The sequence below is a fragment of the Mobula hypostoma genome, chromosome 7, assembly GCF_963921235.1.
Source record: "Mobula hypostoma chromosome 7, sMobHyp1.1, whole genome shotgun sequence".
Lineage (NCBI taxonomy): Eukaryota > Metazoa > Chordata > Chondrichthyes > Myliobatiformes > Myliobatidae > Mobula > Mobula hypostoma.
This window is the reverse complement of record NC_086103.1, coordinates 17,391,830-17,635,622: the sequence shown is the minus strand read 5'-3', so window position 1 is coordinate 17,635,622 and position 243,793 is coordinate 17,391,830. Positions and strand designations below refer to the sequence as shown.

At 45.4% G+C, this 243,793-nt stretch overlaps 1 protein-coding gene across 5 annotated transcripts; it reads right to left on the bottom strand.

Moving 5' to 3' along the window:
• Positions 1-21,597: 21,597 nt before the first annotated feature.
• LOC134349170 (glutamate receptor 1-like) lies at positions 21,598-222,818 on the bottom strand. 5 transcript variants are annotated; one of them, XM_063053099.1, is made up of 17 exons: positions 222,232-222,818; positions 221,822-221,965; positions 189,464-189,507; positions 188,680-188,919; positions 184,184-184,368; positions 179,024-179,077; positions 178,154-178,315; positions 177,162-177,329; positions 173,407-173,511; positions 166,639-166,749; positions 164,906-165,112; positions 161,371-161,741; positions 52,408-52,606; positions 49,512-49,759; positions 44,382-44,496; positions 38,697-38,831; positions 21,598-22,633 (listed from the first exon to the last, which is right to left on the bottom strand). In XM_063053099.1, exons 1-17 carry the CDS (start codon positions 222,324-222,326, stop codon positions 22,469-22,471), a joined length of 2,748 nt encoding a protein of 915 aa, XP_062909169.1. In that variant the 5' UTR covers positions 222,327-222,818; the 3' UTR covers positions 21,598-22,468. The 5 variants fall into 5 exon arrangements, with proteins under 5 accessions (XP_062909169.1, XP_062909170.1, XP_062909173.1 ...); XM_063053100.1 differs by lacking the exon at positions 44,382-44,496 and adding an exon at positions 41,477-41,591; XM_063053103.1 differs by lacking the exon at positions 173,407-173,511.
• Between the last annotated feature and the right edge of the window lie 20,975 nt (positions 222,819-243,793).

Sequence of the window (243,793 nt, the reverse complement as noted above, 5' to 3'; positions counted from 1 at the left end):
CTTTGGTCTACCTTGTGGTGTCCCCTGTACTTTGATTTACCTTGTGTTGCCATTTCACCTGGATCTACCTACTGGTGGGCTTTGCATGGTATTCTACCCTGTGGTGGGCTTGCAATTTGATCTACTGCATGGGGATTGTTGCACTTGAATCTACCTCGCGGTTGTCTTTGTACTTTGATCTACCTCGTGGTGGCCCTTGCACAGTGATCTACCTCACGGAGATCTTGCACTTTAATCAACCTCCTTTTGCCTCTTACACTTTGATCTCCCACATCGTGGCCCATGCTCTTTGATCTACCTAGTAATGGTCTTGCCCTTTGATCTACTTGTGTTAGAATCAGAATCAGAATCCATTATTATCGCCAAGTATGTGGACACATACAGGGAATTTGATGCCAGTTTCCCTGAGCTCTCGCTGTACAGAATCAAAAAGCAAACAAAACAATAGTGCAAATAATCATGAACTATATACAATGAGGTATACCTGTGTATGTACAGGTGGACTTGGTTTATAATAGGCTAAAATTCAAGTGTTCATAAGACTGATGGCATACGGAAAGAAACTGTTCTTGTACCTATTTGTCCTGGCATACAGTGATCTAAAGTGCCTACCAGAAGGAAGGAGTTGGAACAGGTGATGTCCAGGGTGTAATGGGTCTACAATGATGCTGCTTGCTCGCTTCCTGACTTTAGATGCATGTAAGTCCTGGATCGAGGGCAGCTTCACACCAATAATCCTTTCCACAGCCCTGATGGTTCTTTAGAGTCTATTCTTGTCTTGTTTGGTAGCTGATCCAAACCAGACAGTGATGGACGAACAGAGAACAGACACAGCCCTGGCACTTTGATGTACCTTGTGTTGGCTGGTGTACTTTGATCTACCTTGTGTTGTCATTTCACTTTGATCTACCTCCTAGTGGGCCTTGCACAGTATTCTACCTTGTGGTGGGCTTGTGATTTGATCTACCACATGAGGATCCTTGCCCTTTGATCTACCTCGTGGTGGTCCTTGCACAGTGATCTACCTCACAATGATCCTTTCACTTTGATCTACCTTATTGTGGCCTTTTCACTTTGATCGACCTGGTGGTGATTGTTGCACTTTGATCCACCTCAAGGTGGTATTTACAAATTGATATAACCAGTGGTGGTCCTTGCACTATCATTGCCTTTGTGGTGGTCTTTGCACACTGATCTGTCTCGTGGTGGGCCTTGCACTTTGATCTCTCTCATTTTGGTCTTTGCAGTGTGATCTACCTCATGGTGGTCGTCCTACTTTGATCTACCTCGTGCTGGCTCTTACACCTTGATCTATCTCATTGAGGCCCTTGCCCTTTGATTTACCTCGTGATGGTCCTTGCAATTTATCTACTTCGTAGTGGTCTTTGCACTTTGATCTACCTCAAGGTGGTATTGGCACTTTGATCAACCTCATGCTGGTCTTTACACTGTGATCCACCTTGTGGTGGTCTTGCACTTTGATCTACCTCATGGTGATCCTTTATTGTGGCCCCTGCACTTAGATCTACTGGTGGTGATCTATCTCAAGGTGGTATTGGCACTTTGATCAACCTCATGCTGGTCTTTGCACTGTGATCCACCTTGTGGTGGTCTTGCGCTTTGATCTACCTCATGTTGGCCCTTACAGTTTGATCTCCCTAATTGTGGCCCATGCTCTTTGATCTACCTAGTGATGGTCCTTACCCTTTGATCTACCTTGTTAGCCCTTGTACTTTGATGTACCATGCAAGGCTTATTGAGAAAGTAAGGAGGCATGGGATCCAAGGGGATATTGCTTTGTGAATCCAGAACTGGCTTGCCCACAGAAGGCAAAGAGTGGTTGTAGATGGTTTATATTCTGCATGGAGGTCGGTGATCAGTGGTGTGCCTCAGGGATCTGTTCTGGGACCCCTTCTCTTTGTGATTTTTATAAATGACTTGGATGAGGAAGTGGAGGGATGGGTTAGTAAATTTGCTCATGACACAAAGGTTGGGGGTGTTGTGGATAGTGTGGATAGACTCCTGGCCTCCCGGACAACCACATCTGCACCAGGTGTGTCGAGCTGCAGCTCCTTAGGGACCGCGTTAGGGAACTGGAGCTGCAGCTCTGTGCCCTTTGTCTGGTCAGGGAAAGTGAGGAGGTGATAGAGAGGAGCTATAGGCAGGTAGTCTCCCCGTGACCAGAGGAGACAGAGAAATGGGTAACAGTCAGGAGAGGGAAGGGCAAGAAGCAGGTGCTAGAGAGTACCCCTGTGGCTGTCCCCCTTAAGAATAAGTATTCCTGCTTGAGTACTGTTGGGGGGGGGAACAGCCTACCTGGGGGAAGCAGCAGTGGTCGTGCCTCCGGCACAGGGTCTGGCCCTGTGGCTCAGAAAGGTAAGGAAAGGAAGAGATAGCAGCAGTGATATGGGACTCTATAGTTAGGGGGTCAGATAGGCGATTCTGTGGACGCAGGAAAGAAACGCGGATGGTAGTTTGCCTCCCAGGTGCCAGGGTCCGGGATGTTTCTGATCACGTCCATGATATCTTGAAGTGGGAAGGAGAACACCCAGAGGTCGTGGTACACATTGGTACCAACAACATAGGTAGGAAAAGGGAGGAGGTCCTGAAAACAGACAACAGGGAGTTAGGAAGGAAGTTGAGAAACAGGACCTCAAAAGTAGTAATCTCGGGATTACTGCCTGTGCCATACGATAGTGAGTAAAAGAATAGAGAGAGGTGGAGGATAAATGCGTGGCTGAGGGATTGGAGCAGGGGGCAGGGATTCAGATTTCTGGATCATTAAGACCTCTTCTGGGGCAGGTGTGACCTGTACAAAAAGGACAGGATGCACTTGAATCCGAGCGGGACAAATATCCTGGCAGGAAGGTTTGCAAAGGCTATTGGGAGAGTTTAAACTGGAACTGTTGGGGGGTGGGAACCGAACTGAAGTGATGGAGGAAAGGGAGGTTGGCTCACAAATAGAGAAAGCTTGGAGACAGTGCGAGAGGGAGGATAGGCAGGTGATGGAGAAGGGAAGCACTCAGTCCGATGGTTTGAGATGTGTCTTTTTTAATGTGAGGAGTATTATGAATAAAGTGGATGAGCTTAGAGTGTGGATCAGTACTTGGAGCTATGATGTTGTGGCCATCACAGAGACTTGGATGATGCAGGGGCAGGAATGGCTACTCTAAGTGCCAGGCTTTAGATATTTCAGAAAGGACAGAGAGGGAGGCAAAAGAGGTGGGGGTGTGGCACTGTTGATCAGAGATAGTGTCATGGCTGCAGAAAAGGAGGAAGTCATGGAGGGGTTATCTATGGAGTCTCTGTGGGTGGAAGTTAGGAACAGGAAGGGGTCAATAACTCTACTGGGTGTTTTTTATGAACCACTCAATAGTAACAGGGACACCGAGGAGCAGATAGGGAGACAGATTCTGGAAAGGAGTAATAATAACAGGGATGTTGTGGCGGGAGATTTTAATTTCCCGAATATTGATTTGGCATCTCCCTAGATTGAGGGGTTTAGATGGGGTAGTGTTTGTTAGGTGTGTTCAGGAAGGTTTCTTAGTCATTGTCATAGTCATACTTTATTGATCCCGGGAGAAATTGGTTTTTGTTACAGTTGCACCATAAATAATAAATAGTAATAGAACCATAAATGGTTAAATAGTAATATGTAAATTATGCCAGTAAATTATGAAATAAGTCCAGGACCAGCCTATTGGCTCAGGGTGTCTGACCCTCCAAGGGAGGAGTTGTAAAGTTTGATGGCCACAGGCAGGAACGACTTCCTATGATGCTCTGTGTTGCATCTCGGTGGAATGACACAATATGTAGATAAGCCTTCAAGAGGAGAGGCTGTACTTGATCTGGTATTGGGAAATGAACCTGGTCAGGTGTCAGGTCTCTCAGTGGGAGAGCATTTTGGAGATAGTGATCACAATTCTATCTCCTTTACCATAGCATTGGAGAGGGATAGGAACAGACAAGTTAGGGAAACGTACAATTGGAGTAAGGGGAAATATGAGGCTATCAGGCAGGAACTTGGAAGCATAAATTGGAAACAAATGTTCAGGGAAACATACGGAAGAAATGTGGCAAATGTTCAAAGGACATTTGCGTGGGGTTCTGAGTAAATATGTTCTAATGAGACATGGAAAGGATGGTAGGGTACAAGATCCATGGTGTACAAAGGCTGTTGTAAATCTAGTCAAGAAGAAAAGAAGAGCTTGCAAAAGGTTCAGAAAACTAGGTAATGACAGGAATCTAGAAGGTTATAAGGCTAGCAGGAAGGAGCTTAAGAATGAAATTAGGAGAGCCAGAAGGGGCCATAAAAATGTCTTGGTGGACGGGATTAAGGATTACAGCATCAAGCATCAAGTTGGATAAGTCACCAGTACCGGACGGGATGTACCCCAGGCTACTGTGGAAAGCGAGGGAGGAGATGGATGAGCCTCTGGCAATGATCTTTGCATCATCAATGAGGATTGGTTGAGTGAACTCAGCCTTTTCTCCTTGGAGCGACAAAGAATGAGAGGTGACCTGATAGAGGTGTATAAGATGATGAGAGGCATTGATTGTATGGATAGTCAGAGGCTTTTTCCCAGGGCTGAAATGATTGCCACAAGAGGACACAGGTTTAAGGTGCTGGGGAGTAGGTACAGAGGAGATGTCAGGGGTAAGCTTTTTACGCAGAGGGTGGTGAGTGAGTGGAATGGGCTGCCGACGACGGTGGTGGAGGCAGAAACAATAGGGTCTTTTATGAGACTCCTGGATGGCTGCATGGGAGCTTAGAAAAATAGAGGGCTATGGGTAAAGCCTCTGTAGCTCTAAGGTAGGGACATGTTCGGCACAGCTTTGTGGGCCGAAGGGCCTGTATTGTGCTGTAGGTTTTCTATGTTTCTAAAGAAAAGTCAGGTACAAAAGAGGAAAAGATTACAAGATTTTAAAAGCACAGTGAGTGTAAGGGCACTTTATCAGAATGCACATAGTATTTGAAATAAGGTCAGTGAACTTGTGGCACAAATCAGGACAAAGGGGTGTGATTTAGTGGCCATTACAGAGACGTGGTAACAGGGTGGAGACAAGTGGGAATTAAATATCCAAGGATATCAGGTAATATGGAAGGATAAGCAGGAAGGTAAGGCAGGTGGGGTAGCGCTCTTAATTAAGGATGAGATCAGGGTGATAGAGAGAGATGATATAAGATCTAAGGAGCAGAATGTTGAATCCATCTGGTTAGAAATTAGGAATAGTAAAGAGAAAAAAAATCACTGGTGGGAGTTGTCTATTGGCCACCAAATAATAACATTACAGTGGCACAGGCAATAAACAGAGAAATATGTGAGGCATGTAAGAATGGAGCAGGGGTTACTGTGGGGGACTTTAACTTGCACATAGATTGGGTGAATCAAGTTGGTCGAGGCAGTCTTGAGGAGGACTTCATAGAATGCATGAGTGATGGCTTTCTTGAACAACGTGTTACTGAACCTAAATGGGAATATGCTATCTTAAATCTGGTCCTATGCAATGAGACAGGTAAAATTCATGATCTTGTAGTTAGGGATCCTCTTGGAAAGAGTAATCGCAGTATGATTGAGTTTCTCATACAAATGGAGGGTGCAATAGTTTGATCGAAAACCAGTGTATTATGCCTAAACACGGGAGATAGTGGGACGAGGGAGGATTTGGCTAGTGTAGACTGGGAACACAGGCTATATGGTGGGACTGTTGAGGAATTGTGGAAGACTTTCAAAGAGATTTTTTATGGTGCTCAACAAAAGTATATTCCAGTTAAAAGCAAAGACAATAATGGTAGGGAGAGCCAGCCTTGGATAACTAAGGAAATAAAGGAAGGCATCAAACTAAAAGCTCGTGAATACAAGGTCACCAAGTAGGGGGAAACTGGAAGGTAGGGAAAACTTTAAAAAGCAACAAAGAATCACAAATCGAGTCTAACATGCCTAAGAGAGATGTTATGGATGCGATGGGAGGTGAGGACCTCGATACAATAGCTATCGCCAACGAGGTAGTGCTGAGCAAACCTGTGGGTCTAAAGATAGACAAGTCCCCTGGTCCTGATGGAATGTATCCCAGGGTACTGAAAGAAATGGCAGAGGTTATAGTAGAGGCTTTGGCGATAATTTACCAAATTTCTCTGGTCTCTTTGTAAATCCCGGCAGATTGGAAGACGGCGAATGTCACTGTTCAAAAAGGATGTAGGCAAAAGGCAGGTAAATATAGGCCAGTTAGATTAACATCTGTAGTTGGGGAAATGCTTGAATGCTTGAACACAGCCCAGCACATCACACAAGCCAATCTTCCATCCTTGGACTCACTTTACACCTCACGCTGTCAGAGCAGTGCTGCCAGGATAATCAAGGACACGACCCACCTAGCCAACACACTTTTTGTCCCTCTTCCCTCCGGGAGAAGGCTCAGGAGCTTGAAGACTCGTACGGCCAGATTTGGGAACAGCTTCTTTCCAACTGTGATAAGACTGCTGAACGGATCCTGACCCAGATCTGGGCCGTACCCTCCAAATATCCGGACCTGCCTCTCCGGTTTTTTTTTGCACTACCTTACTTTCCCTTTTCTATTTTCTATTTATGATTTATAATTTAAATTTTTAATATTTACTATCGATCTGTACTCCAGGGAGCATGAAGAGCAGAATCAAATATCGCTGTGATGATTGTATGCTCTAGTATCAATTGTTTGGCGACAATAAAGTATAAAGTATAAGGTATCATTAAAGAAGAAATAACGAGGCATCTGGAAAGAAATGGATCCATCAGGCAGACGCAACATGGATTCAGCAAAGGCAGGTCCTGTTTGACAAACTTACTGGAGTTCTTTGAGGATACAATGAGCGCAGTGGATAGAGGGGAACAGATGGACATTATTTACTTGGCGTTCGATAAGGTGCAGCGTAGAAGACCTTTCAAAGGTTTCAAAGGTATATTTAATGTCAGAGAAATGTATACAATATACATTCTGAATTTTTTTTCTTCACAACCATCCACAAAAACAGAGGACTGCCCCAAAGAATGAATGACAGTTAAGTGTTAGAACCCCACACTCCCCCCCCCAGCTCCCCCTCCAATGCATAAGCAGCAGCAAAGCAATGATTCCCTTCCTGCACCAGCAAATAAAAAGCATCGGCGCCCCCTACCGAGCACTCAGGCGTGCAGCAAAGCATCAATAAAGACACAGACTTGCAGTACCCCAAAGACTACTTGTTCACCCGGTAATTCAACACACCACAGGCTCTCTCTCTCCCCAGTAGGGGAAAAAGAGGTGTCTCTGTTTCACAGCGAGAGGGGAGACATATCGATAAGTTAAGGATGCATAGAGTCGGGGGTGATGTATTAGCATGGTTAGAGGATTGGTTAACTAATAAAAGGAAGAGAGTTGGGATACATGGTTGTTACTCTGGCTGGCAATCAGTGGTGAGCGATGTGCTGCAGGAGTCAGTGCTGGGCCTGCAACTTTTTATGATATACATTAACGATCTGGAAGAGGGGACCAAGTACTAAATTGAGTGAAAAAGCTGATTGTGTAGAAGATACGAAGAGTCTGGAGAGAAATATAGATAGGCTAAGTGAGTGAACAAGGGTCCAGCAGATGGAGTACAATGTTGGTAAATGCGAAGTCATCCACTTTGGAAAGAAAAAAAATTCTCCAGTCCAGGGTTTTGGCCCAAAATGTTGGCTGTGCTTTTTTCCATAGATGCTGCCTGGCCTGCTGAGTTCCTCCAGCATTTTGCGTGTGTTGTTGGTCTTCATTGCTAGAGGGATTGAATTTAAGAGCAGGGAGGTTATGCTGCAACTGTACAAGGTACTGGTGAGTCCACACCTGGAGTACTGCGTGCAGTTCTGATTTCCCTACTTGAGAAAGGATTGACCATAGAACATAGAGAGCTATAGCACATTACAAGCTCTTCGGCCCACGATGTTGTGCTGAACATGCAACCTACTCTAGAAACTGCCTACAATTTTCCTACTGCATAGCCTCCTATTTTTCTAAGCTCCATGTACCTGTCTCATCGTCTCTTAAAGTATCCTATTGTTTCCACCTCTACCACCTTCACTGGGCGTACATTTCATGCACCCAACACACTCTGTGTGAAAAACTAACCTCTGACATCCCCCTTGTACCTACTTTCAAGCACCTAAAAATAGTGTCCACTCATGTTACCCATTTCAGTCCTAGGAAAAAGCCTCTGGCTATACACACGATCAATGCCTCTCATCATCTTATACACAACATCATACCTGACAACCTGTATAATGTTAATGGAAAAGATACCAAGAGGCAGGATTTATGAACATTTGGAGAGGCATAACATGATTAGGAATAGTCAGCATGGCTTTGTCAAAGGCAGGTCGTGCCTTATGAGCCTGATTGAATTTTTTGAGGATGCGACTAAACATGTTGAAAGGTGGATATAGGGTCACTAGAAAATGACCAAGTTAAGAACCGATGGTATTACAGAAAGTTACTGGCATGGTTAGACCACTGGCCGACTGGTAGCAGGCAACAAGTGGAAATAAAAGGATTCTTTTCTGGTTGGCTGCCAGTGACTAATGGTGTTCCACAGTCGTTGTAGGCACTGCTTTTTATGTTTTCCCAAATTGCCTGCTCCTTTCCCTCTCCAGCACTATGGTAAAGGGATAGAGTTGTGATCACTGCCTCCTAACTGCTCTCCCACTGAGAGATCTCACACCTGACCATTTTCATTTCCCAATACTAGATCAAGTACAGCCTCTCCTCTTGTAGGCTTATCTATATATTGCGTCAGGGAACCTTCCTGAACACACCTAACAAACTCCACCCCATCTAAACCCCTCACTCTAGGGAGATGCCAATCAATAGTAGGAAAGTTAAAATCTTATTATTATTATTATTGCACTGTTCCAGAATCTGCCTCCCTATCTGCTCCTGGATGTCTCTGTTACTACTGGCGGGGGGGGGGGGGGCGTTCTATAAAAACATCCAGTAGAATTATTGCCCCCTTCCTTTTTCCGTTCCTGAGTCAGCCAAGTTGCTGTAATGGCCACAACATCATAATTCCATGTATTGATCCACACTTTAATTTCATCCGCCTTGCTTATGATACTCCTTGCACTAAAATAAACCTATCCCAAACCATCTGGCTGAGTGCTTCTTTGCTCTATTATCTGCCTATTCTTCCTCATAAACTCCTTACAAGCTGTCTCTACTTGTGCACCAACCACCCCATCCTCCGACTTTTTACCTCCGTTCCCATCCACTGTAAATCTAGTTTAAACCGTCCCCGACAGCATCAGCAAACCTCTCTCCCAGGATATTGGGATCACCCTCCAGTTCAGGTGCAACCCGTCCCGCTTGTACAGGTCACCCCTTCCCCCAGGAAAGGTTCCAATGATCCAAGAACTTGAAACCCTGGTCCCTGCACTATCTCGTCAGCCACTCATTCATCTGCGCTATCTTCCTGGTCTGATCTTCACTAGCCCGTGGCACTGGGGGTACTCCGGAGATGACCACCTTGGAGGTCCTGCTCATCAACCTCCTTCCTAACTCCCTAAACTTACTGCGCAGGACCTCTACCCCTCTCCCGCCTATGTCATTGGTACCAGTACATACCATGACCTCTGGCTGCTCACCTTCCTCTTCAAGAATATTCTGCAACCGCTCAGAGACATCTTGGACCCTAGCACCCAGGAGGCAACACGCTATCCTGGTTTCTCTTTTTCTGCCACAGAATCTCCTTTTGTTCCCCTAACTATTGAGTCCCCTATGACTATTGCTCCGCCTGGCTTCACCCCACCCTTCTGAAGCTCAGAGCCGACCACAATGCTATTGGTCTGGCTGCTGCTGTCTTGCCCAGATAGGTCACTCCCCTCAGCAGTATCCAAAGGGTAAAACCTGTTTCTGAGGGGAATGGCTGCAGGGGGATCCTGCACTGACTTCTTTCTCCCTTTACCTCTCTCGGTGTTCACCCCTCTGCTCCCTGAATTCTGCACTCTAGGTGTAACCACCTGCTCAAAAGTCTTATCTATCAATTGCTCTGCCTCCCAGAAGTTCATCCAACTCCAGTTCCAGCTACAAGAAGTCAGGAGATCAATTAATTAAGAGTGCCCTCACATCAGGCTAGCAGACAAATATGATACCACATACGATTATTCTGGTCCTAAGAGAAGCATCAGGAGGAAGAAAAAGTAATGGAAATGTATGAACTTGCAGGAAATTGCAGTGTTGATTTGGTACCTTTTTTTAATCTGCATCCCTAATGCACTAATACTCACCCTGCTGACTGCAATTTTCTCCTATCATCTACCTGCCCTTCCTAACAGTCTGACTGTAAACTGTAAACAATCTTTGCTCTTTTACCATCCGTCCTATCCTGAATCTCTTCACTGCCAAATTAGATTCAAGATTCAAAAAACTTTATTGTCATTCGAACCGTACATCAGCTCTGCAGGGCAGAATGAGACAGCGTTCCTCAGGGGCAGTGCAATCATAACATAACAAATGCAACCCTAAATAATAAACATAACAATAAATAGTAAAACACAACAGCCACATGTCAGTTAAAATCAAGTTATAAGTGTCCAGTGCAGGTTAAAAGTGTCCAAAGCAGAGTCAGGTGGAGCAGCTATTTAGCAGTCTGACTGCCTGTGGGAGGAAGCTGTTTAGTAGCCTTGTGGTTTTAGTTTTGATGCTCCTGTAACGTTTGCCTGATGGCAGAAGAACAAACAGTTCATGGAGAGGGTATGAGGGGTCTTTAATGATGTACCGTGTCTTCTGGAGGCATCGACTCTGAAAGAGGTCTTGGACAGAAGGTAGGGAGACCCCAATAGCCTTCTCTGCTCCCCTAACCACCCTCTGCAAGGCTTTTTTGTCGACAGCACTGCAGCTGGAGTACCAGGTTGTGATGCAAAAGGTCAGCACACTCTCAACCACGCCTCTGTAGAATGTAGTTAAGATGTTAGTGGGGAGTGATGCTTGTTTAAGCTTCCTCAGAAAGTGCAATCTCTGCTGGGCCCGTTTCACAATTCCAGTGGTGTTCCTGGACCAGGTGAGATTGTCCGAGATCTGCACCCCAACGAACTTGATGTTTTCCACTCTCTTCACTGTGGAGCCGCTGATGCTGAGGGGTGTGTGCTCAGGCTGAGACCGTCTGAAATCGACAATCATCTCCTTGGTTTTGGTGACATTAAGCATCAAGTTGTTATCCCTGCACCAGCTCTCTAGGTGTTTGACTTCCTCCCTGTACATAGTTTCATCAGTTTTGCTGATGAGCCCCACCACTGTGGTATCATCCGCAAATTAAGTTCTGTTGAGCAGGATGACCTACCAGGTTGGAGCCATGGTGACTGGGTCTCTGGCACTGAGTCTAGTACCGTAACTCAGCAGAGCAGAAGAAAAGAGACTATATCCTGTGGATGCAATAGAGACACCTAGATGGTATGTTGCTTCCCAGGTGCCAGGTCAGTAATGTCTCAGATCAGGTCCATTTCGCAGGGCTCAGCGCATTAGTGGTGGACCAATCGATTCAAAGAGAGAGAGAGTTTCGCACAGGTCAGGGAGAAAAATTTGAAAAAGGAGCATTTTGTGGGGCTTGGCGCATTAGAATATGGGTATGACTGCAAGGCCAGTTTTCTGTTCTGAGTGTCAGATGTGAGATGTCCGGGAGACTCCTAGCCCCCTTGATGGCTACGTCTGCGCCAGGTCATCGAGCTGCAGCTCTTTAGAGACCGAGTTAGGGAACTGGAGCTGCAGCTCGATGACCTTCGGCTTGTTAGGGAGAGTGTGGAGGTGACAGACAGGAGCTACAGGCAGGTGGTCACCCCAGGACCACAGGAGACCGTCAGGAGAGGGAAGGGAATGTGTCAGGTAGTGGAGAGAACCCCTGTCGCTGCCCTCCTTAACAATAAGTATTCCATTTTGAGTACTGTTTGGGGGGACAATCTACCTGGGGGAAGCAACAGTGAGTCTGGCCCTGTGACTCAGAAGGGTAGGGAACTGAAGAAGATGGCACAGTACACACAAATGCTGGTGGAACTCAGCAGGGCTGGCAGCAGCTATGGAAAAGAGTACAGTCGAGAATTCGAGCCGAGGCTATTCAGCAGAACTGGAGAAAAAAGATGAGGACTCAGAGGTAGAAGTGGGTGGGAGGGGATGCAGAAACACACGGTAATAGATGAAGCAACACACATCAAAGTTGCTGGTGAACACAGCAGGCCAGGCAGCATCTCTAGGAAGAGGTACAGTCGCCGTTTCGGGCCGAGACCCTTCGTCAGGACTAACTGAAAGAACAGCTGGTAAGACCTAGTAAGGGCAGGGATGATGACAGAGTAGAGATGGCTGAAGTTTCTGGAACTAGTTCACAAGGCACAGGATAGATATGTCTCACAGAAGAAGTTGTTCTCAAATAGCAGGGGTAGGCAACTGTGGCTGACAAGGGAAGTTAAGGACCGCATAAAAGCCAAGGAAAGGGCATATAAGGTAGCAAAAGTGAGTGGGAAGTTGGGTGATTGGGAAGCTTTTTAAAATCCAACAAAAGCTAACTAAAAAAGCTATAGGAGGGGAAAAGGTGAAATATGAGGGCAAACTAGCCAAGATCATTATTCAGGCTATTAAAAGGTTTTTCAGTTAAATAAAGAGTAAACGGGAGGAGAGAGTTGAATTTGGACCACTAGAAAGTGATGCTAGTGATGGGGGACAATGAAATAGCAGATGAACATAATGGGTACCTTGCATCAGTATTCACTATGGAAGACACTAGTATTGTGCCAGAGGTCCATGAGTGTCAGGGAGCAGCATTGAGTGCCATTGTTATTACAAAGGGAAAAGTGCAAGGCAAACTCAAAGGTCTTAAGGTGGATAAACACTTGGACCAGATGGACTACATCCCAGAGTCCTCATAGAAGTTTCTGAAGTTTTAATGGATGCATTGGTTATGATCTTTCAAGAATCACTTGATTCTGGCATGGTCCCAGAGGACTGGAAGATTGCAAACGTCACCCCACTCTTTACAAAGGGAGAAAGGCAAAAGAAAGGAAATGAGAGGCCAGTTAGCCTAACCTCAGTGGTTGGGAAAGTGTTGTAGTCTATTATTCAGAATGTTTTAGGGTACTTGGAGACTAATGATAAAATAAGTCAAAGTCAGCATGGTTTCTGTGAAGAGAAATCTTGCCTGACAAATTTGTGAAAAGTTCTTAGAGGGAGAACAAGCAGGGTGGACAAAGATGAGGCAGTGGATGTCACTTCCTTGGATTTTCAGAAGGTGTTTGATAAGATACCACACATGAATCTGCTTACAAGATAAAATCCGATAATGTTACAGGAAAGATACTGGCATAGATAGAGGAATAGCTGACAGGCAGGAGGCAGTGAGTGGGATTAAAAGGGTCTCTTCGGTTGATTTCCAGTGACCAGTGGTGTTCCTCATGGGACAGTGTTGTCAATGATTTGGATAATGGAATTGATGGCTTTGTGGCAAAGTTTATGGATGATAGGAAGATAGGTGGAGGGTAGGTAGTGCTGAGGAAGCAATGTGATTGCAGCAGGACTTAGACAAATTGGAAGAATGGGAAAAAAAGTGGCAGATACAATATAGTGTTGGAAAATATATGATAATGCAATTTGGTAAAAGGAACAATACTGTGGACTATTATTTAAATAGGAAGAAGTTTCAAACATCAGAGGTGCAGAGGGACTTGGGAGTCCTCGTGCAAGACCCCCAGAAGATTAATTTACAGGTTGAATCTGTGGTAAAGAAGGCAGATGCAATATTATTTCAAGGGGAATAGAATATAAAAACAAGGAGATAATGCTGAGGCTTTATAAGACACTAGTCAGGCACCGCACTTGGAGTATTGTCAACAGTTTAGGGCCTCATATCTCAGAAATGATGTGTTGTCATTGGAAAGAGTCCAGAGGAGGTTCACGAGGATGAAGGGGTTAACATTATGATGAGAATTCGACAGCTTTGGGCCTGTACTCACTGGAATTTAGAAGGATGGGAGGGGATCTCATTGAAACCTACTGAATATTTAAAAGGACTATACAGGGTGGAAGTGGAGAGGATGTTTCCTATGATGCTGAGATATCCAGACTAGAGGGCACAGCCTCAGAACTGAGGGGCGAACTTTTAGAACAGAGGTAAGGAGGCATTGTTTTTTAGCCACAGAGTAGTGAATCAGTGGAATGATCTGCACAGGCTGTGGTGGAGTCCAAGTCCATGGATATACTTAAGGTGGGTTAGGGAGTGAGGGATTGGCATACAGATCACACACAGAGCAGTCTCAGCGAGTTGTGAATTTGTATAATGTGCTCAGGTCTAGGGCTGAGGGATTGACAGTCAGATCACTCACAGAAAAGACTCAGTGAGTTCCTGTAAAATTCTACATGTGGCTGAGGGGCAGGAGTGAGGGATTGACAGTCAGATCACTCACAGAAAAGTCTCAGTGAGTTCATGTAAAATTCTACATGTGGTGAGGGGCAGGAGTGAGGGATTGACAGAGCTCACACACAGTGCAGTCCTACTGAATTCCTGTGAATTCATACAAGGTGCTGAGGTGTAGGGTTGAGGGATTCACCAACAGCTCACACACAAAACATTCTGGTGAATTTGTACCGAGTGCTGGGAGGTGCTGAGATATAGGATTGAAGGTTTGGGACTGCTCACAGTCAGTAGGGTCTCAGTGAGTCTCCTGTGAATTAGTACATGGTACTGGATCGTGCTGAGGTGTAGGAGTGAGGGGTTGACACCCAGAACAGGCTCAGCGAGTTGCTGTAAATCTGTACACGGTGTTGGGAAAGGCAGAGATGCAGAAGTGAAGAATTGACCAACACTTTCCAGCTCCCACACAGTGTTGTCTCAGTGAGTTCTTCTAAATTTTAACATGGAGCTGGAAAGTGCGGAGGTGTGGGAGTAAGGGACTGATAGACAGCTCACACATGGAAGACTCTCGGCGAGCTGCTGTGAATTTGTACACTGTGCTGGGAGGAGCTGGGAGGTAGGAGAGAGGGATTGGCACATGGATCACACAGTCTCAGTGAGATGCTGTGCATTTATACATGCTGCTGAGGTGCAGGACTGAAGGATTGACAGACAGCTCACACACCTTACGGTCTCAGAGTTTCTGTGAAAATGTACATGGTGCTGAGATGCAGGGACTGAGAGACTGGCACACAACTCACACACAGTACAGTCCTAGTGAGTTACACGATGCTGGATGGCACTTAGGTGCAGTACTGAGGGATTGACAGTCAGCACACTCGCAGAACAGACTCTGAGTCCTGTAAGATTCTACGTGGTGCTGAGGTGTAGGAGTGAGGGATTTATGGAGCTCACACACAATACAGTCTCAGTAAGTTGCTTTGAATTTGTAGAGGATGCTGAGGTGTAGGAGTGAGGGATTGACACACAGTTTCAGTGAGTTTCCGTGAATTTGTACAAGTGCTGAGGTGTAGGAGTGAGTGACAGACAGTGAGTTTCTGTAAAATTCTACATTGTGCACAGGGGTAGGAATGAGGGATTGACAGTTCACACTCAATACAGTCTCAGCGAATTCCTGTGAATTTGTACACAGAGCTGGGAGATGCTGAGATGCAGGAGTGAGGAGGTGACTGAGAGCTCACACAATGTGCTGTTTCAGAGAATTGCTCTGAATATGGTGCTTAATTGAGCTGATGTGTAGGAGTGAGGAACTGGCACAGAGCTCACTCACAGTACGGTCTCGGTGAGTTGCTGTGAATTTGTACACAGCTGGATCGTGCTGAGGTGTAGGAGTGAGGGATTGACAGCGCACACACAGTCCTTTCTCACTGAGTTCCTATGAATTTGACCAAGGTGCTGAGGTGCAGGAGTGGGTGATTGACAGACAGCTCACACACAGAACACAGTCAGTGAGCTTCTGTAAAATTCTACAAGGTGCTGAGGCACAGGAGTGAGGGATTGACAGACAGTGCTGAAGTTGCTGTGAACTCAGACCATGAGTCCACAAGACATCGGAGCAGAATGAGGCCATTTGGCCCATCGAGACTGCTCTGCCAGTCAATCACGGCAGATCATTTTTTTGCCCCTTCCTCAGCCCCACTCCCGGCCTTCTCCCTGTATCCTTTGATGCTGAGTCTAATCAAGACATGAGGAAGATACTGTCATGGACAGTGGAATGGCTGACAGGCAGGAGGCAGCAAGTGGGAATAAAGGGGGCTGTTTCTGGTTTACTGCCAGTGACTAGTGCTGTTCCTCAGGGGTCAGTACTGGGACCGCTGCTTTTCACATTGTTTTTCAATGATTTGGATGATGGAATTGATGGCTTTGTGGCAAAGTTTGTGGATGATACGAAGATAGGTGGAGGGCTAGGTAGTTCTGAGGAAGCAATGCGATTGCAGCAGGAATTAGACAAATTGTAAGAGTGGGGAAAAATAAGTGGCAGATGGAATACAGTGTTGGGGAAATGTATGATAATGCACTTTGGTAAAAGGGAACAATAGTGCGGACTATTATCCAAATGGGGAGAAGATTTAAACATCGGAGGTGCAGAGGGAATTGGGAGTCCTCGTGGAAGACTCCCAGAAGGTAAAATTACAGGTTGATTTTGTGGTAAAGACAGCAAATGCAATGTTTGCATTTATTTCAAGGGGAATAGAATATAAAAGCAAGGAGATAATACTGAGCCTTTATGAAACACTAGTCAGGCCACACTTGGAGTATTGTCAACAGTTTTGGGCTCCATATCTCATGAAGGATGTGTTGTCATTGGAGAGAGTCCACAGGAGGTTCACGGGGATGATTCTGGGAATGAAGGGGTTAACATATGATGAGCATTTGTCAGTCTTGGGCCTGTATTCACTGGAACTTAGAAGGATGCAGAAGTGGGGGGGATCTCTTTGAAACCTACCAAATGATGAAAGGACTAGATAGGGTAGATATGGAGAGGATGTTTCTCACGTACGGATGCGAGACGCAGACACTCACCAAGACTACGCGAAAGTCTCTAGATGGTTGCTATACACGAATGCTCCGGATGGCTCTTGGTGTGAGTTGGCAACAGCACATGACGAACGTTGAGCTCTATAACAACCTACCGATGCTCACCACTAAAATTGAGGCGAGAAGACTGCGATTAGTGGGGCACTGTCTACGCCACCCCGAGCTACCTGCCAGCCTAGTCATCAAATGGGAGCCCAAGCATGGGAGGATGAACCCTGGGCGCCCTCCCAAAACTATGGTCAACACGCTCCTAGAAGACAGCGGTGTGGCTAATGTAAATGAACTGAACAGACTGATGAGGGAGAGGGAGAAGTGGAGAGTCCGTCATCGTGCCTGACGCCGGCCCCCTAGCCTGAGTCGATGTAGTATTAGTAGGAGAGGATGTTTCCTATGGTGGGGGTATCAAGAACTAGAGGGTACAGCCTCAGAATTGAGGGGCAACCCTTTAGATCAGAGGAATTTTTATAACCAGAGGGTAGTGAATTCTCTGCCACAGACTGTGGTGGAGGCCAAGTCCATGTGTAGATTATTATCTGAATGGTGGTCGATTAGGAAAAGGGGAGGTGCAATGAGACCTGGGTGTCATTATACACCAGTCATTGAAAGTGGGCATGCAGGTACAGCAGGCGGTGAAAAAGGCGAATGGTATGCTGGCATTTATAGCAAGAGGATTCGAGTACAGGAGCAGGGAGGTACTACTGCAGTTGTACAAGGCCTTGGTGAGACCACACCTGGAGTATTGTGTGCAGTTTTGGTCCCCTAATCTGAGGAAAGACATCTTTGCCATAGAGGGAGTACAAAGAAGGTTCACCAGATTGATTCCTGGGATGGCAGGACTTTCATATGAAGAAAGACTGGATGAACTGGGCTTGTACTCGTTGGAATTTAGAAGATTGAGGGGGGATCTGATTGAAACGTATAAGATCCTAAAGGGATTGGACAGGCTAGATGCAGCAAGATTGTTCCCGATGTTGGGGAAGTCCAGAACGAGGGGTCACAGTTTGAGGATAAAGGGGAAGCCTTTTAGGACCGAGATTAGGAAAAACTTCTTACACAGAGAGTGGTGAATCTGTGGAATTCTCTGCCACAGCAAACTGTTGAGGCCAGTTCATTGGCTATATTTAAGAGGGAGTTAGATATGGCCCTTGTGGCTACGGGGGTCAGGGGGTATGGAGGGAAGGCTGGGGCGGGGTTCTGAGTTGGATGATCAGCCATGATCATAATAAATGGCGGTGCAGGCTCGAAGGGCCGAATGGCCTACTCCTGCACCTATTTTCTATGTTTCTATATTTAAGGTAGAGGTTGATAGTTTCCTGATCAGTCAGGACATCAAAGGATTTGGCGAGAAAGCAGGTGTACGGGGTTGAGTGGGATCCAGGATTAGCCATGATGCAATGGCGGAGCAGACTTGATGGGCTGAATGGCCTTATTCTGCTTCTATGTCTTTTGGTGTTGTGGTCTAAGAACCTATCAATCTCTGCCTTAAACACCCAACGACCTGACCTCACAGCTACCTGTGGTAATTAATGCCACAAATTCACCACTCTGTGGCTAAAGAAATTTCTTCACATCTCTGTTTGAAATGGACGCCCCTGTATTCTGAGGCTGTGCCCTCTTGTCCCAGTCTCCCCCACCATCGGAAACGTCCTTTCTACATCTACTCTGTTTAGGCTTTTCAAAAGGTTTCTATGAGATCCCCCCTCATCCTTCTAAATTCTGCAAGTACAGTCCAGTGCTATCAAATTTCCCTTGTGTGATAGCGCTTTCATTCCTGGAATCATCCTTGTGAACCTCCTCTCAACCCTCTCCAGTGCCAGCACATCATTTCTTAAATGAGAAGCCCAAACCTGTTCACAATACTCAAGGTGAGGCCTCACCAGCACCTTATAAAGCCTCAGCATCACATCCCTGCTCTTGTATTCTAGACCTCTTGAGATGAATGCTAACATTGCATTTGCCTTCACAAACAAGTGAAAATCTGCAGATACTGTATTTCATTTCCACATTCTCCTAATCTGTTCAAGTCCTTCTGTATCCTACTTGTTTCCTCAACACTACCTGCTCCTCCACCAATCTTTGTAACATCTGCAAACTTGGTAACAAAGCCATCTATTCCATTATCTAAATCATTTGATATACAGTATAAAAAGACACTGTCCCAACACTGACCCCTGTCAAACACCACTAGTCACGGGCAGCCAAGCAGAAAGGGATCCTTTTACTCCCACTCACTGCTTCCTACCAATCAACCAATGCTCTAACCGTGCTAGCAACTTTCCTGTAATATCCCGGACTCTTTCATTCCTGGAATCATTCTCATGAATCTTCTGTGAACCCTCTCCAATGTCAATATATCCTTACTAAAATAAGAAGCCCAAAACTGCACACAATACTCCAAGTGTGGTCTCACGAGTGCCTTAGAGAGCCTCAACATCACATCCCTGCTCTTATATTCTATACCTCTAGAAATGAATGCCAACATTGCATTCACCTTCTTCACCACCGACTCAACCTGGAGGTTAACCTTTAGGGTATCCTACACAAGGACTCCCAAGTCCCTTTGCACCTCTGCATTTTGAATTCTCTCCTCATCTAAATAATAGTCTGCCCATTTATTTCTGTGAATTTGTATACGGCGCTGGATTGTGCTGAGATGTAGGAGTGAAGGTTTGGCAGATAGCTCACACACACAAAAATCTCAGCGGGTTCCTGTGAATTTGTAGAAGATGCTGAGAAGTAGGAGTGAGAGTTTGACAGCCAGCTCACGGATTGTACAATCTCAGTGAAATCCTGTGAATTTGTACAAGGTGCTGAGATATAGGAGTGACCAATTGGTGCACAGTGCACACACAGTAGTCTCAATAAGTTTCATAGAAAAACATTGAAACATAGAAATCTGCAGCACATTACAGGCCCTTCGGCCCACAATGTTGTGGCAACCATGAAACCTACTCTGGAAACTTACTAAAATTTCCCTACCGCATAGCCCTCTATTTTTCTAAGCTCCATGTACCTATCTAAGAGGCTCTTAAAATACCCTATTGTTCCACCTCTACCACCTTTGCCAGCAGTGCATTCCACACACCCGCCGTCTGTGTGAAAAACTTACCTCTGACATCCCCCTTGTACCTACTTCCAAGCACCTTAAAACTGTGCCCCCTCACATTAGCCATTTCAGCCCTGGGAAAAAGCCTCTGGCTATCTGCACAATCAATACCCCTCATCATCTTGTACACCTCTATCAGGTCACCTCTCACCCTCCGTCACTCCAAGGAGAAAAGGCCAAGTACACTCAACCTATTCTCATAAGGTACACCCTCCAATCCTGGCAACATCCTTGTAAATCTCCTGTGCACTCTCTCTATGGTATCCACATCCTCCCTGTAATGAGATGACCAGAACTGAACACTGTACTCCAAGTGGGGTCTAACTAAGGTCTTATATATCTGTAACATTACCTCACGGCTCTTGAACTCAATCCCATGGTTGACGAAGGGCAACATACCATATGTGCTCTTAACAACACTGTCAACCTGCCCAGCAGCTCTGAGTGTTCTATCGACATAGACCTGTGAGTTTCTGTGAACTTTTACAAGGTAGTAAGGTATAGGAGTGAGAGATTAACAGAAAGCTCTGTTTCCATCGAACTCAATATATAAGTTTGCTGATGACACCACAACTGTAGGCCGTATCTCGGGTAATGATGAGTTTGAGTACAGAGAGGAAATTAAGAACCTGGTGGCATGGTGCGAAGACAATAACCTATCCCTCAACGTCAGCAAGACGAGGGAATTGGTTGTTGACTTCAGAAGGAGTAGCGGACCACACGACCCCATTTACGTCGGTGATGCGCAAGTGGAACAGGTCAAAAGCTTTAAGTTCCTCGGGGTCGATATCACAAATGACCTGACTTGGTCCAACCAAGCAGAGTCCACTGCCAAGAAGGCCCACCAGAGCCTTTACTTCCTGAGAAAACTAAAGAAATTTGGCCTGTCCCCTAAAACCCTCACTAATTTTTATAGATGCAGCGTAGAAAGCATTCTTCTAGGGTGCATCACAACCTGATATGGAAGTTGTCCTGTCCAAGACCGGAAGAAGCTGCAGAAGATCGTGAACACGGCGCAGCACATCACACAAACCAATCTTCCGTCCTTGGACTCACTTTACATCACACGCTGTCGGAGCAGTGCTGCCAGGATAATCAAGGACACAGCCCACCCAGCCAACACACTTTTCGTCCCTCTTCCCTTCGGGAGAAGGCTCAGGAGCTTGAAGACTCGTACGGCCAGATTTGGGAACAGCTTCTTTCCAACTGTGATAAGACTGCTGAACGGATCCTGACCAGGATCTGGGCCCAACCCTCCAAATACCCGGACCTGCCTCTCGGTATTTTTTTCCCTTTTCTAGTTTCTATATATGATTTATAATTTAAATTTTTAATATTTACTATCGATTTGTAATCCAGGGAGCGCGAAGCGCAGAATCAAATATCGCTGTGATGATTGTACGCTCTAGTATCAATTGTTTGGCGACAATAAAGTAAAGCTCACACAGAGTGCTGTCTTTGTCTTATTAAACTTTGTAAAATTTATCATCTGTTTGTCTTAAGACATGGAAAGAGGCAGCAGTAATGTATATTTAGTTTAATGTTCTTGTACAAACAATTATATAAAACGGTTTTAACCCACTCCTGAGTGCAGCTGAGGGCATCCAGTACTTGATGACTGTTGTCCAGCTTGGGTCCCTGGGTTTGTGAACAGATGATTAACTATTCAATGAGGCTCTAGAATTACGGAAACAAGCACCAACAATGATAAGCTGAAGAGGCCGATGCATACACGATACACAGCATGTAACAGCGAAGAGCAAATATCTAACGGGTTCCCGCACAGGGCAACAGAATATTGTGTCATTACCTCTGATAGAAACTTAAAACATGTTTTTGCCTCTTTATGCTGATCGGAAATCAGCATCAGAAGTTACTTGAAAGAAACAATGACCGTAGAAACCGTGTTTAATATTTCAAAGGCAGGGTTTGTATTTTCTTGAGTTTCTGGCGATGGGGGAGTTTCCCCCGTGCCCCTCTCTGTAGGTACTCCATCGCACAATGGCCCCTGTCTGGAGCTTACCACCAAATCTGCCTCTTTGCTTTGGCCGTGTAGATGTCCCACGGGCAATGTCAGAGTCCTTGAGAAGAAGGTGGGTGACAAGGCTGTGATGGGCCCAGTGGGAGGCAGCATGGAGTGAGAGAGTTTCCTATCAGAAATACTAAACACCTGCCGAGCGGTAAGACCCAAGCACAATGAACAGACACCCTTCCGTCCCACGCTGAGTACCTCCATCCAGAGACTTTGCTTTCGCCCTGTCTCCTCATTATTGCAGCTTTACAATATTTTGCAACAACTTGCACATTTCCCAGGATGAAGTTAGTTATCAAAAGTTCCTTTGACGAGTTTGACTAGTTCTCTGAGTTGTGCTGGGCTTGTCTGCATCACTGCGTTACGAGATCCCAGTCGCACCGAGACTGGCACCGCTCGAGTGACTCATGCGGGGCAGGGTATGGGCAGTCTTGGTGTAATCGTGGGTCACAATTCGGCCATTTTCACCTGTTCCTCCCAGCGCTGGAACCCGGTCCGACGCTCTCATGGCTGCGCTTATCGAGAGCTGCAGAGACAAAACAGGAATTGGTCAATGATTGACAGACCCACGGTAATGTCATCCCAACAACAGACGATCACCAGTGAGGCAGCCCCCTCCTTCCTCACCACCACTCTTTGCAAAATCAAAAGGGATATTGTGTTGGAGGGATAGGAATGGAGGCAAAAGGTGAGGCGTGGCTCTGCTGGTGAAGAATGGCATCAAATCAGTAGAAAGAGGAGTCATAGGATCAGAAGATATTGAATCCTAGTGGACTGAGTTAAGAAACTGGAAAGGTAAAAAGACCCTGACGGCAGTTACTGTATATACATAAGCTAGGATCTGGACCACAGACTACAACAGGAAATAGAAAAGGCGCGTCAAGAGGGCAATGTAATGATAGTCATGGGAGTTTCAACTTGCAGGTCGATTGGGAAAATCAGATTGGTAATGGATCTCAAAAGGGTGAGTTTGTTTAATGCCTATGGCTTTTTAGAGCAGTTTGTCATTGAGCCTACTAGGGGATCAGCTATACTGGATTGGGTGTTATGTAATGAACCAGAGGTGATTAGGGAGCTTAAGGTAAAAATCTTAGGAGGCAGTGATCACAATATGATTGAGTTCAACTTGAAATTTGATAGGGAAATAGTAAAGACTGATATAGCAGTATTTCAGTGGAGTAAGGGAAATTACAATGGTATGAGGGAGCAGTTGGCCAAAGTAAATTGGAAGGAGCTGCTGGCAGGGATGTCAGCAGAGCAGCAATAACTTGAGTAGCTGGGAAAAATGAGGAAGGTGCAGGATAGATGCACTCCAAAAATGAAGATGACAAATGGCAAAATGGTACAACTGTGGCTGACAAGGGAAGTCAAAGCTATTGTAAAATCAAAATAGAGCAAATATTAGCAGGAAGCTAGGATTGGGAAGCTTTTGAAAACCTACAGAGACCAACTTAAAGAATCATTAGGAAGAAAAGATGAAATATAAAAGCAAGCTAGCAAGCAATATCAAAGTGGCTAGTAAAAGCTTTTTTAAGTTTGGAAAAAAATAAAGGAGAGCTGAGGATGGATATAGGACTGATAGAAAATGAGTCCAGAGAAATAATAATGTGGGACAAGGAGATGACAGATGAACTAAATGAGTATTTGTATCAGTCTTCAATGTGGAAGACACTAGCAGTGTGCCAGATGTTGAAGGGTGTGGGGGAAGAGAAGTGAGTGCAGTTGCTATTACTTGGGAGAAGGTGCTCAAAAAACTGAAAGACCTAAAGGTGCATATGTCACCCGGACCAGATGAACTGCACCCTATCTAGGTTCTGACAGAGGTAGCAGTAGAGATTATGGAGGCATTAGTAATGATCTTTCAAAAAATCACTGGACTCAGGCAAAGTGCCAGAGGACTGGAAAATTGCAAATGTCACTCCACTCTTTAAGAAAGGAGGAAGATAGCAGAAAGGAAATTATAGACCAGTTAGCCTGACCTCAGTGGTTGGGAAGATGTTGGAGTCAATTATTAAGTAAGAGCTTATGGAGTAGTTGGTGATACAAGAGAAGTTAGCACAAAGTCAGCATGGTTTCCTTCAAGGAAAATCTTGCCTGATGAACCTTTTGGAATTCTTTGAGGAGATTACAAGTAGGATAGATAAAGGGGATGCAGTGGATCTTGTATATTTGGATTTTCAGAAGGTCTTTGACAAGGTGCTACACATGAGGCTGCTTACCAAGTTAAGAGCCCACGATATCACAGGAACGTTACTAGCATGGTTATAGCATTGGCTGATTGGTAGGAGGCAGTGAGTGTGAATAAAAGGTTCCTTTTCTGGTTGGCTGCCAGTAACTAGTGGTGTTCCACAGGGGCCGGTGTTGGGACTGCTTTTTTTTATGCTGTATATCAATGATTTAGATGATGGAATAGATGGCTTTGTTGCTAAGTTTACAGATGATATGCAGAATGCTGGAGGGGGAGATAGTGTTGAGGAAACAGGTAGGCTGCAGAAAGACAGACAGATTTGGAGAATGGGCAAGAAAGTGGCAAATGAAATACAATGTTGGAAAATGCGTGTCCATGCACTTTATTAAAAGAAATAAATGTGCAAACTATTTCCTAAATCCAAAACTCCGAGAGGCAAAGGGACTTGGGAGTCCTTGTGCAGAACACCATAAAGGTGAACTTGCAGGATGAGTCGGTGGTGAAGAAGGCAAATGCAATGGTAGCAATCATTTCAAGAGATCTAGGATACAAGAGCAGGGATGTGATGCTGAGGCTTCATAAGACACTGGTGAGTCCTCACCTTGGGTACTGTGAACAGTTTTGGGCGGGCATTGGAGAGATTTCAGAGGAGGTTCACTAGGATGATTCTGTGAATGAAAGATTTAGCATACGAGGAATATTTGATATCCCTGGAACAGTACTTGCTGAAATTTAGAAGGATGAGTGTGGATCTCATTGAAACCTTTCATATGTTGAAAGGCCTAGACAGAGTAGATGTGGAAAAGATGTTTTCCATGGTGGGAGAGTTTAGGACAAGAAGGCACAGATTCAGGATAGAGGAGCACCCATTTAAAACAGAGATGTGGAGAAATTTCTTTAGCCAGAGGTTGGAGAATTTGTGGAATTTATTACCACAGGCACCTGTGGAGGCCAGGTTGTTGGGTGTATTTAAGGCAGAGCTTGATAGGTTCTTGATTGGACACAACACTAAAGATTACGGGGAGAAGGCCGGGGAGTGGGGCTGAGGAGGGGAAAATGGATCAGCCATTATTGAATGGTGGAGCAGACTCAATGGGCCAAATGGCCTAATTCTGCTAATTCTGCTCCTAAGTCTTAAGGTCTTAAACTCCACCCCCTCATCTCAAAGCAATGCCCCTTACTCCTTGACATTTCCACCCTTTGATATGCAGGTAGATTGGGAAAATTTGTTTGGCGCTGGATCCCAAGAGAGGGAATTTATAGAAGGCCTGCAAGATAGTTTTTTAGAGCAGCCCACTAGGGAATGACAATTCTGGATTGGGTGTTGTGTAATGACCCAGATTTGATTAGAAGGCTTCAGGTAAAGCTTCAGAGGAAGTGATAGAACTCACCCTGCAGTTTGAGGAGCAGTTAAAATCAGATGTACCAGTATTACAGTGGAGTAAAGGGAATTACAGAGGCATGAGTGAGGAGCTGGCCAAAGATGACTGAAAGGGATAACTCAAACAACAGGAATTCTGCAGATGCTGGAAATTCAAGCAACACACATCAAAGTTGCTGGTGAACACAGCAGGCCAGGCAGCATCTCTAGGAAGAGGTACAGTCGACGTTTCAGGCTGAGACCCTTTTGACAGTCCTGACGAAGGGTCCCGGCCTGAAACGTCGACTGTACCTCTTCCTGGAGATGCCGCCTGGCCTGCTGCATTCACCAGCAACTTTGATGTGTGTTGCCTGGAAGGGGTAACTGGCAGGAATGATAGCAGAAGAGCAATGGTTGGCGTTTCTGGGGGCTATTCAGAAGGTGCAGGGTATGTACATTCTGAAAATGAAGATGTATTTTAAAGGGAGGATGAGGCAACCATGATGGCAAGGGAAGTCAAAGACAGCAGAAAGGCAGAAGAGAGGGAGAGGATTAGGAAGCTTTTAAAAAACCAACAGATAGCAACTAAAAGAGTCAAAAGGAGAAAAGAATGAAATATGAAAGAAATCTAACCAATAATATGAAAGAGGGTACAAAATGATTTTTCAGATATAGTGTCTATAAAAAATATTCACCCCCCCATTGGAAGTTTTCATGTTTTATTGCTTTACAGCACCGAATCACAGTGGATTTAATTTGGCTTTACTGACATTGATCAACAGAAAAAGACTCTTTTGTGTCAAAGTGAAAACAGATCACTACAGAGTGATCTAAATTAATTACAATTATGAAACACAAAATGATTAATTGCATAAGTGTTCATCCCCCTTTAATATGACACACCAAACAATTGCTGGTGCAGCCAAATTGTTTTAGAAGTCACATAATTAGATAAATGGAGATCACCTGTTAAGTGGAGTAAAAATTGACTGTATCTGGAAGGTCCAACTGCTGGTGAGTCAGTATCCCGGCAAAATCTACACCATGAAGACAAAGGAACACGCCAAGCAACTCCATGAAAAGGTTATTGAAAAGCACAAGTCAGGAGATCGATACAAAAAGATCTCCAAGTCGCTGAGTATCCCTTGGAGTACAATTAAGACAATCATCTAGAAACGGAAAAGAATATGGCAACAGCCGTAAATCTGCCTAGAGCAGGCTGGTGTTAAAAACTGAGTGACCGTGCAAGAAGGGGACTAGTGAGGGAGGCCACCAAGAGACCTATGACAACTCTGGAGGAGTTACAAGCTTCAGTGGCCGTGATGGGCGAGATCGTGCATACAACAACTCTTGCCCGGGAGCTTCACCAGTTACAGGTTTATTGCAGAGTGGAAAAGAGAAAGCAACTGTTGAAAAAAAATTCTCATAAATCTCGGCTAGAATTTGCCAGAAGACTCTGAAGTCAGTTGGAAGAAACGTCCTATGGTCTGATGAAACCAAAATTGAGCTTTTTGGCTATCAGACCAAACACACACATCATCAAAAACACACCATCCCTACCGTGAAACATGATGGTGCTTCACTACAGCAGGCCCTGGGAGGCTTGTGAAGGTAGAGGGTAAAATGAATGCAGCAAAATACAGGGAAATCCTGGAGGAAAACCTGATGCTGTCTGCAAGAGAACTGTGACTTGGGAGAAGATCTGTTTTCCAGCAAGAAAATGACCCCAAGCTTAAAGCCAAAGCTACACAGGAATGGCTTAAAAACAACAAAGTTAATGTCCTGGAGTGGCCAAGTCAGAGTCCAGACCTCAACTCAACGTGGCTGGAATTGATCTCCATGCAATCTGACAAAGCCTGAGTGGTTTTGTAAAGAAAAATGCAGAAAAATTTCAGTGACCAGGTGTGCAAAGCTAATAGAGACCTATCCACACAGACTCAAGGCTGTAATTGCTGCCAAAGGTGCACCCACTAAATACTGACTTGAAGAGGGTGAACATTTATGCAATCAATTATTTTGTGTTTTATAATTGTAATTAATTTAGATCTCTTTGTAGAGATCTGTTTTCACTTTGACACACAAGTCTTTTTTTCTGCTGATTAGTGTCAAAAGAGCTAAATTAAATCCACTGTGGTTCAATGTAAAACAATAAAACATGAAAACTGCCAAGGGAGATAAATACTTTCTATAGACATTGTAGAAAGAGAGATCAGAGTGGATACTAGACTGCTGGAAAATGACACAGGAAAGGTAGTAATGGGGCGGGGGACAAAGAAATGGTGGGTGAACTGAAGTATTTTGCGTTATTCTTCACTGTGGAAGGCACTAGCAGAATACCAGAAATGTGATGATGTCTGAGAACAGAAATGCATGTAGAAGAGAAGATGTTTGGGAAGCTGAAAAGGTAGCTAAGTCACCTGGGACATATGGACTATACCACAAGGTTCTGGAGGAGGTAGTTGGAGAGACCATGGAGACATTAATAATCATCGTTCAAGATTTACCAGATTCTAGAATGCCTGCATAACGAGATAAGAGCCCATGGTATGACAGGAAAGGTATTAGTATGGATAGAAGAATGGCTGACTGGCTGGAGGCAAAGAATGGGAATAAAGGGAGCCTTTTCTAGTTGGCTGCTGGAGACTAGTGGTGTGCTGTAAGGTTGGTTTTGGGACCGCTTCTTTTCACATTGCATGTCAATGATTTGGATGAAGAAACTGATGGCTTTGTGGCCGTTTCTGGATGCTATAAAGATAGGTGGAAGGGCAGGCAGTGTTTAAGAAGCAGGGTGTCTGCAGAAAGAATTAGGCAGATTGGGTGAATGGGCAAAGAAGTAATAGTTAGAATATAATGTGAGGAAGTATATAGGAGCATAAGACCATAAGACATAGGACCAGAATTAAGCCATTCAGCCCATTAAGTCTGTTCCACTATTCAATCATGGCTGATCCCGGATCCCACTCAACCCCATACACCTGCCTTCTTGCCATATCCTTTGATGTCCTGACCAATCAGAAAATGATCAACTTCCGCTTTAAATATACCCACAGACTTGTCCTCCACCACAGTCTGTGGCAGAACATTCCACAGATTCACTACTCTCTGGCTAAAAAAGCTCCTCTTTACCTCTGCTCTAAAAGATCGCACCTCACTTCTGAGATTGTGCCCTCTAGTTTTCGATACCCCCACCATAGGCAACATCCTCTCCACATCCACCCTATCTAGTCCTTTCAAATTCGGTAGGATTCAATGGGACCCCCTTGCATTCTTCTAAATTCCAGTCAGTACAGGCCCAAAGCTGTCAAATACTCCTCATATGTTAACCTCTTCATTCTCAGAATCATCCTCGAGAACCTCCTCTGGACTCTCTCCAAGCCATTAAAGCATGGAATCATTTTAGGTCATGAATTTAGCTGAAGGAATAGAGGCATGGACTATTATCTAAATGGGGAGAAAATTCAAAACTCAGAGGTACAAAGGGACTTGGGAGCCCTCATGCAGGATTCCCTGAATGTTCACTTGCAGGTTGAATCAGTGGTAAGCGAGGCAAATACAATGTTAGCATTCATTTTGAGAAGTCTAGAGTATAAAAGCAAGCATTTCTGAGGCTTTATAAGGGATTGGTCAGACTGCACTTGGAGTATTATGAGCAGTTTTGGGCCCCTTTTCTAAGAAAAGATGTGCTGGCATTGGAAAAGGTCCAGAGGAGTTTCACAAGAATGATCCCAGGAATGGAAGTGTTAATACATGAGGAGCATTTGATTGTGTTGAGCACGTACTTGCTGGAGTTTAGAAACTCGACTTCATAAGGACCTAGCAGATTAGGAGAATGGGCAAAGAACCAGCAGGTGAAATACAGTGTCAGGAAGTATATGGTCGTGCACTTTGGTAGAAGAAATAAAAGTGTAAACTATTTTCTAAATGGGGAGAAAGTTCAAAAATCTGAGGTGCAAAGGGACTTGGGAGTCCTCGTGCAAGGTTCCCTAAAGGCCAACTTGCAGGTTGAGTCAGTGGTGAAGAAGGCAAATGCAATTTTAGCTTTTATTTTGAGGAGACTGGAATATAAAGGCAAGGATGTAAGTTTAAGGCTTAATAATGCACTGGTAAGGTCTCAAGAAGTATTGTGAGCAGTTGTGAGCCCCTTATCCAAGAAAGGATATGCTGACATTGGAGAGGATTCAGAAGAGGTTCAGGAGAATTATTCCAGGAATGAAAGGGTTAACATATGATGAGCATTTGATGGCTCTGAGCCTGTACTGCTGGAATTCAGAAGAATGAGGAGGATCTCATTGAAACCTATCGAATGTGGAAAAGTCTCGATCGAGTGAATGTGGAGAGAACGAGTGTTGGACCAGAGGGCACGCCAGAGTAGGAAGGTGTTGGTTTAAAATGGAGATGGGGAAGAATTTCTTTAGCCAGGGGTGTGGAATTTGTTGTCACAGACAGCTGTGGAGGCCAAGTCATTGAGTATACTTTAGAAACATAGTACAGCACAATACAGGCCTTCAGTCCGCAATGCTGAGCTCCATGTACCCATCCAGGAGCCTCTTAAAAGACCCTATTGTATCCGCCTCCACCACCATCGCCAGCAGCCCATTCCATGCACTCACCACTCTCTGTGTAAAAAAACCTTACCCCTGACATCTCCTCTGTACCTACTTCCAAGCACCTTAAAACTGTGCCCTCCCGTGATAGCCATCTCAGCCCTGGGAAAAAGCCCCTGACTATCCACACAATCAATGCCTCTCATCATCTTATACATATTTTATACATCTTACAGTATATTAAGATGGAGCTTGATAGGTTTTTGATTAGTCAGGGCAAGAATGGTTACAGGGTGAAGGCAGGAGAATGGGGTTGAGAGGGATAATAAATCAACCATGATCAAATGGAGGAGCAGACTCGATGGGCCAAATGGCCTAATTCTGCTCCTGTCTTATGGTCTTAAGTGCAGTCTGACCAATGCCTTATAAAGTGTCAGCGTTACATCCTCACTTTTACGTTCTAGTCCTCTCGAAATGAACATTGTATTTACCCTCCTTATCACTGACTCAACCTGCAAATTAACCTTTAGGGTATCCTGCATGAGGACTTCCAAGTCCCTTTGCAGCTCAGATTTCTGAATTTTCTTCCCATTTAGAAAATTGACTCATTCTACCAAAGTGCTTGACCATACACTTCCTGACACTGTATTTCTTTGCCCGTTCTCCTAAGCTGTTCAAGTCCTCCTGTAGTCTTTTAGTTTTCTCAACACTACTTGTTTCTCCACCAATCCTCATATATCTGCAACCATGGCCAAAAAGCTATCAATTCCATCATCCAAATTACTGACACATAATGTGTAGAAAGCAGTACCAGCACCACCCTCTGTGGAACGCCACTCCTCACTGGAACCAACCAGTAAAACTTACTTTATTCCTACTTTTTGCCTCCTGCCAGTCAGCAAGGCAACATGCTAATGTCTACTTGTAGTGGGATTGAATGCCATAGTTGTGATGATATGCTAATGGGGGCCATAGTGACTGAATCATTTCCTGGGATTCGTACCTTTGAGCGGAAAATCCAACAAAAGGTCGATGATTTGGCCCAGTACATCACGGGTAAAGCCCTCCCAACCTTTGCGCACATCTACATGAAACATTGCCGTAGGAAACAGCATCCATCAACAAAGATCCTCACCACCCAGGCCATGCTCTTTTCTCACTGCTGCCATCAGGTGGAAGATACAGGAGCCTCAGGACTCACACCAACAGGTTCAAGAACAGTTACTATCCCTCCATCATCAGGCCCTTGAACAAAAGAGGATAGCTACACTTGTTCTATTTCTGGTGTCATGAACCCTGTGACGGGTTAAAAAGGACCAGCAGAAATGGAACACCTCTAGAGTCTGGTTTACTATAAATTAAGACTATATTTATTACTACTACGAATTAATGTCATTAAACCGGATAATACAATACAGGTTATAAACTATTATATATATATGTCCGTAAATGTGTGTGTGGATACAAAAATAAATAATAATCCAGGAGGTGGATATCAGTCTTACGTTGTCAGGTAAGTTTAAGCAGCTCAGTTCACTTTGTGTTGCATCGAGTTGAATTGATGGAGAGAGAGAGAGTTAATTGAGTTGATGTTCAAGTTGGCAGCTTTAGTTGTTCTTGCTTCCGAAGTCTTCAGAGTCACTTGGTGTGACCCCCACACAGACACAGTTGGACAGAGCCCCTTCTAGGGAACGGTTTACTAACCCAAGGCAGGGGTTCACCACCAGCAGACCCCCCACAGGCAAGCACTTACTCGCACTGGTAATCACGGGTCAAAATTAATCGGTCCATGGCCTCCACCCTTGTGGTGGTCTTAAACTCCACCAGCGGTTTCTCGGGTAGCTTCCTCAGTTCTCCCATGTCACGTCTCCTCTGCCTTATCAGACAAAAGGATCAACTTTTATAATCCATCCAAAATTCCAACTGTCCGTTAGCTCAACCGCTCTGAGCTGTTACCATGGTGACCTCCCAGCTCGTGTCTCAGCTGGCGCCGTACTGTCCCTCTCTCAAGGCCACAATTAAGTGTTATCAAAACAAAGTCAGAGTCCTCTCTCTCTTTTAATTGCCTCCTTGCTCATTAGACTGCTGAATTTTCTAGCAGTTTCTCACCTGTGTGACACTGGTGTTCCCTCAACCAATGATCTCACTTTAAGGATTCTTTATCTTGTTATTTCATGCTCTCGTTACTTATTGCTATTTATTGATATTTGCATTTTGCACATTCTTTTTGTCTTCTGAGCTCTTGCTCTTCTATTGATCCTGTTTACAGTTACTATTCTATTGATTTGCTGAGTATGCCCGCAGGGAAAGGAATCTCAGGGTTGTATGTGGTGACGTGTGTGTACTGTGAAAAAAATTTTACTTTGAACATTGAATGCCATAGCTGTAATGATATGCTGATGGGCCACAGGGACAGGATCATTTCCCCAGGATCCATACCTTCATATGAATACCATAGTTGTGAGGATGTGCTGATGAGCCATAGTGACTGAATCATCTCCTGGGGACTCATACCTTCATGGCTCAGCTATCGCAGAATCTAATATTGAATCTTATTTACTACTTCATCCTGAATGTGAGTCGCTGGGCGGCAAAATGTGGGCCTGAAGCATGTCACTGGCCAACATGGTCGAGGCCCGGAGCCTTTCAAAGCAGCAATGCCTGGATTCCAGAGTGAGGTACAATGTGGTGTTTAGACAACTTAAACAACGGCCCAGATCGGAGGCGAGAGCCAATTTTGCTCACTCTCCGCGACCTTCACTCCTCTCACCAGGGTCCGCAGCCTTTTGCTGTTCCGTTGTTTGGTCAATTTAAATGCTGGCCCGGAGACTGTAAGGACAGGATGTTGGCCGATTTCGCACGTTCTCTGCGATGGTCATTTTCAAGGCGCTGAGGTAATCAAGACTGCCCCAGCTGCTGTGCACCATTCCCGCTTATATGATGAACTGATGAGCGTGGCTTTGGACCTGCTCTGGCCTGCTCCAAGGTTCGGATCTGAGGACTCATTTTTGGTTCGGAATGTTGTTGTTCGCTTCAACTGTTCACATGATTTCTATTTTTTTCCTTTCTCTTGCGCATCGAGTGTTGGTCTTTTTATTTATTTTTCTTTAAATTAGGTTCTTTCGAGTTTCTTGCTTTGTGGCTCCCTGCGAGCATGCAAATCTCAAGGTTGTGTAATTTATACATCCTTTGATAACCAATGTACTTGAATCTTGAATGCCAAGTGACTGAAGCTTCGTGACCAGCTTCCTGTGTGGGATTTCGTCAAAGTGAATGTTGTCCGCTTTCTGCCCATAGTCCTCCATGTACCTTCTGAAGTGCCCCATCAATGTTGCAACTGTACTTGCCTTAATCACTTCCTCCAGCAGCTCATTCCAGAACTCATCACCTCTGTGTAAACAATTTGTCTCTCCTTCAAATGACCAAATTTCGCCTGGAATCAGAGACCTGTTGCAGCACCTAAGGCTGTTCAGCACTTGTTAACCTCTGTGAGGTTGATGCAGTCAGTCTCATCAGCCTTGTTCATTTTCCCTTCCCCCTTTGGAAGGTCTCTCCGGACACTGCCCTTCCAGCCAGTGTGTTCCCGAAAGAAAGCAACTCACTGTACTGGGATTGAATTGAATTGATTTTATTTCTTATATCCTTCACATACATGAGGAGTAAAAAGCTTTACGTTAGGTCTCTGTCAAAATATGCAATGTGCAATTTATAGTAATTTGTAATAAACAGTACGTACAAATTTAAAGGTGTCCATTAGTCTTGCGAGACCGTGGATCTGCACCTGGAAAGTCTTCACTCTCCAGGGCGCAGGCCCGGGCAAGGTTGTATGGAAGACCAGCAGTTGCCCATGCTGCAAGTCTCCCCTCTCCACGACACCGATGTCGTCCAAGGGAAGGGCATTAGGACCCATACAGCTTGGCACCGGTGTCGTCGCAGAGCAATGTGTGATTAAGTGCCTTGCTCAAGGACACAACACGTTCCCTCGGCTGGGGCTCGAACTCACGACCTTCGGGTCGCTTGTCCAATGCCTTAAACACTTGGCCACGTGCCCACACTATGTACAACAGGACAGTTAATATAGCATAGAAATATAATGTATCAGCGTGAATTAATCAGTCTGATGGCCTGGTGGAAGAAGCTGTCCCGGAGCCTGTTGACCCTGGCTTTAATGCTGTGGCACCGTTTCCCAGATTGTAGCAGCTGGACCAGTTTGTGGTTGGGATGACTTGGGTCTCCGATGATCCTTTGGGCTCTTTTTATGCACCTGTCAATGTCCTGAATAGCGAGAAGCTCACGTCTGCAGATCTGCTGGGCTGTCCGCACCACTCTCTGCAGAATCCTGTGATTGGGGGAAGTACAGTTCCCATACCAGGCAGTGATGCAGCTAGTCGGGATGCTGTCAATTATGCCCCTGTAGCAAGTCCCTAGGATTTGGGGACTCATGCCAAACTTCTTCAACCTTCCGAGGTGAAAGAGGCACTATTGTGCCTTTTTCACCACACATTCGGTATGTACAGACCACGTGAGATCCTTGGTGATGTGTATGCCAGAGAACTTAAAGCTGTTCACCCTCTCAACCCCAGATCCATTGATGTCAATAGGGGTTAGTCTGTCTCCATTCCTCCTGTAATCCACAACCAGCTCCTTTGTTTTTGCAACATTGAGGGAGAGTTTGTTTTCTTGATACCACTGTGTCAGGGTGATGACTTCTCTGTAGGCTGCCTTATTATTTGAGATTAAGCCAACCAATGTAGTATCATCAGCAAATTTAATTAGCAGATTGGAGCTCTGGGTATTGACACAGTCATAGATACACAGAGAGTAAAGGAGGGGGCTTAGGACACAGCCCAGAGGGGCTCCTGTGTTGAGGGTCAGAGGGGCCGAGATGAGGGGAGCCCACTCTTACTACCTGCTGGCGATCTGACAGGAAGTCCAGGATCCAGCTGCATAAGGCAGGGTGAAGGCAGAGGTCTCTGAGCTTCTTGTCGAGCCTGGATGGAATTATGGTGTTGAATGCTGAACTGTAGTTCAAGAACAGCATTCTCACGTAAGCATCCTTCTTCTCCAATGTGTAAGGATGGTGTGTAGAGCTGTGACTACTGCATCATCTGTTGATTGGTTGTGTTGGTAGGTGAATTGTAGGGGGTCCAGTGTGGGTGGCAGCATGCTACAGAATGCTCTCAAAGCATTTGCTTATTATTGAGGTGAGTGTGACAGGACGCCAATTTGTTCAGACCTGTTACCTCGGTCTTTTTAGGTACAGGAACAATGGTGGATGTTTTGAAGCAGGAGGGCACTCTACACTGGGAGAGGGAGAGATTAAAAATTTCTGTAAACACATCTGCTAGTTGTGCTGCGCACATCCTGAGTACCCGCCCTGGGATGCGTCTGGTCCCGCAGCCTTGCGACTGTCCACTTGTTGGAAACACCTGCATAATTCAGCCTCAGAGATGATCAAGGTGCAGGTCACTTCAGCAGCTCTCCTCAGGGGCTCAGTGTTGGCGACATCGAACCGAGCGTAAAAAGGATTTAGCTCATCTGGGAGAGAGGCTGTGCTGTTGGCAGCAGCACTGAGTTTAGCTTTGAAGTCTGTGATGGTGTGCAGACCTTGCCATAAGCTGCATGTGTTGTTGGTGGAGAGTTGTGCTTGGATCTTGTCCCTCTGTTGTTGTTTCGCTGCCTTGATGACTTTGCGCAGCTCGTAGCTGCATTTCTTGAGTTCCCGTTGGTTACTGGCAACATAAGCTCTCTCTTGCGCGGTAAGGGTAGCACGCACGGAACTGCTGATCCATGGTTTCTGGTTTGGATAGACCCTGACCGATTTTTGGGGTTCTGGTTTGGATAGACCCTGACCTCAATGAACTTTCGGATGAAGCTCGTGACCCCATCAGTGAACTTGGAGACATCCTCATCATGAAAGACATTCCAGTTGACGTCATCAATTGGTGACCAATGATGGACTGTCTTAACTATGGCCGCCTCTTGTTTCAGCTTCTGCCTGTACATCGGCAGAAGCAAGATGGAGGAGTGATCTGACTGCCCAAACAGTGGACGGAGGAGCACTTCATAAGCGTTGTGGAAGGGAGAGTAGCAGTGGTCGGGTATGCTATCTCCCAGTGTGCTCACCTGGATGTGTTGACAAAACTTTGGAGAGGCTTTCTAGACAGCGACACTCTATTAATGTCTCTGGCGACGATGAAGGCAGCCTCTGGTTGTACAGTCTGCAAGGTGCTGATGATCTCATGCAGTTCCTTGAGAGCCAGGTCAGTATCAGCCTGTGGCGGAATATACACAGCTGTGAAAATAACAGCCGTGAACTCCCTCGGCAGCCAGAAAGGCCTACACAGCAGTACAAGATACTCCAGATCCGGGGAACAAAAGGATTTGAGGGCATGCACATTCTAGGGTTTGCACCAACAATTATTGACCTTGAAGCATACCTCACCTTTACTCTTCCCAGTGAGGTTTTTAGACCTGTCCGCCTGGAACAGGGAGAACCCAAAGGGCTCGATGGCGTCTCCTCTGTCAACCAGGTCTCCACGAAGCACAAAATGTTACATTCCTTTGTTTCCTGCTGGTAGGAGATTCTGGCTCTCAGTTCGCACAGCTTATCGTCCAGGGACTGAATATTAGCCAGGAGTTTGCTAGGGAGCATATAGAACTTAGAGCATAGAGCAAAGAATATTACAGCCCAGTGCAGGCTCTTTGGTTCACAATGTTCTTCCAAACTTTTAACCCACTCTAAGATCGATCTAACCCTTCCTTTCTATGCAGCCCTCAATTTTTCTAGGGAAAAAAGCACTGGCTGTCTACTCTCTCTATCTCTCTTAGAATTATAAATATCTCTATCAAGCCCCCTCTCATCCTCCTTTACTCTAAACAGAAAGGCCCCAGTTTGCTCAACCTATCCTCATAACACATGCTCTCCAATCCAGGCAGCATCCTGTCAAATCTCTTCTGTGCCTTCTCTAAAGCTTTCACATCCTTCCTATAATGAGGCAACCAGAGAGAGAGGCTGGGTTCCACCGTGGATGTTGCATTCAGTCGTCTGCGTGATACGCAAGCCAGGGCAGTATGATATGGAGAGCAAGCTGTTGCCTGTGTAGCAGGCTCCCCCTCTCCATGGAGCTGATGAATCTAAAGCAACGGCAGAGACTGATACGGTTTGGCCCCAGCGGTGTTGCAGGAGTTGGTAGTCAGCATTGAATGCTTTAGGGGCTCCAGCTGTGGATTTTTCCTTGTGGTTTACTTCTGAAGCCTTACCCATGAGTGGATATAGCCACAAGGCAGTGGGAGTTTGAGATCAGAGTTTTTCTTCTCCTGGATAAGCTGCCAACCACGGCCGATGAGCCCCATCTGCCTGAAGTGACTGGTTTTAAGGTGCCAGTAACCCACCTTTGCCCTTTAGAAACATAGAAAACCTACAGCACAACACAGGCCCTTCGGCCCACAATGCTGTGCCAAACATGTACTTACTTTAGAAATTACGTAGGGTTACCCATAGCCCTCTATTTTTCTAAGCTCCATGTACCTATCCAGGAGCCTCTTAAAAGACCCTATTGTATCCGCCTCCACCACAGTCACCGGCAGCCCATTCTACGCACTCACTATTCCCTGCATAAAAAAACTTACCCCTGACATCCCCTCTGTACCTACTTCCAAGCAGCTTAAAACTGTGCCCCCTTGTTTTAGCCATTTCAGCCCTGGGAAAAAGCCTCTGACTATCCGCACGATCAATGCCTCTCATCATCTTATACACCTCTGTCAGGTCACCTCTCACCCTCTGTCGCTCCAAGGAGAAAATGCCAAGTTCACTCAACCTATTCTCATAAGGCATGTTCCCCAATCCAGGCAACATCCTTGTTTCCACATCCTTCCTACTGAGACCAGAACTGGGCACAGTACTCTAAGTGGGGTCTGACCAGGGTTCTATCAGTAGAAATAGTCCTGCTGGGCTTAGTAGCTAAGCCACATGTGAAGGACAGGAACTGGACTTGGTTGAAAGAAGGCTATTCGAGACACATGCCATTGGGAGCATTTAATAGGAAGTGCGAGATTGTCCCACCCTGGCTATAACAACCCTGAGGAACTATGAGGTGACCATAACTGAACACAATACTGCAATACTTTTCATAAAGTTTCTGTTTAATAAAAAAAAACTTTTCACACATTCCCTGTTCAGATGCAAAGGGAGAATTTGATTAGAATGGGGGACAACCTGGGCATGAAGGGGCAACCCTTTAACTCTGGGCTGGGTTAGGATGGTGGTGAGGGGGTGTACTGATGTTGGGACATGTAGACCTGTTGTAAGTGGTGCCAGCAGCCACAACTTGGACATGAAGTAATGGTTGAAGTTAAGAGGTACCCATGCACTACACTTTTCTCACAATTTGCCACTGTGCCGTTCCCTGCCCAGTGCTATGAGCACATTAACTGCTTTCCCAGGCGCTTGACCCTATGGGTTAGAAGGGATCCCGTGCTGTGAAGAGTTGGTCACCTTCATTCTTGCTGCTTCAGTCCTGGACTTGTAACAGAATTCCACCAGAGCAACGAGCATCGCCAGGCCCAGTCCGCCAATCAGGATGTAGAAAACTCCTGCCACGTTGCTGAGACTCAGGGCACTTGTCTTGTCCTGGCAGAGGGAGAGGCACAAACTGGCTCAGAACACTCACTGGCATAGTAGCACAGCCCAGTTACAGTGCAGACACCGAGTCACAGCGTAAAGCAGGGAGAGGAGTGCAGAGTGACAGAAAGGAACGAGGGATGTGAGGCAAATTACACCCCTTCCTGTGCCATCACCGATTTGCAAACATTCAACCTTTGTCACAACCTGTGACTCAGCACCAATCCAAATGGGTTTCACAGGGGAAACAGTGGCGCTCACCCTCCAGAAACTGCCCTGGGCATGTTCAGCACCCACCCATGGACAGCACCAAAATGGGCTCTTTCATCACCCACCCACAATGTCCAGAACCCATGACCTACTGCAGTACCCATTTAGCACACACTGTTGTTGACAGCACAGACGGGGCACAGACAGGTCTCTTCCTCACTCTCCTCCTCTCTTGTAGATAACATCCTGACAGAAGACTCCATTCCTCGGAGGCTCAGTTTTCCTGTCATTGGTCACCCTTGGGTGGATGATTGCTGGGTGAATGGCCTTACTACACACCGGAGACATCAAAGGGACAGTCTATAAGTCTGTCCTAGAATGAAGTCAGGATGAGAACAGCACAGCTATGAGCTCAGGGCTAGGTGTAGTCTGTAGGTCTCCAACCCATGGGTAGAGGCACCTTGGCAGCGGAAGGGTTAAATATCCACTCATCTATCACATCATTGCCATCAATGGCCTAGTTTATTAGAGAGAATCTGCCCTATTCATGTCTTCCCTCCATAGGGGGGCGCGGGGTTCCCCTCCTGACTATCAGTCTGTGCATGAACTCACAGTGGTGGGAACACCAGATTCGGAATTCCCTGGTTCAGAGTCGCTGGGACACGTGGACTACTGGACAACCAAGTATCTGGGGTTGAACATCTTGAGCAACATCCATGAGCTGTGCTTCGTACAGAGAGGCAGAAAGCAGTCTGCCTTAGAAACAGCTCCCCACCTGTTCTCCACCCTCGCCATCATTTCCATCTTCCCTGCCTGAGGGACAGCCCACGGACTGGAAGAACTGACCACCCCTGGAGGCTGTAGGACTGGGAGTGAGATCCAATGCCACTTCTTTGTGGTGGATGGACACTGAGACCAAATGTCTTGGTGGATCTAACATCAACAGGGGCAGCAGAGATAGTGCTGGACTTTGGTGAGAGTGGGAGCCCAAACCAACTAACTTTCACCAATGCCTTACCCTGTCACTAGAGGAAAGTAAGAGAAGCAGGCAGTCAGAATGGTTCCCCCAACCCTCCCACCTGTCTCCCTTACCCGTCCTCCCACCACTCCCAACTCTCCATTGTGCAGTACCTTGGACAGTAAGTTATATACGTCTCCCAGCCCGTGGGGAAGCTACAGGCATGGAGTCTTTCTCAGTAACAGGGGCCGCTGAGAGAAGGTTCTGGAATCATGCGGAATTCGAAAGGGCAAGAGTGGGCGCAACTGGTGTTCAGGGGACACCAATGAATTGCCTGAACGTGCAGGAGTCATTGTCTTTTTTAGCGGCATACTTCCAATATTTATTGGTTAACGAATAAATATTGGGAATGGGGAGAGAATGAAGTGGGAGGGTAATGGGGGCAGGGGGCTGCAGTGACTGGAGGGGCATGATGGGAGAGAGAGGGAAGGAGTGAGAGAGAATGCAGAGAGAGAGATTGTAGAGTGTAGAGTGAGTGATCAGAGGGGGTTGTGGCTCAGGAGGGGAGATAACAGAGATAAAGGGTATAGACGGAGGGAGATCTGAATGGAAGCAGAGAGTGAAATAGAATGGAGAAGGGTAGGTGGAGTTGACAGTGGGGAGAGAGAGGTGGGAATGGGAGGAGATGAAAGAGGAGGATTCAGATGGAGGGAGGGGGATAAAGGGAGGTGTGGATGGGAGAAGATGGGATGGGGAGGTATGGATGGGAGGAACTGAGATGGATGGAGATGAGGATGGGGAAGATGGGATAGAGGAAGGTAAGGATGGGAAGAGATGGCATAGAGAAGTTGGAATAGAGGGAGATTCATATGGAGGAAGGGGTTGGGGAGGTGTGGATGGGGAAGATGGGATAGAGGGAGGTGTGAATGGGGAAGATGGGATAGAGGAAGGTGAGGATGGGAGGAGATGGCATAGAGAGAGGTCTGTATGGGAGAAGATGGGATAGAGGGAGATTCATATGGAGGAAGGGGTTGGGGAGGTGTGGATGGGAAAAGATGGGATAGAGGAAAGTGTGGATGGGAGAAGATGGGACAGAGGGAGGTGTGGATGGGAGAAGATGGGACAGAGGCAGGTGTGGATGGGAGAAGATGGGATAGAGGGAGATTCATATGGAGGAATAGGGTTGGGGAAGTGTGGATGGGAGAAGATGGGATAGAGGGAGATGAGGATAGGAGGTGGAGATGGGTAAGAGGCTGGTGTGAGACATGACACCAGCACAGAGCAGAGGGGCTGCAGACCCTTGACTCTCTCTGCAATGCGGTGAGTCCCACCAGTGTGGCAGTGAGACCCCACACCCTGGATCTCCAGCACAGGCTACACTGGCTCCTCGGCTGACAAGCTCAGGCTTGGAGAGGGTCCGTGGTTCCGGAGCGGCTTAGCCTGCCTCGGGTATCGTGCGATTCGTGCATTTCATGCAGTAACTAACCTTACTGCTGGAGTCTTTCCTTCCACATTCACCTTTACCGTACCACCATTTGTTTTTCAGCTTGTCTAAGATGCCTTGCTCACTGAGTTTCAATACTGCAAGGTTTACTCGATTTCTTCTCGTGAAACATAACATAAATAACATTATCAATGTTATTTTATGTTATCCATTAGAAAACACATTTCAGTTTCACAGTTCCAAATGATAGAGTGGAGGGCTCCGTCTGGCTGGGAAAGTGCCCCACTCCCAGCGACACGTGCCAGCTCCTTCACCATGTAACCAGCAACACCCCGCACCAGACCGTGACAGCAGATACATCCTTGGCAACTTTCGGGGGACCACAAGAACTTCTGGGGTGTCAGCTGAGGACTCTCTCCCATGACTTCCAGCCAGATGTAGGGTGAGATACAACCTCCCAGTAGCCGAAGGTGAAGAGGCAGAGAGGCGGATTGGTCAGGTATGTGGATGGAGGTTGTTTCTCGCCAGGACCTCTCGTGTTGGGGGCAGATCATTGAGGGAGCTGACTTTGTTACGGGGCCTGAGCTCATTTGAAAGGAGCAGTCTTGCCTCAGTTGGAAGTGAAATGAGTTCAGCCTGGTCCAGGAATGAACTAGTAACTCACACTCTTCCAGAGACAGGGCTGGGGATCTCTGTCTCATTAACTCTTCAACAATCCCAACCTCAGGGACTGGAAGAACCCCAGTCTGTCCCAGTGAGGAAGAAAGCTGTGGGCTGGTCTCTCAGGTATTTGTGATTCCTGCTTTGTCCTGCTCTGTGTCCAGTCAGTTACTAGTCAGGAATTGGTCAATCACTACTCAGGGTCTGGTCAGTTATTGATCAGTGTCCAGTAAGTTATTGGTCAGTTAATGCTCTGAGTTCAGTCAGTTACTGGTCAGAGTCTGACCATGAGACCATGGGCATAAGAGCAGAATTAGGCCATTTAGCTGATTCAATCCCATTCTTCTGCCTTCTCCCTGTAACCTTTCATGCCTCAACTAATCAAGAACCTTTCAACCTTTGCCCATTGGCCTAGCCTCCACAGCTACCTGTGGCAACAAAATCCACAGATTCACCACCTTCTGGCTAAAGAAATTCCTCTTCCTTCTAAAAGGATTCACCTCTATTCTGAGGCTATGCCCTCTGTTCCTGGACTCACCCACCAAAGAAAACATCCTCTCTATATATACACTTTGGAGGCCTTTCAACATTTAATAGATTTCAATGATTCCACCCCCCCCCATTTCTTCTAAATTCCATCAATACAGACCCTGAGCTATCAAACACTCATCATACGTTAACCCTTTCATTTCTGGAATAATTCTCCTGAAACTCTTTTGAATCCTCTCCAACATCAGCACATCCTTTCTTCAATAAGGGGTCCAAAACTGCTCACAATATTCCAGGTGAGGCCTCACCAGTGCCTCTGCCTGATAAAGGCACAGCATTACATTTTAGCTTTTATATTCTTGTCCTCTCAATATGGATGCTAATATTGCATTTGTCTTCCTTACCACTGCCTCAACCTGCAAGATAACCTTCAGGGAATCCTGCACGAGGACTCCCAAGTCCCTTTGCACTTCATATTTTTGAATTTTCTCTCCATTTAGAAAATAGTCTACGCTTTTATTCCTTCTACCAAAGTGCGTGACCACACACTTCCTGACATTGTATTCCACCTATCATCTCTTTGTCCATCCTTCTGCAGTCTCCCTGCTTCCTCAGCACTGCCTGCCCCTCCACCTATCTTCATATCATCTGCAAAATTGGTCACAAAGCCATCAATTCCATTATCCAAATCATTGACATACAATATAAAAAGAAGTGGTCCGAGCACTGACCCCTGCAGAACACCGCTAGTCATTGGCAGCCAATCAAAAAAGGCTCCCTTTATTCCCACTCTTTACCTCCTGTTAATCATATCCATGCTAGAATCTTTCCTGTAAGACCATGGGCTCGTAGCTTGTTAAGCAGCCTCATGTGTGGCACCTTATCAAAACCTTCTGAAAATCTAAGTACACAATATCCACCAATTCTCCTTTGTCTATCTTGCTTATTATTTCGAGGAGTTCCCACAGATTTGCCAGGCAAGACCTTCCCTTCAGGTCAGTTATTGCTCAGTCCTTGCTCTGTTTTCAGTCAGTTACTGGTCAGTTACAGGTCAATTACTGCTCAGTGACTGGCCAGTGTCTAGTTAATTACTGGTCAGTCTCTGGTTAGTTACTGGTTATTTATTAGTCAGTTATTGGTCAGACTTTGGTTAATCTCTGGTCAGTTCCTGTTTAGTCTCCAGTCAGTGTTTGCTCAATTGCAGGGATGGGTGGCTACTGCAGGGTGGCATTAACTCTTTGCCTCCCTCTGTGTAAGATTCCTGGTGAATCTGTGAATTCACCACAGAAGCAGAAACTCGATTGAGACAGGAAGTCTAACTCTGGTGGATAGCAGAAAGTACTGGACATGCCTGGTCTCACCACTGTCCAGGATAGCTGGATCCCAGCTCTGGGGTACTGGAGGCCCAGTCCAGGGAATGCCCACTGTTCCACTCAGACTCAGACATCACTGAAGTGGAAATAAATGATGTGAAGAGGCAGAGAGAGTCAGTACTGGTCACAGACTCTTTCAGACAGACAGTCCTTGGTAAGAAACTGTGGGGGCAGTGTTGGGGCAATTACCCTCAGAGCATGGGGTCAGTTCACCTGAGTGTGGGGTGAATTTCCCTCTGAGTGTGCAGCCAGATCCCTTCTGAGTGTGGGATTAGTTCCCCTGAGAGTGGGGCCAATTCTCCCCAGGGTGTGGGGTTAATTCCTCTCTGAGTGTGGGGCGAATTCTCTCGAGTGTGGGGCCATGCTGGTTGTCTGCTGGTTACACAGTTGTGTTTTTTACCCAGGAGTTCCCCACTGGAGCTGACCTTCGCGTCACCGCCGCCACTGCCACATTCTCCCTTGTCGTACCACCATTTGTTTTTCAATTTGTCCAACAGTCCCTGTTCGTTGAGTTTAAGAACTGCCAGGTTTACTGGGTTTCTTGCAAAGATAAAACATACTCATCAGTTGTGAGCAGAAAAAGTGTCCGTCAGAATTGGAGACGTTATTTCACAAAGAACTAAAGTGGTGAAATATTGATAGTATGGAGTGTGGAAGATGTGTCGATTAGGGACAGGATCGGGTCAGGATTGGATTGGGTATGGGGTCTTGAATGGAGTCAGGGTCAGCATTAGGATCTGGGTCAGGATCATGAACAGGTCAGGGATGGGGACAGGGTCAGGTGTGGGGGTTGGGGATTGCGACAGATTTGCGACAAGGAAGACAAGAAAATCAATGGGGGAGGGGCCATTGTACTGTCACAGGACAGGATTAGGCAGAAACTGCCAGCTATCAGGATTGACCTGTGATCAGTGTTGGGGACACATGGGTCAGTCTAGAGTGAGATGAGGAGGTTCAGAGCCCATATTTCCCTGGAAAAGTGAAGGTGTGGGCAGCAAGTTAAAGGCAGCCTGGATGTCAAGAAGTTGCCCAGGGTTACCCTTCAGGATATAGAGAGCATAAGGGGATTCTGAAAGAGGGAGATATGAAATATTACTGAGAGATGGATGAACAATTGCATAAGTACATTAAGGGCAGGAGATAACTAGGGAAAGACCCATTATAGACCAAAGAGTTCATCTGTGTGTGTGGTCAGTGGATATGGGTGAGTTCCTAGTAGAAAGGGATGCTTGAGTTGGAGAATTCAGCAAAGGGACAATGAAAACTGTCATAGAACATTACCGCACAGAAACAGGCCCTTTGATCCACCTAGTCAATGCCATACTATTAATCTGCTTATTCCCATCGACCTGCACCTGGACAATACCCCTCCACACCCCTCCCATTCATATACCTATACAAGTTTCTCTGAAGCATTGAAGTCAAACTTGCACCCACCATTTCCGCAGGCTGCTTGTTCCACACTCTCACCACCCTCTGTTCTCCCTCGTGTTCCCTTTAGTTCATCTTTCACCCTTAACATGTGACTTCTAGTTCCAGTCTCATCCAATCTCAGTGGATAAAGCCTGCATGCATTTACCCTATCTAAACCCTCATAATTTTGTACACCTCCATCAAATCCCCTCTCACTCTCCTTTGCTCCAGGGAATGAAGCCCGAACCTGTTCAACCTTTCCCTGTAACTTAGTCCTGCTGGTAACAGCCTTGTAAATTTTCTCTGCACTCTTTTAATCTCATTTTACATCTTTCCTATAGGTAGATGACCAGAACTTGACACAATATTCCAAATTAGGCCTCACCAATGTCTTATACAACTTCAGATTAGCATTCTATCTCCTGTACTCAGTACTTTGATTACTGAAAACCAATGTGGCAAAAGCTTTCTTTACAACCCTTTCATTTTGTTTTGGATAAAAATTTAGGTGAAGAGTTGCTGGTTCTCTGCAGCAGAGACAGGGAATCTTGAAAGCCATGTTGTCTACCTGGTGATGGGTCAAGGACATCTCCTCTGGGCTGGTGAAGAACTTACACCGACGCAGTGGGGGAGACAATCCAGTTGTCTTCATCCACACAGGAACTAATGACAAACAAAGGGATTGAGGAACTCAAAGCAAAATTGAAAAGCAGAACTACAAGGGAGATAATATCTGGATTACTACTGGAGTCGTATGTGAATTGGCAAAGGGTAAATAGGATTAGTGAGGTAATTCTCGTGAGATGGAAATGGGATCTGATTGATGGATTGCTGATACCAGGAATGGAGAAGGAGAGAGCTGTTGAATTGGGATAAACTTCACCTAGTCTATGCTGGGACCAGGAATCCAGTGATTCACATAAATCCAGCTGTATCTCAATCTTTATACTATCTAGGAGGAGGGAGGCTGCAAGAACAAAATGTTGAATAAGCCAGGAGGTGAGAGAATGAGGGCATAGGTTAACATGGGGGGAATTGGCAATCAAAGTGCGATATGGTAACCTGGTCGTAGTCAGCTCTTTGTAATCACAAGTTAAAACATCGCACTTAATTCAAGGAATCAATGAGGAGGTCTAGGGAGGAGTGGGGTTGGTGGCGTGGGGGACCGTGACTGAGTTTGGCAAAGCTTGGGGGGAGGATGGGGAATGTCAAGATACATGAGAGGGAGGGGAATGTCAGGATACATGGGAGGGGGGAATGTCGATACATGGGAGGATGGGGAATGTCAGGATATATGGGAGGGAGGGGAATGTCAGGATACATGAGAGGGCGGAATGTCAGGATACATGGGAGGGGGGAATGTCAGGATACATGGGAGGATGGGGAATGTCAGGATACGTGGGAGGGAGGGGAATGTCAGGATAGATAGGAGGATGGGGAATGTCAGGATACATGGGAGGGGGGAATGTCGATACATGGGAAAGAGGGGAGTGTCAGGATAACACTCACAACGCGCTGGAGGAACTCAGCAGGTCGGGCAGCATCCGTGGAAATCCGTGGAGTGTCAGGATACATGGGAGGGAGGGGAGGGGAATGTCAGGATACATGGGAGGGAGGGGAATGTCAGGATACATGGGAGGATGGGGAATGTCAAGATACATGGGAGGGAGGGGAGGGGAATGTCAGGATAGATGGGAGGATAGGGAATGTCAGGATACATAGGAGGATGGGGAATGTCAAGATACATGGGAGGGAGGGGAGGGGAATGTCAGGATACATGGGGGGAATGTCAATACATGGGAGGATGGGGAATGTCAGGATACATGGGAGGGAGGGAAGGGGAATTTCAGGATACATGGGAGGGTGGGGAGGGAAATGTCAGGATACATGGGGGGGATATTGATACATGGGAAGGAGGGGAATGTCAGGGTATATGGGAGGGAGGGGAATTCAGGATACATGGGAAGGGGGAATGTCAGGATACATGGGAGGGAGGGGAATGTTGATACATGGGGGGGAGGGAATGTCAGCTTACATGAGAGGGAGGGGATTGTCAGGATAGATGGGAGGGAGGGGAATGTCAGGATACATGGGAGGGGGGAATGTCAGGATACATGGGAGGGAGGGGAATGTCGATACATGGGTGGGAGGGGATTGTCAGGATACATGGGAGGGTGGGGATGTCGATATATGGGTGGGAGGGGATTGTCAGGATACATGGGAGGGTGGGGATGTCGATATATGGGTGGGAGGGGATTGTCAGGATACATGGGAGGGAGGGGATTGTCAGGATACATGGGAGGGTGGGGATGTCGATATATGGGTGGGAGGGGATTGTCAGGTTACATGGGAGGGGGGGAATGTCAGGTTACATGAGTGGGAGGGGGATGTCAGGATACATGGGAGGGAGGGGAATGTCAGGGTACATGAGAGGGAGGAAAATGTTCTAGTTTCTGAGGGACAGACATTCCCAGTCCTGTTTAATCTGTCAGTGATGATTGGAGGCCCAAGATGATCACTGGTTGGTGATGGGACTGACAGCACAGTGTGGACCTCAGGCTGTCCACTGATAGGTAAGAAACCAATAAAGTCCTTCATGTTGCCCAAATTCAAAAGGAAACAACCCACCTTCACACATCTCAGAGTAAACTAACTGGTCTCTTATCAGACAGTAGGAATTAGCAGAGTTAACTACCACTGGTGCCGTAGCACTAGTTAGCATTGTTAATCTGTGACATTGTCGATTAAAACCATTATCCTATTATTTCACTTCATTTCCCAATTACTCTTTCCCACTTACTCTTACTCAAACCCCACTAACCGAATGAAAGGAACCATCATCATCCTATGGGATGGATAGCTGGAGAGAGAGAGAGAGACACTCTTTCATTACTGGTTATTGTTACATCAGCCTTTCAGGACTGGACAGCTCCATACCAGCACAATGATCCTTCCAGACCCTCTTCCTCAGTCACCAGTCTCACCCACATCCTAAAATCAACACTTATAAACTCAGAAAAAAACTCAACAGGCCAGGGAGTATCTGTGGGGAGAGGAAGAAAGTTAATGCCTCATCTTTCTTTGTCTATCCCTCAGCAGATGCTGAGCCTTTGTGAGATTTACTCATAATTCCTCAAGCCCTTGCATGTTGACTTTTCAATTCATCTCTACCACACACTGTAGCACCAGCTTTCATCTTCTTCTTACTTTGTAGATAGGACAATTTCTCCTAAGTTCCTGATTGTATTTCTTGGTGACATTATTATTGATGGCCATGTTCTTCTCCACCTAAACCATTTTAACTTGGATCAAATCAAACTTCTCACCAATCATTAGTTTCTCTGTATTTTCATTATAATGAAAAAGGTACACCGTGCTTCAGGATGGTTTCAACAAGGGTTGGGTTACTGCACTAGTCCATTATGCCTCACCATTACACCATCAGTTCACTAGTCCTCACTGTTACACAATCAGTGCACTAGTCCTTCCGTTACACCATCATTGCACTAATCCTCACTGTAACACCATTAGTGCAGTCGTGCTCACTGTCACACTGTCAGTGCATCAGTTTTAACCTTTACACTGTTAGTGTACTAGTCCTCACTCTGATACCGATGATCTACTAGTCCTCCTTATCAGTACACTAGTCCTCACCATTACACTATCAGTGCACTAGCCTTTGCCATTACACTATGGTGCACTAGTCTCCACTATCAGTGCACTAGTCAGAAGACCATAAGATATTGGAGCAGAATTAGGCCATTCAACCTTTCGAGTCTGCTCCATCATTCTATCATGGCTGATTTATTATCTCTCTCAACCCCATACTCCTGTCTTCTCCCTGTAAACTTTGACATCCTTACTAATCAAGAACCTATCAAATTCCACTTTAAATATACCGAATGACCTGGCTTCTACAGTCTCCGTGGCAATGAATTCCACAGATTCACCACTGTCTGTATCAAGAAATTCCTCCTCATCTCTGTTCCAAAGGGATGTCTCTCTATTCTGAGGCTGTGGCCTCCAGTTACACTATTGTCCTCACTGTCTTCACCATTCCTTACTGTTACACTATCAGTGCACCAGCCTAAAATCACCTAGGGTTCCACTAACACTTGCCCTGGTCTCTTTGGATTACCCACCTTAGGGGAGATCCTTTGGGTGTGGCGACTCCGTAGCCCTTGGAGTCTAGGTTCCCTCCCACCTTCATGGTGTCACATGGCTTCCTCTGCTCAATGTACTCATTCATGGTTGACTCCAACAGGTAGGCATATTTCCCTTTTGACTTCCGCACTCGCGTTACTCCTTCCTCTGTGGTCTTTACAAAGACTGAGGGCTCAGCGGACTTCATATACGCCCACATCTTCTCAAAGACAGCAATCTTGGATCTCTAGGGAGCAGAGAGAAAGGAACACCATGAGTCTACCTCAGTGCCACGCCGCCACAGCTTCTGTTCCAGAATCATCATTGATCACCAACACACGCTCATGGGCACCATTCCCCAGTGCAGTAAATCTCGCACACACAGTTCAACCACCACAAACGTACAGGTTTACTGCTAACTCCTGTCCCCAGCAATCCCAGTCCCATCACGGACCTAGATGCTAGTCTCTGTAACCTCCATATCTTGACAGGTTGGCAAAGGGTAAATAGGATTAGAGAGGTAAGTATAAGGCTGACTTCACTCACCTCAACACTGAACTGATTCTACAACCTCCAGACATACTTTCAAAGACTCTACAACCCATGAGCTCAGTATTATTTATTTTTTATTTGCAGAATTTGTCTTCTTTTGCACATTGGTTGAACGTCAGTCTTTGTTATGTATAGTTGTTTCATTAATTCTATTGTATTTCTTTATTTTCCTGCAAGAAAACAAATCTCAGGGTAGTATATGGTATCTTGGACTTTGAAAATATGGTGAGGTGGAAATGGTTTGTGATTGATGGAACACTGATAGAAGGGCTAGGGAAGTGGAGGACTGTTCCAATAGGATAAACTTCACCTGATCTGTGTGGGGATCAGCTTCCTGGTGAATCACACAAATATGGCTGTGTACAGAGCTTTAAAATAACAAGGGGGGAAGGCTGCCAGAGCAAGATGTTCTGCAGGAGATGGGACAGTGTGGGCACAGGTTAACAAGGCAGAAATTGGCAAGCAAGGAGTAACATGCTGGGACAGAAACTGTAAACAGTGTGCAGCAGGGAACAAGTCCAGACGTTGGAAGTAAATAGAAAAGCTTTACACTGTTTACTTGGAAGCATGTAGCGTTTCGGATAAAGTGGATGAATTGACAGTCCAATAACAATATATGAACGTGATCTGACATCGATTACACAGACAGGGCCACCAGGACTGGATTCAATATTCCACGTTATATCATCCAGTGGATTGATAGAGGTTTGTACAATTATGAGAGGCACAAATAGAGTAGATAGACAATTACCTTTTCCCAAGGATTGAAATGTCTAACACCAGGGAGCATGCATTTAAGGTGACAGGAGGTAATTTCAAAAGAGATGCGAGGGGCAAGTTTTTTTTACAGAGAGTGGTGGGTGCATGGAATGCGTTACCTAGGGTGGTGATAGAGGCAGAGGCTTTTAAGGGACATTTAGATAGGCACATGAATGTGAGGAAAATGGAAGGACATGGACATTGTGTAGACAGAGAGATTAGTTTAGTTGACCATTTAGTTGGTCACCGTGGATCTGTTCCTGTGCTGTATTGTTATATGTTCTATTTCACGATCCAAAAAGGAGAAAAGAGCAAGGTAGCATTGTTAATCCAGCAAGCTATCAGAATATTGTTGTCTCATGGTGTGGAGACAGTGGGTGGTAATGCAGAATTGGTTTGGGTTAAAATCATGAATAACAGGTGTGGCCTGGTGTCTGAGAGTCTGGGGACAAGGACTGGAGGCCTGGAGACAGCTGGACCTGGGGTTGGAGGCCTATCTGTGGATCTGAGAGCCCAGGGGTCAAGGACTGGAGGCCCAAAGATGGCCTAATGTGGTTGGGGGTGAGGGGCTTGTTTTGGTGTTTGTTGTCTTGTTTTGTTCTGATATTGCTGCTACCTGTGTTGTGTTGCATTATTGTGCTGTGTTGAACTTTGTGGACATGCTGTGTTGGTGCTGCACTGTGTGGTAACACTTGGGGGCTGCCCCCAGCAAATCCTCAGGTGTGTTGGTTGTTAATGCAAGGGACTCATTTTACTGTATGTTTCAGTCTACATGGGATAAATAAATCTGAATCCATTCTGAATCTGCGAGGCATGGATCGGTGTAGGCTATTAGCTACCAAAATGTAACCTCTCTATAGGCAAAAGCATAAATGGGGAAGTATCTAAGTGTTTTGAAGGGTCTTAGGGCAACAGTCATCCCAAGAGTCAGGGCCTGCCAGGCGAGGAAGCAGAAGTGGATCCTGGACTAAAAATGGCTGACGACGATTGATGGGAACCTAATGAGTGAACTGGAGTCTCTCCTGGCACTGCTAGGGTTGTCAGAACTGAATGGTTACCCTCTTAGTCATGGTAAGTCCCTGGTCCCACCATAGCTTGTTCTTGTGGAGTGAGATCACTGGTCAATGACTAGGCGACGGGTGGAGGAATTCCGGCATTGAGTGCATGAAGTCTGTTCGTAGGCGTGTGCTTTCACAAATTCACTGCCATTGTGGCTGCCCTATACTGTGACCTCTGGAAAGGCAGCCTCTGGTGTACCTACAACCTTGCTGAAACATCAGAGAATGTCCTCTTGTTACCAGCAGGACAAATGAGATGGGCAGGAATCAGCTGACCCCATCTCAGCCCCAGACTCATACTCCTATACCCCTTCTCAGAACCTCGGCTGCCCCATGCACTAAAACTCCATCCCTGCCTTGAATATGTTCACTGGATCCCTCCACTGTCTAGGTTTCCATGGATTCACCACCCTCTGGAACTACCTCTCCATCTCCATCCAAAAGGACAAACTCAGATTCTGAGACCACGCCCTAGCTTGGGATCCATCACTCGGGGAAGCTCGGTGACAGAGAGTGGCGAGCTCACCCTGAAGAACTCCTTGGTTGATCCAGCATCCAGGGTTCCGTAGGCGATCTCCGTCTGTTTTGCCAGGTCTTCAGCGCTCTCAATGGGCGACACCATCCTCTCGACGGTGAGGAAGGCAGCTAGGTTTGCCGTGTAAGAGGAGATGATGATCAGAGTGAAGAACCACCAAACTCCACCAACGATCCGACCTGACAGAGACCTAAACACATACAGGGCACGGGGTTGGGAGGTAACACCAAATGAGAGGCATTCAGAGACATCCGAGGCCTAGTCTGGTGTCTGAATGGTCAGAAGCTGAATAAAGCATTGCACACAGTGGAATTAGGGGGTGGATGAGGATATCACTGTGATTCCAAACATCCCATCACAGGACATTAGCCTATGCTGGTTAGATGTTGATGACAGAGACAAAGACTGCACATTCACTAGTGCTTCCCACTACCCACACCCCCGCCCTTCTCCCAGATATATTGCTTTGCCTAGATACATTGCTTTGCCCAGGGTCAGCCCTTGCTAGAGTGTTCAGGGAGGAAGAGAGATCTGCCCACCTCCCACTTCCCAGGGGTCAGCCCCTATTAGTGTGTTCAGCGAGATAGAGAGATACACTCGTCTCCCCACTGCCCAGTCTTTCCACTCCCCTCCCCACCCCAGTGAACTCCTCCACCACAAACTCATGTCCCCTGCCAGCACTGACCAATGCTGTCACCGGCAGCAGCCAAAAGATCCCGTTAAACGGTGACCAACTCCGTCCCAATGAATAGCAACTCTTATACCAAACTTAAACACCTTAGATCCCTTCACAAACCTCAAACACTCTCACTAACCTTGTAAGGTAATGTAATTGGTGGAAATGTATATAACTGGGAACCAACAACATTGAGTTGGGGTTCACCCTAAGAGGATGGTTTGACATGATGACTTATTACATGGTTCTTTTTCTGTGCTGTTTATGTTCAGCGTTTGGAGTACAATAAATCAGTTGTTGCAGTTTTTCTGAAACCTAACATGCCTCACATCATTTTATTTGTGAAAACATACATTGCTGACCCCAATGCTCTACAGTTCCAGAGTTATTGAACATGCTGGGCAACCCAGTTGCTTTGAAACTGCTGGAGTTTTGGGAGCAAAATGTTGTTGCTTGGTTTGTACAAACCAAGGCCCATTGTGCACTGAAGAATTCACTGTTGATAACATTAAATTCTTCTACATGTTAGTGCCGCTCAGCAGTTCCACGGCTGTGAGAGTGGTGAGTCTACTGGAACACCAGCTTGAACAAGATAAATACCAATCACTAAAAACTCACCTATTACAGACTTTCGGACTACCGAAGTCTGATCGCACCAGACAGTTGCTCTCCTTGCCCAGCCTTGGTGATGCTAAACTTCTGGAGCAAATGGACCACATGCTGTCTCTCCTGGGAAATCACCATCCTTGTTTTATTTTTGTAGAACTCTTCACACAGTGAATGCCAGGTCAAGTTCATATAGCCCTCACTAATGCACCCGTAAAGGATTATAGGGAGCTTGCTAAAGTGGCTGATAGTCTACACTCAGCCAAGCAGCGGTGCATCATTCCTCCTCCTTTCTCTACCTTAGTAAGCCCGGTCAGCAAGGCCCCCACCATAAGGAACAGCTGCAAAATAGATGATAGCAGGTCTGTGTTTTTACCACACTCTCTTTGGTATGAACATTAGGAAGTGCTGACCACCTTGCAGCTTCAACAGTGTCAGCTCATCGGGACAACACTGTGGGTTCCATCTGCCAGGGTCATCTACTGTTCATTATGGACACCCTTTCAGAGTGACACGGGTGCTCAAGCGAGTGTTCCGCTGGCAGCTAGACCATAAGACACGGGAGCAGAAATAGGCTATTCGGACCATTGAGTCTACTCTGCCATTCAATATCTGCCTACCATCACCTATTGATGAGAAGGCAAAGAGCGATGAAATCTCGCTGGAGGCAGCAGGATCCAGACTTACGGGACATGTCAGGTGACACTCTGCTTCAGTACGTGATGTTGCACATGGGACTTCGTCCTGGATAAAGTGGCTAGACCGCTGCTCAGTGCAGATTTCCCGTGTGCCGAAGGACTTTTAATTGATCTTAGGAACTGTCGGCTTCTGGATGTCAAGAACTTTCGAACATTACCCTGCTCCCCCAGTATGTTCCCCACAATGATTCTGTCAAGTGCGTGTACCACCACATATGAGTTTACTTGACTGTTGGGCGAATTCTGAAACCTCACCGAGCCTACATTCTCCACTACAGTCACAAAACATGTGGTCAAACACACTTCCACAAATGATCTGCCAGATCTTGCTCGTGCATGTAGACTGAACCCAGAAAAGTTGGCAACTGCAAAGGCTATGTGTTGGCCAAAATGAAAAGACTTGGCATTGCAGGCCAGTCAGATAGACCCTGGGTGGCCTCCATATGCTCCATAAAGAAATTACTGACACTTTAATGAGATCAGCATCCCCGATCATCTAGGCACATTTAGCCGAGATAATTTTTTCCAAAATCGACTTAGTTAGGGGCTACCATCAGGTGCCTGTGTGCTTAGAGTTCATTCCCAAAGTGGCTGACCCTGTTTGGCCTCTGAATTTCTTTGCATGCTGTTTGGGCTGGAAAATGCAGCACTGACTTTCCAACTGCTGCTGGGCTCTGTATTAAAAGACTCAGACCTTCTTTTCATTTACCTGGATGTCATACCTTTTGCCAGTGCATCCAAATCCCAACCTGTATCTCATCTCTGCATACCTTTCCAGCGCTTAAACCAACATGGGTTGATTATTAACCCTGCTAAGTGCCAGTTTGGGTTGTCAACCATTGACTTTCTCGGCCATCGCATCTCCGCAGAAGGTGCGAAACTCTTCCTATCAAATATAGCCATTATTCTGGATTTCCCACCACTCTGCACTACAAAGAAACTACAGGAATTTTTAGCAATGGTCAATTTCTATTTCCACTTCATTCTGCGAGCTGCTGAACTTATTACACTCCCCGGTAGAGTGTGCTTTCAAATGTGCTGTGGGTACCGTGCATGAACAGTGTGTGACAGTCACTCGCCTTCTTCAGCTGGCAGCTCTCTCCCTCCGAAAGGAAGTACAGCACGTTTGTCTGTGAGCTTCTCAGTCTCTATCTGGCTGTCTGCCACCTTTGTTTTCTTCTGGGGGGGTTGTCATTTCACAGCGTTCATTGACCATAAACCCCTCGTGCATGTGATAGCCAAAATATCAGACGGCAGCAATGCCACCTGGCCTATATATCTAAGTTCACAACTGATGTGCGTACAACATATCAAGGGGAAAAATAAAGCCGTGGCTGATTGCCTCTCACAGTCAGCCATTGAGGCCGTACACAAAGGGGCTGACTATGCCGGCATGGCAGATGACCAAGCTACTGACCCAGAGGTCCAGGCTTACTGAACATCAGTCACAGGCCTGCGGTTGGCTGACATCAAGTTCGGGGAAACTGGGGTTTCTCTCCTCTGCGATGTCTCAACTGGTCACTCTTGCCCCACACTGCCCGCAAACTCGAGACAGACTGTTTTCGACTCCATACGTGGCCTTTTGCATTCGGGCTGGAAGGTCTCACAGAACCTGGTTGCACTGAAGTTTGTGTGGCATGGCCTGTGAAAGGACATGCGTGCTGGCACTGCAGCCTGTCAGGACTGTCAGTAGGCAAAAGTTAACCATCATTTGGATGGGGCAGAGTTTGTTAAGTGTGTCCAGGACAGATTCCTGTCACAGTATGTTGACAGGCCGACTAGGGGGAATGCCATACTAGACCTAGTATTAGGTAACGAACCGGGTCAGGTCACAGATCTCTCAGTGGGTGGGCATCTGGGGGACAATGACCACCGCTCCCTGGCCTTCAGCATTATCATGGAAAAGGATAGAATCAGAGAGGACAGGAAAAATTTTAACTGGGGAAGGGCAAATTATGAGGCTATAAGGCTAGAACTTGCAGGTGTGAATTGGGATGATGTTTTTGCAGGGAAATGTACTATGGACATGTGGTCGATGTTTAGAGATCTCTTGCAGGATGTTAGGGATAAATTTGTCCCGGTGAGGAAGATAAAGAATGGTAGGGTGAAGGAACCATGGGTGACAAGTGAGGTGGAAAATCTAGTCAGGTAGAAGAAGGCAGCATACATGAAGATTAGGAAGCAAGGATCAGATGGGTCTATTGAGGAATATAGGGTAGCAAGAAAGGAGCTTAAGAAGGGGCTGAGAAGAGCAAGAAGGGGGCATGAGAAGGCCTTGGCGAGTAGGGTAAAGGAAAACCCCAAGTCATTCTTCAATTATGTGAAGAAAAAAAGGATGACAGGAGTGAAGGTAGGACCGATTAGAGATAAAGGTGGGAAGATGTGCCTGGGGGCTGTGGAAGTGAGCGATGTCCTCAATGAGTACTTCTCTTTGGTATTCACCAATGAGAGGGAACTTGATGACGGTGAGGACAATATGAGTGAGGTTGATGTTCTGGAGCATGTTGATATTAAGGGAGAGGAGGTGTTGGAGTTATTAAAATACATCAGGACGGATAAGTCCCCGGGGTCTGACGGAATATTCCCCAGGCTGCTCCATGAGGCGGGGGAAGAGATTGCTGAGCCTCTGGCTCGGATCTTTATGTCCTCGTTGTCCACGGGAATGGTAATAGAGGATTGGAGGGAGGCGAATGTTGTCCCCGGTTCAAAAAAGGTAGTAGGGATAGTCCGGGTAATTATAGACCAGTGAGCCTTACGTCTGTGGTGGGAAAGCTGTTGGAAAAGATTCTTAAAGATAGGATCTATGGGCATTTAGAGAATCATGGTCAGATCAGGGACAGTCAGCATGGCTTTGTGAAGGGCAGATTGTGTCCAACAAGCCTGATAGAGTTCTTTGAGGAAGTGACCAGGCATATAGCTGAGGGTAGTGCAGTGGATGTGATCTATATGGATTTTAGTAAGGCATTTGACAAGGTTCCACATGGTAGGCTTATTCAGAAAGTCAGAAGGCATGGGATCCAGGGAAGTTTGGCCAGGTGGATTCAGAATTGGCTTGCATGCAGAAGGCAGAGAGTTGTGGTGGAGGGAGTACATTCGGATTGGAGGGTTGTGACTAGTGGTGTCCCACAAGGATCGGTTCTGGGACCTCTACATTTCATGATTTTTATTAATGACCTGGATGTTGGGGTAGAAGGGTGGGTTGGCAAGTTTGCAGACGACACAAAGGTTAGTGGTGTTGTAGATAGTGTAGAGTATTGTCGAAGATTGCAGAGAGACATTGATAGGTTGTAGAAGTGGCAGATGGAGTTCAACCCGGAGAAGTGTGAGGTGTTACACTTTGGAAGGACAAACTCCAAGGCAGAGTACAAAGTAAATGACAGGATACTTGGTCGTGTGGAGGAGCAGAGGGATCTGGGGGTACATGTCCACAGATCCCTGAAAGTTGCCTCACAGGTAGATAGGGTAGTTAAGAAAGCTTATGGGGTGTTGGCTTTCATAAGTCGAGGGATAGAGTTTAATAGTCGGGAAGTAATGATGCAGCTCTATAAAACTCTGGTTAGGCCACACTTGGAGTACTGTGTCCAGTTCTGGTCGCCTCACTGTAGGAAGGATGTGGAATCATTGGAAAGGGTACAGAGGAGATTTACCAAGATGCTGCCTGGTTTAGAGAGTATGGATTATGATCAGAGATTAAGGGAGCTAGGGCTTTACTCTTTGGAGAGAAGGAGGATGAGAGGAGACATAATGGAGGTATACAAGATAATAAGAGGAATAGATAGAGTGGATAGCCAGCGCCTCTTCCCCAGGGCACCACTGCTCAATACAAGGGGACATGGCTTTAAGGTAAGGGGTGGGAAGTTCAAGGGGGATATTAGAAGAAGGTTTTTTACTCAGAGAGTGGTTGGTGGGTGGAATGCACTGCCTGAGTCAGTGGTGGAGGCAGATACACTAGTGAAGTTTAAGAGACTAATAGACAGGTATATGGAGGAATTTAAGTTGGGGGCTTATAAGTGAGGCAGGTTTTGAGGGTCGGCACAACAGTGTGTGCGGAAGGGTCTGTACTGTGCTGTACTATTCTATGTTCTATATTCTATGTTCAGGCACCATTGGCATGTTAATATGGACCTTGTTGGTCCTCTTCCCTCTCCCATGGTTTCACACACCTCCTTACCCTGGTGGACCATGTCACCAGGCAACCCGAGGTTGTCCCTCTGGCACCGATGGCGGTCGCAGATGTGGCTCGGACATTCATCAGACACCTAGGTTGCTCAGTTTGGCACCCCATCTGGTATTTACTCTGACTACAGTCCCCAGTTCATTTCAGCCCTCAGGACTGGAATGACCCAGAACCTCGGCAGTAGGCTACATCACACCACTGCGTATCACCCACAGTCCAACGGCCTATGCGAGCAGTTTCAATGCTCTTTAAAAGCTGCTCTGAGGGCTTCCCTGACTGATGAGTGTTGGCATGATCATCTCCCATATGTACTGCTGGGGCTCAGAGCGGCTCCAAACCTCGCTAACCTCAATGACCTCAAAATTCCCATCACAAACCTTGTCACAAACGTCAAACACTGTCACAATCGTCAACCACCTCACATACCTCAAAACCCTCCCAAACTTCAAACACCTCAAAGCCCTCACAAACCTCAAACCCCTTCACTAAACTCAACCACCTTGCAAACTACAAACACCTCTACCCCCTCATAAACTCAACCACCTCACAAACCTCAAACACCTCAAACTCCCTCACAAACCTCAAACTACTTAACTAAACTCAACCACATCACAAACTACAAACACCTCAACCCCCTCATAAACTCAACCACCTCACAAACCTCAAAACCTGAAATCTCCTCAGAACTTCAAACTCTCTCACAAACCTCAAATCCCCTCTAAACCTCAAACACCTCAAACCCCCTCACAAAGCTCGAAACCCCTTACAAATCTCAAACCTCCCTCCATAAACCTTGAACCCCCTCACTAACCTCAAACATCTCAAACCCTCTCACTAACCTCAAATCCCTCAAAGCCCTCAAAACTTTCAAGCCTTTGTAAACCTCATTCTTATACACACTACCAACACCTCAAAATTGTTGACAGACCTCAAACCCTCACCAACCTTAAACACCATCGTAAAGCTTAAACCCCTTAAAACCCCTTAACCAACCTCAAAGCCTCTCACAAACCTCAAAACCGCAAACCCCTCAAACTCAATCCCAAAATTTAAACCCCTTCACAAACCTCAAATACTGTCACTAATTTCAAACCCTTGCAAACCATAAAACCCCTTCACCAATCTCAAACCCCCTTGCAAACCTCAAGCCCTCTCACAAACATCAAATACCACAAACAACCTCACAAACCTCAAACACCTTCACTAACTTCAAACCCCCTCACATTCCTCGAAACCACTTTGCTATTTGCAAATGTCAATCACCTCTCAAAATCTCAAACCCCTCGCAAACCTCAAAACCCCCCAGAAACCTCAAGCTCTCTCACAAACGTCAAATACCACAAACAGCCTCACAAATTGCACCTCAACCCCCTCACAAAACTCAAGCAACCTGCTCACTAACCTCAAACACCTTAAACCCTCTCACTAACCTCAAACCCTCTCACTAATCTCAAACCCCTCACAAACCTCAATCCTCATTACAAACCTCAGACTTGCAAATATTAAACATCTCAACCCTCCTCACAAACCTCCGATACCTCAAATCCACTCCCAAACCTAAAGCCTCTTGCAAACCTCAAACATACTCGTTAATCTCAAACCCCCTTACAAACCTCAAACAGACGTACAAATATCAATCATCTCAAACCCCCTCAGAAAGCTCAAACACCTCAAATCCACTCCCAAACCTAAAGCTCCTTGCAAACCTCAAACATACTCACTGACCATAAATCCATAAGACACAGGAGCAGAATTAGCCTATTCAGCCCATTGAGTCTCCGCTACCATTTCATCATGGCTGATCCCAGATCCCAATCAACCTCATACACCTGCCCTCTCAGCATATCCCTTGATGCTTCAACCAATCAAGAATCTATCAACCTCCACTTTAAATATACCACGGACTTGACCTCCACCACAGTCTATGGCAGAGCATTCCATAGATTCACTACTCTCTAGCTAAAAAATCCTCCTTGCTTCTGTTCTAAAGGGTCCCCATTACCACCTCACCAGCATTATTTCCCAGTAGTCCAATATCAACTTTCACCTCCCTTTTATTCTTTATATTGCTGAAAAAACTTTTGGTATTCTGCTTTATATTATCGGCTAGTTTGCCCTCCTATTTCATGTTTTCCCTTCTTATGGTTTGTTAGCTACCTTTTGTTGGATTTTTAAAACTTCTCAATCACCTAACTTCCCACTCAACTTTTGCACCATATGTGCGCATTCCTTGCTTTTACGTAGTCCTTAACTTCCCTTGTCAGCCATGGGTTGTCTAGCCCTCCCATTTGAGAACTCAAACCCTCTCGCAAACCTCAAACCCCTTTCACTAATTTCAAAACCCCTTGCAAACCTACATACCTCAAACACCTCAAGCACCTTAAACTCCCTCTCAAACTTTAAACCCCCTTGCAAAACTCAAACCCCCTCACTAACCTCAAAACACTTGCAAACCTCAAAGCCCTTAAAGCTACTCCCAAGCATAAAGCCCTTTGCAAACCTCAGATATACCCACTGACTTGAAACCCCCTCACCAACCTCAAACACCTTAAACTCCCTCACAAACCTCAAACTCCCACTCAAACCATAACCCCCTTGCAAATCTCAAACCCCCTCACTGACCTCAAACACCTTAAACTCCTTCACAAGCCTCAAACTCCCACCCAAACCATAACCCCCTTGCAAATCTCAAACCGCCTCACCAACCTCAAACACCTTAAACTCCCTCACAAGCCTCAAACTCCCACTCAAACCATAACCCCCTTGCAAATCTCAAACCCCATCATAAGCCTCAAACTCCCTTGTAAATTTCAAATCACCATGCAAACCTCAAAATTCATTGCAAACCTTAAACCCATAAGACCATAAGACATAGGAGCAGAATTAGGCCATTCAGCCCATCGAGTCTGCTCTGCCATTCCAGCATGGCTGATTCTGGATCTCTCTCAATCCCATACACCTAGCTTCTTGCCATATCCTTTGATGCCCTATGGCAGAGTATTCCACAGATCCACCACTCTCTGGCCAAAAAAACTCATCCCTATCTCTGTTCTAAAGGGTCGCCCCTCAATTTTGAGGCTGTACCCTATAGCTCTGGATACCCCCACCAAAGGAAACATCCACCCTCCTCTCCACATCCACCCTATCTAGACCTTTCAAGATTTGGTAAATTTCAGTGAGATTCTACCCCACCCCCGCATTCTTCTAAATTCCAGTGAGTACAGACTCAAAGCTGCCAAACACTCCTCATATATTAACCCCTTCATTCCTGGAATGTGAACCTCCTCTGGACTCTCTCCAATGACAACACATTCTTTCTGAGATATAGGGCCCAAAACTGTTGACAATACTCCAAGTGCGGCCTGACTAGTGTCTTATAAAGCCTCAGCTTTACTTCCTGGCTTTTATATTCTATTCCCCTTGAAATAAATGCCAACATTGCATTTGCCTTCTATACCACAGACTCAACCAGTAAATTAACCTTCTGTGAGTCCTGCATGAGGATTCCTAAGTCCCTCTGCATGTCTGAAGATTGAACCTTCTCCCCATTCAGATAATAATCTGCACTATTGTTCCTTTTACCAAAATTCATTATCATACATTTCCCAACACTGTAATCAAAGGTTATGGGGATAAGGCAGGAACTGGTTATTGATAGTGGATGATCAGCCATGATCACAGTGAATGGCGGTGCTGGCTCGAAGGGCCGAATGGCCTACTCCTGCACTTATTGTCTATTGTCTATTGTATTCCATCTGCCATTTTTTTGCCCATTCTTCTAATTTGTCTAAGTTCTGCTGCAATCGCATTGCTTCCTCAGCAATACCTACCCCTCCAACTATCTTTGTATCATCTGCAAATTTTACCACACAGCCATTAATTCTGTTATTCAAACCATTGACATACAATGTGAAGAGCAGCGATCCCAATACTGACACCTGAAGAACACTACTAGTCACCGGCAGCCAACCAGAAAAGGCCCCTTTTATTCCCACTCACTGCCTCCTGCTCATCAGCCATTCCTCTATCCATGCCAATATACTTCCTGTAACGCCAGAGGATTTGATCTTGTTAAGCAGCCTCATGTGTGGCACCTTATCAAATGCCTTCTGAAAATCCAAGTAAATGACATCCACTGCCTCTCCTTCATCTAACCTGCTTTTTACTTCCTCAAAGAACTCTAACAGATTTAATCGAAGTATTGAGTTAAGAGCTGGAATGTTATGATGAGGTTGTATAAGGCATTGGTGAGGCTGAGTCTGGAGTATTGTGTTCAGTTTTGGTCATCAAATTACAGGAAGGGTATAAATAAGGTTGAAAGAGTGCAGAGAAGGTTTACGAAGATGTTGCCGGGACTTGAGAAACTCAGTTACCGAGAAAGGTTGAATAGGTTAGGACTTTATTCCCTGGAGCGTAGAAGAATGAGGGGAGATTTGATAGAGGTATATAAAATTATGATGGGTATAGATAGAGTGAATGCAAGCAGGCTTTTTCCACTGAGGCAAGGAGAGAAAAAAACCAGAGGACATGGGTTAAGGGTGAGGGGGGAAAAGTTTAAAGGGAACATTAGGCGGGGCTTCTTCACACAGAGAGTGGTGGGAGTATGGAATGAGCTGCCAGACGAGGTGGTAAATGCGGGTTCTTTTGTAACATTTAAGAATAAATTGGACAGATACATGGATGGGAGGTGTATGGAGGGATATGGTTCATGTGCAGGTTAGTGGGATTAAGCAGAAAATGGTTCGGCACAGCCAAGAAGGGCCAAAAGGCCTGTTTCTGTGCTGTAGTTTCTATGGTTTCTATTTGTCATGCAAGATTTCCCTTCACAGAAACCATGTGACTTTGACTTATTTTATCATTAGTCTCCAATTACCTTGAGTGAGGATGTAAAAGATTATGGGGAGAGGGCAGGAGGGAGATTCATGTTGGGAGGGATGTTAAATCAGCCTTGAAGAAATGGCAGAGCAGACTCAAAGGGCCGAATGGCCTAATTCTACTCAACTCCTCAAACACCCTTGCTAAACTCAATCCCTTACAAACCTCAAGCACTCTCGCAAACCTCAAAGCTCCTCACTAAACTCAAGGAACCACCTCACTAACCTCAAACACCTTAAACTCCTTCACATACCTCAAACCCCTTGTAAACTTTAATCCCCCTAGAATACCTCAAACACCTTTGCAAATATCAAACATTTTAAATCCCCCATAAACTCAAACACCTCAAATCTACTCCCAAACCTCAAGCCCCTTGCAAACCTCAAAACCCCCACAAACCTCAAACACCTCAAACCCTCTCATTAACCTCAAGCACCTTAACTCCCTTACAAATCTCAAAGTCCCTCTCAAACCTTAAATCCCCTTGCAAAACTAAAACACCATCACTAACCTCAAACCCTCTCTTAAACCTCAAAGCACCTTGCAAACCACTAACCGCTTGTAAACCTCAAATCACCTTGCAAACCTCAAACCCCTCAAATATGCTTGCAAGTCTCAAATTCTCTCACAATCCTCAAACCCCGCAAACACCCTCACTAAACTCAGTCCCTTGTAAACCTCAAACCCCCTTACTAAACTCAAGCAACCGCCTCGCTAACCTCAAACACTTCAAACCCCTTCACAAACCTCAAACCCCTAGGTAACCTCAAACATCTCAAACCCCTTCACCAACCTGAAACCCCTCCCAAACTTCAGTCCCCTTGCAAACCACAAACACCTCAAATCCGCTCCTAAACCTCAGTCCCCTTGGAAACAACAAATGCATCAAATCCACTCCGAAACCTCAGTCCCCTTGGAAACCACAAACGCATCAAATCCACTCCCAAACCTCAGTCCCCTTGGAAACCACAAATGCATCAAATCCACTCCCAAACCTCAGTCCCCTTGCAAACTTCAAACACCTCAAAACCCTTCAATAACCTCAAACATCTCAAATCCCTCGCACAAGTTTGTTAAGAAATAGTAAGGTCTTGTCCAGGTACCCAATACTTGCTCAATATTTTGCTCTCTGCACTATTTATGTAATTTGTATTTATTATTTTTGTAACTGATGGTAATTTTATGTACTGCTGCCACAAAACATTTCCCAGCAGATGTCAATGGTAATAAGCTTGATTCCGATCTGACCTGCGCCCAGCACATAAGTACAATTACGAAGGAAACAATGGCAGCACCTCTACTTAGAAGTTTGTAAAGATTCAGCAGGACGTCCAAAATTTGATAAACTTCTATAGATGTGTGGTGGAGAGTTTATTGACTTGTTGCATCGCGACCTCATATGGAAACACCAATGTGCTTGAATGGAAGATCGTACATAAAGTCATGGATTCGGCCCAGTCCGTCATGGGTAAAACCCTCTACACAACTGTGCCCATCCACACAGTGCTTTCTCAGGAAAGCAGGATCAATCATCAGGAACTTCAACCACCCAGGTCGTGCTTTCTTCTCACTGTTACCATCAGGAAGAAGATACAGGAGCCTCAGAAACCACACCATCAGTTATTACCCCTCAGACATCAGGCTGTTGAACCAGATGGGATAACTTCACTCAACTTTACACACCCCATCACTGATCTGTTTCCACAACCTGTGGGCTCACTTTCAAGGACTCTTCATCTCATGCTCTTGATATTTATTGCTTATTTATCTGTTGTTTTTGTGAGTGGGAAGTTGGGTGATTGGGAAATTTTTAAATTCCAACAAAAGGCAACCAAAAAAACCATGAGAAGACAGAAGATGAAATATGAGGGCAAACTAGCCAATAATATAAAGCAGGATACCAAAAGTTCTTTCAGTTATATAAAGAGTAAAAGGGAGGTGAGAGTTGAAATTGGACCACTGGAAAATGGTGCTGTTGAGGTAGTAATGGGGACAAAGAAATGGCAGATGAACTTAATGGGTACTTTGCATCAGTCTTCACTGTGGAAGACACCAGCAGTGTGCCAGAGGTCTGTGAGTACCAGGGAGCAGGAGTGAGTGCCATTGCTACTACAAAGGAAAAAGTGCCGGGCAAACTCAAAGGTCTTTGGTGGATGAGTCCAGATAGACGACATCCCAGAGTCCTGGGAGAGGTTGCTGAAGAGATAATAGATTCATTGGTTACGATCTTTCAAGAATTAAGTGATTCTGGAAAGGAAATTATAGGCCAGTTCGTCTAATCACAGTGCTTGGAAAAGTGTTGGAGTCTATTATTAAGGATGAGGTTTTGGGCTACTTGGAGACTAATGATAAAATAAGTCAAAGTCACAGAGTTTCTGTGAAGAAAAACCATGCCTGACAAACCTGTTAGAGTTCTTTGAGGTAGTAACAACTCCCCTCCCCCCCCCAATCCCTTTTAAAGCACTGAAATCCAGGAATATTAAGAATCCATTCCTGCCCTGGTGCCAGCCAAGTCTCTGTAATGGCCACTACATCATAATTCCATGTATGTACAATTTAGTTCCATGTATGTATCTGACTTCCTGTCAGATCACCAGCAGGTGGTAAGAGTGGGCTCCCTCACCTCTGCCCCTCTGACCCGCAACACAGGTGCCCCTCAGGGCTATGTACTAAGCCCCCCCCCCTTTACTCCCTGTATACCCATGATTGTGTCGCCACCCATAGCTCCAATCTGCTAATTAAATTTGCTGACGACACTACACTGATTGGCCGAATCTCAAATAATAATAATGAGGCAGCCTACAGAGAGGAAGTCATCACCCTGCCAGAGTGGTATCAAGAAAACAACCTCTCCCTCAACGTCGCAAAACAAAGGAGCTGGTTGTGGACTACGGGAGGATTGGAGACAGGCTAACCCCTATTGACATCAATGGATCTGGGGTTGAGAGGGTGAACAGCTTTAAGTTCCTCAGCATCCACATCACCGAGGACCTCACGTGGTTGTGCACACCAGCTGTGTGGTGAAAAAGGCACAACAGCGTCTCTTTCACCTCAAACGGTTGAAGAAGTTTGGTATGAACCCCCAAATCCTAAGGACTTTCTACAGGGGCACAATTGAGAGCATCCTGACTGGCTGCATCACTGCCTGGTATGGGAACTGTACCTCCCTTAATCGCGGGACTCTGCAGAGAGTGGTGCAGACAGCCCAGCGCATCTGTAGATGTGAACTTTCCACTATTCAGGACATTTACAAAGACAGGCGTATAAAGAGGACCCGAAGGATCACTGGGGACCCGAGTCACCCCAAACACAAACTGTTCCAGCTGTTACCATTTGGCAAACGGTACCACTGCATAAAAACCAGGACCAACAGACTCCGGGACAGCTCCTTCCACCAGGCCATCAGACTGATTAATTCATGCTGACACAACTGTATTTCTATGTTATATTGACTATCTGTTGTACATAATATTTATTATAAATGACTATAAGTATACTTTGCACATTTGAAGGGAGACGCAACATAAAGAGTTTTACTCCTCCTGTATATGAAGGATGTAAGTAATAAAGTAAACTTAACTTTATTACTAACCACGTAACTTTATTACGTGACTTGTGGTCACGCTATGTTGGTGGCATGGTAACACTTGCACAATCCTCTCCGACTTGATTTGATGCAAAATCAAAATAGAGATTGTGGAGGCATTAGCAGCTGCCGCTGGTACTGTGCGATCGAGAATCTCCAGAGGGAAGGCCCCAAAATCCCCGGCTTTGCCTGCTGCTGGCAACCGAGGCTGAGGTCGAAGCGTTCGGATAGAGATGGTGCTCGGTACTAAGTGTCGGAGGGCTGATCGGAGGCTCAAAGTTTTCGGACGACTCAGAGTCGGACTGTGGTCGGGCATGGCAGGGAGAGTTTTCTTCCTTCTCCCGTCTGCGTGAGATGTGGGACTTTCGAGAGACTTTGAACTCTTTTACTGTGCGATGGCCTGTTCTTCATCAAGTTATGGTATTGTTGCACTGTTGTAACTATATGTTATAATTATGTGGTTTCTGTTAGTTTTTCAGTCTTGGTCTGTCCTGTGTTTCTGTGATATCACACTAGAGGAATATTGTATCATTTCTTAATGCATGCATTACTAAATGACAATAAAAGAGGACTGCGTGTCCTCATAATCTAATAATCTAATAATTCAATTCAAACTTTGCAGCATAGCACTGACATATAACGTAAAAAGAATTGGTCTCAACACAGACCCCTGTGGAACACACTTGTCACTGGCAGCCAACGAGAAAAGGCTCCCTTTATTCCCATTCTTTGCCTCCTGCCGATCAGCCACTGCTTTATCCATGCTAGAATTTTTCCTGCAATACCATGGGCTCGTAGCTTGTTAAATAGCTGAACTCTGTTTAGACCATTCCCCAGTTCCCAGCAATGACATCAGTACATCCCAAGCAGGCAAAGCTTAGGGAATTTGGTCACATGCAGTGATCAGAAACCATTATGATATCAACAACTTCTCCTCCTCGTGGTATGGAAGAGTACACGTCAGAATTTTACCGTGGCCTGGCATTTCCTTGGACTAGGAGTATCACATTTTGTGGTTGGACTGTCAGTGAGTAGGTGTTTGCAAGACGATTCTCTTCACATTAGTCCTTGAATACCAAACCGTGGAGAGGGGTTGCTCCGTTAACAAATCTTCCTTGGGTTTGTATGTCCATACATTCAAATCCCTGTGATCAGTGACATTTGTTTGACAGCCAGGAGCACAGTTTATAGTTTCTATACTGACTGTAACACTCTTTGTAATACAGGTCTCCCCTGCACACAGAAGTGATCAATAATCCAGGAGATCAATAAATCGATTCAGGGTCTGAATGATATGTGTTAGAAAACCTCACTATTTTCAAACCACTCCACACATAGAGCAGTGTCTAATGGTAGCTGTATTCTCTTTGAAACACAAGGAGTTCACTGGCATATTTCTCAGCAGAAATCTCAACGAAGGATACAATCCTAGCAACATGAGACGGTGAACAGTTGGTAACTGCTCAGGACACTGGATATTCATCAGCGTGTCAAACAGTGAATGGTTTGTCTACACAATGCAGTGGATAACAGGCTTTGTGAATGAGTTACTGGAATGCACCAGTCATCAGCAGAAACATCACTAGATCCCTAAAAACTCCTCTGACTCAGATTGTCACTGACAGAGTTTATAATATTCCACCACATGTGAAACGTGATTGGGTCGCTCAGTTGATGAACTTTATATCTAGTGGTCTTGTCAGCTGTATATATATATTTGCATAGTTATTTGCATGGTTTTATTTTTTTTGTACATTGTTTGTCACTCTTTATTTCTGCACGTTTCACAAATTCTATTACATTTCATTAAGTGCTTCCATACTGACTGAAACATCAGTCAACAGGTCTCCCCTGCACACAGAACTGTCCACGAAATAAACAAAGTTATTCAGGGTCTGAAAGATAGGTTTTAGGAAAACCTCAGTGTGTCAAACCTCTGCAGGGATGGCCCTGGGGAAAACAGTAAGGGAAAGAATCAGAGGTCAGCAGAGATACGTGATTACAGCAGCCAGTGTAAATTCAGAATCAGAATCAATTATAATATCACTGGCACATGTTGGGAAATTCATTAACTTCATGGCAGAAGGACAATGAAATAAATGATAAATAAATTACAGGAAATATATACAGTATATGTGTATTAAATAGTTAAGTTAAAATAAGTAGTTCAAAGTAAGAGAAGTGAAACAGAGTAGCATGGTAGTCTCCATGAGGATATCTGCAGATGCTGGAATTTCAACCAACACACATAAAAATTGCTGGTGAACGCAGCAGGCCAGGCAGCTTCTCCTGTCATTTTGGATCTCCCCCTCCCTCTCCCACTTTCAAATCTCTTACTATCTCTTCTTTTAGTTCGTCCTGACGAAGGGTCTCGGCCCGAAACGTCGACTGTACCTCTTCCTAGAGATGCTGCCTGGCCTGCTGCGTTCACCAGCAACTTTTATGTGCGTAGCTTGGTAGTCTTCATGGGTTCAATGACCATGTAGAAATCAGATGACAGAGGGGAAGAAGCCGTTCCTGAATTGCTGAGTGTGTGCCCTCCTTCCTGATGATTCAAGACGGGAGTTCGATTCCCACTGGTGTCTGTAAGAAGTTTGTACATTCTCCACATGAACGCACAGGTTTCCTCATGTGTTCTGGTTTCCTCCCACATTCCAGAAATGTGTGGGCTAGGAATAATGAGTTGTGGTCACATTATGTTGGTGCCATGGCAACACCTTGTACAATCCTCTCTGATTTGATTTGATGCAAAATCAAAATAGAGGTGGCTGAAGAGATTGTGGAGGCATTAGTAATGATCTTCCAAGAATCACTAGATTCTGGAATGGTTATGGAAGATTGGAAAATTGCAAACGTCACTCTTCAAGAAGGGAGAGGAGGAAGAAATGAAATTACAGGCCGGTTCGTCTGACCTCAGTGGTTGGGAAGATGCTGGAGTAGATTAATAAGGATGAGGTCTTAGGGTACTTGATAAAATAGGCCAAAGTCAGCATGGTTTCCTGAAGGGAAAATCTTGCCTAACAAACCTGTTGGAATTCTTTGAAGAAATAACAAGCGGTATAGACGAAAGAGAATTGGTTGATGCAGCGCACTTGGATTTTCAGAAGGCCTTTGATAAGCTGCCACACATGAGGTTGTTTAACAAGCTACGAGCCCATAGTATTACGTGAAATATTGTTGCCGGGATAAAGTAGTGGCTGATTCGAAGGAGGCAAAGTGTGGGAATAAAGGGAGAGTTTTCTGGTTGGCTGCTGGTGATTAGGGGAACAGAATATAAAAGCAAAGAGATAATGCTAAGCCTTTATAAGACACTGGTTGGGCCGCTCTTGGAGTATGGTCAACAGTTTTGGGCCCCATATTTCACAAAGGATGTGTTGTCATTGGAGAGAGTCCAGAGGAGGTTCACAAGGATGATTCCGGGAATGAAGGGTTTAAAATATGAGGAGTGTTTGGCAGCTTTGGGCCTGTACTCAATAGAATTTAGAAGAATAAGTGGGGATTCATTAAAACCTACCAAATTTTGAAAGGACTAGATAGTGTGAATGTGGAGAGAATGTTTCATATGGTAGGGGTATTCAGAACTAGAGGGCACAGCCTCAACATTGAAGGATAACCTTTTAGAACAGAGGTAAGGAGGGTAAGGAGGAATTTTCTTAGCCGGAGAGTAGTGAATCTATGGAACACTCTGCCACAGATTGCAGTGGAGGCCAAGTCCGTGGATATATTTTAGGCAGAAGTTGATTGTTTCCTGATTGGTTGGGGCATCAAAGGATTTGGCGAGAAGGCAGGTGTTTGGGATTGAGTGGGCTCTGGGATCAGCCATGATGGATTGGCAGAGCAGACTCGATGGGCTGAATGGCCAAATTCTGCTCCCATGTCTTATGGTCTTATAAAAGCAAGGATGTATTGCTGAGCATTTATAAAGCATTAGTGAGGCCTCACTTGGAATATTGTGAGTAGTTTTGGGCCACTTATCTTAGAAAGGATGTGTTAAAACTGGAGAGGGTTCAAAGGAGGTTCACAAAAATGATTTCAGGATGCAATTGCTTGTCATATGAAGAGCGTTTGATGGCTCTGGGCCTGTATTCACTAGAAATCGGAAGAATGGGGGGTGACCTCATTGAAACCTACTGAATGGTGAAAGGCCTTGAGTGGATATGGAGAGGATGTTTCCTCTGGTGGGAGAGTCCAGGACCAGAGGACACAGCCTCAGAACAGAGATGAGGAGGAATTTCTTTATCCAGAGAGTGGTGAATCTGTGGAATTTATTGCCACAGGCAGCAGTGGATGCTGTCTTTAATTATATTTAAGGCAGAGATTGAGGGTTTCTTGATTGGTCAGACCATGAAGGGATTCTGAGGGAAGGCAGGAGATTAGGGCAGAGAGGAAAATTGATTCAGCCACGCTGAAATGGCAGAGCAGACTCGATGACCCAAATGGCCTAATTCTGCTCCTATATCTTATTATCTTATAGTCTAAAATACACATTTCCTTGTACTGTGTGTTTTGATGTATGTTACAAATCAGCTAATCTTTATAATGAACACCAGGGGGCAGTGTTGTGCTACTGATGGAGAAATTGCACAGGCCAGATCTCTGTCCACAATTGAGAGTAGAAAAAAGACATAAGATGTTCTACAGATGCAGAAAATCTGTAGCAACACACACTCCTCAGTCCGCATGCCAGCAGCTGACCTATTGCTCTGAATTACTCCAAACTCTCAAATCTCTCTCTCCTTTGTACAAAAAATGCTGGAGGAACTCAGCAAGTCATGCAGTATCTATGGAATGGAAAAAAGCTTTTGTGCTGAAACCCTTCATCAGAACTGGAAAGGAAGAATGAAGAAGCCATAAACCAGCCAGGACATACTCTTCTCTTTATTATCATCAAGAAGGAGGTACAGGAGCCTACAGACCCACGTTCAACAATTTAGGAATAGCTTCTTCCCCTTCATCATCAGATTGCTGAACGATCTATGAACCCACGAATACTACCTTGATATTCCTCCTATGTACTATTTATTTATTTTTGTACCCTTTAGTAATATATTCATGCTTTGCATTGTACTGCTGCCACAATACAAAAACCCTTCAGGACATACTATATGTTGGTGATAATAAACCTGATTCTGAAAGAACACAGAGACAGGACTTGACTCCACACATCATCAGTGAGCAGAAGATCAACTCCAACTGTTCAATCATTATTATTGAAAGTTATTTATTCTCAGCTCAAGCCGGTGAATCCTGAGGCACGGGCATACCCAAGCACGCTCATTTCTCAATTGCTAGGAACTTTCAGACTATTCCAGTGGTGCTCAGTATTGTGGCGATCTGAAGATTTACAGAGATATTACTGTGCAGCCCTAATTGTTTAATGCTATTGTGTAGTGCCTTTGGGATGATACCCATGTAGATATTACTCTCAGGAAAATGTAAGACCAAAAGATATTAGAGCAGAGTTAGGCCATTTGGTCCACTGAGTCTGCTCCGCCATTTCATCATCCTGATCCAATTTTTCTCTCAGCCCTAATCTCCTGTCTTCCCCCAGAATCCTTTCATGCTCTGACCAATAAAGAAACCATCAATCTCTGCCTTAAATATACTTAAAGAATTCCACAGAATCACATCTCTCTGGTGAAAGAAATTCCTCTTCATCTATGTTCTCAAAGGATGCCCCACTGTTCTGAACATGTGTTCTCTGGTCTTAGACTCTTCCACCATAGCAAACATCCTTTCCACACTTTATCAAGTCCTTTCATCATTCAATAGGTTTCAATGAGGTAAACCCTCATTATTCTGAATTCTAGTGAATACAGGCCCAGAGCCATCAAACACTCATCATATGCAAAGCCATTCAATCTTGGAATCATTTTCATGAATCTCCTTTGAAACCTCTCCAGTTTAAACCATAAGACCATGAGACATAGGACCAGAATTAGGCTATCTGGCCCATCGAGTCTGCTATGCCATTCAATCATGGCTGATCCTTTTTTCTATCTCCTCCTCAACCCCAGCTCCCGGCCTTCCCTGTGTAACCTTTGATGCCATGTCCAATCAAGAACCTATCAATCTCTGCCTTAAATACACCCAAAGACCTGGCCTGTACAGTTGCACGTGGCAACAAATTCCACAAATTCCCCACCCTTTGACTAAAGAAATTTCTCCACATCTCTGTTTTGAAAGGGTGCCCCTCTATCCTGAGGCTGTGCCATCTCGTCCTAGACTCTCCCACCATGGGAAACATCCTTTCCACATCTACTCTGTCTAGGCCTTTCAACATTCGAAAGGTTTCAATGAGATTCCACCCCCCCCCCCCATCCTTCTGAATTCCAGCGAGTACAGACCCATCAAACGTTCCTTGTATGATAACTCTTTCATTCTTGGAATCATCCTTGTGAACCCCCTCTGGACCCTCTCCAATGCCAGCACGTCTTTTCTAAGATGAGGGGCCCAAAACTGTTCACAATATTAGTGAGGCCTCACCAGTGCCTTATAAAACCTCAGCATCACATCCTTGCTCTTGTTTTCTAGACCTCTTGAAATGAATGCTAACATGGCATTTGCCTTCCTCACCACGGACTGAACCTGAAAGTTAACCTTTATGGTGTTCTGCACAAAGACTCCCAAGTCCCTTTGAATCTCAGATTCCTGGATTTTCTCCCCATTTAGAAAGTAGTCCGCACATTTATTTCTACTACCAAAGTGTATGACCATGCTTTTTCCAACACTGTGTTTCATTTGCCACTTTCTTGCCCATTCTCATAATCTGTCTAAGTCCTTCTGCATCCTACCTGTTTCCTTAACACTACCTGCCCCTGCACCAGTCTTCGTATCATCTGCAAACTTGGAGGCAAAGCCATCTATTTCATCATCTAAATCATTTATATACAGCATAAAAAGAAGTGGTCCTAACACCGACTCCTGTGGAACACCACCAGTCACTGGCAGCTAACCAGACAAGGATCATTTTATTCCCACTCGCTGCCTCCTACCAATCAGCCAATGCTCTAACCATGTTAGTAACTTTCCTGTAATACCGTGGGCTCTTAACTTGGTAAGCAGCCTCATGTGTGGCACCTTGTCAAAGGCCTTCTGAAAGTCCAAATATACAACATCCACTGCATCCCCTTTATCTATCCTACCTGTAATCTCCTCAAAGAGTTCCAAAAAGTTCATCAGGCAGCATTTTCCCTGAAGGAAACCGTGCTGACTTTGTACTATCTTGTCCTGTGTCACCAAGTCTCCATCACCTCATCCTCAACAATTGATTCGAACATCTTCCCAACCACTGAGGTCAGGCAAAATGGTCAAAAATTTCCTTTCTGCTATCTTCCCCCCGTCTTAAAGAGTGGAGTAACATTTGCAATATTCAAGTCCGCTGGCACCATGCCAGAAAAAAAAACATAGAAATCCTACAGCACAATGCAGGCCATTTGGCCCAAAATGCTGTGCTGAACATGACTTTAACTTAGAAATCACTTAGGGTTACCCATAGCCCTCTATTTTTCTAAGCTCCATGTACCTATCCAAAAGTCTCTTAAAAGACCCTATCGTATCCACATCCACCACCGTCACCAGCAGCCCATTTCACACACTCACCACTCCCTGTGTAAAAAACTTACCCCTCACATAGTAACACAGAAACATAGAAAATCTGCAGCACAATACAGGCCCCTCAGCCCACAATGCTGTGCCAAACATGCATTCACTTAGAAGTTACCTAGGGTTACCCAAAGCCCTCTATTTTTCTAAGCTACATGTACCTATTCAGGAGTCTCTTAAAAGACCCTATCCTATCTGCCTCCACCACCGTCACCAGCAGCCCATTCCATGCTCTCACAACTCTCTGCGTAAAGAAAACATACCTCTGACATCTCCTCTGTACCTACTTCCAAGCACCTTAAAACTACGCCCTCTCGTGTGAGCCATTTCAGCCCTGGAAAAAAGCCTTGACTGTCCACATGATCAATGCCTCTCATCATCTTGTACACCTCTATTAGATCACCTCTCATTCTCTGTCGCTCCAAGAAGAAACAGCCGAGTTCACTCAACCTATTCTCATAGGGCATGCTCCCCAATCCGGGCAACATCCTTGAAAATTTCCTCTGCACTCTTTCTATCATTTCCACATCCTTCCTTTAGTGAGGTGACCAGAACTGAGCACAGTACTCCAAGTGAGGTATGACCAGGGTCTTATATAGCTGCAACATTACCTCTCGGCTCTTAAACTCAATCCCATTGTTAATGAAGACCAATGCACCGTATGCCTTCTTATCCACAGCGTCAACTAGAGCAGCAACTTTGAGTATCCTATGGACTCGGATCCCAAGATCCCTCTGATCCTCCACACTGCCAAGAGTCTTACCATTAAGACTATATTCTGTCATCATATTCAACCACCAAAATGAACCACTTCACACTTACCTGGGTTGAACTCCATCTGCCACTTCTCAGCCCAGTTTTGCATCCTATTGATGTCCTGCTGCAACCTCTGACAGCCCTCCACACTATCCACAACACCCCCAAACTTGTGTCATCAGCAGATTTACTAACCCATCCCTCCACTTCCTCATCCAGGTCATTTATAAAAATCATGAAGAGAAAGAGTCCCAGAACTGATCCTTGAGGCACACCACTGGTCACTGACCTCCATGCAGAATATGACACGTCTACAACAACTCTTTGCCTCCTGTGAGTAAGTCAGTTCCGGATATGGCAGTGTGCCCTTGGATCCCATGCCTCCTTAGTTTCTCAATAAGCCTTACATGGGGTACCTTATTAAATGCCTTGCTGAAATCCATATACACTACTTCCACTGCTCTACCTTCATCAATGTGTTTAGTCACATCCTCAAAAAGTTAAGTCAGGCTCATAAGGCATGATCTGCCTTTGACAAAGCCATGCTGACTATTCCTAATCACATTATGCCTCTACAAATGTTCATAAATCTTGCCTCTCAGGATCTTTTCCATCAATTTTCCAACCACTGAAGTAAGACTCACTGGTCTATAATTTCCTGGGTTATCTCTTCTCTCTTTCTTGAATAAGGGAACAACATCTGCAACCCTCCAATCCTCTGGAACCTCTCCCGTCCCCATTGATGATGTAAACATCATTGCCAGAGGCTCAGTAATCTCCTCCTTCACCTCCCACAGTAGCCTGAGGTACATCTCGACTGTCCCGGAGACTTATCCAATTTGATGCTTTCTAAAAGCTGCAGCACATCTTCTTTCTTAATGTCTATATGCTCAAGCTTTTCAATCCGCTGTAAGTCATCCCTACAATGGCCAAGATCCTTTTCCGTAATGAATACTGAAGCAAAGTATTCATTAAATATCCCTGCTATCTCCTCCAGTTCCATACACACTTTTCCACTGTCACACTTGATTGGTCCTATTCCCTCGTGTCTTATCTTCTTGCTCTTCATATACTTGTAGAATGCCTTGGGGTTTTCCTTAATCCTGCTCGCCAAGGCCTTCTTATGGTCCCATCTGGCTCTCCTAATTTCATTTTTAAGATCCTTCCTGCTAGCCTTGTAATCTTTTAGATCTCTGTCATTACCTAGTTTTTTGAACCTTTCATAAGCTTTTCTTTTCTTCTTGACTAGATTTACAACAGCCTTTGTACACCAAGGTTCCTGTAACCTACCATCTTTTCCCTGTTTCATTGGAACATACCTATGCAGAACGCCACACAAATGTCTTCTGAACACCTTCCACATTTCTGCCGTACATTTCCTTGAGAACATATGTTCCCAATTTATGAGTTCCTGCCTGGTAGCTTCATATTTACCCTTACTCCAATTAATCGCTTTCCTAACTTGTCTGCTCCTATCCCTCTCCAATGCTATGGTAAAGGAGATAGAATTGTGATCACTATCTCCAAAATGTTCTCCTACTGAGATACTTGACACCTGGTCAGGTTGATTTCCCAATACCAGATCAAGTACAGCCTCTCCTCTTGTAGGCTTATCTACATATTGTGTCAGGAAACCTTCCTGAACACACCTAACAAATTCCAACCCATCTAAACCCCTCGCTCTAGGGAGATGCCAATCAATATTTGGGAAATTAAAATCTCCTACCACAACAACCCTGTTATTATTACACCTTTCCAGAATCTGTCTCCCTATCTGCTCCTTACTGTCCCTGTTACTATTGGGTAGTCCATAAAAAACACTCAGCAGAGTTATTGACCCCTTCCTGTTCCTAACTTCCACCCACAGAGACTCAGTAGACAATTCCTCCAAGACTTCCTCCTTTTCTGCAGCCGTGACACTATCTCTGATCAGCAGTGCCACGCCCCCACCTCTTTTGCCTCCCTCTCTGTCCTTTCTGAAACATCTAAAGCCTGGCACCTCTAAGTAACCATTCCTGTCCCTGAGCCATCCAAGTCTCTGTAATGGCCACAACGTCATAGCTCCAAGTACTGATCCATGCTCGAAGCTCATCCGCTTTGTTCATGATGCTTCTTGCATTAAAGTAGACACTGGATCTGGAGTTGAGAGGGTGAATAGCCTCATGTTCCTCGGCATCCACATCACCGAGGACCTCACATGATCTGTACACACCAGCTGTGTGGTGAAAAAGGCACAACAGCGCCTCTTTAACCTCAGATATTTGAGGAAGTTTGGTAAGCGCCCCCAAATCCAAAGAACCTTCCTACAGGGACACAGTTGAGAGCCTCCTGACTGACTGCATCACTGCCTGGTATGGGAACTGTACCTCCCTTAATCGCAGGATTCTTCAGAGAGTGGTGTGGACAGCCCAGCACATCTGTAGTTGTGAACTTCCTATGATTCAGGACATTTACAAGGACAAGTGTGTAGAAAGGGCCCATAGGATCATTGGGGTCCCAAGCCATCCCAACCACAATCTATTCCAGGTGTTACCATCCGGGAAACGGTACCGCAGCATAAAAGCCAGGACCTACAGGCTCCAGGACAGCTTCTTCCACCAGGCCATCAGACTGATGAACTTACACTGATTTGAGTATACTCTATATTACACTGACTGTTCTATTTATTATAAATTACTATGATTGCACATTGCTCATTTAGATGGAGGCATAATGTAAAGATTTTTACTCCTCATGTATGTGAAGGATGTAAGAAATAATGTCAATTCAATTCAATCCGGTCCCAGTGACTTATGTACCTTTAGGTCTTTCAGCTTTTTGATCACCTTCTCCCTTGTGACAGTAACTGCACCCACTCCTCTTCCTTCACAGTCTACAACTTCTGGCACACTGCTAGTGTCTTCCACAGTGAAGACTGATGCAAAATACTCAATTAGTTCATCAGCCATCTCCTTGTCCCCCGTAATTATTTTTCCTGCCTCATTTTCTAGTGGTCCTATTATCCACGCTCATTTCTCTTTTATTTTTAACATATTTGAAAAAACTTTTACTATCCACTTTGATATGATTTGCTAGCTTGCTTTCATATTTTATCTTTTCCCTTCTAATGATTTTTTTAGTTGCTCTTTGTAGGTTTTTAAGAACTTCGCAATCCTTTATCTTCCCACTAATTTTTGCTTTGTTGTATGCCCTTTCTTTTGCTTTTACAATAGCTTTGACTTCCCTTGTCAGCCATGGTTGTACTATTTTTGCTGAAATGATTGCCACAAGAGGACACAGGTTTAGGGTGCTGGGGAGTAGGTACAGAGGAGATGTCAGGGGTAAGTTTTTTACTCAGAGAGTGGTGAGTGAGTGGAATGGGCTGCCGGCAGCGGTGGTGGAGGCAGATATGATAAGGGACTTTTGGATAGTCACATGGAGCTTAGAAAAATAGAGGGCTATGGGTAAGCTTAGTAATTTCTAAGGTAGGGACATGTTTGGCACAACTTTGTGGGCCGAAGCGCCTGTATTGTGCTGTAGGTTTTCTATGTTTCTATTTTACCATTTGAGTATTTCTTCATTTTTGGAATACGCATGTCCTGCACCTTCCTCATTTTCCTAGAAACATATGCCATTGCTGCTCTGCTGACATCCCTGCCAGCAGCTCCTTCCAACTTACTTTGGCTCATATCATTGTAATTTCCTTTACTCCACTGAAATACTGTTACATCAGACTTTACTTTCTCCCTGTCAAATTTGAAGTTGAACTCTATCATATTGTGATCACTGGTGTTCTTTTACCTTAAACTCCCTAAAGTCTCCTATAACTATTATAACATTGCCCTTTTGATTCGCTTTTCCTATTTCCTGTTGTGTAACCTGTGGTCCACCTCCCAGCCACTGTTCTGAGGTCTGGATATAACTGCCATCAATGTCCTTTTACCCTTGTAGTTCGTTAATTCAACCCACAAGGATTCAACATCTTCCTGTGTCACATCTTTTACCGATTTGATGCCATTCTTTACCAGTAGAGCCACACCACCACCTCTGCCTACCTTCCTATCCCACCAATACAATGTGTAACCTTGGACATTCAACTCCCAACTCCAACCATCCTTCAGCCACAATTCAGTGATGGCCACAACATCATACCTGGCAATCTGTAATAATTCAACAAGATCATCCACCTTATTTCTTAAAATACGCATATTTAGACACAACATCTTGAGTACCGTCATCGTTGTCCTTTCTGACTCTGCGTCCATAATGATATGACACTCAACCTGTTGGCTGCAACTAAGTCCCATCACCTGCCTTCCCTTCCTGACAATCTGATTGCATGCTATCTTTACTTTTTTAACATCCATCCTTTCCTGAGTCCCTTCACTCCGGTTCCCACCCCCCTCCCAACTTAGATTAAACCCTCCCCAACAGCTTTAACAAACCTGCCTGTGAGAATATTGGTCCCCCTCAGGTTCAGGTGCAACTCATCACTTTTGAACAGGTCATACCTCCCCCTGAAGAGATCCCAATGATTCAAGAACCTGACGTCCTGCTCCCTGCACCAGTTTCTCAGCCAGGCATTTATCTGTCAGATCATCCTGTTTCTACTCTCACTGGTGCGTGGCACAGCCAGCAATCCAGAAATTACTACCCTGGAGGTCCTGCTTCTCAGCTTTCTACCTAGCTCTCTAAAATCTCTTTTCAGGACCTCATTGCTTTTCCTTCCTATGTCTTTGGTACCAATATGTACTAAGACATCCAGCTGCTCCCCCTCCCTCTCCAAAATGTTGTGGACACGATTTGAGACATCCCTGACCCTGGCACCTTGTTTTTGAGGAGAATGACCACAGAAATGCTCTGCTCTAACTGCCTGTTTCCATTTCTCCTGACTATCACCCAGCTACTCGCCTCCTACAACTTTGGGGTGTCTACTTCCCTGTGACTTTGATCAGTTTTCTCCTCGCTCTCCCATACAAGCCAAAGGTCATCCGGTTGCTACTCCAGATCCCTAACACAGTCTTCAAGGAGCTGCAGCTGGAAGCATTTTATGCAGATGTAGTTCCCTGGGAGACTCTGGTAGAACACACCACAGCCATTTAAATAGTACAATAAGAGAGGGGGGAAAAAATCAAAAAGGAAACCTCTCCAGTTTCAGCACATTCTTTCTACAATAAGGGGTCCGAATCTGCTCACGATACTCCAAGTGAGGCCTCACCAGTGCTTTATAGAGTCTCAACATTACATTCTTGCTTTTGTATTTTTGTCCTCTTGAAATGAATGCTGACATTCCATTTGCCTTCCTCACCACAGACTCAACCTGCAAAGGAGTGAGTGGGCAGATGCATGGCAGATGCAGTTTAATGTGGACAAATGTGAGGTTATCCACTTTGGTGGTAAGAACAGGAAGGCAGATTATTATCTAAATGGAGTCAAGTTAGGAAAAGGGGAAGTACAATGAGATCTAGGTGTTCTTGTATATCAGTCACTGAAAGCAAGCATGCAAGTACAGCAGGCAGTGAAGAAAGCTAATGGCATGCTGGCCTTCATAACAAGGGGAATTGAGTATAAGAGGAGAGTGGTCCTTCTGCAGCTGTACAGGGCCCTGGTGAGACCACAGCTGGAGTATTGTGTGCAGTTTTGGTCTCCAAATTTGAGGAAGGACATTCTTGCTATTGAGGGAGTGCAGAGTAGGTTCACAAGGTTAATTCCCGGGATGGCGGAACCGTCATATGTTGAAAGATTGGAGTGACTGGGCTTGTATACTCTGGAATTTAGAAGGCTGAGAGGGGATCTTATTGAAACATATAAGATTATTAAGGGATTGGACACGCTGGAGGCAAGAAGCATGCTCCCGCTGATGGGTGAGTCCAGAACCAGAGGCCACAGTTTAAGAATAAGGGGTAGGCCATTTAGAACGGAGTTGAGGAAAAGCTTTTTCACCCAGAGAGTGGTGGATATGTGGAATGCTCTGCCCCAGAAGGCTGTGGAGGCCAAGTCTCTGGATGCTTTCAAAAAAGAGATGGATAGAGCTCTTAAAGATAGCGGAATCAAAGGTTATGGGGATAAGGCAGGAACTGGATACTGATAGTGGATGATCAGCCATGATCACAGTGAATGGCGGTGCTGGCTCGAAGGACCGAATGGCCTACTCCTGCACCTATTGTCTATTGTCTATTATTGTAAAGTAACCTTTAGGGAATCCTGCAGAAAGACTCCCAAGTCCCTTTGCACATCAGATCTCTGTATCTTCTCTCCATTGAGAAAACAGTCACCCCTTTCATTTCATCTACAACATGCGTGAACATACATTTAATGACACGGTATTTCATCTGCCATTTCTTTGCCCATTCTCCTAATCTGTCTAAGTCCTTCTGTAGCCTCTCTACTTCCTCAAAACTACTTGCGCTTTCACTTATTTTCACATTGTTTGCAACAAAACCATCAATTCCATCATCTAAATCTTTGACATATACTGTAAAATGAATCGGTCCCAACACAGACCCCTATGGAACACCTCTAATTGCCGGCATCCAGTCAGAAAAGGGCAACACACACAAAACGCTGCAGGAACTCAGCAGGTCAGGCTGAGAACAGTCGACATTTCTGGCCGAAACCCTTCAGCACGACTGGAGAAAAAAGCTGAGTTGGGTGGGGGGATGGGAGGGAGAAACACAAAGTGATAGGTGAAACCTGGAGGGGGAAGGATGAAGTGAAGAGCAGGGAAGTTGATTGGTGAAAGAGACAGAAGGCCATGGACAAAAGAAAAGGGAGGAGGTGCACCAGAGGGAGGTGATGGGTGGGCAAGGAGATAATGTGAGAGGGGGAAAGGGAAGGCAAAATGATGAAGGAGGTGGGGTGGGGTCATTACCAGAAGTTTGAGAAATCAGTGCTCCCGCCATCATATTGGGGGCTACACAAATGTGTTGTTCCTCCAACCTAAGTGTGGCCTCATCATGACAGTGGAGGAGGCCATGGATGGACATATCAGAATGGGAATGGCAAATGAAATTAAAATAGGTTTACTGTGTTCAGTTCTGGTCACCTCACCACAGGAAGGATGTGGATACTATACAGAGAGTGCAGAAGAGATTTACAAGGATGATGCCTGGATTGGAGGGTGTACCTTATGAGAATAGGTTGAGTATACTTGGCCTTTTCTCCTTGGAGTGGCAGAGGTTGAGAGGTGACCTGATAGAGGTGTATATGATGAGAGGCATTGATCGTGTGGGCAGCCAGAGGCTTTTTCCCAGGGCTGAAATGGCTAACACAAGGGGACATAGTTTTAAGGTGCTTGGAAATAGGTACTGAGGCTTCTGGTTTCTGGAGTAGGTTACATGGTCGGCACAACATTGTGGGCTGAAGGGCCTATAATGTGCTGTAGATCTTTATGTCTACGTGTCATTGGGAGATCCCACTTTTCTGACAGACAGAGCATAGGTGTTTGGCGAAGCGGTCTCTCAACCTACTTCTACCGATGTACAAGAGGCCATAGGAGAACCAAACACAGTATATGACACCAGCAGACTCACAGGTGACGTTTCACCTCACCTTGAAGGACTGTTTAGAGCCTGAACTGTAGTGAGGGAGGAGGTATAGAGGCAGGTGAAGCACTTGTTCCGCTTGCAAGAATAAGTGCCAGGAGGGAGATCAGTGGGGAGGGATGAATGGACAAGGGAGTTGTGTAGGGAGCAATCCCACGGAAACCAGAAGTGGGGGGAGAGGGAAAGATGGTGGAATCCCGTTGAAGGTGGCAGAAGTTTTGGAGAATGATGTGCTGGAAGCGGAGGCTGGTGGGGTGGTAGGTGGGGACAAGAAGACAAGAACCCTATCCCTGGTGGGATGGCGGGAGGATGGCATAAGGGCAGACGTGCATGAAATAGAAAAGATATGGTTGAGGGCAGCATTGACGATGGAGGAAAGGAAGCCCCTTTCTTTGAAAAAGGAGGATATCTCCTTTGTTCTAGAATGGAAAAGCCTTATCCTGAGTGCAGATGTGGCAGAGATGGAGGAATTGAGAGAAGTGAATGGTGTTTTTACAAGTAGCAAGGTGGAATGAGGTGTAGCCCGGGTAGCTGTGAGAGTCCATGGGTTTGTAATAGACATTGGTGGATAAGCTGTCTCCAGAGATAAAGAAACAGTGAGATTATGAAAGGGGAGGGAGATGTCAGAAATGGACCAGGTAAATTTGAGGGCAGGGTGAAAGTTGGAGGTAAAGTGGATGAAGTCGGCAAGTTCAGCACGGGTGCAGGAAGCAGCGCTGATGCAGTCATCGGTGTAGCTTAGGAAAAGTGTGGGACAGACACCATTGTAGGCCTGGAACACTGACTGCTCCAAGTAGCCGACAAACAGTTAGGCATAGCTGGGGCCCGTGTGAGTGCCCATGGCTACACCTTTTGCTTGAAGGAAGTGAGAGGACCCAAAGGAGAAATTATCTAGAGTGAAGACAATTTCCGCTAGATGGAGGAGAGTGGTGGTGGAGGGAAACTAGTTGGGTCTGGTGTCTAGAAAAACACAGCAGGCTTTGAGGCCTTCCTGGTTGGGGATAGAGGTGTATGGGGATTGGACATCCATAGTAAAGATAAGATGAAGGGGGCTAGGGATCCTGAAATCCTTGAGAAGATCCAGAGCATGTGAAGTGTTATGGATGTAGGTAGGAAGGGACTGAACTAAAGGGGATGAAACAGAGTTGAGGTATGACTGAACTGGGGGGGGGGGGATCAGAAAAAGCTCCCTTTATTCCCACTCTTTGACTCCTGCCAATCAGCCACTGCTTTATTCCTGTTAGAATCTTCCCTTCAATCCCATGTGCTTGTAGCTTGTTAAGTAGCCTCATGTGTGGCACCTTGACAAAGACCTTCTGAAAATCCAAATACACAACATCAACTGACTCTCCTTTGTCTACCCTGCTTGTTACTTCGTCAAAGAATTCCAACAGATTTGTCAGCCAAAATTTTCCCTTCAGGAAACTATGCTGACTATGGCCCATTTTATCATGTGCTTCCAAGTACCCTGAGACCTCTTCAGCCACCCTTTTCGGAACTGTTGAATGTACACCATCTGGTCCAGGTGATCTCCCTACCTTTAGACCTTTCAGTTTCCTGAAAGCCTTCTCTCTGCTTATGGTAACTTCACACAGTTCATGCCCCCCGACATGTGGAAACTTCAACCGTACTGCTAGTGCCTTCCACAGTGAAGACTGATGCAAAATACTTATTCCATTTGTCCACTATTTCATTGTCCCCCATTACTACCTCTCCAGCATCGTTTACCAGCCATCCAATATCCACTCTCACCTCTCTTTTACACTTTTTCAATCTGAAGAAACTTTTGGTATCCTCTTTAATATTATTGGCTTGCTTACTTTTATATTCCATCTTTACCTTCTTAATGATTTTCTTTTAGTTGCTTTCTGTTCATTTTAAAAGCTTTCTAATCCTCTAATTTCCTAATAATCCGTGCTCTATTATATGCCCTCTCTTTGGTCTTTATGTTGGTTTTGACTTCCCTTGCTAGCCATAGTTGTGTCATCTTTCCCTTAGAACACCTCTTTGAGATGTGTATATCCTGTGCCTTCCGAATTGCTCCCAGATATTCAATCCATTGCTGCTCTGCTGTCATCCCTGCCTGTGTTTTTTTTCCAATCATTTCTGGCCAGCTCCTCTCTAATGCCTCTGTAATTCCCTTTACTCCATTGTAATACTGCTAAATCTAACTTTAGCTTCTCCTTCTCAAATTTCAGAGTGAATTCGATCATATTATGATCACTTTCCCCTTCATGCTTCTTTTCCCTTAAGCTCTCTAATCAATTCTGGTTCACTGTACGACACCCAATCCAGAATAGCAGACCTTCTTGTGGACTGGATCACGAGCTGCTCTAAGAAGCCATCTCGCAGGCATTCTAGAATTTCTCCATCCTGTAATCTAGCACCAAACTGTTTTTCCGAGTCTACCTGCATATTGAAGTCCGCCATGACTACTGCAATATTGCCCTTTGGCATGCATTTTAATTAGCGTTGTTGGGGGCCTGAAACAACCGCCATGAGGTCTTTTTACCTTTGTAGTTCCTTAGCTCTCTCCATAATGATTGAACACCTTCAGACCTATGTCACCTCTTTCTAATGATTTGATTTAATTTTTTTACCAAAAAGGACAACACCACTCCCTCTGATTTCATGCCTGTCTTTTTGATATAATGTGTGTCTTTGGACATTAAGCTCTTACCCATAATCTTCTTTCAACCATGATTCAGTGATGCCCACAACATCATACCCGCCAATCTGCAACTGTGCTGCAAGTTCCTCTACCTTATTCCGTATACTGTGCACATTCAGACACAACTCCTTCAGTCCTGTATTCACCCTTTTTGATTTTGTCTGCCTTTTGCAACGCAACTCGTCTTGCAGACGGCAACTTTGCCCTATCAACAGCCTCTCCTTACGACATGATGCCTCTGTTTTTAAACCAGCTGTCTCATCTTCAGTACTATTATCCACCTTTCCTACGATACTCTTGCATTTAAATATAGGCTGCTCAGAACACTAATCACACCAGGTTCAACCTTTTGATTTGTAAATTTGTCTGACATCTTACTGACATCTGCCTCCATAACCTCTCCACTAACTATTTTGGCACTCTGGTTCCCATCCCCCTTCAACTGTAGTTTAAATCCCACCGTGCAGCATTAGCAAACCATCCTGCTAGGATGTTAATTCCTCTCCAGTTCAGGTGCAAACTGTCATTTCTAGGAAGGTCCCACCTTCCCTAGAAGAAAGCCCATTGATTCAAAAATCTTATGCCCTCCCTCCTACATCAACACTTAGCCATGTATTAAACTATAACAGAAACATAGAAACATGGAAAGCCTACAGCACAATACAGGCCCTTCAGCCCACAAAGTTGTGCTGAATATGTCCTTACCTTAGAAATTACCTAGGGTTACCCATAGCCTTCTATTTTTCTAAGCTCCATGTACCGGTCCAAGAGTCTCCGAAAAGCCCATTCCACGCACTCACCACTCTCTGCGTAAAAAACTTACCCCTGACATCTCCTCTGTACCTACTTCCCAGCAACTTAAAACTGTGCCCTCTTATGCTAGCCATTTCAGCCCTGGGAAAAAGCCTCTGACTATCCACATCCTTTGTCGCTCTAAGGAGAAAAGGCTGAGTTCACTCAACCTATCTCATAAGGCATGCTCCCCAAACCAGGCAACATCCTTGTAACTCTCCTCTGCACCCTTTATATGGTTTCCACATCCTTCCTGTAATGAGGCGACCAGAACTGAGCACAGTACTCTAAGTGGGGTCTGACCAGGGTCCTATAGAGCTGCAACGTTACCTCTTGGCTCTTAAACTCAATCCCATGATTGATGAAGGCCAATGCACCGTATGACTTCTTAAACATAGAGTCAACCTGCACAGCAGCTTTGAGTGTCCTATGGACCCAGACTCCAAGATCCCTTTGATCCTCTACACTGCCAAAGGTCTTACCTTTAATGCTATATTCTGCCATCATATTTGACCTACCAAAATGAATCGCCTCACACTTAACTGGGTTGAACTCCATCTGCCACTTCTCAGGCCAGTTTTGCATCCTAACAACGTCCCATTGTAACCTCTGACAGCCCTCCACACGATCCACAACTCCCCCAACATCTGTGTCATCGGCAAATTTACTAACCCATCTCTCCACTTCCTCATCCAGGTTATTTATAAAAATCACGAAGAGTAGGGATCGCAGAACAGATCCCTGAGGCACACCACTGGTCACCAACCTCCATGCAGAATATGACTCGTCTAGAACTACTCTTTGCCTTCTGTGGGCAAGCCAGTTCTGGATCCACAAAGCAATGTCCCCTTGGATCCCATGCCTCCTTACTTTCTCAATAAGCCTTGCATGGGGTACCTTATCAAATGCCTTGCTGAAATCCATATACACCACATCTACTGCTCTTCCTTCATCAATGTGTTTAGTCACATCCTCAAAAAATTCAATCAGGTTCTTAAGGCATGACCTGCCTTTGACAAAGCTATGCTGACTATTCCTAATCATATTATGCCTCTCTAGATGTTCATAAATCCTACCTCTCAGGATCTTCTCCATCAACTTAGCAACCACTGAAGTAAGACTCACTGCCCTATAATTTCCTGGGCTATCCCTACTCCCTTTCTTGAATAAGTGAATTACATCCACAACCCTCCAATTTCTTCCGTATGTTTCCCTGAGACCATCTGTTTCCAATTTATGCTTCTAAGTTCCTGCTTGATAGCTTCGTATTTCCCCTTACTCCAATTAAATGCTTTCCTAACTTGTCTGTTCCTATCCATCTCCAATTGTGTGGTAATGGAGATAGAATTGTGATCACTATCTCCAAAATGCTCTCCCACTGAAAGATCTGACACCTGACCAGGTTCATTTCCCAATACCAGATCAAGTACAGTCTCTCCTCTTGTAGACTTATCTACATATTGTGACAAGAAGCCTTCTTGAACACACCTAACAAACTCCACCCCATCTGAACCCCTCACTCTAGGGAGATGCCAATCAATATTTGGGGATTTAAAATCTCCCACCACAACAACCCTGTTATCATTACACCTTTCCAGAATTTGTCTCCCTATTTGCTCCTCGATGACCCTGTTATTATTGTGTGGTCTATAAAAACACCCCGTAGAGTTATTGACCTCTTCCTGTTCCTAACTTCCATCCACGGAGACTCCGTAGAGAATCCCTTCATAACTTCCTCCTTTTTTGCAGCCGTGACACTATCTCTGATCAACAGTGTCATGCCCTCACCACTTTTGTCTCCCTCCCTGTCCTTTCTGAAACATCTAAAGCCTGGCACTCAAGGTAACCATTCCTGCCCCTGAGCCATCCCAGTCTCTGTAATGGCCACAACATCATAGCTCCTAGTTATGGCCTCACTAGCTCGTGACACAGGAAGCAATCCTGAGATCACAACCCTGGAAGCCTTGTCCTTTAATATTAGTACCTAACTTCCCTAATTCCCTATGGAGAACTTCATCACTCTTCCTACCTACATGGACCATGAATTCTGGCTGCTTCTTCTCTTGGCTCACAAATGCTAATGACCAGCCACCAGATGTCAAGCGGCTTACTACCACCTCGCTGAACAAAATCATCTTCAAACCTAAAGACATCAGGAAAATTATGAAACAGCTTCAGCCTGATAAAGCATCTGGCCCTGACCAGATTCCAACTAGGGTCTTAAAGGAATGCAGTGCAGAACCTGCAAGTCCTCTCTGCCGTATCTTCCAGCTACGCTTCTCAAGTGGTGTGTTCCCAGAACAATGGAAAATATCATCAGTAACACCAGTACACAAGCGGGATTCCAGAGCCGATCCTACAAATTACTGCCCCATATCCTTACTCAGTGTCATCAGCAAGGTAATAGAAGCAGCAGTCCACAGACAAGTTCAGAACTACCTACTCCGTAACAACTTAATTCCAAGTAGGCAGTATGGATTTAGACCTGATCACAGTATAGCCGATCTCCTCACCACCTTATCTCAACCATGGAACACCTTCTTACACAAAGGTGGAGAAGTGTGTGTCATAGCCCTGGATATCAAAGGAGCATTTGACAAGGTCTGGCATAATGGACTCTGTGTTAAGCTGAGATCCAAAGGAAGATCTGGAAAGCTGCTTAGATGACTGCAGAGCTACCTTCATGGACGGACCATCAAAGTTGTTATCTTTGGTCAGGCTTCTGATTCTTCAACCATCAATGCATCTGTACCACAGGGTTCAATACTTGGGCCACTTCTGTTTTCCATCTTTATTGACGACTTGGTTGATGCCTGCAGTAACGAGCTGTACCTGTACGCTGACGACTCTGCACTATTTGCACCAATTAGAGCAGGTGAGAGTAATACAGTGGCAGGAGGCCTGAATAGGGATTTTGACAGGATGAAAGCCTGGGCAGGCTTTCAAACCCACCCCCGACAGCGTCCAAAGTGATATACCTGTTGTTGAGGGGGATAGCCACGGGGTACTCTACAATGTCTCCTTAACCCCTTTTCCCTTTCTGACTGTCACCCCATTTCCTGTGTCCTGCACCTTGAGTGTAACTACCTCTCTATATGTTCTATGATCACCCAGCATCAGCTGCAGTGGCTGGGGCATGTAATAAGGATGCCCCCATGTAGGCTACCCCGCTGAGTGTCATACAGCCAGCTACATCATGGTCGACACTCAGCTGGCGGGCCGAAGAAGTGCTATAAGGTTCAGATGAAGAATGCTTTAAGAAAGTGCAAGATCAGACCCGAGGACCTGGAGGATGTTGCTGCTGACCGTACCACTTGGCAACAACTGCGTAGGGACGGAGTTCGTATTCTGGTGATGCAAAGAACAACCAGAAGACAGCAGAAAAGAGCCAGGAGAAATGCAGCCATGTTGCCACGACTACCACCATCACTACCACATATACATGTTCCACCTGCAGTAGAGCTTGTGGGTCCAGGATAGGATGGTATAGTCATCAAAGATCTCACCGTTAAAGGAGTGGACATCGTCATCGGATTTCGATGGACAACCGAAGAGAGAGATATGTTCTATCACAGCTTCAGCCCCCGAATGATCAGGAGTTCATCCAGTTCCAACTCCAACTCACTAACACAGTTTGTTAGAAGCTGCAGCTGGATGTATTTCTCACAGTTACAGTGGTAAGGAATACTGGAGGTGTCCTAGCTTTCCCACATCCCACAAGAGAAGCATTTCACTATCCTGCCTGTCATCCCTACTGTCCGAGCTGAGTAGATATAAATAAGAGAAGGAAAAAACTTGAGCTTTTCCTTCCTTTGCTTTCTCTGAGTAAAGCCTCTCTTTGTTGAAGCCTCAAAGAGCTAAAGCATTCAGATCACCACTCTGACTCTGTCTGCTCAGACGAATGCTTCTGCACTTGCCCCTGTATACCCTGTTTACGTTCCAACGTCTGGTGTTATTTCACTTACTGATTTCTGCATGTTATGTGTGTGGGGAAAGGCTATATCTATTAAGTAAGTTGTTCTTGCTTGTTTGTCCTGTAATAATATACCCAGACGGTTATTATGGATTGTCCTATCTGTAATAACGGATCAGTCCTAACATAACTTGTGGTATTCTGACTCTGAAACTGCATCAGGCTTGTATTTATAGTGAGGTATGATTCCTTTTATGAGTTTACATTTTAAGACAAGATTTTTGTGAATGATGCTTACCACTTGATTGTGTCTGTATAGGTAATCGAATTGATTTAAACTGCTACAGGATCTTGTAATGTGTTGGATTGTTTCTGGTATTACTTCTCATTTTCTACATTTATCATACTGGTTTTGTTGGTCTTTTATTATGTATTCTTGATCATTTTTTGTCTTAACCAACTGGTCCTGTATTGTCACAAGGTACCCTCCTGTTTCTGGGAAGATGTCTCCAACTCTGAGCCAGCTTTTGATACTTCCTTGTTGACATCTAGACTGCTCAGATCATGGGGATCTCTTCTATGCAGGGTCATGCTCTTAGAAACATAGAAAACCTACAACACAATGCAGACCCTTCGGCCCACAAAGCTGTGCTGAATATGTCCTTACCTTAGAAATTACCTAGGGTTACCCATTACCCTCTATTTTTCTAAGCTCCATGTTCCTGTCCAGGAGTCTCTTAAAAGATCCTATCGTATCCGCCTCCACCACCGCCGCTGGCAGCCCACTCCACGCACTCACCATTCTCTGCGTAAAAAACTTACCCCTGACATCTCCTCTGTACCTACTTCCAAGCACCTTAAAACTGTGCCCTCTCGTGCTAGCCATTTCAGCCCTGGGAAAAAATCCTCTGACTATCCACACGATCAATGCCCCTCATCATCTTATACACCTCTATCAGGTCACCTCTCGTCCTCCATCGCTCTAAGAAGAAAAGGCCAAGTTCACTTAACCTGTTTTCATAAGGCACGCTCCCCAATCCAGGCAACATCTTCCATCAGTTAACTTTTTTTAATAGTGATCATTTCTTCATTTTTCTGGGCCGTGCTCTCATTTAAGTTTAGTGGTGTGTACTTATTAGAATTACATATTGCTTGCATGGAGTGCCGAATCCTGTTTTCACTGACGAAAATATATTCTTACAAGTTGTATCTGACTGTTGTGTAGACTTTTGATGTCTGTTATTCCTCTTCCCCCTTCTGTCCCAGGTAGTGTTAATCTAAGTGCATTCAAGTGTACATAATGCTTTCTGAAGTTTGTCTTATTTTTCTTTGTAAGTTTTCCAGATCGCTTTCAGACCAAGTTACTCTGTAAAATGAATATGTCAAAAGTGTTTATTGCCTTTGTTACATTTTTACTTTTGACAACACACACAAAATGCTGGAGGAACTCAGCAGGCCAGGCAGCATCTACCAGCAAGAAGTACAGTTGACATTTCGGGCCATGACCCTTTGGCAGGACTGGAACAAAAAAGTTGCCTCCACTTCCACCCTGCCCTCAAATTTACATAGTCCATTTCTGACACCTCCCTCCCCTTTCTCAATCTCTCTGTCACTTTCACAGCTTATCTACTGATGTCTATTATAAACCCAAAGACCCTAACAGCCACCTGGACTATACCTCTTCCCACCCTGTTACTTGTTAAAACACCATCCCCTTCTCTCAATTCCTCTGTCTCCTTTGTATCTCCTCTCAGGATAAGGCTTTTTATTCTAGAACAAAGGAGATGTCCTCCTTTTTCAAAGAAAGGGGCTTCCCTTCCTCCACCATCAACACTGCCCTCAACTGCATCTCTTTCATTCCATGCACGTCTGCTCTTACCCCATCCTCCCTCCACCCTATCAGGGATAGGGTTCCTCTTGTCTTCACCTACCATCTCAACAGCCTCCGCATCCAGCACGTAATTCTCTGGAAATTCTGCCATCTCCAACGGGATCCCACCACCAAACACATCTTTCCCTCCCCCCCCACCACTTTCTGGATTCCACAGGGATCACTCCCTATGCGGCTCCATCGTCCATTTGTCCCTCCCCACTGATCTCCCTCCTGGTACTTATCATTGCAAGTGGAACAAGTGCTACACCTACCCCTACACCTCCTCCCTCACTACCATCCATGGCCCCAAGCAGTCCTTCCCAGGTGAGGAAACACTTCACCCGTGAGTCTGTTGGAGTCATATTCTGTGCCCGGTACTCCAGGTGTGGCCTCCTGTATATTGATGAGACCCGACATAGATTGGGAGACAGTTTTGCTGAGCACCTACCCCCCATCTGCCAGAAAAGCGGGATCTCCCAGTGGCCATCCATTTTAATTCCACTTCCCATTCCCATTCTGATATGCCCATCCATGGCTTCCTCTACTATTGCGATGAAGCCGTGCTCAAATTGGAGGAACAGCACCTTATATTCCGTCTGGATAGCCTCCAACCCCATGGTAAGAACATAGATTTCTTGAACTTCTGTAATAGACCCCCCTCACTTCAACATTCCCCATCCTCTTTTCCTTCTCTCACCTTATCTCCTTGCCTGATAATCGCCTCCCTCTGGCGGTCCTCCCCCCTTTTCTTTCTTCCATGGCCTTCTGTTCTCTCCTATCGGACTCGCCCTTCTCCATCCCTGTCTCTGTCTCACTAATCAACTTCCCAGCTCTTTACTTCATCCCTCCCCCTCCTTGTTTCACATATCACCTTGTGCTTCTCCCTCCTCTCCTCCCCCCGCTTTTTAAATCTACTCCTCATCCTTTTTTCTCCAGTCCTGTTGAAGGGCTTCGGCCTGGAACATCGACTGTACTTTTGTCCATAGACACTGCCTGGCCCGCTGAGTTCCTCCAGCATTTTGTGTGTGTTGTTTGGATTTCCAACATCTGCAGATTCTCTCTTGTTTGTGATTTTTTTTTTACCGTTGAGCCCTGTTTGGCAGATCTTCTGAAGCCTTGAAGTAAGTTCCGTCAAAAGTCAATAATAATAATAATACATCTGATGGATGAACAATTATTATTATTAACAAGAAAATTTAGAGTAAAACTAAGGAAGGGGGAGGGGGGAGGGAACGTCGACTCAGACCATGAGAGGCCTGCGTCGGGCATTTTCATGTCTTACAAGGCGCAGATTGGAAGTCTGTGTGGGGCACCACTCCTCGCACAGAATAGAGCAATGTGTGAGTAAGTGCCTAGCTCAAGGGTACAAACACGCTGCCACAGCTGAGGCAATAAACTAAGGAAATACAAGGTTTACAAGATAGGATCACCCTGACAAAAGCACTGTAGAGTTTATAGATTCATTAAAACAAAAGCTTGGTGCAGGCGAAGCCAGACTAAATAGATACATGAAATGCAACGGGGAAAGGAAACAATTATCAGTTCAGTAACGATAAAAAAAAGTTTATACAGGACATTGAAACTAAGTTCGATACACCATAATGTCACCAAACTTAGCACAGAGTTACCAACAGACACACAGGTAATGAACTTCTGTTCTAAAATCGAGTCAAACAGGGCAATGCACAATCAAGGAGTAAGCTGCATTAGGGAGGAAAAAGAACATATTCATACAATAGAAGACATGCAGACACCAGAAGTTACAATGGATATGCCAAAAGCAGTTATAAAAAAATACCTACAACTGGAAAAATACTGGTAGTGATAATATTCATAATTTTAGGCAAAAAAATTAACTTGCCTTCATCTGCATCTATTAATACTTCCAATAATTTTATTAAAAATCCTGAAAAAAGTACCTGAATTTTTGACAGAAGTTAAAGTATATCTCTTAACTGAAGGAGAAATCAGAAATGAACTATCAAAATATCGTCCTACTACTTGTTTAGACCAGAAGACAGTAGACTTTATGCAAGACTCCCAGAGGGTTAATTTACAGGTTGTGTCTGTGGTAAAGATGGCAAATACAATGTTGACATTCATTTCAAGGAGAACAGAATATAAAAGTAAGGAGATAATGCTGTATAAGTCAGGCTGTACTTGAAGTACTGTTGACAGTTTTGGGCCCCATATCTATATTGACTGTTCAGTTGTATACCTTACTGTACATACTATTTATTAAAAATTACTATAATTTGGCACATTGTACATTCAGACGGAGATGTAATGTAAAGATTTTTACTCCTCACATATGTGAAAGCTGTAAGAAATAAAGTCAATTCAATATAAAAGCAAGGAGATCATGCTGAGCCTTTATAAGACACTAGTCAGGCTGCACTTGGAGTATTGTCAACAGTACTGGGCCCCATATCTCACAAAGGATGTGTTGTCATTGGAGAGTCCAGAGGAGATTTATGAGGATGATTCCCAGAATGAAGGGGTTAACATATGAGGAGTGTTTGGCAGTTTTGGGCCTGTACTCACTGGTATTTAGAAGAATCTCCTATCGAGTGTTGAAAGGACTCGATAGGGTCGATGTGGAGATGATGTTTCCTTTGGTGGGGGTAATAAGAACTAGAGGGCACAGCCTCAAAATTGAGGGGTGACCTTTTAGAACGGAGGTAAGGAGGACTTTTTTTTAGCCAGCGAGTGGTGAATCTGTGGAATGCCCTGCCACAGACTGTTGTGGAGGCCAAGTCGTGCGTATATTTAAGGCGGAAGTAGGTAGTTTCATAATTGGTCGGAATATTGTGAGAGGGCAGGTGTATGGGGTTGAGTGTGATCCGGTATCAGCCATGATTGAACGGCGGAGCAGACTCGATGGGTTGAATGGCCTAATTCTGCTCCTGTGTCTTATGGTCTTAAGTCCAAGCAGACTTCTTTCATATTGTTATATTGATTATCAAAAAGCATTTGGTTCTGTCCAACGTTCATGGTTAACGGAAGTTCAGCTACAACCAAAATTTGTGAAATTCCTAAACCATATAATGAAGAATTGGCATACTATAATCACCTTACCTGTTAACAACCAAAAAAGAACAATCACCATTATTAAAATAAACCAAACCAAGATCGAGGCACAACTACCCAGGCGTGTGGACGTCAACGAGTTAGCGGGCAGCAAACTTTAAAAAGAAGACAGGTGTAGGAATAGAATGACATGGACGGTAAATGCGTGGCTGAGGGATTGGAGCAGGGGGCAGGGATTCAGATTTCTGGATCATTGGGATCTCGTGGGGCAGGTGTGACCTGTACAAAAGGGAGGGGATGCACTTGAATCGGAGGGGGATCAATATCCTGGCGGGAAGGTTTGCTCAGGCAACTGGGGAGAGTTTAAATGAGAATTGCTGGGGGGTGGGAACCAAACTGAAGAGACGGAGGAAGGGGCAGTTGGCTCACAAATAGAGAAAGCTTGGGGTCAGTGCAAGAGGGAGGATAGGCAGGTGATAGAGAAGGGATGCATTCAGACCGAAGGTTTGAGATGTGTCTATTTTAATGCAAGGAGTATCATGAACAAAGCAGATGAGCTTAGAGCGTGGATCAGTATTTGGAGCTATGATGTTGTGGCCATTACAGAGACTTGGATGGTGCAGGAGCAGGAATGGCTACTTCAAGTGCCAGGCTTTAGATATTTCAGAAAGGACAGGGAGGGAGGCAAAAGAGGTGGGGGACGTGGCACTGTTGATCAGAGATAGTGTCAGGGCTGCAGAAAAGGAGGAAGCCATGGAGGGGTTGTCTACAGAGTTTCTGTGGGTGGAAGTTAGGAACAGAAAGAGGTCAATAACTCCACAGGGTGTTTTTTATAGACCACCCAATAGTAACAGGGACATCGAGGAGCAGATAGGGAGACAGATTCTGGAAAGGTGTAATAATAACAGGGTTGTTATGGTGGGAGATTTTAATTTCCCCAATATTGATTGGCATCTCCCTAGAGCGAGGGGTTAAGATGGGGTGGAGTTTGTTGGGTGTGTTCAGGAAGGTTTCTTGACACAATATGTAGATAAGCCTGCAAGAGAAGAGGCTGTACTTGATCTGGTATTGGGAAATAAACCTGGTTAGGTGTCAGATCTCTCAGTGGGAGAGCATTTTGGAGATAGCGATCACAATTCTATCTCCTTTACCATAGCATTGGAGAGGTAGGAACAGACAAGTTAGGAAAACATTTAATTGGAGTAAGGGTTAATATGAAGCCATCAGGCAGGAACTTGGAAGCATTAATTGGGAGCAGATGTTCTCAGGGAAATGTATGGCAAAAATGTGGCAAATGTTCAGGGGATATTTGCGTGGGGTTCTGCATTTGTATGTTCCAATGAGACAAGGAAAGGATGGTAGGGTACAGGAACCATGACGTACAAAGGCGGTTATAAATCTAGTCAAGAAGAAAAGAAAAGCTTCTGAAAGGTTCAAAAAACTAGTTGATGATAGAGATCTAGAAAATTATAAGGCTAGCAGGAAAGAATTTAAGAATGAAATTAGGTGAGCCAGAAGGGGCCATGAGAAGGCCTTGGTGGACAGGATTAAGGAAAACCCCAAGGCATTCTACAAGTATGTGAAGAACAAGACAATAAGTCGTGAGAGAATAGGACCAATGAAGTGTGACAGTGTAGGAGTGTGTATAGAACTGGAGGAGGTAGCAGAGGTGCTTGATGAATACTGTGCTTCAGTACTCACTATGGGAAAAGACCTCAGCTATTGTAGGGATGACTTACAGCAAAGAAAGAGGATGAGCTGGAGCTTTTGGAAAGCATCAAGTTAGATTAGTCTCCGGGACTGGATGAAATGTACCCCAGGCTGCTGTGGGAGTCAAGGGAGGAGATTGCTGAGCCTCTAGTGATGATCTTTGAATCATCAATGGGGATGGGAGAGGTTCTGGAGGATTGGAGGGTTGCAGATGTTGCTCCCTTATTCAAGAAAGGGAGTAGCGGTAGCCCAGGAAATTATAGACCAGTGTATCTTACTTCAGTGGTTTTAAGTTGATGGAAAAGATCCTTAGAGACAGGATTTATGAACATTTGGAGGGGCATAATTTGATTAGGAATAGTCAGCATGGCTTTGTCAAAGGGAGGTCGTGCCTTGCTTGCCTGATTGAATTTTTTGATAATGTGACTAAACACATTGATAAAGGTAGAACAGTAGATGTAGTGTATATGGATTTCAGCAAGGCATTTGATAAGGTACACCATGCAAGGCTTATTGAGAAAGTAAGGAGGCATGGGATCCAAGGGGACATTGCTTTGTGGATCCAGAATTGGCTTGCCCACAGAAGGCAAAGAGTGGGTTTAAAGCTGGACAAAACCTTAGTGGTCTTAGAGACTCATTCTGGAAAATAGAAACATAGAAAACCTACAACACAGTACAGGCCCTTCGGCCCACAAAGATGTGCCAAACATGTCCTTACCTTAGAAATTACCTAGGGTTACCCATAGCCCTCTATTTTTCTCAGCTCCATATACATGTCCGGGAGTCTCTTAAAAGACCCTATTGTATCCGCCTCCACCACCGGCAGCCCATTCCACACACTCACCATACTCTGCGTAAAAAACTTACCCCTGACATCCCCTCTGTACCTACTTCCAAACACCTTAAAACTGTGCCCTCTTATGTAGCCATTTCAGCCCTGGGATAAAGCCTCTGACTATCCACACGATCAATGCCTATCACCATCTTATACACCTCTATCAGGTCACCTCTGCTGCTCCAGGGAAAAAAGGCCGAGTTAACTCAACTTATTCTCGTAAGGCATGCTCCCCAATCCAGGCAAAATCCTTGTAAATCTCCCCTGTACCCTTTCTATGGTTTCCACATCTTTCCTGTAGTGAGGTGACTAGAACTGAGCACAGTACTCCAAGTGGGGTCTGACCAGGGTCCTATAAAGCTGTAACATTACCTCTCAGCTCTTGAACTCAGTCGCAAGACTGATGAAGGCCAAAGGACTCAGACCCCAAGATCCCTCTGATCCTCCACAATGCCAAGAGTCTTACCATTAATACTGTATTCTGCCATCATAGTTGACCTACCAAAATGAACCACCTCACACTTATCTGGGTTGAACTCCATCTGCCACTTCTCAGCCCAGTTTTGCATCCTAACGATGTCCCATTGTAACCTCTGACAGCCCTCCACACTATCCACAATACCCTCAACCTTTGTGTCATCAGCAAATTTACAACCCTCTCTCCACTTCCTCATCCAGTTCACTTATAAGTATCATGAAGAGTATGGGTCCCATAAGAGATCTCTGAGGCACACCACTGGACACTGACCTCCATGCAGAATATGACCCGTCTACAACCACTCTTTGCCTTCTGTGGGCAAGCCAATTCTGGATCCACAAAGCAAGGTCCCCTTGGATCCCATGCCTCCTTATTTTCTCAATAAGCCTTGCATGGGGTACCTTATCAAATGCCTTGCTGAAATCCATATACACTACATCTACTGCTCTACCTTCATCAACATGTTTAGTCACATCCTCAAAAATATGAGGAATATTTGATGGCTGTGTAGTCTGTACTCGCTGGAATTTCGAAGGTTGAGAATGGATCTCATTGAAACCTTTAAGTGTTGAAAAGCCCAGACAGAGTAGCCATGGAAGGGATGTTTCCCATGGTGGGAGAACCTAGGACAAGAGGGCACAGCCTCAGGATACAGCGGAGAAATTTCTTTCACCTGAGAGTGGTGAATTAGTGGAATTTATTATTACAGGCATCTTGGAGACCAGGTCATTGTATGTACTTAAGGCCAAGCTTTATTGTTCTTGATTGGATATGGCATCATAGGAGAAATCTGGGGAGTGGGGCTGAGAAGGGGAAAAAAGGCTGAACGGTAGAGCAGACTCAATGAGCCAATTGGCCTAATTCCTCTTCTATGTCTTATGGTCTTACGTGCAGAACATTAAACACCAAGAAAGGTGCAATAGAGCTAGCAGAATTTAAAACAGAGCAGCAGGATAGATGAATACAAAACATATAAGAATTTGGGATATCAACAAGCAAAGAAAATAGATTATAGTGTAATAAAGAGAAAACCTTCAACAGAATTTACTTCAAAGCTTACGAAAATCTGCCAAACAGAGCTCAACAGTAAAAATATAAAAGCAATACTTTTACATCTAAATGTATTGGCGTGTGACCAAGTGGTTAAGGCGTTCGTCTAGTGATTTGAAGGTCACTAGTTCGAGCCTTGGCTGAGGCAGCGTGTTCTGTCCTTGAGCAAGGCACTTAACCACACATTGCTCTGCGATGATGCCGGTGCCAAGCTGTATGGGTCCTAATGCCCTTCCCTTGGACAACGTCAGTGTTGTGGAGAGGGGAGACTTGCAGCATGGGCAACTGCTGGTCTTCCATACAACCTTGCCCAGGCCTGCACCCTGGAAACTTTCCAAGGCTCAAATCCATGGTCTCATGAGACTAACGGATGCCTATTATAATTAATATTAAAATATTCTTTTGGCATTATAACTTGGTCTGAATCTGATCTGGAATATTTGCAAAGAAAAATAAGAACTGAAATGACAACTTTCAGTAAAGACTTTGTACACTTGAACACGCTTAGATTAACACTACCAAGGACAGCAGGGGGAAGAAGTTCTTTGTGGCAGTACAAGACCAGGTGGTCCAAGACACAAGAAATACATACATCATAAAAGACCAACAAATTCAAGATGATAAATGCAGAAAATGCCAAGAGAAACCAGAAACAATCCAACACTTTATGGGATCCTGCCACAGTTTAACTCAATCTGATTACTTACACAGACACAATCAAGTGACAAACATCATTCGCCAAAATCTTGCTTGAAAATACAAACTCATAAAATAAACCATACCTTACTATAAATACAAGCCTGATCCAGTTTTAGTGTCTGATAAAGTATGTTACAACCAATCCATTATTACAGATAGGACAATCCATAATAACCATCTGGATATAATATTACAGGATAAACAAGCAAGAACAAGTTACTTATTAAATATAAACAACAGGAATTCTGCAGATGCTGGAAATTCAAGCAACATAAATCAAAGTTGCTGGTGAACGCAGCAGGCCAGGCAGCATCTATAGGAAGAGGTGCAGTCGACGTTTCAGGCCGAGACCCTTCGTCCTGACGAAAGGTCTCGGCCTGAAACGTCGACTGCACCTCTTCCTATAGATGCTGCTTGGCCTGCTGCGTTCACCAGCAACTTTGATGTATGTTACTTATTAAATATACTCATTCCAAACATACATGATCTACAGAAATCGATAAGACCATCAGACATAGGAGCAGAATTAGGCCATCTGGCCCATCCAGTCTGCTCCACAATTCCATCATGGCTGATCTTTTCTTCTATCTCCTCCTCCTCCCTAGTTCCCGGCCTTCTCAGTTGAAGCTCGGTGGGCTTCACAGCTGAACAGGTGAGAAGACAGTTGAAACGTCTCAACCCAAGCAAGGCTGCAGGCCCGGAAGGTGTCAGTACCAGGGTGCTCAAAGCCTGTGCCCCTCAGCTACGTGGAGTACTTCGCCATATCTTCAACCTGAGCCTGAGTGTCCAGAGGGTTCCTGTACTGTGGAAGATGTCCTGCCTCGTCCCTGTTATGAAGACGCCGCGCCCCAGCGGCCTCAATGACTACAGACCAGTGGCATTGACCTCCCACATCATGAAGACCCTGGAGAGACTTGTTCTGGAGCTGCTCTGGCCTATGGTTAGGCCACACTTAGATCCCCTCCAGTTCGCCTACCAACCCCGACTAGGAGTTGAGGATGTCATCGTCTACCTGCTGAACCGTGTCTTCGCCCACCTGGACAAGACAGCGAGCACTGTGAGGGTCATGTTTTTTGACTTCTCCAGTGCGTTCAACACCATCCGCCCTGCTCTGCTGGGGGAGAAGCTGACAGCGATGCAGGTGGATGCTTTCCTGGTGTCATGGATTCTTGATTACCTGACAGGCAGACCACAGTACGTGTGCTTGCAACACTGTGTGTCCGACAGAGTGATCAGCAGCACTGGGGCTCCACAGAGGACTGTTTTGTCTCCCTTTCTCACCATTTACACTTCGGACTTCAACTACTGCATAGAGTCTCGTCATCTTCAGAAGTTTTCTAATGACTCTGCCATAGTTGGATGCATCAGCAAGGGAGATGAGTCTGAGTACAGGGCTACGGTAGGAAACTTTGTCACATGGTGTGAGCAGAATTATCTGCAGCTTAATGTGAAAAAGACTAAGGAGCTGATGGTAGACCTGAGGAGAGCTTAGGTACCGGTGACCCCTGTTTCCATCCAGGGGGTCAGTGTGGACATAGTGGAGGATTACAAATACCTGGGGATACGAATTGACAATAAACTGGACTGGTCAAGGAACACTGAGGCTGTCTACAAGAAGTGTCAGAGCCCTCTCTATTTCCTGAGGAGACTGAGGTCCTTTAACATCTGTCGGACGTTGCTGAGGATGTTCTATGAGTCTGTGGTGGCCAGTGCTATCACGTTTGCTGTTGTGTGCTAGGGCAGCAGGCTGAGGGTAGCAGACACCAACAGAATCAACAAACTCATTCGTAAGGCCAGTGATGTTGTGGGGATGGAACTGGACTCTCTGACGGTGGTGTCTGAAAAGAGGGTGCTGTCTAAGTTGCATGCCATCTTGGACAATGTCTCCCATCCATTACATAATGTACTGGTTGGGCACAGGAGTACATTCAGCCAGAGACTCATTCCACCGAGATGCAGCACTGAGCGTCATAGGAAGTCATTTCTGCCTGTGGCCATCAAACTTTACAACTCCTCCCTTGGAGGGTCAGACACCCTGAGCCAATAGGCTGGTCCTGGACTTATTTCCTGGTGTAATTTACATATTACTATTTAATTATTTATGGTTTTATTACTATTTATTATTTATGGTGCAACTGTAACGAAAACCAATTTCCCTCGGGATCAATAAAGTATGACTATGACTATTCTCCCCATAACCTTTGATGCCATATTCAATCAAGAACCTATCAATCTTTGCCTTAAATATACCCAACCACCTGGCCTCCACAGCTGCATGGGGCAACAAACTCCACAAATTCACCCCCTTTGGCTAAAAAAAAGTGTAAAAACAACAGAAAGGCTATGGAACATGAACAGGGTATACATTGTACCAATGGTAATTTCAGCAACTGGTATCATCCCAAAATCACTACCTTATAGCATTAAGCAGTTAGGCCTAAACAGCAAAATTTATGTAAATCTCCAGAAACCTCACTAGAATAGCTCAAAACTTCCCAGCAATTGAGAAATGAGTGTGCTTGGCTATGCCCGTACCTCAGATTTTACCAGCTTGAGGTGAAAAAAATAAATTAAATAATAGTAACTTATTTATAGAGCACTTTTCATACAGATGATGTTTTCATACAAAGTGATTTACAATGAGATAAAAATACAAATATGAAAATAAAATAAAAATAAACATGAAGACAAAAGACAGAAAGACGTTAAAAGCAAGGTTAAATAAATAGGTTTTGAGCTGGTGTTTAAAAGTGCCAACTGAGCCTGCATCCCTTATTGTTCCAGGTATTGAATTCCACGGCTTAGGAGCACAGTTCAGGAAAGCTGACCTGACAATCATCTTTTCAGGGAGATTGTTTAAATTTAAGAGGCTTGTGGAAGAAGACCTGAGAACTCGAGAAGGATTATAAAATGAAAGCGGTTCTGTGATGTACTCTGACCCCAGACCATTGAGAGCTTTTAATATCATGTCAGAGACCTGTAAGCAGTGATAGTCATTCACTGTAACCCCAGTGTGATGACTACCTGTACCACTGGACCCAGACTTCCAAGATCGAAAGAATGGATCCGCTCCAGTGTCTCTTTAAACACAGTCCCTTTTTACCACACAGGTTTCCTGTCATCGTCAGAAATGACAAACAACCACCAAGAGAACTGTAGGAATTATACTAATGCAGGATTTGACCCACAATATCAGTGATTCCTTCCCCCACTACAGATGTTCCTTGACCTGCTGAGTTCGTCCAGATTGGGTGTTGTCCCACACAGCTTCCTCTCCCAGGCCATGAGACTACTGAACTCCCTGCCACTGGATTCAAAAGGATGAAGGAGATCTTGTTGAAACTTATCGAATGTTGAAAGGGCTAGACAGAGTGGGTGTGGAGAGGATTTCTCCTATGGTGGTGGAGCCTAAGACCAGTGGACACAGCCTCAGAATAGAGAGTTGTCCATTTAGAAAGGAGATGGAGATATATTACTTTAGCCAGAGAGTGCTGAGGCTGTAGAATCCATTGCCACAGGCAGCTATAGAGGCCAAGTCACTGGGTATATTTAAGGCAGAGGTTGATAGAGCAACACTCTCAACACGCTGGAGGAACTCAGCAGGTCGGGCAGCATCCGTGGAAACGATGAGTCGACATTTCAGGCCGGAACCCTTCGTCAGGACTGTAGGGGAAGGGGCAGAGGCCCTATAAAGAAGGTGGGAGGAGGGTGGGAAGGAGAAGGCTGGTAGGTTCCAGGTGAAAAACCAGTAAGGGGAAAGATAAAGGGGTGGTGGAGGGGAGGCAGGGAGGTGATAGGCAGGAAAGGTGAAGAAAGAATAGGGGAAAACACAATGGGCAGTAGAAGGAGGCGGAACCAAGATGGAGGTGATAGGCAGCTGGGGGAGGGCGCAGAGTGACATGGGGATAGGGGAAGGGAGGGGGAGGGAATTACCGGAAGTTGGAGAATTCTACGTTCATACCGAGGGGCTGGAGACTACCTAGACTGTATATGAGGTGTTGCTCCTCCAACCTGAGTTTAGCCTCATCATGGCAGTAGAGGAGGCCATGTATGGACATATCTGAATGGGAGTGGGATTCGTTTCCACGGATGCTGCCCGACCTGCTGAGTTCCTCCAGCGTGTTGTGAGTGTTGCTTTGACCCCAGCATCTGCAGATTATTTTGTGTTTACGGTTAGAGGTTGATAGATTCTTGATTAGACAGGGCATGATGGCATACTAGGAGGCAAAACATAGAAACATAGAAAACCTACAACACAATACAGGCCCTTCGGCCCACAAACCTGTAGTGAACATGTCCTTACCTTAGAACTACCTGGGGTTACTCATAGCCCTCTATTTTTCTAAGCTCCATGTACCTACGTACCTAGAGTCTCTTAAAAGACCCTTTCGTTTCCGCCTCCACCACCACCGCCGGCAGCCCATTCCACGCACTCACCACTCTCTGCGTAAAAAACTTACCCTTGACAACTCCTCTGTACCTTCTTCCAAGCACCTTAAAACTGTGCCCTCACGTGCTATTTCACGAGCTATTTCAGCCCTGGGAAAAAGCCTCTGACTATCCACACGGTCAATGCCTCTCATTATCTTGTACACCTCTATCAGGTTACGTCTCATCCTTCGTCGCTCCAAGGAGAAAAGGCCAAGTTCACTCAACCTATTCTCATAAGGCATGCTTCCCAATCCAGGGAACATCCTTGTAAATCTTCTCTGCACCCTTTCTATGTTTTCCATGTCCTTCCTTTAGTGAAGTGACCAGAACTGAGCAAGTGGGGTCTGACCAGGGTCCTATATAGCTGCAACATTACCTCTCGGCTCTTAAACTCAATCCCATGGTTGATGAAGGCCAATGCACCGTATGCCTTCTTAACCACAGAGTCAACCTGCACAGCAGCCTCGAGTGTCCTATGGACTTCAACCCCAAGATCCCTCTGATCCTCCGCACTGCCAAGGGTCTTAGCAATAATACTATATTCTGTCATCACATTTGACTTACCAAAATGAACCACCTCACACTTATCTGGGTTGAACTCCACCTGCCACTTCTCAGCCCAGTTTTGCATACTATCAATGTTCCGTGGTAACCTCTGACAGCCCTCCACACTATCCACAACACCTCCAACCTTTGTGTCATCAGCAAACTTACTAATTTGCTGATGACACAAACATTGGGGCTGGGAGTGAAAATAGATCAGCTATGATGAAATGGTGAAGAGATAGAAAATAACAAATAGAAAGTAAGACGGTAAGATATAGGAGCAGAGTTAGGCCATTTGGCGCATCAAGTCTGCTCCACCATTTCATCATGGCTGATCCAATTTTCCTCTCAGCCCCAATCTCCTGCCTTCTCCCCAATGTCCTTTCGTGCCCTGACCAATCAAGAATCTATCAACCTAAGGTAAGGGGAGGGAAGTTCAAGGGGGATATTTTATAGGCATCTGTTAGTCTCATGAGACCATGGATTTGCGCCTTGGAAGATTTCAAGGGGGATATTAGAGGAAGATTTTTTATTCAGAGAGTGGTTTGTGCATGGAATGCACTACCTGAGTCAGTGGTGGAGGCAGATACACTAGTGAAATTTAAGAGACTACTAGACAGGTATATGGAGGAATTTCAGGTGGGGGGTTATATGGGAGGCAGGGTTTAAGGGTCGGCATAACATTGTGGGCCGAAGGGCCTGTACTGTGCTGTACTGTTCTATGTTCTAACCTCTGCCTTTATAAATAAAGACCTGGCCTCCACAGCTGCTTGTGGCAAAGAATTCACAGATTCTCCACTCTCTGGCTCAAGAAATTCCTCCTCACCTCTGTTCCAAAAGGATACCACTCTGTCTCATCTTCTTCACATTCACTCTATCAAGGTCTTCAGCATTCGATAGGTTTCAATGAGGTCGCCCCCTCATTCTTCTGAATTCCAGTGAATACAGTCCCAGAGCTACCAGATGCTCTCCATAGGATAAGCCATGAAATCCTGGAATCATTCTGGTGAGCCTCCTTTGAACCCTCTCCAGTTTCAGCACATCCTTTCTAAGATAAGCCTGGAAGAGTTCATTGAGGAGGTGACCAGGCATATAGATGAGAGTAGTGCAGTGGATGTGATCTACATGGATTTTAGTAAGGCAATTGACAAGGTTCCACATGGTAGACTTATTCAGAAAGTCAGATGGCATGGGATCCAGGGAAATTTGGCCAGGTGGATTCAAAATTGGCTTGCCTGCAGAAGGCAGAGGGTCATGGTGGAGGGAGTACATTCAGATTGGAGGATTGTGAATAGTGATGTCCAACAAGGATCGGTTCAGGGACCTCTACTTTTTGTGATTTTTATTAACGACCTGGATGTTGGGGTAGAAGGGTGGGTTGGTAAGTTTGCAGACGACACCAAGGTTGGTGGTGTTGTAGATAGTGTAGAGGATTGTCGAAGATTGCAGAGAAACATTGATAGGATGCAGAAGTGGGCTGAGAAGTGGCAGATGGAGTTCAACCCGGAGAAGTGTGAGGTGGTACACTTTGGAAGGACAAACTCCAAGGCAGAGTACAAGGTAAATGATAGGATACTTGGTAGTGTGGAGGAGCAGAGGGATCTGGGGTTATATGTCCACAGATCCCTGAAAGTTGCCTCACAGGTAGATAGGGTAGTTAAGAAAGCTTATGGGGTGTTAGCTTTCATAAGTCGAGGGATAGAGTTTAAGAGTCGCGATGTGATGATGCAGCTCTATAAAACTCTGGTTGGGCCACACTTGGAGTACTGTGTCCAGTTCTGGTCGCCTCACTATAGGAAGGATGTGGAAGCATTGGAAAGGGTACAGAGGAGATTTACCAGGATGCTGCCTGGTTTAGAGCATATGCATTATGATCAGAGATTAAGAGAGCTAGGGCTTTACTCTTTGGAGAGGAGGATGAGAGGAGACATGATAGAGGTGTACAAGATAATAAGAGGAATAGATAGAGTGGATAGCCAGTGCCTCTTCCCCAGGGCACCACTGCTCAATACAAGAGGACATGGCTTTAAGGTAAGGGGTGGGAAGTTCAAGGGGGATATTAGAGGAAAGTTTTTTACTCAGAGAGTGGTTGGTGCATGGAATGCACTGCCAGAGTCAGTGGTGGAGGCAGATACACCAGTGAAATTTAAGAGACTACTAGACAGGTATATGGAGGAATTTAAGGTGGGGGGTTATATGGGAGGTAGGGTTTGAGGGTCGGCACAACATTGTGGGCCGAAGGGCCTGTACTGTGCTGCACTATTCTATTTTCTATGTTATAAGGGGCCCAAAACTGCTCACAATATTCCATGAAAGGCCTCACCAGTGTTTTCTAAAGGTTCACCATTACATCCTTGCTTTTATATTCTCGTCCTCTTGAAATGAATAATAACATTGCACTTGCCAAAGACTCAACCTGCAAATTAGTCTTGAGGGAATCCTCCACGTGGACTCCAAAGACCTCTTGCATCGTAAACTTCAGGAAAGATTGTAACATGGATAAAGCAGTAGCTGATTGGCAGGAGACAAAGAGAGGGAATGAAGGGAACCTTTTCTGGCTGGCTGCCAGGGACGAGTGATTTTCTACAGGGGTCAGTGTTGGGACTGATTCTTTTCACGTTATGTGTCAATGATTTGAATAATGGAATTCACGGCTTTGTTTTAAAGTTTGCACATGATATGAAGATAGATGGAAGGACAGGTTGTTTTGAGGAAGTGGAGAGGCTATAGAACGATTCAGACAGATTAGGAGAATGGACAAAGAAATGGCAAATTGAATACAATGTTGGAAAGAGTACAGACATGCACTTTGCTGGAAGTCATGTGGTTAAATGGATCAGCAAATTTGTGGTTAACTGGATCAGCAAATTTGTGGAACCCACCAAAAATAGTGTCTATATTCCAAATGGAGAAAATTAAACAATCTAAGGAGCAAAGAGACATGGGAGTCCTTGTGCAGGATTCCCAAAAGATTAATTTGTATTCACTGCATTACAGTCACTCCTCTCTCACTGGGTTACAGTCACTCCTCTCTCACTGAATTACAGTCATTCCTCTCTCACTGAGTTACACTTATTCCTATCTCATTGAGTTATAGTCTGTGATGGGATCCTGAATGATCCCTTATGAACTGTGCTTTTAAAAAGAGAGAGAGCGCTGTACAGCACAAACTCCTTGTTATTAAGAGAGAGGAACTGCTCACAGTTTGTTTAGAATTTCTGCAAGGACACTGTCAGCTTCTGAGTTCCCACAGAGAGAGAAAGGAGGAGCTACTTGATGGACAGCTGGTGTTCAGCACAACAGTATTTAAACCAGCGTGATTGCTTGTTTCACAGGACATGCAGACGCACTAAGGTGTGGTGAAGTTACCGCTATTCTGTTCAGGTGCCCACGAGTGTGGGGCTGAGGATCGATTGTGAGGGATCGATCTGTGATTATTAGTGCGTGAAAGAGCAACCCTGTGAAGTCTACCTGTGTGTCTAACCTTTGCCTGGGTTGGTAGACTATCATTTGAAGATGGTGCTCGTACGTTAGTCAATTTTGGCTAACTTGTAAGTTTCGGAGGACAACGGGAAGAATCAACGGCATTGGCTTACTCGGACAACCGCAACACCTCTCTCTCTCCATCACTACTCAACTGAATACCACGAACTGAACTGAACGGAACTTTACCCATCATCGTAAGACTGTATCCATTTACCCCTAGGCTTGAAGAGGCTTGGTTTTTATATTTCCACACACACACATATATATATATATATTCATTGCTAACCTGTTTGATATATCTGATTTTATATTACTGTATTGCGTAGTTACCAATAAACGAGCATTAGTTAATAGCAATACCAGACTCCAAGGTGTTTTCCATCTCTGCTGGTTCTTTAACCCGTAACGGGGTACGTGACAAAATTGGGGCCTGCGTCCGGGATTTGAACAAATTGTATGGGGGCTTGTTTGAATTGATCGGAGGAAATCCCTTTTGATTTGGTTGTGTGGAGAAACAGCAGAAATGGATTTTGATAAATTTCTGGAAGCGCCAACCTCTGAGACACCAGAGGACGCCGGAAGGTTTGAGCTGTTGAGTATTGCTAAAGAGTTGAAACTTACTGAGGTGAAATCGACCATGAGCAAAGCTGAGATGCAGATGGTAATAGCCCAGCATTATTTAGCTAAGGGAAAGTTTGAAGAGGAGGTGTTAGAGTTATTCATTGAAGGCAAATCTACTGAGGCTGAGGTTCAGCTTCAGGTAGTGCAATTCAGGCTGGAGGCTGAGGATAGGAAAAGACAGCATGAGTTGCAACTGAAACAGCTCGAGGCTGCTGAGGCAGCGAAACAGAGAGAAAAGGCAGCGAAACACAGACAGTTCAAGAGGGAGATGTGGCAGCTGGGAGGTCCAGTGTTGGACCCTGCTGATTTTTACAGCTCGAAAGAGCTTGTGTTGATTGATGAATTTAAGAGTTGTGTCCCCAATAATTAGATTAGATTATAAGAACACGCAGTCCTCTTTTATTGTCATTTAGTAATGCATGCATTAAGAAATGATACAATTTGTTCCTCCAGAATGATATCACAGAAACACAAGGCAAACCAAGACTAAAAAAACTGACAAAAACCACATAATTATAACATATAGTTACAACAGTGCAAAGCAATACCATAATTTGATAAGAGCAGACCATGGGCACGGTAAAAAAAGAAGTCTCAAAGTCTCAAAAGTCCCATCATCTCACGCAGATGGTTGAAGGGAGAAACTCTCCCTGCCATGAGCTTTCAGCGCCGCAAACTTGCCGATGCAGCATCCTGGAAGCACCCTACCACAGTCCGACTCTGAGTCCATCCGAAAACTTCGAGCCTCCGACCCCAGCCCCGGCAACAGGTGATAGGCAAAGCCAAGGATTTGGGGCCTTCCCCTCCGGAGATTCTCGGTCGCACAGTAGCAGCGGCAGTGAAGCAGGCATTTCAGAAGTTTCTCCAGATGTTCCTCCATGCTTCTTCACATCTGTCTCCATCAAATCAGGGTTGTGCACGGCCCCTATTAACAAATACTATATCATTTCGGAGCATCCGCGCGCGCTGCGTCGCGCCACCATCTTCTCCTCCCCTTACATACTTAGGAATGTAAGGGCATACCTAAATGAAGAGAATGCCGCCACCCCGCGGGGGTCTGCTAAGACAGCAGATGAGGTTGTTTTAACCCATGAGGTTGAGTTTACTCCAGATGAGAGTTTCCCAGAGAGTAGCTGGGAGGATCAGGGTAACCTAGAATTTGAAACTGGGACCAGTGATGAAAGCCCAGAAGAGGCAGCTGTCCCGATTGCCTGTGTTCAGGTTGTTGAAGCACCTGTGGATTCATAAGGTATTGAACCTTGTATAGAAGCTCAGTTAAGGTCGGAGGTGTCTGACTCGGTTGAAAAGGAATGCAGTTCTTTTGTGTCAGATGGTCTTGGTTCGGTGAATAAGGGGTTAACCTTGGTACCAGTGGAAATTGAGGATTCTCAGTCACTTGTATTAGGCAGTGTTCTAAAAGATAGTGATGAGATGAAAATTGCTGAGGTAAATGTTACTGAAGATATTGAGAAAAGTGTTGTTTCTGGACATTTGAATAAAGTACTTGTGAAGGTTGGATTGGTTTCACAACCTTTGACCCTGCTTTCAGGACAATGGCCTGCTGAAGAATTATGTGCCACTCTGTTGAATTTTGTTTTAACATTTGGATGTAAACACCTTCAAGGTTATCGAGTTGCATTTCGCGAATGTGATGTGGAGAAAAAAGATTGTTTTGGTTTTGAGAGGCCATTTGCAGAGATCACTATGGAGACAAATTGAGCTGAAGGTTGTAGGAATGGAATAAATGGATTGTTTGGGATTTTTCACAAAATACACATGGTTTTCATAAGTCTGGTGATAGTGCTAAGTTTAGCAAACATTGGGGGAGGCTGACACCTATCCAAGGTGATACTTATTCAGCAGTTCAGCTAACGAGAAAAGCTGCTGCTAATGACCCGCACATGGAGACTGATGTTTACCCTGCAAGCGCAGTAACCCGAAGTGTAAAACGTCTGCCGATGCTCATGATGATTTATCAGAGACTTCCCTACCATCCCTATTCCAGCAGGACTTAGAGGAGACATCATGGAGTGAGGAAGACATTGAACAGGATTATGAAGGAATTTTACTCGCCTATTTTAAGAAAGGATGTTGTGAATTTTTGCAGGACTTGCCATATCTGCCAGGTTGTGGGGAAACCTAATCAGGTTATTCAAGTAGCACCATTTAAACCAATACCTGCTTTTGGTGAACCTTTTTCTAGGGTCATAGTGGATTGTGTTGGCCCATTGCCAAAGACTGCAGCTGGTCATCAGTACTTGTTAACGATTACTGTTTGCTGCATCTAGGTTCCCTGAAGCAGTGCCTCTCAGAAACATCCAGGCCAAGACTGTGATAAAAGCACTCATCAAGTTTTTCATACTGGTAGGTTCGAACATAGAAACAGAGAACATAGAATAGTACAGCACAGCACAGGCCCTTCGGCCCACAATGTTGTGCCTACCCTCAAACCCTGCCTCCCATATAACCCCCCACCTTAAATTTCTCCATATACCTGTCTAGTAGTCTCTTAAATTTCACTAGTGTAGCTGCCTCCACCACTGACTCAGGCAGTGCATTCCCGCACCAACCACTCTGCCCAAAGAAATTCAATCTGACCAAAATAGTTACTTTACTTCGAGAACATTCCAGCAGATAGTTGGAGAACTGGGAGCTAAGCACATTGTGTCATCTGCATATCACCCAGAGTCTGAGGGAGCCTTAGAACGGTTCCACTCCACTCTTAAGACCATGATTAAAATATATTGTGTGGAAAATGGAAAAAACGGGGATGAGGGGGTTCCCCTACTCTTATTTGCTGTTAGGGATTCGATTCAAAAATCATTGGGGTGTAGTCCGTTTATGCTTATGAAGACACGTAGTCCTCTTTTATTGTCATTTAGTAATGTATGCATTAAGAAATGATACATTATTTCCTCCGGTGTGATATCACAAAACACAGGACAGACCAAGACTAAAAAAACTGACAAAAACCACATAATTATAACATATAGTTACAAACAGTATAACAATACTATAACTTGATGAAGAAGTCCGTGAGCACAGTAAAGTTCAAAGTTTCTCAAACGCCCCACATCTCACGCAGACGGGAGAAGAAAAACTCTCCCTGCCATGCCGACCACAAACTGACTCTGAGTCATCCGAAAACTTCTGGCTCTGATCAGCTCTCCGACACTGAATACTGAGCGCCATCTCTGTCTGAACGTTTCGACCTCCTTCTTGGTCGCCAAAAGCAGGCAAAGCCGAGGATTTTGAGGCCTACCCTCCGAAAGATTCCGGACCACACAGTAACGACAGCAGCGGACGGGCGTTTCAGAAATTTTTCCAGATGTTCCTCTGTGCTTTCACGTCCATTCTCCATCAAATCAGAATTGTCCACGGCCCCTATTTAACAGATACGATACCATTTTTCACCGGAGGGCTGCGCACGCGCAACGCGCTACCATCTTCTCCTCCCGCCTTTTGAGCTTGTTTTCAGTCACAGGCCCAGAGGACCTTTGACCCTACTCAGAGAACAGTGGTCTGATCCAAAAGTATGTGTCAGTGTACTAGATTATCTTCTGAAATTTCGAGAAAAGCTTAACAAGGCTTGTGACCTTGCAAAGCAGAATTTGCAAAACTCCCAAATTAAAATGGAACACTGGTTTGATAGGAAGGCTACTCAAGTCATTGACATAAACATGCTCAAGCCTTATCAAGACACGGAGACATCACCTGCGAGTACTGTTATGAAAACAAATGAAGCTGTGGGGCCTGGTACCGAGATACCAGATAATTTTAATGTACTCAGTGTAATCTCCACACAGCTCAAAAACATTATTGTTTTGAAAGACATAAATGATAAAGTCCATCATTTGGAGTCTGCACAGCAAAAACAATTGAAAGGCTTAATTATCGAGTCTAAAGATTTATTCCCTGACATTCCAAGACGGTGCACAGCTGCAGTGCATGACGTCATTGTAGGCTGAGCCGAGCCGATCAAACAGTATCCCTACAGAATGAACTTTGGAGAAAGTAAAATGGTTGAACAAGAAATTGGAAACAAGAAAGAACAAGGAAAGAGAGTGGATGACTGTATTGATAAAGTGGGAAAGGCTAAGTACCTTACAAAGATTGACCCATTAAAAGGATACTGGGGTGTTCCTTTGACGGAAAGGGCTAAAGAAGTTTTCGCATTTGTGACACCATCTGGACTGTATGAGTACAATGTTTTACCCTTTGGGATGAATAATGCTCCAGGGACAATCCAAAGTATGATGAATTCAGTAATTCAGGGTTTAGAAAATACAGGGGCTTATATTGATGATCTGGTTGTATGGAATGACATGTGGGAAGAACATATTGCAGCTGTAGAAAAACTGTTTGAAGGGTTGTCCAAGGCAAATCTTACTGTGAACCTCACTAAAAGTGAGTTTGGTCATGCTACTGTTACTTATCTTGGCTACGTAGTAGGCCAGGGCCAACTGGCTCCTGTACAGGCCAAGGTTCAAGCTATTGCTGAGGTTCCCGTTCCGACGGGCAAGAAAGCTTTAAGAAGGTTTTTAGGAATGATTGGGTATTACTGTAAGTTTTGTAAGAACTTCACAGACGTCGCGCTCTCTCTCTAACGAAACTCCTAGGGAAGAGTGAAAGATTTGTATGGAGTGACCTTTGCCAGGAGGCATTTGAACGCCTGAAAACTATTCTGTGTTATCATCCTGTGCTCGAAGCACCTGATTTTAATAAACCATTTTCGATTGTGGTAGACGCTAGTGATGAAGCTACCGGGGCATGATGACATTGAACATCCAGTAGCTTATTTCTCAAAGAAATTTAATGTGCATCAGAAAAATTATTCCACTGTTGAAAAGGAGTTGCTATCACCTATTCTGCCTTTACAACATTTTGAGGTCCATGTTTGTCCTGCCTAGAAACCACTTGTGGTTTACACAGACCATAATCCATTGGTGTTTCTAACTTAGATGAAGGATAAGAATAGAAGGTTATTAAACTGGGGTCTGATCTTGCAAGAATATGACCTGAAAATAAAACATGTGAAAGGTACCGACAACATTATAGCTGATTGTTTAGCCAGATGTTAAGTTAGAAGTTGTACAAGTTTTGCTGTTATCTGATAATTAGACATGTATTGTTTCAAACTTTGTAATCTATAGTTAAACCAAAAATTTTGCTGCTTCATCAAAATTTTTCCTAAAAGGAGGGAGGTGTGACGGGATCCTGAATTATCCCTTATAAACTCTGCTTGGTTTTTATATTTCCACACACACACATACATATATATACACACACATACATATATATATATATGATTTTATATTACTATATTGCATAGTTACCAATAAACGAGCATTAGTTAATAGCAATACTGGACTCCAAGGTGTTTTCCATCTCTGCTGGTTCTTTAACCCGTAACGGGGTACGTGACAAGTCACTCCTCTCTCACTGAGTTACAGTCACTCCTATCTCCCTGAGTTACAGGTACTCCTCTCTCACTGAGTTACAGTCACCCCTCTCTCACTGAGTTACAGTCACTCCTCCTACAGTGTTGGGCACGTAGCCAAGTGGTTAAAGCGTTCATCTATGTACCTCAAGGTCGCTAGTTCGATCCTCAGCTGTGGCAGCGTGTTTGTGCCCTTTAAGCAAGGCACTTAACCACACATTGTTCTAGTGTCTGTGCGAGGAGAGGCGCCCTACACAGACTTCCAATCTGCTCCTCATAGTCGACTCAGACCATGAGAGGCCCGATGCAGGCCTCTCATGGTCTGAGTCAACGTTCCCTCCCCTCGATGTTCCCTCCCCCCCTTCACTGAGTTACAGTCAATAGTATATAGTATTAATAGTAAGACTCTTGGCAATGTGGAGGATCAGAGGGATCTTGGAGCTGAAGTTCATAGGACGCTCAAAGTAGCTGCGCAGGTTGACTCTGTGATTAAGAGGGCCTTCGTCAATCATGGAATTGAATTTAAGAGCTGAGAGGTAATGTTGCAGCTATATAGGACCCTGGTCAGACCCCACTTGGAGTACTGTGCTCAGTTCTGGTCACCAAGGCCAGATTTAGTGGGGCGGGGGCCCCTGGGCTGAAGGCCCTGATGGGCCCCTGCTGACACCGTAAAATGCTGCTGTACCAAGCATAAAAAGGCAAGAACAAGAACAAAGGTCGTACTGGTCTAAATATCAAAGCTGTGGACCAAGACATTGGTTTAGTACAATACGTAGGCTATAAACTTACAGGGCTTAAGAGGGAGGACAGAAAGTACTGCAGATTCTTAGTTTGAAGGACAGCATCTGAAGCACTCAAGAATTGACCTAGGCTTAGTTGGCTTAGTAAAGTTACGAGGGAGACGAAGTATGATGTACCCAATCTTAAATCTTTATTTAGCTGTTGCTGCACATACTATAGGTCTTATTTCTCAAACAATGCCTAAGCATTTGTATCTGGGTATTTTTCTCAACCGTGTGTTCTGAGAAAGTAAAATGGAAATGAGACAAAAAGGCCAAGAGAGATGTCACTAAGGCAAACTAGGAAACTTGATAATACTCGTACAATCTTTTTGAAAAATGAGATCTACCACATACTAACCTATTGCTGTGCTGTGTGGCTTGCAGAGTAAAGACTACTTACTACTTACTTGGTTTGTAAACAGTCAACTATTAGCCTATTGCCACAAAAACAGGAACAGCACTGACACACAAGCCTAGATATTTACAAAGTCAGACGCTTGTTTTTCAAAATTAAAGCCTAGTTCTTCCGGATTTCTTCGCAGCAAAGTGCTTGATCAGATCATTAAAATCCAGTTTCTGAACAAGATCACTTTCGAGTGACATCAGAGTAAGATGATTCAGTGTCCTGTCCCATCGTGGATCTGAGCCTATTCTTCACTGGCCTGAGCTTGGAGAAAGATCACTCACCACTTGCATTTGTAACAGGGAGAGTCAGGTAAAGCCTCAAAGCAATGCTTACATTTGGAAGATGACTTGCAAGTTTTTTTCTCTGAGGAAGAATAAAAGCTCTGTTGCGGATGAAATATCTTTGCCACTTACAAATTCCCTGAAATGGACAATCTCCTCCACAAAGTCTAACTCCAGGTCAGTTGAACATCTGCTTTGGAAATCAGATGCTCTCTTGTACAGAAAGAGAAGGGATATTGTTTCGGATGTCAAATGTGTTGTTAAGGTCATTATGTGATGCAAATCTGCAATCAATTTCTGCAAGTAATCTGTCCATCATGACTGAAAAAACATTTGCTGACAAGCCAACATCAGGTGTTGTGGATTCACCCAGAAAGGCTTTACATTTTCTTTGTCGTTGGGTGTCTTCTTTGTACACTTGTGATACTGTTGGAGACATAGGTCTCAAAAGTGTCCAACTGATCACGCAAGCTTGTTATGTATCCCCGTAGTGATCTCACCAAATCTACAGCATTACACAGGTCTAGATTTACAGCTTGCAATGCAACACTTGCACTTTCAAAGAACTGAAGAATGCAATGCCACAATTTGCTCAGAAAAGCTATCTCAAGCTTGTCCATTTTTTGTGTAGTGACCTTGCTTCATTTCTAGTTGCCACATTCTGATTAATAGCATCTGCAAGGAACTTTAACAAATCTTGAATAGTGGCATAACTTCCGCACAATGCCTGTGTGGCTTCTTCATGTGCAGCCCATCTAGTGTTAGAGAGAGACTTCAGAGTTTCAGTGCGTTTGTTTGCACTAGGCTGAAGTCCTGCAGTCACCACCTTCCACTTAGAAGTTCACTTGGAGCAGAAGTTGAACACATTCTGCACGAAGCTGAAAAAAATCAGCTGTTTCAACACAACAGTTGACACTGTTGATTCCAACAAGATTTTATATGTGTGCTGCACGTGGAACCCCCTCAGCAAGTGGATTGATTTCTTTGATGTGGGATTGTAAGCCTTTGTATGCACCGGACATACTTGCAGCATTGTCATACCACTGCCCCCTGCAGTTACTTATGTCAATATTCATCTCTCCTAAAACTGAGCGCAGACTCACATAAAGCCTCCCCTGTGTGGCTCTCAATGGGTAGAAATCGTAAGAATCGCTCCTGAATGTTTCCATCAGTTGGCAAATAAATTAAAATGAATGTGAGCTGATCTACGTGTGCAACATCTGTGCTTGAATTGATGCTAATAGAAAAGTATTTGGCCATTTTGACTTCACTATCTCTGACAGAACTCGATCGCTCATTAGGACCTTGAGGGTGGTAATCTCAGGATTGCTACCTGTGCTAGGTGCCAGTGAGGGTAGGAATAGGATGCTCTGGAGGATGAACAAGTGGCTGAGGAACTGGTGTAGGGGGCAAGGTTTCAGATTTCAGGATCATTGGAATCTCTTCTGGGGCAGGTGGGACCTGTACAAGAGAGACGGGTTACACTTGAACTACAAGGGGACCGATATCCTTTCAGGGAGGTTTCTGAGTGCTATTGGGGAGGCTTTAAACTAGATTTGCAGGGGGATGGGAACCAGAGTGCCAGAGCTGACAGTGGGGCTGGGGTGAAAATAAATGATGTTAAAAGTTCAAGCAAAGCCGCAAATAGAAAGGTTGGGAGTGGTGGTAAAAATCTTCTGAGGTGTATATATTTCAATGCTAGGAGTATTGCGGGGAAGGCGGACGAGTTGAGGGCGTGGATTGACACGTGGAATTATGACGTTATAGCAATTAGTGAAACTTGGCTACAGGAGGGGCAGGACTGGCAGCTTAATATTCCAGGGTTCTGATGTTTCAGATGTGATAGAGGCAGAGGAATGAAAGGTGGGGGGGGGGGGGTGGTAGCATTGCCTGTCGGGGAAAATATTACAGCAGTGCTCAGGCAGGACAGGTTAGAGGGCTTGTCTACTGAGTCCTTATGGGTGGAGCTGAGAAACAGGAAAGTTATGGCCACTTTCATGGAGTTGTATTATAGACCACCCAATAGTCAGAAAGAATTGGAGGAGCAAATCTGCAGAGAGGTAGCAGGCAACTGCAGGAAACATAAAGTTGTGGTGGTAGGGGACTTTAATTTTCCACATATTGATTGGGACTCCCATACTGTTAGGGGTCTAGATGGGTTAGAGTTTGTAAAATGTGTTCAGGAAAGTCTTCTAAATCAATATATAGAGGTACCAACTAGACAGGATGCAATATTAGATCTCCTATTCGGAAACGAGTTAGGACAAGTGACGGAAGTGTGTGTAGGGGAGCACTTTGGTTCCAGTGATCATAACACCATTAGTTTCAACTTGATCATGGATAAAGATAGATCTGGTCCTCAGGTTGAGGTTCTAAACTGGAAGAAGGCCAAATTTGAAGAAATGAGAAAGGATCTAAAAAGCATGGATTGGGACAGTTTGTTCTCTGGCAAAGATGTGATCAGTAGGTGGGAAGCCTTCAAAGGAGAAATTTTGAGAGTGCAGACTTTGTATGTTCCTGTCAGGATTAAAGGCAAATTGAATAGGAATAAGGAACCTTGGTTCTCAAGGGATATTGCAACTCTGATAAAGAAGAAGAGAGAGTTGTATGACATGTATAGGAAACGGGGAGTAAATAAGGTGCTTGAGGAGTATAAAAAGTGCAAGAAAATACTTAAGAAGGAAATCAGGAGGGCTAAAAGAAGACATGAGGTTGCCTTGGCAGTCAAAGTGAAGGATAATCCAAAGAGCTTTTACAGGTATGTTAAGAGTAAAAGGATTGTAAGGGATAAAATTGGTCCTCTTGAAGATCAGAGTGGTCAGCTATGTGCGGAACCAAAAGAAATGGGGGAGATCTTAAATGGGTATTTTTCATCTGTATTTACTAAGGAAACTGGCATGAAGTCTATGGAATTAAGGGAAACAAGTAGTGAGATCATGGAAACTGTACAGATTGAAAAGGAGGAGGTGCTTGCTATCTTGAGGCAAATTAAAGTGGATAAATCCCCAGGACCTGACAGGGTATTCCCTCGGACCTTGAAGGAGACTAGTGTTGAAATTGCAGGGGCCCTGGCAGATATATTTAAAATGTCGGTGTCTGTGGGTGAGGTGCCGGAGGATTGGAGAATGGCTCATGTTGTTCTGTTGTTTCAAAAAGGATCGAAAAGTACTCCAGGAAATTATAGGCTGGTAAGTTTGACGCCGGTAGTGGGTAGGTTATTGGAGGGAGTACTAGGAGACAGAATTTACAAGCATTTGGATAGACGGGGACTTATTAGGGAGAGTCAACCTGGCTTTGTGCGTGATAGGTCACGTTTGACCAATCTATTGGAATTTTTCCAGGAGGTTACCAGGAAAGTGGATGAAGGGAAGGCAGTGGATATTGTCTACATGGACTTCAGTAAGGCCTTTGGCAAGGTCCCGCATGGGAGGTTAGTTAGGAAAATTCAGTCGCTAGGTATACATGGAGAGGTGGTAAATTGGATTAGACATCGGCTCAATGGAAGAAGCCAAAGGGTGGTAGTAGAGAATTGCTTCTCAGAGTGGAAGCCTGTAACTAGTGGTGTGCCACAGGGATCAGTGCTGGGTCCATTGTTATTTGTCATCTATATCAATGATCTGGATGATAATGTGGTAAATTGGATCAGCAAATTTGCTGATGATACAAAGACTGGAGGTGTAGTGGACAGTGCGGAAGATTTTCAAAGCTTGCAGAGGGATTTGGATCAACTGGAAAAATGGCAGATGGAGTTTAATACAGACAAGTGTGAGGTATTGCACTTTGGAAGGACAAACCAAGGTAGAACATACAGGGTAAATGGTAAAGCACTGAGGAGTGCAGTAGAACAGTGGGATCTGGGAATACAGATACAAAATTCCCTAAAAGTGGCATCACAGGTAGATAGGGTCGTAAAGAGAGCTTTTGGTACATTGGTCTTTATTAATCAAAGTATTGAGTATAAGAGCTGGAATGTTATGATGAGGTTGTATAAGGCATTGGTGAGGCCGAATCTGGAGTATTGTGTTCAGTTTTGGTCACCAAATTACAGGAAGGATATAAATAAGGTTGAAAGAGTACAGGGGAGGTTTACAAGGATGTTGCCGGGGCTTGAGAAACTCAGTTACAGAGAAAGGTTGAATAGGTTCGGACTTTATTCCCTGGAGCGTAGAAGAATGAGGGGAGATTTGATAGAGGTATATAATATTATGATGGGTATAGATAGAGTGAATGCAAGCAGGAGTTTTCCACTGAGGCAAGGGGAGAAAAAAAACAGAGGACATGGGTTAAGGGTGAGGGGGGAAAAAGTTTAAAGGGAACATTAGTGGGGGTTTCTTCACACAGAGAATGGTGGGAGTGTGGAATGAGCTGCCTGACGAGATGGTAAATGCGGGTACTTTTTTAACATTTAAGAATAAGTTGGCAGATATATGGATGGGAGGTGTATGGAGGGATATAGTCCGTGTGCAGGTCAGTGGGACTAGGCAGAAAATGGTTCGGCACTGCCAAGAAGGGCCAAAAGGCCTGTTTCTGTGCTGTAGTTTTTCTATGGTTTCTATGAGCTCAATAAACTCCTCACATGTTTCAGTTGAAAGATATGAAGGGGTGCCTGATCCTGCATTTCCAAATTTCTGTATGTGCGCCTTCAAAAACAGGTCAAACTCACTTATTATCTCTAGAATGCCCATGTAGTTGCCATTATCAGCCCCGCTAAATACGTCACTGGAGCCTCAGATAGTCAGTCCCCTCTCAACCAAAAACTTTACAACTGCCACCACTCTTCTCAACACGTCGGTCCAGTAGACACACTCTGACTCGAACTGTTTTTTACAGTTCTCTATCTATTCTTCCGCTGTCAGACGCTAGTGTAATGTAGGTCAGTATCATTTTCCTGTGGTATTTGCTATTTTCATGCTCTCCTATGCGCTCAGCAGCATGTTTCCAGTCGCTGAAGCCAGTTTCGAAGATGGACTGACAGTTACCATCACAGAAGATGCGGCATGCAAAGCAAAACACACAGCCGGTGCAAGGGGAATATAAGAGCCATTGCCTTGATATGTACTCACCATTTACGAGCTTGCGTTTGAAGTGAAATTTGGAGAAAAAACGTCTCTGCTGTTTGTATACTTGCTCCAAAGCTTTGATATCCACATCCTTATTCTGGCAGGACTCCGGCCCTTTCTTAGCCCAGTATGCTTGGACTGAATCATCTAATGTTTCCTTTCCTCAGTGAGTAGGATCAGTGCTGTAAGGATCCTCAGTAGCGGTAACGTTAACATTAATGGCAGCCCGACTTCGTTCTTCGGAGGCCTCTGTGGTCGGGAACCCCAAAGTCATGCTCTCTGCCTCTTCAACGTTAGCTGCTGACTGTGGCAAGGACGGTGGTCCTGTGCTAACGCTGGTGCTAGCACGAGCTGTTGAACAAGTCTCCATTCGTTCACCGGTCCCAGATTGTGACAAGAGCGATGTACTTCTGCATCATCGAGAACAGGTTTAAAAAATTCTGTCAACTTCAATGTCTTTTTTAATGCTTCTTTCTCACGGTCCTCTTTTTCTTGTTTCTTTTTTTCTTTTCTGTGCTCCACTCTTGTATTTTTTTTGTCCACCATGATGATAGCTACCTATTTTGGGCCCCTCTGCAGCTCGGGCCCCTGGGATGCAGCCCAGCCTAGCCCTGCCTGAAGTCCGGCCCTACTGGTCACCTCACTGCAGGAAGGATGTGGAAGCCATGGAAAGGGTGCAGAGGAGATTCACAAGGATGTTGGGGAGCATGACTTATGAGAACAGGTTGAGTGAACTCGGCTTTTTCTCCTGTAGCGATGGAGGATGAGAGGTGACCTGATAAGAGGTATATAAGATGATGAGAGGCATTGATCGTGTGGATAGTCAGAGGCTTTTTCCAGGGTTGAAATGGTTGCCACAAGAGGACACAGGTTTAAGGTGCTGGGGAGTAGGTACAGAGGAGATGTCAGGGGTAAGTTTTTTACTCAGAGAGTGGTGAGTGCGTGGAATGGGCTGCCGGCAATGGTGGTGGAGGTGGATACGATAGGGTCTTTTAAGAAACTTTTGGATAGGTACATGGAGTTTAGAAAAATAGAGGGTATAGGTAAGCCTAGTAATTTCTATGGTCGGGACATGTTTGGCACAACTTTGTGGGCCGAAGGGCCTGTATTGTGCTATAGGTTTTCTGTGTTTCTATGTTTCTAATCCTCTCTCACTGCTTTACAGTTGCTCCAATCTCACTGTGATACAGTCACTCCTTTCTCACTGTGTTACCGTCACTGTTATGTCACCTTTAGCGCAGTGCATTCGCTTTTACTTCACTGCTATCTCACTGGATGTTTTTCACTGATTTATTCCTTTGTCTTAGACTTAGCTTCTGCTCCTTGGCTTTGAAGACAATCCTCAAACTGGTCAGCTCTGGACATCAGTACAATCCACTGGACTTTGCTGTAATACACAGGACTCCTCTAAAATATACTTGAGCACACTTAAATTTGCTTTGTGCTCCAGACAACACTGGAATTCATTGGACCATTGTTGACAAGAGTCGGATGACAGGACTTCATTGGGCCACACTGGACTATCGTGGAAATCAGTGGTCTTCACTAAATCATGCTGGGATTTATTGGCTGACACTGGTCTACAGTGCAATTCACTGGGATTTACCCACGAACACTGGACCACACTGGTTCATTTTGTCCAGCAGTGTGGGCTCTAATCAGTGCTAACAGAATGGTCATCAAGCTTCCCACCCTCTGTCCATCACTCAGGTCAATTGACCGCTCCACCCATCCGGAATAAATCTTGGGAAGGTTGGAAATTCTCATTGGGTTATGCAATGTCTGGGTAGACCCAGAGTTATGTCACGGACCGGTGCCCAAGCTGACCCCCGCCATCCTCCACATCAAGTGCTCTCTCCACCCCTCCCATGTTTTTGCCCTTCCATCCATTTGTTGACCCCAACCTCTCCCTGCCGATTGCTGTCCCCAACCTCTCCATCCCAATTGCTGACCCCAACCTCTTCATCTCGATTACTGCTCCTTCCCCTCCCTCCCTATTGCTGACCACAGCCTCTCCATCCCTATTGCTGACCCCAGCCTCTCCATCCCGATTACTGTCCCCAACCGCTCATTCTGATTGCTGACCCGAAACTCTCATTCCGATTGCTGCTCCTTCCCCTCCCTCCTCTCTTCCCACCTCCCTCATTACCCAAGGAGCCTTTTGGCTGCAGACTGTGCTGGGGGTTCCTGAAGTTGTGCAAGCTGTCATATATGCATTCCTGTTGTGACTGAACATCGTACATGCCTATGGAGCCTAGTGAAATCAAGAAGCTGGAAACACTGATCAGGCTGGACAGCATCTTGAACAGCACAACACAGTACAAGCCCTTCAGCCCATGATGAAAAGAAGGAGAAAAACAGCTGACCTTCCACCAGAAGTGGAAAAGGTTAAAAGTGCTGCAAGGTTTTAAGAGAAGGCGGAGGGTCGCGAATGAAAGGGAAGTGGGACCTGAATAACAATGGAGTCATGTGTAGGACTTCTTCCCCTCTCCTGCTTATGTCATTGGTACCAACATGTACCACGACCTCCGTCTGCTCATCCCCCCTCAAGAATATTCTGGACCCTGGCACCTGGGAGGCAACACGCTATCCTAGTGTCTCTTTTGCTGCTGTAGCATCTCCTATCTCTCCCTCTAACTATCAATTCCCCTGTGATTATTGCTCCACCTGACTTCATCCTTCCCTTCTGAGGCTCAAAGCTGACCACAGTGCATTTGGTTTGGCTGCTGCTGCCTTGCCCAGATAGGTCATCTCCCCTCAGCAGAATCAAAAGGGGTAAACCTGTTGTTGACTTCATTTTACCTTTACCTCTATCAGCATTCACCCATTTACCCCCCTCCCCCCCCCGAATTCTGCACTCTGGGTGTAAACACCTACTCAAAACTCGCATCTATCAATTACTCTGCCTCTCAGATGATCCCAAGTTCATCCAACTCCACCTTCAGCTCCTTAATGCGATCTTCCATGAGCTGGAGTTGGCTGCACTTCCCATGAGTGCAGTCATCAGGGAGACGATCAGGTTCCATGAATTCCCACATCCTACAGGAGGAGCATTCCACTGCCATAGCTGCTATCCTGCCTGCACTGTACAATGGGCAACCAAGACCAAATCTGCTAACCTGTTTCTTTAGCCTCAGCCTCTTCTCGTTGAAGCCTCTTGGGTCAAAGCCTGACGTTCTTACTCTCACCGCTGGCCTACTCCCAACAATGGCCACACCACTTATCCCTTCTGTACGTTTATTTACTTCACAGTGTTCCCTACCACCACTGACTGGGCCTCCGGAATATATTCTCAATACTTATTGTTTGTTTGTTTATTTATTTATTTTTCTTTTTTTCATTTGCAGTTATTGTCTTTTGAATTTGGATGTTTGTTTGTCTTGTGTGTGGTTTTTCATTGATTCTATTGTGTTTCTTTGTATTTACGTATTTATTTTTTATTGTATTTCTTGGCAATTCCATTGTATCCTGGATAACAAACTCCCTGACTGGCAGACCCCAGTTTATGCAGCTTCAGAGCTGTGTGTCAGACATGGCTATAAGCAGCGTCGGGGCCCCACAGGGGACAGTACTGGCTCCCTTTCTGTTTACCCTGTATCCCTCGGACTTTAGATACGACTGAGTCACGTCATCTGCAGAAATTCTCTGATGACTCAGCAATAAAGGGAGGGTGGGAGGTTGAATACAGGGCCCTGGAGGAGGATTTTGTTGAATGGTGCAAGCTGAATCATCTGCAGCTCATCAGTAAGCCAAAGGAGACGGTGATGAACTTTAAGAAGGGCAAGCCTGCATTGCTCCCTGTTACTATTGACGGTGAGGACGTGGATGTGACGAGGACCTACAAGTACACTGGGAGTGCACCTAGATGACAGACTTGAGTGGAGCATCAAGACAGATGCTGTGTACAAGGGCCAGAGTCACTTCTACTTCCTGAGGAGACCAAGGTCCTTTGGAGTATATAGGCCCCTCCTTCACATGTTCTACCATCTGTTGTCACCAGAACAATCTTCCATGTGGTGGTGTGCTGGGCCAATGGCATCAACACAGGTGATGCCAACTGGCTCAATAAACTGATTAGAAAGGATGGCTGTGTTATAGGAGTCAAACTGGACGCATTGGAGGCTATGGTAGAATAAAGGACCCTACAGAAATTCTGGACAATGTTCCTCACCCTCTGCATGCCACCTTGGCTGAACAGAGGAGCACTTTTTAGTAATAGACTAAGACAACTGTGCTGCTCCAAGGAGTGCTATATGAGGTCATTCTTACCCTCGACCATCAGGCTCTGTAATGAGTCAGCCTGTAGCTGGGGGGTGAGGTAATGACCCCCTCCTGTTAGACTGTTCGAGGTCTTATTTTTTACTCTTTCTTACTTTTCTTCTGATATTTGTATATCTGTGCATTTGTAATGCTACTGACTCACTTTAATTTCCTTTGGGATCAATAATCTACCTATCTATCTATTTTACTGTGAATGCCTGCAGAAAATGAATCTCAGGGTTACATTGGTGACAGGGTGTGTATGTACTTTGATAATAAATTTACTTTGAACTTTGAGTACATCAAGTCAGAGAAAGGAAACAGAATTCAGAGTACACTGAACTGAAATGCAATCTAGGCAGACAGAGGAATGAGTCAGGTACAGAAACAAGCCGTGGGTCAGGGGAGATATAGGTAGGATCAGCTGAATATTAATTGTGTGGAACAGAAGAGCCGCAACAAGCTGTGGCCAGAGGCGTGGGCTCTCCCCTCTCGAGCTCTGGGCAGCAACGTTGGAACGCGTTAGAGACAAATGGGATGGAGAATTAATGTCACTCGTAGTGGATTTAGCGGAGCTGTTCTGTCTGGTGGTCACCCAGTGTGTGTTTGGTTTCTCACAGTGGCAGAGACATATTGTGGACACAGAGTGCAGTGGCCTCCCCATGCCTCCACTGGCGGATGCACAAGTACATGGCAGCTGCAGGGGCCATTCAGGGGGGCCAGGGCCAAGAGCTGGGAGTGTCATCGTGGGAGGAGTGACGGAAGGGAAGTGGAGATTACTGAGGAGCTGGAGGAGATGTTGACCTCATTCTGTATGGAAAAGGAGGGTGAGAGCAGAGTGAAGGGAAGGGAAGATCATTGCTGTATGTCTCCGTGTGCATGTTAACCCTTAACTTTCAGTGATTCATGTTTCAATTCAAGTTGCATTTATTGTCATTCAAATGTACACATGTATACCACCAAACAAAACCATGTTTCTTGAGATCAAGCTGAACAATACGATACATGTGACTCACACACATAACACAGAAAGTAATATTACAATTAACAAATAATAAGGTGCACTTCTGACAGAAGTTAAAAAGAAAACAGTATAATGCTACTGGCACCATGGATGATGAGACCCTGACACATACGTAAATTTATTTTAAATTTCGATGTTCTTCTTTAAACAGTAAATTACATTACAGAATCCAAAACACTGATTGCAAGCTGTTACTTACTTTTCACAGTAAACATTACACAGTGAGGTGAGCACTGAATGTAATCCTCACTGTGTGAGGTGTGATGATGGTTAGAAACACTGCAAGATTAGAAACTGCAAAGCACAATGGTCATTAGCATTTGCCTTTGGGCGTTAGAGTGTGAATCATTAGCTTCATATTTCCCCACAGCAAAGATAACCGAGAGTGAGTGGTTCTGATACGCCATGTGGACCTCAAACAATTATCCACTCATAACACAGACATCAGTAGGTTTGAAACACCCCTCTGTATATTCAACAACGTGTTGTGGGGTGGAGGGGGTGTGGAGCTGGCGGTATGCATTTTAAAATTCCACTCGGTTTGGGTAGGATTTAGAATCCTGCCTGTTCCATGAATGAATGAACACAATACTGTATAATCACCCCAGTATGTTTATGACGTGTCTAACAGGCCGGCATATAAAGCAGTGAATGAGAGTTGAATATACTGTATTCCTCCGCAGTTTAAGCAAGGCACAAAGAGATTATGTTTTGCTATTAACAGATCAATTTAACCAATTTCCCCCGGGATCAATAAAGTATGACTATGACAAAGGGTGATTATTACAAACAGGAGAAAAATCTGCAGACGCTGCAGATCCAAAGTGACACACAAAATGCTGGAGGAACTCAGCAGGTCAGGCAGCATCTATGGAAAAGAGTAAACAGTAATTGTTTCAGATCAAGACCCTTCATCAGGGCTGGAGAGGAAGGACAGAAGTCAGCAAGAGGGTGGGGGAGTGGGGGAAGAAGTACAAGGTAGCAGCTAATTGGTGAAACTGGGGAAGGGAGAGGGGTTGAAGTAAAGAGCTGAGAAGCTGATTGGTGAAGGAGATAAAGGGCAGGAGAGGAGGACTTGGGTAGGAGAGGGCAGAACACCGAAGGAGGTGTTGGGCTGGTAAGAACAGGAGAGGAAAGGGAAGTGGGAGGAACACCAAAGGAGTTGATGGAAATAAGGTGTGAGAGGGAAACGAGAATGAGGAATGGTGATGGGGGTGGTAGGAGGAAAACTACTGGAAGCTCGAAAAATTGATGGTCATGCCATCAGACAGAGGCTACCCAGACAGAATAAACGATGTTGCTGATATACAGAGAGTAAAAGAGGGGGCTTGGAGCACAGCCCTGGGGGACACCCGTGTTGAGGGTCAGAGGGGCAGAGGTGAGGGTGCCCACTCTTACCACCTGCTGGCGATCTGATGGGAAGTCCAGGATCCAGCTGCACAAGGCAGGGTGAAGGCCGAGGTCTCTGAGCTTCTTGTCGAGCCTGGAGGGAATTATGGTTTTGAATGATGAACCGCAGTCCAAGAACAGCATTCTCACATAGCATCCTTTTTTTCCAGATGTGTAAAGACAGTATGTAGAGCAGCGTCGTCTATCGATCAGTTGTGTCAGTAGGTGAATTGTAGGGGGTTCAGTGTGGGTGGTAGCAAGCTGCAGATGTAATCCTTGACCAGCGTCTCAAAGCATTTGCTTATTATTGAGGTGAGTGTGACAGGACGCCAGTCATTCAGACATGTTACCTTGGTCTTTTTAGGTACAGGGACAATGGTGGATGCTTTGAAGCAGGAAGGCACTCTACACTGGAGGGGAGAGATTAAAAATGTCTGCAAACACACCAGCCAGTTTTGCCGTACACACTCTGAGGACCTGCTTTGGGATGCCGTCTGGCCTTGCGTCTGTTCACTCATTGGAAACACCTGCGTACTTCAGCCTCAGAGATGACCAAGGTGTAGGTCGCACCGGGGGCTCTCCTCGGGGTCTCAGTGTTGGCGATATCAAATCGAGCATAAAAAGGATTTAGCTCATCTGGGAGAGAGGCAGCGATGTTGGCAGCACCACTGTGTTTAGCTTTGAAGTGTTCAGTGGTGTGCAGACCTTGCCATAAGCTGCGTGTGTTTGATTAAAGTCTCTGGCGATGATGAAAGCAGCTTCCAGGTATACAGTCTCCAGGGTGCTGATGGTCTTCTACAGCTCCTTGAGAGCCATGCAGCAGAATATTAAATTAAATTAAAGGCATCTGTTAGTCTTGCGAGACCATGGATCTGCACCTGGAAAGTCTTCGCTCTCCAGGGCGCAGGCCTGGGCAAGGTTGTATGGAAGACTGGCAGTTGCCCATGCTGCAAGTCTCCCCTCTCCACGACACCGATGTTGTCCAAGGGAAGGGCATTAGGACCCATACAGCTTGGCACCAGTGTCGTCACAGAGCAATGTGTGGTTAAGTGCCTTGCTCAAGGATACAACACGCTGCCTTGGCTGGGGATTGAAGTCACAACTTTCAGATTGCTAGTTCAATGCCTTAACCACTTGGCCACGTGCCCACAGCAGAATATACACAGCAATGATAATAACAGCCATGAACTCCCTCGGCAGCCAGAAAGGTCTACACAGAAGCACAAGATACTCCAGATCCAGGGAACAAAAGGATTTGAGGGCATGCACATTCTGGAGTTTGTACCAACAATTATTGACCATGAAGCATACCTCACCTTTACTCTTCCCAGTGAGATTTTTTGACCTGTCTGCCTGGAACAGGGAGAACCCAGAGGGCTCGATGGCATCTCCTCCGTCAACCAAGTCTCCACGAAGCACAAAGTGTTACATTCCTTTGTTTCCCGCTGGTAGGAGATTCTGGCTGTCAGTTTGCACAACTCGTTGTTCAGGGACTGAACAGGGTGAGTATCAGTGCATTAGGGATACAGAATCAAAAAGGGTAGTAAATGAAGTTCTCAAAGTGTTATATCTCAATGCACAGAGTATGAGAATTAAGGTGGATGATCTTGTGGCACTATTACAGATTGTCATGTATGATGTTGTAGCCATCACTGAATTGTGGCTGAAGGATGTTTGAAATTGAGAGCTGAATGCCCAAGGCTACACATTGTATATCGGAGGGATAGGAAGGTAGACAGAGGGAGAGGTGTGGCTCTGCTGGTAAAGAATGGCATCATATCAGCAGAAAGATATGACATAGGATCAGAAAATGTTGAATCCTTGTGGGTTGAGTTAAGAAACTGCAAGAGTAAAAGGATGTTGACGGCAGTTAAACACAAGCCTCCCAACAGTGGCTGGGGAGGTGGACCACAGGTTATAACAGGAAATAGAAAAGGCGAGTGAAAGGGCAATGTTATGATAGTCATGGGAGATTTTAACATGCAGGTCGATTGGGAAAATCAGGTTGGTAATGGATCTCAAGAGAGTGAGTATGTTGAATGCCTGTAAGATCGCTTTTTAGAGCGGATTGTCATTGAGCCTACTAGGGGTCAGCTGTACTGGATTGGGTGTTAGGGAGCTTAAGGTAAAAGAACCCTAAGGAGACAGTGATCACATATTGATTGAGTTCAACTTGAAATTTGATAGGGAGAAAGAAAATTCCGACGTAGCAATATTTCAGTGGAGTAAAGGAAATTACAGTGGTATGAGAGAGGAGTTGGCCAAAGAAAATTGGAAGGAATGCTGGCAGGGATGTCAGCAGAGCAGTAATGATGAGAGTTTCTGGGAAAAATGAGGAAGGTGCAGAATAGATGTATTCCAGAAATGAAGTAATACTCAAATAGCAAAATAGTACAACCATGGCTAACAAGGAAAGTCAAAGCTAATGTAAAACCAAAAGAGAGGGCATACAACAAAGCAAAAATTAGTGGGAAGACAAAGGATTAGGAACCTTTTAAAACTCTATGGAGAGGAAGTAAGAGAATCATTAGAAGGGAAAAGATGAAATACGAAAGGAAGAGAGCAAACAATATCAAAGTGGATCGTAAAAGTTTTTTTTAAGGTAAAAAAAAGCGATGAAAGTGGATATAGGACCACTAGAAAATGAGGCAGGAGAATTAATAATGGAGGCCAAGGAGATGACAGATGAACAAAATAAGCATTTTGTATCAGCATTCACTGTGGAAGACACTAGCAGTGTGACTGATGTTCAAGGGTGTGAGTGAAAAGAAGTGGGTGTAGTTACTATTACATGGAAGAAGGTGCTCAAAAAGCTGAAAGACCTAAGGGTACATGAGACACTTGGACTAGATGAACTTCTCCCTCGGGATCTGAAAGAGGTAGCGGTAGAGATTGCGGAGGCGTTAGTAATGATCTTCCAAAAATTTTTGGACTCTGGTAAGGTGCCAGAGGACTGGCAAATTTCAAATGTCACGGAGGAAGGCAGCAAAAAGGAAATTATAGCCTGACCTCAGTGGATGAGATTATGGAGTACTTGGAGACACAGGACAAGATGGAACAAAATCAGCATGGTTTCCTTCAGGGAAAATCCTGCCTGGCGAACCTGTTGGAAATTTTTGAGGAGATTACAAACAGGATTGATAAAGGGGATGTAGTTGATGTTGTATATTTGGATTTTCAGAAGGCCTTTGACAAAGTGCCACACATGAGTCTGCTTACCAAGCCCATGCTATTAAAGGAAAGTTATTGACATGGTTAGAGCATTGGCTGATTGGTAGGAGGTAGCATGTGGGAATAAAAGAATTGTTTTCTGCTTGGCTGTCAGTGACTAATGGTGTTCCACAGGGCTCGGTGTTGTGACTGCTTCTTTTTATGCTGTATATCAATGATTTAGATGCTGGAATACATGGCTTTGTTACCAAGTTTGCAGATAATAGGAAGATTGGTGGAGGGGTAGGTAGTGTTGAGGAAATAGGCTACCGAAGGACTTAGACATATTAGGAGAATGGGCAAGAAAGTGGCAAATGAAATACAATGTTGGAAAATGTATGGTCATGCACTTTGGTAGTAGAACCATAGAACCATAGAAACTACAGCACAGAAACAGGCCTTCTGGCCCTTCTTGGCTCTGCCGAACCATTTTCTGCCTAGTCCCACTGACCTGCACATGGACCATATCCCTCCATACACCTCCCATCCATGTATCTGTCCAGTTTATTCTTAAATGTTAAAAAAGAACCCGCATTTACCACCTCGTCTGGCAGCTTATTCCATATTCCCACCACTCTCTGTGTGAAGAAGCCCCGCCTAATGTTCCCTTTAAACTTTTCCCCCCTCACCCTTAACCCATGTCCTCTGTTTTTTTTCTCCCCTTGCCTCAGTGGAAAAAGCCTGCTTGCATTCACTCTATCAATACCCATCATAATTTTATATACCTCTATCAAATCTCCCCTCATTCTTCTACGCTCCAGGGAATAAAGTCCTAACCTATTCAACCTTTCTCTGTAACTGAGTTTCTCAAGTCCCGGCAACATCCTTGTAAACCTTCTCTGCACTCTTTCAACCTTATTTATATCCTTCCTGTAATTTGGTAACTAAAACTGAACACAATACTCCAGATTCGGCCACAATAAATGTGCAGACTATTTTCTAAATGGGGAGAAAATCCAAAAGGGACTTGGGAGTCCTCATGTAGAACACCCTAAAGGTTAACTTGCAGGTAGATTCGGTGGTGAGGAAGGCAAATGCAATGTTAGCATTCATTTCAAGATATGTGGAATACAAGAGCAGGAATGTGATGCTGAGACTTTATAAGGCCTTGGTGAGCCCTTGGGCTCCTCATCTGAGAAAAGTTGTGCTGGTATTGGGAGGGGTCACATCCTGTTCTCGTACACAAGGATGATTCCAGGAATGAAAGGATTATCATATGAGGAATGTTTGATGACTCTGGGTCTGTCATCATCATCATCAGGTGCCGTGCCCAGTTTGAGTTTTCACTGCCATGGCCCGCACACTCCTGTTTCAGGTCAAGTGGATCAATTCATTGGTATTCATTTCCAGTTCTCCGGCTGCTGTCTCCATCATCATTTGCCTTTGTCTTCCTCTTGCTTTCTTCCCTTCAATCTTTCCCATAATTACCGTGCATTCTAACTCCTCTTTCCTAATCACATGTCCAATGAAGTTACGTTGCCTTTTCATGATCTCATATATTATTTCTCTTTTTGTGTTTGCTCTGTTCATGACATTCTCGTTAGATATTCGTTTCGTCCATGATATTCTTTGCATCCTCTTCAAAAACCACATCTCTGCTGCTACAGTTTGTTTCCTCATGTTACTAGATATTGTCCAACATTCTGAGCCATATAACTTAACTGGATAAACGTAACATTTCAGTACTCTGAGGCGGGTTGAAATGCCTAGTTTAGTACTGGTCAGTATACTCTTCATTCTTGTAAAGGTGTCTTTTGCCATCTCTATTCTTCTTTTTATGTCCAAGTTGCACCTGCTATCTGATGTCACCCAGCTTCCTAACTAACAAAAGTTACGTAGGAAGAACTACAAAATTTAATTGATATAATTGTTGAAGAAAGTGCAAAAATGGGTCTATCAATTGCAAAATGACAGAATGTATGGTGATATCCAAAAAGAAGGAGAATCCTATCTGGGTCTGAACTCACTGGAATTTAGAAGGGTGAGAGGGGATCTCATTGAAACCTTTTGAATGTTGAGAGACCTAGACAGAGTAGATGTAGAAAGCATGGTTCCCATGGTGGGGGAGTCCAGGACAAAAGGGCACAGCCTCAGGATAGAGGGGTGTCCATTTAAAACTAGGATGCGGAAAAATTTCTTTACCCAGAGATTGGTGAAGTTGTCAAATTTATTATCACAGGCAGCTGTGGAGGCCAGGTCATTGGGTGTATCTAAGACAGAGCAGGGTAAGTTCTTGATTGGACAGGGCATTGGTTATGGGGAGAAGGCTGAGGAGTGAAGCTGAGGAGGGGAAAAAGGATCAGCCATGATTGAATGACAGAGCAGACTCGAGAGGCCAAATCACCCAATTCTGCTCCTATGTCTTATAGTCTTACATGGAACACTAAATAACTGAGCTGTGAACTTCCCATATATCGAACAGTAAATAAGAGCTTTGTATACACCCTGTACATCGAATAGTAAATAACAGAGTTGTATATCAAACAGTATATTCGACAGTTGTACATGCCCTGTATATCGAACAGTAAAATACCTAGTTGTAAACTCCCTGCATATCAAACAGTAAATGACAGAGTTGTATACTCCCTGTATATCAAATGTTAAATGTCAGAGCTGTATACTCCCTGTATATTGAACAGTGAACAACAGAGTTCTATACCCCCAGTATGTTGAACTGTAAATAACAACGGTGTACATTCCGTGTATATTGAACACTAAATGACTCAGTTGTAAAGTCCCCAAAAAGCGAACAGTAAATGACACTCTTGTATACCCCCTGAATATCAAAGGAAATGACAGAGTTGTATCCTACCCTGTATATCGGACTAAAAATGACTGGGTCACAGAATCCCTGTACATCGAATGGTAAATTATAGAGTTCTATACTGCCATTATATTAATCAGTTCAAAACAGAGCTGTATACCCCCGTGTATTGAGCAGTAAATGTCCTAATTCTCTACTCCCCATATATCAAACAGTATATGACAGAGTTGTATACTCCCTGTATATTGAACAGTAAATGACAGATTTGTATACTTGCTGTATATCAAATAGTAAATAACAGTTGTATACTCCCCTTTGGATACGATAGGGTCTTTTAAGAGACTCCGGATAGGTAAATAACAGATCTGAATACTCCCCCTATATTAAACAGCAAATGACAAATTTGAATACTTCCCCTATATTAAACAGTAAATGACAGATTTTAATACTCCCCCTATATTAAACTGTAAATGTCAGATTTGAATACTCCCCCTATATTAAACTGTAAATGACAGATCTGAATACTCCCCCTATATTAAACAGTAAATGACAGATCTGAATTCTCCCCCTATATTAAACAGTAAATGACAGATCTGAATGCTCCCCCTATATTAAACAGTAAATGACAGATTTTAATACTCCCCCTATACTAAACAGTAAATGTCAGATCTGAATACTCCCCCTATATTAAACTGTAAATGATAGATCTGAATACTCCCCCTATATTAAACAGTAAATGAGAGATCTGAATACTCCCCCTATACTAAACAGTAAATAACAGATCTGAATACTCCCCTATATTAAACAGTAAATGACAGATCTGAATACTCCCCCTATATTAAACAGTGAATAACAGATCTGAATACTCCCCCTATATTAAAGGGTAAATGACAGACCTGAATACTCCCCCTATATTAAACGGTAAATGACAGATCTGAATACTCCCCCTATATTAAACAGTAAATAACAGACCTGAATACTCCCCCTATATTAAACAGTAAATGACAGATCTGAATACTCCCCCTATATTAATCGGTAAATGTCAGATCTGAATACTCCCCCTATATTAAACAGTAAATGTCAGATCTGAATACTCCCCCTATATTAAACAGTAAATGACAGATCTGAATACTCCCCCTATATTAAACAGTAAATGTCAGATCTGAATACTCCCCCTATATTAAACAGTAAATGACAGATCTGAATACTCCCCCTATATTAATCGGTAAATGTCAGATCTGAATACTCCCCCTATATTAAACAGTAAATGTCAGATCTGAATACTCCCCCTATATTAAACAGTAAATGACAGATCTGAATACTCCCCCTATATTAAACAGTAAATGTCAGATCTGAATACTCCCCCTATATTAAACAGTAAATGACAGATCTGAATACTCCCCCTATATTAAACAGTAAATGACAGATCTGAATACTCCCCCTATATTAAACTGTAAATGTCAGATCTGAATACTCCCCCTATATTAAACAGTAAATGACAGATCTGAATACTCCCCCTATATTAAACAGTAAATAACAGATCTGAATACTCCCCCATATTAAACAGTAAATGACAGGTCTGAATACTCCCCCTATATTAAACAGTAAGTGTCAGATCTGAATACTCCCCCTATATTCAACATTAAATGACAGGTCTGAATACTCCCCCTATATTAAACAGTAAATGACAGATCTGAATACTCCCCCTATATTAAACAGTAAATGACAGATCTGAATATTCCCCCTATATTAAACAGTAAATGACAGAGTTGACTACTCACTATATATTGACCAATAAAAAACAGCGTTGTATACTCTTTGTATACAAGTAAGTCCTGCGTGGACATCCTGCTCACTAAAGGAAGGTGATGCATCTATCATAGCCTCTCCTTTCCAGGTGTAGTGATCGCCCCAGGACCACCGTTTGGCTTGCCATGCAGGAGGTCACTCACATTGGCCTCTCCTACACTACTGTGTCCATAGCAACGCCTTCACGTGACATCCCTGTTCTTACTGAGTTTGCTATGTCATAGTCTGACTGAGTGTCCAGTGGCATAACCGGGCGGGCAGACTGGGCTCATCAGCCTTGCTTAGCCTAGCAGGACAGATCCGATCCAAACCAGGATAGGTTGGACTCATTAGCCTTCCCTTGCAGTCTGTCTAGGAGGAGGAAAACTCTGATATTCTTCCTACAATCTTGCAGTTGCTGCAGTCATTGCAGCTCAGTGAGCCATTGTGGTACGTCCCCAGCCTGATGAGTGGAATCAGTACATGCACACTGATCCTCACTATGAACTAGCAGCACAGCAGGGAAGAAATATTTTTCTCTTCTTCCTTCTTGATCTCCGTAAGCAAAGAACCAGCCATCATACTCTCCGTTTATCGAACAGTAAATAAAAGTGCTCAATTCTCCCCATATATAAAACAGTAAATAATACTATTGTACATTCTACATATATAGAACAGCAAATGACAGAGTTGTATACTCCCTGTATATAGAACAGTAAATGAGAGTTGTACACTCCCCGTGTATAGAACAGTAAATGATAGAGTTGTATACTCCCTGTATATAGAACAGTAAATGACAGAGTTGTATACTCCCTGTATATAGAAGAGTAAATGAGAGTTGTACACTCCCCGTGTATAAAACAGTAAATGACAGAGTTGTACACTCCCTGTATATAGAACAGCAAATGAGAGTTGTACACTCCCCGTGTATAGAACAGTAAATGAGAGTTATATACACCCTGTAAATCGAACAGTAAGTGACAGAGTTGTATACTCCCTATATATAGAACAGTAAATGACAGAGTTGTATACACCCTGTATATAGAACAGTAAATGACAGAGTTGTATACTCCCTGTATATAGAACAGTAAATGACAGAGTTGTATACTCCCTGTATATAGAACAGTAAATGATAGAGTTGTATACTCCCCATGTATAGAACAGTAAATGACAGAGTTGTACACTCCCTGTATATAGAACAGCAAATGAGAGTTGTACACTCCCCGTGTATAGAACAGTAAATGACAGAGTTGTACACTCTCTGTATATAGAACAGTAAATGACAGAGTTGTACACTCCCCGTGTATAGAACAGTAAATGATAGAGTTGTACACTCCCTGTATATAGAACAGTAAATGACAGAGTTGTATACTCCCTGTATATAGAAGAGTAAATGAGAGTTGTACACTCCCCGTGTATAGAACAGTAAATGACAGAGTTGTACACTCCCTGTATATAGAACAGCAAATGAGAGTTGTACACTCCCTGTGTATAGAACAGTAAATGAGAGTTATATACACCCTGAAAATCGAACAGTAAGTGACAGAGTTGTATACTCCCTGTATATAGAACAGTAAATGACAGAGTTGTATACACCCCTGTAAATTGAACAGTAAATGACAGAGTTGTACACTCCCTGTATATTAAACAGTAAATGATAGAGTTGTACACTTCCCGTAAATCAAACAATTAATGACATTTGTATGCTTGCCATATTGTATATTGAACAGTAAATGAACTATGCATATGCCCCCATATCAAACAATATATTACAGAGTTGTACACTTCCTGTATATCAAACAGTAAATGAGTTATATACACCCCAAATATCAAACAATATATGATAACCTGTAAACCCCCTATATATTGAAGATTAAATGACAGAGTTGTACACTCCCCATGTATCAAACAGTTACTTGCAGTGATTATTTCTTCAGCAGTTTGAACGGGGCACGACTGCGCAAGCGCGTGGAGGTCGGTCAGTGAGAACAGCGGGAAGAGTTTAAAAAAAAGACAGATTTACAGAGTAGGCATCGGAGGAGTGGGCGACAGAATACAGAGTAGGAAGGCTTTGGCTCATTGGGGCTTAGGAGATAAGGGGTCGAGGCCAGGTAGGTTATCTGTTTAAAATAAAGACGGAGAGTATGTGTGTGAGGCCGGTTCTCTGTGCTCAGTGTCAGATGTGGGAGATCCTGGAGTCTCCCAGCCTCCCAGACAGCCATATCTGCACCAGGCAGGTGCATCGAGCTGCAGCTCCTTAGGGACCGCGTTAGGGAGCTGGAGCTGCAGCTCAATGACCTTTGTCTGGTCAGGGAGAGTGAGGAGGTGATAGAGAGGAGTTACAGTCAGGTAGTCACCCCGGGACCACAGGAGACAGAGAAGTGGGTAACAGTCAAGAGAGGGAAGGGCAAGAAGCCAGTACCAGAGAGAACCCCAGTAGCTGTCCCCCTGGTATTCCTGCTTGAGTACTGTTGGGGGGATGGCCTACCTGGGGAAAGCAACAGTGGCGCAGAGTCTGGCCCTGTGGCTCAGAAGGGTAGAGAAAGGAAGAGGATGGCAATAGTGATAGGGAACTCTGTAGTTAGGGGATTAGACAGGTGATTCTGTGGATGCAGGAAAGAAACACGGATGGTAGTCTGCCTCCCAGGTGCCAGGGTTGGGGATGTTTCTGATCGCGTCCACGATATCTTGAAGTGGGAAGGAGAACAGCCAGAGGTCATGGTACAAATTTGTACCAACGACATAGGTAGGAACAGGGAGGAGGTCCTGAAAACAGACTACAGGGAGTTAGGAAAGAAGTTGAGATGAGCTTAAGGTGTGGATCAGCATATGGACCTATGGTGTTGTGGCCATTACAGAGACTTGATGGTGCTGGGGCATGAATGACTACTTCAAGTGCTAGGCTTTAGATGTTTCAGTAAGGAGAGGGAGGGAGGCAAAGGGGCATGGCACTGTTGATCAGAGATAGTGTCACGGCTGTAGAAAAGGAGGAAGTCATGGAGAGGTTGTCTACAGAGTCTCTGCGAGTGGAAGTTAGGAATAGGAAGGGGTCAATAACTCTACTGGGTGTTTTTTTACAGATCACCCAATTGTTTCAGGGACATTGAGGAGCAGATAGGGAGACCGATTCTGGAAAGGAGTAATAATAACAGGGTTGTTGTGGTGGGAGATTTTAATTTCCCAAATATTGATTAGCATGTCCCTAGAGCGAGGGGTTTAGATGGGTGGAGTTTGTTAAGTGTGTTCAGGAAGGTTTCCTGACACAACATGTAGGTAAGGCTACAAGAGGAGAGGCTGTACTTGATCTGGTATTGGGAAATGAACCTGGTCAGGTGTCAGGTCTCTCAGTGGGAGAGCATTTTGGAGATAGTGATCACAATTCTATCTCTTTTACCATAGCATTGGAGAGGGATAGGAACAGACAAGTTAGGGAAACATTTAATTGGAGTAAGGGGAACTATGAGGCTATCAGGCAGGATCTTGGAAATATAAATTGGAAACAGATGTTCTCAGGGAAACGTACCGAAGAAATGTGGCAAATGTTCAGGGGATATTTGCGTGGCGTTCTGCATTCCAATGAGACAGGGAAAGGATGGTAGGATACAGGAACCGTGGTGTACAAAGACTGTTGTAAATCTAGTCACGAAGAAAAGACGAGCTTATGAAAGGTTCAAAAAAACTAGGTAATGATATGAATCTGGAAGATTATAAGGCTAGCAGGAAGGAGCCTAAGAATGAAATTAGGAGAGCCGGAAGGGGCCATGAGAAAGCCTTGGCGGACTGGATTAAGGAAAACCCCAAGGCATTCAACAAGTATGTGAAGAGCAAGAGGATAAGACATGAGAGAATAGGACCTATCAAGTGTGACAATGGAAAAGTATGTATGGAACCGAATGAAAAGTATGTATGGAATCGGAGGAAATAGCGGAGGTACTTAATGAATACTTTGCTTCAGTATTCACTATGGAAAAGGATCTTGGTGTTTGTAGGGATGACCTGCAGTGGACTGAAATGCTTGAGCATGTAGATATTAAGAAAGAGGATGTGCTGGAGCTTTTGGAAAGCATCAAGTTGGATAAGTCACCGGGACCAGACAGGATGTACCCCAGTCTACTGTGGAGATTGCTGAGCCTCTGGTAATGATCTTTGCATCATCAATGAGGATGGGAGAGGTTCAGGAGGATTGGAGGGTTGCGGATGTTTTCCCTTATTCAAGGAAGGGAGTAGAGATAGTCCAGGAAATTATAGGCCAGTGAGTCTTACTTCAGTGGTTGGTAAGTTGATGGAGAAGATCCTGAGAGACAGGGTTTATGAACATTTGGAGAGGCATAATATGATTAGGAACAGTCAGCATGGCTTTGTCAAAGGCAGGTCGTACCTTACGAGCCTGATTGAATTTTTTGAGGATGTGACTGAACACATTGATGAAGGTTGAGCCGCAGATGTAGTGTATATGGATTTCAGCAAGGCATTTGATAAGGTACCCCATGCAAGGCTTATTGAGAAAGTAAGGAGGCATTGGATCCAGGGGAACATTGCCTTGTGGGTCCAGAAGTGGCTTGCCCACAGAAGGCAAAGAGTGGTTGCCTTGTCTTGCCTTGCACCCTTAACTCCTGGTGGAGTCATCAGGGCGCCGTCATGACAAGCTTTGCACCAGTCGGTTCCATCTGTCGCAGTTGTGTACCAGAGCCTGGGTCACCGCAAATGTTTTACCTGTCCATTCTTTAATGTTAAAGAGTGGTTGTAGACGGGTCATATTCTGCATGGAGGTCGGTGACCAGTGGTGTTTCTCAGGGATCTGTTCTGCGACCCCTACTCTTTGTGATTTTTATAAATGACCAGGATGAGGAAGTGGAGGGATGGGTTAGTAAATTTGCTGATGACACAAAGGTTAGGGGGTGTTGTGGACAGTGTGGAGGGCTGTCAGAGGTTACACCAGGACATTGATAGGATGCAAAACTGGGCTGAGAAGTGGCAGATGGAGTTCAACCCAGATAAGTGTGAGGTGGTTCTATTGGTAGGTCAAATATGATGGCAGAATATAGTATTAATGGTACGACTCTTGGCAGTGTGGAGAATCAGAGGGATCTTGGGGTCCGAGTCCATAGGACACTCAAAGCTGCTGTGCAGGTTGACTCTGTGGTTAAGAAGGCATACAGTGCTTTGGCCTTCATCAATGGTGGGATTGAGTTTAACAGTTGAGAAATAATGTTGCAGCTATATAGGACCCTGGTCAGACCACACTTGGAGTACTGTGCTTACTTCTGGTTGCTTCACTACAGAAAGGATGTGGAAACCATAGAAAGGGTGCAGAGGAGATTTACAAGGATGTTGCCTGGATTGGGGAGCATGCCTTATGAGAATAGGTTGAGTGAACTCTGCCTTTTCTCCTTGGAGTGACGGAGAATGAGAGGTGACTTCATAGAGGTGTACAAGATAATGAGAGGCATTGATCATGTGGATAGTCAGAGGCTTTTCCCCAGGGCTGAAATGGCTAGCACGAGAGGGCATAGTATTAAGATGCTTGGAAGTTGATACAGAGGACATGTTAGGGGTAAGTTTTTTACGCAGAGAGTGGTGAGTGCATGGAATGGGCTGCCGGTGGTGGTGGTAGACGTGGAAACAATAGGGTCATGGATGGCTACATGGAGCTTAGAAAAATAGAGGGCTATGGGTAAAGTCTAGGTAGTTCTAAGGTAGGGACATGTTCGGCACAGCTTTGTGACCCGAAGGGCCTGTATTGTGCTGTAGGTTTTCTATGTTTCTATGTGATGTATGTTCCCTGTGTATCAAACAGTGTATTATGAGCTTTATGCTCCCTGTAGATCAAACAGTAAATGGTAGTATAAAATACACCCCATATAACAAACAGCAAATTAGAGTTGTATACTCCCCATATATCAAACACTAAAATGACAGAGTTGTATTTTCCTCATACAAGCGAACAGTAAATGACAGATGTATACTCCCCGCATATCAAACTGTAAATGAAAGACTTGTATCTTCTTCATATATCAAACAGTAAATGACAGAGTTTTATACTCCCTATATGTCGAACAATAAATGACAGAGTTGTATACTCCCTATGTATAGACCAGTTAATGACGGAGTTGTATACTCCCGTGTATAGAACAGTAAATGATAGAGTTGTATACTCCCTGTGTATGAAACAGTAAATAACAGCGTTGTATGAACCCTGTCTATCCACTCTATCAATGCATTTAACCATTCGATAAGTTTCAATGAGGTCACCCCTCATTCATCTTAATTCTAGTGAATACAGGCCTAGAGCCATGAAATGCTCTTCATAAGACAAGCCATTCAATCCTGGAATCATTTTCATGAACGTCCTTTGAACCGTCTCCAGTTCCAGCACATCCTTTCTATGATAAGGGGCCCAAACCTGCTCACCACACTGCAAGTGAGGTCTCATCAGTGCTTTATAAAGATTCAACATTACATCCTTGCTTTTATTTACTCTTGAAATGAGTGCTAACATTGCACTTACCTTCCTCACCGCAGACTCAAAAAACCTTTAGGGAATCCAGCACAAGGACTCCCAAGTCCCCTTGGACCTCAGGTTTTTGTATTCTCTCTCTGTTTGGTAAAAGGTCAACTCTTTCACTTACTCTACCAAAGTGCATGACCATACACTTCCTGACACTCTATTCCATCTGCCATTTCTTTGCCCATTCTCTTAATCTGTCTGTCTTTCTGTAGCCTCTCTATTTATTCAAAACTACCTGCCCTCCACCTATCTTCATATCGTCTGCAAATTTTGCAACTAAGCAATAAATTCCATCATCCAAATTATTGACATGTAATGTAAAAAGAATCGGTCCATACACAGACCCCTGTGGAACACCGCTAGTCACCTGCAGCTGGTCAGAAAAGGCTCCCTTTAATCCACCCTTTGCCTCCTGCCAATCAGTCAGTACTTTATCCAAGCTAGAATCTTTTCTGTAATACTGTACCATGGGCTCATAGATTGTTAAGCAGCTTCATGCGGGACACATTGTCAAAGACCTTCTGAAGAACCAAGTACACAACATCAACCAATTCTCCTTTGTCCACCCTGCTTGTTACTTCTTCAAAGAATTCCAACATTTGTCAGAATCGATGGGCTGAATGGCCTTTTCTACCCTGCGGCCTCGTCCTTAATAATTGACTGCAACACCTTCCCAACCGCTGAGGTCAGACTAACTGGCCTTTAGTTTCCTTTCTTCTGCCTCTCTCTTTTCTTCAAGAATGGAGTCACATTTTCAATTTTCCAGTCTTCTAGAGCCATAGAAACATAGAAATCCTACAGCACAATACAGGCCCTTCGGCGCACAATGCTGTGCCGAACATGTACTTAGTTTGGAAATTACCTAGGGTTACCCATAGCCCTCTATTTTTCTAAGCTCCATGTACCATTCCAGAATCTAGTGATTCGTGAAAGATCATTGCTAATGCCTCCATGATCTCTTCAGCCACCTCTTTCAGAACTCTGAGGTGTACACCACCTGGACCAGGTATCTTATTTACCTTCAGACCTTTCAGTTTCCCAAGAGCCTTCTCTTTAGTAATGGTAACTTCACACACTTCGTGCCCCCCGAGACCTGGAACTTCCACCACACTGCTGGTGTTTTCCACAGTGAAGACTGATGAAAAATACATATATCAAATAGTAAATGACAGGGTTGTATACTCCCCATATCTCGAACAGTAATTGAGAGAGTTGTATACTTCCTGTATATTGAACAGTAAGTTACAGAGCTGTATACTCCCCGTATATCGAAGAGTGCATGACAGAGTTCTGAAAGACACCTGAACTCCAGGAAAGACTGGGTATACAAGGCTAACAACAAGGCTAGCAACCTTGTGTGCAGCACTTGCAAGATGGCACCATAGAAGCTTTGGGTGAACTAAGTACACCGTACCCCCAGAGTCTCCCGGAGGGGTGGGTGGGGGGAACGAGAGACTCAGTTGGACGAACATAACAGCAATGGCCAGGACTGAAATACGATAATGAGAAGGCTCAAACAAAAAACACTGACCAGGGAGGCATTGATTGCAAAGTGCAATTGCAGCAAAATCTGCAAAACCATCAAAGGCCTCAAAATACAACAAGGCAGGTCCAGCTGTGGAACAAAGGTGACTCAGGTGCAACGCACGGACTTGGCACCCGGTGAGACGATGGAGAACTCCACTCAGGAAGCACCCCGCAGGGCTGAAGATCTCTCCGCACCCGAGCTGCCCCGGTGCCAAAGCAAAGACCAAGTGAGTGCCCGCTCTGACATGCTAATCCGTTCATCAAGGAAAGAGGATCAGTTGGCCTAGATCATCAGACAATGTATCTTGGAGGCAGTTCGATGACGACCTGGATTGCATCTTGGAATCTACATTGGCCGGGCCTGTCTACAGGAAAATCGACTCCCTCACAGCCATTGTGTTCAACTTTGCTAAAGAGCGATTTGCCCCAGTGGAAAAGAAAGGGGATCTGGAACAATCACGGCAACCAAATAGGAAGGAAAGGGAAATTAGCCACCTGCGAAGCGAGCTAAAGACCCTGAACAAACTATTCAAAAACAGTGCACCTGATGAAAAAGAAGGTATCAAAGATCTAACCAACAAACTGCGGGAACAACTGTGCAAGCTCAGGAGGGTGGAGCGGTGGCGAAAGTGAAGAAGTGAGAAAGAGAGGGGAGTGCAATTTGTTAAAAACCCATTCAGGTTCACCAGGGTTCATCTCAGCCAGCGAAAATCTGGCACCCCAATCAGCCCAAAGCAGGAGGTGGAAGAATTTCTGCTGGAATCACACGGTGATCGCTGTAGGAATCAGGGACTAGAATTCAATCCAAAAGTCCCCCAGTCAAGGATCCCAGCAACTGTGCTGAACATGGCAGAGCCAGCGTGGCAGAAGGTCCAGGATATCTTCAGGAGAACAAAGTCATCTGCCTCCCACAACTGAGTGGTATAGCCTACAAGGTATATTAGAAATGCCAAAAACTCCTCCAGAGGCTGTGGAAGAAAACGAGGTGGATTTGGACCAAAGGCTCTACCCTGCCAAATTGGAAAATGGCTGAAGGATGCTTTGTTCCCAAGGAAGAAGATTCCTCCATAATCAACCAGTTTAGGACAATCTCCCTCCTCAGTGGGGAGTGCAAGATATTCTTCTCGGTGCTTGCGAGAAGGCTGACCTCTTACTTATTGGAGAACCACTATATCAACACATCCATCCAGAAAGATGGCATCCCGGGTTTTTCTGGGCACCTTAAACACATCTCAGTGATCAGCCAATTGATCCATGAGGCCAGGCAGAAGAAAGGCTACCTAACAGTTGTCTTTTAGATCTAGCCAACTGCTATGGATTAATTCCACATGTCCTTATCCAGGTTGGCCTGGATAACTACCATATCCCACCAGTAATGCAAGTCATGATCACTAGCTACCTAGGAGGATTTAGCTATGCTTCACTTCAGCCCACGTTACAACCAGGTGCAAACCACACTTCGAGCAGACATCGTACCGTGGTCCACCAAAGACAAGAAAGTCACCATGGGAGGAAGGATGTGAGGAGGCTCACAAGAGGAAAGCTCTGAAGCTCTGAAGCTCTGAAGCTCTGAAGCTCTTTAGTCCAGGAGTGCAGGGACAAAGGATAGCAAACGTGGCTATTCCCCATGGAGATCGGATGTAGAGGGTTCCTGGCAAGGTCAGCATGGAGGTTGCTGTCTGCGCTGGGCCTTGCTGAAAAGAGCCAGAACCAAGCAGCTCGCAGGAAGAGCCTCTTGCTGGAGATGAAGTTGAGATAGAAGACAGGAGTAGGTGGGCAGTGATTTAGCCACCACTGCAGACCCACCAACTGGAATGCGTAGTGGTTAAGGGTCAAAACACTGGATGAAGATTGAGCACCACCTGATATCTGCTCCTGCTCAAAGGCTACAGTTACCTCAACAGCTAATGAAAGAGAGCACCCCAGTGAATGATGCAAGTGTAATCCCCATATATATGTAATGTCCAGGTTAAGATTTCTACTGTTATGCTGTAGTATTTCATTTTCTGTAAGAGCAGGCTGTTCTGCTTTCAGCTTGTTTGGGTTTGAGCTGGGATAACAGGCTTTGTTGTTCACCTTAGGAATGTGGAGTCAGCCAATCAGGAAGACAGAATTTGAAGAAGGTTCGAGAGAACACTAAGGGGAGAGGTCTTTGTTGGTAGGACCTGGGAGAAGACAGTGGAGGATGCCATACCTGTTGTGCAAAGTGCTTTGTGCAGATGAATGGCTTTGAGGAAGGACCAATACTCCTGTGGGTGATCCCATTTGTTAAAGATGGATTTCGAGCAACATTCAGAAGGTGATGTGTGATTTCACACAGACCAAGGGTCCAGTGAATGAATTACAGACAATTCAAAATTTGATCTCCACCATGCACATGTGACTGTTTAAGTATAATGGGCCCTTTTTGTTTTTTTCTTTCCTTTAATAAATGTTTGCTTAAATTAACATTCTTTAATATACTTCTTATCTATTGTATGCAGTGTACTATCTTATTTCTTATTGACAGTCAATTGCCTGGGGCAGTAAATCACACAGCATTCACACAAACACCTACGCTCTGTCCGCCAGAGAAAGCAGGATCTCCCAGTGGCCACACATTTTAATTCCACGTCCCATTCCCATTCTGATATGTCTACACACGGCCTCCTCTACTGTAAAGATGAAGCCACACTCAGGTTGGAGGAACAACACCTTATATTCTGTCTGGGTAGCCTCCAACCTGATGGCATGAACATTGACTTCCCAAACTTCCGCTAATGCCCCACCTCCCCCTCGTACCCCATCTGTTATTTATTTATATACACACATTCTTTCCCTCTCTCTCCTTTTTCTCCCTCTGTCCCCCTCACTATACCCCTTGCCCATCGTCTGGGGTTTCCCCCCCTCCTCCTTTTCTTTCTCGCTGGGCCTCCTGTCCCATGATCCTCTCATATCCCTTTTGCCAATCAATTGTCCAGCTCTTGGCTCCATCCCTCCCCCTCCTGTCTTCTCCTAACATTTTGGATCTTCCCCTCCCCCTCCCTTTTACTAGCTCTTCTTTCAGTTAGTCCTGACGAAGGGTCTCGGCCCGAAACGTCGACTGTACCTCTTCCTAGAGATGCTGCCTGGCCTGCTGCTCTCACTTCCCTTTTACTCTTTATATAAACGAAAAATCTTTTAGTATCCTACTTTAGATTATTGGCTAATTTGCCCTCATATTTTATCTTTTCCTTTCATATAGCCTTTTTCGTTGCCTTTTGTTGGATTTTAAAAGCTTCCCAGTCATCCAGCTTCTCACTAGCTTTTGCTACCTTGGCTTTTATGCAGTCCTTAACTTCCTTCATCACCCATGGTTGCCTACACCTGCCATTTGAGAGCAACTTCTTTTGTGGGACATATCTATCCTGTGCCTTGTGAACTATTCCCAGAAACTTCATCCATCTCAACTCTGCCTTCATCCCTGCCAGTATCCTCCTCCAATCTACTTGGGCAAGCTCCTCTGTAATTCGCTTTATTCCATTGCGATACTGATACATGTGACTTATGCTTCTCCCTCTCAAATTGCAGTGTGAATTCAATCATATTATGATTGAATTATAATATTGCTTACAGTCTATCAAACAGTAAATGACAGAGTTGTATACTACCCACATATCAAACAGCAAAAGACAGATTTGTATACTCCCTGAATATCGAACAGGAATGACAGTGTTGCATACTCCCTATATTTCGAACAGTAAATGGCAGACATATGTACTCCCCATATATCGAACGGGAATGATAGTGTTGTATACTCCCCAGATATCGAACAGGAGGGACAGTGTTGTATACTCCCTGTATATCGAACAGTAAAAGATAGGTGGAGGGGCAGGTAGTTTTGAGGAAGTAGCGAAGCTACAGAGGATCTCAAACAGATTAGGAGAATGGGCAAATATATGGAAGATGGATTATAGTGTCAGGAAGTGTATGGTCATGTACTTTGGTAGAAGAAATGAAAGAGTTGTCTATTTTCTATATGGAGAGAAAATACAAAAAAAATAGGTCAAAGGGACTTGTGAGTCCTTGTGCAGGATTCCCTCAAGGTTATTTTGCCGACTGAGTCTATGGTGAGGAAGGCAAATGCAATGTTGGCATTCATTTCAAGAGGGCTAGAATGTAAAAGCAAGGAAACCATGTCGAAACTTTAGAAAGCACTGGTATTGTGAGCAGATTTGGGCCCCTTATTTTAGAAAGGATGTGCTAAAACTGGAGAGTTCAAAGGAGGTTAACGAAAATGATTCCAGTGTTGAATGGCTTGTCATCTGAAGAGCATTTGATGGCTCTGGGCCTGTATTCGCTAAAGATTAGAAGAATGAGAAATGACCTCATTGAAGTTTGTTGAATAGTAAAGGGCTTTGATAGAGTGGATGTGGAGAGGATGTTTCCTATGATAGGAGACTCTCAGGCCAGAGACACAGCCTCAGAATAGAGGGGCATCCTTTAAGGAAGGAGATGAGGAGGAATTTCTTTAGCCAAAGAGCGTGATGAGGGTCTTTGAAGAGGATGGCTTGGACACAAATGCTGGAGTATCCGAGGCTGGGATCAAGACATAGTTTTAACCTGGATTGAGAATCCGAACACAAATCAAACATGAGGCAAAATCATGGGTAGGCTTACAATTAAGCACTGAATCTCAGTCCTTGGCAACCAACACATTATTGCCAATTAGGGGGACTGTCCTGTATATTTAAAGGGGATACTCCAGCTATCCATACTCCAAGGAACTAGAGTGTCTAAACCAGGAAGTGTGCAAGGATGAGTGTGCGTCGTAACAGGACCCCCTACCCGACGGCCGACTCCTGAGAGCTCTGACTGCTTGGAGAGATGATGATTGTAGTCAAGGCTGAGAGCTGGATCAAAGATGACTCTTTCGGGCACCCAGCATCTCTCCTCAGGTCCAAATTGTTCCCAGGCCACAGAATATTTCTGAACACCTCGAACAGCAAGTGAGTCCAAAATACGTCTCATGATTCTATCTCATATATCTCCTGTTCCCCATCAACAACCCTGGATGGTGGCATGCATCTTTATGTCTGTGAGGAAGGCAGACACTGTACTTTCCTCAGTATGTGGGAAAGGCAGACATTGTACTTTCATCAGGGAGTGAGAAAGGCAGACACTGTACTTTCCTCAGTGTGTGAGAAAAGCAGACATTGTACTTTGCTCAGTGAGTGAGAAAAGCAGACATTGAATTTTCCTCAGGCTGTGAGAAAGGCAGATAGTGAACTTTCCTCAGTGTGGTAAAAGGCCGACATTGTACATTCTTTGGTCCGTGAGAAAGGGAGACATTGGACATTCCTCAGTGTTTGAGAAACTCAGACATTGTACTTCTCTCTGTGTGAGAAAGTCACAGAGAACATTGCTCAGTGTGTGAGAAAAGCAGATATTGAACATTCCTCATTCTGTGAGAAAGGCAGACACTGAATATCCCTCAGTGTGTGAGAAAGGCAGACACTGAATATCCCTCAGTGTGTGAGAAAGGCCTACATTGAATATTCCTGTCTGGCAGAAAGGCAGACATTGATTATTCCTCAGAGTGTGTGTGAAGTGCAGAAATTGAACATCCTTCAGTCTGTCGGAAAGGCAGATATTTTTCATTCCTGAGTGTCTGAGAAGCAGACATTTACCATTGCTCAGTCTGTGGGAAAGGCTTATTTTTACAATCCTTAGTACACGAGACTGGACTTTATCTATTTGTTCATGTGTAAAACAGGCTCTAGTTTTCCCCTCTAAAACAATGGATGGTGGGTTTTGGAATATGTAAGCATTGCAGTGCAAATTATAGACTACCTTGCAGACATCTCAATACAAAATTGTGGATGCTGCTACTGTCTTAAATGCACCTCAGTGCATAAAGCATGTTTTACTGTCCTTGGAATACTCAGTGATACACACAGAATGACCTTCATTATACAATAAGATGCATTATCCAGGGAATTATAGGTTTTATATAGACTTTTAAAAAATAGAAAATAGACTACCATATAGTTAATGGTGTATGAAATAGTCAGACGTCAGCGTATCTCTTGGTATGAAACTCAAAAATGAGCTCTGGTAAAGTCAAGAGAGTAAATAACCAGCCTTTTCTGGTGTGTGTCAGCAAACAGCAGTGATACATGCATTCCCAAGTTAATAATGCATTTAATGGTGATATCCAGTAAACTGTGTCTCCATGAACATTGAATGGCAGGTAGAGTCAGTGACTAAAACGACAAGCGTGCATAAAACTGTCAATGAAAAGCTTCACTACATATCTTGGACACACAAATGCCCGTGTAAGATAGGGTTTTGAATATTCCATAAAATAGTGCAATAATTCTGTAAGCCATGCTGCAGAACGTTGATTAAGTGGCTAAGAGGATTTACTCGATTTCCCAGTGAGTAAAACTGTCAGAGAGGAACAGAGAGATTTGCCCTGTAAAGGCAGAATTCAAGACTCTCTGTAGAGCAGCCGACATTGATGGATGGTCTTTGATAAATTCCTCCATGTAAGACAACAAACTCATACAGAAATATTGAACAGCTTAACCATTCATCTCAGGGAACGAGACGCTCTAGTGGAACCATGGTACAATTAAAAGTAACACATTCTACACAAACAGGAAAGCCTACCAACACCTCTGTTTTCTGAGAAGGCTGAAGACAGTGGGTCTATGCACATCGATACTCATATCATTCCACAGATGCTCAGTAAAGAGCATCCTAGCAAGTGGCATCACTGCACGGTACAGAAACTGCACTGTGGCAGACAGGAAGGCTCTACAACGGATAGTCAAGACTGCCCACCACGTCACCAACAATAGCCTACATGCCATCAAGAACATATATACAGAAGTGTGCTGAAAAAGAGCCAATAACATCATGAAGGATCCCACCCACCCTACTCATGGACTATTTGTCTCACTCCCATCTGGGAGGAGGCTACATAGCATCCACACCAGGACCACCAGACTCAAAAAACAGTTACTTTCCCCAAGCAGTAAGGCTGATCAACACCTCGACTCACTAACCCACCTCTCCACACCCCCAACCACCATCACTTTATCATTTCCTGCCAGAGTCACCTTAAGTTCAGACACTGGACATACAATCAATCTGTGTATATAAGACCATAAGACATAGGAGCAGAATTAGGTCAATTGGCCCATTGGGTCTCCTTCACCATTTCATCATGGCTGATCCATTGTTCCTCTCAGCCCCAATCTCCTGCCTTCTCCCTGTATCCCTTCAAGTCATGACCAACCAAAAATCTATCAAGAAGAAGAAGTAGAAGAATAGCCCTTAACTCGGCAGTGGAGTTATTGGGGCACCGTCTTTTGACAGTGTTTCTGTAGCAAGCTACTCTTGTTTTCACGAGGCCGAGTTGTCAGCTCAACGCTCAACCCGACTTGAATTCGAACTCGGGAACCCTCGCTCCGGAGTCCGGCGCTGATGTTATGGCACCACCAAGCGGGAAAAATCTATCAACCTCTGCCTTAAATATACATAAAGACTTGGCCTCCACATCTGCCTGTGGCAATGAATTCCACAGATTAACCACTCCCTGGCAAAAGAAATTCTTCCTCATTTCCATTCTAAAAGGATGTTCCTCTATTCAAATGCTGTGTCCTCTGGTCTTAGACTCTCCCACCACAGGAAACATCCTCTCCACATCCACAAACAAGAGAAAATCTGCAGACGCTGGAAATCTGAACAACACACACAAAATGTTGGAGGAGCTCAGCTGGCCAGACAGCATCTATGGAAAAGAATACATTCCATGTTTTGGGCCAAGACGCTTCATTAGTCCTTAAATATGACCCCAGTCTCCACAGCTGCCTGTGGTAACAAATTTCACAAACTCACCACCTTCTGCCTAAGTACATTTTTTAGATTTTTAGATTATGAGGACACTCAGTACTCGTTTATTGTCATTTTAAAATGCATGCATTAAAAAATGATACAACGTTTCTCCAGAATGATATCACAAGAAAACATAGGACAAACCAAGACTAATACTGACAAAACCACATAATTATAACATGTAGTTACAACAGTGCAAAGCAATTCCGTAATTTGATAAAGAGCAGACCATGGGCACGGTAAAAAAAAAGTCTCAAAGTCCCAATAGCCTCATCATCTCACGCAGACGGTAGAAAGGAGAAACTCTCGCTGCCATGAACCTCCAAGCGCCGCCAACTTGCCGATGCAGCACCATTGGGAGCACCCGACCGCAGCGGACTCTGAGTCCGTCCGAAAACTTCGAGCCTCCAACCAGCCTCTCCAAGCACCATCCTCCGCCGAGCACTTCGACCCTGCCCCGGCCGCCAAGCAACAAGCAAAGCCGAGGACTCAGGGCCTTCTTCTCCGGAGATTCTGGACCACACAGTAGCAGCAGCAGCAAAGCAGGCATTTCCAGAAGTTTCACCAGATGTTCCTCTGTACTCTCACGTCCGTCTCCATCAAATCAGGATTGTGCACAGCACCCTACTTGACAAATAACAGACATCACCATCGGAGTGGCCGCTGCGAGCTGTGTCGCGTCACCATCTTCTCCTCCCTACTTCTACAATTTTCTACATTCCCTACATTCTCCTCCCTACATTCTACATTTTTCTTAATCTCTGTTTTAAATGGATGCCCCTCTACTCTGAGGCTGTGCCCTCTTGTCCAAGACCTCTTGAAATGAATGCTAATATCACATTTGCCTTCCTCACCACAGACTCAACCTACAAATTAACCTTGAGGGAATCCTACACAAGGACTCCCAAGTCCCTTTGTGCCTCAGTTTTTTGTATTTTCTCTCCATTCAGAAAGTAGTCAACAGTTTCACTTCTACCGAAATGCATGACCATACACTTCCCGGCACTGTATTCCATCTGCCACCTCTTCACCCAACCTCCTAATCTGTTTAAATCCTTCTATAGCTTCTCTACTTTCAAGAACTACCTACCCCTCCACCTATTTTCATTATCATCTGCAAACTTTGCAACAAATGGCAGTACTGAGCACCCATGGCTGACAAGGGAGGTTAAGGACTGCATAAAAGCCAAGGAAAGAGTATAGAAGGTAGCAAAAGTGAGTGGGAAGTTGGGTAACTGGGAAGTTTTTAAATTCCAACTAAAGGCAACTCCACAGAAGGCAAAGAGTGGTTGTAGATGGGTCAAGTGTGAAAAACTTACCTCTGACATCCCCTCAGTACCTATTTCCAAACATCTTAAAACTATGCCCCTTTGTGTTAGCCATTTCAGCCTTGGGAAAAAGCCTCTGGCTATCCACACGATCAATGCCTCTCATCATCTTATACACCTCGATCAGGTCACCTCTCATCCTCCGTATTCTGCATGGAGGTTGATGACCAGTGGTGTGCCTCAGGGATTTGTTCTAGGACCCTCACTCTTCATGAATTTTATAAATGACCTGAATGAGGAAGTGGAGGGATGGGTTACTAAGTTTCCTGATGACACAAAGGTTGGGGGTGTTGTGGATAGTGTGGAGGGCTGTCAGAGGTTACAGTGGGATATTGTATGCATGCATTACTAAATGACAATAAAAGAGGACTGCGTGTTCTCATAATCTAATAATCTGATCTAATACTGATAGGATGCAAAACTGGGCTGAGAGGTGGCAGATGGAGTTCAACCCAGATATGTGTGAAGTGGTTCATTTTGGTAGGTCAAATATGATGACAGAATATAGTATAATGGTAAGACTCTTGGCTGTGTGGAGGATCAAAGGGATCTTGGGGTCTGAGTCCATGGGATGCTCAAAGCAGCTGCGCATGTTGACTCTGTGGTTAAGAAGGCATACGGTGATTTGGCCTTCATCAATCATGGAATTGAATTTAGGAGCCGAGAGGTAATGTTGCAGCTATATAGGACCCTGGTCAGACCCCACTTGGAGTACTGTGCTCAGTTCTGGTCGCCTCACTACAGGAAGGATGTGGAAACCCTAGAAAGGATGCAGAGGAGATTTACAAAGATGTTGCCTGGATTGGGGAGCATGCCTTATGAAAACAGGTTGAGTGAACTTGGTCTTTTCTCCTTGGAGCGACGGAGGTTGAGAGGTGACCTGATAGAGGTGTATAAGATGATGAGAGCCATTGATCATGTGGATAGTCAGAAGCTTTTTCCCAGGGCTGAAATTGCTGCCACAAGAGGGCACAGGTTTAAGGTGTTTGGGGGTAGGTATAGAGGAGATGTCAGGGTTAAGTTTTTTACACAGAGAGTGGTGAGTGCGTGGAATGGGCTGCCGGCAATGGTGGTAGAGGCGGATACGATAGGGTTTTTTAAGAGTCTTTTGGATAGGTACATGGAGCTTAGAAAGATAGAGGGCTATGGGTAACCCTAGTAATTTCTAAGGTAGGGACATGTTCAGCACAATTTTGTGGGCCGAAGGGCCTGTGTTGTGCTGTAGGTTTTCTATGTTTCACTCCAAGGAGAAAAGGCTTTTCACTCAACCCTCCATTCCAGGCAACTCCTTGAATGAGTTGCCTGCATCTCCTATAGTATCTCTATAGTATGCACATCCTGTAGTGAGGTGACCAGAACTGAATAAGGTACTCCAACTGGGGTCTGACCAAAGTCGTATATAGCTGTAACATTACCTCACAGCTCATGAACGCAATGATGAGCGAGTATCCACTCATAACGTGATACAGACATCGAATGGCTTGAAACTCCCACTCTGTATACTGGATAACCAGGGTTCGGGGTGTATACACTTTAAATTCTACTCGGTTTTGATAATCCTGCCTGTTCCATGAAAGAGCAAAATGTAGTATGAATCACCACAGTACATTTATGACATATCTAACAGGCCAGCATACAAAGCAGCAAATGAGAGCTGAATATATCTCTCTGCAGTTTAAGCAACGAGCAAGGAGATTATTTTTTGTTACTGACAGATCAAAGGGTGAAAACTCAACAATGGATTTCCTATTGGGTAATGCAGTGAGAGAGAGGCTGCTGATCCAGTGGAACATAAGAGACAGTTATGCATCCACTCATGCACAAAACTGGATCAAGCACTTTACCAGCCCTTGGTCTCAACAGCAGGAACTAAGCACACATACTTTAGTTCTTCACACAGTCACACCTTCAGTGTATTCCTTTATGATACACATCCCACTACTCAATATCATGAATAACTGGTCTAGAAAAAAAACAAAAAAAAGGGTTTGGTGTACTCCACAGTATATAGGTAGTCAATGACTGGATTTAGGTCTCATTATGTAAAGCAGAAATGATGGACTTGTGTGTCAGAAAAGATAGTCACAGTATATTTGGTAGGGAATACTGCAGTTTCGGATTCTCCTTGGTATGTGAAAAACTGATTGTTGAACTATGCCATACCTCTCAGTGCAGAGAAGCAATGAGGGATTACCTCAGTAAATACTGGATAGAATCCAGCCTACGCTGTTTGGTCAAATCCAAGGCATATTGCAGCATTTCCACTACACCCATGTACTTTTCACATTTTACCATATCCTCTGGGAACTCTAATCTTCACAATCATACAGAGATTCTAAAACATTTGTTATAGAATTTAACAATGACCTTGGCTAATAGAAGTGTTGATTCTGCCAGTTCTGGGTGTCAACATCTCTGAAGATTGATCCTGGGCCCAACACACTGATGCAATTCCCAAGGCACGCCAGTAGCTATGCTTAATGAGGAGTTTGAAGAGATTCAGTATGTCACCAAAGACTCTAGTAAATGTCTACAGATGTACAGTGGAGAACATTCTGACTGGTTGCATCACCAGCTGGTATGGGTGCTCCAATGCACAAGAACAGAAAAAAGCAACAGAGATTTGTAAACTCAGCCGACACTATCACGGGCACTAACATCCCCACATTCAACCCCATTCTCCCGCTTTCTCCCTGTAACCTTTGAAACTCTGATTCAGCAAGAACTTATCAAACTCTACTTCGAATGCATTGGATGTCTTGGCATCCAAAACCATCTGTGACCGTGTTCCACAGATGAACCATGCTCTGGCTAACGAGATTCCTCTTCTCTGTTCTAAGTGGACATTAATCTATCCTGAGGCTGTGACATCTGGAGCTGTGGGAGTCTGTGATGCTTCCTCCATATTTTGAAGGTGAAAGTGAGTATAGAAGGCATTGGACTCAATTGGAAACAAAGCTCTGACGTCGCCTATGTCACTTGATTTAACTTTATAAGAGATGATACCATTCAAGCCCTGCCACAAATGTCAAGCAGTTTTTGTTGATTCAGGTTTACTCCAGAATTCTCACTTTGCCTGTGAGATGGCTTTCTGGAGATCATACCTGGACCTTTTGTAACCTTCTTGGTCACCAGTCTCAAATGCTGCTGACCTGGTCCTCAGCACATTGCAGATCTCATGGTGCATCTCGGGCTTCTGTAGCAGTGGGGCAGTTGTAGAAGCTGAGGGACTTCAGGAGGGTATAAAAGACTTCATAGTGGTAGGTGAGCACAACATGGGAGATGTGTGTCCACTGTGGTGGGTAGAAAGGAGGGGTGTATCAGGGAAAAGTGTTGTGTTCAGGGGAATCTCAGAGAACCCCGTCATCCAGTCCATGCCCTCTTCTCAGTGTCACCGTCGGGCGGGAGGTACAGGAGTACCCCACAGCATCAGGGTCTTGAAATGGGATGGATGAATTCTCTCACCTCAACACTGAACCGATTCCACAACCTACAAACCCACTTTCAAGGACTCTTTACAACTCATGTTCTCAGTATTTTTATTTATTTGCACAGTTTGTCTTCTTTTGCACAATGGTTGTTTGTCAGTCTTTGTTTATGTATAATGCTTTGTAACAATTCTATTGCATTGTTGTTTTCCCTGTAAATGCCAATAGAATTTTATTGTGTTTATTTTCCTGTAAAGACATGCAAGAAAATGAATCTCAGGGTTGTATATAGTGAGATGTAAGTATTTTGATAATAAATTTACTTGGAACTTTTGTATTATTTGGGAGGTACTTGAATCAATAAAGGCTACCACGTAGATACAGCAAACAGCATTCTCCAACAGCTTCACCGCTGTGGCCATTCCTTTGGCCTGAAATCCTTACCCCAGACTATGGACCTTCCCCCAAAATGCCACAGGTCTCCTCTGCTCAGGTTTACAACCTTGCCGTTCCCCAGCCCTGCTTTGCCACTTCCACCTGCTTCACACAATTTGCCACCTGTACATCGAAACATACAGTGAAATGTGCCATTTGTGTCAACAACCAACACAGTCCAAGGATGTGCTGGGAAAAGCCTACAAATGCCATCGTGTTTCCGGTGGCAACATAGCATGCCCACAACTCACTAACCCCAACCCAGTCAGAATCAGAATCAGAATCAGGTTTATTATCACCGGTATGTGACATGAAATTTGTTAACTTAGCAGCAGCAGTTCAATGCAATATATAATATAGATGAAAAAAAAATAGAATAAATAAGTATACGTATATTGAATAGAATAAAACACAAGCAAAAAAACCCAGAAATACTGCGTATTAAAAGAAGTGGAATGTGGGAGGAAATAGAACACCTGAAGGAACCCCATCATCTAACAGGTCTCTGTCTTCCACTCCAGCCGTCTCTTTTTACCTGGTTTGATCTGCGTGTCACCCTCTTCAGTCCACTGATCACCTTTGATCCCTGTCTCACCACTGCCCTGCTCTTCTTTATGTCAGCCATCTCCCTCTCCATCCTCAGTACTGATGTAAGATTTTTTTACCCAAAATGTAGACAACTCCTTTCCCTCCACAGACACTGATCGAACAGCCGAATTTCCCCGACAATTTTTACGTTGCTCCAGATTCCAGCATCTGCTGTCTTGCGTGTCAAACCACTGTACTCATACAATAACTGAAATCCTGATGCAGGGTTTTTACCCAAAATATCAACAGTCCAGATCAATTCAATTCAAGTTTAATTGTCATTTAACCATACATCCAAACAGGACAGCGTTACTACAGGGTTAAGGTGTAGGGACACATGACCAACAGTCACTCAGAATAAGCACACATAAGATGACAATCAGGTAATAAGAGTCCCAGCGTCCACCCCACTTGCGACACCGAGGTTTGATGCCCAGCCCTCCCACACACAAATTGACAAACCCATACAGAATGTCAATAAAAATACAACTCCATTGAGAGCTGCTAAAAAATGTCTGCAGTCAGCCTCAACAGAGCTTGTCTTCTGCTGAGCGAAACCCTGAGAGGACACCAGAAAGCCACAGTCCTCAACAAATACCTCAGCCACTTCCTCCCACTTACCTGGTGCAGGGAGGCACGCATTTTAAACAGCTACAGACATGCTGGGCCTCAATATCCACCAGGCATACACTTCAATCTTCTACAGTGTGGATTTAATTTGGCCTTATTGACATTGATCAACAGAAAAAGACTCTTTTGCGTCAAAGTGAAAACAGATCTCTACAAAGTGATCTAAATTAATTACAATTATTAAACACAAAATAATTGATTGTATTAGTATTCACTCCTTTTCATATGACACACCAAATCATCACGGGTGCAGCCAATCGGTTTTAGAAGTCACATAATAAGTTAATAGAGATCTGGTTTTGAAGGCCTGTGTGCAGTCAAGGTGTTTCAATTGATTGTAGTAAAAATACACCTGTATCTGGAAGTCCAACTACTTGCAAAAACTACACCATGAAGACAAAAGAACACTCCAAGCAGCTCTGTGAAAAGGTTATTGAAAAGCACAAGTCAGGAGATGGATAAAGGAAAATTTCCAAGTCACTGAACATCCCCTGGAGTACAGTTAAGTCAATCATCAACATATGGAAAGAATGTGGCACAGCTGTAAATCTGCCTACAGCAGGCTGTCCTCAAAACCTGAGTGACCGCGCAAGAAGGGGACTAGTGAGGGAGGCCAGCGAGAGACCCATGACAACTCTGGAGGAGTTACAAGCTTCAGTGGCTTTGCCCAGGAGCTTCACCAGTCGCAGCTTTATGGGAGAGTGGCAAAGAGAAAACCACTGTTGAAAGAAACTCACATGAAATCTCGATTAGAGTTTGCCAGAAGGCACGTGGAGGCTCTGTGGCTACATCATGCTGTGGGGATGTTTCACTGCAATGGACCCTGGGAGGCTTGTGAAGGTAGAGGGTAAAATGAATGCAGCAAAATACAGGGAAATCCTGGAGGAAAACCTGATGCAGTCTGCAAGAGAACTGTGACTTGGGAGAAGATTTGTTTTCCAGCAAGACAATGATCTCAAGCATAAAGCAAAAGCTACACAGGAATGGCTTAAAAACAACAAAGTTAATGTCCTGGAGTGGCCAAGTCGGAGTCCAGACCTCAATCCAATTGAGAATTTGTGCTGGACTTGAAAAGGGCTGCTCACTCACACAACGTGAGATCCTCATGCAACGTGACAGAGCATGAGCAGTTCTGTGAAGAAGAATGGGGAAACATTGCAGTGTCCAGATGTGTAAAGCTGATAGAGACCTATCCACACAGACTCAAGGCTGTAATTGACTCAAAGATGTACCTACTCAATACAAATGAGAAAATCTACAGATGCCGGAAATCCAAACAACGCACACAAAATGTCGGAGGAACTCAGCAGGCCAGGCAGCATCGATGGAAAAGAGTACAGTCGACATTTCAGGCTGAGACCCTTCAGCAGGACTGGTGATAAAAAGCTGAGGAGTCAGAGTAAGAAGGTGGGCGGAGGGGAGGAAGAAACACCAGGTGATGGGTGAAACCGGGAAGGGACAGAGGTAAAGTAAAGAGCTGGAAAGTTGATTGGTGAAAGAGATTCAGGACTGCAGAAGGGGAAATCTGATAGGAGAGGACAAAATGCCATGGAAGAAAGAAAAGGAAGAGGAACACCAGAGGGAGGCGATGAGCAGGTAGGGAGATGAGGTGAGAGAAGGAAATAGAATGGGGGAATATGAAAGGGGGTGGCGTTACCAGAATTTTGAGAAATCAATGTTCATGCCATCAGGTTGGAGGCTACCCAGACAGATACAAGGTGTTGCTCCTTCAATTTGAGCATAGCCTCATCACGACAGTGGAAGAGGCCACGGACTGACATATCAGAATGGGAATGGGAAGTGGAATTAAAATGGATGGCCACTGGGAGATCCCGCTTTTTCTGGCAGACAGAGCGTAGGTGCTCGGTGAAGTGGTCTCCCAGTCTACGTCGGGTCTCACCGATATACAGGAGGGCACACCGGGAGCAGCGGACACAGCAGATGACCCCAACAAACTTGCAGATGAAGTGTTGCCTCACTTGGAAGGACTGTCTGAGGGTCCTGAATGGTAGTGAGGGAGAAGGTGTAGCACTTGTTCTGTTTGCAAGGATAAGTGCCAGGAGGGAGATCAGTGGGGAGGGATGAATGGATAAGGGAGTCACGTAGGAAGCGATCCCTGTGGAAAGCAGAAAGTCAGGGGGAGGGAAAGATGTGCCTGGTGGTGGGATCCCGTCGGAGATGGCGGAGAATTATGTGCTGGACGCGGAGGCTGGTGGGGTGGTAGGTGAGGACAAGAGGAACCCTATCCCTGGCAGCATGCAGGAGGATGGAGTAAGAGCAGACGTGTGTGAAATGGAAGAGATGTAGTTGAGGGCAGTGTTGATGGTGGAGGAAAGGAAGCCCCTTCTTTGAAAAAGGAGGACATCTCCTTCATTCTAGAATGAAAAGCCTCGTCCTGAGAGCAGATGGAGATGGAGGAATTGAGAGAAGGGAATGGCATTTTTACAAGTAACAGGGTGGGAAGAGGTATAGTTCAGGTAGCTGTGAGATTCAGTGTGTTTATAATGGCCATTGGTAGATAAGCTGTCTCCAGAGACAGAGACAGAGAGATGGAGAAAGGGAAGGGAAGTGTCAGAAATGGACCAGGTGAATTTGAGGGCAGGGTGGAAGTTGGAGGTAAAGTTAATGAAGTCGACAAGCTTGGCATGGGTGCAGCCCTGGATCTCTATCACCAATCAACCTCTCGGCTCTTTACTTGACCCCTCCTCACTCGCTCTCCCTCAGATCCCAGGCACAATGCAATGCAATGTTATTTATAAATGCATCAATCATACACCGTAAACTGCAGCAAAATATGGTAACTGTGCTAAAGGGCTGTGTACCACACTAACTCTATATATTTTACTGTGTTAGAATGGTGTATGTCCAGAAATACAGTAGATAAGCAATGGTCCCTGTTTTGTTCAAACAATAGGTTCTCAGATCTGACTCAACCAGACAGAAAGCCTCCAATCAATGATCCACTTAGAACTACAAAAACTACATTTATTCGGACAGAACAAAGCAAGCATTAAAATACTTATCTTGGCATGTGCAAGCCCCTTTCACTGTAGTAGACCTCTCGTTCTGCCGATCCATGATGCCATTCACAAGCAGGCCGATGATGAAACCCTGGGAAAATACTAACCCCAGGCTACCCCGATTACTCTGTTTTTATACCCGATCCACTGATAGGAAATGCTGCAGAAAGTAGAGCAAGACGCAGCACCAGCTCAAAGCACAGAGTCAGAACCAGCCAACACTGCGTTCACCATCTTCCCATGGCTCTTCCCATAGTAATGCATTCTCATGTTGAATTCCCAAAGTAGTAAACAAAGGTCCTGCAGCCAATTCTGTTACATTCAAGACCACAGTGATGATGAGATATCCAACAAGTATAAAGATTACAACAGAATCCCTCATGTCTGTGCTCATTTCCATCCACATAATTACCATTATTGCAATCCTACTTCCTATTTCAAACCATTCATTTTGTTTTTGGAAAAACCTTCCTATTTCGAACCATTCAATTTTTTTTTGGAAAAACATTCACTTTCAAAAGCACATAAAGAAATCAACATCAGACTGGAACCAGAAATGTGCAGAGGTTAAGGTGTAAGGACCAACCTTGGTGAAATATCACATCCTTGCTGCATGAAGGCACCCAGCGAGAACCAGAGACTGTTAAATATCCCAAACTCATTGGTCTGCTCAAGGCTTTGTGTGTCGGGTCCTTCCTCGTACTCCTCCGTCTGCCACTCATAGGGGCTGAATCTACTGACCAGGAACAGCACCACACTCACGCCTATGTAGGCAAACACGATGCACATCCAGATCTCGTACGCCAGCGGGTCCAGGAAGGAGAAGACTCCAGGCTTGGACTTCTGTGGCTTTTTAATCATAATGGAGATGCCCAGACTCATGAAAGGCTTGGAGAAGTCGATAACCTCCTCACGTACCAAGGTGATGGTTAATGGGGCCACTGCAATGTCAGCTTTCTGAAACACAGCAGGGAAAGTAAAGGTTCAAAGATAAGTTTACTTGTCATGAGTAGATCAAAACATCAAAACACACAATGGAATGCACCATCTGCATCAATGACCAACACAGTCCAAGGGTGTGCTGGGGGATGCCACACAATAGCATGGCCACAATTTACTAACATTAACCTGTACATCTTTACTATGTGGGAGGAAACTGGAGCAGTGGAAGGAAACGCAAAAAGTCACGGGGATAACTTACAAACTCTTTACAGACAACGGCGGAATTGAACTCTGATTGCCGATGCCGTAAGGCATTACTCTAACTGCTACGCTACTCTGCTGCCCCAGTGCAGCAGAATTAGCAGAGGCACCTCATCCCTACGCGTACAGCTCCTGACACCTGGTGAATTTGTCCAGAGCCCTGCCATATCATGTGCGCACTGTCACACTGCCCTTGCAACTATCTGTCCAACAATGGTCACCCGGACCTCTGCGTGGACTGCGCTGGAAAGAGGAGATGGGCAGTTCCTCGGGCAGAGGGGCAATGAACCCCAACTCAGGATCAGTATCAGAATCAGCTTTATTATCGTGACATGTGACACGAAATTTGTTTTATTGCAGTGGTACTCTGCAATACATTTAAAAATTTACTACAAGCTACAATAAATATAGTACTGTAATTGTTTTATGTATTACACTGTACTGCTGCTGTAAAACAAATTTCATGACACAAACAACACACATAAAATGCTGGAGGAACTCAGCAGACCAGGCAGTATCTATAGAAAAGAATAAATAGTCAATGTATTGGGCCAAGACCCTTCAGCAGGACTCCTGCCTGGCCTGCTAAGTTCGTCCAGCATTTTGCGTGTGTTGCTTGGATTTCCAGCAGCTGCAGATTTTCTCATCTTCATGACACAAACCTGATTCTGAATCGAGATTTTTCTTGTCAGAATGGTGGCTCACTAACACTGTCTCTTCCTCAGAGAACACAAAAGAGTACGATACAGGAACAGGCATTTCAGCCCATCAAGTCTGTATCGACAATGATCCCAGCTCAAACTAATCCCATCCGCCTGCACATGGTGCATAAGTCTCCATTCCGTGTCTGTCTCAAAACCTGTTAAATACCACTGTTGTATCTCCTTCCATCAGTAGCATCCTGGTACACCACCTGCAGAGAGTGTGCAGATGTTCACCAGGTTGCTGCCTGGATTAGAGAGCATCTGCTATAAGGAGAGGTTAGACAAACTTAGATTATTCTTTCTGGAGTGTCAAAGGTTGAGGAGAGACCTGCTAGAAGTTTATAACATGATGAAGGCCATTGATAGGGTACACAATCAGTGTCTTTTCCTCAAGGTCAAAGTGTTCAATGCTAGAGGCGTGCCTGGAGTGGTGGTGGAGACTGGTACAATGACAGTGTTGAACAGACTCTTTGATAGGTTCGGTACATCAATGCTCCTAAGGGCAAATTTACTTTCCCCTTACATTTGACCACACAAAGTGCAACACCTCATTTGGAGAGGTATAATACATTTGCAGAAGTATAATATGATTAGGAATAGTCAGCATGGCTTTGTCAAGGGCAGGTCGTGCCTTATGAGCCTGATTGAATTTTTTGAGGATGTAACTAAACACATTGATGAAGGAAGAGTAGTAGATGTAGTGTATATGGATTTCACTAAGGCATTTGATAAGGTACACCATGCAAGGCTTATTGAGAAAGTGAGGAGGTGTGGGATCCAAGGGGACATTGCCTTGTGGACCCAGAACTGGCTTGCCCACGGAAGGCAAAGAGTGGTTGTAGATGGGTCATATTCTGCATGGAGGTCGGTCACCAGTGAAGTGCCTCAGGGATCTGTTCTGGGACCCCTTCTCTTTGTGGTTTTTATAAATGACCTGGATGAGGAAGTGGAGGAATGGGTTAGTAGGTGTGCTGACGACACAAAGGTTGGGGGTGTTGTGGATAGTGTGGAGGTCTGTCAGAGGTTATAGTGGGACATTGATAGGATGCAAAACTGGGCTGAGAAGTGGCAGATGGAGTTCAACCCAGATATGTGTGAAGTGGTTCATTTTGGTAGGTCAAATATGATGGCAGAATATAGTATTAATGGTAAGACTCTTGGCAGTGTGGAGGATCAGAGGGATCTTGTGGTCTGAGTCCACAGGACGCTTAAAGCAGCTGTGCAGGTTGACTCTGTGGATAAGAAGGCATATGGTGAATCATAGAATTGAATTTAGGAGCCGAGAGGTAATGTTGCAGCTATATAGGACACTGGTCAGACGGCACTTGAAGTACTGTGCTCAGTTCTGGTCGTCTCACTAGAGGAAGGATTTGGAAACCATAGAAAGGGTGCAGAGGAGATTTACAAGGATGTTGCCTGGATTGGGGAGCATGCCTTATGAAAACAGGTTGAGTGAGCTCGACCTTTTCTCCTTGGAGCGACGGAGGATGAGAGGTGACCTGATAGAGGTGTATAAGATGATGAGAGGCATTGATCATGTGGATAGTCAGAGGCTTTTTCCCAGGGCTGAAATGACTGCCACAAGAGGGCGCAAGTTTAAGGTGTTTGAGAGTAGGTGCAGAGGAGATGTCAGGGGTAAGATTTTTACGCAGAGAGCGGTGAGTGTGTGGAATGGGCTGCTGGCAACAGTGGTGGAGGTGGATACGATAGGGTCTTTTAAGAGACTTTTGGATAGGTACATGGAGCTTAGAAAAATAGAGGGCTATGGGTAACCCTAGTAATTTCTAAGGTAGGGACATGTTCGGCACAACTTTGTGGGCCGCAGGTCCTGTATTGTGCTGTAGGCTTTCTATGTTTCCTATGTTTATACCTCATATTTGTCTGGATTAAACTCTGCCCTAATTTCAACCACCCTCTGTCCCACTGCATCCTTTGACAATCTTCCTCACTAGCCAAAACTCCACCTATTCATGCATTCTCTGCAAACTTATAATCAGGCACCCGACAATTTTTGTTTAAATAATTTCTATATATCCCAGCACTGATCCCTGAAGAACACTATGGTCTCTTCAGAATAGAGGATTCTTGGAGATATTCCATTATCCCTGGGGAACGATGTTGGGATGGAGTGGGACACTGGCCTGAGCCCATTCAGAACCAGCCATCATTAGCCAGCTCAGGGAAGCAACACTCCCACCCACAAATGATACTCACCGAGTACACTAGCTCCCCAACCATCCCATTCCACACTTTGCTCTCGGGATCCCGTGCTCCGTACTTCCCATCTGCCACGATGGCCAATTTGTACTTGAAGCCCACGTGTTTGGCGATCTCTGCTGCCAGCTCTACGCAGTAACCCTCATACTTATCATTCCCCTCCAGCTGCTCCTGGTTCTTCTTCAACATCACGTACGGGGGCTCCTGCAGGGACACAAAGCAAAGTCAATGGGATGCACATCCATCCAATCACAGAGCTCATCAATGAGGCAGAGCTCCACTCATCCAATCACAGACTATCAATGGAACAGAGATCCATTCATCCAATCATAGAACTCAGTTAACAAGACAGAGCTCTATCCATCCAATCACAGAGCTCAGTCAATGGGACGGAGATCCATCCATCCAATCACATAGCTTGGTCAACAGGTCGGAGCTCCATTCTTCCAATCACAGAGCGTTGAGAAGGCAAGAGCTCTATCCATCTAATCCTAGAGAGTTAGCAGGGTGGAGCTGCATTCCATCCAATTGCTGAATTGTCTGGTGCAACCACCCGTCTGAGGGCAGTGAGTGGGTGGTGAATGTGTGAGGGCATGCTGTCTCATCTGTGAGACTGTAGGATCCCGGAGGGAGAGAAAGTGATGAAGGACCGGTTGTTTTCAAGAGAAAGTGCCGAAGAGGAGTGAATGACAGAGATGCTGAGAACAGGCCATAGTGCACTGAACCAGGCCATTTGGACCATCATTTCCCTGCTCGCCATCATATGGTGGCCTCATTTGTTGAAGTTCATTGACCACTGCAATAACCTCTCCTGTTTTTCTCCCCGTGCTGTTCATAGACTTTGGAAGATAACAGGGGCCACTGTGGAAACAGGTTTTAATGGCAGTAGTTCAGGTTACAAGGTCTTTAGATGGTGAGCAAGAACCTGGTGGGCCGAAAGGCCTGTATCTTGGTCTCTATGATTCTGAGTAAGGCAGGGAAGAGAGGAAGATCTCACATTACAGTAGAGCTAGAGACCCTCGAAGAGTTGGAGGGAGCGAGGGCAGCAAACATGTGGGAAAAGTTGTGATGGTTGGTAATGGCTGTGGAGTAGAGTAACTGAACGTCTAATGGGACAGTATCAGGCTGAGGGGAGGCTGCAGAACCCTCACCCAATGCACCCGGGACAGCTGGACAGGGTTGGGAGCCAGGGGAGCACACTGTAAACACTGATCATAATTCCATCAGGTTCGTACAGTTACAGAGGAGGCTGAAGATCGTAAGCTAGTTGGTTATCCACGCCTGAGATACAGTTGACCACACATAGGCTGAAGATGGATACATGACATCTAACAGTGTCAGAATGGTGAGGGAGCAGGGAGGGAGGGCATAGGCAAGGATTGGGCCCCGCTGAGAAAAGAGATGGATCCCAATCCCAGACCCACCCACAGAATGAAAAGTGCAGGAGGGAGGGGAAGGAAAAAGAAAGTTCTGGGCACAAAGTGCAGCATGTACTGTAGGTCGAGGGTGCGGAAAAATCCTGGCAGGAAATTTGGGAAAAGGCTTGACAATGAAGAGACTAGTATACAGGGGCAGATGGGATGGAAAACATGAGCAGATACTGCGTCTACCTTTACTCAGGACAGGGATCCAGGAGGCCTGCATAATGTACCCCAAGGCTGAGGGAGGGGAGGGGAGGGTGTGAGCTCGGAGTACTCCTGCCCGGAATCACTCTGTCTAGAGATACATACTAGTATGGTGGTGACGATGTAGGTTTGGTTCTGGATGCCACTCGTGTCATTGCTGACGTGAAGATCACCCGTGGTTGCCACAAATTTGTCATCTTCATTCCAATAACCGATCTGCGTTGGTAGAGAGAATAGTAAATATGGAGAGATTGGGTCACACCACCCCATCAACACTCCTCCTCCCTATTCCAACCCTATCTTTACCAAGAGTGGGCAAAAAAGTGGCAGATGAAAAACAGCGTTGGAAAATGTATGGTCATGCATTTCGGTCGAAGAAATGAAAGGGTTGTCTAAATTGAGAGAAAATACAGAAAGCTAAGGTGCAAAGGAACTTTGGAGCCATGTGCAGGATTCCCTAAAGGTTAATTTGTAGGTTGAGTCTTTCGGGAGGAAAACAAATGCGTTGTTAGCATTTATTTTAAGAGGACTAAAATATAAGACCATAAGACCATAAGACAAAGGAGCAGAAGTTGGCCATTCGGCCCATCGAGTCTGCTCCGCCATTTTATCATGAGCTGATCCATTCTCCCATTTAGTCCCACTCCCCTGTCTTCTCACCATAACCCTTGATGCCCTGGCTACTCAGATACCTATCAATCTCTGCCTTAAATACACCCAATGACTTGGCCTCCACTGCTGCCCGTGGCAACAAATTCCATAGATTCACCACCCTCTGGCTAAAAAAATTTCTTTGCATCTCTGTTCTGAATGGGCACCCTTCAGTCCTTAAGTCATGCCCTCTCGTACTAGACTCCCCCACCATGGGAAACAATTTTGCCACATCCACTCTGTCAATGCCTTTCAACATTCGAAATGTTTCTATGAAAGCAATGATGTAATGTTAAGATTTTATAAAGCACTGGTGAGGTCTCACTTGGAGATTTGGGAGCAGTTTTGGAGCTTTTATTTTATAAGGGATGTGCTGATACTGGAGAAGGTTCAAAAGACGTTCACGAAAATTATTCCAGGATTGAGTGGCTTGTCATATGAAGAGCGTTTGATGGCTCTGGGCCTGTATTCACTGAAATTCAGAAGGATGAGGGGTGACCTCATTGAAACGTATTGAATGCCGAAAGGCCTTTATAGAGTGGATGTGGTGAGGATGTTTCCTATGGTGGGAGACCAGAGACCAGAGGACAGTCTTAGAATGGAGGTAAGGAGGAATTTCTTGAGCCCGGGAGTGGTGAATCTGAGGAATTCATCACCATAGGAAGCTGCAGAGACTGTGTTTGGGCATATTTAAAGCAGAAGTGTTAATATATTCTTGATTGGTCAGGGCATGAAGGGATATGGGGAGAAGGCAGGAGACTGGAGCTGAGAGGAAAACTGGGTCAGCCACGCGGAAATGGCGGAGTAGACTCGATACACCAAATCAGACATAGGACGCAGGAACAGAATTAGGCCATTCAGCCCATCAAGTCTGCTCTGCCATTCCATCATGGCTGATCCCGGATTCCACTCACCCATACACCTGCCTGTTCGCCATTTCCTTTGATGCACTGACCAATCAGGAAACGATCAACTTCTGCCTTAAATAAACCCAGGGACTTGGCCTCCTCCACAGTCTGTGGCAGAGCATTCCACAGATTCACTACCCTCTGGCTAAAGAAGTTCCTCCTACCTTTGTTCTGAAAGGTCATTCCTAAATTTTGAGGCTGTGCCTTCAAGTTATGGATACCCTCACCGTAGGAAACATCTTCTCCACATCCACCCTATCTCGTCTGTTCAACTTCCAGTAGGTTTCAATGAGATCCCCTGCATTCTTCTAAATTCCAGTGAGTATAGGCCCAAAGCTGCCAAACGTTCCTCATAGGTTAACCCTTCATTCCCAGAATCATCCTTGTGAACCTCATCTGTACACTCTCTAATGACATTCTGAGATATGGGGCCCAAAACTATTGACAAAATTACAAGTGTGGCCTGACTAGTGTCTTATAAATCCTCTGCATTATCTCCTTGGTTTTAAATTCTATTCCCCTTGAAATAAGTGCCAACATTGCAATTGCCTTCTTTACCACAGACTCAACCTATAAATTAACCTTCTGGGAGTTACACAAGAAGTACCTCTGCAGCCCTGATGTTTGAATCTTCTTCACACTTAGATGGTAGTCTGCACTATTGCACTCTCCGCTGAACATTGACGGCTCCTCCATTGATATTGTTAAGACCACCAAATTTCTTGGTGTTCGCCTGGCGGAGAATCTCACCTGGTCCCTCAACACCAGCTCCATAGCCAAGAAAGCCCAGCAGCATCTCCACTTTCTGTGAAGGCTGAGAAAAGTCCATCTCCCACCCCCCATCCTCACCATATTCTACAGAGGATGTATTGAGAGCATCCTGAGCAGCTGCCTCACTGCCTGGTTCGGGAATTGCACCATCTCAGATCGCAAGACCCTGCAGCGGATAGTGAGGTCAGCTGAGAAGATCATCGGGGTCTCTCTTCCCGCCATTACAGACATTTACACCACATGCTGCATCCGTAAAGCAAACAGCATTGTGAAGGACCCCACGCACCCCTCATATAAACTCTTCTCCCTCCTGCCATCTGGCAAAAGGCACCGAAGCATTCGGGCTCTCACGACCAGACTGTGTAACAGTTTCTTCCCCCAAGTCATCAGACTCCTCAGTTCCTAGAGTCTAGACTGACATCTACATCATTTATTATTATATTGTAATTTGTCCTCTACTGTGCCTGTTGTCTTGTTTATTATTGATTGTACTGCCCTGCACTGTCTTGTGCACTTTATGTACTCCTGTGTAGGTCTGTAATCTAGTGCAGTTTTTATGTTGTTTTACATAGTGTAGTGTAGCCTTATGTTGTCTCACTTAATCTAGTGTAGATTTGTGTTGTTTCATGTAACACCATGGTCCTGGAAGAACGTTGTTTCGTTTTTACTGTGTATTGTCCCAGCAGCTTATGGTCAAAATGACAATAAAAAGCGACTTGACTTAACTTGTCTATTGTTCCCTTTACCAAAATGCATTATCATACACTTACCAACACTGTATTCCATCTGCTACTTTTTTGCTCATTCTTCCAACTTGTCTAAGTCCTGCTGCAATTGCATCGCTTCCTCGGCACTACCTACCCCTCCACCTATCTTTGTATCATCCACAAACTTTGCCACAAAGCCATCAATTCCATTATCTAAATTATTCACAAGCAATGTCAAAAGTAGTGCTCCCAATACTGACCCCTGAGGAATACCGCTAGTTACCTACAGCCAACCAGAAAAGGCCCTTTTTATTCCCACTCACTCTATCCATCCAGTATCTTTACCTGTAACGCATAGGCTTTTATCTTGCTAGGCAGCCTTATGTGTGGCATCTTATCAAATGCCTTCTGAAAATCCAAGTAAATGACATCCACTGCCTCTCCTTTGTCTGGCCTGCATGTTACTTACTTGAAGAACTCTAATAGATTTGTCAGGCAAGAGTTCCCTTGATAGAAACCATGCTGACTTTGACTTATTTTATTATGTCTCCAAGTACCCAGAACCTCATCTTTAATAATAGACTCCAACAATTTTCCCAACCACTGAAATATGGCTAATTGTCCTATAATTTCCTTTCTTTTGCCTTCCTCCTTTCTTAAAGAGTGGAGTGACATTTGCAATCTTCCAGTCCTCTGGGGCTATGCCACAATTAAGTGATTCTTGAAAGATCATAACCAATGCATGTGTATTCACTTCAGCAATCTGATTGGTCCTATTCTCACACGGCTCATCCTCTTGCTCTTCACATACTTGTAGAATGCCCTGGGGTTTTCCTTAATCCTGCTCACCAGGGCTTTCTCATGGCCTCTTCTAGCTCTCCTAATTTCATTCTTGATCTCCTTCCTGGCAACTTTGTAATTTTCTAGCGCTCTAACAGTACCTAGTGTCTTGAACCTTTCGTAAGCTTTTCTTTTCTTCTTAACCAGATTTTCTAAATCCTTTGTATGCTGTGGTTCTTTAACAGTCCCATCCTTTCCCTGCCTCAATGAAACATACCTATGCAGAACGCCATGCAAATGTTCCCTGAACATTTGCCACATCTCTGCTGTGCATTTTCCAGAGAACATCTGCTCCCAATTGATGTTCCCAAGTTCCTTCCTGATAGCATCATATTTCACCCCTACCCCAATTAAATGTTTTCTCAAATCTTCTGCTCCCATCCCTCTCCTGCGCCATGGTAAAGGAGACAGAGTACTACTTCCAAAATGCCCTCCCACTGAGAGATCTGACACCTGACCAGGTTCATTTCCCAATACCAGATCAAATACAGCCTCTCCTCTAGTTTGCTTATCTACATACTGCATCAGGAAACTTTCCTGAACTCACCTAACAAACTCCACCCTATCTAAGCCCATCGCTCTCAGAAGTTGTCAATCAATATTAGGAAAGTTAAAATCACCCATCACAACAACTCTATTATTATTGCACCATTCCAGAATCTGCCTCCCTATCTGCTCCTTGATGTCTCTATTAATATTGGGTGGTCTATAAAATACACCCTGTAGAGTAATTGCCCCCTTCCTGTTTCTAACTTCCACCCATAATGACAGAGTAGACCATCCCTCCATGACTTCCTCCTTTTCTGCAGCCGTGATACTATACCTGATTAGCAATGCCATGCTCCCACCTATTTTGCCTCCCTCCCTGTGCTTTTTGAAACATCTAAAGCCTGGCATACTCAGCAGCCATTCCTGCTCCTGAGACATTAAAGTCTCTGTAATGGCCACGTCATAGTTCCACGTATTCATCCACACTCTAAGTTCCTCTGCCTTGTTTATGAAACTTCTTGCATTAAAATAAACACATCTCAAACCATCTGGCTGAGAACATCTTTGTTCTATCACCTGCCTATCCTTCCTCACAAACTCCCTACAAGCTGTCTCTACTTGTGCACCAACCACCCCATCCTCTGACTCTTCACTTCAGTTCCCACCTACCCACCCCCCCAGAAATCTAGTTTAAACCCTCCTCAATAGGATTAGAAAACCTCCCTCAGAGGATATTAGTTCCCCTCCAGTTCAGGTGCAACCTGTCCCACCTGTACAGGTCACCCCCTCCCCAGAAAAGTTTCCAATGATCCAAGAATTTGAAATCCTGCCCTCTGCACTATTTCAACAGTCAATCATTCATCTGGGCTCTCTTCCTGTTCTGACCTTCACTAGCTTATGGCACCGGGAATAATCCGGAGATTACCACCTTGGCGGTCCTGATCTTCAGCCTCCTTCCTAACTCTTTAAACTTACTGTGCAGGACCTCTGCCCCTCTCCTGCTTTTGTTATGTGCCACGACCTCTGGTTGCTCACCCTCCTCTTCAAGAATATTCTGCAACTGCTCAGAGACACCCTAGGCAACACACTATCCTGGCGTCTCTTTTGCTGCTGCAGAATCTCCTATCTGTCCCCCGAACTATCAAGTCCCCTAAGACTATTGCTCTGCCTGACTTCATCCTACTCTTCTGAGGCTCAGAGCCGATCACAGTATTATTCTTCTGATTGCTGCAAAAACCTGACCTAATTCTGCTCCTTTGTCTTATGGTCTTCCCCACCCCACCATTTCTCCATCCCCAAACAACAGGAATTCTGCAGATGCTGGAAATTCAAGCAACACACATAAAAGTTGCTGGTGAACACAGCAGACCAGGCAGCATCTCTAGGTAGAGATGCAGTCGACGTTTCAGACGGAGACCCTTCGTCAGGACCTGATGAAGGGTCTCAGCCTGAAACGTCGACTGCACCTCTTCCTAGAGATGCTGCCTGGCCTGCTGCGTTCACCAGTAACTTTTATGTGTGTTGCTTGATTTCTCCATCCCCACTGGCTTCTCTCCCCCACCGTATCCCCACCCTCACCATCTTATCCACCCACAGTCTCCCCAACCCACTGACCCTCATCCTCCCTGTACCATCCCCCGCACGTCTCCCCATCCCCACTCACCCACTCTATCTCATCACTGCGCCTCCCACACCACCATTTCTCCAATGAAGTTGAACAATGTGGACCCAGGTGCGGTTCAGGGTGGGGAGTGGAGGTGCAGGGCTATTGGATATGTGGGGTGCGTTTCCATGTGTGGTGTGTCCATGATGTGGGAGGTGGCAGAGTTTAGGGTGTGGGAACTGTGGAGGGGTTGGATAAGAAGGGTGGGGTTCCAGGTGGATGGTGGTCTGTGGGGTAGGAGGTGTTGGGTGTGTGGTGGTCTGTGGGGTAGGAAGTGTTGGGTGTATGAGGGTCTGTGGGGTAGGAGGTGTTGGTGTGTGTGGTGGTCTGTGGGGTAGGAGGTGTTGGGTGTGTGGGGTAGGAGGTGTTGGGTTGTGGGGGTCTGTAGGGTAGGAGGTGTTGGGTGTGTGGGGGTCTGTGGGGTAGGAGGTTTTGGGTGGATGGTGGTCTGTAGGGTAGGAGATGTTGGGTGTGTGGGGGTCTGTGGGGTAGGAGGTGTTGGGTGTGTGGGGTAGGAGGAGTTGGGTGTGTGGGGGTCTGTGGGGTAGGAGGTGTTGGGTGTATGGGGGTCTGTGGGGTAGGAGGTGTTGGTGTGTGTGGGTCTGTGGGGTAGGAGGTGTTGGGTATGTGGGGTAGGAGGTATTGGGTGCGTGGGGTAGGAGGTGTTGGGTGTGTGGAGGTCTGTGGGTTAGGAGGTGTTGGGTGTATGGGCTGGGGTTCAATGTGTGGTGTCAAGGGTGAGGTACTGGTATGGGATGTCCATGATGTTGGAAGGGGCTGAAGGATGTATGCTATGGGATTGTCGACTTTGGCAGAGCGGATCGATCACCCTCACAGTGTTTACCTTCCTCATCCCATCAGTCTTCAGCTCTAGCACACTGACGGTGTAGTTTGTTCGATGGCCAAATTCATCAAACTGGATGTTTCCAGTCAGACCCTCACTACGAACCTGCCAGGACACAGAACACAGACTGGTCTCAGCTCAAAGGGACAGGTCAAACCTGATGCCTCCACCGAAAGCAAGGGCCAGATGGTGTGGTTCATGTGGTTTTCATAGGAGAGACTTGTGGGATGGCTTGGAGGAAGCTTCACTTTGTGTCTGACTCCAGGAGTCTGTGACGTGACAGCGCAAAGTAGCTTCACTCTGTGTCTGTCCCCAGGAGTGTGTCATGGGATGGTGTGGAGGGAGCTTCACTCTGTGTCTGACCCCAGGATTATGTGATGGGACAGTTTGGAAGGAGCTTCACTCAGTGTCTGTCACCAGGAGTGTGTGATGGGACAGCGTGGAGGGAGCTGCACTCTGCGTCTGACCCCGGGAGTGTGTGATGGGACAGTGTGGAGAGAGTTTCACTCTGTGTCTGATCCCAGGTGCGTGTGATGGGACAGTGTGGAGGGAGCTGCACTCTGCGTCTGATCCCAGGTGTGTGTGATGGGACAGTGTGGAGGGAGTTTCACTCTGTGTCTGATCCCAGGTATGTGTGATGGGACAGTGTGGAGGGAGCTGCACTCTGCGTCTGACCCCGGGAGTGTGTGATGGGACAGTGTGGAGGGAGCTGCACTCTGCGTCTGACCCCGGGAGTGTGTGATGGGAGAGTGTGGAGGGAGCTGCACTCTGCGTCTGACCCCGGAAGTGTGTGATGGGACAGTGTGGAGGGAGCTTCACTCTGTGTCTGACCCCGGGAGTGTGTGATGGAACGGTGTGGAGGGAGTTTCACTCTGTGTCTAATTCCGGGAGTGTGTGATGGGACAGTGTGGAGGGAGCTTCACTCTGTGTCTGATCCCGGGAGTGTGTGATGGGACAGTGTGGAGGGAGTTTCACTCTGTGTCTGACCCCGCGAGTGTGTGATGGGACAGTGTGGAGGGAGCTTCATTCTGTGTCTGACCCCGGGAGTGTGTGATGGGACAGTGTGGAGGGAGTTTCACTCTGTGTCTGACCCCAGGAGTGTGTGATGGGACAGTGTGGAGGGAGCTTCACTCTGTGTCTGACCCCAGGATTATGTGATGGGACAGTTTGGAAGGAGCTTCACTCAGTGTCTGTCACCAGGAGTGTGTGATGGGACAGTGTGGAGGGAGCTTCACTCTGTGTCTGACCCCGCGAGTGTGTGATGGGACAGTGTGGAGGGAGCTTCATTCTGTGTCTGACCCCGGGAGTGTGTGATGGGACAGTGTGGAGGGAGTTTCACTCTGTGTCTGACCCCAGGAGTGTGTGATGGGACAGTGTGGAGGGAGCTTCACTCTGTGTCTGACCCCGGGAGTGTGTGCTGGGACAGTGTGGAGGGAGCTGCACTCTGCGTCTGACCCCGGAAGTGTGTGATGGGACAGTGTGGAGGGAGCTTCACTCCGTGTCTGACCCCGGGAGTGTGTGATGGAACGGTGTGGAGGGAGTTTCACTCTGTGTCTAATTCCGGGAGTGTGTGATGGGACAGTGTGGAGGGAGCTTCACTCTGTGTCTGATCCCGGGAGTGTGTGATGGGACAGTGTGGAGGGAGTTTCACTCTGTGTCTGACCCCGCGAGTGTGTGATGGGACAGTGTGGAGGGAGCTTCATTCTGTGTCTGACCCCGGGAGTGTGTGATGGGATAGTGTGGAGGGAGTTTCACTCTGTGTCTGACCTCAGGAGTGTGTGATGGGACAGTGTGGAGGGAGCTTCACTCTGTGTCTGACCCCGGGAGTGTGTGCTGGGACAGTGTGGAGGGAGCTGCACTCTGCGTCTGACCCCGGAAGTGTGTGATGGGACAGTGTGGAGGGAGCTTCACTCTGTGTCTGACCCCGGGAGTGTGTGATGCGACAGTGTGGAGGGAGCTTCACTCTGTATCTGATCCTGGGAGTGTGTGATGGGACAGTGTGGAGGGAGGTTCACTCGGTCTGAACCTGGGAGTGTGTGATGGGAGGGTGTGGAGGGAGTTTCACTCTGTGTCTAATTCTGGGAGTGTGTGATGGGACAGTGTAGAGGGAGCTTCACTCTCTGTCTGACCCCGGGAATGTGTGATGGGACAGTGTGGAGGGAGCTTCACTCTGTGTCTGACCCGGGAGTGTGTGATGGGACGGTGTGGAGGGAGCTTCATTCTGTGTCTGACCCCGGGAGTGTGTGATGGGACAGTGTGGAGGGAGCTTCACTCTGTATCTGATCCCGGGAGTGTGTGATGGGACAGTGTGGAGGGAGCTTCACTCTGTATCTGATCCTGGGAGAGTGTGATGGGACAGTGTGGAGGGAGCTTCACTCTGTGTCTGACCCCAGGAGTGTGTGATGGGACGGCGTGGAGGGAGTTTCACTCTGTGTCTGACCCCGGGAGTGTGTGATGGGACAGTGTGGAGGGAGTTTCACTCTGTCATAGATGTTCGCCCCTTTGGCTGGAAGCCTGTGACTAGAGGAGTGCCACAGGGATCAGTTCTGGTTCCATTGTTGTTGTCATCTATATCAATGATCTGGATGACAATATGGTAAATTGGATCAGCAAATTGTGGATAACACCAAGATTGGAGGTGTAGTGGACAGTGAGGAAGGCTATCAAAGTTTGCAGCAGGATCCAGACCAGCTGGAAAGATGGCAGATGGAATTTAATGCAGACAAGTGTGAGGTGTTGCACTTTGGGAGGACAAACTGGGGTATCTTACACAGTGAGTGATAGGATACGGAGGAGTGCAGTCGAACAGAGGGAACTGGGAGCAGATCCATAATTCCTTGAAAGTGGTGTCACAAGCAGATAGGGTCATAGAGGGAGCTTTTGTCACATCGGCCTTCATGAATCAAAGTACTGAGTACAGGAGTTGGGATGTTATGTTGAAGTTGTACAAGATGTTGTTGAGACCTAATTTGGATTAATGTGTACAGTTTTGGTCATCTACCTACAGGAAAGAAGTAAATAAGATTGAAAGAGTACAGAGAAAATTTACAAGAATGTTGCTGGGATTTAAGATCCTGAATTATAGGGAAAGGTTGAATAGGTTAGGACTGGAATATAGTAGAATGAGGAGGAGATTTGATAGAAGTATACAAAGTTATGAAGGGTAATGATAGAATAAATACAAGCAGGCTTTTTCCACTGTGGTTGGGTGAGACTAGAACAAGAAGTCATGGGTTAAGGGTGAAAGGTGAAATGTTTAAGGGGAACCTGAGGAGGAATTTCTTCACTCAGAAGATGGTGAGAGTGTGGAATGAGCTGCCAGCGGAACTGATGGATACAAGCTTGATTTCAATGTTTAAGAGAAGCTACATGGATGGAAGGGATATGGAGGGCTACATTCCAGGTGAAGGTATATTTCCCATTTTTCAGCTGGGGTGGTGAGTTCTTCTGACATCTACTATCAAAGATGTCGACCAGCTTCCTCAACTTAACTCATACCAGATTGTGCTGGAGGGCTGAGTGATCCTTCTCCTTGAGGGTCTGGATTCATCAGCGAGGGCAAGACAGGAGCCCCCTCCACCTCGGGCTCAGGCTAAAGGACTGCCCCAGACTTCCAGCCTGGGACAGGTCCAGAGGCTCAACCTCACCCATCACTGCCCATGATCTCAGGACCTGGGGACCTCCAGACTGTGTTTTTGAAGCAGCTAGTTCTGGGGCTACGGAATGGGATGGTGTACATTCTTTCATTGTCCTACCTGCTGCAAAGCTCGCTGGATGTCGATCCCTTGGCCCCAGGGAACAGCTGGGTTCGCCAGGCAATCTCCGGCATTTCCTCTGCGCGCGATGTCAATCCGAGTCTTGCGAAGATACTTGAAGGCTTCGGACAAGACCAGGACTCCGTCCAAGGTCATGGCTGATGTGTACTGTCAAGGTGGGGAAGGTGCAGATGTGAGGGAGCTGCTCCACACAGTTGGCAAATGGCATGGGCATCAGGAATTCTGGGAATCAGGGACACGAGAACAAAACACATGGTGCTGAGGGTGAAGACTTGCCCAGGTCTTTCAGAGAGGAGTCGGAATGAGGGGCATCACCTCCACCCGCTTCTACTGTTGTGAATGGGAAGAGTGGCCTAGTCATTGGGTACATTTACAATGGAGGTTGGTAAGTTCTTGATTAATCAGGGTGTCAAAGGTTACAGGGAGCAGGCAAGAGGCTGGGGTTGAGTGGAAAAATAAATCAGCCCTGATGGAATGGTAGAGCAGACTGCATGGCCTAATTCTGCTCCTATGTCTATGATCTTATGGAGTAGGAGGGGGGAATGCTGAGACTTTACAAGGCATTGGTCAGACCGTACTTGGAGTATTGTGAGTAGTTTTGGGCCCTTTATCTAAGAAGGAATGTGCTGGCATTGGAGAGGGTTCAGACGAGGTTCACGAGACAGATTCTGGAGGTGAAAGCTAACATATGAGGAGGGTTTGAAGGCTCTGGGCGTGTACTCGCTGGTGTTCATTGAAACCTATCAAATATTTAAAGGTCTGGATGGGCCAATTGTATTTTGGTCTTATGAGAACAGGGAGAGTAGGAGTGGGAACAGGGAATGCTAGGAGAGGAACAGGAAGTGTGGCAGGTGGGAATTGAAAGTGATAGATCAGTGAAACGTCCGCACCCTCTTGCTGTGCGGGGAGGGGAGTGGGGGCAGGCCTGGGGCCGAATGGTCTGCTGGTGGGTGGTGACTTGGGTGTCTCACCTTGAGACGTTCCCGGTCCACACCCTGATACTCCTTGTTGTCAAGCCTCCTCCAGCGCTGCAGGAACTTGTCGACCATCTCGCTGTGTGGCCACACCATGTGGAAGCCAGTGACGTTGGCCCCTGCATACCGAAACATTGCCAGGTCCATGTCCAGGAACCCCTGCAATACCCAATGTCACCCAGCATCATCCAAACAACCAGTGTCACCCAGTGTCACCCTCACACCCATCATTACCCAGTCACCCAGTCTCAACCAGTGTCATCCAGAATCACCCACACACCTAGTGTCACATATCTCAGTGTCAACCAGTGTTGCCCAGTGTCAGCCAGTGTCATCCAGGGCCACGCTCACACCTATCATCACCAACACAGCTAGTGTCACTTAGTATATCCAATTGTCAGCCAGCACCACCCAGTTTCAACCAGTGTTACCCAGTGTCAGCCAGTGTCACCCAGCATCTCACATACACACAGTATCACATACACATATAGCCAGTGCCATTCACACTCACATACCCAGTGTCTCTCACACACACACACACACCCAGTGTGTGTATCCTCTCTCTCACACAGTGTCACAGACACATATACCCAGTGCCATTCACACTTAAACACCCAGTGTCTCTCTCTCACACACACGCAGTGTTACACACTCATGCACACACTGTCATTCACAGATACATCCAGTATCTCGCTCACACCCTGTGTCTCTGTCTCTCACACACACACACACACACACACATTGCCGCTCACACACCTAAAGTGGGAGAGGTGGAAGGGTCCCTTGAGGAGTGGGTGGGAGAGGAGGAGAGGTCCTACTGAGTGGGGGATTGTGGTGGATTGGGGTGAAGAGAAATATCTCACCTACCAGAGTGGCGAAGATGTACTGATATCCCCGAATGTGTTTCCCTATGTTGATGATCTATGAGAGAGAGATTGAGAACGAGAGAGAAAAAGTAAAAGTTCCTGGGAGCAGGGCCATCAACCAACATCAACCCACTTTCCCCAGACTCCACTCCCCATGCACCTGCTGACTCCTAACTGATGTTGACACAAGGTGTGGTCATTTGGTTCATTGAATGAAGCTGATTGAGCCAGGCCTAGTCCAGGACAGGGCAGGAGCTGGTAACATAGATCACTGTGGAGGAGGTGGGGGGATGCCCCAGGGAGATCACACACACCGCTCAGCAGCTCCAACTGAACAGAGAGAGCAGTGGCTGCCTTGCCACATAGGGATCATCCCACAAGCCAGAACCTCCCCCCACCTCCCAGTATCAGCACAGAGCTGTGTGTCTAGTGTCTAAACCAAGTCTGCAGAGTTGGTACCCACCACCTGCTCCTCGTGTGCTGAATGCCCAGTCTGCTCTCAGTGTCTGCAATTCGTATACCCACTGTGTGCCAGTCAACTGCCAGTGTGCACCAGTCCGTTGCCAGTGTGTACCGATCGACTGTCAGTATTTTTATACCCAGTGTGTACTGCTCATATACCCAGTGAGCGCCACTCAACTGCCAGTGTGCACCAGTCGATTGCCAGTGTGCTGCTCATATACACAGTGTGTGACACTCAGCTGCCAGTGTGCAGCAGCTGATTGCCCGTGTGTACTGCTCAACTGCTAATGTGTACTACTCGACTATCAGTGTTTGTAACCCAGTCTGTATTGCTTATATCCCTGATGTGTACTGCTTGACTGCCAGCATGTGCTGCTCATATACCCAGTGTGCGCTACTCAGCTGCCAAGGAGGACCACTTGACTGTCAGTGTTTGTATACCCTGTGTGTGCTACTCGTATACCCCATGTGTGCCACTCAACTGTCAGTGTGTACCACTCGAATGCCAGTGTTTACAACCCTCATGCCCAGTGTGTACCACTCGTGTATCCAGTGCGGACACCACTCACATACCCAGTGTATACTACTCATATACCCAGAGTGTGACACTCACATACCCAGAGTGTGACACTCACATACCCAGAGTGTGACACTCACTTACCCTGTGTGTACCACTCATATACCCAGTGTGTACCACTCATACACCCAGTGTGTACCACTCATATATCCACTGTGTACCCCTCATACACCCAGTGTGTACCACTCATATACCCAGTGTGTACCACTCATACACCCAGTGTGTACCACTCATATACCCAGTGTGTACCACTCGTGTATCCAGTGCGGACACCACTCACATACCCAGTGTATACTACTCATATACCCAGAGTGTGACACTCACATACCCAGAGTGTGACACTCACTTACCCTGTGTGTACCACTCACTTATCCTGTGTGTACCACTCATACACCCAGTGTGTACCACTCACTTACCCAGTGTGTACCACTCATACACCCAGTGTGTACCACTCACTTACCCAGTGTGTACCACTCATATACCCAGTGTGTACCACTCATATACCCAGTGTGTACCACTCATACACCCAGTGTGTACCACTCATATATCCACTGTGTACCACTTATATACCCAGTGTGTACCACTCACTTATCCTGTGTGTACCACTCATACACCCAGTGTGTACCACTCATATATCCAGTGTGTACCGCTCATATACCCAGTGTGTACCACTCACTTATCCTGTGTGTACCACTCATATACCCAGTGTGTACCACTCATACACCCAGTGTGTACCACTCATACACCCAGTGTGTACCACTCATATATCCAGTGTGCACCACTCACTTATCCAGTGTGTACCACTCACTTACCCAGTGTGCACCACTCACTTACCCTGTGTGTACCACTCATATACCCAGTGTGTACCACTCACTTACCCTGTGTGTACCACTCACTTACCCTGTGTGCACCACTCACTTACCCAGTGTGTACCACTCATATACCCAGTGTGTACCACTCACTTACCCTGTGTGTACCACTCATATACCAAGTGTGTATCACTTGACTGCCAGTGTGCACCCATTTACATCCAGTGTGTACCACTCACATACCAGAGTCTGCCCACTCTCTTTCCAGTGTGTACTAGAACTAGGGGGCATAGCATCAAGATTAAAGGGAGTAGATTTAGGATGGAGATGAGGAGAAAGTTTTTTCCCCAGTGAGTAATGAATCTGTGGAACTCTCTGCCACAGGCTACCTCATTAAAAGTACACTCAGTGGGCACGTTATGAGATACACCTGCCCAATAATGCAAATATATGATCAGCCAATCAATTGGCGGCAAGTCAATGTATAAAAGCATGCTGACATGGTCAAGAAGATCATTTGTTCAGACCAAACATCAGAACGGGAAAGAAATGTGATCTAAGTGACTTTGACTGTGGAATGACTGTCGATGCCAGATGGGGTGCTTTGAAAACCTCAGAAAGTGCTGACCTTCTGGGATTTTCACGTATAACAGTCTTGAGCATTTATTGAGTATGGTGCAAAAAGCAATCAGGCCAGCAGTGAGTGTGGGGATAACGCCTCGTTACTGACAGAGGTCCGAGGAGAATGACCAGACTGGTTGAAGTTGACAGGAAGGCAACAGTAACTCAAGTAACCACACGTTACAACCATGGTGTGCCAAAGAGCATCTCTGAACGCACAACACATCGAACCTTGAAGCAGATGGGCTAGAGCCGCAGGAGACCACAAACTCAGCAGCCACTTCATTAGATACAGGAGGTAATGAATAAAGTGATCAGTGGATGTATTTAAAACATTTGCATTGTAGGGGAAGTAAGGGGTACAGGGAAAAGGCTGAGAGGTGGAGCTGAGTCCACGGACAGATCAGTCATGTTCTTACTGAATGGTGGAACAGGCACAATGGACAGCCCAATCAGTGGTGGAAGCAGCGCAGAGAGGAGTAAATTAAAGTACAGACGGGACACTGCCTTAGGAACCAGTGATCACAATATAATTGAGTTCAACTTGAAATTTGATAGGGAGAAAGTAAAGTTTGATGTAGCAGTATTTCAGTGGAGTAAAGGAAATTACAGTGGTATGAGAGAGCAGTTGGCCAAAGTATATTGGAAGGAGCTGCTGGCAGGGATGTCAACAGAGCAGCAATGGTGTGCATTTCTGGGAAAAATGGGGAAGATGCAGGATAGATGTATTCCAAAAATGAAGAAATACTCAAATGGCAAAATAGTACAAGGGAAGTCAAAGCTAATGTAAAAGCAAAAGACAGAGCATACAACAAAGCAAAAAATAGCAGGAAGAAAGAGGATTGGGAAGCTTTTAAAAACCTACAGAAAGCAACTAAAAGAATCATTAGGAGGGAAAAGATGGAATATGAAAGCAAGCTAGCAAGCAATATCAAGATGGATAGTAAAAGCTTTTTCAAGAATGTAAAAAATAAAAGAGAAATGAGAGTGGCTATAGGACCACTAGAAAATGAGATGGAGAAATAATAATGAGGGACAAGGAGATGGCAGATAAACTAAATGAGAATTTAGTTCACGGTCATGCACTATGGTAGAAGAATTAAGTGTGCAGACTGTTTTCTAAACAGGGAGAAAATCCAAAAATCTGAGATGCAAAATGAATTGGGAGCCCTTGTGCAGAACGCCCTAAAGGTTAACTTGCAAGTTGATTCGGTGGTGAGAAGGCAAATGCAATATTAGCATTCATTTCAAGAGGTCGAGAATACAAGAACAGGGATGTGATGCTGAGGCCTTATAAGGTGAGGCCTCACCTTGAGTATTGTGAACAGTTTTGGGCTCCTCATCTTAGAAAAAATGTGCTGATATTGGAGAGGGTCCAGAGGAGGTTCACAAGGATAATTCTGGGAATGAAAGGGTTATCATATGAGGAACGTCTGATGGTTCTGGGTTTGTACACGCTGTAATTGAGAAGGGTGACGGGGAATCTCATTGAAACCTTTTGGATGTTTATAGACTGAGACAGAGTAGATGTGGAAAGGATGTTTCCCATGGTGGGGGTGTCTAGGACAAGAGGGCATAGCCTCAGGATAGAGAGGCATCGATTTAAAACAGAGATGCGGAGACATGTGTTCAGTCAGAAGGTGGTGAATTTGTGGAATTTGTTACCACGGGCAGCTGTGGAGGCCAGGTTGTTGGGTATATTTAAGACAGAGCTTGATAGGTTCATGATTGGCCACGACATAGAAGGTTATGGGGAGAAGGCTGGGGAGCAGGGCTCAGGAGGGGAGAAAATGATCAGCCATGATTGAATGAAAAAAAATTCAGCCATGAGCGAATGGCCTAATTCAGCTCCTGTGTCTTTTGGTCAGATGGCCAGATACTGTAGCTAACTCCCAGTCCATAAGTCCTTATTGAGTGGTGGAGCAGGCTCGATGGGCTAGATGGCCGACTCCTGCTCCTAGTCCTTACTTCTTATTGAACAGTGGTGCAGGCACAACAGGTCAAATGACCGACCTTTGCTCTCAGTTCTTATGTGTTCTTATGTACCAAGAGTATAACCATTGTCTACCTGGTGTCTGGGTGCTATGTACTCAGTGTGCATACAGTGTGCCCATACCAGGCTCATTAGCTGCCCACATTGTACTCCGTGTCTGCCCACACCATGCCCTCTGTCTGTCCACACTGTACCCTGTGCCTGCCCACACCATGCCCTCTGTCTGTCCACACTGTACCCTGTGCCTGCCCACACCATGCCCTCTGTCTGTCCACACTGCACCCTCTGTCTGCCCACAGCATGCCCTCTGTCTGTCCACACTGTACCCTGTGCCTGCCCACACCATGCCCTCTGTCTGTCCACACTGTACCCTGTGCCTGCCCACACCATGCCCTCTGTCTGTCCACACTGTACCCTGTGCCTGCCCACAGCATGCCCTCTGTCTGTCCACACTGCACCCTCTGTCTGCCCACAGCATGCCCTCTGTCTGTCCACACTGTACCCTGTGCCTGCCCACACCATGCCCTCTGTCTGCCCACACCATGCCCTCTGTCTGCCCACACTGTGCCTAGTGGTTGCCCGTACATGCCTTCTGCTTGCCCAAGTCATACCCTGTCTGTCCACACTGTACCTTGGTACATGATCAACGTGCGGACAGTGTGGTCACACCCACCCACCACCTGCCCCTGCCACTGTTACCTTGTTCATCACGGCGTTGAGCCTTTCGGCCTCGCAGTCGACGACCACGTGTCGATCCTTCCCCTTGTCCAGGTCCCTGAAGAGCATCCGGAAACCCTCCTCTGTGGTGGTCTCCATGCTGACGGCCGTAACCTGCCAGTTTCTCTCTGCTGCCGTGTCCAGCACTTTCTGTAACACTGACAGACCTGTGTAGGAGCGAGTGGTAGAGCATCAACACGGGGGGTCTCGGACCCCAGAGCCCAGGGGATCCAAACCCCCTTCCACTACCATCCAGATCTGCGCATGGGCAAGTGGCAGAGCACCGACACTGAGGGTCTCTGACCCCAGAGCCCAGGGGATCCAAACCCCCTTCCCTTTCCATCCAGACCTGCACACAAGCAAGTGGCAGAGTGCCAACACTGAGGGTCTCGGCCCCCAGAGCCCAGGGAATCCAAACCCCCTTCCACTACTATCCAGATCAGTGCATGGGCAATTGGCAGAGTGCCAACACCAAGGGTCTCAAACCTGGCACTAGGGGATTGGCCCAATGTCAGTGCCTATGTCAGTGGCAGGGGATCCAAACCCACTCCCCCCATTACCCAGACCTGTGCAAGAGGCTACAAGAGGCTGGACCTGGCACCAGGAGTAACCATACCCATTCCTCCCCTACCCAGACTTGCACAGGAGTGAGTGGCCCAGTGCCAATAGCAATAGGCTGTTGGACCCAGCACCAGCAGCATCCAATCACCACTCCCCCAGCCCCCTCTTCCTCTTCCCACTGGAGTACGAGAAGCCAAAAATTGGGAGAGGCTTCAGGAGGGTGTGGAGGAGCCGAGGGAATGGGCCACAATGTGGCAGAGGGAGGATAAGATGAGACACTGTTGGTAGGGGGAGGATGTTTGAAGAGACCTTGTTGTCCCCAAGGCCGGCACAGAGGTGAAGTGGGAAGTACTGCTCCCTACCAGCCTCAGAGACCCGGGTTCAATCCCAAGCTCTGTGTAGAGGGTAATGAATCTGTGAAATTCCTGGCCACAGATTGCTGTGAAGGCCAAGTCAATGGGAATATTTAAAACAGGGGTTGATCAGTTCTTGATTAGTCAGTCGGTCAAAGGTTATGGGGAGAAGGACAAAAGAACGGGGTTGAGAGAGACAATAAATCAGGCATGATGGGATTGTGGAGCAGACTCAATGGGATGAATGGCCTAATTCTGCTCCTACGTCTTAATACCATTAGGCCATTCAGCCCATCAATCCCATTCAACCCCATACACCTGTTCTCTCACCGTATCCTTTGATGCCCTGACCAATGAGGAATCTATCAACTTTCGCTTTAAATGTACCCACGTACCTGGCATCCACAGCTGTCTGTGGCAGAGTATTTTACAGATTCACCACTCGTTGGTTAAAAAAAAATTCCTCCTCACCTCTGTGCTAAAAGGTCACCCCTCAATTTTGAGGCTGCACCCTCTATTTCTGGATACCCCCACCAGAGGGAACATCCCTTCAACATTCGGTAGATTTCAACAAGATCCCCACACATTCTTCTAAATTCCAGTCAGTACAGGCCCAAAGCTGCCAAACACTCCTCATATGTTAACCCTTTCATTCCTGTAATCATTCTCGTGAACCTCCTCTGGACTCTCTTCGATGACAATACATCCATCGGAGATATGGGGCCCAAAACTGTTGATATACTCCATGTGAGGCCTGAGTAGTGTCCTATAAAGGGTTGGCATTATTTCCTTGCTTTTATATTCTATTCCCCTTGAAATGAATGGCAACATTGCATTTGTCTTCTTTACTACAGACTCAACTTGGAAATTAACCTTCTGGGAGCCCTACACGAGGACTCTTAAGACCCTTTTCACCTCTGATGTTTGAATTTTCTCCCCATTTAGATAATAGACCACACTATTGTTCCTTTACCAAAATGCATTATCATACATTTCCTAACACTGTAGTCCATCTGCCACTTTTTTGCACATTCTTCTAATTTGTCCAAGTCGCATTCCTTCCTCAGCACTACCTACTCCTCCACCTATCTTCATATCATCTGCAAACTTTGCCACAAAGCCATCAATTCCACTGGAAAACAATGTGAAAAGTAGTGGTCCCAATACTGACCCCTGCGGAACACCGCTAGTCACAGTCAGACAACCAGAAAAGACCCCCTTTATTCCCACTCACTGCCTCCTGCCTGTCAGCCATTCCTCTGTCCATGCCAATATCTCTCCTGTAACACCACAGGATTTTATCTTGTTAAGCACCTCATGTGAGACACTTTATCAAATGCTTTCTGAAAATCTAAATAAATAACATCACTGACTCTTCTTTGTCCAGCCTGCTTGTTACTTCCTCAAAGAATTCTAACAGATTTGTAAAGCAAAATTTCCCTGCAGAGAAACCATGCTGACTTTGACATTTTATCATTAGTCTGCAAGTGCCCTGTAACTGCATTTTAATAACGGATTCCAACACTTTCCCAACCACTGAGGTTATGCTAACTGACCTATAATTTCCTGTTGTTTGTCTTCCTCCCTTCTTGAAGAGTGGAATGACATTTTCCTCCAGGACCATGCCAGAATCAAGTGATTCTTAAAAGATCATGGTCTATGCATCTTTTCAGCAACCTCTCTCAGGATTTTGGGATATAGTCCATCTGATCCAGGAGACTTATCCACCTCAAGACCTTTCAGTTTGCCTAGTATTTTTTGCTTTGTAAAAGCAATGCCACTCACTCCTGCTCCCTGACACTCACAGACCTCTGCCATACAGCTAGTGTCTTCCACAGCAAAGACTAAAGCAAAATACTTATTAAGCTCATCTGTCATTTCTTTGTGCCTCATTACTACCTCACCAGCAACACACATCAAAGTTGCTGGTGAACGCAGCAGGCCAGGCAGCATCTCTAGGAAGAGGTACAGTCGACGTTTCAGGCCGAGACCCTTCGTCAGGACTAACTGAAAGAAGAGCTAGTGAGAGATTTGGAAGTGGGAGGGGGAGGGGGAAATCCAAAATGATAGGAGACGACAGGAGGGGGAGGGATGGAGCCAAGAGCTGGACAGGTGATTGACAAAAGGGATACGAGAGGATCATGGGACAGGAGGTCCAGGGAGAAAGAAAAGCGGGGGGGGGGGAACCCAGAGGATGGGCAAGGGGTATAGTGAGGGGGACAGAGGGAGAAAAAGAGAAAAAGGAGAGAGAGAAAAAGAATGTGTGTATATAAATAAATAACGGATGGGGTACGAGGGGTAGGTAGGGCATTAGCGGAAGTTTGAGAAGTCAATGAAGTTTGAGAAGTTTGAGAAGGAATTTCTCTCCTTTTTCTCTTTTTCTCCCTCTGGCCCTCTGACTATACCCCTTGTCCATCCTCTGGGCTTTTTCCCCCCCTCCCCCTTTTCTTTCTCCCTGGGCCTCCTGTCCCATGATCCTCTCATATCTCTTTTGCCAATCACCTGTCCAGTTCTTGGCTCCATCCGTCCCCCTCCTGTCTTCTCCTATCATTTCGGATCTCCCCCTCCCCCTGCCACTTTCAAATCTCTTACTAGCTCTTCTTTCAGTTAGTCCTGATGAAGGGTCTCAGCCCGAAACGTCGACTGTACCTCTTCCTAGAGATGCTGCCTGGCCTGCTGCATTCACCAGCAACTTTGATGTGTGTTGCTTGAAATTCCAGCATCTGCAGATTTCCTCCTGACTACCTCACCAGCATTATTTTCCAGTGGTTCAAATCAACCCATCTTCCTTTTATTCTTTACAGAACTGAATAATGTTCTTATGTTCTAAAGAAAAATCTTTTAGTAATCCTGCTTTATAAATATCTCATCTTTTCCTTTCTTATGGCTTTTTTAGTTGCCTTTTGTTGGATTTTAAAAACGTCCTAATCATCCAACTTCCCACTCACTTTTGCTACCTTATATGCCCTTTCCTTGGCTTTTATTCAGTCTTTAACTTCCCTTGTCGGCCACAGTTGCCTCACCCTGTCATTTGAGAACAACTTCCTCTGTGGGACATACCTATCCTGCGCCTTGTGAACTATTCCCAGAGACTTCAGCCATCTCCGCTCTGCCGTCATCCCCGCCAGTATTCCCCTCCAATCCACCTGGGCAAGCACCTCTCTCAGGCCTCTGTAATTCCCTTTATTCCATTGTGATACTGATACATGTGACTTGCGCTTCTCCCTCTCAAATTGCAGTATGAATTCAATCATATTATGCTCACTGCCTACACATCACTCAGTCTAAGATAGCCTTTTCCTTAGTGGACTTGAGCACAAGCTGCTCTAAAAAGTCATCACGTAGGCATTCAACAAATTCCCTCTCTTGCGATCCGACACCAATCTGATTTTCCCAATCCCCTTGCATATTGAAGTCCCCCATTGCAATTGTGACATTACCCTTATTACGTGCCTTTTCCAGTTGCCTTTGCAATATCAACCCCAGATCTTGGGGTAGAGATGGCCAATTCCTGCTTTACATTCTGTAGCACTTCCCAGAGGAGAAGCAAGTGTTTAATCATACCTCGGTCTGCATCGTAAATGTACACAAACTTCTGCCACTTGTAGTGTTCAATGAGACTGAGCAAAGCATTCTGGATGTCTGGTCTCATCTGGATCACAAATTGGTTGGAGGTGTCGACAGGAAAGCTGGGGGTGATGAACGAGAGGTGCAGAGCTCCACAGAACGAGCTGAGTGTGTTTACCGTCTTCCTGTCGTAGAAGCCGAAGATGGCGTAGACTCCACGGGCAAACAGTGAGCAGACTGAGAAAGAGAAACAGAGCATATCTCAGAGGGGAAGCACAGAGGAGCTTGGGCGTCAAATAAATGAGACATCAGTAACAGTGGCATTTGCCAAGGGCTCCCTCTCAGGCCCAGAGTGAGTAAAGGGGTGAAGAGAGTGGTCTGCTGCCCCAGACCAGTCTGGATATAAAGAAGAAGGATTTGACTGCTGGATATTGCAGACCCATTCCTCACCTCATCCTCCACCTGAACTCAGCTCAAAGAGTCAAAGGGCAATACAGCACAGAAACAGATCCTTTTGTGCCAAATTGTTATTCTGTCTATTCCCACTGACACACATCCAGACCATAACCCTCCATAGCTCTCTTATCCAAGTGTTGAAACCTGCAGAAGGTTGTAAACCAGCCTGCTCCATCGTGGGCTCTAGCCTCCCAGCATCGAGGACACCTTCAAAAGGCAATGCCTCAAAAAGGCAGCATTTGTCATTAAGGACCCTCACCACCCAGGACAGGCCCCTTTCTCATTGCTACCATAAGGGAGGAAGTACAGAAGCCAAAAGACTCACACTCAGTGTTTCGGGAACAGCTTCTTCCCTCTGCCATCAGATTTCTGTATGAACAATGAACCCATGAACACATCCTCAATATTTTTCCTCCATTTTTGCAGTATTGATTTAATTTATATATATACAGTATATATTTCTTGCAATTTATAATTTTATTCCAATGTACCACTGCTGCAAAACAACAAATTTCATGACATATGCCATTCATATTAAACTTGATTCTAAGTGTAAGGGGTTTCTTCTTTTATGTTACTGTGAAGGCTAACAAAATGGCTTCTTTGTTATGTTATAATTAAAAATGGCTTTTCTGTAATAATAACTGCGATGTAAGGAGTTCTCTCTCTCTCTCCACTTGTTTGTGTTATATTATTGATAAGAGAGAGAATGAACCAATTGGGATAGATGTTATTCTTTCTTGTGTGTCTGTAAGCTATTGTTTCGCAGGGCTTTGGGGCAGAAGGCGCGATGCTGTAAGCTGGGTGGCGGAACGGACCACGAGCAGGAGTCCAAGGCCCAGGGTCTTCGGCGAGGAGAGGAAATGTAGACAAACACGCGTGGAGCGTCTGGTCGACCACCGTGGTTGGTCCCAGGCGGCGGGTCGAGGTGGTCGGAGAGGATCGAACGGTGGAACGAAGAGTCCGTTAATTGAGCTCCAACTGTTGTGCACGGAGTGGTTGAACTTTGATAAGTTTGGCACCTTTTATTTTCCTTTTATATTTCATCTCTATTAATTACATAGTCCCAGTAAGATCTATAAAGTGTAATCATTTAATCGCATATGGTGTACTGTCTGTTATTTGGCGGTGTGGGGTACATCACACAGCATCCACACAAACCTGATTACCCAGTTTGGCGGGGCCGAAGGCCTGCTCCCCCTAGACAGAAGTGAGCTGAGAGAGCCTGAGGCTTAACAGGGGGCTACATAAATCTCACTTATCCAAACATTTCTTAATGTGGAAATCAAACCCGCATCCATCACATCCACTGACAGCTTGTTCCACACTCTCATCATGCTCTGAGTGAAGATACTGTCTCTCAGATTCCCTGTATATATTTCACCTTTCACCCTTACCCCAAGACCTCTAATTGTGGTCTCACCCAACCTCTGTAGTTCCCTTTAGTCCACTGTAATACTGGTACATCTGACTTTAGCTTCTTCTCAAATTTCAGGGTGAATTTGGTCATATTATGATCACTTGCTCCTGAGGGTTCTTTTACCTTAAGCTCCCTAAACAATTCCGGTTCATTGCACGACACCCAAACCAGAACTGCTGATCCACTGGTAGGTTCAACCATGACCTGCTCTAAAAAGCCATCTCGTGTACACGTTAGAAATTTTGGGATGCAGCACTGACCTGATTTTCCCAGTCTACCTGCATATTGAAAGCCCCTGTGACTATTGTGACACTGCCCCATTGGCATGCATTTTCTATCTCCCATAGTAATTTGGAGACCACATCCTTACTACTTTTTGGTGGTCTGTAATCAACTCCGATCAGGGTTGTTTTACCCTGGCAGTTCCATATCTCTATCCACAATGATTCAATACCTTCCTACCCTATGTTGCCTCTTTCTAATGATTTGATTTCAGTTTTTGCCAACAGAGCAACGCCACCCCCTCTGCCTTCCTGCCTATCCTTTTGATACAACGTGTATCCTTTGACATTAGGCTCCCAGCTATAATCTTCTTTCAGCTATGATTTCAGTTATGAGGAAAGATTGAACAGGCTGGGGCTGTTTTCCCTAGCGTGCCAGGAGTACAAGGGGAGATTTAACAGGTCTATAACATTATGACAAGCAATGATATGTAGATAAGAATATTTTTCCTAGCAGGGAAGCCTGACGCATAGAGGGCAGAGGTTAAAGGTGAGAGAGGAAAATTTAAAAGAAATGTGTGGGGCAAGTTGTTTTTTTTACACAGAGTGGTGGGTACCTGGAACAGGTTTAATATGGGTACCTGAATTGTTGAGTGTGTGTCTTCAGGCTCCTGTACTTCCTCTCTGATGGTAGAAATGTGAACAGGGCATGTCCTGGGTATTGGGGGCACTTAATGATGGACGCCGCCTTTTTGAGGCACCGCTCCTTGAAGATGTCCTGGATACTATGGAAGCTAGTCCCCATTATGGAACTGACTAATTTTACAACTCTCTGCAGCTTACTTCAATCCTGTGCAGTAGAACCACCACCCCCTCACCCTTCCCCACACCAGATGGTATGGTGGGGGCAGATACACTGGAGATAATTTGTAAAAACTCTAGACACATGGATAAAAGAAAACTGGAGGGTTATTGGCTGTGTTGGAGCGAAGGGTTAGGTTGATATAGGTCAGTACAAGATTGCAGGCTAAAGCACCTTCACTGTGCTCCACTGTTCGACATCCTATGTTCCATCTACTTGTGTTGGGTATATGTACTGTTCTGCGTTGGATGTTGTCTGTATATATCACCCACATATTATCCAGACATGGGATGAGTACACTGACCAAATGTTCTGCATGTACTCCGTTCAAATGAAAAATATATTCTCCATCTGGCAAATGGGAGTCATTTAAAAGTGAAATAATGGGCTACTCTTCCGATAGGGACAAGGCTGGGAAACCCTGGAGGTTCAAAAGAATAATTCAGGAAATAAAAGGGTTAATGTATGAGGAGTGTTTGATGGCTCTGGGCCTGTACTCACTGGAGTTTAGAAGAACGAGGCAGAGATCTAATTGAAAACTATCGAATATTGAAAGGGTGAGATAGTGTGGATGTGGAGAGGATGTTTCCTATATTGCGGGATTCTACAAAAACAGGGCCCAGCCTCAGAATAGAATGACATCCATAAAGAACAGGATTGAGGAGGAATTTCTTTAGCCAAAGGTGGTGAAACTGTGGAATTCATTGTGGAGGCCAAGTCTTTGGGTATATTGAAAGCAGAGTTTGATAGGTTCTTGATTACTCAGGGCATCAAAGGTTACAGGGAGAATGGGGTTGAGAGGGATAGTAAATCAGTCATGACAGAATGGTTGAGTAGACGTGGCCTATTTCTACTCCTGTTTCTTATGGTATTGTACATTAACAAGATGGCATCCGTTAGTCTTGCGAGACCATGGATCTGTGCCTGGAAAGTCTTCACTCTCCAGGGCACAGGCCTGGGCAAGATTGTATGGAAGACCAGCAGTTGCCCATGCTGCAAATCTCCCCTCTCCACGACACCAATGTTGTCCAAGGGAAGGGCATTAGGACCCATACTCGCCGAGCAATGTGCGATTAAGTGCCTTGCTCAAGGACACAACACACTGCCTCGGCTGGGGCTCGAACTCACGACCTTCAGGTCGCTAGTCCAATGCCTTAACCACTTGGCCACCTGCCCATGTACATTGAGGCTGGATAAAGAAAGGGAGGTACGTGTGAGTATAGAGAACTGAAGACAGGAGCACAGAAGTCTTGGCTCAGAAAGGACCCTGTTTACAGTTACTGTTCTATCTATTTGCTACGTATGCCTACAGAAAAAGAATCTCGAGGTTGTATGTGGTGACATATATGTACTCTGATAAATTTTTACTTTGAACTTTGATAGTAGAAGGGCAAAGCTGAGCACTACTGAAGCAGGTTAAGGGGAATCCAAGAGCATCAAGTGCAAGGGGGTAACCAAGGAAAAAGTAGTCTCATCTGGAGATCAAGGTGGCAATGTGTTTGTGCAGCCAAAGGGTTTAGATGAGGTATTAAATTAATACAAATCCATGAGTCCACTGGAGGCCGGAGGCTGAAGTTAGTGTTTGGGAGGAGGCAATGGGGGGTTTGTTTAGCTGTTGTGTTGTTGTTTGTTCTGTTTTGTTTTATTATGTTTGGTGGTTGTTCTGCTGGGCAGGCTATGTTAGCGCTGGAATGTGTGGTGACACTTTCTGGTTTACAGATTTATGTACGTGTACTTCAAAACCGGGAGTGGAATGCATGTTGTGTGTTAACACTAACACGTCAAGAATGTGTTGGTGGGAGGCCCGTGAAGCAGGCACCTTTCCTCCCACCTACCCACACACATACACCGTCCTCTAACCCCAGGACAGGCTGTCTTTGTCGGCCTCCATCACACTCATGAAATCACAGACATCAGAATGTAAAATAGTACGGCAGAGGAACAGGCCTTCCAACTAATTAATTTAGTCATCAAATGGCTAACTAATCTCTCCTGCCTACACCATATCCATATCCTTCCACTTCCCTCACATCCATGTGCCAATCTAAATATCTGCTAAAATCTCTGATGTCTCTGCCTCTATCAGCACCCCAGGCGGCACATTCCAGGCAGCCACTGCTGTCTGTGTGAAAAACTTACCACTCACATCTCTTTTGAAATTACCCCTTTTCACCTTAAATGCACGTCCTCTGGTATTAGATGTTTCAACCCTGGGAAAAAGTAACTCTCTGTCTACTCTATCTATGCCTTTCATAGTTCTTGCATGATCTCCCAGAATCTCATAAGCTCCACACAACCCTGGAACATCTGGACAGCAAAGATGCATACATCAGGATGATCTTTATTGATTACAGCTCAGCATTTAACACCTCAAAACCAAACCGTAAACTCCAAGACCTGGGCCTCAATACCCCCTTGTGTAATCGGATCCTGGATTTCATCACTTGTAGACCCCAGTGAGCTTGGATTGGCAAAGACATCTCCTCCACAACCTCTACCAACACAGGAGAACCACAGGGATGTGTACTTAGCCCCCTGCTCTACTTGCTTTACACCTATGACTGTGTGGGTAAGTACAGCTCCAACACCACAAGTGTTCTGACGACACCACTGTTATGGGCTGTATCAAAGGGAGTGATGAATCAACATACAGGAGGGAGATTGAAGATTTGGCTGAGTGGTGTAATAACAACAACCCCTCACTCAACATCAGTAAGTCCAAGGAACTGATAGCAGACTTCAGGAGAGGGAAACTAGAGGACAATGAGCCAGCAATCAACAGAGAGTCAGAGGTGGAGACGGTCAGTAACTTTAAATTCCTGGGTGTCACTATCTCAGAGGACCTGTCCTGGACCCATCAGATCAATATTATTGTGAAGAAAGCACGACAGCATATCTACTTCCTCAGGGGTCTGCCAAGGATTGGCATGTCATCAAAAACCTTGACAAACTTCTATAGATGTGTGGTGGAAAGTGTGCTGACTGGCTGCTTTACAGCCTGGTATGGAAACACCAATCTGTTTGAGCAAAAAATCCCTCAAAAGGTAATGGATTTGGCCCAATACGTCATGCATAAAACCCTCCCATCCATTGAGCACATCCACATGAAACGTTGCCATAGGAAAGCAGCATCCATCATCAAAGATCCTCACCACCCAGGCCCTGTTCTTTTCTCTCTGCTGCCGTCAGGTGGAAGGTAGAGGAACCTCAGGACTCACACCACCGGGTTCAAGAACGGTTACTACCCCACAACCATCAGGCTCTTCAACAAGAGGGGATAAGCTACACTCATTTAAGGACTCTGTTACTTTGTTATTTCATATCTATTTACTTATATCTGCGTTTACACAGTTTATTTACAGTTTACAGTTCCTGATGTTTACAGTTACTGTTCTATAGGCTTGCAAAGTTTGGCCCACAGAAAAAGAACCTCAGGGTTGTTTGTGGTGGTATGTTTGTACTTCAATACTAAATTTTACTTTGACTTTGACAAAAATCTCAATCAAATCTCCCCTCAGCCATTGCTGCTCCTTAATCTGAACTCCCCGAAGCCTCCATACTCCTTGATGAGACCTCCTCTCAGCCTACATCAATCCTCTTTCAAATCTCTCCTCAGCCTCCATCCCTCCTCAATCAGATCTCCCCTCAGCCACCGTCCCTCCTCAATAAGATCTTCCCTCAGCCTCCATCCCTCCTCAATCATAGTTCCCCTCAGCCTCCATCACTCCTCAATCAGATCTCCCCTCAGTCTCCGTCACCTCAATCATAGTTCCCCTCAGCCTCCATCCCTCCTCAATCAGATCTCCCCTCAGCCTCCATCCCTCCTCAATCAGATCTCCCATCAGCCTCCATCACCTCAATCAGATCTCCCCTCAGCCTCCATCACCTCAATCAGATCTCCCCCAACCTCCGTCCCTCCTCAATCAGATCTTCCCTCAGCCTCCATCCCTCCTCAATCATAGTTCCCCTCAGCCTCCATCACTCCTCAATCAGATCTCCCCTCAGTCTCCATCACCTCAATCATAGTTCCCCTCAGCCTCCATCCCTCCTCAATCAGATCTCCCCTCAGCCTCCATCCCTCCTCAATCAGATCTCCCATCAGCCTCCATCACCTCAATCAAATCTCCCCTCAGCCTCCATCACCTCAATCAGATCTCCCCCAGCCTCCGTCCCTCCTCAATCAGATCTTCCCTCAGCCTCCATCCCTCCTCAATCCGATCTCCCCTCAGCCTCCAACACCTCAATCAGTTCTCCCCTCAATCTCCACCCCTCCTCAATCAGATCTCCCCTCAGCTTCCATCACCTCAATCAGATCTCCCCTCAGCCTCCGTCACCTCAATCAGATCTCCCCTCAGCCTCCGTCACCTCACTCAGATCTCCCCTCAGCATCCATCTTTCCTCAATCAGATCTCTCCTCAGCCTCCATCACTCCCGAATCGGATCTCCCCTCAGCCTCCATCCCTCCTCAATCAGATCTCCCCTCGGCCACTGTCCCTCCTCAATCAGATCTCCCCTCAGCCTCCATCCCTCAATCAGATCTCTCCTCAGCCTCCGTCCCTCCTCAATCAAATCTCCCCTCAGCCTCCATCCCTCCTCAATCAGATCTCCCCTCAGGCATTTATAACCATATAACCATATAACAATTACAGCATGAAAACAGGCCATCTCGGCCCTTCTAGTCCGTGCTGAACTCTTACTGGAATATACTCTATTTACCGCAATATAGAGACATGCAATAGAATCTATGAAAAACTATTGTAAACAAGGACTGACAAATAAGCAATATGCATAAGACCGTAAGATATAGGAACAGAATTCGGCCTTTTGGCCCATTACGTCTGCTCCGTCATTTCATCATGGCTGATCCAATTTTCCCCTCAGCACCAATCTCCTGCCTTCTCCCCATAACCCTTCATGCCCTAACCAATAAAAAAAACCTATCAAACTTTGCCTTAAATGTACATAAAGTGCTGGCCTACACAGCTGCCTGTGGCAAAGAATTCCATAAATTCACCATTCTCTGGCTGAAGAAATTCCTTCTCATTTCTGTTCTAAAAGGATGCCCCTCCATTCTGAGGCTGTGTCTTCTGGTATTGGACTCACGCGTGCAGGAAACATCCTCTCCACATCCACTCTATCAAGGCCTTTCACCATTCGATGGGTTTCAATGAGCTCACCCCTCATTCTACTGATTTTTAGTGAATGCAGGTCATCAATTGCTCTTCATATGACAAGGTAATCCTGGAATCATTTTCGTGAACCTCCTTTGAACACTCTCCAGTTTCAGCACATCCTTTTGAAGATAAGGTGCCCAAACCTGCTCACAATACTCAAGTGAGGCCTCACCAATGCTTTATACAATCTCATCATCAGATCCTTGCATTCATATTCTAATCTCTTTGAAATTAATGTTAACATTGCATTTGCCTTCCTCACCCCAGACCCAATCTGCAGATTAACCTTTAGGGAATCCTGCACAAGGACTCCCAAGTCCCTTTGCACCTCAGCTTTTCATATTTTCTCTCTATTTAGAAAATAGTCAACCCTTTCATTTCATCAACCAAAATGCACGACCATGCACTTCCTGAGACTGTATTCCATCTGCCAGGTTTTTGCCTGTTCTCCTAATCTGATTAAGTCCTTCTGTAGCCTCTGAAAAGAACCTGCCTCTCCACCTATCTTCATATTGTCTGCAAACTTTGCAACAAAGCCATCAATTGCATTATCCAAATCATTGACAAATAACGTAAAAAGAATCAGCCCTAACACAGACCCTTGTGGGACACACTAGTCACCGGAAGCCAACCAGTAAAAGTTCTCTTTTGTCCCACTCTTTGTATCCTGCTAATCAGCCTATGCTTTATCCATGCTAGAATCATTCCTATAATACCATAGCTCGTAGATTGTTAAGCAGCCTCACGTGTGGCGTCTTGTCAAAAGCCTTCTGAAAATCCAAGTACACAACATCAACCAATTCTCTTTTGTCCATCCTGCTTGTTATTTCCTCAAAGAACTCTAACAGATTTGTCAGGCATGATTTCCCTTCTCAGGAAGCATGCTGAGTTTGACTTATCTTGTCATTAGTCTCCAAATACCCCGAAACCTCATTCTTAATAACAGACTCCAACACTTTCTGAAACACTGAGGTTAGGCTAACTGGCCTATGATTTCCTTTCTTTTGCCTTCCTCTCTTCTTAAAGAGTTAAGTGTCATTTGCAATCTTCCAATCCTCTGGGACCATGCCAGAATCAAGTGATTCTTGAAAGATCATGACCAATGCATCCATTATCTCTTCAGCAACCTCTCTCGGGACACTGAGATGTAGTCCATCTGGTCCAGATGACTGATCCACCTTAAGACCTTTGAGTTTGCCTAGCATTTTTTCCTTCGCAATAGCAATGGCACTCACTCCTGCTCCCTGACACTCACGGATCATTCAAGAGGGCTGGATGCTGAGAGGGGATCTGATTGAGAAGGGATGGAGGCTATAGGTGAGAGAATAGGACCAATCAAGTATGACAGTGGAAAAGTGTGTATGGAACCGTAGGAGGTAGCCAAGATACTTAATGAATACTTTGATTCAATATTCACTAGGGAAAAGGACCTTGGCGATTGTACGGATGACTTACAGTGGGCAGAAAAGATTGAGCATATAGACATTAAGAAAAAGGATGTGCTGGAGCTTTTGCAAAGCATCAAATTGGATAAGTCTCTGGGACCAGACGAGATATACCCCAGGCTACTGGGGGAGGTGAGGGAGGAGATTTCTGAGCCTCTGGCAATGATCTTCGTATCATCAATGGGGACGGAAAAGGTTCTGGAAGATTGGAGGGTTGCAGATGTTGTTCCCTTATTCAAGAAAGGGAGTAGAGATAGCCCAAGAAATTATAGACCAGTGAGTTTCACTTCAGTGGTTGGTAAGATGATGGAGAAGATCCTGAGAGGCAGGATTTATGAACATTTGGAGAGGCATAATATGATTAGGAATAGTCAGCATGGCTTTGTCAAAGGCAGGTTGTGCCTTACGACCCCGAATGAATTTTTTGAGGATGTGTCTAAACACATTGATGAAGGTAGAGCAGTGGGATCCAAGGGGACATTGCTTTGTGGATCCAGAATTGGCTTGCCCACAGAAGGCAAGGAGTGGTTGTAGACGGGTCATATTCTGCATGAAGGTCAGTTACCAGTGGCGTGCCTCAGGTATCTGTTCTGGGACCCTTTCTCTTCGGATGTTTATAAATAACCTGGATGAGGAAGTAGAGGGATGGGCTAGTAAATTTGCTGATGACACAAAGGTTGGGGGTGTTGTGGATAGTGTGGAGGGCTGTCAGAGGTTACAGCGGGACATCAATAGGATGCAAAACTGGGCTAAGAAGTGGCAGATGGCATTCAACCCAGATAAGTGTGAGGTGGTTCATTTTGGTAGGTTAAATATGATGGGAGAATATAGTATTAATGGTAAGACTCTTGGCAGTGTGGAGGATCAGAGGGATCTTGAGGTCCAAGTCCATAGGACACTCAAAGCTGCTGTGCAGGTTGACTCTGTGGTTACGAAAGCATATGGTGCATTAGACTTCAGCAATCGTGGGACTGAGATTAAGAGCCAAGAGGTGATGTTACAGCTATATAGGACCCTGGTCAGACCCCACTTGGAGTACTGTGCTCAGTTCTGGTCACCTCACTATAGGAAGGATGTGGAAACTATAGAAAGGGCGCAGAGGAAATTTACAAGGATGTTGCCTAGATTGGGGAGCATGCCTTATGAGAATAGGTTGAGTGAACTTGGCCTTTTCTCCTTGGAGTGACGGAAGATGAGAGGCGACCTGATAGATGTGTACAAGATGATGGGAGGCATTGATTGTGTGGATAGTCAGAGGCTTTTTCCCAGGGCTAAAATGACTAACACAAGAGGGCGCAGTTTTAAGGTGCTTGGAAGTAGGTACAGAGGGGATGTCAGGGGTAAGTTTTTTTACGCAGAGAGTGGTGCGTGCATGGAATGGGCTGCTGGCGACAGTGGTGGAGGTGGATACAATAGGGTCTTTAAAGAGACTTTTGGATTGGTACATGGAGCTTAGAAAAATAGAGAGCTATGGGTAACCCTAGGTAATTTCTAAAGTAAGTACATGTTCAGCACAGCATTGTGGGCTGAAGGGCCTGTACTATGTTTCTATGATTAGCGATCTGATAAAGGAGTGATGGAGCTGATGGGAGATCTGATAGAGGAGGAATGGAGCTGAGGGGAGATCTGATTGAGGAGAGATGGAGGCTGAGGGGAGATCTGATTGAGGAGTGATGGAGCTAGGGGGAGTTTTGATAGAGGAGGAATGGAGGCTGAGGAGGGATCTGATAGAGGAGGGATGGAGGCTGAGGAGGGATCTGATAGAGGAGGGATGGAACTGAGGGGAGATCTGATAGAGGAGGGATGGAGCTAAGGGGGAATTCTGATAGAGGAGTGATGGAGCTAGGGGGAGTTTTGATAGAGGAGGAATGGAGGCTGAGGAGGGATCTGATAGAGGAGGGATGGAACTGAGGGGAGATCTGATAGAGGATGGATGGAGCTGAGGGGGAGATCTGATAGAGGACGGATGGAGTGGATGGGAAATCTGATAGAGAAGTACCCTACATTGATAACAAATGTTCTCAGACTTTTGATTTTGGAAACAGAATCAGACTTATTATCACCGACATGCTGTATGTTATGGAATGTGTTGTCTTCAGTAGCAGTACAATACAAGACATAAAATAACTATATAAGGTACAATAAGAAAAATTAAAAAAACAAAGTCCAATGTCAATGGTAAAAAAATTATGAGGAAAAAAAAGTATCAGGGATAGGCTTAAACTGCACTTGAGAAGATTTGGTTAATCAACAACTTAATCTGTACTTGGAAAAGAAGGGATTAGTCAGCAATGGTACACATTTGTTCAGCATGGATCCTGTCAGAGTTACTGTCCTGTCCAAAGAGGCAACAAAGAGAACTGATGAACGTGATGTAGTGTACAGTAAGGGCTTTGACAAGGTTGGACTGGGGAGACTGGTCCAACAGATTGGAGCCCATGGACTTCAGTAAACTTTGACAAGTTGCCCCTAAAGAGACTGTCCAAAAGGTTCGAGCACATAGAGGTCTGAAAGGTCTGTGACAAGGTTGCGCTGTGGAAACTCATCCAACAGGCTGGAGCCCAGGGAACCAGGAAAAGTAGGCAAAGCAAAACTAGCTCAGTGAAAGGAGGTGGAAGTGAAGGGAATTGCTGCCTATAAGTCAATGACTGGTGGTCTCCTACAGGCACTGGTGCTGGGTCCCTAACTAGCTTTTAGAAGTATTAACAACTTTGAAATAAATGTATATAGGAGGTATGGTTATACCATTAAAAATGACACAAAAAGTGATATTGAGTGAGGGGATAAAGGTAACTGCAGAATGATATTGATTAGTTGTAAAATATTATATTAAACAATGGCAGAGCAACGGGAGTTGAACTTTAATCAAAGTAAGTGTCAGTGATCTCTTTGGTAGGGCAACAGGAAATCCAGGATTCAGAGATCCCGTATTGTGTACAGAGCAATTTGGTGTTCAAAGATCTCAAATTGGATACAGACGGATTTGATGTATAAGGATCCTGGATTGTGTACAAGGATCCTGGATCTGGATTATGTATGGAGGGATTTGGTATCAGAGAATCCCAGATTGTGTACAGAGGGATTTGGTGTACAGGGATCCTGGATTATGTAAAGAGGGACTTGGTGTACAAGGATCCCAGATTATGTAAAGAGGGATTTAATGAACAAGGATCCCATATCCTGATTTTATACGGTTAGTTGCTGTACAAGATCCCGGTCTGTTTACTGAGGGATTCCAGATCCCGAATCATGTTCAGAGGGATTTGGTGTATCAGGATCCTGGATCAAGTACATAAGGGTTTGGTTTATGACGCTTTTATAATGAACTTTCAAAAATCAATTGTTTCCGGCATGGTTTGGAGGACTGGAAAATTGCAAATTGCAAATTACACTCTTCAAGAAGGGAGAGAGGCTGAAAGAAGGAAATTATAGACCTGTTATCTGACCTCAGCGGTTGGGAAGATGTTGGAGTCGATTGCTAAGGATGTACAAACGTTGTAGTTCCATGATACTTGGAAGCACATGATTCAGTAGAAAATAGTCAGGATGGTTTCCTTAAGGGAAAATCTTGCCTGACATATTGATTGTAATTCTTTGAAGAAATAACAAGCAGGATTGGCAAAGGTAATTCAGTTGATGTTGTGTATTTGGATTTACAGAAGGTCTTCGACAAGGTGCCACACATGAGGCTGCTTACCAAGTTAACAGCCCATGATATTACAGGAAACATACTAGAATAGATAGAGCAGTGGCTGATTGGCAGGAGGCAAAGAGTGGGAATAAAGGGAGCCTTTTTTGGTTGACTGCTGGTGGATAGTGGTGTTCCATAGGGGTCTGGGTTAGGATCGATTCTTTTTAACATTATATTTCAATGATTTGGATGACAGAATTGATGGCTTTGTGGCCAAGTTTACAAAGATAGGTGGTGGGACAGATAGGTTTGAGGAAATAGAGAGGCTACAGAAAGAGATAGACAGATTAAGAGAATGTACAAAGAAATGGCAGATGGAATACAGTGTCGGAAAGTGTATGGTCAAGCACTTTAGTTAAAAATAATAAAAGCATAGACTATTTTCTAAACAGGGAGAAAATTCAAAAATCTATGGTTCAAGTGGACTTGGGAGTCCTTGTGCAGGATTCCCTAAAGGCTAATTTGCACGTTGAGTCGGTGGTGAGGACGGCAAATGCAATGGTAGCATTCATTTCAAGAGGACTAGAATATAAAAGCAAGGACAGAATGTTAAGGTTTTATAAAGCACTGGTGATGTCTCACTGTGAGTATTGTTAGCAGTTTGAGGCCCTTAACTCAGAAAGGAGGAGCTAACATTGGAGAGGATTCAAACGAGATTCACGGAAATGATTCCAGGATTCAATGGCTTGGCATATGAATAGCGTTTGATTGGTCTGGGCCCGTATTCATTGGAATTCAGAAGAATAAGGGGTGACCTCATTGAAACCCATTGAATGGTGAAAGGCCTTGAGAGAGCGGATGTGGAGAGGATGTTTCCTGTGTTGGGAGAGTTGAAGACCAGAGGACATAGCTTCAGAATAGTGGGACGTTCATTTAGAAAAGAGTTGAGGTGCTATTTCTTTAGCCAGAGAGTGATGATTCTGCGGAATTTGTTGCTCTTCATGGCTGTGGAAGCCAAATCATTGGATATATTTCAGGCAGATGTTAATAAGTTCTTGATTAGTCAGGGCATGAAGGGATAAGGGAAGAAGGCAGGAGACTGGGGACGAGTGGGAAAGTGGATAAGCCATAATGAAATGGCAGAGCAGACTCGATGGGCCAAGTGACCTAATTCTGGTCCTATGTCTTTTGTTTTTCCAGTGCACAAGTGTTAAGGTGATCAAAATAATCGTTACTCCAGATCCAATGCAGCACAAAAAAACACAATAGGATAAAGCATGCACTAATAAAGAGATAAAAAATATAAATACATAAGGTACATAAAAGACATAAATTGATTGGATGTGCACCAAGTGATGCAAGGCTCAGGAGTGTCTGTACATAAGGTAACTGATAGGAAATGATAAAAGTAGTGGTGGGGGGAAGGGTTTGTGGGTGGAGGTGTTGATCAGCCTTACTGCTTGGGGAAAGTAACTGTGTTTGAGACTGGTGGCCCTGGTGTGGATGCTACATAGCCTTCCCCCTGATGGCAATGGGGCAAATAGTCCATGAGCAGGGTGGGTAACATCCTTCATAATATTTCTGGCCTTTTCCCAGCACCTTTCTGTACATACACCCTTGATGGTGGGTAGGCTGGTGCTGGTGATGCACTGGGCAGTTTTAACTACCCGTTGTAGAGCCTTCCTGTATGCCACCGTGCAGTTTCTATATCATGCCGTGATGGGCACATTAGGATGCCGTCTACTGCACATCTGTAGAAGGAGTGAGTTTGGATATGCATAGTCCATCTCTCTTAGCCTCTTAGTAGAGGTGTTGGTGAGCTTTCCTGATTGTATAAAATATGTTCTGGAACCATGAGAGTTTGTGTGAGATGTGCGAGTGGTGCAAGTTCTTCTGAAGTCGATAACCATCTCCTCAGTCTTGCGGACATTGAGGAAGAGGTTGTTTGTCTGGCATCAGGTTTTGAGTTCTTCCGTCTGCTCTTGGCAAGTAGTCTCATTATTGTTCATGATGAACCCCGCCGTTGTCATGTCATCAGCAAAACTGACAAGGTGATTACTCGGGTGTTTGGCTGTGCAGTCACGTGTGAACAGGGTGGGCAAAGTGTACGATACTCTGTGTTCAGCCTCACTAATGCCTTGTACAACTTCATCATGCTTATGGAGACTGGATATCGGCCCGAAATAAGTGACAAACCGCAGGTACCGAGAGAAACCAATCAATGATCTCAGTGTGCAGCAGCTTCCTCTGTTGCCAGGTTAGCTGGGAAAATGAAGAGCACTCCATCCTCGCCCTCCCCCCAGAAGAACTATTACACCATACAATAAGTGTGAATATTCATGGGTTTTTAATATCAAACAACCTGACCTTGCTTGCTTTTAATTATCGTGAGCCAGAAATTAGGGACTGAATCCTACACTCTGGTACGTGAAGAAATAGAACAGCATTAGAAATTCATTTTCAATGATATTAAAACTTCCTTCAGTAATACTTTCCGATTTCCCATGTTAACGTCATCAAGTAATTCTGTTTCCTAAGGATCACGCTAAAAAAAACAGCGTAATGTTCACACTGTAACTCCGTTAAACATAGAAATACATCTCCTCCATCAGTGCACGTGTGTGCGAGAGAACGTGTGCATGCATGTGTGAGAGAGTGTGAGACTAATGGTGTGCAAGAGTGCTGGTGTGTCAGTGTGATGGTGTGTGAGTGTGTGTGTGTGGGTGTGTAACTATGTCTGTGTATGTGTGTGTGTGTGTGTGAATGTCTTTAAGTGTGTAAGAGAGTGTGTGGGTGGGGAGGTGTGTAAGTCTATGTATGTGTATATGTGTGTGTAAGAAAGTATCTGAGAGTGTGTGCGAGACTATGTGTGTGAGGGAGTGTGTGTGTGTGAGCATGTGTGTGTGTGGGTGCGCATGAGTGCCTGTGTGATACAGTATATGTGCAAGTTTGTGTGTGTGATTGTGTGTGAGTATATGAGTGTGTGAGTATGTTGGAGTGTGTGAGTATGTGAGTGCGTGTGAGAGAGTGTGAGTGTGTGTATGTGTGCATAAATATGTGAGTGAGAGTGTGTGTGTGTGTTCAGGTGTGCACATGTATGTGTACATTTATGTGGGTGTGTGTGTGCATGATCGTGAGAGTGAGGGGTGCGAAAAAGTGTGAGGGAGAGTATGAGACAGGCTGAGAGTGTGTGAGGGAGAGAGCATGTGTGTATGTGTGTATGAGGGAGAGAGTGTGTATGCATGAGGGTGCAAGTCATTGTGAGGGGGTGTAGTGAAAGTGTGACAGGAAAAGTCAGGGTGGGGAGAGAGTCTGGGGAGAGTGGGGTGTTGTGGGGAGGGTCCAGAGTGTGCCAGATGTGGAATGAGTGGGTGGGTGGAGTGCTGGAGAGTGATCAGCGATTGAGTGGGGGAAGATGGAAGAAATGGGGGGAGATGGAAGGCTGGATGGAGTAGGGGGAAGGGTAGAGAGAGTGAGGTTTGGGAGCTGAGGAGAGGGATGGGTGCATTCGGTGTGTAAACGGTGATGAGAGTTGTGGAAGGGTGGATTGAGTGTGTGTTGTGTAGAGAGGGTTGAGGAAGGGTGGAGGTGTGCGGAGTGGATTGAGTTTGTGTCCGGTGGAGAAAGATGATGAAGTGTGGAGGTGTGTGGTATAGATTGAGTGTGTGGAAGGTGGAGAGATTTGTGGAAGTGTGCGGGGTGGATTGAGTGTGGAGGGTGGAGAGAGTTGTGGAAGGCTAGATTGAGAGTGCAGAGTCCCAGTCCTGCCGAAGGGTTTCAGCTCGAAATGTCAACTGTACTTTTCTCCATAGAGTATCTCCGGCATTTTGTGTGTGTCGCTCAGATTTCCAGCAGCTGCATATACTCTCTTGCTTGCATTTTCGATTTCATTAGTTCTTTCGTGCGGGAGGAGGGATTTGGGGCTTGATGTGCCTGTTCCGTTTTTTTTCACTTTTTTTCACAGGAGGAGGGAGTTGTGGGTTGATGGTTGTGCTGGCTTTTTGTTCTTTCTTGGCTTCATGGCTACCCGGAGAAGAAGAATTTCAGAGTTGTATATTTTGATAATATATTAACCTTTGAACTTTGAACTATTAATAGTATCTACAGGAGAAGTTGCTTCAAGAGGGTAATCATCATCGTTATGTGCCATGTGTCTTATGGCCATAATTGACCTTGGCAAATTTTTCTACAGAAGTGGTTTACCATTGTCTTCTTCTGGGTAGTGTCTTTACAAGACAGGTGACACCAGCCATTATTAATACTCTTTAGAGATTGTCTGCCTGTCGTCAATGGTCACATAACCCACACTTGTAATACACACCAGCTGCTTATATGACCATTCACCATCTGCTCCCATAGGACCCTAATCGGAGGGCTAAGTGGATGGTACCTCTTGCCCAGCGGAGACTGGCAGGCTAGCAGCGGGTAGGAGTGCCTTACACCTCCTTTGGTAGAGACATATCTCCATACTGCCACTCTTCAAGAAGGTAACATTCATCAAAGACCCCCACCATTTGGGCCATGCCATCTTCTCAAGCTGCCATCGGTCAGGAGGTACTGAGGCCTGAAGTCCCCCACCACCAGGTTGAAGAACATCTACTTCCCTCTACAATTTGCTTCTTGTCAAAGCAGCACAACACAACCCTTATCACTAGTGCTTAGCAACAGTGTTCACTTTGATCACTTTGCGTGGCGGCACTTGTATCTACCCCAAGAACATCAGTGGACTATGTCAGTTATTGACACAATCCATGCATTGCACTGTATGTTCTGATGTGCATGTGACAAATAAGGCTAATCTGTATCTTTTATCTTTAACCTTTGGGATGGAGACATAGAAACAGAAAACCTACAGCACAATACAGGCCCTTCGGCCCACAAAGCTGTGCCGAACATGTTCCTGCCTTAGGAATTACCTAGGGTTACCCATAGCCCTCTATTTTTCTGAGCTCCATGTACCTGTCCAGGAGTCCCTTAAAAGACCCTCTCATTTCCGTCTCCACCACTGTCGTCGGCAGCCCATTCCATGCACTCACCATTCTCTGTGTAAAAAAAACTTACCCCTAACATCTCCTCTGTACCTACTTCCAAGCACCTTAAAACTGTGCCCTCTCATGCTAGCCATTTCAGCCCTGGAAAAAGCCTCTAACTATCCACATGATCAATGCCTCTCACCATCTTATACACCTCTGTCAGGTCACCTCTCATCCTTCGTCTCTCCAAGGAAAAAACTCAGAGTTCACGCAACCTATTTTCATAAGGCATGCTTCCTAATCCAGGCAACATCCTTGTAAATCTCCTCTGCACCCTTTCTATGGTTTCCACATCCTTCCTGTAGTGAGGTGAACAGAACTGAGCACAGTATTCCAAGTGGGGTCTGACCAGGGTCCTATACAGCTGCAACATTACCTCTTGGCTCTTAAACTCAATCCCATGACTGATGAAGGCCAATACACTGTATGCCTTCTTATCCACAGAGTCAACCTGCGCAGCTGCTTTGAGTGTCTATGGTCTCGGACCCCAAGATCCCCCGATCCTCCACACTGCCAAGAGTCTTACCATTAATACTATATTCTATCATCATATTTGACCTACCAAAATGAACCACCTCACACTTAACTGGGTTGAACTCCATCTGCCACTTCTCAGCACAGTTTTGCGTCCTATCAATGTCCCGCTATAACCTCTGACAGCTCTCCACACTATCCACAACTCCCCCAACCTTTGTGTCATCAGAAAATTTACCATCCCTCCACTTCCTCATCCAGGTCATTTATAAAAATCAGAAAGAGTAGAGGTCCCAGAACAGATCCCAGAGGCACACCACTGGTCACCGTCCTCCATGCAGAATATGACCCATCTACAACCACTCTTTGCCTTCTGTGGGCAAGCCAATTCTGGATCCACAAAGCAATGTCCCCTTGGATCCCATGCCTCCTTACTTTCTCAATAAGCCTGGCAAGGGGTACCTTATCAAATGCCTTGCTAAAATCCATATACACTACACCTACAGCTCTACCTTCATCGATGTGTTTAGTCACATCCTCAAAAAATTCAATCAGGCTCATAAGGCATGACCTTCCTTTGACAAAGCCATGCTGACTACTCCTAATCATATTATGCCTCTCCAAATGTTCATAAATCCTGCCTCTCAGGATCTTCTCCATCAACTTATCAACCACTGAAGTAAGACTCACTGGTCTATAATTTCCTGGACTAGCTCTACTCCCTTTCTTGAAGAAAGGAACGACATCCGCAACCCTCCAATCCTCCGGAACCTCTCCCGTCCCCATTGATGATGCAAAGGTCAATGCCAGAGGCTCAGCAATCTCCTCCCTCACCTCCCACAGTAGCCTGGGGTACATCTCGTCTGAGACACCAGAAGATGTTTCACCTTTCGTGGTTGGTGTCCTGGGAGCCCCTCCTCCTGTTGTCCAGTACCACTCCCGGTGAGGGGAGCTGGGACCACAGATAGTGGCTGGAAGCCTGCTTTGTCTACTGTTGTGTAACTGAACACCTGTGTGTTCCCTGTGTCACAATTTCCTCACCAGATACAATCTCACCATTGCCCTGAGCACTCCTTACTGGGCTCGGATAGGTCCCCGGTCGTACAGGAATGGTAGTGAGAGGTGTATTAGGCTACGATGTGACAGATTGTGGAGGTGAACATTTCTGCTGCCGGTGGCTAAATTGTCGTTGTTGGGACTCAATACCCCTGGATCTTGACTTCTTGACATCAAGGCCCCAGTCAGTCTGAGTTGGCAGCAACATCTCCAGCTCCATCACGCTCTGCACTGGTGCCCCCAGGGTCTGAGCTCAGCCCGCTGCTGACTCACGGCTGCACCGCCAGATTCAGCTCAATCCGCATCACGTTTCCTGATGATACTACAGTGGTTGTTCTCAGCACCAACAATAGTGAGTCTCGATGGGCTGAATGACTGAATTTTGCTCCTGTGTCTTATGGACTGGGCGGGTGGGGGGAGGTGTGTCCCTGGGGACGAAGCTGGGACTTTGTTTGGGCTCAGACCGGATACTAAGCTCTGTTCTCCTGATCAGGGCAAGTGCCCCTCTATCAGCTGCTGAATCAGTGACTCCACACCCACCAAGACTAGGACACAGGATGACTCCTTGGTGGGGAATTCAGTGCTCCTTAGTACCCTGCCTCAGCAGCTGAATTCGTAGCCCTGTCCTCACCAACACAAGGACACAGGATGACCCTTGTGACCCTGGGTGAGGGATTTAATGTCCCTCAGTGAGTGGCTTGTCAACACCAGCACTGACTGAGACAGCCAGTTTAGAGACACAGATCGACCAGATGGAGTCTGCGGCAGATAGTGAGTAACCAGGCTGGTGGATAAATCCCCTGTCCCCATGCGCAAAGCCCCCCTGTGGTAGACACACCCTCCGTCATGGTAGGATATGACCACCTGACAGTGCTTGTGGAGACAAGGTCCCAGCTTCTGTTTCAACATTGTGATCTGTAGCACCTGGGACAACCACTGAATATTCAACCTCCCCAGTCCTGCACTCCACCCTTAAACAAATCTCTCCACCCTCAATCCACCCTACACATTTCCACCATTCCACCACTCTCTCCACCCTCCGCACACTCAATCCACCACACACACTTCCACCATTCCACCACTCTCTCCACCCTCCGCACACTCAATCCACCCCACACACTTCCACCCTTCCACCACTCTCTCCACCCTCCGCACACTCAATCCACAACACACACTTCTACCATTCCACCACTCTCTCCACCCTCCGCACACTCAATCCACCCTCCACATTTCCACCATTCCACCACTCTCTCCACCCTCCGCACACTCAATCCACCACACACACTTCTACCATTCCACCACTCTCTCCACCCTCCACACACTCAATCCACCTCACACACTTCCACACTCCACAACGGCTGATAGCCTCCAGAAATATTGTTCGTGAGGGGAATTGTTACAGGGGAACCCTTCACTGATTGTATTCCCCTGACTTTTCCTGGCGGTCATCCACCTAGATCAAGCCTGCTGCTTGGGCGTGACACATCAAAGGATGAGAGGAGATCTTACAGAAACATAGAAAATTATGAAAGGCATAGATAAGATAGAGGCAGAAAAGTTGTTTCCTCTGCTAGGTGATACTAGAATTAGAGGACATAGACTCACGATTCGAGGGAGTAAATATTGGACGGAGATGAGGAGGAACTGCTTTTCACAAAGAGTGGTGAATCTGTGAAATTCACTGCCCAATGAAACAGTAGAGGCTACCTCAGTAAATATATTTAAGACAAGGTTGAATAGACTTTTGCATAGGAGGGTAACTAAGTGTTTTGGGGAAAAAGCAGGCAGATGGAGATAAGTCCATGGTCAGATCAGCCATGATCTTATTGAATGGTGGAGCAGGCTCGACGGGCCAGATGGCTGACACCTGCTCCTATTTCTTATTCTCTTACTGATGCAATCACAATGAATTGCCCTTACAATTGCATCTATGTTCCGATAGTGAAATATCCTTTGAATGCAAAATGATTTGAGGGTGGATAAATCTCCTGGACCTGATGGAATGCACCCTGAGGTTCTGAAGGAAGTAACAGGAGAGATTGTGAAGGCATTAACAATGATCTTTCAAAAATATATAGATTCTAGCATTGTACCAGAATACTGGAAATTTACAAATGTTATTCTGCTATTTAAGGAGGTTGGGAGGTAGCAGAAAGTAAACTATAGACCTGTTCGCCTGACATAAGTGGTTGGGAAGTTGTTGGAATCCATTGTTAGGGATGAGATACAGAGTACCTGGAGGCACATGACAAGATAGGCCAAAGCCAGCATGGTTTCCTGAAAGGAAAATCCTGCCTGACAAATCTACTGCAATTTGTTTAGGAAATTACAAGCAGAGTAGACAAAGCAGATGCAGTAGATGTGGTGTACTTGGATTTTCAGAAGGCCTTTGACAAGGTGCCGCACATGAGGTTGCTTAGCAAGATAAGAGCCCATGGAATTAAAGGGAAGTTACTAGCATGGGTGAAGCATTGGCTGATCGGCAGAAAACAGAGAGTGGGAATAAAGGGATCCTATTCTGGCTGGCTGCCAGTTACCAGTGGAGTTCCACAGGGATTGGAATTGGGACCGCTGCTTTTTACGATGAATGTCAATGGTTTGGACTATGGGATTAATGGATTTGTGGCTAAATTTGCCGATGATACAAAGATAGGTGGAGGAGCGGGTAGTGTTGAGGAAACAGTGAGCCTGCAGCGAGACTTAGATAGTTTAAGTGAATGGGCAAAGAAGTGGCAAATGAAATACAATGTTGGAAAGTATATGGTCATGCACTTTGGTGGAAGAAATAAATGGGCAATCTATTATTTAGATGGGGAGAGAATTCAAAATGCAGAGATGCAAAGGGACTTTAGGGTATCCTTGTGTAGGATACCCTAAAGGTTAACCTCCAGGTTGAGTCAGTAGTGAAGAAGGCGAAGGCAATGTTGGCATTCATTTATAGAGGTATAGAATATAAGAGCAGGGATGTGATGTTAAGGCTCTATAGGGCACTCGTGCGACCACACTTGGAGTATTGTGTGCAGTTTTTGGCACCTTATTTTAGAAAGGATATACTGACCTTGGAGAGGGTTCTGAGAAGATTCACGAGAATGATTCCAGGAATGAAAGGGTTACCATTTGAGGAACGTCTGGCAGCACTTGGGCTGTATTCCCTGGAGTTCAGGAAAATAAGGGGGGATATCATAGAAACATTCCGAATGTTGAAAGGCCTGGGCAGATTAGATATGGCAAAGTTATTTCCCATGGTAGGGGAATCTAGGACAAGAGAGCACGATTTCAGGATTGAAGGACATCTAATTAGAACTGAGATGTGGAGAAATTACTTTAGTCAGAAGGTGGTAAATCTATGGAATTTGTTGCCACGAGAGGCTGTGGCGGCCAAGTCATTGGGTGCACTTAAGGCAGAGATAGATAGGTTCTTGATTAGCCAGGGTATCAAAGGGTATGGGGAGAAGGCAAAGGAGTGGGGGATAACTGGAGAATTGGATCAGCCCATGATTGAATGGTGGAGCAGACTGGATGGGCCAAATAGCCTACTTCTGCTCCTATATCTTATGGTCTTATGATCAAAGTGAACACTGTTGCAAAGCACTAGTGATAAGGGTTGTGTTGTGTTGCTTTGACAAGAAGAAAATTGTAGAGGGAAGTAGATGTTCTTCAACCTGGTGGTGTGGGACTTCAGGCCTCAGTATCTCCTGACCGATGGCAGCTTGAGAAGATGGCATGGCCCAAATGGTGGGGGTCTTTGATGAATGTTACCTTCTTGAAGAGTGGCAGTATGGAGATATGTCTCTACCAAAGGAGGTGTAAGGCACTCCTACCCGCTGTTAGCCTGCCAGTCTCCGCTGGGCAAAAGGTACCATCCACTTAGTCCTCCGATCAGGGTCACGTGAAGCTATGGGAGCAGATGGTGAATGGTCATATAAGCAGCTGGTGTATATTGCAAGTGCTGGTTATGTGACCATTGGCGGCAAGCGGACAATCTCTAAAGAGTATTGATAATGGCTGGGGTCTTCTGTCTTGTAAAGACACTACCCAGAAGAAGGCAATGGTAACCCACTTCTGTAGAAAAATTTGCCAAGGACAATCATGGTCATGAGACACATGGCACATAACGATGATGATGACCTTCTTGAAGCAACTTCTCCTGTAGAGACTATTAATAGTTCAAAGTTCAAAAGTTAATGTATTATCAAAATATATAACTCTGAAATTCTTCTTCTCCGGGTAGCCATGAAGCCAAGAAAGATCAAAAAGCCAGCACAATCATTAAACCACAAATCCCTCCTCCTGTGGAAACAAAGCAAACAAAAATGGAACAGGCACATCAATCCCCAAATCGCTCCTCCCGCACAAAAAAAAACTAACAAAATGGAAAATGCAGAAGGACTTGGACAGATTAGGATAATAGGCAAGAAGGAAACCAATGAAATACAATGTTGTAAATTGCATGGTCATGCACTTTGGTAGTAGAATATAATGTGCAGATTATTTTCTAAATAAAAAAAAACAAAATGTGAAATGCAAAGGGACTTGAGATTCCTTGTGCAGAACACCCTAAAGGTTAGCTTGCAGGTAGATTCAGTGGGTTCAGAGAAGGTTCATGATTCCACAAATGACAGGATTATCTATGAGGAGCATTTGATGGCTCTGGGTCTGTACTCGCCGGAATTTATAAGTATGGGGGGCGGTGGTGGTGGAATCTCATTGAAACCTTTAGAATATTGAAAGGCCGAGACAGAGTAGATGTGGTAAGGATGTTTCCCAAGTCTGGGAGTCTAGGACAAGAGGGAACACTCTCAGTATAGAAGGGTGCCCATTTAAAACAGAAATATGGAGAAATGTCTTTAGCCAAAAGGTGGTGAATTTGTGGAATGTGTTACCACAGGCAGTTATGGAGGCCAGGTCATTAGGTGTACTTAAGGCCTTCAGCATTGTCCATTATCCCTTCCATACATCTAACAACTTCTTTGTCCCCCTACCATCAAGCAGGGGGTACCACAGCACTAGGACAAGAACCATTAGGATCTGAAAAAGCTTCTTCCCCTAGGCCATGAGGCTACTGAACTCCCTGCCACCACCCAGGTCTCATCACGCATGAAGCATCAGTAGTGTTATACTGTTTACTTTTTAACTTGTGTCATAAATACACCTTATTGTTTCTTAATTTATTTGTGGTAATATTACTTTCTGTGTTCAGTGCGAGTTAAATGTACTGTGTTGTCCGGAGTAATGTTATCTCATTTGATGATATACTAGTGTATAATTGAAGAAGAATAGACTGGAACTTGAACTTGATGTTCACAGAGGCCTCAAAATTTCCACAAAAGGTGATAGGGTGGTTAAGAAGGTGCATGGTGTGTTGGCTTTTATTGAAATCAAGAGCCCCGAGATACTGTTGCAGCTCTATAGAACTCTGGTTAGACCACACTTGTGTTGTGTTCAGTTCTGGTTGCTACGTTACAGGAAGGATGTGGAGACAAGATTTACCAAGATGTTGCCTGGATTAAAGAGCATGTCTTATGAGAATAGGTTGAGTGAGTTAGGGCTTTTCTCTTTGGAGTGAAGGAAGATGGGAGGTGACGTAACAGAGGTGTACAAGATGATAGAAGGCATAGATCGAGTGGACAGCCAGAGACTTTTTCCCAGGGTGGAAATGGCTAATATAAGGGGGTCATAATTTTAAGGTGATTGGAGGAAAGTATAGGAGGGATGTCAGCGATAAGTTTTCAACATGGAGAGTGGTTGGAGCATGGAAACTGTTGCTATAGGTGATAGTGAAGGAGGATAAGAGGCGACTTGATAGAGATGTATAAGATAATAAGAGGCAGAGATAGCTAAAATAGAGGGGCATCATTTTAATGTGATTGGAGGAAAGTATAGGGTAAATGTCAGTGTTAATTTTTTACGTAGAGAATGGTCGAATATTTTGCCAGGGGTGGTGGTGGAGACAGACACATGAGAGATACTTCAGAAACTCTTAGATAGAGTCATAGAACACTACAGCACAGGAACAAGCTCTTCAATCCCCCTAGTCCATGCTGAACTATTGATCAGTCTAGTTCAATTGACTTGCACCCAGACCATAGTCCTCCACACTCCATCCATATACCTATCCAAAATAATGTTGAAATCAAGCTCAAATGCAACACTTGTGCTGGCAACTTGTTCCACACTCTCACATCCCTCTGAATGAAGATTTTTCCCTCATGGACCCCTTAAACTTTACATCTTTCACTCTTAACCCATGACCTCTAGTTCTAGTCTCACCCAACCTCAGCTGAAAAAGCCTGCTTGCACTTATCCTATCTACACCCCGCATAATTTTGTATACCTCTGTCAAATCTCCCCTGAACCTTCTACACTCAAGGGAATGAAGTTCTAACCTATTCAATCTTTCCCTATAAATCAGGTCCTCAAGTCCTAAGAACATCCTTGTAATTTTCTATGCATTCTTTCAAACTTATTTACATCTCTCCTGTTGTAGGTGACCAAAACTGCGCACAATGCTCCAAATTAAACCCTGACTTACATCTTATATAACTTCAACATAACATCATAACTCCTGAACTCAGTGCTTTGATTTATGAATCCCAGTCTCTTTATGACCCTATCTCCCTGTGATGCCACTTTCAAGGAATTATGTACACACATTCCCAGATTCCTCTGCTCTACCACACTCCGCATGTTCACTGTGTAAGGCCTACTCTGGTCGGTCCTGGAAAAGTGCAATGTCTCATATTTGTCTACATTAACTTCCATCTGCCATTTTTCAACCCAGTTTTCCACTGCAAGCTTTAATAGACTTCCTCAAAGTCTACTACTCTCACAATCTTGGTGTCAACCGCAAATCTTCTGATCCAGTTTACCACATTACCATCCAGGTCGTTATATAGATGACAATCACCAATAGACCCAGCATCGATCCCTGCAGCACACCACTAGTAACTGGCGTTCAGTCAGAGAGGCAATCATCTCCAGTCCTGATGAAGGGTCTCAACTCAAAATGTCAATTGTACTCTTTGCCATAGATGTTACCTGGCCTGCTGAATTCCTCTAGCATTTTGTGTGTGTTGCTTCGATTTCCAGCATCTGCAGATTTTCTCTTGTCATCTACTACAGCTCTCTGGCTTCTTTGCATGAAGCCAATTTCTAATCCAGTTTACTGGCTCATCTTGAATGCTAAGTGACTGAACCTTCTTGACCAACCTCCCATGTGGGACCTGGTCAATGGCCTTGCTAAAGTCCATGTAGATAACATCCACTGCTTTTCCTTCATCATCTTTCTGAGTAACTTCCTTGAAAAACTCTACAAGATTGGCTAGACATAACCTACCATACACAAGGCTCTGTTGACTGTCCCTAATATGAATGGCTGGTGACGTAGTGGCATCAGCACTGGACTTCGGGGCGCGAGGTCCCAAGTTTGAATCCCGCCGGCTCCCTTGCATGTTCTCCATCCATGCCTGGGTCGAGTACCGAGCTAACAACTCGACCTCGTAAAAAAAAACCTGGAGAGGGATGGGCTCCGCCAGGTTTCAGATGCCCAAGACACGCTGTACGATGAGCATACCAAAAAACTTGTCATGACAGCGCCCCGATGACTCCACCAGGAGCTAAGGGCATGCGTGTGCGCGCGTGCGCGCGCACACACACACACACACACACACACACAATGTCCCTGTCTATCCAAATGACTATATATACCATAAGATATAGGAGTAGAATTAGGTGATTTGGCCCATCAAATCTGCTCCACCATGCTGATCCAATTTTCCTCTGAGCCCCCATATCCCTTCATGCCCTGACCAATCAAGAATCTATCAACCCCCGCCTTAAATATACGTAAAGACTTGGCCTCCACAGCTGCCTGTGGCAAAGAATTCCACAGATTCACCATTCCCTGGCTAAAGAAAGTCCTCCTCATTTCTGTTCTAAAAGGAAGCTCCTCGATTCTGAGCCTGTGTAGATTCTCCCAACATAGGAAACATCCTGTCCATATCCACTCTATCAAGGCCTTTCAGTATTTGATAGGTTTCAATATGGTCATCCCTCATTCTTCTGAATTCTAGTGAATATAGGCCCACATCCATCAAATGCTCTTCATATGACAAGCCATTCAATACTGGAAACAATTTCGTGAACCTCCGTTGAATCCTCTTCAGTTTTAGCATATCCTTTCTAAAGTAAGGGGCCCAAACTTGCTCACAATATTCCAGATGAGGCCTCACCAGTGCTTTACAAAGTCTCAACATTACATCTTTGCTTTTATATTCCAGTCCTCTTGAAATGAATGTTAACATTACATTTGCCTTCCTCATCACAGACTCAACCTGCAAATTAACCTTTAGTGAAGTCTGCACAAGGATTCCCAAGTCCCTTTGCGTCTCAGCTTTTTGTATTTTCTCTCCATTTAGAAAATAGTCAACCCTTTCATTTCTTCTACCAAAGTGCATGACCATACACTTCCCGACACTGTATTCCATTTGCCATTTCTTTGCCCATTCTCTTAATGTGTTTCTGTAGCCTCTCTACTTCCTCAAAACTACCTTCTCCTCCACTGATCTTCATATCGTCTCCAAACATTGCAACAAAGCCATCATCCAAATCATTGATGTATAACGTAAAAAGAATTGGTTCCAATGTAAACCCCTGTGAAACACCAATAATCACTTGCAGCCAGCTAGAAAAGTCTCCCTTCAGTCCCACTCTTTGCCTCCTGCCAATCAGCCACTGCTTTACCCATGCTAGAATCTTTCCTGTAATACCATTGGCTTGTAGCTTGGTAAGAAGCCTCATTTGTGGCACCTTGTCAAAGGCCTCCTGAAAATCCAAGTACACAACATCAACTGATTTCTCCTTTGTCTATCCTGCTTGTTATTTCTTCAACAGCCTCTCTTCACCTCACATTGCCTCTGTTTAGCTTCCAATAACTTTCCCCCTACTGATGTCAGGCTCAACAGCCTATCATTTTCTGGCTTATTCCTAGAGCCTTTCTTAAATACAGTGAGAACATTAGCTATCCTTCCATCCTCCAGTACCTCACTCGTGGCTAAGAATGTTTAAATACCTCTGTTAGGGGCCCAACAATTTCTACACCTGCCTCCCACAGGGTCCGACAGAACACCTTGTCTGGCCCTGGGGATTTATCCACCCTAACTTCCCTTACAACAGTAAGCACCTATTCCTCTGTAATCTATATAGAGTACATGACCTTACTGTTGCTTTGCCTCACTTCTATAGACTCTGAGTCTGTGCCCTGATTAAATACAGATGCAAAAAATCCATTTAAGATCACCCCATCTCTAGATGACCACTGATCTTCGAGAGGACCAATTTTGTCCCTTGCAATCCTTTTGCTCTTATTATATCTGTAGAAGCTCTTGGCTTTCTCCTTCACCTTGTCTGCTAGGGAAATGTCATGCCTTTCTTAGCACTCCTGATTTCCCTCTAAATGTATTTATAAGCACATGGATGATAGAAAAATGGAGGGAAGGTTTAGACTGATCTTAGAGTAGATTAAAAGGTTGACACAGCACCATGGGTCAAAGGGCCTGTACTTGCTGCAGGGTTCGATGTTCCAGGAATGGCAGATGGAATTTAACTCAGACAAGCGTGAAGTGATGCAGTTTTTGAAGTTAATCCAGGGCAACGCATAAACAATGAATAACAGAGTCACTGGTGATATGGCCATGATATTAAACCTGATTCTAATTTTGACTCTGTTACTGACAAGTGCTACGGAACAGAATACAGGTACTAGGCTCCCTGAGAGTGGAAACACAGATGGATAAGCTGGTGCAGAATGTGTACAGCATGCTGGGCTTCACCACTTGGGGTATTGGCTATAAGAGTTGGGACATCGTGAAACAAGACATTGGTGAGACCACACCACGAGCGCTGTCTGCCGTTCTGGGTGCTGTTCTGTGGGAAGGGTTTGAGCAGGTGCAGAACAGATCCATAGGGAGTTGTTGTCCCTGGAGTGAAGGAGGCTGAGAGGTATCCTTGGGTGGGGGGGGTTATAAAATCATGAGGGGCAGAGATAAGGTAGATAATCACAGTCATTTCCCCTCCTCACAGACCAGAGGGTACAGGTTTAAGGTGAGATTGGAAAGACGTAAAGCATTCAAGAAGTTATGTCGCAGGTTTATAAAACTCGAGTGAGATGCATCTGAAGTACTGAATAGAGTTCTTGTCGCTTCATTGTAAGAAGAATGTCGAGGTTTTGGAGAGAGTACAACCAAGGTTTACCAGGATGTTGCCTGGATCAGAGGACATGTGCCATCATGAGAGGTTGGAGACACTTGGGCTGTTTTCTCTGGGGCGGTGGAAGCTGAGGGGAGATCTGAGAGAGGTTTATAAGATTATGAGAGGCAGGGATAGAGCAGACAGACAGAATATAATACCTGAAATATCTAATACCAGAGGGGAGGCATTTAAGGTGAGAGGAGGTAATTTTGTAGGCAATCAGAGGAGCAATTTTTTTTTACACAGAGTGGTGGGTACCTAGAATGCATAGCCTGGGGAGGCAAATGCATTAAGGACATTTTAGTGACATTTAAATAGGCACACAGATATGAGGAAAATGGGACAATACAGGCAGAGGGATTAGCTTAGTTAGCCACTTAATTATTAATTTAATTGGTTCAGTACAACATCGTGGGCCAAAGGGTCTGTTTCTGCTCTATGTTGTGTGAGTGCTGAGGGACAGATTATTCATGGTGGGTGTGTGGAATAAACAGATGTGTGTAAATTGTGAATGCTTTATTATTGAAAAAGGATCGAGTGCTTTTCCAGTGTACACGACGAATAAACTCTTCTCAGGTTTCCAGCCGGGTAACAGCTATCGATTTTAAACAACATTTCGATGACAAACTCTGCCATTTTCATCAGGGATGATGCCTAGGCGTGTCTAGTCTGGTGGTATATATACCTCTGTCGTCCATCCCTCCTGATTGGTTAGTCCTCATCCAGGTTTCCCCAGTCCCACCTTGTTTTCCTCTGTCTTCCCTATATTTTCACAGTTTCTGGAAGGATTACCAGAAATGCCAGATTAATACCATCCACAACGCCTTAAGGAAGCTCACATTACAGCTTCTGTGGGTCAAAGATGACCTGGGACTCAGGTCGGCTGGCTTTTACAGGATTCCCTGTGAATGCGGAGCAGTGTACATCGGCCAGACAGGACACACAGTGGAAACTGGCATCAAGGAGCACAGGAGGTGCATCTGTTTTGGTTACCCAGAGAAATCAGCGGTCGTACAACACTGCATTCACAATGACGTTGACAGCACAAAATATTGTGCAGTGCTGCTGGAGTAGAAATCATCCCAGATGATGATGGTAGAGTTGGTCTTCGAAATGTTGATTAAAATCGATACCTGTAGCTGGCTGGAAGCCCGAGAAGAGTTTATTTGTGCTTTATTATTGTCACATGTACAATGAAACTCTGATTTGCATACCATCTATATAGATCATTTCACTACAACAGTGCATTGAGGTGATACAAGAAGAAACAATAACAGATTGCAGAATGAAGTGTTACAGTTGCACAGAGAGTGTAAGACTGAGACAGTAAGGTGCAAGGTTATGACAAGGTAAAGTGTGATGTCAAGAGTCCACCTCATTACACTGGGGGAAAGTAATAGACAATTGCCACACATGGATGAATAGGGGCCAAACTTGGGGAAATGGGAATGGTCAGCTTGAAGAGCCTGTCTCCACACTTTATCACTTTTCCTCACCTGACTGGCACCCCCTCAACCCCCGACCACTGCCTACCTCCACCACTGGTCCACAGCTGCTGCAGTGTGCACCATCTACAAAATACACAGGCCACTTGGACAGCACCCCCCAGACCCATGATCAGTGGCAGCCGTGTCCTCAGACACATTCCCTCATACTCTCTCACCCCTGTTTGCCCTGAAGCAAACAGCTCTCACAGCCCTGGCTCTCCAACTTCACCAATCAGTCCTTCATTTTAAAGCCCATTGTGTTCCTGTGTCCCTTGAGGGAGTTAGATATGGCCCTTGTGGCTAAAGGGATCAGGGGGTATGGAGGGAAGGCTGGTGCAGGGTTCTGAGTTGGATAATCAGCCATGATCATACTGAATGGCGGTGCAGGCTCGAAGGGCCAAATGGCCTACTCCTGCACCTATTTTCTATGTTTCTGACTGTGTGCCTGTGTCTGTGGGAGTCTCTGTGTGTATTCGTATGACAGTCTGTGTAAATAAGAATGAATCAGTGCATCTGTGTGTGAGACAGTCTGTGTAGTGTGTGTGTGTGTGTGTGTGTGTGAGAGAGAGAGAGAGAGAGAGTGTGTGTGTGTCTATATGTATGTTCATGTGTGGCTATGTGTGAGAGTGCATGTGTGAGCTACACTCGCTCCTGAATTATGTCATCCTGACGTTCTCTGTTGGTCTCCCCTCACTAGTGACTCTGCCTGATATCTGTGGGGTTTGTGTGGTTAGGGGTAGGGGTGTGTGTGTGTCTGTCTGCCAGGCGAGGTTCCTGTGTCCATAACCCCAGTCATGAACAGGAAGGGACGACCCAGTGTAGCGGAGTGAGGAGGGGTTGCGCGGAGGAGGAGAATTTGCAGAGAGGGGGAGGGGTTATGCGGGGGCCGACCACGACCACGCCGGGTCCCAGACTCAGCACTAGACCCCTTTTCGCAAACCCTCCGCATTCCGCACCCCCCCCCACCCGACTCCGCAATCCGCAAACATCCTGCATGACGGTTCCCGGGACCTGGACGCTCAGCGGTCTCGGGGGCTGGGGGAAGAGGATCTCGTCTCCTCCACAACCCCCATTGGGAACCCCCCCCCTCGCTTCCCAAAACAAAATCACAACAAATCCGGCGCATGGTGCAGGCTGGTCCCTCTGCACTCGCGTTTCAGATCGCCGACCCTGCCCCTCCGCCCCGTTACTGACCCTGTCCCCATCCCGTCCCTCTCTCCCTCCCTCCCTCCCTCCCTCCCTCCGCTCCTGGCATTGGCCTCCAATCTCTCCCCTTACAGGGCTGATCCTTGCTTTCTCGTCCTCTTCCCGCCCCCTAGCTACCCCTCTCCCACTTCCTCCCCCCCAACCCTCTCTTATGTCTAACCATCTCCTTCTCTCCCCTTTTTCTCTCACCTTCCCCTTGCCTCATCTCTCTCATCTATCCTCTCCCCCTCACCGATCTTCCCTCCTTCCCTAGCTTTCTCTCCCTCTCTCTCCCGCCTCTACCCTCCCTTCTCTCCCTTTCCCTCTTTCTCCCACACTTTCCCCTCTCCCCCCCTTTCCCCTTCCCTATCTCCCACTCCCGTTCATTCTCTCTCTCCCCATCCCTCACCAATAACCCCGGTGGCCCCGGGCTCGACCCGCACTCACAGGCGTTGGTAACGGCGAAGCTGTTGCCGATATCCACACTCTCTATTTGGGTGATGAGTTTGTACAGCGTGTCCGTGTTGTAGAAGGAGAGTCCAAATCGGAAAGCGGAATATTCCTGAGAGTGCTGCTTGGGGAAGAGCGCGCCTGCAGGGGGGAATGAGAGAGGGTCAGCGAGCAGGGGGAGAGAGGCAGAAAGTGTGATGGGGGGAGAGGGAGGAAAAGGAGGAGGCAAGGAGAGAGGGACGGAGGAAAGGAGGGCAGGAAAGAAGGAGGGAGAGAGGAGGAGGAGAGACAAAGGGGGAGAGGGAGGAAGAGAGACACGGTGAGAGGGAGCTTCGGGTGGAGAGATGAGGGAGCTCCGAGTAGAGGGAGGGAGCCTTGGTGTTGTCGCTGGGGGAGTAACTCCTTACCGATCTGCAGACTGCTGGGGAACGCTCCGAAGACAGAGGCCAGGAGCCCCGAGCACAACACGGCCGCTAGCGCCCGCCTCATTCTGCCTCTGCATGGGCGACTGGAGCGGAGCCGCCGTCCCCGCCGAGGCTGCAGCAGCTCTGTGAGCGCCGCCTGACACGCATCGCCGGGCGTCCCCACCGCGGAGCCGCCTCTCGCACGTCCCCAGCGCGGAGCCGTCGCTTGCTCCACCAGGTGGAGCCAGATGAATTGAATGCTTTGACTGTTCCTCTGTCAGAGCGGTCACATCGCGGAGATCGCCGTTCCCCGCGGGCAAAGGCCCAGGGCGAAACTGGTCAATCGCCGCTAGCACGGACCGAGCTCAGAGCCGGTCATTCACGGCGGGCAGGACACCAGCGCGGAGCCAGCGGTCGTTCACCACGGGCAAGGCCACGGCCACGGCGCAGAGCCGAACATTCGCCGCCGGCAGGGCCTCAGCGCGGAGCCGCCCGTTGGCCGCAGGCACAGTCCCAGCTCGGAGCCGGCCGTTCGCCGCGGGCACAGCCCCAGCGTGGAGTCAGTTTACGCCGTCGCTGCTTGGCGATCGGATCGCGGGATTGTCCCGTCGACTGGAATCTCCCCGTCCTGGAACGCGGGGTCAGATTGCTGGGAGGGAACCGGGGGCCGAATAGTTCACAGATCCTGTTGTATAGAAGCCAGTGTAACCATAGCAACTGGTCGGGAGCCCCTCCTGGTTATGTACAGGAACGGGGCTAGAGAGAGGGTTATGCATCTGTGTGCCTCGTCTGTGCGACAAGGATAGGAGGGAAAAGCGAAAGGAGGAGGAAAGGATGAGGCGAGGGAAAGAAGAGAGGGAATAAGAGAGATGGGTGGGTTTAATCAGAGGAAGGCTGGAGAAGATGGGAGAGAAAATAATGGAAAGAAAGAGAGATGTTTTTTTTCTATTTCCTATTCCTCAATTCCACCCAAATAGCCTCCCTAGATGAGTCCACTCTGTGGGGAAGATTCAAACAAGAGGGCATGGGTTGAGAATTAGAGGGCAAAAGTTTAGGGGTAACATGAGGGGGAACTTCTTTACTCAGAGAGTGGTAGCTGTGTGGAACGAGCTTCCAGCAGAAGTTGTTGAGGCAGGTTCTAGGTTGTCATTTAAAGTTAAATTGGACAGCTATATGGACAGGAAAGGAATGGAGGGTTATGGGCTGAGTGCAGGTCGGTGGGACTAGGATAGGTTAAGAGTTTGGCATGGACTAGAAGGGCCAAGATGGGCTGTTTCCATGCTGTAATTGTTATGTGGTTATATGTTATCAACAGACAGAGCAAAAAGGTTGGAAGTGGGAGGGTGATATGGGCAGAGAGGGAGAGGAGGAGAAAACATACAAGGCAGAGGAAGAGAGAGAGTGAGAGGGGGAAAAGAGGAGAAAGTTTTGGGAAATGGCGTTACAGGAAAGATACTGGCATGGATAGCAGATGGCTGACAGGCAGGAGGCAGCCAGTGGGCATAAAGGGGGCTTTTGCTGGCTGGCTGCCAGCGACGAATGGTGTTCCTCAGGGGTCAGTATTGGGACCGTTGCTTTTCACAATCTTTGTCAATGATTTGGATAATGGAATGATGGCTTTGTGGCAAAGTTTGCAGATGATAGGAAGATAGGTGAAGGGGTAATAGACAATAGGTGCAGGAGTAGGCCATTCGGCCCTTTGAGCCAGCACCGCCATTCACTGTGATCATGACTGATCATCCACAATCAGTACCCCGTTCCTGCCTTCTCCCAATATCCCTTGACTCCACTATCTTTAAGAGCTCTATCTAACTCTTTCTTGAAAGCATCCAGAGACTTGGCTTCCACTGCCTTCTGAGGCAGAGCATTCCACAGATCCACAACTCTCTGGGTGAAAAAGTTTTTTCCTCAACTCCGTTCTAAATGGCCTACCCCTTATTCTCAAATTGTGGCCTCTGGTTCTGGACTCCCCCAACATCGGGAACATGGTTCCTGCCTCTAGCGTGTCCAATCCCTTAATAATCTTATATGTTTCAATCAGATCCCCTCTCATCCTTCTAAATTCCAGTGTATACAAGCCCTGTCGCTCCAATCTTTCAACATATGACACTCTCGTCTTCCCGGGAATTAACCTCATGAACCTCCACTGCACTCCCTCAATAGCAAGAATGTCCTTCCTCAAATTTGGAGACTAAAACTGTACACAATACTCCAGGTGTGGTCTCACCAGAGCCCTGTAAAACTGCAGAAGGACCTCTTTGCTCCTATACTCAACTCCCCTTGTTATGAAGGCCAACATGCCATTAGCTTTCTTCACTGCCTGCTGTACCTGCATGCTTACTTTCAGTGACTGATGAACAAGGACACCTAGATCTCGTTGTACTTCCCCTTTTCCTAATCTGACACCATTCAGATAGTAATCTGTTTTCCTGTTCTTGCCACCAAAGTGGATAACCTCACATTTATCTATATTAAACTGCATCTGCCATGCATCTGCCCACTCACCCAACCTGTCCAAGTCATCCTGCATTATCTCAACATCCTCCGCACATTTCACACTGCCACCCAGCTTTGTGTCATCCACAAATTTGCTAATGTTACTTTTAATCCCTTCATCTAATTCATTAATGTATATTGTAAATAGGGTAGGTAGTGCTGAGGAAGCAATGTGATTGCAGCAGGACTTAGACAAATTGGAAGAATGGGCAAAATAGTGTCAGATGGAATACAGTGTTGGGAAATGTAAGATAATGCATTTTAGTAAAAGGTACAATAGTACAGACTATTATCTAAGTGGGGAGAAGGTTCAAACATCAGAGGTGCAGAGGGATTTAGAGTCCTCATGCAAGACTCCCAGAAGGTTAATTTACAGGTTGAGTCTGTGGTGAAGAAGGCAAATTAGGCAAATCAGTCTCATTTAGTACTCTCCATCTCTGCACCAATCCTGTTCTACTGAATCTGTTCCAGTTCTCACTCTATATTCCTGCTCCACTCCTGCATCAGTCCAACTTTGTACTCTCCATTCCTGGTTCACTCTTGCACAGTCTCAGTTCTTACTGCTGATCCACTCCTGCGTCAATCAAAGTTTGTATTCTCCACTCCTGCTCCATTCCTGCATCAGTCCCAATTTGTTCTTTCAGTTCCTCCTCCATTCCAGCTCCATTCCTGCATTATCCCAGTTCGCACTCTCCATTCCAGCCCCAAACCTACTCAACTCTTGCATCAGTCCAAGTTCGTATGCTCCATTTCTGCACTCATCCTGTTCTAGTCCTGAATCAGTTCCACATTTTACTGTCTATTGCTGCTCCACTCCTGTACCAGACCCAGTTCATACTCTTCATTCCTGCTACACACGTGTTCCAATCCTACATCAGTCCCAGATTTTACTGTCTATTCCTAGTCCACCCCTGTATCACTCCTGCATCTGTTACTCTGACTCCTGCTCCACTTCTGCATCAGTCCCATTTGAACTCTCAATTCCAGCTGCATTCCTGCATCAGTCCCAGTTCATACTTTCCATTCCAGCCCCAATCCTGCTCAACCCTTGCAAAAAGGACTCGTTGCACTTGAACCCTGGGGGATCAATATCCTGGCGGGGAGGTTTGCTAAGGCTATTGGGGAGAGTTTAAATGAGGATTGCTAGGGGGTGGGAACCAAACTGAAGAGACAGAGGGAGATTAAACGCAAACACAATGAATTCTGCAGATGCTGGAAATTCAAGCAACACACATCAAAGTTGCTGGTGAACTCAGCAGGCCAGGCAGCATTTCTAGGAAGGGGCACAGTCGACATTTCGGGCCGAGACCCTTCGTCAGGACTAACTGAAGGAAGAGTGAGTAAGAGATTTGAAAGTGGGAGGGGGAGGGGGAGATCCAAAATGTTAGGAGAAGACAGGAGGAGGAGGGATGGAGCCGAGAGCTGGACAGGTGATTGGCAAAAGGGATATGAGAGGATCATGGGACAGGAGGCCCAGGGAGAAGGAAAAGGGGGAGGGGGGAAAACCCAGAGGATGGGCAAGGGGTATAGTGAGAGGGACAGAGGGAGAAAAAGGAGAGAGAGAAAAAGAATGTGTGTATATAAATAAATAACAGAGGGGTACGAGGGGGAGGTGGGACAGAGGGAGAGGCAGTTGGCTCACAAATAGAGAAAGCTTGGAGACAGTGCGAAAGGGAAGGAGGGAGGATAGAGAAGGGATGCACTTAGACTGATGGTTTGAGAGGTGTCTATTTTAATGCAAGAAGTATCATGAACAAAGCGGATGAGCTTAGAGCGTGGATCAGTACTTGGAGTTATGATGTTGTGGCCATTGCAGAGACTTGGATGGCTCAGGGGCAGGAATGGCTACTTAGAGGTGCCAGGCTTTAGATGTTTCAGAAAGGACAGGGAGGGAGGCAAAAGAGGTGGGGGCGTGGCACTGCTGATCAGAGATAGTGTCAGGGCTGTAGAAAAGGAGGAAGTCATGGAGGGATTGTCTACGGAGTCTCTGTGGGTGGAAGTTAGGAACAGAAAGAGGTCAATAACTCTACTGGGTGTTTTTTATAGACCACCCAATAGTAACAGGGACGTCGAAGAGCAGATAGGGAGACAGATTCTGGAAAGGAGTAATAATAACAGGGTTGTTGTGGTGGGAGATTTTAATTTCCAAATATCAATTGGCATCTCCCTGGAGCGAGGGGTTTAGATGGGGTGGAATTTGTTAGGTGTGTTCAGGAAGGTTTCTTGACAGAGTATAAGCCTACAAGAGGAGAGGTTGTACTTGATCTGGTATTGGGAAATGAACCTGGTCAGGTGTCAGGTCTCTCTGTGGGACAGCATTTTGGAGATAGTGAAATTAGGAGAGCCAGAAGGGGCCATGAGAAGGCCTTGGCGGACAGAATTAAGGAAAACCTCAAGGCATTCTACAAGTATGTGAAGAGCAAGAGGATAAGATGTGAGAGAATAGGAACAATCAAGTGTGAAAGTTAAAAAGTGTGTATGGAACCGGCTGAGATGGCAGAGGTACTTAATGGATACTTTGCTTCAGTATTCACTACAGAAAAGGATATTAGTGATGACTTACAGTGGACTGAAAAGCTTGAGCATGTTGATATTAAGAAAGAGGATGTGCTGGAGCTTTTGGAAAGCATCAAGTTGGATAAATCACTGGGACCGGACGAGAGGTATCCCAGGCTACTACGGGAGGTGAGGAGGTGATTGCTGAGCCTCTAGCGATGATCTTTGCATCATTAATGGGGACAAGGGAGGTTCTGAAGGATTGGAGGTGTGGATGTTGTTGTCATGGTCCAGATCGGGTTCCCTTTAAATTTACTTTGTTTGTGTTACGATCCGGATTGTTGACTCCCTGTCTCCCTTTGGTTCTCTGTTTTCCCGTGTCCCTTGGGCTTGGTGATTAGAGGCAATTTACTCTCGGCTGAACTGCCAGTTTATAAGTCTCCGGTGTTCAACGCGAGAACGTTAACGAAGTCACCAGAGGTAGTTGTGAGCCCATGTCATCTGGCCGGAGCCAGCTAAGTTCTTGCTAGAGAAAACCGAGTCTCCTCCCGAAGCAAGTGCCAGCAAGCCGCCTTCCCTTGCCAGAGTGGGTCAGTCAAAGTTAACCCACCAGGGTGAGTCAAGAAGTCATCGCTACTTGGAGCGTACTTGGGGCCCAGTTATAGCACTGTCCATCATTGTCTGGTCTCCCTATCCATGTCCTGTGTCTAAAAGGGGTCCCAGCCCTGTACCCTGGAAGGATCCTTCCCCTGTGTCAAGAGGAGTCCTGACTCCATCCTGCGTCTAAGGAGGATTCCCGGCTCAATGTTTTATGCCCTGTGTCTGAGTCTGTTCCGTGAATAAGAGGAGTCCCTGGCTGACCCTGGTGGTTCCAAGTATCAAGTCCTGGCCCTGGCGGCTCCAAGTATCAAGTCCTGGCCCTGGAGGTTCCAAGTATCAAGTCCTGGCCCCGAGTTCCAAGTATCAAGTATCAAGTCCTGGCCCCAAGTTCCATGTCTCATCTCTAAGCCTAAGTCTGTGTTCCTGTCCCTGCTCCTAGTCTGTGTCCTGTCCATGTGCCTTGTCCTGTAGCAAAGCCACGTCTTGTCTTCGCCTGGATCTGGGGTCCGAGCCCGAGTCAAGACCCAGGTTCCGGGTCCCTGTCCAGTCTCTGGCTCGGAGTCCTTGTCCAGATTCCTAGTTCCTAGTTCCTTGACCTGGTCCCACTTTCCTAGTCTTAGCATTAGCACAGTCCCTGTGTTCCAGCCTTAGTCCAGGGCCTGTTCCTTGTCTATTATGCTATTTCCGGCTTCTACTTTGCTCTCCTTGCAACGAGCAATAAACTCAATTTAGTTTACCTCCCATAGTGTTTTTGTGTCTTGCATTTGGGTCCACCCCCAGCACCCCCACCTCCATTGTGACAGTTGTTCCCTTATTCAAGAAAACAAGCGGAGATAGTCCAGGGAATTATAGACCAGTGAGGTAAGTTGTTGGAGAAAATCCTTGAGAGGCAGGATTTATGAACATTTGGAGAGGCATAATATGATTAGGAATAGTCAACATGTCTTTGTCAAAGGCAGGTTGTGCCTTACGAGCCTGATTGAATTTTTTGAGGATGTGACTGAACACATTGATGAAGGAAGAGCAGTAGATGTAGTGTATATGGATTTTAGCAAGGCATTTGATAAGTTACCCCATACAAGGCTTATTGAGAAAGTAAGGAGGCATGGGATCCAAGGGGACATTGCTTTCTGGATCCAGAACTGGCTTGCTCACAGAAGGCAAAGAGTGGTTGTAGACGGGTCATATTCTTCATGGAGGTCAGTGACCAGTGGTGTGCCTCAGGGATCTGTTCTGGAACTCCTACTCTTTGTGATTTTTATAAATAATCTGAAGATGGGTTAGTAAATTTGCTGATGGCACAAAGGATTGGGGATGTTGTGGAAAGTGTGGAGGGCTGTCCCAGTTTACAACAGGACATTGATAGGATGAAAAACTGGGCTGAGAAATGGCAGATGGAGTTCAACCCAGATAAGTGTGAGGCGGTTCATTTTGGTAGGTCAAATATGATGGCAGAATATAGTATAAATGGTAAGACTCTTGGCAGTGTGGAGGATCAGAGGGATCTTGTGGTCCGAGTCCATAGGAGACTCAAAGCTGCTATGCAGGTTGACTCTGTGGTTAAGAAGGCATATGGTGCATTGGCCTTCATCAATTGTGGGATTGAGTTTAAGAGTCAAGAGGTAATGTTGCAGCTATATAGGACCCTGGTCAGACCCCATTTGGAGTACTGTGCTCAGTTCTGGTCGCCTCACTACAGGAAGGATGTGGAAACCTTAGAAAGGGTGCAGAGGAGATTTACAAAGATGTTGCTTGGATTGGGGAGCATGCCTTATGAGAATAGGTTGAGTGAACTTGGCCTTTTTTCCTTGGAGCGACGGAAGATGAGAAGTGACCTGATAGAGGTGTGGCTAGATGATGAGAGGGCACAGTTTTAAGGTGTTTTGAAGTAGGTACGGAGCAGATGTCATGGGTAAGTTTTTTACACAGAGTGGTGAATGCGTGGAATGGGCTGCCATCAACAATTGTGGAGGCAGATACAATAGGGTCTTTTAGGGGACTCCTGGAGAGGTATATGGAGCTCAGAAAAATAGAGGACTATGAGTAACCCTAGGTAATTTCTAAGGTAAGGACATGTTCGGCACAGCTTTGTGGGCTGAAGGTCCTGTACTGTGCTGTAAGTTTTCCATGTTTCTATCAGTCCCAGTTTGTACCCTCCATTTCTTCACTAAACCTGTTCTAATCTTGAATCAGTTCCAGATTTTACTCTCTAATCCTGCTCCACTCCTGCATCAGCCCCAGTTCGTACTCATCATTCCTGTTTCAATTCCACTCCACTCTTGCATCAGTCCAGTTTGTAGTCCCATGCTGCACCATTCCTGCTCCACTCCTGCAGCATTGCCAGTTCATACTCTACATTGCTGTTCCACTCCGACACCAGTCCCAGTTCGTACTTGCAATTCCTGCTCCAATCCTGTTCCAGTCTCAGTTTGTACTCTGCATTCCTCCAGCATTGCCAGTTCATACTGTCTAATAGTGCTGCACTCCTGCTCCACTCCTGCATCAGTCCCAGTTCATACTCACCATTATTGCTCCACTCCTGCACCGCTCCTGCATGAGTCCCAGTTCGCACTCTCCATTCCTGTTCCAACCCCAGTCCACTCCTGCATGAGTCCCAGTTCGCACTCTCCATTCCTGTTCCAATCCCAGTCCACTCTTGCATGAGTCCCAGTTTGCACTCTCCAATCCCACTCCATTTCTGCATGAGTCCCAGTTCGTAATCTGAAATCCTGCTCCACTAATACACAGCCCCAGTTCATATTCTCCAATCCTGGTTCACTCCTCCACCAGTCTCAGTTCATACTCTCCAATCCCACTCCACTGTTGCACCTGTCCCAGTTCGTACTCTCCATTTCTGCTGCACTCCTGAATCAGTCCCAAATCATACTCTCCATTTCTGCTGGAATCCTGCATCAGACCCACTTCATACTCTCCACTCTTTCTCCACTCTTACATTGTGGCCGTCCCCCTCAACAATAAGTACTCCATTTTGAGTACTGTTGTGGCACGACCAACCTGGGGTTTACAACAGCGGCTGTGCCTCTGGCACTGTCTGACCCTGTAGCTCATGAAAGAAGGGAACAGAAGATAACAGAAGATAAGAGCAGCAGTAACAGGGGACTCTATAGTCAGGGGGACAGATAGGTGATCCTGTGGGCGCAGAAAGGAAACACGGATGCTAGTTTTCCTCCCAGATGTCAGGGTCCATGATGTTTCTGAACACATCCACAATATCCTGAAAAGGGAAGGTGAGCAGCCAGAAGTCATGGTACAATATTGGTACCAATGACATAGGTAGAAAAAGGGAGGAAGCTCTGAAAAAGAATACAGGGAGTTAGGAAGGAAGTTGAGAAGCAGGGCCTCAAGAGTGGTAATCTTGGGATTGCTGCCCGTGTCACGTGACAGCGAGGATAGGAATAGAATGAGTTGGCAGATAAATGCGTTGCTGAAGAATTGGAGTAGGGGGCAGGGATTCAGGTTTCTGGATAATTGGGACCGTTTCTGGGGCAGCTGGGACCTGTACAAAAGGAACGGATAACACTTGAATCCAATGGGGACCAATATTCTTGTGGGCAGGTTTACCAGAACTGTTGGGAGTGGTTTAAGCGAATATGACAGGGGAATGGGAATCTGTATGATAGAGCTTAGGATGAGCCAGTATTCTGCATGGAGGACAGTGACCAGTGGTGTTCCGTAGCAATCTGTTCTGGGCACCCTCCTCTTTGTGATTTTTATAAATGTCCTGGATAAGGAAGTAGTAAGGTGAGTTAGTAAGTTTGTTGATGACACTAAAGTTGGAGGTGTTGTGAATAGTCTGGAGGGTTGTCAGAGGTTACAGTGGGACATCAATAGGATGCAGAACTGGGCTGAGAAGTGGCAGATGGAGTTCAATGCAGATAAGTGTGAAGTGGTTAATTTTGGTAGGTCAAATTTGAAGACAGAACATAATATTAATGGTAATACTCTAGGCAGTGTGGAGGATCATGTGAGATCTTGGCGTCCAAGTCCATAAGACACTCAAAGCTGCTGCGCAGGTTGACAGTGTTGTTAAGAAGGTGTATGGTGTGTTGGCCTTCATTAACCATGGGATTGAGTTCAAGAGCTGGGAGGTAATATTACAGCTGTATAAGACCTTAGACCCTACTTGGAGTAGTGTGTTCAGTTCTGGTCACCTCACTACAAGAAGGATGAGGATACTATAGACAGAGTGCAGAGAAGATTTACAAGGAGATTTGCCTGGATTGGAGGGCATACTTTATGAGCACTTCTTGGAGTGACGGAGGATGAGAGATGACCTGATAGAGGTGTATAAGATGATGAGAGGCATTGATTGTGTGTATAGCCAGAGGCTTTTTCCCAGGGCTGAAATGGGTAACACGATGGGGCATAGTCTTAAGGTGCTTGGAAGCAGGTACCGAGGGGATGTCAGGCGTAAGTTTTTCACACAGAGAGTGGTGATTGCGTGGAATGTACTGCCAGCGAAGGTGTTAGAGGCGGATACAATAGGGTCTTTTACAAGCCTCTTAGATAGGTACATGGAGCTTAGAAAAATAGAGGGCTATGGGTAACCCTAGAGTAGGTTACATGGTCGACACAACATTGTGGGGTGAAGGGTCTGTAATGTGCTGTAGATTTCTATGTTTCTAAATACAGACAGAACAAAGAATTAAATTGTACCATAGAGGCAAAATTCAAAAGGGCAACTAATGCAGGGCTGAAGGTGCTGTATTAAAATGCTTGTAACATTTGGAATACGGTGGATGAACTCGTGGCACAATTAGAGAATGGTTGTTATGACATTGTGGGCATCACTGAGTTGTGGCTGAAAGAAGGCCAAAGTTGGGAGCTTAACATCAAAGGATATACTTTGTATCGAAAGGACAGGCCGGAAGGCATAGGTGGTGGTGTGGCTCTGTTGGAAAGAGTTGAAATTAGAACATAGGAAACCTACAGTACAATACAGGCCCTTCGGCCCACAAGGCTGTGCCAAACATGTACTTACTGTAGAACTACCTGATCCTCCACACTGCCAAGAGTTTTACCATTAATGCTATATTCTCTCATCATATTTGACCTACCAAAGTCCATCTGCTACTTCTCAGCCCAGTTTTGCATCCTATCAATGTCCTGTTGTAAACTGGGACAGCCCTCCATACTATCCACAACATCCCCAATCCTTTGTGCCATCAGCAAATTTACTAACCCATCCTCAGATTATTTATAAAAATCACAAAGAGTAGGAGTTCCAGAACAGATCCCTGAGGCACACCACTGGTCACTGACCTCCATGAAGAATATGACCCATCTACAACCACTCTTTGCCTTCTGTGGGCAAGCCAGTTCTGGATCCAGAAAGCAATGTCCCCTTGGATCCCATGCCTCCTTACTTTCTCAATTACATCTTTAGAATTGAGGTGACATTGAATCTGAGAACGCTGAATCTTTGAAGGTGGAGTTTAGAAACTGCAAAGGTAAAAAAACATTATGGGAATCATATATATGCCACCAAATTGTGGGATAATAGCCAAGATGTGGGGTTGATATTGCAAAAGGAACAGGAAAAGGCATGTAATAAGGGTAATCACACAATTGTCATGGGGGACTTCAATATGCAAGAGGATTGGGAAAATCAAGTTAGCGTTGGATCACAAGAGAAGCAATTTGTTGACTGCCTACAAGATGGCTTTTTAGAGCAGCTTGGGCTTAAGCCTACTCGTGAGAGGCTATCTTAGATTGGGTGTTGTGTAATAATCCAGATCATATGAAGGAGATTCATGTAAAGGAACCCTGAGGGCACAGTGATTGTAATATGATTGAATTCATGTTGTAATTTGAGAGGGAGTCACATGTATCAGTATCACAATGGAATAAAGAAAATTACAGAGGTATGAGCAAGGAGCCTGCCCAGGTGGATTGGAGGAGGATACTGGTGGGGATGATGGCAGAGCAGAGATGGCTGAAGTTTCTGGGGATAGTTCACAAGGCACAGGATAGATGTGCCTCACAGAAAAAATTCTCAAAGGGCAGGTGTAGGCAGCTGTGGCTGACAAGGGAAGTTGTGGGCTCCATAAAAGCTAAGGACAGAAGATAGCAAAAGTGAGTGGGAAGTTGAATGATTGGGAATCTTTTTAAATCCAGCATAAGGTAACTAAAAAAAGCTGAAATAAGGTAACAGATGAAATATGAGGGCAAACTAGCTAAAACATAAAGAAGGATACCAAAGGTTTCTCAGTTGTATAAAGAGTAAAGGGGAGGTGAGAGTTGATATTGGACCACTGGAAAATGAAGCTGGTGAGGCAGTAATGGGGGACAAAGTAATGGCAAATGAACTTAACGTATACTTTGCATCTGCCTCCACAGTGGAAGACACTAGCAGTGTGTCAGTGGACTGTGAGTGTCAGGGAGCAGGAGTGAGTGCCATTGCTCCTACAAAGGAAATGTGCTAGGCAAACTCAAAGGTCTTAAGTGGATAAGTCACCTGGACCAGATGGACAACCTCCCAGAGCCCTGAGGTTGCTGAAGAGATAATGGATGCATTGGTCATGATCTTTCAAGACTCACTTGATTCTGACATGGTACCAGGGGACTAGAAGATTGCAAATGTCACTCCGCTCTTTAAGAAGGGAGAAAGGTAAAGGAAGGGAACGCCTCAGTAGTTGGGAAAGTGTTGGAGTCTGTTATCAAGGATGAGGTTTCGGAGTACTTGGAGACTAATAATAAAATAAGTCAAAGTCAGCATGGTCTCTGTAAAGGGAAATCTTGCCTGACAAATCTGTTAGAATTCTTTGAAAAAGCCACAAGCAGGGTGGACAAAGGAGAAGTAGTGGATGTTATTTACTTGGACTTTCAGAAGGCATTTGAAAAGGTGCCACAAATGAGGTGCTTAACAAGGTAAAATCCTATGGTGTTACAGGAAAGATATTGGCATGGATAGCGGTATGGCTGACAGGCAGGAGATTAGATTAGATTAGGAACTGACTGGAGATAAAAGGGAACATTTCTGCTTGGCTTCCGGTGATTAGTGGTGTTTCTCAGGAGTCAGTGCTGGGGCAGCAGCGTTTCACATTGTTTGTCGATGATTTGGATGATGGCATTGATGGCTTTGTGGCAAAGTCTGCAGATGACACAAAGATAGGTGGTGCTGAGGAAGCAACGCGATTGCAGCAGAGTTTAGACGAATTGGAAGAATGGACAAAAACGGCAGATAATGAATGCATTTTGGTAAAAGGAGCAATAGTGTGGACTATTATCTAAATAGGGAGAATTTTCAAACATCAGAGGTGCAGAGGAACTTGGGAGTCCTTGTGCAAGACTCCCAGTAGGTTAATTTACAGGTTGAGTCTATGGTAAAGAAGACAAAAGCAATGTTGGCCTTTACTTCAAATGAAATAGAATATAAAAGCAAGGAGATAATGCTGAGACTTTATAAGAAACTAGTCAGGCCACACCTGGAGTATTGTCAACAGTTTTGGACCCCATATCTCAGAAAGGATGTACGAGGGGTGATTAATAAGTTTGTGTCCTAAGGTAGAAGGAGTCAATTTTAGAAAACCTAGCACATCTATTTTTCAACATAGTCCCCTCCTCCAGTCCAGCGGTCATGGAGCATACGGGCCCCTTCTTTGTAGAAGTGGTCCACAGCAGGGGTGATTGATAAGTTTGTGGCCTAAGGTAGAAGGAGATGAGTTATTAACTTCCAACTTTCTGCATTATCACTCAAAGAGTTGAACTGCACATGCATGTAACAAAAGAGTCTTGGACATCCAGGTGGTCCACAGTAGGGGTGATTGATAAGTTTGTGGCCTAAAGTAGAAGGAGATGAGTTATATAGCTCTCGTTACATGCACGTGCAGTTCAACTCTTTGAGTGAAAATGCAGAAAGTTAGAAGTTAATAGCTCATCTCCTTCTAACTTAGGCCACAAACTTATCAATTGCCTTGCTGTGGACCACTTTCTGGAGGTTCAAGACACCGACTTCTACAAAGAAGGGATCCGTATGCTCCACGGCCGCTGGACTAAGTGTGTAAATGTAGGAAAAGTAAATGTGCTAGGTTTTCTAGAATTGACTCTTTCTACCTTGGGCCACAAACTTATCAATCACCCCTCGTACTGTCATTGGAGAGAGTCCAGAGGAGGTTCGTGAGGTTGATTGCAGGAATAAAGGGATTAACATATGAGGAGTGTTTGGCAGCTTTTGGCCTGTACTCACTGGAATTTAGAAGAATGCGGGGTGATGTCATTTAAACCTACCAAATGTTGAAAGGATGGGATAAAGTGGATGTGGAGCTGATGTGGAGAGCATGTTCCCTCTGGTGAGGGTACCAAAACTAGAGGCCACAGCCACAGAATTGAAGGGCAACCTTTTAGAACAAGGTAAGGAGGATTTTTTTCTTTTAGCCAGAGAGTAGTGAATCTGTGGAATGCTCTACCACAGACTGCGGTGCAGGACAGGTCCGTGCTTATATTTAAGGCAGCAGTTGATCATTTCCTGATCGGCCAGGGCAACAAAGGATATGGCAAGAAGGCAGGTGTGTGGAGTTGAGTGGGATCCGAGATCAGCCATGATGGAATGGTGGAGCAGACTCAATGGGCTAAATGGCCTAAATCCACTCTTGCATCAGTCCCAGTTCGTACACCCCAATCCTGATCAACTCCTGCATCAGTCCCAGTTCGTACTCCCCATTCCCACTCCACTCTTGCATCAGTCCCAGTTCGTACTCCCCATTCCTGATGCACTCCTGCATCAGTCGCTGTTCATACTCCCCATTCCCATTCCACTCCTGCATCAGACCCAGTTCATACTCCCCATTTCTGATTCACTCCTGCATCAGTCCCTGTTTGTACTCCCCATTCCTGCTTCATTCCTCCATCAGACCCAATTCATACTCCCCAATCCCGCTCCACTCCTGCATCAGTCCCAGTTCGTACTCCCCAATCCCGCTCCACTCCTCCATCAGTTGCAGTTCATACTCCTCATTCCTGCTGCACCCCTGCCTTAGTCCCTGTTCGTACTCTCCATTCCTGATCCATGCCTGTATCAGTCCCAGTTCATAGTCTGCACTCCTGCGTTAGTCAAAATTCCTACTCTCTATTCTTTCTCCACTCTGGTATCAATCACAGCTTTTACTCTCCACTCCCATCTAGTCCATGCTGAACTATTTAATTTTCCAACACCCGTTGACCTGCACCCAGACCATAGTTTTCCATACACTTACCATCCTGGTACCTATCCAATTTTCTCTTAAATGTTGAAATTGCGCTCACGTGCACCACTCATAATACCATAAAGCCAGAGTATATAGAAGCAGAATTAGTCCATTTTGTCCCATCAAGTCTGCTCCGCCATTCAACAATGGCTAATCCTTTCCCCTCCCCAGTCCCAGTTCCCAGCTTTCTCCCCACCACCTTTGATGTCATGGCTAATCAAGAACCTATCAATTTCTGCCTTAAATACACCCAATTACCTGGCCTCCACAGCTGCCAAATTCCACAAATTCACCACCTCTGGCTCAAGAAATTTCTCTACATCCTTGTTTTAAATGGGCGTCCCTCTAAGCTGAGGGTGTGCCCTCTTGTCCTAAACTCCTCCACCATGGGAAACATCCTTAACTCATCTACTCTAACTACGTTTTTCAGCATTCAAAAAGTTTCAATGAGTCCCCCCTCATCCTTCTAAATTCCAGCGAGTACAGACCCAGTGCTATCATATGTTCCTCAGATAATAACCCTTTAATTAGCAGAATTAGCTTGTAAACCTCCTCTGGACCCTCTCATCTTTCCTTCAATGAAGAGCCCAAAACTGTTCAGAATACTCAAGGTGAGGCCTCACCAGTGCCTTATAAAGCCTGAGCATCACATCCTTGCTCTTGTATTCTGGACCTCTTGAAATGAATGCTAACATGGAATTTGTCTTCTCACCACCAACTCAACCTGCAAGTTAACCTTTAGGATGTTCTGCACAAGGACTTCCAAGTCCCTTTGCATCTCAGATCTTTGGATTTGTTCCCCATTTATAAAATAGTCCAGATATTTATTTCTTCAACCAAAGTGCATGACCATTCATTTTCCAACATTGTATTTAATTTGTCATTCGCTTGCGCATTCTTCTACTGTAAGTCCTACTGCAGCCTTCCTCAACACCACCTGCCCCTCCGCCAATCTCGTTTGGAGGCCTGTATATAACTACCACTAAGGTCCTTTTGCCCTTGCAGTTTTTTAACTTGAATCACAAGGATTCAACATTTACTGATCCTATGTCACATCTTTCTTCTGATTTGATGCCATTCTTTACCGGCAGCATCATGCCACCCCCTCTGCCTACCTTCCTATCCCTCCAATACAACGTGTAACCTTGGACATTCAGCTCCCAACTACAACCAGCCTTCAGCCACGACTCAGTGATGGCCACAACATCATACCTGGCAACCTGTAATAGTGCGACAAGATCATCCACCTCATTCCTCACACTGTGCATTGAGATAAAAGCACTTTGAGTGCTGCATTAGCTATCCTTTTTGATTCTGCATCCCTAATACACTGATACTCACCCTGCTGGCTGCAATTTTGTCCTATCACCTGCCTGCCCTTCCTGGCAGTCTGACTGCATTCTTCCTTTGCTTTTTCAACCTTCCGTCCTATCCTGAGTCTCTTCATTCCATTTCCCACCACCCTGCCAAATTAGTTTAAACCCCACCTCACCCCCAACAGCTCTAACAAACCTGCCTGTGAGAATATTGGTCCCCTTGGGCTTAGGAGCAACCTGTCCCTTTTGTACAAGTCATACTTCCCCAAGAAGAGATCCCAATTATCCAAGAACCTGAAGTCCTGCCCACTGCACCAGCTTCTCGGCCACATCATCCTGTTTCTACCCTCACTGGTATATGGCACAGGTAACAATCCAGAAATTACCATCCTGGAGGTCCTGCTTCTCAACTTTCTACCTAACTCACTAAAATCTCTTTTCAGGACTTCTTTGCTTTTCCTTCCTACGTCATTGGTGCCAATATGTAGCAAGCCATCTGGCTTATCTCCCTTCCTCTCCAAAATGTTGTGGATGCGATCCCAACCCTAGCAGCTGGGAGGCAACATGCTATTCGGGTGTCCTGTTCATGTCCACAGAATCTCCTGTCTGTTCCTCTGACTATTGAGTCCCCTATCACTACGACTCCCCTCTTCTCCCTCTTTTCCTTCTGCACCTTGGTTCCATGTCAGTGCCAGTAACCTGGTCTCTGTGGCATTCGCCTGGGAGGCCATCCCTAACAATAGTATCCAGAAAGGTATATTTATCATTGAGGGGAATGGCCACAGGGGTGCTCTGCGCTAACTGCCTATTCACATTTCCATTTCTTCTCCTGGCATTCACCCAGCTACTTGCCTGCTGCAACTTAGGGGTGAGTAATTCCCTGAAACTCTGATCGATGATCTCCTCACTCTCCTGCACAAGTCGAAGGTCATCCAGCTGCTGCTCCAGATCCCTAACACAGTCTCCAAGGAGCTGCAGCTGGATGTACATCATGCAGATGTAGTTCCCTGAAGACTCTGGGTCTCCCAGGACTCCAACATCGGGCATGAAGAGCACACGATGGCCATTTAAGCTATGCTATGTACCCCGGACAGGTAAGAGAAAAGGGAAACTTAACAGAAACTTACTTGGATAAATTACCCAGTGCCAACGCCTCTTCCGAGCTGAAGTCTTCTTTAAGCCAAAACCTGACACTCCCACTCTCACCACTGCTCCACTGCCACCATGGCCACTCCGCTTGTCCCTTCTGTATTTTTATTTACTCTTCTCTGCGCTGCTACCGCCACTGATTGAGCCACCAGAATGACACCAAATGCCCACAAAGCTCCCCTTTTAAATGAGCGTTGGCAACCTGCGAGAAACCTCCTCACTGTGCCCTGCTCCTGCTCCCTCTCTCATTCCACACTCTCATGACCTTCTGAATGAAGACGTTTCCCCTCATATTCTCCTTTTCACCTTTCATCCTTAACCCATGACCCTTGCTTGTAGTCTCATTCAATCTCAATGGAAAAAGCTTGCTTGCATTTACCTTATCTATATCCCTCATAATTTTGTATACTTCTATCAAACCCCCCTCAATCTTAACGTTTCAAGGAATAAAGTCTTAACCTATTCAATCTTTCCATATAACTCAGGTCACCCGGTCTCAGTAACATTGTTGTAAGTTTTCTCAGTATTTTTTCAACCTTATTACATTTTTCCTGTAGGTAGGTGACCAACATTACACAATACTCCAAATTAGGCCTCACCACTGTCTTTTACAACTTTAGTATAAACATCTCCTGTACTGAATACTTTGATTTATGAGGGCCAATGTGCCAATGGCTTTCTTTACAACACTGTTCGCCTGTGACCCAACTTTCAATGAGTTATGAACCTGTACTTCCAGATCCCTTTGTTCTACAGCATTCCTCAGTGCCCTCCCGTTCACTCTGTTACAGCTACCCCGGTTTGTACTCATGAAGTGCAACAGCTTTGCATTAATTTCCATCTGCCATTTTTCAGCCCATTTTTCCGGCTGGTCCACCTCCCACTGCAAGCTCTGATAATCTTCCTCACTGTCCTCTGCACCCCAATCTTGGTGTCATACATTTAAAATCTCTCATACAATAAAAGATGTAGCCCTGGTCTCCCAATCTACCTTAACACAAACCTTGCAGCTTGTTTGTCTGCACTTTCTCTGTAACTTTGCCATTATATTCTGATTTCTATTGTTTTATTACCTTGGTATGATCATGTTTGGTATGATCTGTGTGGATAGAATGCACTAAAGTATTTTCCCTGTACCTCAGTATATGTGAAAATAATAAACCAATTCTTCAGAATCCCTGTTACACTACTCGAGTCCCATCTCTGTCTCACTGCACCTTTTAATTTCATAGTTTAACCATACCATTACCTCACGTTCCACAGCCTGTAATATCCCAGCCATTCTCTGTCCCTCTTAGCAGCAGCTTCAATGTCTCATCCTGCTCAAACTCACACCATGACTCCTCTCACTTTCTCCACATTCTCACACCATTAAAACCCCTGATCCTGGGTAACTTAGAGATCAAGGGATGTGGGAAGGGGTTGGTGCTGGGGCAGGAGTCTGGCTCTGATCCTGGACAATGTTAGTTCAAGACTGAGGATCTGAAGTCCACCTAACCCAAAGTTCCATATGTGCAGAACCAAGAGTTTGAAGTTCATCCAGCCCAACATTTCATACTCTTCCACCTTCCTATAACATCAGCAGTCACTTGTAATGAACAGCCTGCCTTCACATAGAGGCCCCTACCAAACTCCACCCTCACCTGTGATAGTCTGAGCTGTACCCACTACTTTTTGCAGGCTTTTCCATTCAAGGGCATTGGTGTTTCCATATCAGGCTGAGATGCAACCACCTCTACCACTCATCTCCTGACGAAGGGTTCCGGCCTGAAACGTTGACTGATCATTTCCACGGATGCTGCCCGACCTGCTGAGTTCCTCCAGCGTGCTGTCAGTGTTGTTTTGGCCCCAGCATCTGCAGAGTATTTTGTGTATAGAAGTTTGTCGAAGTTTCGGATGACTTGCCGAATCTTTGTAAACTTCTAAGAAGGTAAAGGGACTGTGGTGCTTTTGTTCGTAATTGCCCTTTACATGTTGGGCCCAGGAGAGATGGTCTGAAATGATAACACGGAGGAACTTAAGACTGCTGACCCTGTCCACCTCTGATGAGGACTGGCTGACGGGCCTCTGTCTCCCTCCTTCAGGGGTGAATATCAGTTTCTTAGTCTTGTTGACATCCAGTAAGAAGTTGTTGTGGCATCACTCAGCCAAATTTTCAATCTCCCTCCTACGTGCAGTCATCCTCCCGCTCTTTATGGATTTATAAATTACCTTGGGATTTTCTTTGATTTTACCTGCCAGTGGTTTTTGACCCTTTTCTGCTGTATTGAGCTTACCCTCCCTGTTCCACCTTCATTTGAGGTCTGTGTCACCCGTGATGTGTCTGCCTAATAGGATTTGTGTTCAGCAGAGGTTCTGTCCGAAATGCGGGATCCCCGCCAATTCTGGAGATACTGGTGACTCTCCACACCATCTGGAGGCAGAGACTCCGAGACTCGCAAGGGCTCTCCTGCAGTGAGCAGATCATGGCTCATTAAAGCTGCGAGCCTGCACCCCATGGTGTTTTTGCAGCCTGCATCATTTCTCCTCTGGTTCAGGGCCTCTCATTCTAATTCATCACAGGCAGAGCCAGGACATGAACAACGGGTAAACAGTCTTCAGAGAAGAGTGTTAGATGGAGTGAACAGTGAGGTTCATTCTGATATAGGTGAGTGCAGGGGTCCTGATAGAAAGGGTGCACAGGAACAGAACACAGAAAATACAACACAGAAACTGTCTCTTCATATCGAGAAGGGAGGGAGAGAGGTGAATGATGAATGTGGGGGAGAGACTGAAGTTCTAGCACCGAGGAAGGGTTAACGGATGGGAGGTGTGTTGCGAAGGTGGGGTCAGGATCAGGGAGCGTGAGGATGGGGGGGTTGGATTGTGGGGGTAGGGACATCCACTGCCCACCTGCCCACTGTGTCACCAGCTTGAATCTGTGTTTAACATTCGAGACAGTTCGTGCAGAGAGGCTGAGACTGGGAACCTTCCCTGCACCATGGCTCTGAGTGACTGCCATGAAAAAGATAACAATCTGAGAATTAATCTGCCTGTGGTGAGTCTCAGCCTGTAGTTACAGAGCATCACTGCAGCAGCAACGCTGTAGTCTGAAGTCAGAATGCACTCACGCAGAATCAAGGCAGTACAGGAACAGGCCCTTCGGCCTACAATATTGTGCTTAACCAATTACATCAGTCAACTAAACTAACTCGTTCTGCCTCCACAATGTCCATATCACTCCATTCGCTGCACATCATGTGCCTATCGAGGAGCCTCTTGAAAGCCTCCACCACCTCTGGACAAGCATTCCATCCCACCAGATGTTCTCTATATAAAAAATCTTACCCCACATATCCCATTTGAACTCACACCTTCTCACTTTAAATGCATGTCCTTCTCAATCTTATAAACCTCCATCAGATCTCCCCTCAACTGTTCTAGAGCAAACAACCCAAGTGATCACAATATGATCGAGTTCATGTTGAAATTTGAGAGGGAAAAAATAAAATCCAATGTTTCAGTATTTCAGCGGAATAAAGGAAATTACAATGGCATGAGAGGGGAACTGCCCAAAGTTGACTGGAAAGGGACCTCTGTGGGAAGGACAGCAGAGCAGCAATGGCTGGAGTTTCTGCAAAAAATGAGGGAAGTGCAAGACAGATATATTCCAAATAAGAAAAAATTTTCAAAAGGGAAGAATGACGCTACCATGGCTGACAAGTGATGTCAGAGCCAAAGTAAAAGCAAAAGAGGAAGCCAAAGCTAGTGGGATGATAGAGGATTGGGAAGCTTTTAAAAACTTGCAGAAGGAAACTAAGAAGGTCATTAGGAAGAAAAAGATGAACTATGAAAGGAAGCTGGTGACTAATATCAAAGAAGATACTAAAAGCTTTTTTAAGTATACAAAGGGTAAAAGAGAGTCAAGGGTAGATATAGGACCAATACAAAATGACACTGGAGATATTGTAATGAGAGATGCAGAGATGACAGAGGAACTAAATGTGTATTTTGCATCAGTCTTCACAGTGGAAGACATCTGCAGTATACCAGACATTCAAGAGTGTCAGGGAAGTGAAGTTTGTACAGTGAAAATTACGACTGAGAAGGTGCTCAGGAAGCTTAATGGTCTGAGGGTGGATAAATCTCCTGGACCTGATGGAATGCCCCTTTGGGTTCTGAAGGAAGTAGCTGGAGATATTGCAGAGGCATTAATGATAATCTTTCAAGAATAGATAGATTCTGGCATTGTAGACTGGAAAATTGCAAATATTATTCTGCTATTTCAGAAGAGTGGGAGGCAGCAGAAAGAAAACTATAGAC

What these genes read in the sequence shown, in the direction of transcription:
- LOC134349170 (XM_063053099.1), bottom strand. Translation starts at nt 222,326, where the DNA reads ATGCAGAGGCAGAATGAGGCGGGCGCTAGCGGCCGTGTTGTGCTCGGG. An exon ending in CATTTACGATGCAGACCGAG is followed by an intron (nt 184,369 to 188,679) that starts GTATGATTAAAC and finishes GCTCCTACACAG; the next exon opens with GTCTGTCAGTGTTACAGAAA. An exon ending in CAACCAAGGAGTTCTTCAGG is followed by an intron (nt 49,760 to 52,407) that starts GTGAGCTCGCCA and finishes TCTGCTCCCTAG; the next exon opens with AGATCCAAGATTGCTGTCTT.